Source organism: Neofelis nebulosa, chromosome 3 (assembly GCF_028018385.1).
Source record: "Neofelis nebulosa isolate mNeoNeb1 chromosome 3, mNeoNeb1.pri, whole genome shotgun sequence".
In the NCBI taxonomy this organism is placed as follows: Eukaryota; Metazoa; Chordata; class Mammalia; order Carnivora; family Felidae; genus Neofelis; species Neofelis nebulosa.
Window position 1 is genome coordinate 259,805 of NC_080784.1, and position 288,358 is coordinate 548,162.

Genomic DNA, 288,358 nt, shown 5'->3' on the forward strand with positions numbered 1-288,358 from the left:
ACAGCCTCTATACCCTGTGGTCTCAGCTCAGAATCTCTCGGGGAAGGTCCGAGGCATGGAAGACACAGATTCCCAAGCAGCCCCTCTGGGGGCTGTGCAGCGAGCCCAAAATCCCAAGCGAGACACAAGCGAGAATGCCAAAAAGCCTCCAGACCGTGTGGTCTCAGCTCAGAACCTCCTGGGATTGTCCCGTGGGATGGGAGACCCAGATTCCCAAGCAGCCGCTGCGAGCCCCGGGACTCCAGGTCCTGAGTCACTTACCATGGCTTACCATGGGTGAAACCGTTCCCTGTACCTGAGAGAAAGGAGTCCCAGAATCCCAAACAGCCTCCAGACCCTGGGGTCTCAGCACAGAAACTGCCAGGGAAGGTCCCAGGGATGGGAGACAAAGAATCCCAAGCAACCCCTCCATGGGCTGTGCAGCGAGCATAAAATCCCAAGCGAGACACAAGCTAGAATCCCAAAAAGCCTCCAGACCCTGTGGTCTCAGCTTAGAAAGTCTCGGGATAGGCCCGAGGTATGCGAGACAGAGAATCCGTGGCAGCCCCTGCAAGCCCTGACCCTCTAGGTCCCGGACTGCGACCCCTGGCCTCCAGGCCTGGGGCTGCAAGCCCCGGCCTCCAGGCCCTGAGTCACTTACCATGGCTTACCATGGCTTAAGCCGCTCCCTGTACCTGAGAGAAAGGAGTCACAGAATCACAAACAGCCTCCAGACACTGTGGTTTCAGCTCAGAAACTCCCGGGGAAGGTCTGAGAGATGGGAGATACAGAAGCCCAAACAGCCCTTCCAGGGGCTGTGCAGTGAGCACAAAATCCCAAGCGAGACACAAGCTACAATCCCAAAAAGCCTCCAGACCCTGGAGTCTCAGCTCAGAAACTCCCAGGATATGCCCAAGGGATGCGAGACACAGAATCCCAAGCACCCGCTGCGAGCCCCGGGCCTCCAGGTCCTGAGTCACCTACCATGGCTTACCATGGCTGAAGCCGCTCCCTGTACCTGAGAGAACGGAGTCACAGAATCCCAACCAGCCTCGAGAGCCTGTGGTCTCAGCTCAGACACTCCTGGGGTAGGTCCGAGGGATGGGAGACACAGAATCCCAAGCAGCTGCTGCGAGCCCCTGGCCTCCAGGTCATGAGTCACTTACCATGGCTTACCATGGCTGAAGCCTCTCCCTGTACCTGAGGGAAAAGAGTCACAGAATCCCAAACAGCCTCCAGACCCTGTGGTCTCAGCTCAGAAACTCCCAGGATAGGTCCGAGGCATGCGAGACACAGAATCCGTAGCAGCCCCTGCGAGCCCCAGGCCTCCAGGTCCTGAGTCAATTTCCATGGCTGACGGCACATCCCGTCAGGTAGATGAAGCTGCTCCCTGTACCTGAGAGAAAGGAGTCACAGAATCCCAAAGAGCCTCCTGACCCTGTGGTCTCACCTCAGAAACTCCCAGGGAACTTCCGAGGGATGGGAGGCACAGAATCCCAAGCAGACCCTCCAGGAGCTGTGCAGTGAGCACAAAATCCCAAGCGAGACACAAGCGAGAATGCCAAAAAGCCTCCAGACCCTGTGGTCTCAGCTCAGAAACTCCCGGGATAGGTCCGAGGGATGCGAGACCCAGAATCCCAAGAAGCCCCTGCTAGCCCAGGGCCTCCCTGCCCTGCTGGGCTGTGAGCCCAGGGCCTCCAGGCCCTGCTGGGCTGAGAGCCCAGTGCCTCCAGGCGTTGCTGGGCTGCCAGCCCTGGGCCTCCAGGCCCTGGGCTGCACGCCCAGGGCCTCCAGACGTTGCTGGTCTACTAGCCCAGGTCCTCCATGCGCTGGGCTCCTAGCCCTGGCCCTCCATGCGCTGGGCTTGCGGCCCAGGGCCTCCAGGCACTGGGCTGAGAGCCCAGTGCCTCCATGTGCTGGGCTGAGAGCCCACGGCCTCCAGGCATTGGGCTGTGAGCCCAGGGCCTCCAGGTCCTGAGTCACTTCCCATGGCTGACTGCACTCCCCTTGCCTGAAATGCATAGGCACACACTCTGAGGATGCACGCCATGTCTGAGGGTAGTCTCTCTGTCTCCTTGAGTTCCCTGTGCATGATGGGGCACCCCTTGTTGAAAAACACATGTACTCCACTTTCCTGAATGGCACAGGAGCTCCCCATCCTGAAGCTGCGCCCCATGCCTGAAAAAGCTCCCAGTGCCTGAAGGCAAGCCTCATGCCTCAAGGGGCTCCCCTTGACTCAAGGGCACAAGTACTCCCTGAAGACTTGCCCCATGCCTGACTGCACACCCCTTGCCTGAGGGCACCCTGTGCCTGATGGCGAGCACAGTGCCTGATGGCACACCCTGTGCCTGAAGAGTACAGAGGCTCCCCTTGCCTGAAGTCGCCCACTGTGCATGAAGCATCTCCCTGTACCTGAAGTTGCTCCAAGTGCCTGAAGACAAGCCCCATGGTTGAAGGTGTGCCCCGTGCCTCAAAATGCTCCGTGTGCCTGAAGCCGCTCCCTGTACCTGAGAGAAAGGGGTCCCAGAATCCCAAACAGCCTCCAGACCCTGTGGTCTCAGCTCAGAAACTCCCGTGGAAAGTCCGAGGGATGGGAGACACAGAATCCCAAGCAGCCACTCCAGGGGCTGTGCAGCGAGCACAAAATCCCAAGTGAGACACAAGCAAGAATCCCAAACCGCCTCCAGACCCTGTGGTCTCAGCTCAGTAACTCCCGGGATAGGTCCGAGGGATGCGAGACACAGAATCTGTAGCAGCCCCTGCGAACCCCGGGCCTCCAGGCCTGGAGCTCGCAGCCCAGGGCCTCCAGGTCCTGAGTCCCTTACCATGGCTGACAGCACTCCCCGTGACTGGGTTGACTGCAGGCTGCCGTGCGGCGGGAACTGGGTTCACTGGATGGTGCAGTGCTGCGGTCACTGCGTGAACAGGAGGGTGCAGTGCACTCTGTACTAGCTGCACTGGAAGCTACATTGTCGCGGGCACTGGGTTCACTGGAGGGTTCAGGGCCTGGCGGTCAGGCTTCACTGGAGGCTGCAGTGCTGCAGGCACTGGGTTCACTGGGGGCTGTAGTACCGCGGGCACTGGGTTCACTGCAGGCTGCAGTGTACCAGTCACTGAGATGAGTGGAGGCTGAAGTGATGCGGACATTGGGTTCACTTGATCTGTAGTGCCGCGGGCACTGGGTTCAAGGCTGGCTGCAGTGCCGTGGGCACTGGGGTCACTGGAGGGTGCAGTGCCACGGGCACTGGAGGGTGCAGTGTCGCGGGAAGTGTGTTCACTGGAGGCTGCAGATCCGCAGGCAGTGGGTTCACAGAAGCCTGCAGTGCCACAGGCACTGTGTTCACCGGAGGGTGCAGTGCCGCGGGCCCTTGGTTCACTGGAGTGTGCAGTGCCACGGGCTCTAGGTTCACTGCAGGTTCAATGGCCGCGGGCACTTTGTTCACTGGAGGCTGCAGTGCCGTGGGCAGTGGGTGCACTGTTGGCTGCAGTGCATTGGGAACTGGGTTCACTGGAGGGTGCAGTGCCATCGATCTAGGTTCACTGGATTGTGCAGTGCTGTGCGCTCTGGGTTCACTGCTGGATGCATTGCCATGGGAACTTTATTCACTGGAGGCTGCAGTGTTGTGGGCACCGGTTCACTGCACGGTTCAGTGCCAGGGGAACTGGGTTCACTGGAGGCTGGAGTGCTTAGGACACTTGTTTCACTGGAGGGTGAAGTGCCCCATGCATTGCGTTCACTGGAGGGTGCAGTGAAGCGGGCGCTGCCTTCACTGGAAGTTGCAGTGCCGCGGGCAGTGGGATCACTGGAGGCTGCAGTGCCGTGGGAACTGGGTTCACTGAAGGGTGCAGTGCCGCGGGCACTCGGTTCACTGCAGGCTGCAGTGCCACGGGCACTGGGTTCACTGAAGGGTGCAGTGCGGCAGGCACTACCTTCACTGGAGGGTGCAGTGCCGTGGACAGTGGGTTCACTGGAGGCTGCTCTGAAGTGGGAACTGGCTTCACCTGAGGGTGCAGTGCACGGGCACTGGGTTCACGGCAGGCTGCATTGCACCGGTCACTGAGATAACTGGAAGCGGCAGTGCTGCGGGCACGGGGGTCACTGGAGGATGCCGTGCGTCGGGCACTGGCTTCACTGGAGGCTGCAGTGCCGCGGGCACTGGGTTCACTGGAGGTTGCATAGAAGCGGGAACTGGGTTCACAGCATGGTGCAGTGCCACGGGCACTGGGTTCACTGGAGTGTGCAGTGCAGCAGGCACTGCCTTCACTGGAGGCTGCAGTGTTGCGGGCAGTGGGTTCACTGGAGGCTGCAGTGCCGCGGGCACTGGGTTCACTAGAGGGTGCAGTGCCACGGGCACTGGGTTCACTGGAGGGTGTAGTGTCGCAGGCAGTTGGTTCACTGGTGGCTGCACTGTCACGGGAAGTGGGTTCACAACAGGCTGCAGTGCCATGGGAACTGGGTTCACTGGAGGCTGCAGTGCCGCGGACACTGGGTTCCCTGGAGCATGTAGTGCCGCAGGCACTGGGTTCACTGCAGGATGCAGTGCCGTGAGCACTGGGTTCACTGGAGGGAGCAGTCCCGCGGGGTCTGGGTTCACTGGAGGGTGCAGTGCCGCGGGCACTGGGTTCACTGGAGGCTGCATTGCCGCAGGCACTGGGTTCAGTGCCGGCTGCATTGCTGCGGGCACTGGGTACACTGCAGGATGCCGTGCCGCGGGCACTGTGTTCACTGGGTAGTGCAGTGCCGCTGCGACTGGGTTCACTGGAGGGTGCAGTGTGGCGGGAACTAGATTCACTGGACTGTGCAGTGCCGTGGGCTCTGGGTTCACTGCAGGATGCATTGCCTTGGGCACTGTGTTCCCTGCAGACTGCAGTGCCACGGGCACTGGCGTCATGGGAGGGTGCAGTGCCGCGGGCACTGGGTTCACTGGAGTGTGCAGTGTCGCGGGAAGTGGGTTCACTGGAGGCTGAAGTTCCGCGGGCAGTGGGTTCACAGCAGGCTGCAGTGCCTCGGGCTCTGTGTTCACTGCAGACTGCAGTGCCGCGGGCACTGGGTTCACTAAAGGGTGCAGTGCGGCTGGCACTGCCTTCACTGGAGGGTACAGTCCGTGGGCAGTGTGTTCACTGTAGGCAGCAGTGCAGTGGGAACTGGCTTCACTGGAGGGTGCAGTGCTGCGGGCACTGGGTTTACTGCAGACTGCAGTGCCACGGGCACCGAGGTCGCTGGAGGTTGCAATGCCACGAGCACTTGGTTCACTGCAGGGTGCGGTGTCTCAGGCAATGGGTTCACAGGCGGCTTCAGTTCCGCGGGCACTGGGATCACAGCAGGCTGCAGTGCCACGGGCACTGGGTTCACTGGAGGGTGCAGTGTCGCGGGCAGTGGTTTCACTGGAGGCTGCAGTGCCGTGGACAGTGGGTTCACAACAGTCTGCAGTGCCACAGGAACTGGGTTCACTGGAGGGTGCAGTGACTTGGGCACTGGGTTCACTGGAGTGTGCAGTGCCGCGGATTCTGGGTTTACTGGAGGCTGCAGTGCTGTGAGCACTTGGTTCACTGCATGCTGCAGTTCTGCGGGCACGGGGTTCATGGCAGGCTGCATGTCGCGAGCACAGGGTTCACTGCACACTGCCGTGCCGCCTGCTCTGGGTTTACTGGAGGCTGCAGTGCCATGGACACTGGGTTCAAGGAGGATGTAATGTATCAGACACTGGTTTCACTGCAGGATGCAGTGCCTCCGGGACTGGGTTCCCTGCAGGCTGCAGTGCGGTGGGAACTGGGTTCACTGGAGGGTGCAGTGCTGCGGTCACTGCGTTAACAGGAGGGTGCGGTGCACTCAGGACTGGCTTCACTGGAGGCTGCAGTGCTGCGGGCACTGTGTTCACTGCAGGCTGCATTGCCGCGGGCACTGGGTTCACTGCAGGATTTAGTGCCGCTGACACTGTGTTCACTGGATGGTGCAGTTTCGCCGGCACTGTGTTCACTGGAGGCTGCAGGTCCGCGGGAACTGTGTTCACTGGTGCCTGCAGTGCCGCCGGATCTTTGTTCACTGGAGGCTGCAGTGCTGCGTGCACTGGGTTCACCGGAGGGTGCAGTGCGGCAGGCACTGCCTTCACTGGAGTGTGCAGTGCCACGGGCAGTGGGTTCACTGGAGGCTGCAGTGCAGTGGGAACTGGGTTCACTGCAGGCTGCAGTGCCCCGGCACAGGGTTCACAGCAGGATGCAGTGCTTCGGACACTTTTTCACTGGAGGGTGCAGTGCCGCGTGCACGGGGTTCAGTAGAGCCTGCAGTGCTGCCACCACTGGGTTCAATGGTTGGTGCAGTGCTATGGGTACTGTGTTAACTGGCGGGTTCAGTGCACCCAGCATTGGCTTCACTGGAGGGTGCAGTGATGCAGGATCTTGGTTCACAGGTGGCTGCAGTGCCGAGGGCACTGAGTTCACTGGAGGGTGCAGCGCCACGGCACTGCATTCACTGGAGGCTGCAGTGCCGCGGGCAGTGTGTTCACTGTAGGCTGCAGTGCCGCGGGCACTGAATTCCATAGAGGCTGCAGTGCAGTGGGAACTGGGTTCACTGGAGGGTGCAGTGCCGCGGACACAGGGTTCACTGCATGCTGCAGTGCGCCGGTCACTGGGATAAATGGAAGATGCAGTGCTGTGGGCACTGGGTTCACTGGAGGATGCAGTGCAGCGGGCACTGGGTTCAATACAGGCTGCAGTGCCTCGGGCACTGGGTTCACTACAGGCTGCAGTGCCGCAGGCAGTGGGCTCACTTGAGGCTGCAGTGGTGCGCACCCTGGGTTCACTGGAGGGTTCAATGCCCCAGGCACGGGGTACACCGGAGGATGCAGTGCCTAGGGCACTGTGTTAACTGGTGGGTGCAGTGCCTTGGTCACTGCCTTATCAGAGGATGAAGTGCCGCGGGGACTGGGTTCACTACAGGGTGCAGTGCCGAAGGCACAAGGGTTCACTAGAGGGTCCAGTGCCACAGGCTCTGACTTCACTGCAGTGTGCAGTACCGCGGGCTCTGGGTTCAGTCGAGGGTGCAGTGCCACGAGCACTGTGTTCACTGGAGCCTACAGTGTCGTGGGCTTTGCGTTCACTGCAGGCTTCAGTGCCGCAGGCACTGGGTTCCCTGCAGGCTGCAGTGCCCCATGCACTGGGTGCACTGCAGGATGCAGTGCCACGGGCACTTTGGTCACTGCAGGGTGCTGTGCCGTGGGCACTGGATTCAGTCGAGGGTGCAGTGCCACGGGCCTGGGTTCACTGTAGGCTGCAGTGCAGTGGGAACTGGGTTCAATGGATGGTGCAGTTCTGCTGGCACTGCGTTAACTGAAGGGCGCAGTGCACCCAGCACTGGCTTCACTGGAGGGTGCAGTGCCACGGGCTCTGGGTTCCCTGGAGGCTGGAGTACCATGGGCACTGGGTTCACTGGAGGCTGCTCTGCCTCGGGCACTGGGCTCACTGGAGGCTGCAGTGCAGTGGGAACTAGGTTCACTGCAGGGTGCAGTCCGTGGGCACTGGGTTCAATACACGCTGCTGTGCACTGGTCACAGGGATAACTGGAGGCTGTAGTGCTGCAGGCAGTGGCTTCACTGGAGGCTGCAGTGCCGCAGACACTGTGTTCACTGGAGGCTGCAGTGCCTAGGGCATTTGGTTCAATGGAGGTTGCAGTGTCGTGGGCACTGGGTTCACTGGACGCTGCTGTGCCACGGGCACTGGGGTCACTGGAGGCTGCAGTGCCATGGACACTGTGTTCACTGGAGGCTGCAGTGCCGTTGGCACTGGGTTCACTGGAGGCTGCAATGTGGCGGGACCTGGGTTCTCTGGAGGCTATAGTGCCGTTAACACTTGGTTCACTGCAAGGTGCAGTGCCGCGGGCACAGGGTTCACTGGAATGTGCAGTGCCGCGGGCTCAGGGTTCAATGGAGGCTGCAGTGCTGTGGGCACTGAGTTCACTGCATGCTGCACTGCCTCGGGAACTGGGTTCACTGGAGGCTGCAGTGCCGTGGACACTGTGTTCACTGGAGGGTGCAGTGCCGCGGGCACTGGGTTCACTGGAGACTGCAGTGCCGTTGGCACGGTGTTCACTGCGGGATGCAGTGCCGCGGGCAGTGGGTTCACTGGAGTCTGCAGTGCCGCGGGCAGTGGGTTCACTGGAGACTGCAGTGCCGTTGGCACTGTGTTCACTGCAGGATGCAGTGTCGCGGGCAGTGGGTTCACTGGAGTCTGCAGTGCCACGGGCAGTGGGTTCACTGGAGTCTGCAGTGCCGCGGGCAGTGGGTTCACTGGAGATTGCATAGAAGCTGGAACTGAGTACACTGCATGGTGCAGTGCCGCAGGCCCTGGGTTCACTTGAGGGTTCAATGCCCCAGGCACGGGGTACACCGGAGGATGCAGTGCCTAGGGCATTGTGTTAACTGGTGGGTGCAGTTCCTTGGTCACTGCCCTATCGGAGGATGAAGTGCCGCGGGGACTGGGTTCACTACAGGGTGCAGTGCCGAAGGCACAAGGGTTCACTAGAGGGTCCAGTGCCACAGGCTCTGACTTCACTGCACTGTGCAGTACCGCGGGCTCTGGGTTCAGTCGAGGGTGCAGTGCCACGAGCACTGTGTTCACTGGAGCCTACGGTGTCGTGAGCTTTGCGTTCACTGCTGGCTTCAGTGCCGCAGGCACTGGGTTCACTGGAGTCTGCAGTGCCGCGGGCAGTGGGTTCACTTGAGATTGCATAGAAGCTGGAACTGAGTACACTGCATGGTGCAGTGCCGCAGGTCCTGGGTTCACTGGAGGGTGCAGTGTGGCAGGCACTGCCATCACTGGAGGGTGCAGTGCCGCGGGCAGTGGGTTCACTGGAGGGTGTAGTGCAGTGGAACTGGGTTCACTGCAGGCTGCAGTGCCGTGGACACTTTTTTTTCACTGGAGGGTGCAGTGCCCCGGGCATGGGTTCAGTAGAGTGTGCAGTGCCACGGGCTCTGGGTACACTGGAGACTACAGTGCCGTGGGCACTGGGTTCACTGCAGGCTGCTCTGCCTCGGGCACTGGGTTCACTGCATGCTGCAGTGCCACGTGCAGTGGGTTCACTGCATGCTGCAGTGCCACTTGCAGTAGGTTCACTGGATCCTGCATTGCTGCGGGCAATGGGTTCATGCAGGCTGCAGTGCACCGGTCACTGGCATAACTGGAGGATGTAGTGCTGCAGGCACTGGCTGCACTGGATGCTGCAGTGCCACGGACACTGTGTTCACTGGAGGCTGCTGTGCCGCGGGAACTGGGTTCACTGGAGGCTGCATTGCCTTGGACACTGGGTTCACTGGAAAGTGCCGTGGGCACGGTCATCCCTGGAGGCTCCAGTGCCACGGTCACTGAGGTCACTGAAGGCTCCACTGCCGCGGTCACTGGGGCCTCCTGTGCCCCAGTTCCGCTGGCACTGGAGCCTGGATGGGCTACTTGGGATTCTGTGTCTCCCTCTCTGTTTTTCCCCGGGTGGTCTCTGGTTTGAGCACAGACCTGGAGGCTGCATGGGATTGTGTGTCTCCCTCTGTTTCTGTCCTTCCCCAGGAGTTTCCGTGCTGAGACCACAGAGCCTGGAAGCTGCTTCGAATTTTGTGTCTCCCTCTCTCTCTGTCCTTCCCCTCCAGTTCTTTCAGGCACTGGGATTGCCGACTTCAGGCTCTGGGAGTGACTTTGACTTCAGTCACTGGGAGTGACGTCAGGAGTGACTTAAGTCACTGGGAGTGACTTCGGGAGTGTTCCGTCAGTGGGAGTGACTTCAAGAGGGTCTTCCGTCAGTGTGTGTGACTTCGCGAGGGACTTCCGTCACTGGGAGTGACTTCAGTCATTGGGGTGACCGACTTCAGTCACTGGGCATGCCCTCAGGCCCTGGGCATGCCTGTGCCCTTCAGGCAGGGGGCTAGACTTCAGGCACAGGGTGAGAATTCAGGCATGGTGCAAGCCTTCAGGCAAGGGGCGTGCCTGCAGGCACTGGGCGGGGCTCCATGCTTGTGGCAAGGCTTCAGGCACGGGGCTTTCCTTCAGGCACGGGCCTTGCCTGCAGGCAAGGGGCCTGAGTACAGGCACCTGGAGCTGTTTCAGGCAAGAGGCATGCCTTCAGGAACAGGGAGCGGCTTCAGGCACATGGAGCGTTTTGAAGCACGGGGCGCACCTTCAACCATGGAGCTTGTCTTCAGGCCCTGGGAGCACCTTCATGTACAGTGAGCGGCCTCATGCACAGGGTGCGACTTCAGGCACGGGGAGCCTCTGTGCTCTTCAGGCACAGGGCGCGCCCTCAGGCACTGGGCGCACTCAGGCAAAGGGTGTGCCCTCACCCATGGGGTGAGCACTCAGAGAGTGCTTGTGCCTTTCAGGCAAAGGGAGTGCCTTCAGGAACCGGGAGTGCATTCAGGCACGGGGAGTGCCTTCAGGCATGGTGAGTGGCTTCAGCAACTGGAGGCTCTGTGCTGCCAGCACTGGGGCCTGGAGGCTCGGTGCTGGGAGCACCGGGGCCTGGAGGGGCTGCTTGGGATTCTGTGTCTCCCTCTCAGTCCTTCCCCAGGAGTCTCTGTGGTGAGACCACAGAGCCTGGGGGCTGCATGGGGTTCTGTGTCTCCTTCTGTCTCTGTCCTTCCCCGGGAGTTTCTGTGCTGAGACCACAGAGCCTGGAGGCTGCTTTGGACTTTTGTGTCTCACTCTCTCTGTCCTTCCCCTGCAATTTCTTCAGGCACTAGGAGTAACTTCAGACACTGAGTGTGACTTTGACTTCAGTCACTGTGAGTGACTATGACATCAGCCACTGGGAGTGGCTTTGACTTCAGCCCCTGGGAGTGACTTCAGTCCCTGGGAGTGACTTCCATCACTGGGAGAGGGACTTCGAGAGGGACTTCCATCACTGGGAGGGAATTCGCGAGTGACTTACATCACTGGGAGTGACATCGGAAGTGACTTCTGTCACGGGGAGTGACTTCGGGAGAGACTTCCCTCACTGGGAGTGACATAGTGAGTGATTTCCATCACTGGGAGTGACTTCGGGAGAGGCTTCCGTCACTTGGAATGACTTTGGGAGTAACTTCCTTCACTGGGAGTGACGTTGACTTCAGTCACTGGGAGTGACTTTGGGAGTCACTTCATGTACTGGGCATGACTCAGTCATTGGGGGTGACTGACTTCAGTCCCTGGGCATGCCCTCAGGCACTGGGCATGCCTGTGCCATTCAGGCATGGGGCGTGCCTTCAGGCAAGGGGTGTGCTTTCAGGCACTGGGCGGGGCTTCATGCACGGGGCTTGCCTTCAGGCAAGGGGCTTGATTAGAGGCACATGGAGGTGTTTCAGGCAAGAGGCATGCCTTCAGGCAAAGAGAGTGGCTTCAGGCACACGGATTGTGAGGCTTGTCTTCAGGCACTGGGAGCCCCTTCAGGTACAGTGAACGGCTTCATGCACAGGGCAAGACTTCAGGCACGCGGAGTTCTTTGCTCTTCTGGCACAGGGTGCGTCATCAGGCACTGGACTCGCCATGAGGCACAGGGCGCCCTCAGCACGGGGTGTGCCGTCAGGCATGGGGCACGACTTCAGGCAGTGCCTGTGCCCTTGAGTCAAGTGGAGTGTTTTCTGGCATGGGGCTTGCCTTCAGGCATGTGGAGCATCTTCAGGCATGGGGCCCGTCTTCAGGCACAGGGAGCTCCTGTGCCATTCAGGTAAGGGGAGCACATGTGCCTCTCAACAAGGGATGCCCCATCATGCACAGGACGCTCATTGAGACTCACAGCATACCCTCAGGCATGGGGTGCACCCTCAGAGAGTACCTCTGCCTTTCAGGCAAAGAGAGTGCCTTCAGGCAGGGGGAGTGCCTTCCGGCACTTGTAGTGCCTTCAGGCATGGTGAGTGGCTTCAGGAAGTGGAGGCTCTGTGTGGCGAGCACAGGGCCTGGAGGCTTCATGGGATTCTGTCTCCCTCTCTCTCTGTCCTTCCCCAGGAGGCTCTGTGCTGAGACCACAGAGCCTGGAGGCTGCTTGGAATTCTGTGTCTCCTTTTCTCTGTGTCCTTCCCCTGCAGTTCCTTCAGGCACTGGGAGTGCCGACTTCAGTCACTGGGAGTGACGACTGCAGTCACTAGGAGTAACTGCAGACACTGAGTGTGACTTTGACTTCAGTCACTGTGAGTGACTATGACATCAGTCACAGGGAGTGACTTTGACTTCAGTCACTGGGAGTGACGTCAGGAGTGACTTCAGTCACTGGGAGTGACTTCTGGAGTGACTTCTGTCACGGGGAGTGACTTCGAGAGGGACTACCGTCACTGGGTGTGACTTCGCAAGGGACTTCCATTTCTGGGAGTGACTTTTCCAGTGACTTCCGTCACGGGGAGTGGCTTCGGGAAAGACTTCCCTCTCTGGGAGTGACTTTGGGAGTAACTTTATTTACTGGGAATGACTTTGACTTTAGTCACTGGGAGTGACTTTGGGAGTGTCTTCATTCATTGGGCAAGACTTCAGTCATTGAGAGTGACTGACTTCAATCACTGGACATGTCCACAGGCACTGGGCATGCCTGTGCCCTTCAGGCAGGGGGCTAGCCTTCAGGCACAGGGTGAGAATTCAGGCATGGGGCAAGCCTTCAGGCATGGGGCGTGCCTTCAGGCATGGGGCGTGCCTTCAGGCAAGGGGTGTGCCTTCAGGCACTGAGCAGGGCTTCATGCATGGGGCAAGGCTTCAGGCACCAGGCTTGCATTCAGGCACCGGGCTTGCCTTCAGGCAAGGGGCTTGAGTACAGGCACCTGGAGCTGTTTCAGGCAAGAGGCATGCCTTCAGGAACAGGGAGCAGCTTCAGGCACAGGGAGCGTCTTTAGGCACGTGGCGCACCTTCAACCATGGGGCTTGTCATCAGGCACTGGGAGCACTTTTAGGTACAGTGAGCGGCTTCAGGCACAGGGCACGACTTAAGGCACAGCACGGGGGAGTCTGTGCTCTACAAGCACGGGGCGCCTTCTGGCCAGGGGTGCGCTGTCAGTCATGGTATGCGCCTTCAGGGAGTGCCTGTGCCCTTCATTCAAGGGGAGCGCCTTCAGGCATGGAACATGCCTTCAGGCACATGGTGTGCCTTCAGGCACTGGGCGAGGCATCATTCATGGGGCGCTGCTTCAGTCAAGGGGCTTACTTTCAGGCAGTGGGCTTGCCTACAGGCATGTGGAGCTCTATCAGGCATAGGTCCTGTCTTCTGGAACAGGGAGTGGCCTCAGGCACAGGGAGAATCTTCAGGCAAGGGGTGCACCTTCAGCCATGGGGCTTGTCTTCAGGCACTGGGAGCGCCTTCAGGCACAGGGAGCAGCTTCATGCAAGGGGTGCGCCTTCAGGCAAGGGGAGCATCTGTGCTCTTCAGGCATGGGGCACGCAGTCAGGCATGGGGCGACCCATCAGGCATAGGGAGTGGCTTCAGGCATGGTGCATGGCTTCAGACATGGGGCGTGGCTTCAGGCAAGAGGAGGTCCTGTGCCAATCAGGCAAGGGGGGCTCCTGTGACTTTCAGGCACAGAATGCCCCATCCTGCACAGGGAGCTCAGTCAGACTCAGGGCATGTCTTCAGGCATGGGGTATGCCTATAGAGAGTGCTGGTGCCTTTCAGGCAAGGGGAGTGCCTTCAGACAAGGGGAGTGCCTTCAGGCATTGGAGGCTCTGTCCTGTGATCACAGAGCATAGGGTTTCTGTGCTGGGAGTACAGAGCCTGGAGGAGCTTCTTGGGATTCTATGTCTCCCTCTCTGTCCTTCCCCAGGAGGCTCTGTGGTGAGAGCACAGAGCCTGGAGCCTGCTTGGGATTCTGTGTCTCCCTCTCACTCTGTCCTTCCCCTGGAGTGTCTTCAGGCACTGGGAGTGCCAATTTCAGGCACTGGGAGTGATGACTGCAGTCCCTGTGAGTGGAGACTCCAGTCACTGGGAGTAACTGCAGACACTGAGAGTGACTTTGACTTCAGTCTCTGGGAGTGACTATGACATCAGTCACTGGGAATGACTTTGGCTTCAGTCACTGGGAGTGACTTCGGGCGTGACTTCAGTCACTGGGAGTGACTTCGAGAGGGACTTCCCTCACTGGGAGTGACTTCGGGCGTGACTTCTGTCACGGAGTGACATCTGGAGTGACTTCCGTCACTGGCAGTCACTTCGGGTGTGACTTTCATCACTGGGAGTGACTTCGAGAGGGACTTCCCTCACTGGGAGTGACTTTGGGTATGACTTCTGTCACTGGGAGTGATATGTGGAGTGACTTCCGTCACTGACAGTCACTTCGGGTTGACTTTCATCACTGGGAGTGACTTCGGGAGAGACTTCCTTCACTGGGAGTGACTTTGGGATGACTTTCTTCACTGGGAGTGACTTTGTCTTCAGTCACTGGGAGTGACTTTGACTTCATTCCCTGGGAGTGACTTTGGGAGTGACTTCATTCAATAGGCATGACTTCAGACATTGGGAGTGAATGACTTCAGTCACTGGGTATGCCCTCAGGCACTGGGCATGCCTAACCCTTCAGGCAAGGGGCGAGCCTTCAGGCATGGGGAGAGCCTTCAGGCAGGAGGAGCCTTCAGGCAAGGGGCAAGGCTTCAAGCAAGGGGCCTTCAGGCAAGGGGCAAGCCTTCAGGCAAGGGGTGAGCCTGCAGGCATTGGACCTGCCTTCAGGCATGGGAAATGGCTTCATGCTCGGGGCATGGCTTTAGGCAAGGGGCTTGCCTTCAGGTAAGGGGCTTGTCTTTAGGCATGGGGCATGCCTTCAGGCCCTGGGCATGCCTTCAGGCACAGGGAGCGGCTTCAGGCAAGGGGCTTGTCTTCAGGCATGGGGAGCGCCTTCAGGTATGGGGAGCAGCTTCAGGCATGGGGTGTGCCTTCAGGTACTGGGAGCGTCTGTGCCCTTCAGGACACGTTCCATGGAAAGTAACGCTGTACCACTTCTCTCCCCACATGTGTGTGGTCATATCAGATTTAGGAATTTTGTCCTCATTGAGAGAGAGAGAGAGAGAGAGAGAGAGAGAGAGAGAGAGAGAGAGAGAGTGAGAGAGTGAGTGTCTTAGCTAGTGTTTGGGTTTGGGCCAGGGACTTAGATAGGACTGAATGGACAGGAGACCTGTGATCACCCTGGAAGGCTGCAGTGAGGGCCCATGCACTAATGCGTGTAAGGTTTAGGATTATGGTAAGAGTTGGTGTGAACTGTAGGTTGAGGGGTATGGTGCGGGTCAAGGTTACTGTTAGGTTTAGGTCCCAGGAGGTTGTAGGGGGTGAACCCCTAGCAGTGCAGTGGTCTCCACATAGGGTTGAATGGAGACTGCATGAAAGCCTCTAGTTCAGGCTTCGTCTTTCCATGCCAGAGCCGGCCTCCCGTGTGTGCCACTCTTCAGTTGGGCCTCAGCACCCTCCTTGTGAAACTCCATGCCAGCAGTGGAATTGACATGATGATGTTCCAATTCCATACCGAATAATACTTCAGGGGTCTGGGCCCTATGGGCGTGATGTTCTCAGAATTCGGAACTCGATCCCCATTGGGAGAGAGCCATCGCTAGGGTTAGGGTATGTTCCAGCGACATAAGCACGGCTGAAGCGACACCAGTCCCTTGAGCTACATGGAGGGCTGAATAGGGCGCATGCACAGGTGCAGGTCAGATGTAGGGTTACGGTTAGAGTTGGTGAGGTTGGTGTGTATAGTTATGTTCATTGTTTTAGTTCTGTTCATAGTTATGTTCATGGTGAGGTTGGTGTGTATAGTTATGTTCATTATTTGGTTTGGGGTTAAGTCCTAGGTGGCTCCAAGCGATAAATGAACAGCAATGCAGTCAGCTTCCCGGAGGGCTCAGTGGAGGGCATATTGCAGGTTGTCTGTCATGCTTAGTCTTTGTTTGCCAGGGCAAGCCTCCATCGTGGGCCATTCTTTGAGCCTCAGCAACTACTTCTGCAGCAACATCTGGGCTTTGGATATTACATGGTGATATTCTGCATTCCACGCTGAGTAATACTCCTCCTCCTCTGGACTCCATGTGTGTGGTATCCTCAGACTAAAGAATTGAGTCACCATCAGGAGAGAGCCTTAGTTTGAGTTAGGGTTTGCTTCAGGGCCATAAGCAGCGCTGAAGCAACACTACTCATGTGATCTACATGGGGTGTTGTATGAGGGACCATGCGCACGTGAGGGTCTGGTGTAGGATTAGCGTTAGAGTTGGAGTGAGGTTTAGGTTGAGGAGTACTGCGAGGGTCATGATTAGGGTTAGGGTCCAGGAGGCCCTAGGTGCTGAAACCCAAGCAGTGCAGTGATCTCCCTCGAGGGCTGAGGGAGGTCGCATTGGAGGGTGCCGGCCAGGCTTAGTCTTTAGGGGCTAGGGCCAGCCTCAGATATGGACCACACTTTGGTTGGGCCTCAGCAACCCCTTGTGCAGCTCCCTCTGGGCTTTGGAAATTACCTGGTCATGTTCCACGTTCCATGCCGAGGAATCCGTCTCCTCTTCTGAACACCACGTGTGTGGTTTGCACAGAAGTAAGTATTAGGTCACCATGGGGAGACAGCCTAAAATGGAGTTAGGGTTCAGTCCAAGGACATAAGCAGGGCCGAAGCGACAGCAGTCCCGTGATCTCCCTGGAGGGCTGAAGAGAGGGTCCCTGAGAGGGTGCAAGTCAGTTGTAGGTTATGTTTAGAATAGGGGTGATGTTTAGGTTGAGGGGTACTTTGAAGGTCATGGTTATTGTTAGGTCTCACGAGGCTCTAGGTGCAACAACCCCAGGAAGGATGTGGTCTCCCAGAAGGGCTGAGTGGATCCCACATGGGATTGTGCTGATCAGGCTTTGTCTTTGAGTGCCCGATCAAGCCTCTCGTGTGAGTCACTCTTCAGTGTGGCCTCAGGAACCCCCTTGTGCAGCTCCTTATGGGTAATGGAAATGACACGATTTGCTCCAAGATCCATGCTGAGGAATCCTGCAAAGCTTTGGGCCCCATGTGTGTGGTCTCTGAGAGTTAGGCATTGGATCCCCATTCGGATTCAGCCACAACTAGGGTTAGGGTTCGGTCCAGGGAGGTAAGCAAGGCTGAAGCAACAGCAATCCCATTACCTACATGGAGGTTTGAATGAGGGCCCATGAGCGGGTGAGGGTCAGGTGTAGGGTGTCAGGTGAAGCCTTAGAGTTGGGGTAAGGTTGAGGTTGAGGAGTATGTTGATGGTCACGTTTACGGTTTGGGTTAGGTTCCAGGAGGTATGAGGTACTGTACCCCAAGCAGTCCAGTGGTCTCACTGGAGGAATCAGTGGAGGGCAAATGGTAGGTTGCTGCTCAGGCTTAGTCTTTGGGTGCCGAAGCCAGCATCAGTTGTGGGGCAATCTTCAGATGGGCCTCAGCAAACCCTTTTTGCAGCTTCCTCTGGGCTTTGTAAATTACCTGTCGATGTTCCACGTTCCATGTGAGTAACACTGCAGCACTTCTGGGCCCCATATGCATGGTGACTGAGACTTAGGAATTTGTTCCTCGATGGGAGAGAGCCATTACTAGGGTTAGGTATTGGCCCAGGGATGTAGATAGGGCCAAATCCACATGAGTCCGTGATCATTCTGGAGGACTCCATAGGGCCCATGCTTGGGGGCGGGTCATGTGTAGGGTTAGCGTTAGAGTTGGTGTGAAGTTTAGGTTGAGGTGTATGGTGAGGGTCAAGTTTAGTGTTAGTGTTAGGTCCCAGGAGGTTCCAGGCAGTGAACGCCTAGCAGTGCAGTGGCCTCCACAGAGGGCTGAGTGGAAGCTGCATGGAAGTCTACAGCTCAGACTAAGTCTTTGCGTCCCAGGGCAGCATCCTATGTGTGACACTCTTCAGTTGGGCCTCAGCAACCTCCTTGTGCAGCTCCATCCCAGCAGTGCAAATGAAATGATGATGTTCCAATTCCATCCTGAAGAATACTGCAGGGGTTTGGACACTATGTGCATGGTGTTCTCAGAGTTAGGAACTGGATCCCCTTTGGGGGAGAGTCATAGCTAGGGTCAGGATTCGGTCCAGGGACATAAGCAGGGCCGAAGCAACACCAGTCCCATTATCTACATGGAGGGCTGAATGAGCACCCATGCAGGGGTGCAGGTCAGATGTAGCGTTACATTTAGAGTTGGGGTGAGGTTGAGGATGATGTGTATGGCTCTTGTCAATATAATGGTTAGGTTTTGTCCCAGGTCCTCCAGAAGCTGAAGCACCAGCAGTGCTGGTCTTCCTGCAGGGTTCAGTGGTGAGCACATAGGAGGGTGTAGGTCATGCTTAGTCTTTGAGAGCCAGGGTGAGCCTCCTTTGTGGGCCACACTTTGGTTGAGCCTCAGGAACCGCTTCTGAAGCAACATCTGGGCTTTGGATATTACATGGTGATATTCCACGTTCCATGCCGAGGAATCCGCCTCTTCTTCTGGAAGGGAGATATCCTCAGACTTAATAATCGGGTCACCATCTGGAGAGAGCTTTAGATAGAGTTGGGTTTCAGACCAGGGCCATAAGGAGGGCCAAAGTTACCCCATTCCACTTACTTCCATGGGGTGATGAATGATAGCCAGTGTGCAGGTGAGGGTCAGGTGTAGGGTTAGTGTTAGTGTAGGAATGAGTTTGAGGTTCAGGGTATGGTGAGAGTCACGGTTAGTGTTAGGGTTAGGGCCCAAGAAATTCCAGGTGGTGAACCCCTAGCATCGCAGTGGTCTCCACAGAAGGCTGAGTGGTGGCTGCATGGGAGCCTTCAGTTCAGACATTCTTTGTGTTTCAAGGCCAGCCTCCCATGTGTGCCACTATTCATTTGGGTCTCAGCAACCTCCTCAGGCAGCTCCATCCGAGAAGTGGAAACGAAATGATGATGCTCCAATTCCATACCGAGTAATACTGTAGGGGTTTTGACCTATATGCGTGGTGTTTCAGAATTAGGACCTGGATACCCATTGGGAGAGAACCACGGATAGGGTGAGGTTCTGTCCAGGGACATAAGCAGGGCTGAAGAGAAACCAGTCCTGTTATCTCCATGAGGGCCTGTATGAGGGCCAATGCACGGGTAAGGGTCAGGTGTAGGGTTAGCATTAGCGTTGGGGTGAGGTATAGGTTGAGTAGTATGGGGAGGGTCATAGTTGGCATTATGGCTAGGTTCCAGGAGGCCCAAGGTGCTGAATCCAAGGCATTGCAGTTGTTTCCCTGGGGGACCAAGAGGAGGGCGCATGGGAGGGTGCCGGTCATGCTTATTCTTTGGGTGCCAAGGCCAGCCTCTTGTGTGGGCCACTCTTCGGTTGGTCCTCAGCAACCCCCTTGTGCAGGTCCCTCTGGGCATTGGAAATGGTATGTTGATGTTCCCCGTTCCATGCCAAGTAAGCCTGCACCGCATCTGGGCCCCATGTACGTGGTTTTCTCCGAGTCAGGAATTGGGTCCCCATCGGGAATGAGCCATAGCTAGGGCAAGGGTTTGATCCAGGGACGGGACGTAAGCATGGCTGAAGAAACAACAATCCCTTTAACTCCATGGAGGGCTGAATGAGGGCTCATGCACGGATGCGGGTCATGTGTAGGGTTAGCGTTAGACTTAGGGTGAGGTTCCAATTGAGGAGTATGGAGTGGGTCATGAATAGGGTGAGGGATAGCTCCAAGGAGTCCCCAGATGATGAACCCCATGCAGTGCAGTGGTCTGGGAGGGCTCAGTGGAGGGCACATGGGAGGGTGCTGGTCAGGTTTAGTCTTTGGTTACTGGTGCCAGCCTTGCATGGGGGCCACTTTTGGGCCTCAGCAAGCACTTTGGCACCTCCCTCTGGTATTTGGACATGACATGGTGGTGGTCCATGCTCCATGTGGAGTAATCCTGCACCGCTTCTGGGCCACAGGTGCATGATATTCTCTGCATTAGGAATTGGATCCCCATCGGGATAGAGAAATAGGTAGGATTACAGGTAGATCCAGGGACATAAGCAAGGCCGAAGAAACAACAGTCCATTTATCTCCATTGAGTATGAATGAGGGCCATGCGCGGTAGCAGGACAGGTGTAGGGTTAGTGTTAGAATTGGGGTGAGGTTTCGGTTGAGGAATACAGCGAGGGTCATGGTGAGGGTTAGGGGTAGGTTCCAGGAGGCGCTTAAGTGCAGAAACCTAAGTAGTGCAGTGGTCTCCTAGACGGTTGAGTGGAGGGTGCAAAGGATGGTGCCATTCCTTCTTAGTCTTAGGGTGTCAAGGCCCTCCTTGGGTGCAGGACACTCCTTAGTTGGGCCTCAGCAGCGCCCTTGTGCAGCTCCCTCTGAGCTTTGGAAATGACATGGTGATGTTCCAGGTTCCAAGCCGAGTGATTTACACCATGAGCGTGCTGTTGTCAGTCATTGGAATTGGGTTGCCATGAGGAAGGAGACTTAGCTAGGGTTAGGGTTCAGTGCAGTGACATCACCAGGGCAGAGTGACTCCAATCTCATGAATTTCATGGAGGGCAGAAGTGAGAAAACTTGCGAGGGTACCGGTCTGTTATAGAGTTAGTGTGAGAGATAGGTTTAGGTTTAGGTTGAGGGCTAGGGTCAGGGTTCTGGTTAGGGTTGGGGATAAGTCCCAGGAGGCTCCAGATGCTGAACCCACAGCAGTGCAGTGGTCTCCCCGAAGTGCGGACTGGAGTACACAATGAATGCTGCGGGTCAGGATTAGTCTTTCTGTTGCCAGGCCAGACAACTGTTTCTGGCACTCTTCGGGTAAGCCTCAGGAATGCTCTCAGGCACAACGGAGGCTGCCGGTCCGGATTAGTCTTTGGGTTCCAAGGCTAGACAAGTGCATTGGACACTCTTTGGGGGAGACCTCAGGAATCCTCTTATGCAGCAGCAGCCGGGCTTTGGAAATGACATGGTGATGTTCCACGTTCCACGCCGAGTAATCCTGCACTACTTCTCGACCCCATGTGCATTCTGTTGTCAGACATTGGAATTGGGCACCCATGGGGAGTGAGTTTTAGCTAGGGTTAGGGTTCAGTGCAGGGATGTGGCCAGGGCCAAAGGACTCCAGTCTCATGATCTCCCTTGAGGGCTGAAGTGAGGGCACATGCGCTTGTATGGGTCTGGTGTAGAAGTATTATGAGATATATGGTCAGGTGAGATTGAGGGTTATGCTCAGGGTTATGGTTAGGGTTAGGGTAGGTCAAAGAAGGATCCAGGCGCTGTACCCACAGCAGTGCAATTGTTTCCCCGAAGGGCAGAGTCAGTGCACAATGGAGGCTGCTCGTCAGAATTAGTCTTTGGGTTCCAAAGAAGGACAACTCTATAAGGTCTGGTGTAGATAGGTGGGTCCAGTGTGATAGAAAATGTTAGATTTAAGTTGAGGGTTATGGTTAGGTTTAGAGTTAGGTCCCAGGAGTCTCCAGGCGCTGAACCACAGCAGTGCAGTTGTCTCCCGGAAGGGTTGAGCGGACTGCACAACGGAGGCTGTGGGTCAGGATTAATCTTTGGGTTCTAAGGACAGACAACTGTATCTGGTCTGGAGTAGATAGATGTGTCTAGTGTGAGTGATAGGGTTAGGTTTAGGTTGAGGGTTAGAATATGGTCCTGGTTAGCATTAGGGTTAGGTCCCAGGAGGTTCCACGCACTGAAACCACAGCAGAGCATTTGTCTCCCCGAAGGGCAGAAGGGAGTACACAAAGGAGGGTGCTGGTCAGGATTAGTCTTTTGGTTCCAAGGCCAGACAACTGTATGGGCCACCCATCGGTTAGGCCTCAGGAATCCTCTTGTGCAGCTGCAGCCGCGGTTTGGAAATACATGGTGATGTCCACATTCCATGCTGAGTGTTCATGAACCGTTTCTGGTCCTGGTGTGTGTGCTGTTATCAGTCTTTCGATATGGATCCCCATGGGGAGAGGGCCTTAGGTTTATAGTTTTAGATTTAGCGGGTAGAGTTAGAGCATTAGGATGAGTGTTTTAGGGTTAGAGTTAGAGGCTTAGGGTTAGAGAGTTAGGGTCAGGCTAGGGTTAGTTCGGGTTATGTTTACGTTTACGGTTAGTTAGAGGTAGGGCTATGTTTAGGGGAAGGGTGGCGGCAGGATTTAGCATTAGGATTATGGTTAGGGTTAGGTGTTAGGTTTAGGTGGTGGGATTTTGTTTAGTGATAGGTTTAGGAGTTGGGCAAGGAGTAGGTAATGCTTGCACCCCTACTTTGAGCGGGAAGGTGTTCATGCGTGGACACCACCCTCCATGTTTGAGGGATTGTGTTCTTCTATCACCCCAGTCTCTCTGCAGTGCAGGTTGTTCTTGCCTCGCCCATTCCAGCTTTGCTCTGGAGTTTTTCACACCATCACCCCACACTCTCTCGGTATGGTAGGATTTCACGTACCACCCAATCCTTTTTGGTGCATGGGTTGTGTTCACACATGCAACCCTCCACACCTTCTGCGTGCGATGGTGTCACCCATGAGCCTCACCACTCCTTAGATTGGGATTACTGATGCCAGTATTAAATCTGATACTGATGCCAGTATTAAATAATGAATATCTATTTTCACTTTCACAACTGAAAAAGTAGGCGTTTCTTAAGGTAAGGTTTATGTTTAGGATTAATGTTAGGTGTCAGTTAAGGTTTAGCGCATGGTGCAATCCCCCTCGGTGTTGGATGGCTTCCCGATTGTGTCCCATCTGATTCCCTTTATCCACGATGTAGCAGTGATAGTCCTTTTAATTCAGATGTTTTCCTTGGCACCTGGATGTCTCTGAGTTAAGCGTCCCACTTCGTCTTGGTTCATGGGCTCTCGGTTTCTGGTTTGAGCCCTGAGTAGCTTCTGTGCTGATGGCTCTGAATCTGGAGCCTGCTTCAGATACTATCTCTCTCTCTCTCTCTCTCTCTCTCTCTCTGCCCATGCCCCACTTGTGTTCTTTGTGTCTTTCAAAAATTAATGTACCTAAAATCATTTTCAATCCGATGTTTCCAGGATGGGTCTTTTCACTTTCATTGCTGAAGAAGAAGGCGTCTGTCTCATTCATTGTTCTTTTGTTATCTTTGGCATAGCTGACAACATATACGACATTTCCCCAGCCAGCATCGGGGATGCTCAGCATTTCTTCTACCAGCTGGACACCTCTCATCCACTGTAACACTGCATTCCTCTAGAGCATCCCACATGCTCTCGGAAACTGGACTGTAACTGTGGATGGTAGCACTGTCCCATAGTCTTCTGATGGTATTTCAGGAGGTTCTTCATTCGCACCTTTGGTTACCTGAGTGTCTTCTGACATCTCTCGTATTTCCACTAGGCCGCTGCTATGATGCTCAACAGGGAACCCGAAGCACACAGGGATTCAGGGGCAGACCAACTACCGCTTGGCTCCCACAAATGGTCACCTTGGAACTCTTTATGGAAGAGGAGAAAACACCCACCACCACCATTTCATAACCCTGCACCGAATGTGGAGACAACAATCACCCACCCCCAAAAGGAAACTCTAGCAGGGTACATGTATCAAACCTAAGGTGTTGGTTATGTACTTTGGATCAATAAGGGAGGTTATACTTTTGACTGGTAAGTGTACATCTAAATCCCTCAGAGAGGATATTCTCTGAGGTCACCCCAACCTAAATTGTTGGCCCATGGGGAGATGTGTTGTCCCTATTGACTGTATTGATGTTGTCTCTGTAGGCCAGTGAATTAAAGCTCCATAGGGTCTTATCCTGTTCTTGCCTCTTCACGGGAAGGTCCATTTCACTGATTGAAAGAGACAGCAAGGGAGTAGTGTTGCCACTATTAAATCTGACGTTTCATGAATGAGTCTTTTCACTTTCATGGCTGAAGAAGCAGCATCTCTTATGATGAGGGTTTGGGTTTGGATTACCCTGATGATTAGGGTAAGGGTTAGGTCATGCTTGCACCCCCCGTTTTGGCAAGGGAGGAAGGTCTCACCTGACCCCCACCACCCTCCTTGTGGAAGGGTGTTCAGGCATGCAGCCTGCCTCCCTTCCACAAGGGAGTAGTGATGCCACTACTTAATGTGTTGTTTTATGAATGGCTCTTTTCACTTTCACAGCTGAAGAAGCAGGCATTTCTTAAGGTAAGTGTTATGGTTAGGATTGCCGTTCATGGTTCGGGTAAGGGATAGGACATGCCTGCACCCTCCCTTGGAGTGGGAGGGCATTCACACATGAGCCACGCCCCCCTCATCTCGGCAGGGTGTTCACCAATAGGAACCAGTCCCCTTCAGCGGGGGGATGTTGATGTATGCGCCTGCACCCATCTCGTGTGCGAGGGTGTTCATGGGTGGACACCACAACCCTTGGCGAGGGAGGGCATTTGTCCATGCACCATGCCCTCCTTGGCTCAGGAGGTGTTCACGCATGAGCACAGTGCCCCCTTGGCTTGGGAAGGTGTTCAGGTAAGTGCATGAACCTGCCCCCCAGCATGGGAGAGGGTTCACGCATGTGCCCTCCCCCCTCAGGTGCTGGAGGGGGTCACTTGTGCACAGCACCACTAGTCAGCAAGGGAGTAGTGATGCTACTATTAAATCTGACGTTTCATGGACGGCTGTTTTCACTTTCACAGCTGAAGGAGCATGTATCTCTTAAGGTCAGGGGTAGGGTTAGCATTACAGTTAGGGGTTAAGATAAGGGCTAGGTCATGCTTGCTCTCCCCCCTCAGCATGGGAAGACTTCACGCATTACCCCACTATCCTGAGCAAGGGAGAGTGTTCACCCTTTCACCCCAACCCCTGAGAGTGGTAAAATATTGAAGCACGTCCTCCACTCCACTTCTGCTGGGGAGGGCTTTCACACATGCGTAGATCCCCCCTTCGGGACAGATTGTTCACATATGTGCATGACCACCTGTCGGGTCGGGAGGGTGTTCACTCATGGGCACACCCCACCTCTGCATGGGAGATGGTTCATGCGTGTGTCTTGCTCACCTCAGCAGGGAGGGTTTTTACGCATGTGCACAGCCCCACCTTGGTGTGGGAGGAGGTCACCCATGCAGATTGCCACTTTTCAATGAGGGAATAGTGATGCCATTATTAAATGTGACGTTTCATGAATGGTTATTTTCAATTTCACAGCTGAAGTAGCAGACAACTCTTAAGGTAAGTGTTCGGGTTAGCATTACCATTAACGGTTAGGGTAAGGGTTAGGTCATGCTTCCACACCCACCCCCTCGTCCCTAGTGTGTATTCACGCAATAGCACCGCCCCTCAGTGTGGGAGAATATTCGTGCGTGTGTCCCGCCCCCTTCAGCGTGGGAGGGTGTTCACACATATGCCCCATCCTCTTCAGCTTGGAAGTGCGTTCACGCATTCTCACATTTGCACCACCCGTCCCAAGTTGAGGGAGGGTGTTTCCACATGTGCCCTGTCTCCCTCGGCATGGGAGGTGGTTCACACATGCTCTTCATCCCCTCGGTAATGGAGGGTGTCACCCATGAACAGTGCCACCCCTCGGAGAGGGAGTACTGTTGCCACTATTAAATGTCACCTTTCATCAATGATTCTTTTCACTTTCACAGCTGAAGAAGTATGCATCACTTAAGGTAAGGGTTAGGGTTAGCATTACATTTAGGCTTTAGGGTAAGGTTTAGGTCATGCTTGCTCCGCCCCTCTGCGAGAGGTGTTTCACTAATACTCCCTGCCCCCTTTGGCACAGATGGGCACAGCCCTCTGTCCGTGTAGAATGGTGTTCTCACGCACAACCCTCCTTGGCGATGGAGGGCTTTTATTCACGCACCCTGCCCCATTAGTGCGGGAGTTTGTTCTCACGTGTGTAAGGCCCCCCTCCTGGAGGAAGGGCGTTCACCCATGTGCACCATCCCCCCACTTTGGCATGGGAAGGTGTTGACCTATGTGACGTGACACGTCAGCATGGGGGAGTATTCACGCATCTGCCCCGTCCCCCTCTGCCCGGGAGGGTGTTCATGCATGCGCACAGCCACCAGTCAGTGAGGGACGGTATTCATGCATGCGCACAACAACCCCTCCATGAAAGAGGGCATTCACATATGCGCCATGCATCCCTCAACAAGGGAATGGTTCAAGCATGTGCCCCATACCCATTTTGGCACGGGATGGTGTTGACCTATGCACCTTACCCCCTCAGCGCTGGAGGGTGTTCATAGATGTGCACAGCCCCCGTTATGGCGGAAGTGTGTTCACACTTCTGAACAACCCCGGCTAGGGGAGGGATGCCATTCGCACGTGGGCCCCGCCCCATACCACTGGGTGCTGTTCACACATGTGCACAGCTCTCCCTACTGGCGGAAGAGTGTTCACACATGCACAAAACTCCTGCTCCAAGAGGTAGGGCGTTTCCACATGAGCACAATCCCCATCAGTGAGGGAGGGCATGCATGCATGCTCCTTACCCACTACCGCAGGAGGCTGTACAGGCATGCGCACAGCCCCCCCCCCCAGTGGTGTATGTTAATGCATGCACACAGCCACCCTCAATGAGGGAAGGCGTTTGCACATGCGCCCCCCTCCCCTGGGCAAGGAAGGGTGTTCAGGCATGCACAGAACCACCACCTCAGCCAGGGAGGTCGTTGGTGCATGCACCCTGCCCCATTTAGCACAGGAGGTGGTTCAGGCTTCCGCCTGGCCCCCTGTCAGCATGTGAGTCGGTCACCCATGCACAGCGCCACCCCTCAGGGAGGAAGTACTGATGTCACTATTGAATGTGATGTTTCATGAATGGTTCTTTTCACTTTCACAGCTGAAGAAACACGGCCAGGGAGGGTGTTGACGTATGCTCCCCGCTCCCCTCGCCAGGATGGTGTTCACGCATGTGCAAAGCCCCCCCCTCCTTGCCAAAGGGGGTTCAGGCATGCCCATAACCCCCGCTCTGTGAGGCAGACCATTTGTACAGGCACACAACCCTCCCTCAGCAAGGGACAATGTTCATGCTTGGCCCCACTCACCTCAGTGGGAAGGGTGTTCACACATAACACATAACCCCCCTCAGCATTGGAGGGCATTCAAACATGTGCCCCACCCCACTTGACACCAGAGGTGGTTCAGGATTCTGCCTTGCCCCTGGTTGGTGTGTGAGATGGTCACCCATGCACAGTGCCACCTTTTAGGGAGAGAGTAGTGATGTCACTATTAAATGTGATATTTCACGAATGGTTCTTTCACTTTCACAGCTGAAGAAACACACATCTCTTAAGGTAAGTGTTAGGGTTGGCACTGACATAAGGCGTAGGGTAAGGCTTAGGTAGTACTTCCTCCACCCTGGGTATGAGAGGTTTTCAAGCATTAGCGTCCCCCCCCTTTGGACAGGAGGGGGTTAACACATGCGCCCTCTCACATCAAGGGAGGGGGTCACCATTGCGCCACTGTCTCTGCAATGGAGGGGTGTCACTCATGTTCTTTCCCACACCTTGGCACGGGAGGGGATCATGCATGTGCCCCTTCTGCACCCCTTCTTCAGCGATGTAGCCTTGATGTTTCTTTTAGGCCAGACGTATTTTGCACTGCCTCAGCCGCTCAGTGGATTAAGTGTCCCACTTCAGGTCATAGTCTCACAGTTTGTGGTTTCGAACCCTCGCTTCACCTCTATGCTGATGACTCTGAACATGGAGCCTGCTTCAAATACTGTGTCTCACTCTCTGTCTGCCCCTTCCCCACGTGTGTTCTGTCTCTGTCTGTCTGTCTCTCTCTCTCAAAAAACAGTGAAGCTAAAAACATTTTAAAGCAGCTCCATCAGTCTACTTGTCTTCTTGCTCTATTCCCGCCTCTTCATGGGAAGGTCCATTTCACCGATTGGAAGAGACAGTAAAACCCTCGTGTGGTCATTCAAATGAGTCACTATTTAGGAAACAAGTGATTATGCTACTTTTCCACGGTCAGGATACCATGGCCATTTCATGAATGTCCCTAGGCAGGCGGGGCCTCTAAAACTAGAAATGCTAGAGGTGATTTTACTGGTAAGCAGGTGGGGTTTGTGTTCACTGAGTTACTTTTACTTCCTTTCATCTTTCCTTGATTGCCTATCTGTGTTGGGTCAACAATTGGTTTGGTATTGACTTTACAGTTAGGTTATTTTTATCTCATGGTTAACTATCCATGGTTATCCGCTCTGATAGAGCTTAAGCAAGTACAAATATTTCTTGTTGCACATACTAGCATTATTGTTTCCTGTGTACCTGCAGCTGTTTCTCCCGGCCCACGGGGAGCAATCACTTCCCATCCAGCACCACCTGCTTTGTCTTCCTATGCCTAGCAGTGCACGTGCCGGTGCCTGCAGAACTTCCCTTGTTTCTCTGTCAGCTGAGTCTGAATGGGCTTCCTCTCCCACTCATCCCTACTTCTCATCTCTTTAATGGATGACACACATCGCTGAAGGTCACAGTGAAGTCTCAAACTTCAGTATGTGGACTACGTGGCACCATTTTACAGTCTCACTTGATTACCCCCTTTCTTTAAAAATTACTTCCTTCCTCCTCCCACCATCTGGGCCGCTGCTCACCAGTGTCTCTGTTGGTAGGTCCTCATCTTCTTCCTGCCCCCCATCTGCTTTCCATCCGCCCTTACTCTGGGGTGATCTCAGCCAGCCTCAGGCTTCTATATGCCAGCATCTGGGGCCTCTAAGTCTTTATGCACTGCCCACAGCTGTTCATGACTCCAGACACCTGACTCCAGCTGTGCACCACACAGGTGCTACCCTCCCCAGACTCTGCTACCTCCTTGTAGGCCTCTCTTATTCCCCTCCCCTTTTGTACTGGGCTGCTGCCACACTGGCCCCTCCCTGTTCCCTGAGCTTGTCAGGCACATACTCCTGCATCAGGTCTTTGCACTCACTTTGCCTCGTTCTGTCGGGGATATACTTCCACGTGTCAACAAGACATACTCCCTCATTTCCGTCATAACCTTGCTCTGACATCACCTGCTCAGTGGAGTCTCTGCTAGCTCTCTATATAAAACTGAAAACTGTTCCTTCTCCGACCTGAACACCCGATATCCCTTCCCTGCATTCTTTATCTTCCTGGCCCTTGGCACCATCTGTTTTTCTTTCTTGCTTGCTGGATGTCGCCTACTGCAGTCCCTGCCAGATTGTTGGCTCCATGGGGCCCAAAGACCAAACTCTCTTTGTTTAGGGCTGGTTCCTTAGGGCCCTCGAACAGTGCCTAACTCCTTCAAAGGCTCACACACCATTTGCTGAGCAAGTAAATATTAGGATTTCGTATTATTCTGCTGTGTCTGCCATCACAATGTACCACAGACTGGGTGGCTTAAGCAACAGAAATTGATTTATTTATTTTCTCATACTTCAGATCAAGGTGTGGCCAGGGTGGGTGTCCTCTCTCCATGACTGGTGGATGTCCTCCTTCCCACTGTCTTCACGTGGTCTTCCTTCTGTGTGTGTAGTTACCCGCTCTCTTCCTATAGGACACCGGTTATCAGACTAGAGTCCCTCCCCGCAAATGAGCTCATTCGACCTCCACTTTACCTTTCAAGATCTGGTATCCAAGTACAGTCCCATGGGTAGTTAGGACTTCAATGTATGGATTTTTTGGGCAAATCCATTCCATAACAGGTTTCTGTCTATTGTACCTAGTCACTACCTACATGGGTTTTTTTTTTCTCTATGCCCTTGTGCCCATTATTTGCTCACACAGTGCTAATCCCAGTTTGCCCTTAGCCCAAGTTATAACTCTGTTTGTTTATTTATTTGTATAGGCTTGCATCTTTCCCTTTATCAAATGGAAGACTGTTACCAAAGCAGTTATTTTCTGTTTTATATGAAAACTAATCTTTTATGTCCTTACGGCATTTATGTTATATCCTATTCACTTTTGTTTAATGCTATTTGTGTGTGTGTGTGTGTGTGTGTGTGTGTTAGCAACTAAGCGAAATGTGCAATATATGGTCATTTACATAGATTCACTAATTTAGGCAAAGTCAGCCATAAAAAAATGCAATACACTATGTCCAAAGTAGTCAAGCAGATTTTGCATCATGAGTAAAAGTTGCTTTATCTTAAATGAATTTGCTTTTCTATTTTATTTTTAACAAGCCAAGTCAAAGGTGAATATATTCTTTCTGCTCACCTTGAGGCAGGGCAAGAGCAGATTTGTGTCAGAGCACACTGTCCGTATTTATGAGAAACTAGGGAAATTAAGAAAGCCACTTAGGTACAAATCTTAGTGGGGACTCATGACTGACAGCTTTTCAACAATATTCTGTTGGGATGTCTTTTATTTACTGGGTTAATTTTTTTTTAATTTTTAGTTAATTTATTTTTTAAATTTACATCCAAGTTAGCATAATGTGGAACAATGATCTCAGTAGTAGATTACTTAAAGTCCCTTATCCATTTAGCACATCAGCCCTCCCACAGTCCCTCCAGTAACCCTGTTTATTCTCCACATTTAAGAGGGTTTTTTAATGTTTTTGTCCCCCTCCATGTTTTTATATTATTTTGCTTCCCATCCCTTATATTCATCTGTTTTGTATCTTAAAGTCCTCATATGAGTGAGGTCCTATAATATTTGTCTTTCTCTGACTAAATTCCCGTAACATAATAGCCTCTAGTTCCATCCATGCAGGTTAAATGGCAACATTTTATTTTTTTGGATTGCTAAGCAATACCCTATTATGTGTGTGTGTGTGTGTGTGTGTGTCTGTGTGTGTACACCACATCTTCTTTATCCATTCATCCATCAATGAACATTTGGTTTTTTTCTATACTTTAGCTGTTGTTGATGGTGCTTCTGTAACTTTGGGGTTCACTTTTCCCTTCAAAATAGCACATCTGTATCATTTGGATAAATACCTAGTAGTGCAACTGCTGGGTTGTAGGGTAGTTCTCTTTTTCATTTTGTGAGGAGCCTACCTACTGGTTTCCAGAGTGACTGTGCCAGTTTGCATTCCCGCCAGCAGTGCAAGAGTTCCTCTTTCTCCGCTTCCTCACCAACATCTGTTGTTGCCTGAGTTGTTAGTGTTAGCCATTCTCACGGGGTGAGGTGTTATCTCATTGTGTTTATGATTTGTACTTCCATGATGATCAGTGATGTTGAGCATTTTTTCATGTTTCATTTGGCCATCTGAATGTCATCCTTGGAAAGTGTTTGCTCATGTCTTTGCTCATTTCTTCACTGGATGACTTGTTTTTTGGGTATTGAGTTCGACATGTTCTTTATAGATTTTGTATACTAATCCTTTATCTCATATGTCGTTTGCAAATATCTTCTCCCATTCTGTTGGTTGCCTTTTAGTTTTGCTTATTGTTTCCTTCACTGTGCAGAAGCTTTTTATTTTGATGAGGTCCTAATCCTTCATTTTTACTTTTGTTTCCCTTGCCTCTGGAGACTTGTTGACTAAGAAGTTGTGGAAGGAAACATCAAAGACGTTTCTGACAGCTTTCTCCTCGAGGGTTTAATGGCTTCCTATGTTACATTTAGGTCTTTCATCCATTTTGAGTGTGTTTCATCCATTTTGAGTGTGAGAAAGTGGTCCAGGCTCATTCTGTATGTCGCTGTCCAGTTTTCCCAGCACTCTTTCTGAGGAGACTGTATTTATTCCATTGGATATTCTATCCTTTTTGTCAAAGATTAGTTGGCCATAGGTTTCTGGGTCCATTTCTGTGTGCGTATTCTCTTCCACTCATCTGAGTGTCTGTTCTTGTGCCAAGAGCATACTGTCTTGGTGATTACTGCTTTGAATACAGCTTGAAGTCCAGGATTGTGATGCCTCCTACTTTGGTTTTCGTTTTCAAGATAGCCTTGGCTATTCGGGGTCTTTTCGGGTTCCATACAAATTGTAGGATTCTTTGTTGTAGCTCTGTGAAGAATGATGGTATTATTTTGGTAAGTATTCTGTTGACTATGTAGATTGTTCTGGGTACTATTGACATTTTAACAATATTTGTTCTTCGTATCCAGGAGCATGCAATATTTGTCTTTTCTGTGTGTTTGCCATCTGCAATTTCTTTCATAAGCTTTCTGTAGTTTTCAGTGTATAGATTTGTCACCTATTTGGTTAGATATTGCTAGGTATTGTATGGGTTTTGGTGCAATTTTAAATGGGATCGATTCCCCGATCCCTCTTTCTCTTGCTTCATTGTTGGTGCATAGGAATGCAACTGATTTCTGTGCATTGATTTTGTATCCTGCCACTTTGCTGAATTCCTGTATTATTTCTAGCAGTTTTTTGTTGACTATTGTGGGTTTTCCACATAGCGTTTCATGCCATCTATGAAGAGTGAAAGGTTGAGCTCCTCCTGGACGATTTGGATGCCTTTTATTTCTTTGTGTTGTTTGATTGCTGAGGCTAAGAATTCCCATATTATGTTGAATACCAGTGGCGAGAGTGGACATCCTTGTCTTGTTCCTGACCTTAGGAGGAAAGCTCTCAGTGTTGCCCCTTTGAGGATGATATTAGCGTCGGGTCTTTCTTTCATATATGCCTTTTATGATCTCGAGGTGTGATCCTTCTATCCCTACGTTCTTGAGGGATTTTATCAAGAAAGGATGCTGTATTTTGTCAAATGCTTTCTCTGCATCTATTGAGAGGATCATGTGGTTCTTGTCCTTTCTTTTATCGATGTGATAAGTCACATTGATTGTTTTGTGGATATTGAACCCGATTTGCATTCCAGGTATAAATCCCACTTGGTCGTGGTGAGTAACGTTTAAATGTATTGTTGGATCTGGTTGGTTCATATCTTGTGGAAGATTTTTGTATCCATGTTCATCGTGAAAATTTGTATATACTTCTCCTTTTTAGTGGGTCTTTTTCTGGTTTTGAAATCAAGGTAATGCTGGGTTCAGAGAAAATGTTTGGAAGTTTTCCTTCCATTTCTTTTTTTGGGACAGCTTCAAGAGCATAGGTGTTAACTCTTCCTTAAATGTTTGGTAGAATTCCCCTGGAAAGCCGTCTGGCCCTAGGCTCTTTTTCTTGGGAAATTTTTGATTAGTAATTCAATGTCTTTACTGGTTATGGGTCTGTTCAAATTTTCTATTTCTTCATGTTTCAGTTTTGTTAGTTTATATATTTCTAGGAATTTGTATGTTTCTTCCAGATTGTCCATTTTATTGGCATATATTTGCTGATAATATTCTCTTATTTTTTGTATTTCTGCTGTGTTGGTTGTGACCTCTCCTCTTTCTTTTGTGATTTTATTTCTTTGGGTCCTTTCCTTTTTCTTTTTGATCCAACTGGCTAGTGGTTTATCAATGTTATTAATTATTTCAAAGAACAAGCTTCTGGTTTCATTGATCTGTTCTACTGTTTTGTGTGTGGGTGGAGGGGGGTTATTTGTTGTTGTTTTTTTCTGTGTGTGTTTTTGTTTTTGTTTTCAGTTTCGATAGCATTGATTTTTGCTGTAATCTTTATCATTTCTTGTCTTCTGCTGGTTTTGGTTTTATTTGTTGTTCTTTTTCCAGCTCTTTAAGGTATAAAGTTGGGCTGTGTATCTGAGACCTTCGTACCTCTTTTGGAAGGCCTGGATTGCTATAAACTTCCTCTTATGACTACCTTTGCTGAATCCCAGAGGTTTAGGGGTGTGGTGTTATCCGTTTCGTTGGCTTCCATGTACTTTTTAATTTTCTCTTTAACTTCTTGGTTCACCCATTCTTTCCTTTTTTTTAATTTTATTTTTTATGTTTTAAAATGTACATCCAAATTAGTTAGCATATAGTGCAACAATGATTTCATGAGTATATTCCTTATGCCCCTTACCCATTTAGCCAAACCCCCTCCCACATCCCATCCAGTAACACTCTGTCCTACATAGTTATGAGTCCATTCTCTTTTGTCCCACTCACTGTTTTTATTTTATTTTTGTTTCCCTTCCCTTATGTTCATATGTTTTGTCTCTTAAAGTCCTCATGTGAGTGAAGTCATGTGATTTTTCTCTTTCTCTAATTTCACTTAACATAATACCCTACAGTTCTAACCATGTAGTTGCAAATGGCAAGATTTCAGTCTTTTTGATATGTGTATATATATATATACATACTTTGGTACTTTTGGTGTTTTTTTATTCTTTTTATTTTACCTTTTCTCTCATATATATATATATGATTTATATATAATGTGTATATATATATGATTTATATATCTATATATCTATATATCTATATATCTATATATCTATATATATATATATATATATATATATATATACCATATATATATATATATATCACTTATATTTATCACTTAGCTAGGGTTAGGGTTCGATCCAGGGACATCGTCAGTGTTGATTAGACCAGTCTCGTGACCTACCTCGAGGGCTGAAGTGGGGGCCCATGTGACGGTGCGCTTCAAGTGTAGGGTTAGAATTTGAGATAGGGTTTGGGTTCGCCTGAGGGTTCTGGTTAGGGTTTCTGTTAGGTTTAGGTCTCAGGAGCCTCTAGACACTGACCCCAAGGCAGTGCAGATGTTTCCCCGAAGGGCTGAGTTGAAGACACAAGGGAGGGTGCCGGTCAACATTAGGCTTTGGGTTCCAGGGCCAGAAAAATGTATTGGCCACCCTACAGGTAGGCCTCAGGAATCCTCTCATGCAGCTGCAGTCGCGCTTTGCAAATGACATGGTGAATTTCCATGTTCCATGCCGAGTATTTCTGCACTGATTGTTTATCTCATGTGCGTGCTGTTGTCAGACTTGAAATTTATTCCACATGGGGAGAGAGCCTTAGCTAGGGTTAGGGGTCGGTCCTGGGAAGTCACCAGAGCTGAAGCTACTCCAGTTTCATGATCTTCCTAGAGGGCTGAGTGAGGGCCCATGCGAAGTTTCAGGTGAAGTACAGGGTTAGAGTTAGAGATAGGGTTAAGTGTAGGTTGAGGGATATGGTTTGGGTTTCGGTTTCAGTTAGGGTTAGGTCCCAGGAGGCTCCAAGCACTGATTCCACAACAGTGCTGTTGTCTACCAGTGGTGTCCCCAGGGAGGGTTCAGTCAGGATAAGTCTTTGGGTTCCAATTCCAGACAAATGTATGGGAGACACTTCGGATAGGCCTCAGGAATCCTCTCGTGCAGCTGCAGTCGTGCTTTGGAAATGACGTGGTGATGTTCTACATTCTGTGTAGAGTATTTCTACACTGATCTCGAAACCGTGTGTTTGCTGTTGTCAGTTTTGGAATTGGTTCCCACGGGGTTAGCGCCTTAACCAGGGTTAGGGTTAGGTCCAGGGATGTCGGCAGGGCTGAAGCGACTCCAGGTTCGTGATCTCCCTCGTGGGCTGAATTGAGGGCCCAGCAATGATGCGGGTCAAGTGTAGGGTTAGAGTTCAAGATAGGATTAGGTTTCGGTTGAGGGTTCTGTTTAAGATTACGTTTAGGGTTAGGGTTAGAATTAGGTCCCAGGAGGCTCCAGGCAATGAAAGCACAGCAGTGCAGTTGTCTCCCCACTGGGCTGAGTGTACAAGGGAGGGTGCTAGTCAGGATTATTCTTTTCGTTTCAAGGCCTGACAACTCTATGGGTCACTGGTGTATTAGGCGTCAGGAATCCTGTCAGGCAGCTATAGCCAGGCCTTCGAAAGCACATGGGGACCTTCCAGGTTCTATCCTGAGTGATCCTGCACTGCTTCTGGAGCCCAGGCATGTGGTGTTGTCAGACTTTGGTAATGGGTCCACATGGGGAGAGAGCCTTAGCTATGGTTAAGGTTCTGTCCCTGGACGTCGCCAGGTCTGAAGCGACTCTGGTCTCGTGATGTCCCTCCAGGGATGAAGTGAGAGCCCATGCGACGGTGATGGTCAAGTGGAGCGTTAGTGTTTGAGATAGGATTAGGTTTCGGTTGAGGGTTCTGGTTAGGCTTAGGTTTAGGGTAGTGTTAGGACCCAGGATACTCCAGTCGCTGAACCCACAGCAGTGCAGTTGTCTTCCCGAAGTAATAAGGTGAGGGCACATGGTAGGGTGCTGGTCAGGATTAGTCTTGGGCTTCCAAGACCACACAACTCTTTGGGCCACTGGTCAGTGAGGCCTCTGGAATCCTCTCGGGATGCCGCAGCCGGGTCTTTGAAAGGACGTGGTGTTGTTCCAGGTTCTATGCCGAGTGATCCTGCACCGCTTCTGGACCCCAGGTGCATGGTGTTGTCACACTTGGTTTTGGGTCCCCATGGGGAGAGAGGCTTAGCTAGGGTTAGCTAGGGTTAGGGTTTGGTCCAGTGACATCGCCAGGGCTGAAGCAACTCCAGTCTTGTGATCTCCCTCGAGGGCTGAAGTGAGGGCCCATGCGACGGTGCGGGTCAAGTGTAGGGTTAGGGTTACAGATAGGGTTAGGTGTAGTGTGAGGGTTATGTTTAGGGTTAGGGTTAGGTCCCAGGAGTCTCTAGACACCCCACAGCAGAGCAGTGTCTCCCCAAAGGTCTGAGTGGAGTACACAATGGAAGGTGCCTGTCAGGATTAGTTTTTTGGTTCCAAGGCCAGACAATTATATGGGCCACCCTTCGGTTAGGCCTAAGAAGTCCTCTAGTGCAGCTGTCATAGCTCTTTGGAAATGACGTTGTGATGTTACACGTTCCATGGCGAGTATTTCTCCACCGATTCTTGAACGTGTGCGTGTTGTTGTCAGACCTTGGAATTGGGTCCCCATGGGAAGAACCCTTACCTAGGGTTAGGGTTCGGTCCAGGGACATTGCCAGGGCCAAAGTGACACCAGTGTTGTGAATCCATGGAGGGTGACGTGAGGGCACATTCACGGCTGTGGGTCTGGTATAGAGTTAGTGTGATAGATCGGGTCAGGTGTAGGGTGGGTTATGGTTAGGGTTATGGTTAGGGTCAGGGTTATGTCCCAGGAGCCTCCAGGTACTGAACCCACAGCAGAGGAGTTGTCTCCCTGAAGGTTTCAGTGGAGTACACAAGGTAGGGTGCCGGTCAGGATTAGTCTTTGGGTTCCATGGCCAGTCAAATGTATGGCCCACCCTTCTGGTGGGGCTCAGGAATCCTCTCGTACAGCTGTCTCCCCGAAGGGCTGAGTGGAGTACACAAGGGAGGTTTCCAGTAAGGATTTGTCTTGGGTACAAAGTCTAGACAAGTGTATGGAATGCTCTTCTTGTAGTACTCATAAATCCTCTGTTGTAGCTGCAGTCGTGCTTCAGATATGACATGGTGATGTTCCATGTTATGTTGAGTATTTCTGCACCGATTCTGGAACCCATGTACGTGCTGTTATCAGACTTTGGAATTGGGTCTCCATGGGAGAGAGCCTTAGCAAGGTTAGGGTTCAGTACAGGGACGTCGCCAGGGCCGAAACGATACCATTCTCGTGAATTCCATGGAGGGCTGAAATGTGGGCACATGGGCGGGTGTGGGTCTGGTTTAGAGTTAGTGTGAGAGTTCGTGTTAGGTTTAGGTGTAGCATTAGGGTTACGTTTCTGTTTATGGTTGAGATTAGTTCCCAGGAGGTTCTAGACCCTGAACCTACAGCAGTGCAGTTGTTTCCCCGAATGGCTGACTGGAGTGCAGAAGGAAGGGTACCGGTCAGCATTAGTCTTTGCGTTCCACGGCCCCACACCTATATCCGCACTCTTCGGTAGGCCTCAGGAATCCTCCTGTGCATCTGAAGCCCTGCTTTGGAAATGACATGGTGATGTTCCACGCTTCACACATAATTATCCTGCACCGCTTCTCAACCAATTGTGCCTGCTCTTGTCAGACTGTGGAAATTCGGTCTCCATATGAAGAAAGCCTTAGCTACAGTTAGGGTTTTGGCCAGGGAAATCTCCAGGGCTGAAGTGACACAAGTTCTGTGATCTCCCTGAATCGATGATATGAGGGCACACGCATGGTGCGAGTCAGGTGTAGGGTGAGTGTTAAAGATGAGGTGAGGTTTAGGTTCACGTGTATATTGTGGGTCACTGTTAAGATTAGGGCTTGGTCACAGGAGGCTCCTGGCACTATACCCCCAGTAGGGCCATTGTCACCCCACAAGGCTGAGTAGAGGGGTCTAAGGAGGTTCCCAGTCAGGCTGAGTTTTGGGTGCCAGTGCCACTCCTCGGTTAGACCTCAAGAAGTCCCCTGTGGAGCTCCTTCTGGTCTTTGGAAATGACATTGTGATATTCCAGGTTCCATGCTGAGTAATCCTCCTCCGCTTCTGGGCCCCATGTCCGTCATGTCCTCAGACTTGGGATTTGGGTCCCCATTAGGAGAAAGCTCTTGCCAAGGTTAAGGTTCATTCCATGGATGTTGCCAGGGCCAAAACGACACCAGTGCCATGATCACCCTGAGGGCTGAATGAGGGTCCATGCACGGGTGCGGGTCATGTGTAGGGTTAGGTTTAGAGTTGGGGTGAGGTTTAGTTTGAGCGGTATGTGAGTGTCACAGTTAAGGTTAGGGTTAGGTCCCTGGAAGCTCCAAGCGCTGAACCTCCGCTGGGTAGTGGTCTCCCCAGAGGATTGTGTGTGGGCCTCATCAGAACGGGCTTTTTAGGCTTAGTCTTTGTGTTCCAGGAGCAGCCTCGTGTGTGTGCCATCTTCAGTTGGGCCTCATCAGCCCCCTTGTGCTGCTCCATGCAGGCATTGGAAATTTCATGATGATGTTCGATGTTCCATGTCGAGTAATTCTGTACCGCTTTGGGCCATTTGTTTGTGGTGTTCTCAGAGATAGGAATTGGGTCCCCATCTAGAAAGATTCTTAACTAGGGTTAATGTTCTGACCAGGGACTTCACCAGTGTGAATGTGACACCATTCCTGTGTGTCGTGTGCGTTGGGTTAGGGTTTGGGATTGGGTTTGGTGTTAGGTGTTAGGTTTATGGTTAGGGTTGTTGTTAGGGGTTACTGTTAGGGGTTAGAGTTAGGTTTATGCATTAGGGTTATGTTTAGGGTTATGGTTAGTGTTTAGTGTTATGGTTAAGTGTTAGGTTTAGGCATTAGTTTTGGGCTTGGGTTAGGCTTAGGTTTAGGGTTATGGTTTGGGTTTGAGAGTTAGGGTAATGGTTAGATGGTGTGCTTAGGGTAAATTGATAGCATTAGTGTTAGGGTTTGCGTTAGGTTTAGGGATAAAGTGAGGTCTAGGTCTAGGACTTGGGTTCGGGTTATGGGTGTGGAGATTCGATTAGCGGTTAGCGTTAGGGTTAGTGTTCGAGTTTTATGGTTAGGGTTAGGGTTAGTGTTAGGTGTTATAATTTTAGGGTTAACGGGTAAAGTTAGAGCATTAGGGTTATGGTTTTAGGGTTAGAGTTATATGGTTAGGGTTAGAGGTTTAGGCAGAAGGTCACAGTTAGTTCAGGGATTGTTTACTTTCTCAGTTCGGTATGGTTAGGTTTGGGTTTAGGTGTAGGGATAGGGACAGGGTTTAGTATTAGGGTTATGGTTAGGGTTAGCTGTTATGTTTAGCTGTTGGGATTTGGGTTAGTGTTAGGGTTAGGTCAAGGACAAGAATTAAGTTATGTTTGCACTCCCACTTGGAACGGGGTGATGTTTATGCGTAGACATCGACCTGGATCTGGGAGGGAGTGTGTTCATTCTTTTCGCCCCTGTCTCTCTGCACCGGAGGTTCTTTTTGCCTTGCCCCATTCTTGCTTGGCTCTGGACTGTTTCACATCGCCACCCTGCTTCTCTAGGTATGATAGGATTTCACGTACTGCCTCATCCGTTTTTGATGCATCGGGTGCATAGTTTTAATCTCTATATCATTTGTTTCTTTTTTGATTTTAATTATTTTCTTCATTCTGTCCTTTGTGAGTTTTGTTTGTTGTCCTTTGTCTGGTTTTTATTTTATAAAGTTATGGAGTTTACTTCAGTGTTTGTTTTTTTTTGTTTGTTTCTTTTTGCCTGAGGCAGACTTGTATTGTTTTAAACTTCCCTGTTAGAACCAGTTTTCCTGCTTTACAGAAGTTTGGATTCTTCTGTTTTCAATTTCATTTCTTTCCATGTTTTTTTTTTTATTTTCTCTTTGATTTGTTGGTTGAGCCATTGTTTGTTTAGTGGCATGTTAACTTCCATGATTTTGTGCCTTTTCCAGATTTTTTTTCTTGTTGTAGAGTTCTAGTTTCATAGCTTTGTGGTCTGAAAAGACACATGGTATGGTGTCAATCGGTTTGATTTTGTTTTGGCTTGTTTTATGACCTAATATCGAGTGTGGGGAATGTTATGTGCACGTGAAAAGAATGTGCATTGTGCTGTTTTAGGATGGAATGTCTAAAATATATCGGTTAAGTCCATCTGGTCTACTCTGTCATTCAAAATCTCTACTTCTTTGCTGATTTTCTGATGGAAATATCTCTCCATTGATGTAATTGGGGTGTTAAAGTGCCCTACTATTATTGGATGTCTATCAATTCTTTAGTTTTGGACTGTTTTGTGTATTTGGATGCTCTCAGGTTGAGCGCACATATGTTTACAATTGTTCTATCTTTTTGTTCAATTGTATCTTTTATTATTATAGTGTCCTTTGTCTCTTGTTACAGTTTTATTTTTAAATCTATTTTGTCCGATAAAGGTACTGCTAGTGCAGATTTCTTTTGAAACCTTAGTTCTATAATTAGTCTCTTGTAGGTAGAAGATAGATGGGTCCTATATATTTACTCATTCTATCACCCAGTGCTTTTGATTATGAAGAGAGTGAGCATAGGCATGGGAGGGCGCGGTGGGGGGAATGAGGGAAGAGAGAGACAGAGAGGGAGTGAGAGAGAGAATGAGAATGTGAATGAATCCTCACCAAGTTCCATGCTCAGTGCAGAGCCCAGTTGGGGCTCAATCCCATGATCCTGCAATCATAGCCTGAACCGAAATCAAGAGTCGAAATCTCAAGCGATTGAGCCATCCAGTTGCCCCTATCTGTCACCCAGTGCCTTTGATTTGAGAATGTATTCTGTTTCTATTCAATGTAATTGATAGACATGTACTTGTCCTATTATTACTTGATATTGGTTATTTCTGATTTTTTCTGATCCTTTGTTCTCTTTCTCTTATTTTGATTTGCTGGGTTTCTTCACAATTTCACAGTTGAAATTGTTTGTCTTTATACTCTGCATATGTATTAGTAGTGTGTGATTTGTGGGTATTATTAGGTTTGTACCTAACCACTTCTGTATATAGGAGTCTATATTAAGTTGATAGTTGTTTAAGTTTGAACCAGTTGTTTACTCCTCTCCTTCCCGTGTTGTAGCTATGTAGTGTTCCTATTTCGAAACCTTTCATATTGTGAATACCTTGACTGATGTTTTACAGATAAACTCATTTTTATTGCTTTTGCGTTTCACACTTTAATATTGTCACTTTAGGTGTTTCTTTTCCACTTAAAGAGTCCCCTTTAACATTTCTTGCAAGGGTGGTTTGTTGATTGTGAACTCTCTTAGTATTTATTTGGGAACCTCTTGATCTCTCCTTCCATCTGAATGATAGTTTGCTGGATAGACTCTTTGGCTGCAGATGTTTTCCATTCGGCACCTTTACCAAACCGTGCTGCTCACTTACGGTTTCAAAGTTTCTTCTGAAATACATCCAGTGATAACTTTATGGGGTTTCCCTTGTAGGTAACTGTCAACTTTTGTTTTCTTGCTGTGAAAATTTTTCTTTATCACGACATTTGGGGTTTTAATTACTATACGACTTGGTGTGGATCTGCTTCTGTTGAATATAATGGGGGATCTTTGTGCCTCCTGCTCTGTATCTCTTTCCTTCCCCGCATTAGGGAAGTTTTCATTTATTGTGTCTTCAAATAAATTTTCGGATTCTATTTCTCAGAGTTCTGAGAATGAGAAATAGGACAGAAAAGACTTATTGAAGGTTCTCTGATGAGTCACTGGCTTTGCATGCGTGGAGGATAGATTTGAGACTCAAATGAACAACCTACCTTTAACTTCTAAGAACTAGAAGAAAAAAACAATCTATGCCCATTGTTCTCAAAAGGGAGAAATTAATCCATATGAGAGTGGAAACCAATGAAACAGACCATGAAATCAATAGAAAATATGAAGAAGACCAACAGTGGGTTTTCAGAAGAGTGAAACAAAATTGTCAGGACTATACATAGACTATGCTAAGACATAAAGAGGACCAAATTCAAAAGAATTATAAATAAAAGAGAAGATATTATGCCTTATACCAAAGAAACATAAAGCAGACAAAGTGGCAACTATGGCCAAATTAGATGACAGAAAACTACCTACCTAGAAGAAATGGATAGGTTCTTAGAAACGCACAACCTACCAAGATTGTATCAGGAAGATATGGAAGGTTTGCACAGACCCATTAAAGGAAGACTGTATCAATACAAGAAGATAACCAATGTAAGTAAATTGAATCAGTAATCGATGTTCTGCCAAGGAAGAAAACCCCAGGACCAGGTGGATTCATTGGTGAATTTAACCAAACGTTTGTAGAAGAACTAACAGCAGTCCTCTCATTGATTCAAAAGGAATGAACACCACCAAACACATTTCATGAGACTGGAATTACCCTGGTAGGAAGCCAGAAAGGATACTACCTGAACAGAAATCTATAGGCCAGTATCCCCGTGATGAATATAGATGAATCATTCCCAGTAACATACAGGCAAACCAAATTCAGGATCACATGAAAAGGATCATTGACCGTGATGAAGGGTTTTTTTTTTCCTGTAAAGGCAGGATGTTTCAGAAATGCATATCAATAAATGTGACCCCTCACATAATTGAATGAAATAAAAATCAACCAGAAACCAGACTCTTAACTATAAATAGCAAATGGAGGGTTACTATAAGTGAGGTGGGCAGGGGAATGGGTTAAATGGGTGATGGGCTATGGAGGGCGCTAGCAGTGAGGATCACTGGGTGTTGTATGTAAGTGATGGATGACTACATTCTATACCTGAAATTAACATACACTGTATGTTAACCAATTGGAATTTAAATAAAAACTTGAAAAAATAAATACTGAAGAAATGCATACATAAATTTAAACTAAACTAAATAAATACATTTTATTTTATTTTTTTTCAATATATGAAGTTTATTGTCAAATTGGTTTCCATGCAACCCCCAGTGCTCTATCCAAAATGTGCCCTCCTCAATACCCATCACCCACCCTCCCCTACCTCCCACCCCCCATCAACCCTCAGTTTGTTCTCAGTTTTTAACAGTCTCTTATGCTTTGGCTCTCTTCCACTCTAACCTCTTTTTTTTTCCTTCCCCTCCCCCATTGGTTTCTGTTAAGTTTCTCAGGATCTACATAAGCGTGAAACCATATGGTATCTGTCTTTCTCTGTATGGCTTATTTCACTTAGCATAACACTCTCCAGTTCCATCCGTGTTGCTACACAGGGCCATATTTCATTCTTTCTCATTGCCATGTAGTACTCCATTGTGTATAGAAACCACCGTTTCTTTATCCATTCATCAGTTGATGGACATTTAGGCTCTTTCCATCATTTGGCTATTGTTGAGAGTGCTGCTATAAACATTGGGGTACAAGTGCCCCTATGCATCAGTACTCCTGTATCCCTTGGGTAAATTCCTAGCAGTGCTATTGCTGGGTCATAGGGTAGGCCTATTTTTAATTTTTTGAGGAACCTTCACACTGTTTTCCAGAGCGGCTGCACCAATTTGCATTCCCACCAAGCGTGCAAGAAGGTTCCCGTTTCTCCACATCCTCTCCAGCATCTGTAGTCTCCTGATTTGTTCATTTTGGCCACTCTGACTGGCGTCAGGTGATATCTGAATGTGTATTTCCCTGATGAGGAGCGACATTGAGCATCTTTTCATGTGCCTGTTGGCCATCTGGATGTCTTCTTTAGAAAAGTGTCTATTCATGTTTTCTGCCCATTTCTTCACTGGATTACTTGTTTTTCGGGTGTGGAGTTTGGGGAGCTCTTTATAGATTTTGGATACTAGCCCTGTGTCCGATGTCATTTGCAAATATCTTTTCCCATTCCGTTGGATGCCTTTTAGTTTTGTTGGTTGTTTCCTTTGTTGTGGAGAAGCTTTTTATCTTCATAAGGTCCCAGTAGTTCATTTTGCTTTTAATTCCCTTGCCTTTGGGGATGTGTCAAGTAAGAAATTGTTACGGCTGAGGTCAGAGAGGTCTTTTCCTGCTTTCTCCTCTAGGGTTTAGATGGTTTCCTGTCTCACATTCAGATCCTTTATCCATTTTGAGTTTATTTTTGTGAATGGTGTGAGAAAGTGGTCTAGTTTCAATCTTCTGCATGTTGCTGTCCAGTTCTCCCAGCACCATTTGTTAAAGAGACTGTCTTTTTTCCATTGGATAATCTTTCCTGCTTTGTCAAAGATTAGTTGGCCATACGTTTACAATAGCATCCAAAACAATAAAATTTATTGGAATAAATTTAGCCAAGGAGGTGAAAGATCTCTACAGATAACTACAAAACCTGTGTGCAGAAATGGAAGAAATTCAATTTGCATGGAAGAAACAGAACACACAAGTCAGTGAAAAGCCACCCCATGTCCATCTGGAGGAGGAATTAATACAGATACAGCGTCCATACTACTCAAAGCCCTCTAGAGATTCAGTGCTATCTCTATCAAGATTCCGATGCAATTTTTATGCAATTAGAAACACATATCCTCAAATGTATTTGGAGCCACAAAAAGACCCTAAGTAGCCAATGCAAGGAAGGACAACATAGGAGGCATCACACTTCTCGATTTCAAGCTTCATTCTAACACAAAGAAGTCAGTTATGTTACTGGCATAAGCACACACATAAGACAATGGAATGGAAATTGAGAGCCCAATCTAAACCCGTGCATGCACAGTCAACTAGTATTTGAGAAGGGAGTCAAAAATACACAGTGGAGAAGAATAGTCTCTTGAATAACTGGTGCTGGGAAAATTGGATATTCACATGTACAAGAATAAAGGTTAGCACTGTATGTTACACCACTCCCTAAAGAGTGAAAGGAAGAAACATAGATGTGGTTAGAGAGAAACAGTGACAAAGAGGAAGTACAAAGAGGAAGGTAGACACCTGCTCGAGGTATGTGGATGGCATTAGATGCGTCAGGGGAGAGGGGATGTATGAGATGGCTCTGCGTGCTGGGGCAGAAAGGGATTGTGTCGTGGGCATCAGAGTTCCATGACCCCAAGACTCCAACATCCCTGGGTCCAAGCTCTGCAGAAGCAATTGGAATTGAACAGAAGAGTATCCCTCATTTCTTCTGGAATTTTGAGGCTCAGCCTCATGTTCTGTCATGGAGAGGGATGTCTTGAGGGAGATTGTGCTGCTCTTTGGCAGGTATACTCCAAGTCTGCCCTGTGAGGAGGTGTCCTGGGGCCATCTCTCTCACTGCCCCAGGCCCTGTTGGATTTCCCCTCTCCCCCACCAGCTGGCCTTCCTCAAGTTCTGAACCCAGGCATCAGGCATCATGTTGTCCCCAGGTCCTGAAGTCTGTACCTGGCAGAGGTGGACTGCTGATATTGATTTTAAAAAATTGACAATAAGGTCCATATCCTCACTCTGGGACTAGCGGTGTGCATCCCAATCGTGGGTTGCTATCCTCCTGTTCACAACTAATCTGAGGATTCCAGAAGGTAGGTGAACACTTTAAAACACTCTAGTCTTCTCTTACATAAAATTCAAAGACGCTTTCTTGTCCCAGATTTTTTTTAATGCTGAAGAGATGGCAATTAGTAATTGAAGGCATAACGGTCCTATAGGATATTTACCTATATGACTGGTGGACATTATTTCATCCATCCATGTCCCTAAAGCACATTTCATTGGAAATATTATCCAAGGATACATACTGTAAATTCACAACTGATTCATAGCTCCCTGTAAGTTTCATTCTGACCTTGTCACATATGTGTCATCAAAGATATATTAGTGACTTTTCAGATAAGCTCTTCACATCAAGATGGTGATGTTAGAAAATCTGGTATAAATGGAATTTCACAAATTCCAAATTAGGAATGATTTTTCATTTTTAATGTTTCTTTTTTCTTTTTTTGAGAGAGCCCGAGCTGGGGAGGGGGGAGAGAGTGGGAGATACTGAAACTAAGGCAGGCTCGAGGCTCTGAGCTCTCAGGACAGAGCCTGACGCAGGGCTCAAACTCATGGACTGCAAGATCACGACTTGCGTCAAAGTCGGACGCTTAACCGACTAAGCCACCCAAACGCCCCAGGAATTATAGTTGATTGGCAAAGAAGGAGAAAGTAAAAATAGTGTAAAGGATGTCTATTTTTAATTGAAATATTGTTCACACATTTGTTGTATGAGTTTTAGGCATACATTGTAGTCATTCCATATGTCTATAAATTATATTGTACTTAAGCACAAGTGTAGCTATCCTGTGAAAGCCTGCAACACTACTATTACAGGATTGACTCCATTGCATTGGCTGTCCCTTGTATCCCTAGGACTCATTCATTCCATAGCTGATGCCGGTATCTCTCTCAAAGGTGTTCATTTTTATCTAACCTAAGTATTTTGGTGGTAAACACAATTACCACTTGCTCAGCAAGTGTAAATTGGCGGTCTATTTTTCTGTGAACATTGCTTAAAACACTACAAATGATGTCATTACGTTAATAAATTCGGTTTCATTCTTCACTCACAAGAAAGGAGTAGGAAAGATTTCTTTGTGTCCAAGGCCCTGTCATTAAAACCTTTCCCAATGGGGAGAACAGGTTTAGTTGCCCAGGCACCTTCAGTGTCTCAGCTGAGTGACCAGGGCCTTCCACATTGCAAAAATGCCCATGATGGCCAACAGAGAGAGCTCGAGCACCGCAGACCCGGAGAGGCGGGTTTCTCTGCCCAGGCAGTGACGGCCAGCAGAGGGCGCAACATCGGCTTTTCTGACCCAGAGCACCTCAGAGCAGGAAGGGCGTTGATTGCTCCCAGAGTACTCAGGGCCTCTGCCGCTGCCTCAGTACAGAGAGCAGAGCTGCATTTCCAGCAGGTTGTGCCGCCCGCCCCAGGGGAGATCTTGGGAGCTTTGTAGCAACTTGGCATCTCCTGAGTCGCCAGAGAGAATTTGCCTTATTGTACTGAGTGCTGAGGAGTGGGCGCTGGGTGGCTTCCCTGGGCAAGCTGGTTGCTGAGCTGCACAGGCCCTTGCATTTTCTGGGCTGTTCCCGTGTTTCATTCCTCCCCTTCCCGGACAGTATTTGAACAAGACATATTTTACTAAAGGTCTCGTGGATTGCGGAGCCCCACGACATCACCTCATCGATGCAGTCGATGGTTTGTTCCAGATTCAGGCTTGTTTCCGGGAAGAAACCCTGACAGAAATTCAGAAGAATGGGAGCTGCATTCCGTTAGGACATGAATACATGAAATGCTCGTCTTGGGAACTCCTAGAAGAATGAGCTGGGACCCACTTTCCGAGTCCTGCTAGAACCAGTGACCGAGGTAAGGGCACAAACTGTCCCCCACATCATACATGCCTTTTAAAAAGTTTCATGGTTATTTTTCCAACCTAATTAAGTGATTGCAAACTACAGAAAACCTGGTAGGTACCTGTCATTAACGTACGTTACCTTTATTTTAAATTGCAGTGAGTAAAGTTACAGTGTAATATTAGTTTCAGGTGTAAAATATAGAGCAACCCTTCCACACGTCATCCGGTGCTCATCCCAGGTGTACTTCTTAATCCCCAGCAGCTGTTTCACCCATTCCCCACCTTGCTCTGGAAGCCCTGTTTGTTTCCTAGTTAAGAGTCTGTTTGTCACTGTCTCCTCCCCGCTGCCCCCCCCCGCGCTTTGTTTTGTTTTATTTCCATGTGTTAGTGAAATCATCTGATATTTGTCTTTGTCTGAAAGGCTTATTTCACTCAAGGTAACATTCTCTTGCTCCATCCAGCTCACGGCAAATGGCAAGATTTCATGTTTTTACGGCCTAGTAATATTACATTCCATATACCACATCTCAATTTATTCATCAATTGATGGATACTTGGATAGTTTCTGTAATTTGGCTGTTGTAGGAAATGCTGCTGTAAACATCATGGTGCATGTATCCCTTTGAAGATTTTGTATTCTTTGTGGAAATACCTTGGAGTGAAATTGCTGGATCGTAAGGTACTTCCTTTTCCAGTTTTTTTTTTTTTTGAGAAATCTCCATAATGTTTTCCATACTGGCTGCACCAGTTTGCATTCTTACCCACAGTGCAAGAGGGTTATTCTTTCCCCACATCCTTGGCAACACCTGCTGTTTCATCCTTCATTGATTTTCGTCATTGTGACAGATGTGATGTGTTATCTCATTGTACTTTTGAATTGTATTTCCCTGAAGATCAGTATTGTTGAGTATTTTTTCATGTGTCTCTTGGCCATGTATATGTCTTCCTTCGGGAAATGTCCATTTTTGTCTTCTTCCCATTTTTAATCAGATTTCTCATTTTTTGGGTGCTGTATAACTGTATATATTTTGGGCACTAACCCTTTATCTGATGTCGTTTGCAAATATCATTCTGTAGGTGTTTTAGTTTTGTTGATTATTTCCTAGGTGACGGAAGGTTTTAATTTTTATGAAGTCTCATTATTTTTGCTTGTGTTTCCCTTACGTCTAGAGATATATCTACAAAGACGTTTGTACAGGCAATGTCAAATAAGATACTACCCGTGTTATCCTCTGGGATTTTTATGGTTTCGTGTTTCACATATAGGTCTTTATCCATGTTGGATTTATTTTTGTGTATGTTGTAAGAAAGTGGTCCATTGTTGTTTTTGTTTTGTTTTGCAGGATGCTGTCCAGTTTTTCCAAAACCATATGTTGAGGAGCCTTTTTTTAAGTTTATTTACTTATTTTTGATAGAGAGAGCATGAAGAAGAGGGGCAGAGAGAAATGGAGACAGAGAATCCCACGCATGCTCTGCACTGCCCTGAGATCATAACCTGAGCTGAATTCACAATCACACGCTTTGTTGACTGAGCCACCCCTGTGCCCAAGACTATCTTTTTTTCCATTGGATGTTCTTTCCTGCTTTGTTGAGAATTAATTGACCATATAGGTGTGAGTTCATTTCTGCATTTCTATTCTATTGATCTATGCCTCTTTGTGGTGGTGTTGTGGTTGTTGTTGTTGTTGTTTTGCCAGTTCCATACTGTTTTGATCAGTATAGCTTTGTAATAGAACCTAAAGTCTGGAATTGTGATGTCTCCAGCTTTGCTTTTCTTCTTCAAGTTTGTTTTGGCTGTATGGGGACTTTTGTTATTCCATACAAATTTTGAGATTATTTGTTCTTGTTCTGTCACAAATGTTTTTGTTACTGTGATAGGGATTTCATTATATGTGTAGATTGTTTTGAGGAGTGTAGACATTTTAACAGTATTTTGTACTTCCCATCCATGAACATGAAATGTATGTCCATTTCTTTGTGTCTTCTTCCATTTATTTCATCAATGTTTCATAGACTTTAGAGTACAGGTCTTTCAACTCTTTGGTTAGGTTTATTCCTGGTTTCTTGTGGCATTTGTGAGCCTGTCAATGGGATTGATCCCTTACTTTCTCTCTGTGTTAATTCATGATTTGTGTTAGAAATGCAATACATTTATGTAGCTTGATTTCTGTATATTGTGACTTGTGGAATTCATATATCAATTCTAGCAAGTTTTAAGGGAATCTTTCATGTTTTTTATAGAACACATCATGTCAGTTCCAAATAGCGAAAGTGCTACATCTTCCTTGCCGATTTGGATGGCTCTTATTTCTTTTTGTTGTCTGAGTGCTGTGGTTAGGGTTTCCAGTACTATGTGGAATAACAGTGGTGAGAGGGGTCATCCCTGTTTTGTCCCTGACCTTGGAGGAAAATTTTTCAATTTTTCCCCATTGAGGTGAGATGAGCTGTGGGTTTTTCCTAGATGACCTTTATTATGTGCAGGTAGGTTGAGTCTCAATGTACTTTGCTGAGGGGTTTTATCATGAATGGATGTGACATTTTGTCAAATAGTTTTCCTGCATCTGTTGAAAGCATCGTATTGTTCTTATCCTTTCTTCTATTACTGTGGTGCATCATGTTGATTGATCTGTGAATGTGGAACCACCCTTGCAGCCCAGGAATATATCCCACTTGATTATGGTAAATGATTCTATTAATGTATTGGTGACTTTAATTTGAAGGTATTTTAATAAGAATTTCTGCATACATAGTCGTCAGGCTATCGGGCTGCAGTTTTATTTAAAAATTTTTTAAATGTTTATTTCTTTCCTTTGAGTACATAAAAGTGAGGGAGGGGCTCAGAGATAGGGAGAGAGAGAATCCTGGTCATGCCCTACACTGTCATGGCAGGGTCCAACATGGGACTCAAACCCACGCACCGCAAGATAATGTCCTAATCCGAAATTAAGAGTTGAACAGTAAACAGCCCGAGTCACACAGGCGCCACACCAGTTTTCGGTTTTAGTGGAGGCTTTATCTGGTTTTGGTATCAGGGTAATGATGGCCTCTTAAGATGAAATTATAAGTTTTCCTTCTTTTTTATTTTTCGTAATAATTCGAGGAGAATACATATTACCTCTTTCTTAAATGGATGGTAGAATTCATTAGTTAAACCATCTGGCCCAGAACTCTTGTGTTGGGGGAGATTTTTTTATTACTGATTTGATTTCTTTCTGTTTTCAGATTTTATGTATCTTCCTGTTTCAGTTTTGGTAGTTTGTGTGTTTATAGGAATTTGTCCATTTTTCTCAGAATTTCCAATTTGTTGCATATAGTTGTTCATAATATTAACTTCTAACTGTATTTTTGTGGTGTGGACTGTTATTTCTCCTTTCTTATTTGTGATTTTATTTATTTGAGTCCTTTCTCTCTTCTTACTCAAAAGTCTGCCTAGAAGTTTTCATGTTGATTACTGTTTTCAAAGAACCAGCCCCTGGTTTCATTGATTTTGTCTAGTGTCTTTTTGGTTTGAATATCCCTTATTTCCCTGTGAATCTCTATTACTTCCTTCCTTCTGCTGTTCTTCTTCTGATATGTGACCTAGAATATGATCAATTCTGGAGAATGTCCCATGTGCGCTTGAAAAGAATATGTACTCTGCCATTTTAGTATGGAGTGTTCTAAATATATCTGTTAAACCCATCAGGTCCAGTGTGTCATTCAAAGCCATTGTTTCCTTGTTGATTTTCTGTTAACAGCTTCTGTCCATTGATGTGAGTGATGTGCTAAAGTCCTCTACTATCGTTATATTATAAAAAATGAGTTCCTTTATGGTGGTTGTTAAATATTTTATATACTTAGTGATCGCATGTTGGGTGCATCAAAATTTACAATCATTGGATCTTCTTGTTTCATTGTCCCCTTTAGTATGAGATAGCGTCCGTCTTCATCTCTTGTTATGGCTTTATTTATTTATTTATTTATTTACTTATTCATTTATTTATTTATTTATTTTAATTTAAGTCATAGTTGACATACAGTGCATTCTCGGATTCGGGAGCAGAATTTGGTGATTCATCCCTTACATACAATACCCAGTGCTCATCACAACAAGTGCTCTCCTTAATACTCATCTGACATCTAGCCCAGCGCTGACCCATTTCCCTCCATCAACCTTCGTTTTTTTTCTCTAACATTAAGAGACTCATGTGGTTTGTTACCACTCTTCTTGTTTCCTTCCCCCTTCTCATGTTTTCATCTGTTTTGTTTCTTCAATTCCACATGAGTGAAATCCTATATTTGTCTTTCTCTGATTGACATATTTCACTTAGCATAATACATTCTAGCTCCATCCACATCATTGCAAATGGCAAGATTTCATTCTTCTTGAAGTTGAGTTATATTTCTTTGTATATACATGTTTGTATATATGAACGTACACATATGTGTATATATATATATATATATATATATATATATATGCGCGTATACATACATACACACACACACACACACACAAACCGCTTCTTTATACCTTCATCAGTTGATGGATACTTGGGCTTTCTCTGTAGTTTGGCTACTGTTGATAATGCTGCTATAAATACTGGGTTCATGAAATGTCACTATTAGGTATTTACCCAAAGTGTACCAAAATAGAGTCTCGGTTTTTAAGGTTATTTTGCCTGATATAAGTATTGCTACTGGCTTTCTTTTGACATTATTGGCATAATAAATGTTTCTTTATTCCCTCACATTAAATCTGAAGGTGACTTAAGTCCAAATAAATCTTTGTAGACAGCATCTAGATAGGTGTTGTTTTTGTTTGTTTGGTTTGTTTTGTCCATTCTGACGCCCTATCCAATATCTTATGATTGGAGCATTTAGTCCATGTACATTTAGAGTGGTTATTAATAGGTATATATTTAGTGCCATTCTTCTAGTTGTTTTGCCATTGTTTCTTGGTGTTTTCTCTGATCCTTTCTTGTCTGTAACACTTTTAGTCCTAGATATCCACTCAAAGAGCCCGATTTAAATATTCTTTTCTTTTGACTGGTAGTACATTTCTTTACTTCTTTTTAATATCTCTCTTTTTTTTAATTTAAGCTCAAGTTAGTTACTTTATAGTGGAATACTGTTTCAGCAGTAGAATTTAGTGATCCATCAAGTACAAAATATACGCAATACTCATCCCAAGTGCGCCCGTAATGCCCGTCACCCATTTAGCCCATACCCCTATTCAATAACCCTCCTGGAACCCTGAGTTTCTTCTCTGTATTTAAGAGTCTCTTATCGTTTGACTCCCTCTCTGTTTGTATCTTATTTTTGCTTTCCTTTCACTACGTTCATCAGTTGTATTAAATTCCACAGATGAGAGAAATCATATGATGTGTGTCTTTCTCTGACATATTTTGCTTAGCATAATCAAGTCGGGTTCCACCCATGTTGTTTCAAAGAGCAAGATTTCATTCTTTTTGATCGCCGAGTAATATTCCATTGTATGAATATACCACATCTTCTTTATCCATTCATCTGTCAATGGTCATTTGGGCTCTTTGCATAGTTTAGCTATTGTTGATAATGTTGCTATAAACATTGCAGTGCATGTGCCACTTCGACTCAGCGTTAGTGTATCCTTTGGATAAACACGTGGTAGTGCAATTGCTGGGGCCTAGTGTAGTTCTATTTTTAGTTTTTCTGACAAATCTCCATACTATTTCCAGAGTGGCTACACCACTTTGCATTTCCACCAGCATTTCAAAAGCGTTCCCTTTCTCTGCATCCTTGCCAAATCTGTCTTTTTCGGAGATGTTAATTTTAGCCATTCTGATAGGTGTGAGGGGATATCTCATTGTGGTTTCGATTTGTATTTCAGTGATAACGAGTGAGATTGAGCATCTTTTCATGTGTGACCAATCTGAATGTCATCTTTCTTAAAGTGTCTCTTCACGTCTTTTGCCCATTTCTTCACCGGATTATTTGGTTTTTGGGCGTTGAGTGTGATGATTTTTTATAGATTTTGGATACTAATCCTTTATCTGATATGTCACCTGCAAATATCTTCTCCCATTTCATTCAGTGGCCTTTCAGTTTTGCTGATTGTGTCCTCTGCTGTGCAGATGCTTTTTATCTTGAGGTCCCAAGAGTTCATTTTGGTTTTTATTGCCCTTGCTTTGGAGACATGACAAGCAAGAAGTTGTTGTGGCCAGTATCAAGGAGGTAGATTGCCTGATTTCTCCTCTAGGATTTTGATGGTCCCTTTCTTACATTTATATCTTTCATCCATTTTGAGTTGTGTGTGTGTGTGTGTGTGTGTGTGTGTGTGTGTGTGTGTGTGTGGTTTAAGAACATATTCCAGGTCCAGTCTTCTCACTGTCCAGTTTTCCCAGTACCATTTGCTGAAGAGACTTTTGTTTTTCCATTGGATACTCTTTCCAGTGTTATCAAAGATTACTCGGCCATATGTTTGAGGGTCCATTTATGGGTTCCCTATTCCATTCCATTGATGTCTGTATCCGTTTTTGTGCCCGTACCATACTGTCTTGATGATTGCGGTTTTCTAATACAACATAAAGTCCAGATTTTAATGCCTCCAGCTTTGTTTTCTTTTTCAACATGACTTTGGCGATTTGGGGTCTTTTCTGGCTCCCTACAAATTTTAGGGTTGTTTGTTCTAGTTCTGTGAGAAATGCTGTTGTTATTTTGATAGGGATTGCATTGAATGTGTCGATTGCTTTGGGTGGTATTGACATTTTAATAATATTTGTTCTTCTCATCCATGAGCATGGAATGTTTTTCCATTTCTTTGTGTTTCTTGCATTTCTTTCATAGATGTTGTATGGTTTGTTCCTTTATTTTTTTAATGTTTGTTTATTTTTGAGAGAGAGAGAGAAAGAGAGAGCACATGAGCAGGGGAGGGGCAGAAAGAGAGAGAGAGATGGAGACACAGACTCTGAAGCAGGCTCCAGACTCCGAGCGGTCAGCACAGTGCCCATCACGGGACTCAGACCCACAAATGAGGGATCATGTCCTGAACCGAAGTTGGCACTTAACCGACTGAACCACCCAGGCGCCCCTCTATTGTTTAAGTGTACTGATCTTTTACCTCTTTGGTTATGTTTACCCCTGGGTATTTGATGGTTTTCAGTGCAGTTGTAAAGTACATCAATCCTTGATTTCTCTCTGCTGACTCATTATTGGTGTATAGAAATGCAGTCAACTTCTGTATATTGATTTTATATCCTGAGACTTTCCTGAATTCCAGTATCAGTCCTAACAGTTTTTCCATGGAGTCTTTTGGATTTCCTTGGAAACTATCATGTCTGTGAAGAGGGAAAGTTTGACCCTCCTTGCCAATTTGGACGCCTTGTATTTCTTTTTGTTGTCTGCTTGCTGAGGTTAAGACTTCCAACAGTTTGTGGAATAATAGTGGTGAGAGTGGACATCCCAGTCGTGTTCCTGACCTTAGGGGGAAAGCTCTCAGTTTTTCCTCAATGAAGATGATATTAGCTGTGGGACTTTTGTATCTGGACATACTGATATTCAGACAAGATCTTTCTATCCTTCCTTTCATGAGTACTTTTTTTTTCATCAAGAAAGGAAGCTGCATTGTGTCAAATGCTCTTTCTGCATCTATTGAGAGGATCATATGGTTGTTATCCTTTCTTTTATCAATGTGATGTATCACATCAGTTGATTTGCAGATATTGAATTCGTGGTGCATCCCAGGAATAAATCCAATTCATTGTGGTGAATAATTATTTGTATGTATTGTTGGATCCGGTTCACTACTTTTTGTTGAGAATTTTTGCATCCAGGTTCATCAGGGAAATTGGTCCATAGTTTTCTTTTCTGGTGGGGTCTTTGTCCAGTTTGGACTCACGGCCAAGAAGGCCTCATAGAATGAGTTTGGACGTGTTCCTTCCATTTCTCTGGCCATGACCGTATCTTTTTCTTTCATTTGGGATGCATTCCTCTTTTCTTGGCATCTTGGCTGAGTATTTGCCTTCTCTGTGTTACAAAAGCTCATTATGTTAGCTGCCTGTGAGATGAATGGCTTTATGAAAAGGAGGTCATCTAGTGTCCAGGGCCTGACCATCAGGGAGTGTCCGTGGTGTGTGTTGCATACACTGTTTTGTGTTCTGGCTGCACTGTCCTTCAGGCCAGTTGTATGGACAATGTATGGTCCTTGGCCAGAATGTGCTGAGTTTTATCTAGGTCAGCTCCGATCTGCTTCTTAAGTGAGACTTGAAATGACTGCCACTCGAAGTGAAGCTCTGCAGAACTGTCTGGTCAAGAGAGGTGATGTGGTCATGGGCTTCCGCTGGTCTCCTGGGGGAAGGGATCACCTACATTGGGACTGAAGCAAGCCTGATTGACCTAGAAGGCCAGTCTCACCAGAGCACAGGAATGTGGGGTTGATGTAAGGATGTTAGGCAGCCAGTGTGGGGATGACATTGTTTCCAGCAGATGGCTCTGTGTTTATGCTGTGGGGAAGAGGAGGAAAATGGTCCCACACACCTCCTCTGTCCTAGCTCCTTTGTCCCCTTGTTGTGAACACTGCCTCTCAGGGATGCTCTCCATGATGAGTGTATAATCGCCCCACTGCATGCACCAGGCGATGTACAGGTCACTGTTTCCATACCATCTGCCTGTAAGTAGCTTGCTGCCTTCTCTCAAGGATTAGGCCAGTGCCCTCAGGGCTGTATCCCAGCCAAGCCTGCTAACCCTTGAACCTCCACATTCTCGGGGTCTGGATCGCTTGGTTAAGTGTCTGAGTCTTGATCCTGGCTCAGATCATGACCTCGTGGTCATGGGCTTCTCTCTCTCCCTCTATTCCTGCCCCTCCCTTGCATGTGCTCTCTTTCTCTCTCTCTCTCTCTCTCAAAATAAATAAACTTAAAACAAATTTAGTGGCATGGAATACTTTATTTAGGCGAGATTTCCTCCCTGAGGGAATGGCGGGGGTCTGTCAGTTAAATTTCCAGCAATGACTAGGAATTTCATTGCTGACTGGTTAAAGGTTACATTCCTACAGGAATGAATTTAGGGATAGTGACATGAGGCCTTAACGTAAGTAACTCCATGATGGTCCTGTGAGTTTTCTTTACATTCCAAACCCATATTTTTGCACATCAATTTTTTTTATTAAAAACATAACCCTAAATCATATTTTAGCCATCTACTGCCAGCCCGATGATCATATCCTGTAAAACTGTGACCATCTCCTAATCATAGATGAAGATCAACTCTGTGGCTCTAAGATTTTTTGACTCTAAATTACATTGATGTATGTTACTTAGATCTTTGTGAGTCTAAGTTACCGCTGGCCTCCTGAAATCTTTGACCCAGGGACACCCAGCCAGGTTTCTGAGCCATCACTTAGGCACAGAAGCACCCATTCCAAGTCACCTCTTCCTAAAGTGTGTCTTTCCCTCTGGTACTTCTGGGTCTTACCCTTTTGCAGATCACATGCTGTGATGGACATCCCCTCATGAAAACCTGTCAAAGTGGGTGAGAAAAACCTGCTTGCCTGTGACTGCCACTTCATGGTCACATCTTTTCCTTCTGAAACCCCTTGAACACCCTATCATTCTTCCAGACTTTGAACATCTCTTTGATTTGGAAATATTTCATTCTCTTGTATTCCTGCTAAAAATATGCGTGAAAATATTAAAGCAAGGATTCTTTACAATAAGTGAGCCAGTCACAGTGATCCATCTGGCCGTGTGTACGTATGTTTTCTTTTTTGGACACTCTTCAGGCATGATGTGAAGTACATCCTGTAAAATCTGAGTATCCTTCATTATCTAGGATAACCGCCTTTATGGAAAGCCATTTAATGACATGTTCATTCAAGATCCGAAAAACACTTAATTGACATACCACATAATACAGTGGTGTCTACATACGTTATTATCTTAAAATATGTAAAGTGGATGTTTCTATGAAGCGTATATCATGCATTCAGTTTTCTGTACCATGAATGCTATTATTTAAATTACACAATAGTAAGAACAACAAGACTAGGTACATGGCCATCACTAGTAACTAATACTAGAACTAGTCATATAATATTAGGTGTGAAAACATAAAACCATGATTACTACTAATATTTTCAACCGTGGTGGGCTTCTAGTTACCAGAAAAATGGGGAAGATATTATTGAGTCTCCACACACATCAGAGTGTTTTCTGACTATTGATGTCCTCTAAGTCGATACATGATCACAATCAATATCCCAAAGAGATATGGTAGTATTAACTAACTTTATATTTGTATTCAGATTGCTTCAGTTTTAACCTCTTCTGTCCCAGACTCATCCCAGCTGGCACATTACAGTCATCCTGTCTCCTTCGGCTCCACTTGGCCATGACAATTTTTAGATTTTTCATGATCTGCAAAGTTTTGAGGGTACGTTTGTAGAATGTATTTTGTAGAATGATCTTTGGTTGGGATATGTCTAACGTTTGTTCAAATGCTTAGGCTGACTACTGTGTTTTGGAGCAGAAGATCCAGAGGCATAGTTCCATCCATAATTATCACTTCACATAAAGGTTGTTTACTCTGAAGATTTGGGTCTTTTGTGGTTCTGTACAAATTTTAGGACTGTTCTAGTTCTATGAAAAATGTTGTTGCTATTTTGATGGCGATTGCATTAATTGTGTCAGTTGCTTTGGGAAGTATAGACATTTCCATGAAATTTGTACTTCCGATCCATGAGTATGGAATATCCTTCCACTTTTTTGTGTCATCTTGTATTTCTTTCATCACTTTTTTATAATTTTCAGAGTATAGGTCGCTCACCACCTTGGATAGATTTATTCATAGATACCTTATTATTTGGTGTACAACTGTAAATGGGACTGTTTTCTTAATTTCTCTCTCTACTGATTCGTTATTGTCTAGAAATGCAACAGATTTCTGTGCAATGATTTTGTATCCGGTGACACTGCTGTATTCATTTATCACTTCTAGCAGTTATTGGGTGGACTCTTTGGGGTTTTCTATATATAGTGTCATGTAATCGGCAAAGGGTGAAAGATTCACTTCTTCCAGATTTGGATTAGTTTTTCTTTTCTTCTTTTCTTTTCTTTTCTTTTCTTTTCTTTTCTTTTCTTTTGTCTTTTCTTTTCTTGTCTTTTACTTTACGTTGTTTTGTTTCGTTTCGTTTTGTTTAGTTTCATTTCATTTGATTTATCTGCTGCCTGTAGCTTGGACTTCCAGTGCTATGTTTATTAAAAGTGGTAAGAGTAAACATCCTTGTGTTTTCCCTGACCTTATAGGAAAAGCTCTCAGATTTTCTCCATTAAGGTTGATTATAGCTTCAGGGTTTTCATAGAAAACATTTATTGCATTGATGTATGTTCTCTGTAAACCTACTTTAGGGGGTTATAATCATGAATGGATGTTGTAGTATGTCAAATGCTTTTTCTTCATGTATTGAAATGACCGTATGGTTCTTTTCTTTTAACCTTTATTACTTTTGAGAGAGACAGAGTGTGAGCAGGGAAGGGGCAGAAAGAGAGTGGGAGACACAGAGTTCGATGGAGGCTCTTGGCTCTGAGCTTTCAGCACAGAGTCTGATGTGGGACTTGAACTCCCGAATCATGGGGTCATGACCTGAGCTGATGTCAGACTGCTAAAGGATTGAGCCACCCAGGTGCCCAGATCATATGGTTCTTATCCTTTCTCCTGTTGATATATTGTATCACATTGATTTGCAAATACGGAACCACCCTTGCAGCTTGGAAATAAATCCCACTTAATTGTGGGATATATTTACAGTTGTTATATCTCCTTTTGGACTGTACCCTTTACTGTTCTATAACGTCCTCCTCTGTCTCTTGTTATGTACTTTGTTTTAAGTGTATTTTTTCTGATACAAGTATTGCTACTCTAATTTTTTTTTTCATCCGTTCTTACACCCTATGTCTCTAGATTGGAGCATTCATTCCATTTACCTTCAAAGAAATAGTTGCTATGTATGTATGTATGTATTGCCATTATATTACCTGTTTTCTTGTGGTTTCTAATGATTTTCTCCGATCCTTTCTTGTCTGTCTTTCATGTTTTGCTTATTTTCTTTAGTGAAGTATTTTAATTTATTTATCTTTATTCTTAGCATATTTGTGACTGGTTTTTGATATATGGTTACTGCTGGGTTATTTACATAACCTCTTCTGCGTTTAGCAGTTTGTACTAAGCTGATGGTCATTTACCTTGGAACCCATTATGTTCTTCTCCCTAGGTTTTTGGTAGATGTTATTATATTTCAAATCCATATCTCTGAGTTCCTTAACTATTTTTTACAAAAATATTCATGTTTTACTTGATTTGTGTCTTTTAGCTCTATAGTGTCACTTTTGGTCTCTCCTTTCCACTCAAAGAGTCCCTCTTCATATTTCTTGCAGGACTGATTTAGTGGTACAAACACCTTTAGTTTTTGTTTGGGAAAGTCTGTGTCTCCTTCCATTCTGAATGATAGACTTGCTGGATAGAGTATTCTTGGCTGCTGATTTTTCCATTCAGCACTTTGAATATGTGATGTCACTTGCTTCTCGCTTGCCAAGTATCTGCTCAGAAATCTGGTAGCTAGCCTTCTAAGTGAAGGTCTCTTTGTGTTGCTGCATTTAAGAGTTTTTCTTTATTGTCACTGTAATTTGCAAGTTTGCTTACAATATGTCTGGATGTTGGCCTGATTTTGTTCATTTCGATGTGAATTCTCTAGCCTCCCGCATGGGGATGTTTGTTTCCTCCCCCAATTAGGGCATTTTTCAGCTATTGTTTCCACAAATAAATTTTCTGCCGCCTTTTCTCTTTCTTCTGAGACTCCTACAATATCAATATTGTTATCTTTGCTGTAGTCACTGAGGTCCCTTAGTCTCATCTCACGTTGCAGAATTCTGTTCTCTCTCTTTGGTTCAATGTGGTTAATTTCCATTACTCAGTCTTCGAGGACACTGGTTTGCTCCTCTGCTTCTTCCATCCCTTTGTTAGTTCCAGCAAGCATGTCTCTCCTTTATCATGTCCTCAATGTCTACTGTACTATTTCTTATCTCTAGTCAGTCTCACTCTTCTACTCATTTCACAACTCTAATGAGTACCCTTATGATCATTGCTTTCAAATCTGTATCAGGTATGTTACCTACATCTCTTTGGCTTAGATCTCTGGCTGTGACTTTGACTAGGTCTTTCATTGTGGATAAACATCTCTGTGTGTCCATTTTGTCTGTCTCTCTGTCTCTATTTGTCTGTGTTAAGAAATTCAGCTGTACCTTCTGCTCTTGAAACTAATAACGTGATGAAGAAGAGGTCCTGGAGAACTCAGCAGTGCACATCTCCGTTTATAGGACCTGGACCTTCAGGAGGCTATCGTATAGGTACTGTTCACAGCCTGCTGCTGTGTCTGGGTTACTTTTCCTGTTAGTGCAGGTGTCTGCACTGACTGTGTGCTGTTTTGGGCTGTGCTTTGTCTCAGTGGTGTTAGTGGGACCCAGGCAGGCCAGCTGTGGGGTGGTATGTCCGCTGGATAACTTGGGCACAGGGCAGAAGTGTTAGCAAAATTTCACAGGGCTACAAGTCCTATGCCAGATTTCCCAATGTCCTTTGGTGGCTGGGGGCTGTGGCCCAGCGGTGGAAGGTAGGGGCTTGAGGATATGCACAGAGCATGTCTGTGCCTGGGGACATGTGGCTTAGTGAGACAGATGAGGGTACCTGGATATGTACAGGTGGGTGAGGTGCAGATGTGCACAGCATGTTGTGGCAGCTATGCATGCAGCTTGTCAGACAGGGTGCCCTTGTGGTTTGAAAAATGTTTGCCCTGAGACCAGCAGGCTTGGTTTGGTGAGTCCCCTAGTGAACCCTTGGGACTGGTGCACCGCTAATGGGTTAGTTAGCAAGTGTCTGTGCAGCCTAACCCTCTTGTGGGTGCTTCTATGCTTATTCTGGGAGGCTGGGGGAGAAGAGTGCTGCCTGTGAGCTCCCTCATTGTTGGAGAAGTCCTCCAACATACTCCAGAATCAGCATGAATACATCTGTCTTCTGTTTCCTCGGCATTGTGTAAAATGCCATGTTTACATTGCCTCTCTACACATGCAGGGATATGGCTATCACTCATCCTCCTGGATCTCCCAGTGCTGGGTCAGCTGACCTCCAAACCTCCTGTCTCTGAACACAAAGGCATTCAGCCCCTCTATGTTTTAATGCCCTATGTTATGGAGATTAGTCTTCCCTGTATGACCTCCCTGGTGTGAGGGCTCACTTTTTCTGCCCCTTCTGCAGGCAGACAGCCTCCACCTTTCTGATATTCCTAACCTTTCTGATGCAGCTTCTCTCTACTTCTGTGTGGAGTTTGTTCTGCCAGTCTTTGGGTCGCTCTTTGGTTCATGGACTTGAATGTGGATGTTATGCCGTTGAAAATATGGGACAGGGTGAGCTCAGGGTCCTCTTACTTTGCTATTATTAATTTTTAAATGTCTTATTATTTTGGATTTTTGAGACATGGGAAGACAAACTCATATCACACATGCACTTCAGGATTGGAAAGGAACTTTCCCACATTTGCTTCTATTATTTTATGTTTTGAAACTCTCTTTAATGAGATATGATTACATATAACAAACCTCAAGTTAAAGGGTATACTTTGATGAGATTGAGGGTACAGGACCATGGGTACAGCACCATGAAATCATAGGGTTTCTCCCTAAACCTTCCATCATGAGCCCTTTGTGTCTAATGCTAATGTTGCTTTTGAAGTAAGGACTACTTTTTTCCCCACGTTTTCACATATTGCCCAGGTGTCTGAAAGCTGGCATTGGGGTATCTCCTTTTCCGATAGTCTATATTCCCATAAGTTTTGAAGTCGGTTTACCTTTGGACTTTTGCTTCTATTGTATCTCTCTGTATGTTCACATGCTCTCGTTGCAATACTTTAATGATGAGGTCTTCATCATCGCTTTAATTTTCACCAAATGTTATGAGCTGCAGTTCCACTTATGACAGAAGGCACAGGCTTCCTGTGATATGTATTCAAGAGCGAGGCAGATATCCTGAGCACTTGAGCTGAGAATGTCACCCTGTCTTTTTGCCAGCCCTCTTCCCTTCCCTGTGAGACAAGAATCTCCTTTTGTTCACACAGAAATGTGGGTGAAGTCAGTAGAAAACGTTGCCTTCTCTCCTCTTCCCTTTATATCTCAAAATCCTTGCCACTATCTTCTGCCTTTCCCTTTCTCTGACTCATTCTCTCAGGCCCACTGTTCCACTCCAGCCATGATCAGGGTGTCCTCCAGCTGCTGGCCTCTGCCCTGTCCATCCCTCAGTGAGAAATCTGGAGTAGGATTATGCATTTCACAGGACTGATCAAGAAATATGTGATCCTCAGAGCCCTCCTGCACAAGGTTGCTGTCGTGGAGACATGGCATCTTGAGTGAGGATCTGACGCCATGTGTGGCCCCCTCACTCATCTCCCACAGTCACTGCTGGTCCCTGATCCTTACCCACCATTAGAAATCAGCCAAATGCTAGGGTCAGGTACCTGTCTATCTGACCCCAAGCACCAGGAGTCAGTGAATATTTCTAAGATAATTGAGCACAAGCACCCCATGCATCTAGATATAGGAAGTTACCATCACCCCAGAAAACTCTCTCGGGCTCCTCTGCAAAAAGGGCGATCTTGCTACTATCCTCCATCACTGCAATTTCTGCTAGTTTGTTACCTGTGTGTATAGGAACCGCACTGTGTGCATTCGATGGGGGGTGAGAGTAGGTCCTCCTAGAAGCAAACACTGAAACAGAGACAGAACAGTAAAAGTACTATTAAGGGATACTAAGAAAAACAAAGTGGAGAGCACAGGGTGAGCAGAGAAAGCATGTGGGCAGATCTGACACATTTTTAAGATATATAATCACCATACTCTGTCACCTCACACAGTCCTCTTCAAAATTCAAACTAGTTGTCGTATAAGACAGTGAGATTTACGAGATTTGGGGTTATTTCCCTATGGTCTTATGTTTTCCTATATGCATTCCCTCTTCGGTACTTAATCTGTGGCCTCAGATGAACACTTTAGTGTGTGGATGCATCTGCAAGTCTATATGTAATGGAATATGATTGTCTTCAGATCTCAGATGTAGAACTCTGATATACACATTCTCATAATTATCTTTTTCTTTCTTTGCCTGGTAAGGCCTGAATCTTAATAGAATAAGTGTGCCGTTGTCTTCTTTAAAGTGGCGATCCCCGGGGCGCCTGGGTGGCACAGTCGGTTGGGCGTCCGACTTCAGCCAGGTCACGATCTCGCAGTCCGTGAGTTCGAGCCCCGCGTCAGGCTCTGGGCTGATGGCTCAGAGCCTGGAGCCTGTTTCCGATTCTGTGTCTCCCTCTCTCTCTGCCTCTCCCCCGTTCATGCTCTGTCTCTCTCTGTCCCAAAAATAAATAAATGTTGAAAAAAAAAAAAAATTAAAGTGGCGATCCCCAATCCCTGGGCTGAGGCATTAACCGTCTTAGTTTAATGAACTTCTGTGACCATCTTTTTTTGATGATCATTTGTGTGGAGATATCTTAATTGAAACTGTGAGAAGGGTGAGTGGACATTTCCCAGACATTTTGCAGATGCATTCTGTATTCAATGTCTTCTTTTCATTATGTCCTTAGAAACAATTATTACCCCTCTTTCACAGATAACCCATCTCAGGCTCTGTGTAGGTCCCACTGAGAATTGGTGTTCTGGCTGAGATAACAGGAACACAGGGAAACCCTCGGGATATTGTGAAAGAAGTTTAAGGAGATAGATGCAAAGCTGTAGTCAGGTTATGTCAGGGGTCCAGCAGGGGTGGCATCTGGGCATCCCTGAATTGTAGGTTTACCCAGGCTAAAGGCCAATGCAGGCACTCAGCTGATCTAGATCCTTTCTTCACTTTTAGTCTCACTGAAGGATATGAACTTAGGCAGACAAGCATTTCCTTAAGACCAAGTTAAATTTCCTATATATCCAGGGCATTTTTTCACCCATAAATATCCAGAACCTTCAGACAACGCAGGGAGACAACAACCTTTTTAGATGATCACCTGGGTGCACTTTGACAAATATGACATTTTGTAGAGGAATCTTGCATTGTGCACTGAGAGTGATCCCACATAGTAGCTCCGTGTGGAACTCATGCTCCCTGCTCAGGCTGTGGTCAGGAATGGCCTGCAACTGCATCTCACTGAACCCAGTACCCTCCCCTCTGCACTTCCTCAAACTCTGCTTACTGTCCTCTAATTTCTCAATTTTCTATTCCTGTGTGATTCAAGTTTCTCCCACTCCTTCACTGGTGCTTCCATTATGGTGACCACAAGGTCTGTGTCATATAATGCATGTGCCCCATTTCACACAGGACACCTAAGGCACCTACACTTAGTGGTGCATCTCATTCTTTGCAGAACTCAAAACATTGTGTCTGTAAAATATGCACCAGTACGCCCGATACATCTGTCTTTGTGTAAAAATCCTCTTTCTTTTTGACAGGAGAAACCTAAAGCTGACCTCATTACGGGGAAATGATACAGTCCACTGAACATATGTCCTGAGAAACTTGAGATATGTTACAAAGTCCTCAGGCAGTTTTGCAGTTGAATTGCCAAGCCCTAACAACCATCTCTACATTTTTCCCACAAAGTGTTTCACGAAGTAGATGAATATGCTTTAGAAATCCCTAACCACTTCAGTTTATCTACCCAAATAGAGGAGGCAGAGGATGGGGGGGGGGGGGTAGTTCATAGCCCATGACTGGTGATGAAGGACTTTCCATGGGGTTAGGGTTAGGGGTTAGGGTTAGCGGTTCGGGGTTAGGGTGAGGATTAGGATTAGATGGTTAGATTTAAATGTTAGGATTACGGTGAAGGTTAGGTTTAGGGTTTAGGGGCTAGGGTTGGGGTGATGGTTAGTGTTACGGTAGGGCTTAGATGTTAGTGTTAGTATCAGCATTAGCTTCAGGGTTCGGTTCACGGTCAGGGTAGTGTCAGGGTCAGGGGATAGGGGTTAGGATTTAGGTTTTATTGTTTAGAGTTTAGGTTTTAGGTTTTGGGGTAGGTTTTAGGTTTTCGTGGTTACGTGTTAGTGGTTAGGTTTTAGGGTTATGGTCAGGGTCAGTGTTTGGTTTAGGGTTAGTGTTTAGGATTTATGGTTTACGGATTAGGGTTAGAGTTTAGTGTTCAGGTCTAGGGTTTACGTTTATGGTTACAGTTAGGATTTAGATTAGGATTTGGGGTTTAGGGTTCAGCGTTTCGGTGTAGGGTTTAGGGTTAGTATCATTGTTGCGGTTCGGGTTAGGGTAGTTCAGTGCCATGGTTTGTGTTAGGGATAGGATTTAGGGCTATGATTCAGGTTAGGGTTTGTGTTTGGGTTAGGGTTAGGAATAGTAGTTAGGATTAGGTCCTAGCACATTGCAGGGACTGATCCCACAGCATTGGAGTTGTCTCCCCAAAGGGCTGAGTAGAGGTTCCAAGGTCAGTTTCCTGTCAGGATTAGTCTTTTGGTTCCAATCCAGACAACTGTATGGGAGAATGTTCTAGCAGGCCTCAGGAATATTCTCGGGCAGCTGCAGCCAGCCTTTTGAAACGACATGGTGATGTTCCAGGTTCTAAGCCAAGTGATCCTGCACCACTCCTGTACTTAGGGCGTGGTTTTGTCATACTTTGTTATTGGGTCTGCATGGGTAGAGAGCCTTAACTAGGGTTATGGTTTGTTACACGGACGCCGCCAGGGCGTAAGCGACTCTAGTTTCGTGATCTCCCTCTAGGGCTGAATTGCGGACCCATGCGACGTTGCTTCTCAACTGTAGGGTTAGGGTTGAGATAGTGTTAGGATTCGGTTGAGGGTTCTGTTAGGTTTAGGCATAGGTTTAGGGATAAGTTCCAGGAGATCTAGTCGCTGAAACCAGAGCAGTGCAGTTGTTTTCCTGAAAGTCTAATTTGAAGGAACAATGGAGGGTGCCGATTAGGATTAGTCTTTGAGTTCCAAGGCTAGACAACTGTATGGGCCACCAGTCAGGTAGGCCTCTGGAAATCTCTCTGGAGCTCCAACTGGTCCTTCAAAAGGACATAGTATATTATGTGTCCTATGAGGAGTGATGCTGCACCGCTTGTGTTCCCCAGGCATGTGGTGTTTTCATATGTTGTTATTGGGTCTAATAGCGAGAGAGCCTTATCTAGGGTTAGGGTTCGGTCCAGTGACGTTTCCAGCTCCAAGTGAAACCAGTCTTGTCATCTCCCTTGAGGTCTGAAGTGAGGGCCAATGTGACGATGCGGAGCAATTGTGGGGTTTGGGTTCGAGTTAGGTTCAGTTTCAGTTGAGGTTTCCGATTAGGGTTAAAAGTAGGGTTCGGGGTTTGTTCCCAGGAGGTTCAAGGCGCTAAACACATAGCAGTGCACTTGTCTCCCTGAAGGGCTGAGTTGAGGGCACAAGGGAGGGTGCCGGTCAGGATTTGTCTTTGGGTTCCAAGGCCAGACAATTCTATGGGCCACTGGTCGGTTAGGCCTCAGGAATACTTTCAAGCACCTGAATCCCAGCCTTGGAAATGACATGGTGATGTTCCAGGTTCTATGTGGAGTGATCCTGCACCGCTTCTGGACCCCAGGCGCGTGGTGTTGTCAGATTTTGGTATTCGGTCCCCATGGGAAGAGAGCCTTAGCTAGGGTTAGGGTTTGGTCCAGGGACATCACCAGAGCTGAAGCAACTCCCATCTCGTGATCTTCCTCGAGGGCTGAAGTGAGGGCCTAGGTGATGGTATGGGTCAAGTGTACGGTTAGGGTTCGAGACTAGGTTAGGTTTTGGTTGGCGGTTCTGGTTGGGGTTAGGGTTAGGGTTATGGTTAGGTCCCAAGAGGCTCCAGGCACTGAACCTACAGCAGTGTGGTTGTCTACCCAATGGGCTGAGTTGAGGGCTCAAGGGAGGGTGCTGGTCAGGATTAGTCTTTGGGTTCCTATTCCAGATATCTCTATGGGCCACTTGTTGGGTAGGCGTCAGGATTCCTCTCAGATAGCTGCAGCCGGGTTTTGGAAACGACATGGTGATGATCCAGAGTATATGTTGAGTGATCCTGCACCATTGCTGCACCCCAGGCGCTTGGTGTTGTCAGACTTTGGTATGAGGTCCCCACTGGGAAAGAATCTTAGCTTGTGATAGGTTTCGGTCTAGGGACATCGCCAGGGCCAAAGCCACTCCAGTCTTGTGATCTCCCTCGAGGGCTGAAGTGAGAGACAATGTGATGGTGTGCTCAATGTAGGCTTAGTTTTCGAGTTAGGGTTAGGTTTTGCTTGAGAGTTCTGGTTAGCGTTAGGTCCCAACAGGCTCCAGGCGCTGAAGCCACAGCAGTGCAATTGACTCCCCGAAGGGCTGAATTGAGTGCACAAGGGAGGGTGCCCTCAGGATGAGTCTTTGGATTCCAAGGCCAGACAACACTGTGGGCCAGTGTTCGGGTAGGCCTCAGGAATACTCTTGGACAGCTGCCACCGGGACTTGGAAATGACATGGTGATGTTCCAGATTCTATGCTGAGTGATCCTGCACCGCTTCTGGACCATAGGCGCGTGGTGTTGTCACTTTGGTATTGGGTCCTTATGGGGAGAGAGCCTTAACTAGTGTTAAGGTTCGGTCCAGAGACAACACCAGGGCCGAAGCGACTCCAGACTCGTGATCTCCCTCAATGGCTGAATTGAGGGTCCATGCAACGGTGTGAGTCATGGGTTTGGGTTCGAGATACCGTTAGGTTTCTGTTGAGGGTTCTGGTTAGGGTTAGGGTTAGGTCCCAGGATTCTCCCTACACTGAACCCACAGCAGAGCAGTTGTCTCCTTGAAAGGCTGAGTTGAGGGCACAAGGGAGGGTGCCGCTCAGGATTAGTCTTTGGGTCCCAGACCATACAATTCTATGGACCACTCATCAGTTAGGACTCAGGAATTCTCTTGTGCACCTGTACTCAGGCCTTGGAAATGACTTGGTGATGTTCCAGTTTCTATGCCGAATGATCCTACATCGCTTCTGGCCCCCAAGCACATGCTGTTGCGAGACGTTGGTGGGTCCACATGGGGAGAGAGCCCTAGCTAGGGTTAGGGTTCGGTCCAGGGATGTCCCCAGATGCAAAGCGACTCAAGTCTCATGATCTTCCTCGAGGGCTGAAGTGAGGGCCCATGTGACAGTGCGGGTCAAGTGTACCATTAGGTTTTGGTTGAGGGTTCTGGTTAGGAATAGTGTTAGGTCCCAGGAAGCCTCTGGCACTGAGTCCACAGCAGTGCAGTTGTCTCCCCGAAGGGCTGGGTTGAGGGCACATGGGAGGATGCTGGTCATTTTTAGTATTTCCGTTCCAATTCCAGACAACTGTATGGACCATTGGTCGTGTAGGCCTCAGCAATCCTTTCGGAAAGCTGCAGCCGGGCCTGAGAAACAATATGCTGAGGTTCCAGGTTCTATCCGGAATGATCCTGCACTGCTTCTGGACCCCAGGCGTGTGGTGTTGTCAGACTTTGGTTTTGGGTGCCCATGGGTAAGAGCCTTAGCTAGGGTATGGTTCCATCCAGGGTTGTCGCTAGGCTGAAACAACACCACTGTTGTGAATTCAATGGAGGGCTTATGTGTGGCTGTGAGTCTGCTGCAGAGTTAGTGTGCTAGATACAGTTAGGTTTAGGGTGAAGGTTATGTTTCGGTTCACCGTTAGGGTTAGGTCCCAGGTGAGTGAAGGCAGTGACTCTACAGCAAAGCAGTTGTCTTCCTGAAGGCCTGAGTGCAGTACAGAAGGGAGGGTTTGCGTTAGCATTAATCTCTGGGTTCCAAAGCCAGACAAACATATGGCCCACCCTTCGGTTAGGCCTCAGGATTCTTCTCGTGCAGCTGCTGTCGTGCTTTGCATATGACATGGTGATGTTCCACGTTTCATGTCTAGTGTTTATGCACCGATTCTCGATCCCATGTATGTGCTGATGTCAGACTTTGTAAATGAGTCCCCATGGGGATAGACACTTAGCTAGGGTCAGGGTTCAGTATAGGGAAGTTGCCAAGTCCGAAGCGACACCAGTGTTTTGAATTCCATGGAGGGCTGAAGTGAGGGCACATACGCGGCTGTGAATCTGGTTTAGAGTTAGTGTGCTAGATAGGGTTAGGTGTAGGGTGAAGGTTGTGTTTAGGGTTATGATTAGGGTTAGGGTTAGGTCTCAGGAGGCTCTAGGCACTGAACCCACAACAGTGGTGTTGTCTCCACGAAGGGGTGAGTGGTGTCCCCAAGGGAGGGTGTCAGTCAGGACTAGTCTTTGGGTTCCAAGGCCAGACAAATGTAAGGGTCACCCTTCAGGTAGGCCTCAGGATTCGTCTCGTGCAGCTGCAGTCGCGCTTGAAATGAGATAGTGATGTTCCACATTCCATGTCGAGTATTTGTGTACAGATTCTCGAAACCGTGTGCATACTGTTGTCAGACTTGGAATTGGGTTCTGACGGGGAGAGAGCCTTACCGAGGGTTTGTGTTACGTCCAGGGAAGTCAGCAGGAGTGAATCGACTCCAGTTTCGTGATCTTCCTCGAGGACTGAATTGAGGGCCCATGCGACAGTTCGGGTCAAGTGTAGGATTTGGGTTAATGTTAGGGTTAGGTGTAGGGTGAAGGTTATGGTTAGGGCTACGTTAGGGTTAGGTCCCAGGAGTCTCTAGGCACTGACCCCACCGCAGAGCAGTTGTCTCCCCGATGGGCTGAGTGGAGTACACAAAGGAAGGTGTCAGTCAGGATTAGTCTTTGGTTTCCAATGCCAAACAAATATTGGGCAAGCTTCATATAGGCCTCAGGAATCCTCTCGTTCAGCTGCAGTTCCGCCTTGAAAATGACATAGTGATGTTCCACGTTCCATGTCAAGTATTTCTGCACTGATACTCGAACCTATGTGCGTGCTCTTGTCAGACTTTGGAATTGGGTCCCAATGGGGACAGAGCCTCAGTTAGGGTTAGGTTTCGGTCCAGGGGCGTCAGCATGGCAGAAGCCATAGCAGTTTTGTCAATTCCATGGGGGGCTGAAGTGAGGGTACGTGCGTGGCTATGGGTCTGGTGTAGCTTATTGAGGTTGATAGGGTTGATAGGTGTTGGGTAAGGATTATGTTGAGGATTAGGGTTAGTTTTAGGTCTCAGAAGACACCAGACACTGATCCCATAGCAGAGCTGGTGTTAACCCGAGGGGCTGAGTGGAGTACACAAGGGAGGGTGCCGGTCAGCATTAGCCTTTGTCTTCCAAAGCCAGAGAAATGTATGTGTCACCCTTCGTGTAGGACTCAGGAAGCTTCTCGTGCAGCTGCAGTCGCGCTTTGGAAATGACATGGTGATGTTCCACGTTCCATGCCAAGGATTTCTGCACTGATTCTCGAGCCCATTTGTGTACTGTTGTCAGACTTTGGAATTGGGTCCCCGAGCCTTAGCTAGCATTAGGGTTTGGTCCAGGGAAGTTGCCAGTCCTGAAGCAACTCCCTTTTCGTGATCTCCCGCGAGGGCTGAATTGAGGGCACATGCGAGGGTGTGGTTCAATGTAGGGTAGGGTTAGATATAGGGGAAGGTGTAGGGTGAGGGTAATTGTTAGGGGTACAGTTAGGGTTACAGTTAGGGTTATGGTTTGGAAATAACATGGTGATGATATATATTCCATGCCAAGTATTTCTACACCTGTTTTCGAACCTTGTGTGTGCTATTGTCAGATTTTGGACTTGTTTCCCCATGGGAGAGACACTTATATAGGTTTAGGGTTTGGTCCAGGAATGTCACCAGGGCCAAAGCAACTCCAGTGTTGTGAATTCCATGGAGCTCTGAAGTCAGGGCACATGCGCAGCTGTGGGTCTGGTGTAGACTTAATGAGATAGATAGGGTTCGGTGTAGGGTGATATTTATGGTTAGGGGTACTGTTAGGTTTAAGTTTAGGTCCCACGAGACTCCAGACACTGACCCGAAACAGAGCAGGTGTCAACCTGAAGAGCTGAGTGTAGTACACAAGGGAGGGTGCCCGTCAGTCTTCGTATTTGGGTTCCTAGACCAAACAAATGTATGGGCCACCCTTCGGGTAGGCCTCAGGATTCCTCCCGTGCAGCTGCAGTTGCACTTTGGAAGTGACATGGTGATGTTCCAAGTTCCATGCCAACTATTTCTGGACCCATTCTTGAACCAGTGTGAGAGCTGTTGTCAGACATTGGAATTGGGTCCCAATGCATACAGAGCCAGAGCTAGGGTTAGAGTTCGTTCCAGCGGTGTGGCCATGGCCGAAGAGACTCCAGTGTCGTGATCTCGCTGGAGGGCTGAATTGAGTGTCCATGCGAGTGTGCAGGTCAAGTGTAGTGTTTGGGTTAGAGATAGGGTTGGGTGTAGGTTGAAGTTTACGATTAGGGTTATGATTAGGGTTAGGGTTAGGTCCTAACCCATCAAGCTCCAGGCACTGAACGCACAGCAGAACAATTGTATCCCCGAAGGGCTGAGTGTAGGACACAAGGGAGGGTGCCTGTCAGGATTAGTCTTTGGGTTCCAAGGCCAGGCATATGTATGGGCCACCCTTCGGGTAGGCCTCAGGAATCCTCTTGTGCAACTGCAGTCGTGCTTTTGAAATGACATGGTTATGTTCCATGTTCCATGCTGAGTATTTTTGCACCGATTCTCGAATCCTTGTGGGTGCTGTTGTCAGATTTTAGAATTGCGTCCCCATGGGGAGAAAGCCTTAGCTAGGGTTAGGGTTCAGTCCAAGGAAGTCGACAGGGCTGAAGCGACTCCAGTCTAATGATCTCCCTCGAGGGCTGTGTTGAGGGCCCTAGAGCAGGTGGGGGTCAAGTATAGGGTTCAATTAGAGATAGGGTTAGGTGTAAGTTGAGGGTTATGTTTAGGGTTATGGGTAGGGTTAGTTTTAGGTCCCAGGAGGCTCCAGGCACTGAACCCACAACAGTGCAGTTGTCTCCCCGAAGGGCTGAGTGGAGTACATAAGGGAGCCTGCCGGTCAGTATCAGTTCATAAGATCCAAGACCAGAGAGATATTTGGGCCACCCTTGGAATAGGCCTCAGGAATCCTGTCGTGCAGCTGCAATCACACCTTCCAAAAGAAATGGTGGTGATGTTCCATGTTCAATTCCGGGTACTGTTGCACCGATTCTCGAACCCGTGTGCGTGCTGTTGTCAGACTTTGGAATTGGGTCTCCATGGGGATAGACACTTAGCTAGGGTAAGTGTTCGGTACAGGGAAGTTGCTAAGGCTGAAGCGACACCAATGTTGTTAATTCCATGGAGGTCTGAAATGAGGGCACATGTGCGGCTGTGGATCCGGTTTACTTTTCACGTGCTAGATAGGGTTAAGTGTAGGGTGAGGGTTATGTTTAGGGTTATGTTTACGGTTAGTGTTAGGTCCCAGGAGGCTCTCCATACATGTAGTTTCAAATGGCAAGATTTAATTCTTTTTGATGGCTAAGTAATATTCCAGGGTGTGTGTATGTATGTATGTGTATACACACACAAACGCACACAAACACATATACATACCGTGTGTGTGTGTGTGTGTGTGTGTATACGTCTGTATCCATTCATCCATCGATGGACATTTGGGCTTTTTCCATACTTTGGCTATTGTTGATAGTGGTGCTATAATCATGGGGGTGCATGTGTCCCTTCAAAACAGCACACCTGTGTCCCTTAGATAAATGCCTAGTATTGCTATTGCTGTGTCGTAGGATAGTTCTCTTTTTAGGTTTTTGAGGAGCCTCCGTACTGTTTTCCAGAGTGGCTGCAACAGCTTGCATTCCACTATTCATTGTTCAGTAGGATGTTCTTTATTTTACAAGTATTTGTTATCTTTCCAAATTTTTTCTGGTGGTTGATTTCGAGTTTCATAGCATTGGGGTCTGAAACTGTGCACGGTTTGATCTCTATCTTTTTGTACTTGTTGAGTACAAGTGAACATAAAATTATTTATGTTTACTTATTTTAGAGAGAGAGACAGAGCATGAGCGGGGGAGGGGCAGAGAGAGAGGGAGACAAAGAATCCGAAGCAGGCCTCAGGCTCTGAGCTGTCAGCACAGAGTCCAACACAGGGCTCAAACTCACAAACCATGAGATGACGACCTGAGCTGAAGTCAGATGCTTAACTGAATGAGCCTCCCAGGCACCCACTTTAATGAAATTTTAAATGACACCGTTCAAAGTGCACTTGCTACCTTGCAAACTCAGAGAGAGAGAAAGAAATGTGAAGAATCAGGAAGTGGTTAAGAGTTGGCTGCTGAGTTTTACCGTAATTTGGCTTTGGAGGGTTTTTGTTCATTGGGTGAAGTGAGCACAGCATATTTGCCTGCCATTTACCACAGTAGACAATGGGCCTCTGGGAGCCAAAACTCTTTCTGACCAATGAGTTGGAATTTTAGTAGGACCGCCAAGATGAGATTTGCTATTTCAAAGACTAGGAATTATCTTTTATTTTCACAACTAGGTAATTATCACATCATTCAACTTTGCCCTCCAAGATATGTAGAAAATACCCAAATATAGTTAAGAGAGAAAGGGTGATAGCCAAAGTGTATAATCCTTTCCCTTTAAAAAATATGTTTAAATTATGCTTTATGATTTTTTTTTAATTTTAGTGAGGGGCATGCAAGTGGGGGAGAGGGGCAGAGGGAAAGAGAGACAATCTTAAGCAGGATTCACACTTAGTGTGGAGCCCAACACAGGTCTGGGTCACATGATCCTACAATCATGACCTGACCAAAATCAAGAATCTGATGCTCAACTGACTGAGCCACCCAGGTGCTCAATAGTCTCTTTCTCTCTCAATGCTGAATAGTAAATTTTCAACGTGAATGGGGATAAACATGCATGCATACATACATACATACATACATACATACATACATATGTATACCACTAAGAAAGCCATGAGTTGTTAGACATGAACTATTTTCCATCATCTTTGTCTTCTAGTTATATTCATGCCTCAAGGTGTTTTTTGATTGCAATGCACGATCTTGCTGTGTGAGGTACAAATTGTTGTGTGATCAGTTTTCCGTGAAAGTCTTTCCTCATATCTGTCTTAACCACAAGATGCAAATGTCGAATTCAAGGATGTAGAGCTAAGAGCCTTCAGGTCCAATAACTGTCAACTAGAAGTTATATTTTCTGTTGGGGAGAAATCCCCATATGATGGCAATGACTTTGCATTGGTAAGGGAAAGAATACTTTCATGCCTTCGTGGTTCTTGCCTTTTTTCTGTCTCACCAAAATCAAGACTCAGGTCATGTGCACGTTTATCAAGAAAACACCTTTTTTTTTTCCAGAAAATAAAAACGCCCTGGAAGACAAGTGTGATGCATTGAGGTCTTTGAAAGCCACAAAGGAAGCAAAAGTCAAAAGCTGAAGGAGAAAGCACATAACCTGGAAGAATTCTATGAACAAAGAAAAGTGCCTACAAAAAAGTAACATGGGGGCGCTTGGGTGGCTCAGTCGGTTGAACGTCCAAATTCGGCTCAGGTCATGATCTCACGGTCCATGAGTTCAAGCCCCATGTCGGGCTCTGTGTTGACCGTTCAGAGCCTGGAGCTTGCTTTGGATTCTATATCTTCCTCTGGCCCTACCCAACTCGCACTCTGTCTCTATCAAAAAATGAATAAACGTTAAAAAAAATTTAGAAAAGTAAGATGTTCATGTGAGAACTGTCACAAGGACCGGATTGTATGGGAGAACATGGCAGCCAGTAGAGATAATTGTATTTCTTTTGGAACTGGGTCCAGAGTATTTTTGCCCAATGCATTCAGTAGTATTGGACCTTCCCTTCCTACCTTGCTTTCTGTAATGTAACCTGCATTTTCCTTTCTGTCCTAAGTGCTTGCCACACATTGTGTCATGTTTTGGGGGTGGAAGAGGGAAGGTACCATCATTAATAACTTTAATACCTGGATCCACTCTGGATCCACCTACACTGTCCTACAGGTTTCAATCGCCTCACACTGTTTTGTCACCCAGCAATTAGGTCATTTTTCTTCAGGACCAGACATGGGTCAAAAATGTGTGGGGGAAAAAATGAATTATCTTGCTGCAGAAACAATGGAAGTTGCTTTCTGGAAAGTGGGTAGGGGTACCAGCAGTACTGGATCCCTGCATCCATTCTGCCAGTGAGATTGCTCACTGCAGACCCAATCCCTAAGAAAGTCAAGTTGTTTCCTGTCCCCTGATTTTTTAAGTGTAACTCTTCTGAGTCTTGGCCAAAGCCCGCAGCTTCACTAGGGCTCATCTTTGCTGGCCGCCCCTGAACTACACTTGTTTACTTCTAAGTCTGTGCCCATAAAGTTGTTCAGCTTCTTTGCCATTCAAATGTATGCCCCCCACCTCAATGATGAGTCCTAGGGAGTTTGGGTCCAACTGCCAGGCTGGCTTTGTCCTGGGCTTCCTTCTTCTCCATCTTGGTCTTGTGTGTCTTTGTGGGGTTGTCAGACACTTGGTGCATTCGGTAACATGTTTCCTCCTTTGTACAGTATTTCCTTTTGTTCTCAGGAGGAGATGCGGGACTTTAAAGTCCCTCACTCGTTTTGGAAAATGAAGTCTTCTCTTCCCTGGAGACTCACCTTATATTTGTCCTTCCCACAGCTGGGGTTGGGGCTTGCTCTGTCTCACTGGCATCTTGGTTTTGTTAACTCGTAAGCACTTTCTGTGAGTGGGTGCAGCACCCTGACCACCTGTCTATCTTCAACCCCTTACAACAGAGCCACTCCATTACAACCACTCCAGCAAGCATTTGCCGAAGGACTGCCTGAGAGGCCAGAAGGAAATGCATGTGCCTTTCTCTGTCTAGTGCTTTTGTGTCATTTTCTAAGAGATTTTCAATTTTGCATGTGATTCTTGAGTACATCAAGTGTCAAGTTGAAACCATCTCAATCAACACCACAAAGAAAATAGTCTGAGGGTAACACAGCAACCCAGCCTTGCCAAGCATTGCCTTTTGCTGCCTTCATTATCAATGGAATGAGTCTTGTTAAAGTAGATTTGGCTCCATGAAGCTGAGAGTTTTCCACCTGAAATCTCTTTCCTGGAAGTAATCCCAGACTGTGTGACAGTTCATATCATGTTGTACGTCAGGAGATGATGTTGTTCTAAGATTGGCCTTTTGAAGGTGGAGGCACGGGTTGCAGTCCTGAACTCTAGCGATGTCTGGGAGTGAGCTGCAATGTTAGTGAAACCATATTCTGGAAGGTCGTCTTTCAGGTGATTGCCTGTGTCATGGTACAACTTTTGGACTGAGAATCAGGGCTCCCCATGGAGGTGTAAGACTAGTGATGATCCCCTGCTTCATCCTAATGGGTACAGTTGGTCAGATATGGTTTTTCACTCACTGATGAAATGAGTCTTCACCATCTCAAACAAAAGACCAACTCTGGGAAGGCACAAAGTACAATGTTATTTGATGACTTTATGATAAAGGAGAGGAAACGAGAACTAGAAAGACAGTTCCAATAGTAGAGACGTGGCAGTAGACAGAAGTTGAATTTTCTTGAACTTAAATGGGGTGTTCACTTCATTTCTCTGATTGGGTTGTCAGTCTGCATTTATGGGAGAAGTGGGGGAAGGGATATTTGCATAGGACTTCAAGAGTGCTGGGAGGTAAAAAGGGAGAACCTCTGGAGCTTGTTCCTGACTGTGTATGTATCTTTCCCATCATAGGAAGCTGAAAATGACACTGTGAACTGGTGGCAAAGAAGAATCAGCTGGCAGCTGCAGGTAAAATTTGAAAATAGCTACTTAAGGGGCGCCTGGGTGGCTCAGTCGTTTAAGCGTCCAACTTCAGCTCAGGTCATAATTTCACAGTCCGGGAGTTCGAGCCCCGTGTCAGGCTCTGTGCTGACAGATCAGAGCCTGGAGCCTGTTTCAGATTCTGTTACATCTCTCTCTGTCCCTCCCCCGCTCATGCATGTGCTCACTCTCTCTCTGTCTCAAAAATAAACATTAGGAAAAAAAAGAAAATAGCTACAGAAGAAATAAACAAGTGCAAGTGAGTTCAGCTAGTAATTACCAGCAGCTCATGAAACCGCTGTTCATTTTTTGGTTTTTAATCTTTGTGCAGTGTTTAAAGTCAACATATGCATAGAGTATTAACAGATAAAAAAGGTAAGTTTAGAAAGAATAAAACAATTAAGTTTCTAAACATTTGCAGATCTCAAGTAGTGGCCAGACTGTGTGGAAACTTTGTCCATGCTAACATTCCTCGGAGGTGGTGTCAATTGTCATCATATGTAGGAAAGCAGTGTGTCATACAATGAATCATACCCATCAACGTGGTAGTGCCATTTCATGGCCCTCATCTTTGCAACCCTGGGAAACATGGTGAGGATATAAGTTATAGAAGAATAGATCTTTATGATAAAAGACACTTGTCACATGATGAGTTAGAGAAAGATTGAAAATGGGAAGGAATTCTATGAACTCTGAACCCTACAGGCATGGAATAATGAGTAAGGAAAAGATGTAACAATAGCTTTGATCCTACTGGTCATTGATAATCATGTGCAAAGTGTTTCATGTGTAAGAATAAATTGTATCCTGGGACAAATATGAGGTTGTTGGGAACGTGGACAGCTTATTTAAAATCATACCCAATATCGGGCCTTATTTGACAAGAGCAATTGTAACTCACAGGCAACAAATTGAACAAACACGGGAACAGCTGCAGCAGGCAGAGCTCCCCTTTAGATACCAGGTAACCTGAGTTCTGCCTGACATACTGAACCCTTAGCGCCTCACGCGGGTGAGTGTAGTGGCCCTTGGAATCCCTGACCACGGGCTTTTCATTGTTGGCTTTTTCAGCTTGCAGTTCATGAGAAGAATGCTCAGGACAACTAGGTAAGTGTTTTCTTGTTTCCTCCTCTTTCTTTGGTGCATAGTGTGGCACCACCTTCCGACTGAAGGTGGATGTGTTTTTTCTCCCCCAGATCAAGACTCAGATCTGGGACAGGGAGATGGCGGAGCAGGGCAGGGAGGTCGCTTACTTGAAATACAGGTGTGGTCATTTGACTTGCGTTTTTATGGGTGTTTCCAGGGATGACGCCTGCACTGTTTGTTGTCTAGTAGACGACGCGGTGTTGCAACTCTTCTAGAAGTCCATTATTTTTCTGTATCCAAGACTGGACGGGATGGAAGCAAAGAGGCTGCCTGAGGGATACATGAGGCAGAAACCAATCACTGCAAGAACCCTCCACGGAGAGGTAAGGAGCACGTTGTGATGTGCCGCAGTCTAATTTCTGCTGTGCAGCCTGTTCCTGTGTGTGATCATCGTGTGGTCTGGAAAGAATCACAAGCAGTCAGGACGGCAGGTGGTCTGAAGGGGTGACAGAAGGGTGTTCTCCTCTGGTGCCGCAGACAGTGAGGCACTTGTCCCTGTGACTGGTGGAGCTCATGCCCCTCCTCTGACGGTGACCCTCCCACCTCCTCTAACATCCCGGTGTCTGAAGAGCCTGGAAACCTTCTTCCCACCCGGACACAATACGAAGACTTTAGTTTATTTGAGGAGAAGGTCATTTATTCACTAGTTTTAACAGTCTTTCTTTTTGTTTGTTTTGCAAACTGTAGCCCTACATCCCTCATTTCAAGTTCCATAAAGCTTAGCTTAGTCCTCTGATGGTATCAGTGCAACTCTGCAGCTTCACTGCTAACTTCTGACAGTTTTCCTTTTCTCGATAGTGTCAAATTAGTCTTTCCTTATATACTAACTGCTCTCATGTGGAAGGCAGCTTGTAGATAAGCTGGGAGATTGAACAATTTGCCTGAAGCCTGAAGAAATGCACCCTTCTTGAGGACTCATTGAGGATATACACCAAACCAGTATTCTCAATGTTATTCTTTTTTGTTAATTTTATTTATTTTGAGAGATGCATAGACAGAATGCCAAGCAGGCGCCACACTGTCAGTGAGGAACCCAATGCTGGGCTTGAATTCACAAGCTGTGAGATCGTGACCTGAGCCAAAATTAAGAGTTGGATGCTGAATCCAAGCATCCTCAGATTAATTCTTGATCTGTAATGGAATCGTGATTTCCCATGATGTATACTGAGAAAACTGTTTTACTGGTGAATTCTAAATTGCTAGTTTGCCTGGCCTGTCCACAGTTATGTGATTAATTATGAAACAACATGAACTAGGGCACCATGAGGCCTTTATCAAGGTGAGGGGACGGTTCTCCCCCTTATCCTTGGGGACCTGACCATAGGGAAAAGTTTAAGATATTTGAGGAATGAGTTGAGGGATTGCTTTCATTCCGCACAGTCCTCTAAAAGCAGAATAAACCTCTGTCCCTTCTAGGGTCTTTAGTAGATCGAGAAACTGCTGAAACCTTTGTGGGTTACAGTGGCTCTGACGGTACCAAGAATGCATACAAGGACAAGGTAAATGCCAGGGCCATTCTCACTTGTAACTCTTTTGGGAAACCCTCATCTTTATGTACAGCATGCTCCCCGGCCTTGTCTCATTTTGCGTGTTGTGTGATATGTCTGTTTGTACTTTCTTTTCCAAATGCACACTCATAACCCAGGAGCCCACAGGCTTCTCAATTTTTAATCTGTCAGCTTTCTGTGGTAGGTTTAGAAGCCAAAAGCGCTCAGAGACTGAGTACCTTAAGGTTTTTCCATGAGTTTCAGGAAATAATGAGAGGAGGATGACTGCACACTCCAAACAGAGGTCTCCCGGCCTGGGTGATGCCTTCCAGACCTCACCTCTGTGGGAACAGTGTGGCTGCTGTGTCTTCCTTTCTTGATTCTGGCTAGGAGATGAACCGGTTAGAAACGACATCATGACTCCAACTTTTTATTATGTGCCCTGTGCCATTTAGAGTGGTCATAGAGAAAGCCAATGTCATCACCTTTCTGTCTTTGTTGGTAAATGACTTGTCTGGAATCCTCCAGCTATACCTTAGGTAAAAAACAATTTGCACACTGTGTCCTTCAGTTGTGTTTCTATGAGCAGTTTCTGGTTGTGTCCCCAGTCACTGTTAGAGCTGATATAATCTCATGACACATACCAGTTTTATACCAAAACACTTGCATGAAATCTGTTATGTGAATTTCTCCCTCTTTTTTTCCGTTGCACATAACTACTCTGTGTCCTTTAGTATGCTTAAAGTCAGAATTCCCTATGAATTAAGATGAACACATCTGAACTTTGTAGACATTCACCACAAGTAACTCGTTCTTCACAGAAGACTCTCATTCCCCTGCAAGATTCCAGGCATCCTCCACTCCCCAGAGGTCTCCAAGGCCTTTGACAACACTTCAAGAGGGAAGACTCCTTTCTCAGGGAGAGGACCAGAGGAGGCACAGTGAGGGTCCGGCTGCAGAACGTTTTGCCAGGAGTGGCTGTGATTCCATGAGCAGAATATGAGTCGTTTATTCCCAATCATTTTTTTTGTGTTCTTAATATAGCAAAAGCAGAGCATCTGGAGTCGCCGTAGAGGAGGGATGCAGGGTGAACCTGGACATCGATGGCTGCCTGTCGGGAGAATGCTACTTCATTAATCTGTAGTTACTTCTGTTAACCCTCTAGGACAGGACCCTTGCCATTTTACTTCCGCAGACATGGGCAATGATGTGTGGTGGCAATAGGTTAACCTCTTGCATCTACTACCCCAAGCTGTAGGTGGTATCCAGTGGCAGGGACAGACTTTTCAGGTACTGATGCTACTCTCTTGGGTCCTGGTGGTAGAGAGATGGCAGGTGCTGACACCTTCTTCTCTGGGTTACAGCTGCTTTTGGTATTGGTTCTCTTGTCTGGCATATGGATGTAGCTGTCACTTCTGTTCTGCAGGGCAGTCTGGATCCTGGGGACCTCCTCCGTTAACTGGATGATTCTGCATGCCCTACCCTAGACATGCCCCGCCCCCATGGACTATTAGGCACGTCCACTTGGAAGTCTCCTACCTTGCCTCATTCTTTGTGGATCTCCTCAATGTGGAATCATTGCTCTTGCTGTTTCTTCCTCTCCTGTTTCCTTCTATGGAGGGTTTTAACGTGCTCAGAACAATCTGTGGGTATCCTTACAATTTGAAAACGCAAACTGCCTTCACTCCAACTTATATTTTTGTATGTGTCATTTACAATGGTCTTAGACAAAGTAAATTTCTTACCCATCAGCATTTTGGTAAACATGCTGTCCAGAGTCCCTTCAGGTGTGCCCTGGGCACAAATATCTGAACTATAAGAGGTGGCATATTTGCCATAGAAAACATGCACTGAAACTTAAGTTGTGAAGAGAAAAAATCCAAAATTACCTGTGTGTCAAGTCCCCACGGTGTCCTTCACTTGTGTTCACATGAGCACATTCTCTCGTGTCCTGTGTCACAGGTACAGCTAAAACATGGAAACTTACACCAGACATCAAAGTGCATTTGTGTTAATTTTGTCTTTTAGAATTTCAGCTCATTTTTCCAGAGGACACAATTACCCTGCAGAGTTTACTGCACTTAAGCTGAGAAGTACCTCTGAATTCAAATAAATTAGCTGAACCCAACTAACATGTATAGGCTACCTGTTTCTCTAAGAGCATGCTTTCCCAGGTCCTCTACAGGCCCTCACTGTGCCCATGGATAGCACTTCCAGAGAGGAGGAGATCCCATTGTCGGGACAGTAGTTTGGACACAGGCAGGGGCTTAGAGGCAGAACTTTGAGCCACGAGGGCTATGATTCCATGTGTGGACACTGGCTTTGTCATTCCTTCTCATTCTGTAGTTCTTCACATACACAATAAACAGCCTCTGTGGTGGAGGGGATGAAGGGTGGAGTGTGATCCTGGACATAGTTGACTTCCTATCTGGAATATGCTACTTTGTTAATTTAGTATTCAGCCTATAAATCTTCTAGGAAAAGGACGCTTGCTGTTTCTATGTTTCCAGACACGTGGGGACATTAGTTTACCCCAATCACATCCTCTTCCCACCCCAAAGCTGTAAGTGGAACCCAAAGTATGGGTAGAGATTTTGGCACTGATGCTGCCCTCTTGGAACCTGGTGGTGGGGAAGCTAGTAGGATATGAGCACTGCTGCTTTGGGTTTCCGCTTTTTGCTGGTGTTGGTGCTCGGTTCTGTCCTATGAACACACCTCTCATTTCTTTTCCGCAGGCTATTTTGTATGCAAGAGTCCTGGTCCTTTCCCAGGATTGCCTTGCAGGCTGTACCTCATGGACCACCCTTCACCACCAGTCATGGGCTATAGGCCACATCCCCCTCCTCCACCTACTCTCTTTGTTAAGATGACCTGAACTGGATGAGTGGCTGCTAAAGTATATTCATCTTCTTCATGATTGACTTTGTGGCAATGATGTAGAGACGGTTGTGAGTCTTGGCAATCCAACTACAAACTGCCTGAGGACACTGTAGCATATCTCAAGTTTCTCAGGACATACATACAATGGGCAGTGTCATGTCCCTATAATACAGTGAGCTATACGTTTCTCTTGTCAAATGAAAGAGGTTTTTTACACAAAAGCAGACGTATCAGCAGTACTGGGGCGTATGTTGGAGACACAATGTGTTGGGTTCTCTAACTTTTAGAGCATCAGGTGTCCTGCGTGAAAGAGGGACATTCATTAAACGATGCAGACCTTGTGATCACCATGATGGAAACACCAGTGAAGGATCCAGTGCAAAACCGGGGGAGACTTGAATCATACAGGAATAGAAGGGAAGTTGAGCACAATAAGCAGAGTTTGAGGAGGTGCAGAGGGGAGGGTGTTGGGGGTCAGTGAGATGCAGCTGGAGGTCATTCCTGGCCACAGCCTGAGCAGGGAGTGTGAGGTCCATACGGAGCTGCTATGTGGGACCGCTCTCAGTGCACAATGCACTGTTCATCTCCAAAATGTCAGTGTGTTGCCAAAGTGCACGCAGGTAATCACCTAAAAAGATTCTTGTCTCCCTGGATTTTCCTGAAGGTTGTACATATTTGTGGGGGGAAAAGAGCCCTGGAGATATGGGGAATTTAACTTGTTCTTATGAAAATGCTGTATGCCCAAGTTCATATCCCTCAGTGAGACTAAAAGTGGAGACAGTTTCTAGATCAGCTGAGTCATCCTACAATTCAGGGCTGGCCAGATGCCACCCCTGCTGGACCCCTGTCATCACCCTGACTACAGCTTTGCATCTCCTCAAACTTCTCTCACAATATCCTGAGGCTTTGCCTGTGTTCCTGCTGTCTCAGCCCTAATAACAGTTCTCAGTGGGACCTACACAGAGCCTCAGCTGTGTTATCTGTGAAAACAGGGGTAATATTTGTTTCTAAGAACAAGAGAAAAAGAAGACATTCAGTGTATAAAGCATCTGCAAAATCTCTGGGAACACGCTTCTCACAGTTTCAGTTAAGATATCTCCACACAATGATCCTCCAAAAAAGATGGCCACAGGAGTTCATTAAACTAGGACTGTTAACAACTCAGCCCAGGGAGTGGGAATCGCGGTTTTAAAAAATAAGACAATGTCCCTCGTTTTTCTATTAGAATTCGGGCCCTGCCACACAGTGAAAGAAAAGCTAATTATGAGAATGTGTACATTCAGAGACCTAGATCTGAAGACAATCATTTTCTATTACACATAATCTCACAGATGCCGCCACACACTACAGTGTTCGTCTGAGGCCACAGCCACAGATAAACTACAGAAGACAGAATGCATGTAGGAAAACATAAGATCACAGGGAAATAAACCAAAATCTCTTTGCCTTGTAGGACAACTCTTTTGAAATTTGAAGAGGACTGTGCATGGTGACAGACTATCATGTTTGTATATACATTTTAAGAATGTGTCAGATCTACCTGAATGCTTTCCATGCCCATCCTGTCCCCTCCACTTTGTCCTTCCTACTGTCCCCTAATCCACCTTTCATCGTTATGTCTCTGTGTCAGCGTCTGCTTCTAGGACCATCTACTCTCACTCCCCATTGGTGCACACAGTGGGGTTCCTGTACACACAGGTAACAAAGTACCGGAAATGGTGGAGGGAGTTTTCTGGGGTGATGGGACCTTCCTATATCTAGGTGCTTATGCTCATTTATTTTGGAAATATTCCCTGAGTCCATGATGCCTTCGGGTCAGATAGGTATCTGTCCTTAGGAAATGGCTGAGATCTAATGGTGGAGAAGGATGAGGGACCAGCAGTGACTGTGGTAGAGGAGTGAGGGTCAGACCCATGCCCAGGATGCCAGGTGTTCACAGACAGCACCACGTGTAGGAGGACTCTGAGGAGCAGAGATTTCTTGATCAGACCCATGGACTACATAATCATCCTGCAGTTTCCTCACTGAGCGATGGCCAGAGCAGAAGGACAGCAGCTGGAGGACACCCTGATCATGGCTGGAGTGGAGCAGTGGGCCTGGGGGATTGAGTCAGGGAAAGGGACAGGCAGAAGGCAGCAACAGGGAGTTTGAGAGACAAAGGAAAGAGAAGAGAAGGGACCCTTCTCTGCTGACTTCACCTACATTTCTGTGTGACCAAAATGAGACGCTTGTCTCCCAGGGAAGGGAAGAGGGCTGGCAAAAAGACAGAATGACATACTCAGCTCAAGTGCCCAGGGTATCTGCCTTGCTCTTGAGTACCTAACACAGGAAGCACGTGCTTTCTGTCATGATTGGAACTGCAGCTCGTACCATTTAGTGAAAATCTATCCAATTATGCATCCCTCAGCATTAAAGTACTCCAACAAAATTAAGTGAACAGACTGAAAGATACAACACAGGATAAAGTCCAAAGGTAGAATGACTGCAATACTTTCGGGCATACAGTCTATCAGAAAAGGAGGTAGGTACCCTAGTGCAGGCCTTCAGACACCTGGGCAATATCTGAAAATGTAAAAAAAAAAAAAAAAAAAAGTCTTTACTCCAAAAGCAACATTAGCTCTAGACACAAAGGGATCATGATTTAAGGTTTAGAGAGAAAGCATGTGACTTCATGGTGCTGTATCCAAGAGATCAATTCTCATCAAATTATACCCTTTAATTTGAGGCTCTTTGTTATATGTAAATTATACCTCATTAAAGAGAGTTTCAAAGCACAAAATACTAGAAGCAAATGTGGGAACGTTCCTTTCAAATCCTGAAGTGCATGGGTGAGATGCGTCTGTCTACCCATGTCTCAAAAATCCAAAATAATAAGACACTTAAAAAATTAATAGCAGACTAAGCAGACCCTGAGCTCACATTGTCCCATGTTTTCAACTGCATAACATCCACATCCAAGTCCATGAACCAGAGAACGATCCAAAGACTGGCAGAACAAACTCCACACCTAAATAGAAGCTGCATCAGAAAGGTGGAGTCTGGCTGCCTGCAGAAGGGGCAGAAAAAGTGAGCCCTCACACCAGGGAAGACTTATTTCCATAACATTGGGCATTAAAACCCAGGGGGGCTGAATTCCCTTGAGTTTAGATCCTGGGCTTTGGAGGTCAGCTGACCCAGCACTGGGTGATCCAGGAGGATGAGTGATAGCCAGGTCCCTGCCTGTGTAGAGAGGCAACGTAAACATGGCATTTCATACAATGCTTAGGCCACAGGGGACACATGTATTCATGCTGATCCTTGATTCTTGACTCAGCTGGCCTGCCTGGGTCCCACTGACACCACTGACAGCAAGCACAGCCCCCAACAGGCACGCATTCAGTGCAGACCTCCGCACTGAAAGGAAAAGTAACCCAGACACAACAGCAGGGAGTGAGCAATACCCATACGATATCCTCCTGAAGGTCCAGGTTCTATAAACGGAGATGTGCACTGCTGAGGACTCCAGGACCTCTTCTTCATAACGGCATTAATTTCAAGATCAGAAGGCACAGCTGACTTTCCTAACACAGAGAAATGGAGCCAGAGAGACAGACAAAATGGACACACACAGATGTTTATCCACAGTGAAAGACCTAGTCAAAGCCACAGCCAGAGATCTAAGCCAAAGACATATAAGTAACATACCTGATACAGAATTTAAAGCAATGATCATAAGGATACTCACTGGAGTTGTGGAATGAGTAGAAGAGTGAGACCCCTGACAGAGGTAAGATATAACATAGTTACACACTGAGGACACAATAAAGGAGAAACATGCTTGCTGGAATGAACAGAGGGATGGAAGAAGCAGCTGAACAAACTAGTGACCTCGAAGACTAAGTGATGGAAATTAATCACACTGAACCAAAGAGAGAGAACAGAATTCTGCAACGTGAGACAAGACTAAGGGAACTCAGTAACTACAGGAAAGATAATAGTATTCATATTGTAGGAGTCCCAGAAGGAAGAGAAAATGGGGAAGAAAATTTATTTGAGGAAACAATAGCTGAAAACTTCCCTAATTGGGGGAGGGAAACAAACATCCACATCCAGGAGACTAGAGAACTCCCATCAAAATCAGGCCAACACACAAACCTATTGTAAGGAAACTTACAAATTAGGGTGAGAGTAAAGAAAAACTCATAAAAGCAGCAAAACAGTCCTTAACTTAGAAGGGAAGACCCATGAGGCTAACTACATATTTCTGAAAAGAAACTTGGCAAGCCAGAGTGACATCACATATTCAAAGTGCTGAATGGAAAAATCAGCAGCCAAGAATACTCTATTCAGCAAGGCTATCTTTCAGGATGAAGGAGACACAGACTTTCACAAAGAAAAACTAAAGGAGTTTGTACCACTAAACCAGTCCTGCAAGAAATATTAAGAGGGATTCTTTGAGTGGAAATGAGAGACCAACAGTGACAGTATAGAGGTAGAAGACAAGTTCAAGTAAAAAATGAACATTTCTGGGAAAAAATCAGTTAAAATACTCAGAGAAATGGATCTGAAATATAATAACATCTGCCAAAAACCTAGGGAGGAGAAAGTAATGGGTTCAAAGGTAAATGACCATCAACTTAATACAAACTGCTAAATGCAGAAGAGGTTATATAAACACCTAACAGTAGCCATATCCTAAAACCAGTCATAAATATGCTAAGAATAAAGAAATCAAAATGTATCACTAAAGAAAATAAGCAATACATGAAACAAAGGCAAGAAAGGATCAGAGAAAATCATTAGAAACCACAACGAAACAGGCAATAAAATGGCAATACATATATACATAGCAATCAATTTTGAAGGGAAATGGAGTGAATGCTCCAGTCTAGAGAGGTAGGGTCTAAGAATGGATGACAAAACAAAACAGATTCTGATGCCTACAAGTGACCCACTTTACACCTCAAGAATGATAGGATAGCGAAACATCACACAAATGAATGTCAAAAGAAAGCTGGGGTGGCAATATTTGTATCAGAAAAAATACACTCAAAAAAGTACATAACAAGAGACAGAGGAGGACAGTATATAACAGTAAATGGTACAATCCCAAAAGAAGATATAACAACTGTAAATATATCCCACAATTAAATGGGATTTATTCCCGAGCTACAAAGGTGGTTCAATATTCGCAAATCAATCAATATGATACAATACATCAACAGGAGAAAGGATAAGAACCAGATGATCAGGAAATCCGGGTGGCTGATCCTTTAACAGTCTGAAATCAGCTCAGGTCATGACTTCATGATTCCTGAGTTCAAGTCCTGCGTCAGACTCTGTGCTGAAAGCTCAGATCCAAGAGCCTCCTTCGACTTCTATGTCTCCCTCTCTCTCTGCCCCTCCCTGCTCACGCTCTCTCTCAAAATTAGTAAACGTTAAAAGAAAAGCAGCATACAGTCATTTCAATACATGCAGAAAGGAACATTTGACAAAGTACAACATCCGTTCATGCATGTAACCCCCTAAAGTAGGTTTACAGGAAACATACATTAACATCATAAAGGTTATCTATGAAAACCCTGCAGTTATAATCAAGCTTAATGGGGAAAATCTGAGAGCTTTTCCTGTAAGGTCAGGAAGAAGACAAGGATGTTTACTCATACCACTTTTAGTAAACAAATTACTGGAAGTCCTAGCCACAGCCAGCAGACAAACAAAATGAAACTATTTGCAGATTACATGACACTATATATAGAAAACCCCAAAGAGTCCACCCAATAACTGCTAGAACTGATAAATGAATTCAGCAATGTCACAGGATGCAAAATCATTGTACAGAAATCTGTTGCATTTGTAGACCATACAGAAGCAGTAGAAAGAGACATTAAGAAAACAGTCCCATTTACAGTCATACAACAAAAATAAGGTATCTATAAATCTAACCAAAGTGGTGAGCGACCTATACTCAGAAAAGTATAAAACAGTGATGAAAGAAATTCAAGATGACACAAAGAGATGGAAGGACATTCCATACCCACGGATCAGAAGTACAAATATAGTGAAAATGTCTATGCTTCCCAAAGCAATTGACAGAATTAGTGCAATTTCCATCAAATTACCGACAGCAGTTTTCACAGAACGACAATAGTCCTAAAATTTGTATGGAACCAAAAAAGACCCCAATCTTCAGAATAAACAATCTTTATGTGAAGTGATAATTATGGATGGCACTATGCCTCTGGATCTTCTGCTCCAAAACACAATAACTCTGGCTTAAGCATTTCAACAAACGTTAGACATATCCCAACCAAGGATCATTCTACAAAATACATTCTACAAACGTACCCTCAAAACTTTGCACCTTATGAAAAATATGGAAAAATCTAAAAATTGTCATGGCCAAGTGGAGCCTAAGGAGACAGGATGACTGTAATGTGCCAGCTGGGATGAGTCTGGGCTAGGAGAGGTTAAAACCGAAGCAATCTGAATAGAAATATAAACTTTACTTCATACTACCATATCTCTTTGATACATTGATTGTGATCATGTACCAACCATTATGACATCAATAGTGAGAAACAGTCTGATGTATGTGGATACTCAGTATTATGCTCCCAATTTTTTTTGGTAACTAGAAACCCATCATGAAAGAATAGATTATTAGTAATCATGGTTTTTCTACACATAAGATTACATAACCAGTTCCAGTATTAGTTACTAGTGATGTACATGTACCTATTCTTGTTCTTACTATTGTTTAATTTAAATAATAGCATTCATGGTACAGAAAACTGAATGCATGATAAACACTTCATAGAAACATCTACTTTACATATTTTAAGATAGTAACGTATGTATATACCACTCTATTATGTGGTATGTAAATGTTTTTCTGATCTTGAACGAGCATGTCATTGAATGGCTTTCCATAAAGGTGGTTATGCTAGATAATGAATGATACTCAGATTTTACAGGATGTACGTCACATCATGCCTGAACATTGTCAAAAATAAAAACATACACGCGGCCAGATGAAGCATTGTGACTGGCTCACTTATTGTAAAGAACCCTTGCTTTACTATTTTCACGTATATTTTTAGCAGGAATACAAGAGAATCAAGTATTTCCAAATCGAAGAGATATTCAAAGACTGGAAGAACGATAGGGAGTTCAAAGGGTTTCAGAAGGATAAGATGTGACCATGAAGGGGGAGTCACAGGCAAGCAGCTTTCTCTGGTCCACACTGACATGTTTGCATGAGGATATGTGACTTGCCAAAGGGTAAGTCCCAGAAGTACAAGAGGGAAAGACAACGCTTTAGGGCGGGGTGACTTGGAAAGGGTGCTTCTGTGCCTAAGTGATGGGTCAGCAACCTGGCTGGGGGTCCCTGCGTCAAAGACTTCAAAAGGTCAGCAGTAACCTATACTCACAAAGATCTTAGTAACATAGATCAAAGTAACTTAGAGCCACAAAGATCTTAGAACCACAGAGTCGATCTTCACCTATGATTAGGAGATGGTCACAGTTTCACAGGATATGATCTTTGGGCCGGCAGTAGATGCCTAAAATATTATTTAGGGCTATACATTTAATGAAAAAAATGTATGTGTAAAAATTTGGGTTTGGAATGTTAAGAAAAATCACAGGCCCATCATGGAGTTACTTACGTTAAGGCCACATGTCACTAAACCTAATTTCATTCCTGTAGGAATGTAACCTTTAACCAGTCAGCAAAGAATTTCCTAGTCAGTGCTGGAAATTTAACTGATAGATCCCTGCCATTCCCCTCAGAGAGGCAGTCTTGCCTAAATAAGGTATTCCATGCCACTAATTTTTTTTTAAGTTTATTCAAGTTAGAGACAGGGAGCACATGCAAAAGAGGGGCAAGACAACAGGGAAAGAGAGAATCCCACAACCAAGAGGTCATGATCTGAGCCAGGATCAAGAGTCAGACACTTAACCAAGCCATCCAGGCACCCTGAGAATGTGGAGTTTCAAAGGTTAGCAGTCTTGGCTGGGATACAGCCATGAGGGCACTGGCCTACTCCTGAAGAGAAAGCGCAAACAACTTGCAGGCAGATGGCATTGAAACAGTGATCTGTACAACACCTGGTGCACACACTGGGGGAGATTATACACTCATCGTGGAGAGCATCCCTGTGAAGCAGTGTTCACAATGAGGGGACAAAGAGCTAGGACAGAGGAGCTTCGTGGCGCCATTACCCTGCTCTGCACACACCCCCCCCCCCCCAGCAAGAAAATCACAGAGCCATCTGCTGGAATCAAGGCAATCCCCACACTGGGTGCCTAAGCTGCTTACGACAACCCCAACTTCCTGTGTTCTGCCGAGACTGGCCTTCAAGGTCATTCAATCTTGCTTCAGTCCCAATGGAGCTGGCCCCTTCCCCAGAAGACCAGGGGAAGCCCATGACCATATCACCTCTCTTGACCAGACAGTTATGCAGTGCTTCACTTCTAGTGGCAATCATTTCAAGTCTCACTTAACAAGCAGATCGGAGCAGACCTAGATAAGTCTCACAACATTCTGGCCAAGGACCATACATTGCTCATACAACTGGCTTGAAGGATAGTGCAGCCAGAACACAAAACAGTGCGTGCAACACACACCACAGACACTCCGTGATGTGCCAGGCCCTGGACACTAGATGATCTCCTCTTCATAAAGCCATTCATCCCAGAGGCAGGTAACATAATGAGCTTTGGTAACAGAGAAGGTAAATACTCAACCAAAATGCCAAGATAAGAGGAATGCATCCCAAATGAAAGAACAAGATAAGGTCATGGCCAGAGACATGGAAGGAACATTTCCAAACTCATTCTATGAGGCCGGCATGGCCTTGAGTCCAAACTGGACAAAGACCCCACCGGAAAGGAAAACTACAGACCAATTTCCCTGATGAATCTGGATGCGAAAATTCTAAACAAAAAGTAGCAAACTGGATCCAACAATACATAAAAAGGATTATTCAGGACAATGAGGTGGATTTTATTCCTGGAATGCACGTTAGATTCAATATCTGCAAATCAACTGATGTGATACATCACATTGATAAAAGAAAGGATAACAACCACATGATCCTCTCAATAGATGCAGAATAAACGTTTGACAAAATGCAGCAGCATCCTTTCTTGGTGAAAAAAAAAAAACCTCATGAAAGGAGGGATAGAAGTATCATTCCTCAACATGAGAATATCCAGATATGAAAGTCCCACAGCTAATATCATCTTCAGTGGTGAAAAACTGAGCTTTCCCCCTAAGGTCAGGAACACGACGGGGATGTCCACTCTCAGCACTGTTATTCACCATGCTGTTGGAAGTCTTAGCCTCATCAATTAGACATCAAAAAGAATACAAGTTGTCCAAGTTGGCTAGGTGGAATCAATCTTTCCCTGCTCACAGACACGATACTCTCCGTGGAAAATCTGAACGACTCCACCAAAAAACTTCTTGGATTGATACAGGAATTCAGGAAAGTATCAGAATATACAATCAACATAAGAGTGAAACCATATGGTATCTGTCTTTCTCTGATGGGGGGTGGGAGGGAGGGCAGGGTGGGTGATGGGTATTGAGGAGGGCACCTTTTGGGATGAGCACTGGGTGTTGTATGGAAACCAATTTGACAGTAAATTTCATATATTAAAAAATAAATAAATAAATTAATTAATTAAAAAATAAAAATAAAAAAAAAAATAAAAAAAAGAATATACAATCAATATGCAGATGTTGATTGCATTTCTATACACCAGTAATGAATCAACAGAGAAATCAAGGAATTGATGTCATTTACAACTGCACTGAAAACCATAAAACACCCAGGGATAAACCCAACCAAAGAGGGAAAAGATCAGTACAGTTAAAACAATAGAGGGTCTCCTGGGTGGCTCAGTCGGTTAAGTGCCGTCTTCGGTTCTGGGCATGATCCTGCATTTGTGGGATTGAGTCCCTTGACGGGCTCTGTGCTGACAGCTCAGAGTCTGGAGCCTGCCTCAGAGTCTGTGTCTCCCTCTCTCTCTCTCTTCCCTCTCCCCCCCCCCACCGCTCATGCGCTCTCACCTGCTCGCTCACTCTCTAAAATATAACTAAACATTAAAAAATTAAAAGAACAAACCATACAGCGTCTATAAAAGAAGTTGAAGAAGACACAAAGAAATGAAAAAAAAATCCCATGTACATGGATTAGAAGAACAAATATTGTTAAAATGTCAATACTATCCAAAGCAATCGACAAATTCAATGTAATTCCTATCAAAATAACACCAGCATTTTTCACAGAGCTAGAGACAACAATCCTAAAATTGTATGGAACCAGAAAAGATCCCAAAGAGCCAAAGTAATGTTGAAAAAGAAAAACAAAGATGGAGACATTACAACTCTGGACTTTATGGTGCATTAGAAAGCCGCAGTCATCAAGACAGTATGGTACGGGCACAAGAACAGACACATAGATCAAAGGACCAGAATATGGAACCCAGAAATGGAGCCTCAAACATATGGCTGAATAATCTTTCACAAAGCAGGAAAGAATATCCAAAGGAAAAAGAAGAGTCTCTTCAGCAAATGGTACTGGGAAACCTGGACAGTGACAAGTATGAACCTGGACTATGTTCTTAAACTTCCTCTCTCTCTCTCTCTCTCTCTCTCTCTCTCTCTCACACACACACACACACACACACACACACACACACACACACCTCAAAATGGATGAAACATCTAAATGTAAGACAGGAAACCATCCAAATCCTAGAGGAGAAGACAGGCAACCTACCTCTTTGATCCTGACCGCAACAACTTCTTGCTTGTCATTTCTCCAGAAGCAAGGGTAATAAAACCAAAATAAACTATTGGGACCTCAAGATAAAAAGCTTCTGCACAGCAGAGGAAACAATCAGGAAAACTAAAAGGAAACTTAATGGAATGGGAGAAGATATTTACAGGTGACATATCAGATAAAGGGTTAGTATCCAAAATCTATCAAGAACTTATCACACTCAACACCCAAAAACCAAATAATCCAGAGAAGAAATGGGCAAAAGACATGAAGAGACACTTTAACAGGACATCCAGATTGGTCACATGTGAAAAGATGCTCAACCTCATTCCTCATAAGTGAAATACACATCAAAACCACAATGAGATATCCCCTCACGCCGATCAGAATAGCTAAAATTAACATCTCAGGAAACGACAGATGTTGGCAAGGATGCAAAGGGAAAGCTTTTGCAATGCTGGTGGGAATGCAAAATGGTGTAGCCACTCTGGAAAATAGTATGGAGATTCGCTACAAAAACCAAAACTAGAACTGCACTAGGACCCAGCAATTGCACTACTAGGTTTTTACACAAAGGATACATTAATGCTGACTCCAAGTGGCACATGCACTCTAATGTTTATAGCAGCATTATCAACAATAGCTACATTATGCAAAGAGGCCAAATGACCATTGACAGATGAATGGATAAAGAAGATGTATATTCATACAATGGAATATTACACGGTGATCAAAAGGAGTGAAATCTTGCTATTTTCAACAACGTTTAGTGAACTGGACTTTATTATGATAAGCAAAATATGTCAGAGAAAGACACACATCATATTAAATTCCACAGATGAGAGAATTCATAACACTGAAGAACGTAGTGAAAGGAAAGCAAAAATAAGATACAAACAGGGATGGAGTCAAACGATAAGACACCGTTAAATAGAGGGAAGAAGCTCAGGGTTCCTGGAGGGTTACTGAATAGGGGTATGGGCTAAATGGGTGATGGGCATTAGAGACAGCACTTAGGATGAGTACTGGATATATTTTGTAATTGACCGATCACTAAATTCTAATCCTGAAACTGTATTCCACTATAAGGTAACTAACTTGGGCTTAAATTTTAAAACAGAAAAAAATATTAAAACTAAGTAAAGAAATATACTACCAGTCAAAAGTAAAGAATATATAAATCGGGCTCTTTTAGTGGAAATGAAAGACCAAAATTGTTACAGACAAGAAAGGATCAGAGAAAAAACATCAAGATACAATGGTAAAACAACTAGTAGGGCAGTAAATATATACCTATCAATAATTACTCTAATGTAAATCGATAAATGCTCCAATCAAAAGACATTGGATAGGGAGACAGAATGGACACAAAAAAAAAGAAAAGAAAAGAAAAGAAAAAGAAAAGAAAGAAACAAACAAACAAAAAAACCAAGGCCTATCTAGATGCTGCCTACAAAGCCTTATTTGGACTTAAGTCACCTGCAGATTTAAATTGAGGGAATGAAAAAACATTTATCATGCCAATAATATCAAAAGAAACCCAGTACCAATACTTATATCGGGCAAAAAAACTTTAAAATTGAGACTGTAGTTTGGTACCCTTTAGGTCAATACCTAGTAGAAAATTGCATGCACCCAATATTTATAGCAGCTTTATCAACAGTAGCTAAATTATGGAGAAAGCCCAAGTATCCAACAAATGATGAAGGTATAAAGAAGTTGTGGGGTCTGTGTATGTGTGTGTCTGTGTGTTCACGTATATGCGTGTGTGTGTGTGTGTGTGTGTGTACGTGTATATATTCATACATACATACATACATACATACAGACAGACAGACATACGTATATACAATCAAATATGTCTCGGCTTCAAAAGGAATGAAATCCTGTCATTTGCAACGATGTGGATGGATCTAGAATGTGTTATGCTAAGTGAAATATGTCAATCAGAGAAAGACAAATATATCATTTCACTCATGTGTAATTGAAGAAACAAAACAGATGAAAACATGGGAAGGGGGCAGGAAAAGAGAAGAGTGGTAACAAGCCACATGTGTCTCTTAATGATAGAGAAAAAAAAGTGAAGATTCATGGAGGGAGATGGGTCAGCTCTGGGCTAGATGGGGGACCTGTATTAAGAAGAGCACTTGTTGTGATGAGCACTGGGTGTTGTATGTAAGGGATGAATCACTGAATTCTACTCACGAATCCGAGAATGCACTGTATGTCAGCTAAGACATAAATTTAAAAAATAAATAAAGCTGTAACAAGAGATGAAGACGAACACTATCTCATACTAAAGGGGACAACCAAACAAGAAGATCCAATGATTGTAAATTTTGATGCCCCCAACATGCAACCACCAAGTATATAAAACATTTAACAACAACAATAAAAGAACTCATTTATAATAATATAACGATATTAGAGGACTTTAACACATAACTCACATCGATGGACAGAACCTGTAAACAGAAAACCAACAAGGAAAGAATGGCTTTGAATGACACACTGGACCAGATGGGTGTAACAGATATATTCAGAACACTCCATACTAAAATGACAGAGTACACATTCTTTTCAAGTGCACATGGGGCATTCTCCATAATTGATCACATTCTAGGTCACAAATCAGGCCTCAACAGGTACCCAAAGGCAGAGATCAGACCAAGCATTTTTTCTGACCACAAAGCTAAGAAACTTGAAGTTAACCACGTGTGCGCACGCACGCACACACACACACACACACACACACACACAGGGGGAAAGGCCACAATTAAAGGGAGGTTAAATAACATGCTACCAAATGAATGGGTCAAACAGGAAATCAATGAGAAAATACCCCGAAACTAATGAAAATGAAAATACACTGGTAAAAGTATTTGGAATGCGGCAGAAGCAGTCTATGATGGAAGTATATAGCAGTACAAGCCTACCATAAAGAGCAAGAAAAATCCCAAACAATCCTAACTTATAACTAAAGGAATGAGAAGAACAGCCGAAGGAAGGAAATAATAGAGATTAAGGCAGAAATAAGGAATATAGAAACCAAAAAGACACTAGAGCAAATCAATGAAACCAGGGGCTGGTTCCTTGAAAACAGTAATCAACATGAAAACCTCCTAGGCATACCTTTCACAAAGAAGAAGGAAAGGACTCAAATAAAATCACAAATAACACAGGAGAAATAACAGTCAACACCACAAAAATACAGTTAGAAGATAATATTATGAAAATCTATATGCAACAAATTGGACACTCTGAGAAAAATGGAACAATTCCTAGAAACACACAAACTACCAAAACTGAAACGGAAAGATACATAAAATCTGAAAACAGAAAGAAATCAAATCAGTAATAAAAAATTTCCCCCCAACACAAGAGTTCAGGGCCAGATGGCTTCACTAATGAATTCCACCATCCATTTAAGGAAGAGATAATATGTATTCTTCTCGAATTATTACAAAAATTAAAAAAAGAAGGAAAACTTACAAATTCATCTTATGAGGCCATCATTACCTTGATACCAAAACCAGTTAAAGCCTCCACTAAAAATGAAAACTGCCGGGGCTCCTGTGTGGCTCGGTGGGTTTGGTGTCCAAATCTTAATTTTGGAGTAGGACATTATCTTGCAGCGCATGGATTCGAGTCCCACGTTGGACCCTGTGCTGACAGTGTGGAGCATGGCCAGGATTCTCCCTCTCCCTGTCTCTCTGTCCCCCCCTCACTTTTATGTACCCTATGTCTCTAAGTAAATAAATACTTTAAATATGTTTTAAAAAATTTAAATAAAACTACAGACCAATATCCCGATGAATATGTATGCATAAATTCACATCAAGATACCTTCAAATTAAAGTCAATAATACATTAATAGAATCATTTACCATAATCAAGTGGGATATATTCCCGGACTGCAAGGGTGGTTCCACATTCACAGATCAATCAACATGATGCACCACAGTAATAGAAGAAAGGATAAGAACAATATGATGCTTTCAAGACATGCAGGAAAACGATTTGACAAAATGTCACGTCCATTCACGATAAAACCCCCTAGCAAGTATATTGGTACTCAACCTACCTGCACATAATAAAGGCCATCTATGAAAAACCCACAGCTCATCTCATCCTCAATGGGGAAAAATTGAAATTTTTCTTCCAAGGTCAGGAACAAGACGGGGATGATCCCTCTCACCACTGTTATTCCACATAGTACTGTAAGTTATAGCCACAGCAATCAGACAACAAAAAGAAATAAGAAGCATCCAAACTGGCAAGGAAGAAATAGAACTTTCACTATTTGGAAATGACATGATGCTCTCTATAGAAAACATGAAAGATTCCCCTCAAAATTGTTAGAATTGATACATGAATTCAACAAATCAAAATATACAGAAATCAATGTACATAAATCTATTGCATTTCTGTAGACAAATAATGAATTAACAGAAAGAGAAAGTAAGGGGTCAATCCCATTGACAGGTGCACCAAATACCCCAAGATACCTGGAATAAACGTAACCAAAGAGGTGAAAGATCTGTACTCTAAAGGCTTTGAAACACTGATGAAAGAAATGGAAGAGGACGCAAAGAAAAGGAAATACATTTCATGTTCACGGATAGGAAGAACAAAATACTGTTAAAAGGTCTACACTCCACAAAACAATCTACACATGTAAGGAAATCCCTATCACACAAACAAAACATTTGTCACAGAACTAGAACAAATAGTCCCAAAATATGTATGGAGTGACAAAGACCCCAAACAGCCAAAAGAAATTGAAGACCAAAACTAAAGCTGGAGACATCACGCTTCTAGACTTTAGGTTATATTACAAAGCTGTACTGAACAGAACAGTATGGTACTGGCAACCAACAACAACAACAAAAACATAGTCGCAGAGACCAATAGAATGGAAACCCAGGCATGAACTCATACATATATGGTCAATTCATTCTCAACAAAGCAGGAAAGGATATCCAATGGGTAAAAAAAGATACTCTTGGGACACATGTGTGTCTCCACAGCGTGTGACTGTGGATTCAGCTCCAACCATGATCTCAGGGCAGTGCAGAGCATACGTGGGATTCTCTCTCTCCATTTCTCTCTGACCCTCTTCTGCATGTTCTCTCTCTCTCTCTCTCTCTCTCTCTCTCTCTCTCTCTCTCTCTCAAAAATAAATACATAAACTTAAAAAAAGTCTCCTCAACATGTGGTTTTGGAAAAACTAGACAGCAACCTGCAAAACAAAACAAAAACACAACCGGACCACTTTCTTACAACATACACAAAAATAAATCCAACATGAATAAAGAACTATGTGTGAAACCTGAAACCATAAAAATCCCAGAGGATACCTAACACAGGCAGTATCTTATTTGACATTGGCTGTACAAACATCTTTGTAGATATATCTCCTGAGGTAAGGGAAACACAAGCAAAAATAATGGGACTTCATAAAAATAAAAAGCTTCTGTCACAAAGGAAATAATCAACAAAACTAAAACACCTACAGAATACTATTTGTAAACGACATCTGATAAAGGTTTACTGTCCAAAATATATAAAGTTATACAGCACCCAAAAAATGAGAAATCCAATTAAAAATGGGCAGATGACACGAATGGACATTTTCCCAAGGTGACATAAACATAGCCAAGAGACACATGAAAAGATGCTCAGCGTTACTCGTCTTCAGGGAAATACAATTCAAAAGTACAAGGAGATAACACGTCACATCTGTGAAAATGACTAAACTCAATGAATGATGAGACAGCAGGTGTTGGCAAGGATGTGGGGAAAGAGGAACCCTCTTGCATTGTGGGAAGGAATGCAAACTGGTGCAGCCACTCTGGAAAACAACATGGAGATTCGTCAAAAAAAAAAAAATGGAAATAGAACTATGTTACGATCCAGCAATTTCACTACGAGGTATTTACAGAAAGATTACAAAAATAATTCTTCAAAGGGATACATGCACCATGAGTTTACAGCAGCATTTTCTACAAAAGCCAAATTACGGAAACTGACCAAGCATCCATCAACTGATGAATAAACTGAGATGTAGTATATGGAATGTAATATTATTTAGCCATAAAAAACATGAAATCTTGTCATTTTCCAAGAGGTGGATGGAGAGAATGTTATGCTGGGTGAAATAAGCCTGTCAGAGAAACACAAATACCAGATGATTTCACTAACACATGGAAATAAAACAAAACAAAGTGGGGGGGGGGGGAGGAGACAGTGACAAACACTCTTAACTAGAAAACAAACTGAGGGGTTCCACAATGAGGTGGGGGAATGGATGAAACAGCTTCTGGGGATTAGGAAGTGCACCTGGGATGAGCACCAGGTGACGCATGGAAGTTGCTCTACATTGTACACCTGAAACTAATCATACACTGTATGTTTACTAAGTGCAATTTAAAGTAATAGATATCAGAAGGTTAAGACACCTACCTACGGGGTTTTCTCTAGTTTTCAATCACTTCATTAGGTTGGAAAAATAACCATAAATTTTTTTAAAAAGCATGTATGTTGTGGGGGACAGTTTGTGCCCTTACCTCGGTCACTGGTTCCAGCAGGACTCGGAAAGTGGGTCACAGCTCATTCTTCTAGAAGGTCCTGAGACAAACATTTCGTGTATTCAAGTCCTAATGGAATGCAGCTCCCGTTCTTCTGAATTTCTGTCAGGGTTTCTTCCCGGAAACAAGCCTGAATCTGGAACAAACCATCGACTGTATCTATGAGGTGATGTCGTGGAACCCTGCAATCCACAAGTCCTTTAGTAAAATACGACTTGTTCAAATACTGTCCAGGAAGTTGAGGAATGAAACACGGGAACAACCCAGAAAATGCAAGGGCCTATGCTGTTTTGCAACCATCATGCCCAGGGAAGCCACCCAGCGCCCCCTCCTCAGCACTCAGTACAACAAGGCAGCTTCTCTCTGGCGACTCAGGAGATGCCAAGTTGCTGCAAAGCTCCCAAGGTCTCCCCTGGGGCGGGCAGCAGAACCCGCTGGAAACACAGCTCTGCTTTCTGTCCTGAGACAGTGGTAGAGGCCCTGTGTCCTCTGGGAGCAGCAGCAGCCCTTCCTGCTCTGAAGTGCCCTGGGTCAGAAAAGCTGATGGTGCGCCCTCTGCTGGCCATCACTGCCTAGGCAGAGGAGGCCGCCCCTCCGGGTCTGTGGTGCTTGAGCTCTCTCTGCTGGCTACCATGGGAATTCCTGCAAAGTTGAAGGCCTTGGTCGCTCAGCTGAGGGACTGAAGGTGCTCTGGGCAACTCCGCCTGTTCTCCACAATGGGAAGGGTCTTAGTGACAGGGCCTGGGACACAAAGAAACCTTTTCCTTCTCCTTTTTTTTGAGTGAAGAATGAAACAGAATTTATTAACATAATGACATCATTTGTAATGTTTTAAGCAATGTCCACAGAAAAATAGACGGCCAATTTACACATGCTGAGCAAGTAATTGTGTTTACCACCAGAGTATTTAGGTTAGATAAAGAACTGACACCTTTGAGAGAGAGATAACTGCTTCCAGCTATGGAACGAATGAGTCCTAGGGATACAAGAGATAGCCAATTGAATAGAGTTAATCCTGTAATAATACTGTTGCATGCTTTCACAGGATAGCTACACTTGTGCTGAAGGACAACATAATTTATAGACATATGGAATGACTACAATGTATGCCTAAAACTAATACAACAAATGTGTGAAGAATATTTCAATGAAAAGTTGACATCCTTTTACATTTAAAAATGAAACTCTAAGAAGAGGGAAAGAAGGAAATTATAATGATAAAAGGTATAATCCAACGAAAGATACAACAATTGTAAACATACATGTGCTCAACCTGAGAGAATCCAATACACAAAACACTGAAAACCTAAAGGAAAGAATTGATACTCATACATACATAGAAGGGCACTTTAACACTGCAAAGACATCAAGGGAGATATCATTCCACCAGAAAATATACATTTGTACATTTTCTAATAACAGCATGCACATGGGTTCCAGAATTGATGAAGAAATACTCGACATGGAACGTGGAATATCACCATGTCATTTCCAAAGCGAGACGGCAGCTGCACGAGAGGATTCCTGAAGCCTACAGTAAGGGTGGCACATACATATGTCTAGCCTTGGAACCCATAGAATTATCTTGACCGGCACACACCCTTGTGACTCCACTCAGCCCTTTGGGGATACACCTGCTCTGCTCTGGGGTAACAACCCGGAGCCTCCAGGGAGCTAACCCTAAACCTAATGGTAACCCTAACCAGAATACTCACCCTACACCTAACCCTATATATCACACTAACTTTACAACAGATCCATGTCGGAACATGTGCCCTCATTTCAGCCTTCCATGGAATTCAAAACACTGATGTTGCTTCGACCCTGGTGACTTTCCTGGACCAAACCATAAACCTCTGACAATATCACGTGGCTGGGGTCCAGAAGCAGTAAAGGGTCACTCGGAATGGAACGTGGAACCTCACCATATCATTTCCCAGGCCCGGCTGCAGCTGCCCGAGAGGATTCCTGAGGCTTAACCTACAGGGGGCCATATATTTGTGTGAAATTGGAAGCCAAAGACTGGTCTTGATTGGCACCCTCCCTGTACCCTCTACTCAGACCTTCGGGGAGACCACTGCACAACTGTGGGTTCAACGCCTGGAGAATCCTGGGACCTAACCCTAAGCCTAATGCAACCCCTAACGGAAAGCTCCACCGAAGTCTAAGTCGACCTCGAAACCTGACCCTATACTTGAGACCCACCGTCACATAGGCCCTCACTTCAGACCTCGAGGGAGATCATGAGTCTCGGGTCGCATCGGTCCTGGTGACGTCCCTGGAACGAAACCTAAACCTACCTAACGCTCTCTCACCATGAGGACCCAATACTACAGTCTGACAACACCATGCAACCGGGGTCCAGAAGCGGTGCAGGCTAACTCGGCATGGAACCTGGAACCTCAACATGCATTTCCCAACCCGGCTACAACAGCCCGAGAGGATTCCTGAGGCCTCCCAGAACATCGCACAGAGAGGTTGTGGCCTTGGAAGCCAAAGAGTGATCCTGACCGTCACCCAACCTTCTGCCCTAAACTCAGAACTCCGTGGAGACAACTGGCTTCTGAGGGTTTGGCACCTGGAGACACCAGGGACCTAATGCTAACCCTAACCCCACTCCAAAAGGGGACCCTCCAACGAAAATAAAGGGGACCTAGAACCCTACCCTACACATGAGCAGTCCCATGTAATGGGCCCTCACTTCAGCCCTCGAAGGAGATCACGAGACCAGAGTAGCTTCAGCCCTGGCGGCGTCCCTGGACCGAATCCAAACACTAGCTAAGGCTCTCTCCCCATAGGGACCCAATTCCAACGTCTGAAAAGACCAGGCGCCTGGGGTCCAGAAGCAGTGCAGGCTGACTCGGCATGGAACCTGGAAGCTCACCATGTCGTTTCCCAGGCCCGGCTGAGGTGGACCGAGAGGATTCCGGAGGCCTCCTGGACCAGGGGCCAATCACATGTGTGGCCTTGGCAGCCAAAGACAGACCCTGACCGGCACCGTATTGTGTGCCCTCAACTCAGCCCTTCGGGGAGACCACTGCCATTCTATGGGTTCAGCAACTGGATCCTGGGACCTAACCCTAACCCTAACCCTACCGCGAACCAGGACCCTCCACTGAAACTTAAGCCTGCCTCGAACCCTAACCCTACAATTGAGCCGACTTCTGGCATGGGTCCTCACTTCAGCCCTCGAGGAAGATCACGAGATCCGAGTCGCATCGTCCCAGGCGACGTCCAAGGACCAAACCCTTACCTTTACTAAGGCTCCCTCCCCATGGGGACCCAATTCCAACGTCTGAGAAGACCAGGCGGCTGGGGCCAGAAGCGGTGCAGGTGGACTCGGCATGGAACCTGGAAGCTCACCATGTTGTTTCCCAGGACCTGCAACGGCCCAGGAGGCTGCAACGGCCCCAGAGGAATCCTGAGGCCTCAAGCTTCAAGATCACCATGTCGTTTCCAGGCCCGTCTGCAGCTGACCGAGAGGATTCCGAGGCCTCCTGGAACAGGGGCCGATCGACGTCTGTGGCCTTGGCAGCCAAAGACGGATCCTGACCGGCACCGTCCCTTGTGCCCTCAACTCAGCCCTTCGGGAAGACCACTGCCCTGTTGTGGGTTCGGCGCCTGGAGCCGCCTGGGACCTAACCCTAACCCTAACCCCACACTGAACGGGGACCCTCCACCACAACCTAAGCCTGCCTCGAACCTAACCCTGCTATGGAGCCGCCTTCTGGCATGGGCCCTCACTTCAGCCCTCGAGGGAGATCACGAGACTGGAGTCGATTCAGCCCTGGCGACCTCCCTGGACCAAACCCTATCCCTAGCTAAGGCTCCCTCCCCATGGGGACCCCATGCCAAAGTCCGACAACACCACGCGCCTGGGGTCCAGAAGAAGTGCAGGCTGACTCGGCATGGAAGCTGCAAGATCACCATGTCGTTTCCAGGCCCGTCTGCAGCTGACCGAGAGGATGCCGGAGGCCTCCTCGAACAGGGGCCGATCGACGTCTGTGGCCTTGGCAGCCAAAGACGGATCCTGACCGGCACCGACCCTTGTGCCCTCAACTCAGCCCTTGGGGGCGACCACTGCCCTGCTGGGGTTTGGGCGCCTGGAGCCTCCTGGGACCTAACCCTAACCCTAACCCCACACCAAACGGGGACCCTCCACCGAAACCTAAGCCGGCCTCGACCCCTAACCCTGCGCTTGAGCCGCCTTGCTGCATGGGCCCTCACTTCAGCCCTCCAGGGAGATCACGAGACCGGAGTCGCTTCGGCCCTGGCGACGTCCCTGGACCGAACCCTAACCCTAGCTAAGGCTCTCTCCCCTAGAAGACCCTATGCCAACGTCTGATAACACCACGCGCCTGGGGTCCGGAAGAGGTGCAGGCTGACTCGGCATGGAACCAGGAAGCTCACCATGTCGTTTCCAGGCCCGGCTGCAGCTGCCGAGAGGATTGCGGAGGCCTCCTCGACCAGGGGCCCATACACGTGTGTGGCCTGGGCAGCCAAAGACGGATCCTGACCGGCAGCCTCCCTTGTGCCCTCAACTCAGCCCTTGGGGGCGACCACTACCATGCTGTGGGTTGGGCGCCTGGAGCCTCCTGGGACCTAACCCTAACCCTAACCGTACCCCGAAACGGGAACCTCCACCACAACCTAAGCGTTCCGCGAACCCTAACCCTACTATGGAGCCGCCTTCTGGCATGAGCCCTCACTTCATCCCTCGAGGGAGATCACGAGACTGGAGTCGATTCAGCCCTGGCGACGTCCCAGGACCAAACCCTAACCCTAGCTAAGGCTCCCACCCCATGGGGACCCCATGCCAAAGTCTGACAACACCACACGCCTGGGGTCCAGAAGCGGTGCAGGCTGACTCGGCATGGAAGCTGCAAGATCACCATGTCGTTTCCAGGCCCGTCTGTAGCTGACCGAGAGGATTCCGGAGGCCTCCTCGAACAGGGGCCGATCGACGTCTGTGGCCTTGGCAGCCAAAGACGGATCCTGACCGGCACCGTCCCTTGTGCCCTCAACTCAGCCCTTGGGGGCGGCCACTGCCCTGCTGTGGGTTGGGCGCCTGGAGCCTCCTGGGACCTAACCCTAACCCTAACCGTACCCCGAACCGGGACCCTCCACCACAAGCTAAGCCTGCCTCGAACCCTAACCCTGCTATGGAGCCGCCTTCTGGCATGGGCCCTCACTTCAGCCCTCGAGGGAGATCACGAGACTGGAGTCGATTCAGCCCTGGCGACGTCCTTGGACCAAACCCTAACCCTAGCTAAGGCTCCCTCCCCATGGGGACCCCATGCCAAAGTCTGACAACACCACGCGCCTGGGGTTCAGAAGTAGGGCAGGCTGACTCGGCATGGATGCTGCAAGATCACCATGTCGTTTCCAGGCCCGTCTGCAGCTGACCGAGAGGAATCCGGAGGCCTCCTCGAACAGGGGCCGATCGACGTCTGTGGCCTTGGCAGCCAAAGACGGATCCTGACCGGCACCGTCCCTTGTGCCCTCAACTCAGCCCTTGGGGGCGACCACTGCCCTGCTGTGGGTTGGGCGCCTGGAGCCTCCTGGGACCTAACCCTAACCCTAACCCCACACCAAACGGGGACCCTCCACCGAAACCTAAGCCGGCCTCGACCCCTAACCCTGCGCTTGAGCCGCCTTGCTGCATGGGCCCTCACTTCAGCCCTCGAGGGAGATCACGAGACCGAAGTCGCTTCGGCCCTGGCGACGTCCCTGGACCGAACCCTAACCCTAGCTAAGGCTCTCTCCCCAAGAGGACCCTAGGCCAACGTCTGACAACACCACGCGCCTGGGGTCCGGAAGAGGTGCAGGCTGACTCGGCATGGAACCTGGAAGCTCACCATGTCGTTTCCCAGGCCCGGCTGCAGCTGCCGAGAGGATTGCCGAGGCCTCCTCGACCATGGGCCCAAACAGGTGTGGCCTTGGCAGCCAAAGACGGATCCTGACCAGCAGACTCCCTTGTGCCCTCAACTCAGCCCTTGGGGGCGACCACTGCCCTGCTGTGGGTTGGGCGCCTGGAGCCTCCTGGGACCTAACCCTAACCCTAACCGTACCCCGAACCGGGACCCTCCACCACAACGTAAGCCTGCCGCGAACCCTAACCCTGCTATGGAGCCGCCTTCTGGCATGGGCCCTCCCTTCAGCACTCGAGGGAGATCACGAGACTGGAGTCGATTCAGCCCTGGCGACGTCCCTGGACCAAACCCTAACCCTAGCTAAGGCTCCCTCCCCATGGGGACCCCATGCCAAAGTCTGACAACACCACACGCCTGGGGTCCAGAAGCGGTGCAGGCTGCCTCGGCATGGAAGCTGCAAGCTCACCATGTCGTTTCCAGGCCTGTCTGCAGCTTACCGAGAGGATTCCGGCGGCCTCCTCAAACAGGGGCCGATCGACGTCTGTGGCCTTGGCAGTCAAAGACGGATCCTGACCGGCACCGTCCCTTGTGCCCTCAACTCAGCCTTTGGGGCGACCACTGCCCTGCTGTGGGTTGGGCGCCTGGAGTCTCCTGGGACCTAACCCAAACCTAACCGTACCCCGAACCGGGACCCTCCACCACAACCTAAGCCTGCCTCGAACCCTAACACTGCTATGGAGCCGCCTTCTGGCATGGGCCCTCACTTCAGCACTCGAGAGAGATCACGAGACTGGAGTCGATTCAGCCCTGGCGACGTCCCTGGACCAAACCCTAACCCTAGGTAAGGCTCCCTCCCCATGGGGACCCCATGCCAAAGTCTGACAACACCACGCGCCTGGGGTCCAGAAGCGGTGCAGGCTGACTCGGCATGGAAGCTGCAAGCTCACCATGTCGTTTCCAGGCCCGTCTGCAGCTGACCGAGGGGATTCCGGAGGCCTCCTCGAACAGGGGCCGATCGACGTCTGTGGCCTTGGCAGCCAAAGACGGATCCTGACCGCCACCGTCCCTTGTGCCCTCAACTCAGCCCTTGGGGGCGACCACTGCCCTGCTGTGGGTTGGGCGCCTGGAGCCTCCTGGGACCTAACCCTAACCCTAACCCCACACCAAACGGGGACCCTCCACCGAAACCTAAGCCGGCCTCGACCCCTAACCCTGCGCTTGAGCCGCCTTGCTGCATGGGCCCTCACTTCAGCCCTCGAGGGACATCACGAGACCCGAGTCGCTTCGGCGCTGGCGACGTCCCTGGACCGAACCCTAACCTTATGTAAGGCTCTCTCCCCAAAAGGACCCTATGCCAACGTCTGACAACACCACGCGCCTGGTGTCCGGAAGAGGTGCATGCTTACTCGGCATGGAAGCTGCAAGCTCACCATGTCGTTTCCCAGGCCCGGCTGCAGCTGCCGACAGGATTGCGGAGGCCTCCTCGACCAGGGGCCCAAACACGTGTGTGGCCTTGGCAGCCAAAGACGGATCCTGACCGGCAGCCTCCCTTGTGCCCTCAACTCAGCCCTTGGGGGCGAACACTGCCCTGCTGTGGGTTGGGCGCCTGGAGCCTCCTGGGACCTAACCGTAACCCTAACCGTACCCCGAACCGGGACCGTCCACCACAACCTAAGCCTGCTTCGAACCCTAACCTTGCTATGGAGCCGCATTCTGGCATGGGCCCTCACTTCAGCCCTCGAGGGAGATCACGAGACTGGTGTCGATTCAGCCCTGGCGACGTCCCTGGACCAAACCCTAACCCTAGCTAAGGCTCCCTCCCAATGGGGACCCTATGCCAAAGTCTGACAACACCACGCGCCTGGGGTCCGGAAGAGGTGCAGGCTGACTCGGCATGGAACCTGGAAGCTCACCATGTTGTTTCCCAGGCCCGGCTGCAGCTGCCGAGAGGATTGCGGAGGCCTCCTCGACCAGGTGCCCAAAAACGTGTGTGGCTTTGGCAGCCAAAGACGGATCCTGACCGGCAGCCTCCCTTGTGCCCTCAAGTCAGCCCTTGGGGGCGACCACTGTCCTGCTGTGGGTTGGGCGCCTGGAGCCTCCGGGGACCTAACACTAACCCTAACCGTACCCCGAACCGGGACCCTTCACCACAACCTAAGCCTGCCTCGAACCCTAACCCTGCTATGGAGCCGCCTTCTGGCATGGGCCCTCACTTTGGCACTCGAGGGAGATCACGAGACTGGAGTCGATTCAGCCCTGGCGACGTCCCTGGACCAAACCCTAACCCTAGCTAAGGCTCCCTCCCCATGGGGACCCCATGCCAAAGTCTGACAACACCACGCGCCTGGGGTCCAGAAGCGGTGCATGGTAACTTGGCATGGAAGCTGCGAGCTCACCATGTCGTTTCCAGGCCCGTCTGCAGCGGACAGAGAGGATTCCGGAGGCTTCCGCGAACAGGGGCCGATCGACGTCTGTGGCCTTGACAGCCAAAGACGGATCCTGATCGGCACCGTCCCTTGTGCCCTCAACTCAGCCCTTGGGAGCGACCAATACCCTTCTGTGGGTTGGGCGCCTGGAGCCTCCTGGGACCTAACCCTAACCCTAACCAGACCCCGACCCGGGACCCTCCACCACATCCTAAGCCTGCCTCGAACCCTATCCCTGCTATGGAGCCGCCTTGTTGCATGGGCCCTCACTTCAGCCCTCGAGGGAGATCACGAGACTGGAGTCGATTCAGCACTTGCGACGTCCATGGACCAAACACTATCCCTAGCTAAGGCTCCCTCCCCATGGGGACCCCATGTCAAAGTTTGACAACACCACGCACCTGGGGTCCAGAAGCGGTGCAGGCTGACTCGGCATGGATGCTGCAAGATCACCATGTCGTTTACAGGCCTGTCTGCAGCTGACCGAGAGGATTCCGGAGGCCTCCTCGAACAGGGGCCGATCGACGTCTGTGGCCTTGGCAGCCAAAGACGGATCCTGACCGGCACCTTCCCTTGTGCCCTCAACTCAGCCCTTGGGGGCGACCACTGCCCTGCTGTGGGTTGGGCGCCTGGAGTCTCCTGGGACCTAACCCTAACACTAACAGTACCCCGAAGCCGGACCCTCCACCACAACCTAAGCCTGCCTCCAACCCTAACCCTGCTATGGAGCCGCCTTCTGCATGGGCCCTCACTTCAGCACTCGAGGGAGATCACTAGACTGGAGTCGATTCAGCCCTGGAGACGTCCCTGGACCAAACCCTAACCCTAGCTAAGGCTCCCTCCCAATGGGGACCCTATGCCAACGTCTGACAACACCACGCGCCTGGAGTCCGGAAGAGGTGCAGGCTGACTCGGCATGGAACCTGGAAGCTCACCATGTTGTTTCCCAGGCCCGGCTGCAGCTGCCGAGAGGATTGCGGAGGCCTCCTCGACCAGGGGCCCAAAAACGTGTGTGGCTTTGGCAGCCAAAGACGGATCCTGACCGGCAGCCTCCCTTGTGCCCTCAAGTCAGCCCTTGGGGGCAACCACTGTCCTGCTGTGGGTTGGGCGCCTGGAGCCTCCTCGGACCTAACCCTAACCCTAACCGTACCCCGAACCGGGACCCTCCACCACAACCTAAGCCTGCCTCGGACCCTAACCCTGCTATGGAGCCGCCTTCTGGCATGGGCCCTCACTTCAGCCCTCGAGGGAGATCACGAGACTGGAGTCGATTCAGCCCTGGCGACGTCCCTGGACCAAACCGTAACCCTAGCTAAGGCTCCCTCCCCATGGGGACCCCATGCCAAAGTCTGACAACACCAAGGGCCTGAGGTCCAAAAGCGGTGCAGGCTGACTCAGCATGGAGGCTGCAAGCTCACCATGCCGTTTCCAGGCCCGTCTGCAGCTGACCGAGAGGATGAGGGAGGCCTCCTCGAACAGGGGCCGATCGTCGTCTGTGGCCTTGGAAGCCAAAGACAGATCCTGACTGGCACCGTCCCTTGTGCCCTCAACTCAGCCCTTGGGGGCGACAACTGCCCTGCTGTGGATTCGGCGCCTGGAGCCTCCTGGGACCTAACCCTAACCCTAACCGTACCCCGAACCGGGACCCTCCACCACAACCTAAGCCTGCCTCGAACCCTAACCCTGCTATGGAGCCGCCTTCTGGCATGGGCCCTCCCTTCAGCACTCGAGGGAGATCACGAGACTGGAGTCGTTTCAGCCCTGGCGACGTCCCTGGACCAAACCCTAACCCTAGCTAAGGCTCCCTCCCCATGGGGACCCCATGCCAAACTCTGACAACACCACGCGCCTGGGGTCCAGAAGCAGTGCAGGCTGACTCGGCATGGAAGCTGCAACATCACCATGTCGTTTCCAGGCCCGTCTGCAGCTGACCGAGAGGATTCCGGAGGCCTCCTCGAACAGGGGCCGATCGACGTCTCTGGCCTTGGCAGCCAAAGACGGATCCTGACCGGCACCGTCCCTTGTGCCCTCAACTCAGCCCTTGGGGGCGACCACTGCCCTGCTGTGGGTTGGGGGCCTGGAGCCTCCTGGGACCTAAACCTAACCCTAACCGTACCCCGAACCGGGACCCTCCACCACAACCTAAGGCTGCCTCGAACACTAACACTGTATGGAGCCGAGTTCTGACATGGGCCCTCACTTCAGCCCTCGAGGGAGATCACGAGACTGGAGTCGATTCAGCCCTGGCGACGTCCCTAGACCAAACCCTAACCCTAGCTAAGGCTCCCTCCCCATGGGGACCCCATGCCAAAGTCTGACAACACCACGCGCCTGGGGTCCAGAGGCGGTGCAGGCTGACTCGCCATGGAAGTTGCAAGATCACCGTGTCGTTTCCAGGCCGGTCTGCAGCTGACCGAGAGGATTCCGGAGGCCTCTTCGAACAGGGGCCGATCGACGTCTATGGCCTTGGCAGCCAAAGACGGATCCTGACCGGCACCGTCCCTTCTGCCCTCAACTCAGCCTTTGGGGGCGACCACTGCCCTGCTGTGGGTTGGGCGCCTGGAGCCTCCTGGGACCTAACCCTAACCCTAACCCCACACCGAACGGGGACCCTCCACCGAAACCTAAGCCGGCCTCGACCCCTAACCCTGCCCTTGAGCCGCCTTGCTGCATGGGCCCTCACTTCAGCCCTCGAGGTAGATCACGAGACCAGAGTCGCTTCGGCCCTGGCGACGTCCCTGGACCGAACCCTAACCCTAGCTAAGGCTCTCTTCCCAAGAGGACCCTATGCCAACATCTGACAACACCACGCGCCTCGGTCCGGAAGAGGTGCAGGCTGACTCGGCATGGAACCTGGAAGCTCACCATGTCATTTCCCAGGCCCGGCTTCAGCTGCCGAGAGGATTACGGAGGCCTCCACGACCAGGGGCCCAAACACGTGTGTGGCCTTGGCAGCCAAAGACGGATCCTGACCGGCAGCCTCCCTTGTGCGCTCAACTCAGCGCTTGGGGCCGATCACTGCCATACTGTGGGTTGGGCGCCTGGAGCCTCCTGGGACCTATCCCTAACCCTAACCGTACCCCGAACCAGGACCCTCCACCACAACCTAAGCGTTCCTCGAACCCTAACCCTGCTATGGAGCCGCCTTCTGGCATGGGCCCTCACTTCAGCGCTCGAGGGAGATCACGAGTCTGGAGTCGATTCAGCCCTGGCGACGTCCCTGGACTAAACCCTAACCCTAGCTAAGGCTCCCTCCCCATGGGAACCCCATGCCAAAGTCTGACAACACCACGCGCCTGGGGTCCAGAAGCGGTGCAGGCTGACTCGGCATGGAAGCTGCAAGATCACCATGTCGTTTCCAGGCCCGTCTGCAGCTGACCGAGAGGATTCCGGAGGCCTCCTCGAACAGGGGCCGATCGACGTCTGTGGCCTTGGCAGCAAAGACGGATCCTGACCGGCACCGTCCCTTGTGCCCTCACCTCGGCCCTTGCGGGCGACCACTGCCCTGCTGTGGGTTGGGCGCCTGGAGCCTCCTGGGACCTAACCCTAACCCTAACCCCACACCGAACGGGGACCCTCCACCGAAACCTAAGCCGGCCTCGACCCCTAACCCTGCACTTGAGCAGCCTTGCTGCATGGGCCCTCACTTCAGCCCTCGACGGAGATCACGAGACCGGAGTCGCTTCGGCCCTGGCGACGTCCCTGGACCGATCCCTAACCCTAGATAAGGCTCTCTCCCCAAGAGGCCCCTATTCCAACGTCTGACAACACCACGCGCCTGGGGTCCGGAAGAGGTGCAGGCTGACTCGGCATGGAACCTGGAAGCTCACCATGTCGTTTCCCAGGCCCAGTGCAGCTGCCGAGAGGATTGTGGAGGCCTCCTCGACCAGAGGCCCAAACACGTGTGTGGCCTTGGCAGGCAAAGACGGATCCTGACCGGCACCGTCCCTTGTGTCCTCAACTCAGCCCTTGGGGGTGACCACTGCACTGCTGTGGGTTGGGCGCCTGGAGCCTCCTGGGACCTAACCCTAACCCTAACCGTACCCCGAACCGGGATCCTCCACCACAACCTAAGCCGGCCTCGACCCCTAACCCTGCGCTTGAGCCGCCTTGCTACATGGGCCCTCACTTCAGCCCCCGAGGGAGATCACGAGACCGGAGTCGCTTCGGCCCTGGCGAGGTCCCTGGACCGAACCCTAACCCTAGCTAAGGCTCTCTCCCCAGGAGGACCCTATGCCAACATCTGACAACACCACGCGCCTGGGGTCCGGAAAAGGTGCAGGCTGACTCGGCATGGAACCTGGAAGCTCACCATGTCGTGTCCCAGGCCCGGCTGCAGCTGCCGAGAGGATTGCGGAGGCCTCCTCGACCAGGGGCCCAAACACGTGTGTGGCCTTGGCAGCCAAAGACGGATCCTGACCGGCATCCTCCCTTGTGCCCTCAACTCAGCCCTTGGGGGCGAACACTGCCCTGCTGTGGGTTGGGCGCCTGGAGCCTCCTGGGACCTAACCGTAACCCTAACCGTACCCCGAACCGGGACCGTCCACCAAAACCTAAGCCTGCTTCGAACCCTAACCTTGCTATGGAGCCGCATTCTGGCATGGGCCCTCACTTCACCCCTCGAGGGAGATCACGAGACTGGTGTCGATTCAGCCCTGGTGACGTCCCTGGACCAAACCCTAACCCTAGCTAAGGCTCCCTCCCAATGGGGACCCTATGCCAACGTCTGACAACACCACGCGCCTGGAGTCCGGAAGAGGTGCAGGCTGACTCGGCATGGAACCTGGAAGCTCACCATGTTGTTTCCCAGGCCCGGCTGCAGCTGCCGAGAGGATTGCGGAGGCCTCCTCGACCAGGGGCCCAAAAACGTGTGTGGCTTTGGCAGCCAAAGACGGATCCTGACCGGCAGCCTCCCTTGTGCCCTCAAGTCAGCCCTTGGGGGCAACCACTGTCCTGCTGTGGGTTGGGCGCCTGGAGCCTCCGGGGACCTAACACTAACCCTAACCGTACCACGAACCGGGACCCTTCACCACAACCTAAGCCTGCCTCGAACCCTAACCCTGCTATGGAGCCGCCTTCTGGCATGGGCCCTCACTTCGGCACTCGAGGGAGATCACGAGACTGGAGTCGATTCAGCCCTGGCGACGTCCCTGGACCAAACCCTAACCCTAGCTAAGGCTCCCTCCCCATGGGGACCCCATGCCAAAGTCTGACAACACCACGCGCCTGGGGTCCAGAAGCGGTGCATGGTGACTCGGCATGGAAGCTGCGAGCTCACCATGTCGTTTCCAGGCCCGTCTGCAGCGGACAGAGAGGATTCCGGAGGCTTCCGCGAACAGGGGCCGATCGACGTCTGTGGCCTTGACAGCCAAAGACGGATCGTGATCGGCACCGTCCCTTGTGCCCTCAACTCACCCTTGGGAGCGACCAATACCCTGCAGTGGGTTGGGCGCCTGGAGCCTCCTGGGACCTAACCCTAACCCTAACCAGACCCCGAACCGGGACCCTCCACCACATCCTAAGCCTGCCTCGAACCCTAACCCAGCTATGGAACCGCCTTCTGGCATGGGCCCTCACTTCAGCACTCGAGGGAGATCACGAGACTGGAGTCGATTCAGCCCTGGCGACGTCCATGGACCAAACACTATCCATAGCTAAGGCTCCCTCCCCATGGGGACCCCATGCCAAAGTCTGTTAACACCACGCGCCTGGGGTGCAGAAGCAGTGCATGGTGACTCGGCATGGAAGCTGCAAGCTCACCATGTCGTTTCCAGGCCCATCTGCAGCTGACCGAGAGGATTCCGGAGACCTCCTCGAACAGGGGCCAATCGACGTCTGTGACCTTGGCAGCCAAAGACGGATCCTGACCGGCACCGTCCCTTGTGCCCTCACCTCAGCCCTTCGGGAAGACCTCTGCCCTGCTGTGGGTTCGGCGCCTGGAACCTCCTGGGACCTAACGTTAACCCTAACCTCACACCGAACGGGGACACTCCACCGAAACCTAGCCGGCCTCGAACCATAACCCTGCGCTTGAGCCGCCTTGCTGCATGGACCCTCACTTCAGCCGTCGAGGGAGATCACGAGACCAGAGTCGCTTCGGCCCTGGCGACGTCCCTGGACCGAACCCCAATCCTAGCTAAGGCTCTCTCCCCAAGAGGACCCTATGCCAACGTCTGACAACACCACGCGCCTGGGGTCCGGAAGAGGTGCAGGCTGACTCGGCATGGAACCAGGAAGCTCACCATGTCGTTTCCAGGCCCGGCTGCAGCTGCCGAGAGGATTGCGGAGGCCTCCTCGACCAGGGGCCCATACACGTGTGTGGCCTGGGCAGCCAAAGACGGATCCTGACCGGCAGCCTCCTTTGTGCCCTCAACTCAGCCCTTGGGGGCGACCACTGCCCTGCCGTGGGTTGGGCGCCTGGAGCCTCCTCGGACCTAACACTAACCCTAACCGTACCCCGAACCGGGACCCTCCACAACAACCTAAGCCTGCCTCGGACCCTAACACTGCTATGGAGCCGCCTTCTGGCATGGGCCCTCACTTCAGCCCTCGAGGGAGATCACGAGACTGGAGTCGATTCAGCCCTGGCGACGTCCCTGGACCAAACCGTAACCCTAGCTAAGGCTCCCTCCCCATGGGGACCCCATGCCAAAGTCTGACAACACCAAGGGCCTGAGGTCCAAAAGCGGTTCAGGCTGACTCAGCATGGAGGCTGCAAACTCACCATGCCGTTTCCAGGCCCGTCTGCAGCTGACCGAGAGGATGCGGGAGGCCTCCTCGAACAGGGGCCGATCGAAGTCTGTGGCCTTGGCAGCCAAAGACAGATCCTGACTGGCACCGTCCCTTGTGCCCTCAACTCAGCCCTTGGGGGCGACAACTGCCCTGCTGTGGGTTGGGCGCCTGGAGCCTCCTGGGACCTAACCTTAACCCTAACCGTACCCCGAAACGGGAACCTCCACCACAACCTAAGCCTGCCTCGAACTCTAACCCTGCTATGGAGCCGCCTTCTGGCATGGGCCCTCATTTCAGCACTCGAGGGAGATCACGAGACTGGAGTCGATTCATCCCTGGCGACGTCCCTGGACCAAACCCTAACCCTAGCTAAGGCTCCATCCCCTGGGGACCCCATGCCAATGTCTGACAACACCATGCGCCTGGGGTCCAGAAGCAGTTCAGGCTGACTCGGCATGGAAGCTGCAAGCTCACCATGTCGTTTCCAGGCCCATCTGCAGCTGACCGAGAGGATTCCGGAGGCCTCCTCGAACAGGGGCCGATCGACGTCTGTGGCCTTGGCAGCCAAAGACGGATCCTGACCGGCAGCCTCCCTTGTGCCCTCAACTTAGCCCTTGGTGAAGACCACTGCCCTGCTGTGGGTTGGGCGCCTGGAGCCTCCTGGGACCTAACCCTAACCCTAACCGTACGCCGAACCGGGACCCTCCTCCACAACCTAAGCCTGCCTCGGACCCTAACCCTGCTATGGAGCCGCCTTCTGGCATGGGCCCTCACTTCAGCCCTCGAAGGAGATCACGAGACTGGAGTCGATTCAGCCTTGGCGAAGTCCCTGGACCAAACCTTAAACCGTACCTAAAGCTCCCTCCCCATGGGGACCCCTTCCAAAGTCTGACAACACCACGCGCCTGAGGTCCGGAAGCGGTGCAGGCTGACTCAGCATGGAGGCTGCAAGCTCACCATGTCCTTTCCAGGCCAGTCTGCAGCTCACTGAGAGGATTCCGGAGGCCTCCTCGAACAGGGGCCGATCGACGTCTGTGGCCTTGGCAGCCAAAGACGGATCCTGACCGGCACCGTCCCTTGTGCCCTCAACTCAGCCCTTGGGGGCGACCACTGCCCTGCTGTGGGTTGGGCGCCTGGAGCCTCCTGGGACCTAACCCTAACCCTAACCGTACCCAGATCCGGGACCCTCCACCACATCCTAAGCCTGCCTCGAACACTAACCATGCTATGGAGCTGCCTTCTGGCATGGGCCCTCACTTCAGCACTCGAGAGAGATCACGAGACTGGAGTCGATTCAGCCCTGGCGACGTCCCTGGACCAAACCCTAACCCTAGCTAAGGCTCCCTCCCCATGGGGACCCCATGCCAAAGTCTGACAACACCACGCGCCTGGGGTCCAGAAGCAGTGCAGGCTGTCTCGGCATGGAAGCTGCAAGCTCACCATGTCGTTTCCAGGTCCGTCTGCAGCTGACCGAGAGGATTCCGGAGGCCTCCTCGAACAGGGGCCGATCTACGTCTGTGGCCTTGGCAGCAAAGACGGATCCTGACCGGCACCGTCCCTTGTGCCCTCACCTCAGCCCTTGCGGGCGACCACTGCCCTGCTGTGGGTTCGGCGCCTGGAGCCTCCTGGGACCTAACCCTAACCCTAACCCCACACCGAACGGGGACCCTCCACCGAAACCTAAGCCGGCCTCGACCCCTAACCCTGCACTTGAGCCGCCTTGCTGCATGGGCCCTCACTTCAGCCCTCGACGGAGATCACGAGACCGGAGTCGCTTCGGCCCTGGCGACGTCCCTGGACCGAACCCTAACCCTAGCTAAGGCTCCCTCCCAATGGGGACCCTATGCCAACGTCTGACAACACCACGCGCCTGGGGTCCGGAAGAGGTGCAGGCTGACTCGGCATGGAACCTGGAAGCTCACCATGTCGTTTCCCAGGCCCAGTGCAGCTGCCGAGAGGATTGCGGAGGCCTCCTCGACCAGGGGCCCAAACACGTGTGTGGCCTTGGCAGGCAAAGACGGATCCTGACCGGCACCGTCCCTTGTGTCCTCAACTCAGCCCTTGGGGGTGACCACTGCACTGCTGTGGGTTGGGCGACTGGAGCCTCCTGGGACCTAACCCTAACCCTAACCGTACCCCGAACCGGGATCCTCCACCACAACCTAAGCCGGCCTAGACCCCTAACCCTGCGCTTGAGCAGCCTTGCTGCATGGGCCCTCACTTCAGCCCCCGAGGGAAATCACGAGACCAGAGTCGCTTCGGCCCTGGCGAGGTCCCTGGACCGAACCCTAACCATAGCTAAGGCTCTCTCCCCAGGAGGACCCTATGCCAACATCTGACAACACCACGCGCCTGGGGTCCGGAAGAGGTTCAGGCTGACTCGGCATGGAAGCTGCAAGCTCACCATGTCGTTTCCCAGGCCCGGCTGCAGCTGCCGAGAGGATTGCGGAGGCCTCCTCGACCAGGGGCCCAAACACGTGTGTGGCCTTGGCAGCCAAAGACGGATCCTGACCGGCAGCCTCCCTTGTGCCCTCAACTCAGTCCTTGGGGGCGAACACTGCCCTGCTGTGGGTTGGGCGCCTGGAGCCTCCTGGGACCTAACCGTAACCCTAACCGTACCCCGAACCGGGACCCTCCACCACATCCTAAGCCTGCCTCGAACCCTATCCCTGCTATGGAGCCGCCTTCTTGCATGGGCCCTCACTTCAGCACTCGAGGGAGATCACGAGACTGGAGTCGATTCAGCCCTGGCGACGTCCCTGGACCAAAACCTAACCCTAGCTAAGGCTCCCTCCCCATGGGGACCCCATGCCAAAGTCTGACAACACCACGCGCCTGGGGTCCAGAAGCGGTGCATGCTGACTCGGCATGGAAGCTGCAAGCTCACCATGTCGTTTCCAGGCCAGACTGCAGCTGACCGAGAGGATTCCGGAGGCCTCCTCCAACAGGGGCCGATCGACGTCTGTGGCCTTGGCAGCCAAAGATGGATCCTGACCTGCACCGTCCCTTGTGCCCTCAACTCAGCCCTTCGGGAAGACCACTGCCCTGCTGTGGGTTCGGCGCCTGGAGCCTCCTGGGACCTAACTCTAACCCTAACCCCACACCGAACGGGGACCCTCCACCGAAACCTAAGCCGGCCTCGACCCCTAACCCTGCGCTTGAGCCGCCTTGCTGCATGGGCCGTCACTTCAGCCCTCGAGGGAGATCACGAGACCGGAGTCGCTTCGGCCCTGGCGACGTCCCTGGACCGAACCCTAACCCTAGCTAAGGCTCTCTCCCCAAGAGGACCCTATGCCACCGTCTGACAACCCCACGCGCCTGGGATCCGGAAGAGGTGCAGGCTGACTCGGCATGGAACCTGGACGCTCACCATGTCGTTTGCCAGGCCCGGCCGCAGCTGCCGAGAGGATTGCGGAGGCCTCCTCGACCAGGGGCTCAAACACGTGTGTGGCCTTGGCAGCCAAAGACGGATCCTGACCGGCAGCCTCCCTTGTGCCCTCAACTCAGCCCTTCGGGAAGACCACTGCCCTGCTGTGGGTTGGGCGCCTGGAGCCTCCTGGGACCTAACCCTAACCCTAACCGTACCCCGATCCGGGACCCTCCACCACAACGTAAGTGTTCCGCGAACCCTAACCCTGCTATTGAGCCGCCTTCTGGCATGGGCCCTCACTTCAGCCCTCGAGAGAGATCACGAGACTGGAGTCGATTCAGCCCTGGCGACGTCCCTGGACCAAACCCTAACCCTAGCTAAGGCTCCCTCCCCATGGGGACCCCGTGCCAAAGTCTGACAACACCACGCGCCTGGGGTCCAGAAGCAGTGCAGGCTGTCTCGGCATGGAAGCTGCAAGCTCACCATGTCATTTCCAGGTCCGTCTGCAGCTGACCGAGAGGATTCCGGAGGCCTCCTCGAACAGGGGCCGATTGACGTCTGTGGCCTTGGCAGCAAAGACGGTTCCTGACCGGCACCGTCCCTTGTGCCCTCAACTCAGCCCTTGGGGGCGACCACTGCCCTGCTGTGGGTTCGGCGCCTGGAGCCTCCTGGGACCTACCCCTAACCCTAACCCCACACCGAACGGGGACCCTCCACCGAAACCTAAGCCGGCCTCGACCCCTAACCCTGCACTTGAGCCGCCTTGCTGCATGGGCCCTCACTTCAGCCGTCGAGGGAGATCACGAGACCGGAGTCGCTTCGGCCCTGGCGACGTCCCTGGACCGAACCCTAACCCTAGATAAGGCTCTCTCCCCAACAGGCCCCTATGCCAACGTCTGACAACACCACGCGCCTGGGGTCCGGAAGAGGTGCAGGCTGACTCGGCATGGAACCTGGAAGCTCACCATGTCGTTTCCCAGGCCCGGCTGCAGCTGCCGAGAGGATTGCGGAGGCCTCCTCGACCAGGGGCCCAAACACGTGTGTGGCCTTGGCAGCCAAAGACGGATCCTGACCGGCAGCCTCCCTTGTGCCCTCAACTCAGCCCTTGGGGGCGACCACTGCCCTGCTGTGGGTTGGGCGCCTGGAGCCTCCTGGGACCTAACCCTAACCCTAACCGTACCCCGATCCGGGACCCTCCACCACAACGTAAGTGTTCCGCGAACCCTAACCCTGCTATTGAGCCGCCTTCTTGCATGGGCCCTCACTTCAGCCCTCGAGGGAGATCACGAGACTGGAGTCGATTCAGCCCTGGCAACGTCCCAGGACCAAACCCTATCCCTAGCTAAGGCTACTTCCGCATGGGGACCCCATGCCAAAGTCTGACAACACCACGCGCCTGGGGTCCAGAAGCGGTGCATGCTGACTCGGCATGGAAGCTGCAAGCTCACCATGTCGTTTCCTGGCCCGTCTGCAGCTGACCGAGAGGATTCCGGAGGCCTCCTCGAACAGGGGCCGATCGAAGTCTGTGGCCTTGGCAGCCAAAGACGGATCCTGACCGGCACCGTCCCTTGTGCCCTCAACTCAGCCCTTCGGGAAGACCACTGCCCTGCTGTGGGTTGGGCGCCTCGAGCCTCCTGGGACCTAACCCTAACCCTATACCCACACCGAACGGGGACCCTCCACCGAATCCTAAGCCGGCCTCGACCCCTAAACCTGAGCTAGAGCCGCCTTGCTGCATGGGCCCTCACTTCATCCCTCGAGGGAGATCACGAGACCGGAGTCGCTTCGGCCCTGGCGACGTCCCTGGACCGAACCCTAACCCTAGCTAAGGCTCTCTCCCCAAGAGGACCCTATGCCAACGTCTGACAACACCACGCGCCTGGGGTCCCGAAGAGGTGCAGGCTGACTCGTCATGGAACCTGGAAGCTCACCATGTCGTTTCCCAGGCCCGGCTGCAGCTGCCGAGAGGATTGCGGAGGCCTCTTCGACCAGGGGCCCAAACACGTGTGTGGCCTTGGCAGCCAAAGACGGATCCTGACCGGCAGCCTCCCTTGTGCCCTCAACTAAGTCCTTGGGGGCATCCACTGCCATGCTGTGGGTTGGACGCCTGGAGCCTCCTGGGACCTAGCCCTAACCCTAACCGTACCCCGAAACGGGACCCTCCACCACAACCTAATCGTTCCTCGAACACTAACCCTGCTATGGAGCCGCCTTCTGGCATGGGCCCTCACTTCAGCCCTCGAGGGAGATCACGAGACTGGAGTCGATTCAGCCCTGGCGACGTCCCTGGACCAAACCCTAACCCTAGCTAAGGCTCCCTCCCCATCGGGACCCCATGCCAAACTCTGACAACACCACGCGCCTGGGGTCCAGAAGCAGTGCATGCTGACTCGGCATGGAAGCTGCAAGCTCACCATGTCGTTTCCAGGCCCGTCTGCAGCTGACCGAGAGGATTCCGGAGGCCTCCTCGAACAGGGGCCGATTGACGTCTGTGGCTTTGGGAGCCAAAGACGGATCCTGACCGGCACCGTACCTTGTGCCCTCAACTCAGCCCTTGGTGGCGACCACTGACCTGCTGTGGGTTCGGCGCCTGGAGCCTCCTGGGACCTAACCCTAACCGTAACCCCACACCGAATGGGGACCCTCCACCGAAACCTAAGCCGGCCTCGACCCCTAACCCTGCACTTGAGCCGCCTTGCTACATGGGCCATCACTTCATCCCTCGAGGGAGATCACGAGACCGGAGTCGCTTCGGGCCTGGCGACGTCTCTGGACCGAACCCTAACCCTAGCTAAGGCTCTCTCCCCAAGACGACCCTATGCCAACGTCGGACAACACCACGCGCCTGGGGTCCGGAAGAGGTGCAGGCTGACTCGGCATGGAACCTGGAAGCTCACCATGTCGTTTCCCACGCCCGGCTGAAGCTGACCGAGAGGATTCCGGAGGCCTCCTCGAACAGGTGCCGATCGACGTCTGTGGCCTTGGCAGCCAAAGACGGATTGACCGGCAGCCTCCCTTGTGCCCTCAACTCAGCCCTAGGGGGCGACCACTGCCCTGCTGTGCGTTGGGCGCCTGGAGCCTCCTGGGACCTAACCCTAACCCTAACCGTACCCCGACCCGAGACCCTCCACAACAACCTAAGCCTGCCTCGAACCCTAACCCTGCTATGGAGCCGCCTTCTGGCATGGGCCCTCACTTCAGCCCTCGAGGGAGATCACGAGACTGGAGTCGATTCAGCCCTGGCAACGTCACAGGACCAAACCCTATCCCTAGCTAAGGCTCCCTCCCCATGGGGACCCCATGCCAAAATCTGACAACACCACGCGCCTGGGGTCCAGAAGCGGTGCATGCTGATTCGGCATGGAAGCTGCAAGCTCACCATGTCGTTTCCAGGCCCGACTGCAGCTGACCGAGAGGAGTCCGGAGGCCTCCTCGAACAGGGGCCGATCGACGTCTGTGGCCTTGGCAGCCAAAGACGGATCCTGACCGGCACCGTCCCTTGTGCGCTCAACTCAGCCCTTCGGGAAGACCACTGCCCTGCTGTGGGTTCGGCGCCTGGAGCCTCCTGGGACCTAACTCTAACCCTAACCCCACACCGAATGGGGACCCTCCACCGAAACCTAAGCCGGCCTCGACCCCTAACCCTGCGCTTGAGCCGCCTTGCTGCATGGGCCGTCACTTCAGCCCTCGAGGGAGATCACGAGACCGGAGTCGCTTCGGCCCTGGCGACGTCCCTGGACCGAACCCTAACCCTAGCTAAGGCTATCTCCCCAAGAGGACCCTATGCCAACGTCTGACAACCCCACGCGCCTGGGATCCGGAAGAGGTGCAGGCGGACTCGGCATGGAACCTGGACGCTCACCATGTCGTTTGCCAGGCCCGGCCGCAGCTGCCGAGAGGATTGCGGAGGCCTCCTCGACCAGGGGCTCAAACACGTGTGTGGCCTTGGCAGCCAAAGACGGATCCTGACCGGCAGCCTCCCTTGTGCCCTCAACTCAGCCCTTGGGGGCGACCACTGCCCTGCTGTGGGTTGGGCGCCTGGAGCCTCCTGGGACCTAACCCTAACCCTAACCGTACCCCGATCCGGGACCCTCCACCACAACGTAAGCGTTCCGCGAACCCTAACCCTGCTATGGAGCCGCCTTCTGGCATGGGCCCTCACTTCAGCCCTCCAGGGAGATCACGAGACTGGAGTCGATTCAGCCCTGGCAACGTCCCAGGACCAAACCCTATCCCTAGCTAAGGCTACTTCCGCATGGGGACCCCATGCCAAAGTCTGAGAACACCACGCGCCTGGGGTCCAGAAGCGGTGCATGCTGACTCGGCATGGAAGCTGCAAGCTCACCATGTCGTTTCCTGGCCCGTCTGCAGCTGACCGAGAGGATTCCGGAGCCCTCCTCGAACAGGGGCCGATCGAAGTCTGTGGCCTTGGCAGCCAAAGACGGATCCTGACCGGCACCGACCCTTGTGCCCTCAACTCAGCCCTTCGGGAAGACCACTGCCCTGCTGTGGGTTGGGCGCCTCGAGCCTCCTGGGACCTAACCCTAACCCTAACCCCACACCGAACGGGGACACTCCACCGAATCCTAAGCCGGCCTCGACCCCTAAACCTGAGCTAGAGCCGCCTTGCTGCATGGGCCCTCACTTCATCCCTCGAGGGAGATCACGAGACCGGAGTCGCTTCGGCCCTGGCGACGTCCCTGGACCGAACCCTAACCCTAGCTAAGGCTCTCTCCCCAAGAGGACCCTATGCCAACGTCTGACAACACCACGCGCCTGGGGTCCGGAAGAGGTGCAGGCTGACTCGTCATGGAACCTGGAAGCTCACCATGTCGTTTCCCAGGCCCGGCTGCAGCTGCCGAGAGGATTGCGGAGGCCTCTTCGACCAGGGGCACAAACACGTGTGTGGCCTTGGCAGCCAAAGACGGATCCTGACCGGCAGCCTCCCTTGTGCCCTCAACTAAGTCCTTGGGGGCATCCACTGCCATGCTGTGGGTTGGACGCCTGGAGCCTCCTGGGACCTAACCCTAACCCTAACCGTACCCCGAAACGGGACCCTCCACCACAACCTAATCGTTCCTCGAACACTAACCCTGCTATGGAGCCGCCTTCTGGCATGGGCCCTCACTTCAGCCCTCGAGGGAGATCACGAGACTGGAGTCGATTCAGCCCTGGCGACGTCCCTGGACCAAACCCTAACCCTAGCTAAGGCTTCCTCCCCATCGGGACCCCATGCCAAACTCTGACAACACCACGCGCCTGGGGTCCAGAAGCAGTGCATGCTGACTCGGCATGGAAGCTGCAAGCTCACCATGTCGTTTCCAGGCCCGTCTGCAGCTGACCGAGAGGATTCCGGAGGCCTCCTCGAACAGGGGCCGATCGACGTCTGTGGCTTTGGGAGCCAAAGACGGATCCTGACCGGCACCGTACCTTGTGCCCTCAACTCAGCCCTTGGTGGCGACCACTGACCTGCTGTGGGTTCGGCGCCTGGAGCCTCCTGGGACCTAACCCTAACCGTAACCCCACACCGAATGGGGACCCTCCACCGAAACCTAAGCCGGCCTCGACCCCTAACCCTGCACTTGAGCCGCCTTGCTACATGGGCCCTCACTTCATCCCTCGAGGGAGATCACGAGACCAGAGTCGCTTCGGGCCTTGCGACGTCTCTGGACCGAACCCTAACCCTAGCTAAGGCTCTCTCCCCAAGACGACCCTATGCCAACGTCGGACAACACCACGCGCCTGGGGTCCGGAAGAGGTGCAGGCTGACTCGGCATGGAACCTGGAAGCTCACCATGTCGTTTCCCACGCCCGGCTGAAGCTGACCGAGAGGATTCCGGAGGCCTCCTCGAACAGGTGCCGATCGACGTCTGTGGCCTTGGCAGCCAAAGACGGATTGACCGGCAGCCTCCCTTGTGCCCTCAACTCAGCCCTAGGGGGCGACCACTGCCCTGCTGTGCGTTGGGCGCCTGGAGCCTCCTGGGACCTAACCCTAACCCTAACCGTACCCCGAACCGGGACCCTCCACCACAACCTAAGCCTGCCTCGAACCCTAACCCTGCTATGGAGCCGCCTTCTGGCATGGGCCCTCACTTCAGCCCTCGAGGGTGATCACGAGACTGGAGTCGATTCAGCCCTGGCAACGTCACAGGACCAAACCCTATCCCTAGCTAAGGCTACTTCCGCATGGGGACCCCATGCCAAAGTCTGACAACACCACGCGCCTGGGGTCCAGAAGCGGTGCATGCTGACTCGGCATGGAAGCTGCAAGCTCACCATGTCGTTTCCTGGCCCGTCTGCAGCTGACCGAGAGGATTCCGGAGGCCTCCTCGAACAGGGGCCGATCGACGTCTGTGGCCTTGGCAGCCAAAGACGGATCCTGACCGGCACCGTCCCTTGTGCCCTCAACTTAGCCCTTTGGGAAGACCAATGCCCTGCTGTGGGTTCGGCGCCTGGGGCCTCCTGTGGCCTAACCCTAACCCTAAACCCACACCGAACGGGGACCCTCCACCGAAACCTAAGCCGGGCTCGACTCCTAACCCTGCGCTTGAGCAGCCTTGCTGCATGGGCCCTCACTTCAGCCGTCGAGGGAGATCACGAGACCGGAGTCGCTTCGGCCCTGGCGATGTCCCTGGACCGAACCCTAACCATAGCTAAGGCTCTCTCCCCAAGAGGACCCTATGCCAACGTCTGACAACACCACGCGCCTGGGGTCCGGAAGAGGTGCAGGCTGACACAGCATGGACCTTGGAAGCTCACCATGTCGTTTCCCAGGCCCGGCTGCAGCTGCCGAGAGGATTGCAGAGGCCTCTTCGACCAGGGGCCCAAACACGTGAGTGGCCTTGGCAGCCAAACACGGATCCTGACCGGCAGCCTCCCTTGTGCCCTCAACTCAGCCCTTTGGGGCGACCACTGCCCTGCTGTGCGTTGGGCGCCTGGAGCCTCCTGGGACCTAACCCTAACCCTAACGGTACCCCGAACCGGGACCCTCCACCACAACCACGCCTGCCTCGAACCCTAACCCTGCTATGGAGCCGCCTCTGCATTGGACCCTCACTTCAGCCCTCGAGGGAGATCACGAGACTGGAGTCGATTCAGACCTGGCGACGTCCTTGGACCAAACCCTAACCCTAGCTAAGGCTCCCTCCCCATGGGGACCCCATGCCAAAGTCTGACAACACCACGCGCCTGGGGTCCAGAAGCGGTGCATGCTGAGTCGGCATGGAAGCTGCAAGCTCACCATTTCCTTTCCAGGCCCGTCTGCAGCTGACCGAGTGGATTCCGGAGGCCTCCTCGAACAGGGGCCGATCGACGTCTGTGGCCTTGGCAGCCAAAGACGTATCCTGACCGGCACCGTCCCTTGTGCCCTCAACTCAACCCTTGGGGGCGACCAGTGCCCTCCTGTCGGTTGGGCGCCTGGAGCCTCCTGGGACCTAACCCTAACCCTAACCGTACCCCGAACCGGGACCCTCCACCACAACTTAAGCCTGCCTCGAAACCTACCCTTCTATGGAGCCGCCTTCTGGCATGGGCACTCACTTCAGCCCTCGAGGGAGATCACGAGACTGGAGTCGATTCAGCCCTGGCGACGTCCCTGGACCAAACCCTAACCCTAGCTAAGGCTCCCTCCATATCGGGACCCCATGCCAAAGTCTGACAAAACCACGCGCCTGGGGTCCAGAAGCAGTGCATGCTGACTCGGCATGGAAGCTGCAAGCTCACCATGTCGTTTCCCGGCCCGTCTGCAGCTGACCGAGATGATTCCGGAGGCCTCCTTGAACAGGGGCCGATCGACGTCTGTGGCCTTGGCTACCAAAGACGGTACCTGACCGGCACCGTCCCTTGTGCCCTCAACTCTGCCCTTTGGGGAGACCACTGCCTGCTGTGGGTTCGGCGCCTGGAGCCTCCTGGGACCTAACCCTAACCCTAACCCCACACCGAACGGGGACCCTCCACCGAAACCTAAGCCGGCCTCGACCCCTAACCCTGCGCTTGAGCCGCCTTGCTGCATGTGCCCTCACTTCAGCCCTCTAGGGAGATCACGTGCCCGGAGTCGCTTCAGCCCTGGCGACGTCCCTGGACCGAACCCTAACCGTAGTTAAGTCTCTCTCCCAAGAGGACCCTATGCCAAAGTCTGACAACACCACGCGCCTGGGGTCCGGAAGAGGTGCAGGCTGATTCGGCATGGAACCTGGAAGCTCACCATGTCGTTTCCCAGGCCCAGTGCAGCTGCCGAGAGGATTGCGGAGGCCTCCTCGACCAGGGGCCCAAACACGTGTGTGGCCTTGCCAGCCAAAGACGGAACCTGACCGGCACCGCCCCTTGTGCCCTCAACTCAGCCCTTGGGGGCGACCACTGCCATGCTGTGGGTTGGGCGCCTGGAGCCTCCTGGGACCTAACCCTAACCCTAACCGTACCCCGATCGGGACCGTCCACCACAACCGAAGCCTGCCTCGAACCCTAACCGTGCTATGGAGCCGCCTTCTGGCATGGGCCCTCCTTCATCATTCGAGGGAGATCACGAGACTGGAGTCGATTCAGCCCTGGCGACGTCCCTGGAACAAACCCTAACCCTGGCTAAGGCTCCCTCCCCATGGGGACCCCATGCCAAAGTCTGACAACACCACGCGCCTGGGGTCCAGAAGCGGTGCATGCTGACTCGGCATGGAAGCTGCAAGCTCACCATGTCGTTTCCAGGCCCGTCTGCAGCTGACCGAGAGGATTCCGGAGGCCTCCTCGAACAGGGGCCGATCGACGTCTGAGGCCTTGGCAGCCAAAGACGCATCCTGACCGGCAGCCTCCCTTGTGCGCTCAACTCAGCCCTTGGGGGCGACCACTGCCATGCTTTGGGTTGGGCGCCTGGAGCCTCCTGGGACCTAACCCTAACCCTAACCGTACCCCGAACCGGGACCCTCCTACCACAACCTAAGCGTTCCTCGAACCCTAACCCTGCTATGGAGCCGCCTTCTGGCATGGGCCCTCACTTCAGCCCTCGAGGGAGATCACGAGACTGGAATCGATTCAGCCCTGGCGACGTCCCAGGACCAAACCCTAACCCTAGCTATGGCTCCCTCCCCATGGGGACCCCATGCCAAAGTCTGACAACACCACGCGCCTGGGGTCCAGAAGCGGTGCATGCTGACTCGGCATGGAAGCTGTAAGATCACCATGTCGTTCCCAGGCCCGTCTGCAGATGACCGAGAGGATTCCGGAGGCCTCCTCGAAAATGGGCCGATCTACGTCTGTGGCCTTGGCAGCCAAAGACGGATCCTGACCGGCACCGTCCCTTGTGCCCTCAACTCAGCCCTTGGGGGCGACCACTGCCCTGCTGTGGGTTGGGCGCCTGGAGCCTCCTGGGACCTAACCCTAACCCTAACCGTACCCCGAACCGGGACCCTCCACCACAACCTAAGCCTGCCTCGAACCCTAACCCTGCTATGGAGCCGCCTTCTGGCATGGGCCCTCACTTCAGCCGTCGAGGGAGATCACGAGACTGGAGTCGATTAAGCCCTGGCGACGTCCCTGGACCAAACCCTATCCCTAGCTAAGGCTCCCTCCCCATGGGGACCCCATGCCAAAGTCTGACAACACCACGCGCCTGGGGTCCAGAAGCGGTGCATGCTGAGTCGGCATGGAAGCTGCCAGATCACCATGTCATTTCCAGGCCCGTCTGCAGCTGACCGAGAGGATTCCGGAGGCCTCCTCGAACAGGGGCCGATCGACGTCTGTGGCCTTGGCAGTCAAAGACGGATCCTGACCGGCACCGTCCCTTGTGCCCTCAACTCAGCCCTTCGGGAAGACCACTGCCCTGCTGTGGGTTGGGCGCCTGGAGCCTCCTGGGGCCTAACCCTAAACCTAACCCCACACCGAATGGGGACCCTCCACCGAAACCTAAGCCGGCCTCGACCCCTAACCCTGCGCTTGAGCCGCCTTGCTGCATGGGCCCTCACTTCAGCCCTCGAGGGAGATCACGAGACCGGAGTCGCTTCGACCCTGGCGACGTCCCTGGACCGAACCCTAACCCTAGCTACGGCTCTCTCCCCAAGAGGACCCTATGCCAACGTCTGACAACACCACGCGCCTGGGGTCTGGAAGAGGTGCAGGCTGACTCGGCATGGAACCTGGAAGCTCACCATGTCGTTTCCCAGGCCCGGCTGCAGCTGCCGAGAGGATTGCGGAGGCCTCCTCGACCAGGGGCCCAAACACGTGTGTGGCCTTGGCAGCCAAAGACGGATCCTGACCGGCAGCCTCCCTTGTGCCCTCAACTCAGTCCTTGGGGGCGACTAGTGCCCTGCTGTGGGTTGGGCGCCTGGAGCCTCCTGGGACCTAACCCTAACCCTAACCGTACCCCGATCCGGGACCCTAGACCACAACCTAAGCCTGCCTCGAACCCTAACCCTGCTATGGAGCCGCCTTGCTGCATGGGCCCTCACTTCAGCCCTCGAGGGAGATCACCAGACTGGAGTCGATTCAGCCCTGGCGACGTCCCTGGACCAAACCCTAACCCTAGCTAAGGCTCCCTCCCCATGGGGACCCCATGCCAAAGTCTGACAACACCACGCCCCTGCGGTCCAGAAGCGGTGCAGGCTGACTCGGCATGGAGGCTGCAAGCTCACCATGTCGTTTCCAGGCCCGTCTGCAGCTGACCTAGAGGATTCCGGAGGCCTCCTCGAACAGGGGCCGATCGACGTCTGTGGCCTTGGCAGCGAAAGACGGATCCTGACCGGCACCGTCCCTTGTGCCCTCAACTCAGCCCTTGGGGGCGACCAGCTCCCTGCTGTGGGTTGGGCGCCTTGAGCCTCCTGGGACCTAACCCTAACCCTAACCGTAACCCGAACCGGGACCCTCCACCACAACCTAAGCCTGCCTCGAACCCTAACCCTGCTATGGAGCCGCCTTCTGGCATGCGCCCTCACTTCAGCCCTCGAGGGACATCACGAGACCGGAGTCGCTTTGGATCTGGCGACGTCCCTGGACCGAACCCTAACCCTAGTTAATGCTCTCTACCCAAGAGGACCCTATGCCAACGTCTCACAATACCACGCGCCTGGGGTCCGGAAGAGGTGCAGGCTGACTCGGCATGGAACCTGGAAGCTCACCATGTCGTTTCCCAGGCCCGGCTGCAGCTGCCGAGAGGATTGCGGAGGCCTCCTCGACCAGGGGCCCAAACACGTGTGTGGCCTTGTCAGCCAAAGACGGATCCTGACCGGCAGCTTCCCTTGTGCGCTCAACTCAGCCCTTGGGGGCGACCAGTGACCTGCTGTGGGTTGGGCGCCTGGAGCCTCCTGGGACCTAACCGTAACCCTAACCGTACCCCGAACCCGGACCCTCCACCACAACCTAAGCCTGCCTCGAACCCTAACCCTACTATGGAGCCGCCTTCTGGCATGGGCCCTCACTTCAGCCCTCGAGGGAGATCACCAGACTGGAGTCGATTCAGCCCTGGCGACGTCCCTGGACCAAACCCTAACCCTAGCTAAGGCTCCCTCCCTATGGGGACCCCATGCCAAAGTCTGACAACACCACGCGCCTGGGGTCCAGAAGCGGTGCATGCTGACTCGGCATGGAAGCTGCAAGCTCACCATGTCGTTTCCAGGCCCGTCTGCAGCTGACCGAGAGGATTCCGGAGGCCTCCTCGAACAGGGGCCGATCGACGTCTGTGGCCTTGGCAGCCAAAGACGGATCCTGACCGGCAGCCTCCCTTGTGCCCTCAACTCAGCCCTTCGGGTCGACCACTGCCCTGCTCTGGGTTGGGCGCCTGGAGCCTCCTGGGACCTAACCCTAACCCTAACCCTACCCCGAACCGGGACCCTCCACCACAACCTAAGCCTGCCTCGAACCCTAACCCTGCTATGGAGCCGCCTTCTGGCATGGGCCCTCACTTCAGCCCTCGAGGGAGATCACGAGTCTGGAGTAGATTCAGCCCTGGCGACGTCCCTGGACCAAACCCTAACCCTAGCTAAGGCTCCCTCCCCATGGGGACCCCATGCCAAAGTCTGACAACACCACGCGCCTGGGGTCCAGAATCGGTGCATGCTGAATCGGTATGGAAGCTGCAAGCTCACCATGTCGTTTCCAGGCCCGTCTGCAGCTGACCGAGAGGATTCCGGAGGCCTCCTCGAACAGGGGCCGATCGACGTCTGTGGCCTTGGCAGCCAAAGACGGATCCTGACCGGCACCGTCCCTTCTGCCCTCAACTCAGCCCTTCGGGAAGACCACTGCCCTGCTGTGGGTTGGGCGCCTGGAGCCTCCTGGGGCCTAACCCTAAACCTAACCCCACACCGAACGTGGACCCTCCACCGAAACCTAAGCCGGCCTCGAACCCTAACCCTGCGCTTGAGCCGCCTTGCTGCATGGGCCCTCACTTCAGCCCTCGAGGGAGATCACGAGACCGGAGTCGCTTCGACCCTGGCGACTTCCCTGGACCGAACCCTAACCCTAGCTACGGCTCTCTCCCCAAGAGGACCCTATGCCAACGTCTGACAACACCACGCGCCTGGGGTCCGGAAGAGGTGCAGGCTGACTCGGCATGGAACCTTGAAGCTCACCATGTCGTTTCCCAGGCCTGGCTGCAGCTGCCGAGAGGATTGCGGAGGCCTCCTCGACAAGGGGCCCAAACACGTGTGTGGCCTTGGCAGCCAAAGACGGATCCTGACCGGCAGCCTCCCTTGTGCCCTCAAGTTAGCCCTTGGGGGCGACCACTGCCCTGCTGTGGGTTGGGCGCCTGGAGCCTCCTGGGACCTAACCCTAACCCTAACCCCACACCGAACCGGGACCCTCCACCGAAACCTAAGCCTGCCTCGAACCCTAACCCTGCTATGGAGCCGCCTTCTGGCATGGGCCCTCACTTCAGCCCTCGAGGGAGATCACGAGACTGGAGTCGATTCAGCCCTGGCGACATCCCAGGACCAAACCCTAACCCTAGCTAAGGCTCCCTCCCCATGGGGACCCCATGCCAAAGTCTGACAACACCACGCGCCTGGGGTCCGGAAGAGGTGCAGGCTGACTCGGCATGGAACTTGGAAGCTCACCTTGTCGTTTCCCAGGCCCGGCTGCAGCTGCCGAGAGGATTGCGGAGGCCTCCTCGACCAGGGGCCCAAACAAGTGTGTGGCCTTGGCCGCCAAAGACGGATTCTGATCAGCAGCCTGCCTTGTGCCCTCAACTAAGCCCTTGGGGGCGACCACTGCCATGCTGTGGGTTGGGCGCCTGGAGCCTCCTGGGACCTAACCCTAACCCTAACCGTACCCCGAACCGAGACCCTCCACCACAACCTAAGCCTGCCTCGAACCCTAACCCTGCTATGGAGCCGCCTTCTGGCATGGACCCTCACTTCAGCCCTCGAGGGAGATCACGAGTCTGGAGTAGATTCAGCCCTGGCGACGTCCCTGGACCAAACCCTAGCCCTAGCTAAGGCTCCCTCCCCATGGGGACCCCATGCCAAAGTCTGACAACACCACGCGCCTGGGGTCTAGAAGCAGTGCATGCTGACTCGGCATGGAAGCTGCAAGCTCACCATGTCGTTTCCAGGCCCGTCTGCAGCTGACCGAGAGGATTCCGGAGGCCTTCTCGAACAGGGGACGATCGACGTCTGTGGCCTTGGCAGCCAAAGACGGATCCTGACCGGCAGCCTCCCTTGTGCCCTCAACTCAGCCCTTGGGTGCGACCACTGCCCTGCTCTGGGTTTGGCGCCTGGAGCCTCCTGGGACCTAATCCTAACCCTAACCGTACCCCGAACCCGGACCCTCCACCACAACCTAAGCGTTCCCCGAACCCTAACCCTGCTATGGAGCCGCCTTCTGGCATGGGCCCTCACTTCAGCCCTCGAGGGAGATCACGAGACTGGATTCGATTCAACCCTGGCGACGTCCCTTGTCCAAAACCTAAACCTAGCTAAGGCTCCCTCCCCATGGGGACCCCATGCCAAAGTCTGACAACACCATGCGCCTGGGGTCCAGAAGCGGTGCAGGCTGACTCGGCATGGAAGCTGCAAGCTCACCATGTCGTTTCCAGGCCCGTCTGCAGCTGACCGAGAGGATACCGTAGGCCTCCTCGAATAGGGGCCGATCGACGTCTGTGACCTTGGCAGCCAAAGACGGATCCTGACTGGCAGCCTCCCTTCTGCCCTCAACTCAGCCCTTGGGGGCGACCACTGCCCTGCTGTGGGTTGGGCGCCTGGAGCCTCCTGGGACCTAACCCTAACCCTAACCCTACCCCAAACCGGAACCATCCACTGAATCCTAAGCCGGCCTTGAACCCTAACCCTACACTTGAGCCTTCCCATCGCATGGGCCCTCACTTCTGCCCTCGAGGGAGATCACGAGACCGGAGTCGCTTCTGGCCTGGCGACGTGTCTGGATTGAAACCTACGTACCCAAGTCTCTCTCCCCTTGGGGATCCAATACGAAAGTCTGACAACACGACGTGCCTGCGGTCCAGAAGCATTACACGATCACTTGGCATGGAACCTGGAAGCTCACCATGTCATTTGCCAGGCCCGGCTGCACCTGCCCGAGAGGATTCCTGAGACTTCCCCGACCAGGGGCGCATAGATTTGTGTGGCCTTGGAAGCCAAAGTGTGATACTTACAGGCACGCTCCCTTGTGCCGTTAACTCAGCCCTCTGTGGAGACCACTGAACTGCTGTGGGTTCAGAGCCTGAAGCATCCTGGGACCTAACCCTAACACTAACACTACTCCTAACAAGAATTTTGCAACTAAACCTAAATCGGCCTCGAACCGTAACCATACACTTGACCACACCTCTGCATGGGCCCTCATGGGAGATCATGAGACTGGAGTCGCTTCGGCCCTGGCAACGTCCCTGGATTGAACCCTAAACCTAGCTAAGGCTATCTCACCATGGAGTCCCAATACCAAAGTCTGACAATATTACGCACCTGGGGTCAAGAAGCCATGCAGGGTCACTCAGCATGGAACCTGGGGTAGAACATGTCATTTCCCAGGCCAGGCTGCAGCTGCCCGAGAGGATACCTGAGCCTTCCCGAACCAGAGGCCCATAGAGTTCTGTGCCTTGGAAGCAAAAGACTGATCCTGACCGGCATCGTCCCTTGTGGCCTCAACTCAGCCCTATGGGGAGACCAGTGCAGAGCTGTGGGTTCAACGCCTGGAGCCTCCGGGAACCTAACCCAAACCCTAACCTACCACTAATCGGAACCCTCCACTGAAACCTAAGCCGAACTCAAACCCTAAACCTACACCTGAGCGAACCATCCCATGAACCCTCACTTCAGTCCTCGAGGGAGACCACAACAATGTAGTCGCTTCAGCCCTGGTGACGTCCATGGACCGAACTCTAACCCTAGGTAAGGCTCTCTCCCCATGGGGACCCAATACCAAAGTCTGACAACACCACGGGCCTGGGGACCAGAAGCAGTGCAGGGTCACTCGGCATGGAAGCTGGAAGCTCAACATGTCGTTTCCCAGGCCCTCCTGCAGCTGTCCGAGAGGATTCCAGAGGCCTCCCCGACCAGAGGCCCATACAGTTGTGTGGCATTGGAAGCCAAAACTGATCCCGACTGGCACCCTCCCTCGTGGCCTCAACTCACCCCTTCACTGAGACAATTGCACGGCTGTGGGTTCAGCGCCTGTAGCCTGTTGGGAAATAACCCTAACACTAAACCCACCCCTAACCGGATCTCTCCACCGAAACCTAAGCCGGCCTCGAACCCTAACAAGAGTTGATCCGCACTGTCACATGAGCCCTCCCTTCAGCCCTCGAAGGAGAACTCGAGACTGCCGTCGCTTTGGCCCTGGCGATGTCCCTGGACCGAACCCTAACCCTAGCTAAGGCTCTCTCCCCATGTGGTCCCAATACCAAAGTCTGACAACACCACACGCCTGGGGTCCAGAAGCGGTGCAGGCTCACTCGGCATGCAACCTGGAAGCTCAACATGTCCTTTCCCAGGCCAGGCTGAAGTTGTCTGAGAGGATTTCTGAGGCCTACCCGAACGGGGACCCATAGAGATGTGTGGCCTTGGAAGCCAAACACTGATCCTGACTGGAACCCTCCCTTGTGCCATCACCTCAGCCCTGTGGGGAGACCACTGCACGGCTGTGGGTTCGGACCCTGGAGCCTCCTGGGACCTAACACTAACCCGAAACCTATCCCTAACCAGATTCATTCACTGAAACCCAAGCCGGCTTGAACCCTAGTCCTACACTTGAGACGAACCATCCCATGGGCCCTCACTTCAGCCCTTGAGGGAGATCATGAGATTTGAGTCACGTCTTCCCTGGTGATGTCTCTGGACTGAACCCTCACCCTAGCTAAGGCTCTCTCCCCATTGGGACCCAACACCAAAGTCTGACAACACCACACGCCTGAGGTGCAGAATAGGTGCAGAGTCACTCGGCATGGATCCTGGACCCTCAACATGTCATTTCCTAGGCCCGGCTGCAGCTTCCCGAGAGGATTTCTGAGGTCTCCCCGACAAGGGGCCCACAACGTTGTGTGCTTTGGAAGCCAAAGACTGATCCTGACCGGCACCATCCCTTGTGTATTCAAGTGAGCCCTTAGTGGATACCACTGCACAGCTGTGGGTTCAGTGCCTAGAGCCTCCTGCATCCTAACACGAACCCTAAACCTGTCCATAACTGGAAACTTCCACCGAAACCCAAGACAGCTTCTAACCCTACCCCTACACTTGAGTTGCACCATCGCTTGGCCCTCACTTCAGCCCTCGGGGGAGATCACGAGACTAGAGTCGCTTTGGGCCTGGCGACGTCCGTGGATTGAATCCTAACACTACCTAAGGTTCTCTTCCCATGGGGACCAAATACCAAAGTATTACACCACACACCTGGGGTCCATATGTGGTGCTGTCTCACTCAGCATGGAACCTGGAAGCTCACCATTTTGTTTCGCAGGCCCGGCTGCAGCTGCCCTAGAGGATTTCTGAGGTCTCCCCGACCAGGGGCCCATGGAGTTGTGTGGCCTTGGAAGTCAAAGCCTGATCCTGACCGGCACCCTCCCCTGTGCCATCAACTCAGCCCTTCGGGGAGACCACTGCATGGCTGTGGTTTCAGCGCCTGGAACCTCCTGGTATCTACACTAACCATAACCCTATACCTATCCGGATCCCTACATCCAAACCCAAACCGGCCTCGAAACCTAACTCTACACTTGAGCCGCATTGTCGCATGGGCCCTCACTTCAGCCCTCGAGGGAGATCACGAAATTGGAGTCACTTCATCCCTGGTGACGTCCCTGGACCGAACTCTAACCCTAGCTAAGGCTCTCTCCCCATGGGGACCCAATAACAAAGTCTGACTTCCCACGCATCTGGGGCCCAGAAGTGGTGCAGGGTCACTCAGCATGGAATCTGGAGGCTCACTGTGTCGTTTCCCTGGCCGGGCTGCAGCTGTCCGAGAGGATTCCTGAGGCCCCCGGATAAGGGGACCATAGAGTTGTGTGGTCTTGGCAGCCAAAGACTGATCCTAAGCAGCACCCTCCTTGTCCCCTCAATTCAGCCCTTCAGGGAAACCACTGTACTGCTGTGGGTTCGGTGCCTGGAGCCTCCTGGAGGTAACCATAACCCTAATCCTCCCCCTAACCAGAACCCTCCACCGAATCCTAAGCCGGCCTCGACCCTACCCCTACACTTGAGCCACAATGTCGCATGGGCCCTCACTTCAGCCCTCGGGTGACATCACAAGACTGGAGTCGCTTGGCCATGGAAACATCCCTAGACCGAACCCTAACCATACCTAACTCTCTCTTTCCATGGGGACGCAATAACAAAGTCTGACAACACCACATGCCTACGGTCCAGAAGCGGTGCAGGGTCATTCGGAATGGAACCTGGAACCCCACCATGTCATTTCCCAGGTGGGGCCGCAGCTGCCCTAGAGGATTCCTGAAGCCTACACTGCCAGGTGTCCATAGATTTGTGCGGCCTTGGAAGCCAAAGACTGATCCTGACCAGCACCCTTCCTTGTGCCCTCAAGTGAGCCCTTCACCGAGACCACTGTCCTGCTGTCGGTTCAGTGCCTAGAGGCTCCTGGGACCTAACCCTAACCATAACCCTACCCCTATCCGGAACACTCCATCAAAACCTAATCCGACCTCGAAGCCTAACCCTACACTTGAGCCGCACCTTCGCATGGGTCCTCACTTCAGCCCTCGAGGGAGATAACGAGACTGGTTTTGCTTCGGCCCTGATGAAGTCCCTGGACTGAACCTCAAACCTAGCTAAGACTCTCTCCCCATGGGGATCCAATACCAGAATCTGACAACACCTAAGCCTGGGCTCATAAGGGATTAAGGATCACTTGGACTAGATCCTGGTACATTAGCATGTCGTTTCCAAGGCCTGGCTGCAGTTGCCTGAGAGGTTTCCTGATGCCTACCCGACTAGTGGCCATAGAGTTGACTGTTGTTGGAAACCAAAGACTAATGTTGACCAGCACCCTCCATTTTGTCTTCAATTCAGGACTTTGGGGAGACAACTGCATTGCTGTGGTTTTAGCTCCTTGAGCCTCCTGCGAAATAAACCTAACCCTAACCCTAAGTTTATTCCTCAACCGAACTCTACCGTATATACAAACATCATGAGACTCGAGTTGCTTCAGCTTGGCGAAGTGCCTGGATCGAACCCTAACCGATGTTAAGCTCTCTCCCAATCGGGACCCAATTCCAATGTCTGACAACAGCACGTACATGGGTTCGAGTATCAGTACAGAAATACTCAGCATGGAATGTGGAACATCACCATGTCATTTCCAAAGTGCACCTGCAGCTGCATGAGAGGATACCTGAGGCATCCCTGAAGGGTTGACCATATTTTGTCTTGTCTTGGAACCTAAGCTTAATCCTAACTGGTGCCCTCCCTGTGTACTCCACTCAGATCTTCAGGCAGACAATTGCTCTCCTGGGGGTCAGTGCCTGGAGCCTCCTCGGACATAACCCTAACCCTAACCTTAACCCTTACCATAACCCTCAACCTCCACCTAACCCTATCTGTCACAGTAACTCTACAGCAGACCCGCATCTGCCCATGTGCCCTCACTTCAGCCCTCCATGTAATTCATGACACTGGTGTCATTTCGGACCTTGTGATGTCCCTGAACAAAATCTAACCCTAGCTATGGCTGTCTCCCCATGGGGACCCGCTTTCAAAGTCTGACAACAGCACGCACACGGGTTCATAAATCGGTGCAGAAATACTCGGCATGGAACCTGAAACATCACCATGCCATTTCCAAAGCATGACTGCATCTACAAGAGAGAATTTCTGAGTTCTACTCAAAAGGCGTCCCTTAAAGTTGGCTGCTCTTGGTACCCAAAGACTAATCCTGACTGGACCCTCCATTGTGTACTCCACTCAGCCCTTCATGGACGCAAGTGCACTGTTGGGGTTTCAGTGCTGCAGCCTCCTGGGACCTAACCCCAATCCTAACCTTTACCCTGACCATAACCATCAACCTACACTTAACCTTGTCACATTAAAAAAAAATCAGAATCATAGTGTCCCAGATGATAAAGAGAGAGAAAAGGGGTAGAAGTGTTAAGTTAGCAAATCATAACATATAATTTTTCTTACCTGGGAAAAGGCACAGACTTTAAAATCCAGGAAGCACAGAAGACTCTCATTAGATTCAACAAAAACCCACCAGTAAAAGGAATATTATATTCAAAGTCAGAAAATACTCAGGCAAGGAAAGAATCATGAAAGCAGCAAGGGAAAAAAGTCCTTAACAAACAATGAAAGACCGATCAGGTTTGCAGCACACCTATCCACGGCAACTTGGCAGGGCAGAAAAGAGTGGCAAGGTATACTCCATGTGCTGAATCAGAAAACTATGCAGCTAAGAATTCCTTATCCAACAAGTCTGTCATTCAAAATAGGACAGATTACAAGTTTCCCAGACAAACAAAACTTAAAGGAGTTCATGACCACTAAACAAGACCTCAGGGAATTTTCAGGGGGACTTTCTGAGGAAGAAAAGATGTAAAAAAGGGGAAAAAAACACCAAAAGTACCAAAGACTGGATAGCACAAAAAACACCACCACAAAATCCAACTCTACAAGACACATAATGACAATAATCCCGTATCTTTGAGTACTCACTCTAAACGTCAATGGAATAAATGCTCCAATCAAAAGACACAGGGTAACAGAGTGGGGGAAAAAAGAAGATCCATCTATATGTTGTTTATAAGAGACCCACATGAGACCTAAAGACACCTTCAGATTGAAAGTAAGGGGATGGGGGCGCCTGGGTGGCGCAGTCGGTTGAGCGTCCGACTTCAGCCAGGTCACGATCTCGCGGTCCGTGAGTTCGAGCCCCGCGTTGGGCTCTGGGCTGACGGCTCGGAGCCTGGAACCTGTTTCCGATTCTGTGTCTCCCTCTCTCTGCCCCTCCCCCGTTCATGCTCTGTCTGTCTCTCTCTGTCCCAAAAATAAATAAAAAACGTTGAAAAAAAAATTAAAAAAAAAAAAAAGAAAGTAAGGGGATGGAGAACCATCTATCATGCTAATGGTCGCCAAAGAAAGCCAGAGTAACCGTACTCATATGAGACAATCTAGACTTTAAAAAAAAGACTGTAACAAGAGATGAAGAAGGATGTTGCATCATAATTGAGGAGGTCTATCCACCAAGAAGACTTAACAATTGTAAACATTTATGCTCCCAATGTGAAAGCACCCAAAAATATAAATCAAGTCATCACAAATATAAAGAAGCTCATCGATAATAAAACCATAATAGTATGGGACTTCAACACCCCATTATGACAACATAAAGATCATTTAAACAGAAAATCAACAAACAAACAATGGATTTGAGTGAAACACTGGACCAGATGGACTTAACAGTTATATTCAGAACATTTCTTCCTAAAGCAGCAGAATATACATTCTTCTCCAGGGCACATGGAATGTCTGCAGAATACATATCATACTGGAAACAAATCAGCCCTCAAGAAGTACAAAAAGTTCGAGATCATGCCATGCATATTATCAGACCACAACGCTATGAAACTCAAAATCAACCACAAGAAAAAATTTGGAACGAAAACAAATACTTGGAGACTAAAGAACATACTACTAAACAATGAATGGTGGAATGCAAGCTGGTGCAGCCACTCTGTAAAACAGTATGGAGGTTCCTCAAAAAACGAAAAACAGAACTACTCTATGACCCAACAATTGCACTGCTAGGCATTTATCCAAGGGATACAGGTGTGCTGATTCGAAGGGACACATGCACCACCCCCATGATTATAGCAGCACTATCAATAATAGCCAAAGTATGGAAAGAGCCTAAATGTCCATCAATGGATAAATGGATAAAGAAGAAGTGGTACATATATACAAAGGTGTGTTACTCAGCAATCAAAAAGACTGAAATCTTGCCATTTGCAACTATGTGGATCAAACTGTAGTGTATTCTGTTAAGTGAAATTAGTCAGTCAGAGAAAGACAAAAATCATATGACTTCACTCACATGAGGACTTTAGGAGACAAAACATATGAACATAAGGGAAGGGAAACAAAAAGAAAATAAAAACAGTGAGGGGTCAAAACAGAATGGACTCATAACTATGTAGAACAGACAGAGGGTTACTGGACGGGATGTGGGAGGGGGTTGGGTTCAATGGATAAGGGGCATTAAGGGATCTACTCATGAAATCATTGTTACACTATATGCTATCTAATTTGGATGTAAACTTTAAAAAATAAAAAATAAAATTCAAAAAACAGGGAATGAATGGGTGAACCAAGAAGTTAAAGAGAAAATTAAAAAAAAAAACATGGAAGACAATGAAATGGATAACACCACACCCCCAAACCTCTTGGATTCAGCAAAGGTAGTCATAAGAGGAAGTTTATAGCAACCCAGGCCTTCAAAAAGAAGTAAGAACGTCAAAGATACACAACCTAACCTTATACCTTAAAGAGCTGGAAAAAGAACAACAAATAAAACCAAAACCAGCAGAAGGAAAGAAATGATAAAGATTACAGCAAAAATCAATGCTATTGAAACTGAAAACTAAAACAAATACACACACAGGAAAAACAACAACAACAACAACAACATACAACCCCACAAAAAACAAAAACAAACAAACAAACAGTAGAACAGATCAATGAAACCAGAAGCTGTTCCTCTGAAATAGTTAATAAAATTTATAAACCACTAGACTGTTGGATCAAAAAGAAAAAGTAAAGGACCCAAATGAATAAAATCAAGAATGAAAGAGGAGAGATCACAACCAACACAGCAGAAATACAAACAATGATAAGAGAATATTATCCGCAAATATATGCCAATAAAATCGGCAATCTGGAAGAAACGAACAAATTTCTAGAAATATATAAACTACAAAAACTGAAAAAGTAAGAAATAGAAAACTTGAACATACCCATAACCAGCAAAGACATTGAATTAGTAATCAAACATATCCCAAAAAACAAGAGCCCAGGTCCAGATGGCTTTCCAGGGGAATTCTACCAAACATTTAAGGAAGAGTTAACACCTATGCTCTTGAAGATGTCCCAAAAAAAGAAATGGAAGGAAATCTTCCAAACATTTTCTCTCAACCCAGCATTACCTTGATTCCAAAACCAGAAAAAGACCCACTAAAAAGGAGAAGTATACACAAATTTTCATGATGAACATGGACGCAAACATCTTCTACAAGATATGAACCAACCAGATCCAACAATACATTTAAACGTTACGCACCTCGACCAAGTGGGATTTATACCTGGAATGCAAAGCTGGTTCAATATCCGCAAAACAATCAATGTGACTTATCACATCGATAAAAGAAAGGACAAGAACCACATGATCCTCTCAATAGATGCAGAGAAAGCATTTGACAAAATACAGCATCCTTTCTTGATAAAAAGCCTCAAGAAAGTAGGGATAGAAGGATCATATCTCGAGATCATAAAAGGCATATGTGAAAGACCCGACTCTAAGATCATCCTCAATGGAGCAAAACTGACAGCTTTCCTACTAAGGTGAGGAACAAGACAAGGATGTTCACTCTCATCACTGGTATTCAACATAATATGGGAAGTCTTAGCCTCAGCAATCAGACTACCCAAAGAAATAAAAGGCATCCACATCATCCAGGAGGAGCTCAACATTTCACTCTTCATAGATGGCATGAAATTCTATGTGGAAATCTAAAAATAGTGCACCAAAAAACTGCTAGAAATAATACATGAATTCAGCAAAGTGGAAGGATATAAAATCAATGCACAGAAATCAGTTGCATTCCTATGCACCAACAATGAAGCAACAGAAAGAGAAATCAGGGAATCTATCCCATTAACAATTGCACCAAAAACCATAAAATACCTAGGAATAAATCTAACCAAAGAGGTGAAAAACATATAAACTGAAAACTATAGAAAAGAAAGAAATTGCAGATGACAAACACACAAAAAGGAAAAATATTGCATGCTCCTGGATAGGAAGAACAAATATTGTTAAAATGTCAATAGTACCCAGAGCAATGTATATATTCAACACAATACCTATCAAAATAATACCAGCATTCTTCACAGAGCTACAACAGAGAATTCTACAATTTTTATGGAACCAGAAAAGACCCTGAATAGCCAAAGCTATCTTGAAAAAGAAAACCAAAGTAGGAGGCATCAGAATCCTGGACTTCAAGCTGTATTACAAAGCTGTAATCAACAAGACAGTATGGTCCTGGCACAAGAACAGACACTCAGATCATTGGAAGAGAATACAAACACGGACCCACAAACGTGTGGCCAACTAATCTTTGACAATGAAGGAAAGAATATCCAATGGAATAAAGACAGTCTCCTCAGCAAGAGTGCTGAGAAAACTGGACAGCGACATGCTGAAGAACGAGTCTGGACCACTTTCTCACACTCAAAATGGATGAAAGACCTAAATGTAACATAGGAAGCTATCAAAACCCTCGAGAAGAAAACTGGCAGAAACCTCTTTGATGTTTGTTTCCACAACTTCTTAGTCAACAAGTCTCCAGAGGCAATGGAAACAAAAGCAAAAATGAAATATTAGGACCTCATTAAAATAAAACGCTTCTGAACAGAGAAGGAAACAATCAGCATAACTAAAAGTCAACCAACAGAAAGGGAGAAAATATTTGCAAACGACATATGAGATAAAGGATTAGTATTCAAAATCTATAAAGAACATATCGAACTCAACACCCAAAAAACAAGTAATCCAGTGAAGAAATGGGCAAAGACATGAGAAAACACTTCTCCAAGGATGACATCCAGATAGGCAAATGAGACATGAAAAAATGCTCAACATCACTCATCATCAGGGAAATACAAATCAAAACCACAATGAGATAACACCTCACCCCTGTGAGAATGGCTGACATTAACAACTCAGGCAACAACAGATGTTGGCGGAAAAGTGGTGAAAGAGGAACTCTTGCACTGCTGGCCGGAATGCAAAATGGTGAAGCCACTCTGGAAAACAGTAGGTAGGTTCCTCACAAAATGAAAAAGAGGACTACCCTAACCCAGCAGTTGCACTACTAGGTATTTATCCAAGAGAAAGAGATATGCTATTACGAAGGGACAAGTGAACCCCAAAGTTTATGCAGCACTATCAACAACAGCTAAAGTATGGAAAAAGCCCAAATGTCCATTAATGGATGAATGGATAAAAAGATGTGGTATATATATGTATGTATATATACATACACAATGGGGTATTACTTAGCAACACAAAAGAATAATTGTACAACTCGCATGAATGCAAATATACTTTTTAAAACAAAGCTCATTCGGAAATAGACAATCTATGCAGAAAAATTCTAAGTTCTATTTCTAACAACCAGGTGCACCCAAAGAAAGAACGATACTCTCTTAAGTATAAATAACTGACTTTCAAAGTCTACGACGGTTTTGAGCAATACAGCTCAGTCATGTTACCAAGAACACATGGTAAACTCTTACAACAAAGGCAATGACTTTTTCCTCTATATTGTAGGAAAAAATAACAGCTATTATCTTGACATTATGAATTCATTGTATAATTCAGACCTGTTACAAAGGAAACAAACTCTCTCAGTATTCTTGCTGGCTAAATTTTGCAAAGGGACGAATACATTTATATAATCATTAAGGATAACAGAAATTGCAGCAGAAAAAAATAAAAGTATGTGAGATTGAAATTCAACCTGTGGGTATAATTACTCAGATACTAAACTGAATCCCATTTCCTGGAATGTGACAGCAGCTTTACACGTACCGTGGCTTATAATATACCAGGCTGAAGTATGGCTTTTCCCCGTTCATCTTGGGGACATGTGGTAGATGAAAGAAAGTGGGCTTTGGAGCCCATGTGAACAAAGTTATCCAAAGGACAGCACTTAGTAGTACTGTGATCTCAGAAACATGACCTACTCTCTCTTGAGCTTCAGATTGTGGATTTTCAAAACGAGACTAATCATACTTACCTCACCTGGAGGTTATGATGCCCATGTTAAGGATGTAATTCCAGTGCCAGCCAGGAACTTGGAGTATAGAGGTAGAGGGAAGATGCAAGCCTATACAAATAAATAAACAGAGTTTTAACTTGGGCTAAGGGCAAACTGGGATTAGCACTGTGTGAGCAAATAATGGGGACAAGGGCATGGAGAAAAAAAAAACATGTAGGTAGTGACTAGGTACAACAGACAGAAACCTGTTATGGAATGCATTTGCCCCCTAAGTCCATACATTGAAATCCTAACTACCCATGGGACTGTACTTGGATACCAGATCTTGAAAGGTAAAGTGGAGGTCAAATGAACTCAATTGCGGGGAGGGACCCTAATCTAATAACTGGTGTTGTATAGGAAGAGAGTAGGCACCTACACACACAGAAGGAAGACCACGTGAAGACAGTGGGAAGGAGGTCATCCACCAGTCATGGAGAAAGGACACCCACCCTGGCCACACCTTGATCTAAAGTGTGAGAAAGTTGGAGGCACCTGGGTCGCTCATTCGGTTAAGTGCCCGACTTTGGCCCAGGTCATGATCTCACAGTTCATGAGTTCAAGCCCCACGTCGGGCTCTGTGATGACAGTTCAGAACCTGGAGCCTGTTTCAGATTCTGTGCCTCCCTCTCTCTCTCTGACCCTCCCCCATTCATGCTCTGTCTCTCTCTGTCTCAAAAATAAACGTTAAAAAAATAAAGTGTGAGAAAATAAATAAATAAATTTCTGTTGCTTAAGCCACCCAGTCTGCAGTACTTTCTGATGGTGGATCCAGCAAAGTAATATCAAATCCCAATATTTACTTGCTCAGCAAATGGTGTTTGAGCCTTTGAAGGAGTTAGACACTGTTCTAGGGCCCTAAGGAAACGGCCCTAAACAAGCTAGTTTGGTCTTTGAACCCCATGGAGCTGACATTCTGGCAGGGAGTGCAGTAGGTGACATTCAGCAAGCAAGAAAGAAAAACAGATGATGCCAAGGGCCGGGAAGGAAAAGAATGCTGGGAAGGGATATCAAGTGTTCAGGTCGGAGAAGGAGCAGTTTTCGGTTTTAGATAGAGAGCTAGCAGAGACTCCACTGAGCAGGTGATGTCAGAGCAAAGATATGATGGAAATGATGGAGTATGTCATGTTGGTCTGTGGGAGAACATTCCGGACACAGAGAGGAAAAGTGAGTGCAAAGACCTGAAGCAGGAATATGTGCCTGACATGCTCAGGGAGGAGGGAGGGGGCAGGTGTGGCCGCAGCCTAGTCAACAAGGGGAAGGGAATAGGAGAGGCCTTCAGGGAGGAAGCAGAGTCTGGGGAGAGTAGCACCTTTGTGGTATACATTGGAGTCAGCAGTCTGAAGACATGAAGAGCTGGGGGCAAGGCATAAAGACTTGGAGGCCCCAGCTGCTGGTAGATAGAAGCCTGAGGCTGGCTGAGACCAAACCAGAGTAAGGGTGGACTGAAAGCAGATGGGGGGGGGGGTGGTGGGAAGAAGATGAGGACCAACCAACACAGACACTGGTCAGCAGCAGCCCAGATGGTGGGAGGAGGAAAGAAGTAATTTTTAAAGAAAGGGAGTAATCAAGTGAGTCTGTAAAATGGTGCCACGTCGTCCACATACTGGGCGTTGAGACTTCACTGTGAGCTTTAGCGATGTATGTCATTCATTAAAGAGATGAGAACTAGGGATGAGTGGGAGAGGAAACCCATTCAGACTCAGCTGACAGAGACAAGGGAAGGTCTGCAGGTACTGGCATGTGCAATGCTAGGCATAGGAAGACCAAACAGGTGGTGCTGGATGAGAAGTGATTGCTCCCCGTGGGCTGGGAGAAACAGCTGCAGGTGCACAGGATGGCCGGGTCCTGAGAAAACCCACGGTGTGCAGGAGAGAGGGAAGCGGTATGGGAAGCATGTTAGCAAGAGATGGATTCCTCCCTTAGGAATACGACCCAACTGTGTCAACGGGACACCAGCCAGAGCCGTGGGGATAGATGTAGCAAGGTGGGTGGCTGTGAGGTTGTTGGGAATGTGTGTGATTGGGAAACACAATAAAGATGTCCTATGTTCTCTCTGCCTGTAGAATGGGATCATGGCCAACATTTCAATACTGATGCACAAGAAACAGAGCATAGAGCCCTCCATAGGGTCTCCCAAGTTGTCCTCTTACAGCAGACATTCCCATCTCGTTCCTGCACCCATCACCTTTGTGATGCCTGGCAATCCTGATCTGCTAACCATTTTTATGATTTTGTCGCATTGAGAATATTATACAAATTGAATCGAAAAGCATGTGATCTTTTTAGGATTCGCTTTTCCACTTGGGCATAATTCTCCAGAGATTCGGTCCTGCTGCAGTGTCTGTCAGCAGTGCATGCCCTGGCACTGCTCACAGGTGAGCGCCCACCACACGGGGATAGCATGGTTTGGCTGTCTCCCTTTGGAAGGACACGTTGTACTAGGCTGTGCAATGACACTCAAAGAAAGCAAGTCCTAATAGCTGGAATCTAACTCCCATCGATGGGATCTAGTTAAGGATCTTGAGGCCTGGGTTGCCTGAGTGAGCCCTAGATGGAATGACGAACATCTTTAGAGAGGCAAAGGGAGACTTGACAAAAGAGGAGGCACTGTGTCCATGGAGACAGACTGGGGTGATGTGGTCACAAGCCAAGGGAGGTTGGTGGCCACTGGGAGCTACTAGATGGAAGGGGTACACTGTCCCCTGGAGCCCTGGAGTCTCCACCGGAAGTACAGCCCAGCTGACACCTTAGTCTCAGTAAAGGGATTTCGGTCTCCAGAACTCTGAGAGAACATGATTTTGTTCTCATAAGCCATCAAGTTTGTGGTAAAAGAGCAGTTGTGCACACAACAGGCCCCCCATTCCCATCTCCCTTGGACTTTGGACTCTTCCTTCCCTGAGAAAGTCAGGGAAGTTCTGGCATTTCAACCTAGTTGACTGCAGGCAGCCATTGAGTCATTATTATGACCATTCCCAGTTCTCCAGGCAACACATTAAATTACATTTCCTGCAGGAAGAACCATGTATCCATGTCTGACCTATCTTATGTCACCCTCTTTGGTGTAATACTCTTTGAACCCACTCCCATACTCGTCCCCCATCTACTATCAGTGCAAAGTGGTAATATCCTGCAACTCCCCTGCATGGACACCTGATCATGCGTGGACCTGATCCCACACCCCCGTTTGGAGTACACTGGAATCCCGCTATCTTCCAGGAAGTAAACACAGATGGTAGACATGGAGCGTGAAGATCACTGCTCTCGGTCATGACAATGTTGTCTTAGGTGAAGCCATTGAAACCTTTTCTCTAGGGGTCCTGGGTGGTATAGGACTATTTCCTCAGACAGGTAAGTTGCTTCTCTTGGCAACAAACACAAGATCCTCACCTCATGAAGTCATACGTTTTCTGGTGTTTTTCCCTTGCTTTCAACCTCTCCTATTTCCTGCGTATACCCCAGACACCCAAAACTGACCCCAGACAGACTCTGTAACTGCCCCCCATGGCCACAGTGACAACCCCACCTGTGATCATCCAGCGTGCTGTCCTCCATCACTCCACACGAGCACTAGTGGTAATGTGAGCAAATGTGAAATCACCTCTTACCACCAATGTCCAGTATCTACTTCTGCCATCAAGGAAGCTACTTGTATGTCTTCTACTGGAAGAGCAGTCCAGTCCCAGAGTCCCAGTTCCAAGCGGTTTCCTGTGGCCACTCATGGTACAAATTACCACTGGTCCAGGACTGTGACAGAGGCAGACAGCACACCCAAAAGCAGTGAGTGAAGAACAGTGCAAATGTAAGGGAACCTCCAGGAGATGGTGGAGAGACCAAAGCAGCCATGCTAAGCAAAGACAAGATGTTTCCACCAAGAAGAAACTGCAAAGAAAAGTGGTTCATGATCCTGTAATATTTACCTGGAGAGGAGAGTCTTGTAGGGAGGTGTAATGCAGAGGAACACGACTACAGAAGCTCCCCATTATCCATGGGGATATGTCCGGAGACCCCAGGTGGGTCCCGGAAACTATGACAGTACAAACACTATAGTGGCCATGAAGGGGTGCTGGCGTCACACCCCTACATAGACCATGAAGGGGCACAGGTGGCTCGCCCCTACATGGCCCAGGAAGGGACACAGGTGTGACATATCTACATGGCCAATGAAGGGGCACAGAAGGGCTGCAAGCGTCAGACCCCTGTATTGCCGATGTAGGGGTATCAAGGCTGTCCTTGAAGGTAAAAATATATGATTCACACACTGTAGGCGGCTGTTAGAGATACGGCCATGAGCATTCGTAGTAGAGCTCAGGCACTGGTATATGATCTTAAAATCTGATTATCAAAAATAGACAGCCAACTCCTAAGTTAACACTGGGTGTATTTCACAATAGAAACAATAATGCTAGTATGTGCAACAAGAAATATTTGTACTTGCCTAAGCTCTATCAGAGTGGATAACCATGGATAGTTAACCATAAGATAAAAATAACCTAACCGTAAAGTCAATATCGAACCAATTGTTGATGCAACACAGATAGGCAATCAAGGAAAGATGAAAAGAAGTAAAAGGAACTCAGTGAACACAAACCCCGCCTGTTTACCAGTAAAATCACCTCTAGTATTTCTAGTTTTAGAGGCCTTGCCTGCCCAGGGACATTCGTGAAATGGCTGTGGTATTCTGACCGTGCAAAGGTAGCATAATCATTTGTTCCCTAAATAGTGACTCATATGAATGGCCACACGAGTGTTTTACTGTCTCTTCCATTCAGTGAAATGGACCTTCCGGTGAAGAGGTGGGAATAGGGCAAGAAGACAAGTTGACTGATGGAGCTGCTTTCAAATGTTTTTACCTTTATTTTTTTTGAGAGAGAGAGAGAGGGAGAGAGAGAGATAAAGAACACACGTGGGGAAGGGGAAGACAGAGAGCGAGACACAGTATTTGAAGCAGGCTCCATGATCAGATCCATCAACACAGAAGTGAAGCCAGGGTTTGAACCCACAAACCGTGAGACCATGACCTGAACCAAAGTGGGACACTTAATCCACTGAATGGCTGAGGCAGTGCAAAATACGTGTGACCTAAAAGGAACATCAACATTACATCGCCGATGAAGGGATGCAGAAGGGACACATGCATGATCCCCTCCCATGCTGAGGTGGGGGAGAGCACATGAGTGACACCCTTCCATTCCAGAGACAATGGCGCAATGGTGACCGCCACCCTTGATGTGGGAGGGTGCATGTTTCAACTCCCTCCTGTCCAAAGCGGGGGGGGGGGGGGAGGAGCGCTAATGCTTGAAAACCTTCCATACCCAGAGTGGAGGAAGTATGACCTAAGACATACCCTCCCCTTATGTCAGTGCCAACCCTAACCCTTACCATAAGAGATGCATGTTTCTTCAACTGTGAAAGTGAAAGAACCATTCGTGCATCATCACATTTAATAGTGACATCACTAGTCTCTCCCTGAAGGATGGCACTGTGCATGCAAGACCATCTCATACACCAACCAGGCGCAAGGCAGAATCCTGAACCACATCTGGCGTCAAGTGGGGTGGGGCATATGTTTGAACACCCTCCATCTCTGAGGAGGGTTCTGTGCGTGTGTGAACACCCTTCACGCCGAGGTGAGTTGGGCCAAGCGTGAACGCTCTCCCTTGCTGAGGGAGGGTTGTGTGCCTGCACAAATGGTCTACCTCACAGAGAGGGGGTTGTGGGCATGCCTGAACCCCCTTCGGACAGGAGGGGGGGCTTTGCATATGCGTGAACACCATTCTGGCAAGGGAAGTGGGGCGCATATGTCAACGGCCTCCCTGGCTGCAGAGTTGCATGGCACATGCATGAAAGCACCCCTCCCTCATAGGGAGGGGCTGGTTCGTATGCAAGCACACCCTGCCATATCAAGGGGGCGTGGTGCATATGAGAACCTTCTCCCCGTGGAGAGCACTGGGCGCATGCGCAAACACCATTCCACAATGAGAGGGTTTGTGCACATGTGTGAAAACCCTTCTGTCCCTAGGTGTGGCAGTGCCCGTGCGTGAATAGCCTCCTGCAATATGGGGGTGGGGCTCATATGTCAACACCCTGCTGTGCCAAAGTGGGGTTGGGCACATGGGTGAACACGCTCCCATGCCAAAGGGAGACACGCTAATGCTTGGATCTCCATGCACAGGGGGAGGAAGCTTGATGAAACCCTTACCCTATCACTGATGGTAATGTTAACCCTAAACATAACCTTAAGAGATATGTGTTTCTTCGGCTGTGAAAGTGAAAAGAACCATTCATAAAACATTACATTCAATAGTGACAAAAGTACTTCCTCCCTGATGGGTGGCGCTGTGCATGGGTGACCGACTCACATGCTGACAGGGGGCCAGGCGGAAGCCTGAAGCACCTCCGGTGCTAAGTGGGGCAGGGGGCATGCACCAACGACCTCACTGGCTGAGGTGATGGTTCTGCGCATGTCTGAACACCCTTCCTTGCTCAAGGGAGGGGGGCGCATGTGCAAATGCCTTCCCTCACTAAGGGGGGCTGTGCGCATGCGTGAACACCAGCCAGTAGGGGGGGCTGCGCGCATGCCTGTATAGCCTACTGCAGTAGCAGGTTAGGAGCATGCATGAATGCCCTCCCTCGCTGATGGGGATTGTGCTCATGTGGAAACGCCCTACATCTTCGAGCCGAAGTTTTGTGCATGTGTGAACACTCTTCCGCCATTAGGGAGAGATGTCCACATGTGTGAACAGCCCCCTGTGGTATGGGGTGGGGCCCACCTGCGAATGGCCTCCCTCCCCTAGCCGGGGTTGTTTACAAACGTGAACACACTTCCGCCATGACAGGGGCTGGGCACATATATGAACACCCTCCAGTGCTGAGGGGGCAAGGTGCATAGGTCAACACACACCCCCCGTGCCAAAGTGGGTATGGGGCTCATGCTTGAACCATTCCCTTGCTGAGGGATGCATGGCGCATGCGTGAACACCCTCCCTCATGGAGGGGTTGTTGTGTGCATGCATGAATACCATCCCTCACTGACTGTGGGCTGTGCCCATGCATGAACACACCCTCCCGGGCAGAGGAGGGCAGGGCAGATGCGTGAATATTCTCCCATGGTGACGTATCAAGTCACATAGGTCAACACTTTCTCATGCCAAAGGGGGGATGGTGCACATGGGTGAATGCCCTTACGCCAGGAGGGGGGGCCTTACACACATGAGAACAAACTCCCGTGCTAGTGGGGCAGGGTGCATGCGCAAACGCCCTCCGCTGCAAAGGGGGGTTGTGTGTGAGAACACCCTTCTACCCCGAGGGAGGGCTGTGCACATCCGTGAACACCCTCACGTGCCGAGTGGGGCAGGGAGCATGAGTGAAACACCTCTCGTGCAGAGAGGGGGAGCAAGCATGACCTAACCCTTACACTAAACCCTAAATGTAATGCTAACCCTAACCCTTACCTTAAGTGACGCGTGCTTCTTCAGCTGTGAAAGTGAAAAGAATCATCGATGAAATGTCACATTTAATAGTGACAACACCACTCCCACTCCGAGGAGTGGCACTGTTCATGGGTGACACCCTCCCTCGCTGAGGGGTGAGGAGCATGTGTGAACCACCTCCCATGTGGAGGGAGACAGGGCACATGTGTCAACACCCTCCCTCACCTTGGTGGGGGTTGTGCAAATGTGCGAATGCGTGAACACACTACCAAGTAGAAGGGGATGGGCGCATGTGTGAACACCCTACCACACTGAAAGGGGCGGGGCACATGCATGAATATTCTCCCGCATTGAGGGGCAGTGCTACTGCGTGAATACACTCTGGTGATGAGGGGGTGTGGAAGCATGACCTAACCCTTACCCTAACCATTAATGGTAATGCTAACCCTAACCCTTACCTTAGGAGTTGTCTGCTAGTTCAGCGGTGGAAGTGAAAAGAACCATTCATGAAACATCACATTTAATAGTAGCATCACTATTCCCTAATTGATGGGTGGCGCTCTGCATGGGTGACCTCCTCCCACACCAAGGTGGGGCTGTGCACATGTCTAAAAACCTCCCATGTTGAGGTGGGCAAGACACATACATGAACCATCTCCCATGCATAGGTGGGGTATGCCCATGAGTGAACACCCTCCCACACTGAGAAGTGGTGGTGCACATGTATGAACAATCTGTCCCGAAGCGGGGACCTACGCATGTATGAAAGCCCTCCCCAGCAGAAGTGGAGTGGAGCACATGCTTCAATATTTTACCACTCTCAGGGGGTGGGGTGAAAGGGCGAACACTCTCCATTGCTCAGGATAGCAGGGTAATACGTGAAACCTTCCCATGCTGAGGGGGGAGAGCAAGCATGACCTAACCCTTACCTTAACCCCTAACTGTAATGTTAACCCTACCCCTGACCTTAAGAGATGTATGCTTCTTCAGCTGTGAAAGTGAAAACAGCCGTCCATGAAATGTGAGATTTAATAGTGGCATCACTACTCCCTTACTAAGTAGTGGCGCTGTGCACAAGTGACCCTCTACAGCGCCTCAGGGGGGCAGGGCACATGCGTGAACCCGCTCCCACACCTGGAGGCATGTGCGTGCACATACCTGAACACCCTCCCAAGCCAAGGGGGGACTGTGCGCATGAGTGAACACCCTCCTGAGCCAAAGAGGGCAGGGCACAGGGGCAAATGCCCTCCCTCACCTAGGGTTGTGGTGCCCATGCGTGAAAACCCTCGCACACGAGAGGGGTGCAGATGCATACATCAACACACTCCCCTGCTGAAGGGGGCTGGGTCCTATTGGTGAACACCCTCCCAAGATGAGAGGGGGCATGGAGCATGTGTGAATGCCCTCTCACTCCAAGGGAGGGTGCAGGCATGGTCTATCCCTTATCCGAACCATGAATGGCAATCCTAACCATAACCCTTACCTTAATAAATGCCTGCTTCTTCAGCTGTGAAAGTGAAAAGAGCCATTCATAAAACAACACATTAAATAGTGGCATCACTACTTTGTGGAGGGGAGGTAGGGTGCATGCCTGAACGCCCTTTGGCACCAAGGGTGGCGGGGGTCAGGTGTGACCTTCCTCCCTTGCCAAACGGGGGGTGCAAGCATGACCTAACCCTTACCCTATCCCTCAGGGTAATTCAAACCCTAACCCTCATCATAAGAGATGCTGCTTCTTCTGCCATGAAAGTGAAAAGACCCATTCATGAAACATCAGATTTAATAGTGGCATCACTACTCCCTTGCCAAGGGGGGGCCGGCACATGGATGACACCCTCCTATTCTGAGGGGTGGCAAGGTGCATGAGTGCCTCCCTCCCGCACCTAACAGTGGGGGTGGTGTAAGTGTGATCTAACCTTTACCCTAACCCCTAACTCTAACTCTAATCCTAACCCTAACCCTAACTGTAACATATGACTGCTTCTTCAGCTCTGACAGTGATGAAAACTATTCAGGAAATGTTAGATTTAGTGGCGGCATCACTAATTCCTTGCCGATGGGGGAGTGCTAGCATGACACCCATCTATCGCCGATGAGGGGTTTGAGCATTACACACCTGCATCGCCAAGTACGTGTATCAGGCTGTCCTAGAAGGGCAAAAATATGATTCGTGTACTATAGGCGGTTGTTAGGGCTGTGACAATGAGCGTTCATAGTAGATCATAAGATCACTGGTATATGATCTTAAGATCTGAATACGAAAAAAAAGACAACCAACCCCTAAGTGATGACCGGGTTAATTTCACAATAGAAGCAATAATGTTAGTATGTGCATCAAGAAATATTTTTCCTTGCATAAGCATCTATCAGAGTAGATAACCATGGATAGTTAACCATAAGATAAAAATAACCTAACTGTAAAGTCAATATCAAACCAATTGTTGATGCACCACAGATAGGCAATCAAGGAAAGATGAAAAGAAATAAAAGGAACTCAATGAACACAAACCCCGCCTGTTTACCAATAAAATCACCTCTAGCATTTGTAGTTTTAGAGGCCCTGCCTGCCCAGGGACATTCGTGAAATGGCTGTGGTATTCTGACCGTGCAAAGGTAGCATAATCATTTGTTCCCTAAATAGTAACTCATATGAATGGCCACACGAGGGTTTTACTGTCTCTTCCATTCAGTGAAATGGACCTTCCAGTGAAGAGGCTGGAATAAGACAAGACCCTATGGAGATTTAATTCACGGGCCTACAGAGACAACATCAACACAACCAATAGTGACAACACATCTCCCCGTAGGCCAACAATTTAGGTTGGGGTCACCTCAGGGAATAATATCCCCTCTGAGGGGTTTAGATGTACACTTACCAGTCAAAAGTACAACCTCACTTATTGATCCAAAATACATGACCAACACCTTAGGTTTGATACATGTACCCTGCTGGAGTTTCCTTTGGGGGGTAGGTGGTTGTTGCTCCACATTCAGAATGCTCCACATTCAGTTCAGGGTTATGAAACGGTGGTGGTGGGTGTTTTCTCTTCATCCATAAAGAGTTCCAAGGCGACCATTTGTGGGAGCCAAGCAGTAACTGGTCTGCTCCTGCTCTGCTCCTGAATCCCTCTCTGCTTCGGGTTCCCTGTTGGGCATCGTAGGAGTGACCTAGTGGAAACATGAGAGATGATGCCAGAAGACACTAAGGTAACCAAAGATGTGAATGAAGAACCTCCTGAAATACCATCAGAAGACTATGGGACAGTGCTGCCATCCACAGTTACAGTCCAGTATCCAGGAGCATGTGGGATGCGCTAGAGGATGCAGTGTTAATCCGGCTGGTAGAAGAAATGTTGCGCACCCCGATGCTGGTTGGGGAAATGTCGTATATGTCGTCAGCTATGCCAAAGATAACAAAAGAAAAATGGACAAGACAGACACCCTGCTTCTTCAGGAATGAAAGTGAAAAGAGCCATCCAGGAAATATCGGATTGAAAATGCTTTTAGGTACATTAATTTTTGAAAGAGACAAAGAACACAAGTGGGGCATGGGCAGAGAGGGAGGGAGACAGTATCTGAAGCAGGCTCCAGATTCAGAACAATCGAAACAGAATCCACCCAGGGCTCAAAACCAGACCTAGAGACCATGACCCAAGACGAAGTGGGATGCTTAACCCAATTGACACCCAGGTGCCAAAGAAAATATCTGAATTAAAAGGAATATCACTGCTACATAGTGGATAAAGGGGAGAAGATGGGACACATTCGTGAAGCCCTCCCACACCAAGGGGGATTGTGACCATGACCTAAACCTTACACTGACACCTAATATTAATCCTAACCATAAACCTTACCTTATTAACCACCTGCTTTTTCAGCTGTGAAAGGGAAAACAGATATTCAAGATTTAATACTGACATCAGTATCAGATTCAAAACTGACATCAGTAATCCTAATCTAAGGAGTGGTGAGGCTCATGGGTGATACCATAGCACGAAGAGGGTGTGGAGGGTCGCATGTGTGAACATACCCCATGCACCAAAAAAGGAATGGGCGATTGGTGAAATCCTACCATACGGAGAGAGGGTGGGGTGTGAAACACTCCAGAGCAAAGCTGGAATGGGGCGAGGTGAGAACAACCTGCAGTGCAGAGAGAGCTGTTGTGATAGCATGAACACAATCCCTCAAAGATGGAGGGTGGTGTCCATGCATGAACACCTTCCCGCTCAAAGTGGGGGTGCAAGCATGACCTACACCTAGCCCAAATCCTAACCCTATCACTAAACAAAATCCGACCAACTAAACCTAACACCTAACCATAACCATAACAGTAATGCTAAATCCTGCCCCTACTCTTCCCCTAACCCCATCCCTAACTCCAACTAACTGTTAACGTAAACATAACCTGAACTAACCCTAACCTTCAACTTAACCCTCTAACACTAACCCTCTAACACTAACCGTCTAACTCTAACCCTAAAACCCTAACCTTAATGCTCTAACTCTACCCGCTAACTGTAAAACTATAAACCTAAGGCCCTCTCCCCATGGGGATCCATATCGAAAGACTGACAACAGCATGCACATGGGGACCAGAAACAGTTCATGAACACTCAGCATGGAACATAGACATCACCATGTATTTCCAAGTGCGGATGCAGCTACACAAGAGGATTCCTGAGCCCTAACCAATTGGTGACCCATACAGTTGTCTGGTCTTGGAACCCAAAGACTAATCCTGACCGGCAGCCTCGCATGTGCACTCCACTCAGTCATTCCGGGAGGCAAATGCACTGCTATGGATTCAGCGCTTGGAGCGTAGGGACCAATGAAAACCCTAACCGTATCCCTAACCATAGCCCTCAACCTAATCGTAACCCTGTTTCTAACCCTAACCCTACACTTGAGCTGCACCCTCCCATGGGATCTCAGGTCAGCCCTTGAGGGAAATCACAAGACTGGAGGTGTTTCAGCACTGGTGACTTCCCTGCACCGAACCCTAGCCCTGGCTAAGGCTCCATCCCCATGGGGACTCAATTCAAAGTCTGACATAAGCACGCCCATGGTGTCGAGAACCAGTGCAGGAATACTCAGTGTGGAATGTGGAACATTATCATGTCATTTCAAAAGCCCAGCTGCCACTGCACTCGAGGATTCAACAGGCCTACGCTAAGCATGCCCGAAACATTTATCTGGCCTTGGAAACCAAAGACTAATCCTGACTGACAGCCTTCATTGTGCATTCTGCTCAGCCCTTCGGGGAGACAACTGCATTGCTGTGGGTTCAGCGCCTGGAGACTACTGGAACCTAACTCTAAACCTAACTATAACCCTAACTATAACCCTCAACCTAAACCTAACCCTATCTCTCACACTAACTCTATACCAGACCCGTACCCTCAGAAGGGTTCTCACTTCAGCCCTCCATGAAATTCACGAGACTGGAGTCCCTCTTCCCTGGTGATGTCCCGGCACTGAATCCTAACCCTAGCTATGTCTCCTTCCTCATGGGGACCCAATTCCAACGACAGACAACAGCACGCACATGGTATAGAGAAGTGGTGCAGGATCACTCGGCGTGGAACCTGGAACATCACCATGTCATTTCCAAAGCCCAGAGGGAGCTGCACAAGGGCGCTGCTGAGGCCCAACGAATGAGTGTCCTACACCCGAGGATGGCTTTGACACCCTAAGACTAAGAAGGAATGGCACCATCCCTTGTGCCCTCCACTCAACCCTCTAGGAGAACTCTGCACTACTTAGGTTTCTGCACTTAAGAGCCTCCTGGAACCTACCCCTAACCCTCACCATGACCCTTGCCATATTCCTCAACCTAAACCTAACCCCAACTCTAACACTAACCCTACCCCTGACCTGCTACCACGCATGGTCCTCACTCAGACTCAATGGAGATAAATGGAATGTTGTTGCTTCAGCCTTGCTTATGTCCCTGGATCAAACTGTAAGCCTAGCTATTTCTCTATCCCGATGAGGATCCAATTCCAAATGCAGAGAATATCACGCACATGGGGCCTAGAAGCGGTGCAGGATTACTCCACATGGAACGTGGACCACCATCATGTAATGTCCAAATACCAGAGGGAGGTGCAAAAGTGCTTGCTCAGGCCCAAACGAAGAGTGGCCCACATGCGAGGCTGGCACTGGTAACCAAAGACTAAGCCTGACCAGCACCCTCCCATGCGCTCTCCACTGAGCCCTCCCGGGAGACCACTGCACTGCATGGGGTTCATCACCTGGGGACTACTTGGAGCTTTCCCTCACCCTAATCATGACCCAAACCATACTCCTCAATCGGAACATCACCTCAAGTCTAACACTAACAAGAGGCTGGCCTTGACACCCAAAGACTAAGCATGACCGGCACCCTCCCATGCGCCCTCCTCTGAATTCCCCAGGGAAACAACTGCACTGCCTTGGATTCAGCACCTTGGGCCTCCTGGAATCTAGTCCTAACCCCAACCGTAACCCTCCCCGTACTCAACCCATACCTCACCCCAAGTCTAATGCTAACCCTACACCTGACCCTCACCTGTGCATTGGCCCTCATACAGGCCCCCATGGAGATAACGGGAGTGGTATCTCTTCAGCCCTGCTTATGTCCCTGGGCAGAACCTCACCTTATCTATGGTTCTCTCCCAATTGGTATCCAGGTCCTAATTCTGAAACACCACGCCTATAGGTCAAAACCCCTGCAGTATTATTCGGTATGGAATTGGAACATCATCGTTTTGTTCCCACTGCCGGGATGGAGCTGCCCCAGGAGGTTGCTGAGACCCAAATGAAGCATGGCACACACGTGAGGCTGGCCTTGAAACACAAAGAATAAGTCTGAACTGAAGGCTCCCATGCAGCCACAACTCAGCCTTCCATGGAGACCACTGTGATGCTAGGGGGTCACCGCCTGGAATTTCTTGGGCCCTAACCCTAACACTAACCGTGACCCTCACCATACCCTGAAACTCAAACTCATTCCAACACTAACGCTAACCCTACAACTGACCCTCACCTGCACACTGGCCATCATTCTTCACTGCATGGAGGTAAGTGGAATGGGGTAGCTTCGGCCCTGCTTATGGCCTTGGTCTGAAACCCAACTCTATCTAAAGCTCTCTCCAGATGGTGCCCCGATTCTTAAGTCTAAAGACACCTCACACAGGGGGTCCAGAAGAAGAGTCGGATTACTCGGCATGGAATATGGAATATCACCATGTAATATCCAAAGCCCAGATGTTGTTTCAGAAGCAGTTCCTGAGGCTCAACCAAAGTGTGGCCCACAAAGGAGATTCGCCCTGGGTCTCAAAGACTAAGCATGACCCACACCCTCCCACGTGCTCACCACTGAGCCCTCCAGGAAAACCACAGCACGGCTGGTGCTTCAGCGCCTGGAGCCACCTGGGACAAAACCTAACCATTATATTGAACGGAGCCATACACATCATCCTCAACCTCACCCCAACTCTAAAGGTAACCCTACACCTGACCTGCACCCCCGCATGGGTGCTCATTCAGCCCTCCATGTAGATAATGGGACTGGTGTCGCTTCAGCCCTGTTTATGTCCCTGGACTGAATCTTGACCCTAGCTATGGCTCTCTCCCAATAGGGATCCAGTTCCTAACTGAGAACACCATGCACATAGGGCCCAAACCCCTGCAGTATTCTTCAGGATCGAATTGGAATATCATCATTTCATTTGCACTGCTCAGATGGAGCTGCACAAGAAGGTTGCTGAGGCCCAACTGAAGAGTGTCACACATAGGATACTGCCCTGGCATGCAAAGACTAAGTCTGAACTGTAGGCTGCCATGAAGCTTCCACTCAGCCCTCCGTGGAGACCACTGCACTGCTAGGAGTTCACCGCCTGGAACCTCCTGGGACCTAACCCTAACAGTAATGGTGACCCTCACCATACCCCTCAACCTAAAGTTCACACCAACTCTAACCATAATCTTAAACCTTACACGCATTAGTGCATGGGCCCTCACTTCAGCCTTCCAGGGTGATCACGGGACTCCTATCCCTTCAGCCCTATCTATGTCCCTGGGCCAAACCCTAACACTAGCTAAGACTCTCTCTCGATGATAACCAAATTCCTAAGTCTGATATGACCACACACATGTGGGCCCAGAAGCGGTAAGGTGTTACTTTCCATGGAAAGTGGATAATCACCAGGTAATTTCCAAAGTCCAGAGGGAGGTGCACAGGGTGTTGCTGAGGCCCAAGTGAAGAGTGGCCCACACCTGAGGCTGGCCCTGGCAAGCAAAGACTAAGTTGAACGACACCCTCCCATGCACCCTCCACTCTGCCCTTCAGGGAGACCACTGCACAGCTAGGGGTTCAGCATCTGGGGATTCCTGGAACTTAACCCTAAACATAACCAGGATCCTCGTTGTCCTCTTCAACCTCAACCTCACCCCAACACTAATGCTAACCCTACATCTGAACCGCACCCACGCATGGGCCCTCATTCAGCCTCCCACGGACACAACGGGACTGGTGTAGCTTCAGCCATGCTTATGGCCCTGGACCAAACCCTAACTCTAACTAAGCCTCTCTCCCTATGTGTATCCAGTTCCTAACTCTGAGAAAACCATGTACATAGGCCCCAAACCCCTGCAGTATTATTCAGGATGGTACTGGAACATTATCATGTCATTTCTACTGCTGGGATGGAGCTGCAAAAGGAGGTTGCTGAGGCCCAACTATAGAGTGGTACACATGGGAGGCTGGCCCTGGCACACATAGTGTAAATCTGAACTGAAGGCTACCATGCAGCCTCCACACAGCTGTCCATACAGACCACTGCACTGCTTGCATTTCAGAATCTGGGCCCTCCTTGGCCCTACCGCTAACCTTAACCATGACCCTAACCATACTCCTCAACGTAACCTCACCCCAATTCTAAAAATAACCCTACACCTGACTAGCATTCAGGCATGGGCGCCCATTTCAGCCCTGAAGGGCAAACATGGGACTAATGTCACCTCAGCCCTATCAATGTTCCTGTAATGAACCCTCAACCTAGTTATGGCTCACTGCCGATGGTGGTCCAATTCCTAAATCTGAGAGACCACACACGTGGGGTTCAGAAGAGGAACCGGATTCCTCGGCATGGAACGTGGAAAATGACAAGGTAATTTCCAAAGCCCAGAGGGAGCTGCAAAAGGGGGTTGCTGAGGCCCAACCAAAGCGTGGCCTATATCCGAGGCTGGCACTAGCCCCTAAAGATTAAGCCTGAATGGCACCCTCCCATGCGCCCTCCACTGAGCCCTCTAGGGAGACTGCTGCACTGCTTGGCTTTCAGCACCTAGGGCCTCCTGGAACCTAACCCTAACCCTAAGCATGAACCATGCCATAATCCTCAACCTAAACTTCACCCCAACTCTAATGCTGCACCTAAACCTGACATACATCCGCTCATGGGCCTTAATTCAGGCCTGCATGGAGATAACGGAACTGATGTAGCTTCGGCCCTGCTTATGTCGCTATACCAAACCATATCTCTACCTAAGACTCTCTCCAATGATGACCCAATTTTTAAGTTTGAGGATACCACACACATGGGGTCCAGAAGAGGAGCAGGATTACTCAGCAGGATTATATCACCATGTAATATCCAAAGCCCAGATGTCATTGCAGAAGGAGTTGCTGAGGCTAAACCAAAGAGTGGTCCACAAAGGAGGCTCACCCTGGCACGCAAACACTAAGCACGACCCATACTCTGCCATGTGCCCTCTACTGAGCCCTATGGGAAGACCACTACACTGCTGATGGCTCAGTTCATGAGGCCACCTGGGACGTAAACCCAACCCTAATACTTACCAGAACCATACACATCATCCTCAACTCACTCTGTCTAACGCTAACCCTACACATGACGCTCACCCTGTGCATGGTCCCTCATTTAGACCTAAATGGAGATAATGGGACTAGTGTCGCTAGTGGCCATACATATGTCCCTGGTTCAAAACCCATCCCTAACTATGGTACACTCCCGATGCAGATCCAACTCCTAACTCTGAGAAGACCACACACCTGGGGCTCAAAGCAGTGCAGGATTACTCAGCATGGAATGTGGAGCGTAATCATATAATTCCCAATTTCTTCATGGAGCTTAACAAGGGGGATGCTGAGGTCCAACTGAAGAGTGGCCTACACCAGAGGCTTGCCCTGGCCTTCACAGACAAATCCTGACCAGCACGATCCATGGGGCTTTCACTCAGCCCTTCTGGGAGACCACATCCATGCTGGGGTGTTTCCACATGAATCCTCCTGGGACCCAACCCTATCCGTGTCCTTCAATGTACCCTTCAACATAAAAATCAACCCTACTCTAAATATAACCATATAATCGACCCACATCCTTGCATGGGCCCTCATTTCACCACCCCAGGGAGATCACGGGACAGCTGTCGCTTCAGTTCAGCTCACACATCTTGATTGAAACTTAACTCTAGATAAAGCGCTCTCCCAATGGTCACGCAATTCTTCAGTATTAGGACACCACACACATGGGGTGTCCAGAAGAGGAGCAGGATTAATGGATATCGGATGTGGATTATCACCATGTAATATGCAAATCTCAGATGTAGTTGCAGAAGCAGTTGCTGAGGCTCAACCAAAGAGTGGCCCACAATGGAGGCTTGCCATGGCACTCAAAGACTAAGCATGACCGACACCCTCCCATGTGCACTCCACTGAGCCCTCTGGAGAGACCACTGCACTGTTGAGGGTTCAGCACCAGGAGCTACCTTGGATGTAACCCCAACCCTTAAAGTCACCAGAGCCATTCACATAAACCTCAACCTCACCCCAACTCTAACGCTAACCATACGCCCGACAGGAACCCTTGCATGGACCCTCATTCAACCCTCCATGGACATAAAGGGACTGGTGTTGCTTCAGCCCTGCTTATGTCCCTTGTCCAAACCTTCACCCTAGCTATGGCTCTCTCCCAATGGGGACCCAGTTTGTAAATCTGAGAACACCATGTACACAGGGCCCAAATTACCTGCAGTATTATTCGGGATGGAATTTGCACATCATCATGTAATTTCCACTGCCAGGATGGAGCTGCACAAAGAGGTTTCTGAGACCCAACTAAAGAGTTGCACACACGGGAGTTTGGCCCTGGCATGCAAAGACTAAGTCTGAACTGAAGGATCCCATGCAGTCTCCACCCAACCCTCTGTGGAGACCACTGCACTGCTAGGAGTTAAGCATCTGGGGCCTCCTTGGAACTATCCGTAACACTATCCGTGACCCTCATCATAGTCCTTAACCTAAACCTCACCGCAACTCTAACACTAACTCTACACCTGACCCTCACCCACGCATGGACTCTAATTCAGCCCTCCATGGACTTAACGAGACTGGTGTATTAATGAGACGTAACCCTTACTTTAACTAAGGCTCTCTTTCGATGGTGACCCATTTCTTATGTCTGAGGATACCACACATATAGGTTCCAGAAGAGGAGCAGGATTAGTTGGCACAGAACATGGAATATCACCATGTATTATCCAAAGCCTAGATGTAGTTGCAGAAGCAGTTTTTGAGGCTCAACCAAAGAGTGGCCCACAAAGAAGAATTGCCTTGGCACTCAAAGACTAAGCATGACTGAAACTCTCCCATGGCCATTCACTGAGACTTCTGGGGAGAACACTACTGCTTGTGGTTCAGCACCTGGAGCCACCCGGGACGTAAGCCAAACCCTAATAGTGAACAGAAACATACACATCAACCTCAACCTCACCCCAACTCTAACGCTAACCCTACACCTGACCCACAGTTGTACATGGCCCCTGATCGAGCCCTCCACGGACATAACAGGACTGGTGTGGCTTCCGCCCCGCTTATATCCCTTGCCCGAACCCTCACCCTAACTATGGCTCCCTCCCAGTGGGGATCCAGTTCCTCATTCTGAGAACACCACACACATAGGGCCCAAACCCATGCAGTATTATTCAGTATGGAATTGGAGGTTCATCATGTCATTTCCACTGCCAGGATGGAGCTGTACAAGGAGGTTGCGGAGGTCCCACTGAAGAGTGGCAGACACGGGAGGCTGGTCCTGGCCCGCAAAGAATAAGTCTGAGCTGAAGGATCCCATGCAGCCTCCACTCAGCCCTCCATGGAGACTACTGCATTACTAGGGTTTCACTACTTGGAACCTCCTGGGTCCTAACCCTAACACTAACCATGACCCTCACCATACCCCTCAAACAAAACCTCACACCATGTCTAACCATGACCCTACTCCTGAATTGCATTCACACATAATACCTCACATCAGCCCTCCAGGGTGATCATGGGACTCGTGTCGCTTCAGCCCTCTCTACGTCACTGGGTTGAACCCTAAACCTGCTAGGGTCTCTCCCAATGAAGATCAAATTCCTAAGTCTGATATTACCATGATACGGGGTCCAGAGACGGTGCAGTGGTACTCACCAAGGGACGTGGAACATCACCAGGTAATTTCCAAAGCCCAGAGGGAGCTGCACAAGGGGGTTTCTGAGGCCCAACCAAAGAGTGGCCCACAGCTGAGGCAGGCACTAGGTCCCAAGACTAAGACTTACCGACACACTGGGGCGCCTGGGTGGCGCAGTCGGTTAAGCGTCCGACTTCAGCCAGGTCACGATCTCGCGGTCCGTGAGTTCGAGCCCCGCGTCAGGCTCTGGGCTGATGGCTCGGAGCCTGGAGCCTGTTTCCGATTCTGTGTCTCCCTCTCTCTCTGCCCCTCCCCCGTTCATGCTCTGTCTCTCTCTGTCCCAAAAATAAATTAAAAACGTTGAAAAAAAAATTAAAAAAAAAAAAAAAAAAAGACTTACCGACACACTAACATGCGTCCTCAACTCAGCCCTCCAGGGACACCACTGCACTGCTTGGGGTTCAGAATCTGGGACCTTCTTAGACCTACCCCTACCCCTAATTGTGACCCTCACTGTGCTCCTCAAAGTAAACCTTACCCCAACTCTAATGCTAACCCTACACCTGACCCTCACCCACTCACGGGCCATCAACTATCCCTCCTCCATGAAAGTAACGTGACTGGTGAGATTCTGCCCTGCTTTTGGCCCTGGAAAGAACCCTAACTCTAACTAAGGCTCTCTCCCAATGATGACCCATTTCTTAACTCTTAAGACCATACACATGGGGTATGCAACTCCAAATGGAGTTGCAGAAGGGGTTTGCCGACAGCAAAGCAAAGAGTGGCCGACAAAGGAGGCTCGCCCTGGCACTCAGAGACAAAGCATGAAAATACCCTCCTATGTGCCCTCTACTGAGCCCTTGTGGGAGACCATGCACTCTGGTGCTTCAATGCCTGGAGCCACCTGGGATATAAGCTCAACCCTAATAGTGACCAGAAACATACACATCAACCTCAACCTCAAACCACCACTAACGTTTACCCTAAACCTGGCCTGCACCATGCATGGGTCCTCATTCAGCCCTACATGGAGATAATGGAACTGGTGTCTCTTCAGCCATGCGTATATCCCTGGATCGAACCCCCACCCTAGTTATGTCTCTCTCCAATGGGGATCCACTTCCTACCTCTGAGAGCACCACGCACATAGGGCACAAACACCTCCAGTATGTTCAGGTTAGAATTGAAACATCATGATGTCATTTCCACTGCCGGGATGGAGGTGCACAAGGAGGTTGTTAAGGCTCAACTAAAGAGTTGCACACAAGGGAGTTTGGCCCTGACACAAAAAGGCTAAGTCTGAGCTGAAGGCTCCCATGCAGCCTCCACTCAGCCCTCAGTGGAGACAACTTCACTGCTAGGGGTTCACCGACTGGAACCTCCTGGGTCCTACCCCTAACACTAACCATGACCCTAAACATGCCCCTCGACTTAAACTTCATACCAACTCTAACCATAACCCTACAACCATAAACCTACATGAAACAGGGCCTTGTACATAGTGAGTACTCAGAACACACATGTTGAATCAATGAATACATGCTCTGAAGCCAGACCTCTCAGATAACCTTTCCACCTCCACCACTTAAGGGCTTTGTGATTGGGCATGTTATTTAATCTCTTATTTTTCTTTGCTATTAAAAAAAGGGTACCAGAATTCTTAATGAATTAGAGTGTTGTGAGGGGATAATGAGCTTGCCCATAGTAAGGGTTCATTCAGTAGGAGATTGGCAGCAGCAGCAGCAGAAGCAGCATTCACAAGCATCATTTTCTGTCACACACAGTTAGGTCCACAATACCCTCTGGTGACCACACAGTGTAAATGCACATGCACATGCACTTTGCCCTCCCTCCACCCTAGGTGGGATGGTGGGGAGATATGGCCTGGAAAATCTTTTTCCTGCACCTGCTTTCCAGGAGCCCAGACATAGCCATGATGCCCTCTGTGTCCTCGTCCCTACCTCCCTTTGAATTGGGTCCAGCTGCTCACCACAGCTGATTCAGCTACTGCCAGATATTCCAACAGGGCATTCTTCACCTCACTGGCCCGATTCAGCACCTGGAGGATCAATGACTCCTTCTCGGTTTCTGAGCAGCTGGCAGGGCTGGGTGACCCAGACCATCAAGTGTCATATTTTGGAGTGTCACATCTTACTTTTGTATGTAGGATAACTATCTCAGGGAGCCCAGATACCTGTGACCTGCCTCTGTCTTGGGGCCCATATATGAAGAATGGGCACTCCATCTAATAAATATGACAGTCACGGGGCACCTGGGTAGCTGAGTGGGTGAAGCATCCGACTTCAGATTTGGTCATGATCTAGCAGGTTGTGAGTTTGAGCCCTGCATTGCGTTCTGTGTTGACAGCTCAGAGCCCGGAGCCTGCTTTAAATTCTGTGTCTCCCTCTCTTTCTGCCTCTTCTCCTCTCACACTCTGGCTATCTGAGCCCTCTCAAAAATAAATAAGCATTAAAAAAAAAAGAAATACAATAGTCACATGCTCCCCAAAGTTTCTTACCTCACTGCCTGTGGTCAGGGAAGAGGACGCATGTTTAGTCCTCTCTGAGCTCTGGGGCTTCATCTGAAACCTTCAGGAAAGTTCTGCATCCTATTCCTCATTATATGAGCATGTTTTAGGAAAAAGAAGAAAAGACTCTCTATTTTCTAAATATACATGGAAATGGGGTGCTGTAGGATAATGTAAACTTTTTCCTGGAAAAATCACTTTATTTTACAAATATGACCAATTCCTCCTTCTGCCTTCTCTCCAAGACTGCCAAATATTCATTCAACAAATGTTAAGCACCTGCTATGTGTCAGACATTATTCATCGTCTTGGGGACACCGTAGAGAACAAACAGACAGGGTCCCTGCTCTCAGTAAGTTCCATTCACAAAATGATAAGAAGGTTACCATAGATTAAGCTGTTACAGTATGCAAGCGTGGTGCAGATTCATTTCCACAAATCATGACTTACACTTCATAACGGATTAGAAAGTACACAGTTAATTTCCCAGTTTCTCTAAGGTAACACAGACTCAAATGGTGAAGTAATGTGTCCCATGTCACCAGATAGTGTTTGGGCTCAGAGTGGAATTATCACCTGTTTCATTCTCATGTTTAGGCTGCATGTTTTTGGGCACATGGACTGTAATTGTAACAAAGTCAATAAGATTTTCTGATCTGAAGTTGAAGACTGCCTCCTACATGTTCTATTGCTATTGTATTACTACCTCAGCTTATGAGTTTTCAGGTTAATGAAAATGCCTCACTGTAGGGGCGCCTGGGTGGCTCAGTCCATTAAACGTCCAGCTCTGATTTTGGCTCAGGTCATGATTTAACGTTCATAAGATCAAGCCCCACATAAGGCTCTATGCGGAGTAAGGAGCCTGCTAGGGATTCTCTCTCTCTTCCTCTCTCTGTGCCCCTCCCTCTCCATGCACTCTCAAAATAAACCATTAATCTTAAAAAAAAAATGCCTCACTCCAACGTATAGACAGGTGACACACAGGTATGAACAAAGTCAACATTTCTTATACTTTGAAGGATTTTCTAAAATAATGTGGAGATACTCTGAACTTGAGATCTAAGACCTAGTTTTCCCGTGTGCTAAGGAACAACTGAAGGAACATGCAAAGGTTCCCCTCATCCTTGGCTGTATCCAAGCTTCTGATTCATTCACTTATTCATTCATTCATTCATTCATTCCATGAATACTAACAGAAATCCTATTCTCTTCTAAACAAAGTACATCGTGGTGAACCAGAACACATGGCTCAGCCTCATGGGAATCAGATACAGCAGAGGAAAAAAATTAACCTAATAACCGTGTAGTAAAAAAATAGCCACAAACGAAAATAAGTGCTATTAAGGGAAGGACCAGATAAGGCCATGAAGATACATTTAGAAGGAAATTACCAATTTTAGGAGAAAAATGATACCTTCCCTTAAAAAGTCCTTCTTGCCCTGACATCTGAAGGATAAATGGGACTTTACCAGGTGAGATGGGGTGCCTGGAAGGGGGGCAGTTCGCACCAGAGGAACTCTCAGAAGGGTCATGCACACATTTCTGAGTGTCAGGGGTTGGATATCAGGGGTCACTGAGAGGTGGGCTTGGTCTAGACCTTCCAGGCCATTTAGAGCCAAGATGATAACTGTCACCCAACATCAATTACCCCTTCTCTGTCACAGTAAGACAACAAGCTGAATGGAGGATGAATAATCTCAGGCACCAGAGAAGCTGAACAACTTGTACTGATCACAGAATCACTCTAGGTTGGATATTTTAATTGACATATTGACATACCATGGGATAATTCATTGAGCACTTTTATGTAGATATTTTGTACTTCAGTTAATTCTTTTGAGAAAACGAGAGAAAAAGGTATTTGCACACCATTAAGTTTATCATGGTGGATTTTAGTATACTCATAAGGTTCTACAACCATCACTGCTAGATGCACTTGCTTTTAAGTACTCTTCATTCTTATCAGAATTGTTTTCAAAATACTATTTGAGCTTATAAAATACACAATTTAATTTGCACACATATTGTGAAACAGCTCAATGAAATTTTTACATGTGCATTCATCTGATGCTTAGGACATCAGATGCTTAGGACACCTCCAGCCACCTAGTTGGCTCCCCAGGCCCTCTCCCACTTGGTATGTCCTCCCAGAATGACCACTAACCATTCTTAAAGCCCCTTATAGTAGAGAATAAGAAGGCAGGGACTTAGAAGGGTCAGGTGTTGATCCCACATGTTATGCAGCAAAGAAGGGCTGATGAGATCCTCCCTTGCTCCCTCAAACAGGCTTCCTCCTCAGAAGTGAGTAGAAAAGTCCTGAGAGGCCTTGTCCATCTCAGAAGGGATTAAAGCAGCAACTATCATAACCCTGGTGGTGTGGCCATTAGAAAATTTCACCTTAGCCCTAAAACAGTCAGTTGCTTCAGACTGAACCATGGGGAAGGTATCATCCGTAGACTTTGAAAGTCAGTTATTTATAGTTAAGAGAGTATCATTCTTTCTTTGGGTGCAGCTGATTGTTTGAAAAAGAACTTAGGATTTTTCTGCATAGATTGTCTATTTCAGAGTGAGCTTTGTTTTAAAAAGTATGTTATATGTGGATTCATGCAAGTTGTTCAATCATTAAATTGACAGGAAAGCAGCTGTTAATAGTTGTCATTTGGACACATAGATGGAAATCCTAAGGGTCATGGTATGACTCCTTACACGTGTTGAGCTCTGGTTTCATTTGGCATTTCCAAACCATTGCCGTGACCTTATGAATGTTGATCAAGTGGCCCTGTAGTTGTTGTTTTGAATTGGCATCCGTGGTGTAGAGATGATTCTTAAGTTGTGTATGAAGAAGCTGTTGGTTTTCTGCTTCTATATCTGTGTAGCTCCTAAAAATAGACTAGAGCATCTTATCAAAATTAATTTTGTCCAAAGTAAATGCACCTTGTGAATGTGCTAAAGGCTTAGATAATAGTCAATACTTTTGGAGTCTGATATTAATTTGCAAATTTAAAATAGGTCTGGGGCATCTGTGTGGCTCAGTTTGTTAAGCATCTGACTTCGGCTCAGGTCATGATTGCACTGCTCATGACTTTGAGCTCCATGTTGGGCTCTGTGGTGGCAGCTGGGAGCCTGTAGCCTGATTGAGATTCTGTGTCTCCCTCTCTCTGCCCCTCCCTGGCTCATGCTCTTTCTCTCTCTCTCAAATATAAACTTAAACATAGAAAATAGGTCTAGAATAAATCTGTAGACCATAACATATTTATAGTGACTGCTGACTGAAACAAAGAAATAGCCTGAAACTCCAAGCATACATTACTGTTGTTTCCCTAGGCACCCATTAAATGTCAGGTTGACCATTAAGCTGAATAAAAGCATTAATCTTTTAGTAACTTGGAAGAGATAAGCATACTATCATAGCTAGTAAGGTTTGGTATATGTCGTTTGGTAGACTTATTTTCTTTAATCATCAAAAAATTGAATATGTAGACTGCTCTGGGTACTATTGACATTTTAACAATATTTGTTCTTCCTATCCAGGAGCATGCAATATTTTTCTTTTCTGTGTGTTTGCCATCTGCAGTTTCTTTCATAAGTTTTCTATAGTTTCCAGTGTATATATTTTTCACCTTTTTGGTTAGATTTATTCCTAGGTATTTTATGGGTTTTGGTGCAATTGTTAATGGGATAGATTCCCTGATTTCTCTTTCTGTTGCTTCATTGTTGGTGCATAGGAATGCAACTGATTGCTGTGCATTGATTTTATATCCTTCCACTTTGCTGAATTCCTGTATAATTTCTAGCAGTTTTTGGTGGACTATTGTGTGCTTTCCACATAGAATTTCATGCCATCTATGAAGAGTGAAAGGTTGAGCTCCTCCTGGATGATTTGGATGCCTTTTATTTCTTTGTGTTGTTTGCTGAGGCTAAGACTTCCCATATTATGTTGAATACCAGTGATGAGAGTGGACATCCTTGTCTTGTTCCTGACCTTAGGAAGAAAGCTCTCAGTTTTGCCCCTTTGAGGATTATATTAGCATCGGGCCTTTCATATATGCCTTTAATGATCTCGAGGTATGATCCTTCTATCCCTACGTTCTTGAGGGTTTTTATCAAGAAAGGATGCTGTATTTTGTCAAATGCTTTCACTGCATCTATTGAGAGGATCATGTGGTTCTTGTCCTTTCTTTTATCGATGTGATAAGTCACGTTGTTTGTTTTGCAGATATTGAACCAGCTTTGCATTCCAGGTATAAATCCCACTTGGTCGTGGTGAATAACGTTTAAATGTATTGTTGGATCTGGTTGGTTCATATCTTGTGGAAGATGTTTGTGTCCATGTTCATCATGAAAATTTGTGTATACTTCTCCTTTTTAGTGGGTCTTTTTCTGGTTTTGGAATCAAGGTAATGCTGGGTTGAGAGAAAATGTTTGGAAGTTTTCCTTCCATTTCTTTTTTGGGAACAGCTTCAAGAGCATAGGTGTTAACTCTTCCTTAAATATTTGGTAGAATTCCCCTGGAAAGCCATCTGGCCCTGGGCTCTTTTTCTTGGGAAAGTTTTGATTACTAATTCAATGTCTTTACTGGTTATGGTCTATTCAAATTTTCTATTTCTTCCTGTTTCAGTTTTGGTAGTTTATATATTTTAGGAATTTGTCCATTTCTCCCAGATTGCCCATTTTATTGGCATATATTTGCGGATAATATTCTCTTATTATTTGTTGTATTTCTGCTGTGTTGGTTGTGATCTCTCCTCTTCCATTCTTGATTTTATTTATCTGGGTCCTTTCATTTTTCTTTCTGTTCCAATTGGCTAGTGGTTTATCAATTTTCTTAATTATTTCAAAGAACCAGCTTCTGATTTCATTGATCTGTTCTACTGTTTGTGTGTGTGTCTGTGTGTGTGGGGGGGGGTTATTTGTTGTTGTTCATTTTTTTTAATGTGTGTGGGTTTTTTTTGTTGTTGTTTTCAGTTTCGGTAGCATTGATTTTTGTTGTAATCTTCATCATTTCTTGTCTTCTGCTGGTTCTAGTTTTATTTGTTGTTCTTTTTCCAGCTCTTTAAGGTATAAGCTTAGGCTGTGTATCTGAGACCCTCTTACCATTTTTGGAAACACTGGATTGCTATAAACTTCCTCTTATGACTAACTTTGCAGATTCTCAGAGGATTTGGGGTGTGGTGTTATCAGTTTCATTGGCTTCCATGTACTTTTTAATTTCCAATTTAACTTCTTGGTTCACCTATTCATTCCTTTTTTTTTAATTGTATTTTTTATGTTTTGAAATTTACATCCAAATTAGTTAGCATATAGTGAAACAATGATTTCATGAGTAGATTCCTTAATGCGCATTACCCATTTAGCCCAACCCACTCCCACATCCCATCCCGTAACCCTCTGTCTGGTCTAAATAGTTATGAGTCCATTCTGTTTTGACCCCTCACTGTTTTTATTTTCTTTTTGTTTCCCTTCCCTTATGTTCATATGTTTTGTCTCTTAAAGTCCTCATGTGAGTGGAGTCATATGATTTTTGTCTTTCTCTGAGTAATTTCACTTACTATAATACCCTACAGTTCTATCCACGTAGTTGCAAATGGCAAGATTTCAGTCTTTTTGATTGCCAAGTAATACACCATTGTATATATATATGCCATTTCTTCTTTATCCATTCATCCATTGATGGACATTTGGGCTCTTTCCATATTTTGGCTATTGTTGATAGTGCTGCTATAATCATGGGGGTAGGGCATGTGTCCCTTTGAAACAGCACACCTGTATCCCTTGGATAAATGCCTAGCAGTGCAACTGCTGGGTAGTAGGGTAGTTCTGTTTTTAGTTTTTTGAGGAACCTCCATACTGTTTTACAGAGTGGCTGCACCAGCTTGCATTCCATCATTCATTCTTCAGTAGTATGTTGTTTGTCTCCAAGTATTTGTTATCTTTCCCAAATTTTTCTTGTGGTTGATTTTGAGTTTCATAGCATTATGGTCTGATGATATGCACGGTATGATCTCGAACTTTTTGTACTTCTTGAGGGCTGATTTGTTTTCCAGTGTGATATCTATTCTGCAGACATTCCATGTGCCCTGGAGAAGAATGTATATTCTGCTGCTTTAGGATGAAATGTTCTGAATGTAACTGTTAAGTCCATCTGGTCCAGTGTCTCACTCAAATCCATTGTTTGTTTGTTGATTTTCTGTTTAAATGATCTTTCTGTTGTTATAATGGGGTGTTGAAGTCCCATATAATTATGGTTTTATTATCGATGAGCTTCTTTATATTTGTGATGACTTGATTTATATTTTTGGGTGCTTTCACATTGGGAGCATAAATGTTTACAATTGTTAAGTCTTCTTGGTGGATAGACCCCCTCAATTATAATACAACACCCTTCTTCATCTCTTGTTACAGTCTTTATTTTAAAGGCTAGATTGTCTAATATGAGTAAGGCTACTCTGGCGTTCTTTGGTGACCATTAGCATGATAGATGGTTCTCCATCCCATTACTTTCAATCTGAAGGTGCCTTTAGGTAACGTGGGTCTCTTGTAGACCTCATATACATGGATCTTGTTTTTTTCCCCAGTCTGTTACCCTGTGTCTTTTGACTGGAGCATTATGCCACTGACGTTTAGAGTGAGTACTCAAAGATTAGAGATTATTGTCATTATGTGTCTTGTACAGTTGGATTTTGTGGTGGTGTTTTTTGTGCTACCCACTGTTTGGTAGTTTTGGTGTTTTTTTTTTCATTTTTTCCTCTTTTCTCCCCTCAGAGAGTCCCCCTGAAAATTCCTTGAGGACCTGTTTACTGGTCACGAACTCCTTTAAGTTTTTTTTTGTCTGGGAAACTTTTTTTTTTCAATATATGAAATTTTCTGTCAAATTGGTTTCCATACAACGCCCAGTGCTCATCCCAAAAGGTGCCCTCCTCAATACCCATCACCCACCCTCCTCTCCCTCCCACCCCCCATCAACCCTCAGTTTGTTCTCAGTTTTTAAGAGTCTCTTATGCTTTGGCTCTCTCCCACTCTAACCTCTTTTTTTTTCCTTCCCCTCCCCCATGGGTTTCTGTTAAGTTTCTCAGGATCCACATAAGAGTGAAAACATATGGTATGTCTTTCTCTGCATGGCTTATTTCACTTAGCGTAACACTCTCCAGTTCCATCCATGTTGCTACAAAGGGCCATATTTCATTCTTTCTCATTGTCACATAGTACTCCATTGTGTATACAAACCACAATTTCTTTATCCATTCATCAGTTGATGGACATTTAGGCTCTTTCCATAATTTGGCTATTGTTGAGAGTGCTGTTATCAACATTGGGGTACAAGTGCCCCTATGCATCAGCACTCCTGTATCCCTTGGGTAAATTCCTAGCTTATGTTTATAAGTAATTGTTTTATATATCTGGGGGCTCCGGTATTCAGAGCATAGACATTTATAATTGTTAGCTCTTCCTGATGGATAGACCCTGTAATTATTATATAATGCCCTTCTTCATCTCTTGTTATAGCCTTTAATTTAAAGTCTAGTTTGTCTGATATAAGTATGGCTACTCCAGGTTTCTTTTGGCTTCCAGTAGCATGATAAATAGTTCTCCATCCCCTCACTCTCAATCTAAAGGTGTCCTCAGGTCTAAAATGAGTCTCTTGTAGACAGCAAATAGATGGGTCTTGTTTTTTTTATCCATTCTGATACCCTATGTCTTTTGGTTGGTGCATTTAATCCATTTAGATTCAGTGTTATTATAGAAAGATACGGGTTTAGAGTCATTGTGATGTCTGTATGTTTTATGCTTGTAGCGATGTCTCTGGTACTTTGTCTCACAGGATCCCTCTTAGGATCTCTTGTAGGGCTGGTTTAGTGATGACGAATTCCTTCAGTTTTTGTTTGGGAAGACCTTTATATCTCCTTCTATTCTAAATGACAGACTTGCTGGATAAAGGATTCTCGGCTGCATATTTTTTCTGTTCAACACATTGAAGATCTCGTGCCAAAATTTCTGGCCTGCCAAGTTTCAAAAGAGAGATCAGTCACGGGCCTTATAGGTCTCTCTTTATATGTTAGGGCACGTTTATCCCTTGCTGCTTTCAGAATTTTCTCTTTATCCTTGTATTTTGCCAGTTTCACTATGATATGTCGTGCAGAAGATCGATTCAAGTTACATCTGAAGGGAGTTCTCTGTGCCTCTTGGATTTCAATGCCTTTTTCCTTCCCCAGATCAGGGGAGTTCTCAGCTATTATTTCTTCAAGTACCCCTTCAGCACCTTTCCCTCTCTCTTCCTCCTCTGGGATACCAATTATGCATATATTATTTCTTTTTAGTGTATCACTTAGTTCTCTAATTTTCCCCTCATACTCCTGGATTTTTTTTTATCACTTTTTCTCAGCTTCCTCTTTTTCCAAATTTTATCTTCTAGTTCACCTATTCTCTCCTCTGCCTCTTCAATCCGAGCCGTGGTCGTTTCCATTTTATTTTGCATCTCGTTTAAAGCGTTTTTCAGCTCCTCCTGACTGTTCCTTAGTCCCTTGATCTCTGTAACAATAGATTCTCTGCTGTCCTCTATACTGTTTTCAAGCCCAACGATTAATTTTATGACTATTATTCTAAATTCACTTTCTGTTATATTATTTAAATGCTTTTTGATCAGTTCATTAGCTGTTGTTATTTCCTGGAGATTCTTTTGAGGGGAATTCTTCCGTTTGGTCATTTTGGATAGTCCCTGGAGTGGTGGAAACCTGCAGGGCACTTCCCCTGTGCTGTGGTGTATAACTGGAGTTGGTGGGCGGGGCCGCATTCAGACCTGATGTTTGCCCCCAGTCCACCGCTGGGGCCACAGTCAGACTGGTGTGTGCCTTCTCTTCCCCTCTCCTAGGGGCGGGATTCACTGTGGGGTGGAGTGGCCCGTCTGGGCTACTTGCTCACTGACAGGCTTGTGGTGCTGGGGATCTTTCGTATTAGCTGGGGTGGGCAGCCAAGGTGCATGGGGGCAGGAGGGGCAGGCTTAGCTCGCTTCTCCTTAGGTAATCCACTTCAGGAGGGTCCCTGTGGCAGCGGAGGGAGTCAGACCCGCTGCGGGAGGTGTGGCTCTGCAGAAGCACAGTGTTGGATGTTTGCGCGGAGCAAGCAAGTTCCTGTCAGGAACTGGTTCCCTTTGGGATTTTGGCCGGGGGATGGGCGAGGGAGATGGCGCTGGCGAGCGCCTTTGTTCCCCACCAAACTGAGCTCTGTCGTCTCGGGGCTCAGCAACTCTCCCTCCCTTTGTCCTCCAGCATTCCCGCTTTCCGAGCAGAGCTGTTAACTTATGACCTCCCAGATGCTAAGTCCTGCTTGCTGTCGGAATACACTCCATCTGGCCCCTCCACTTTTGCAAGCCAGACTCGGGGGCTCTGCTTGGCCGGCAGACCGCCCATCCACCCCGGCTCCCTCCCGCCAGTCCATGGAGCGTGCACCGCCTCTCTGCCCTTCCTACCCTCTTCCGCCCTTCCTACCCTCTTCCATGGGCCTCTCGTCTGAGCTTGGCTCTGGAGACTCTGTTCTGCTAGTCTTCTGGCGGTTTTCTGGGTTATTTAGGAAGGTTTAGGTGGAATCTAAGTGATCAGCAGGACGCGCGGTGAGCCCAGCGTCCTCCTATGCCGCCATCTTCTGCCGGTCTCTCCTGTATGGGAAACTTTTAATCTGTCCTTCTATTTTGAATGACAGACTTCCTGGATAAGGAATTCTTGGCTGCAGAGTTTTCTGATTCAGCACATTGAGTATATCTTGCCACTCCTTTCTGGCCTGCCAAGCCTCTGTGGGTAGGTCAGCTGCAAACCTGATCATTGTTGTCTTCCCTTGTTGGTTAAGGACTTTTTTCCCTTGCTGCATTCATAATTCTTCCTTGCCTGAGTATTTTGTGAATTTGAATATGATATTCCTTTTACTGGTGGGTTTTTGTTGAGTCTTATGAGAATCCTCTGTGCTTCCTGGATTTTATTGCCTATGCCTTTTCCCAGGTAAGAAAAATTATCCGCTATGATTTGCTGACTTAACACTTCTACCCCTTTGTCTCTCTCTTCTGGGAGCCCTATGATTCTGATGTTGTGTTTTTAATGAGACAGGGTTAGGTGTAGGTTGAGGGTTATGGTTAGGGTTAAGGTTAGGGTTAGGGTTAGGTCCCAGGATGCTCTAGGCACTGAAACCCCAACAGTGCACTTGTCTCCACGAAGGGCTGAGTGGGGGGACACAAGGAAGGGTGCCAGTCAGGATTAGTCTTTGGGTTCCAAGACCAGACAACTCTATGTGATGCTCTTCGGTTACGCCTCAGAAATGCTCTCTTGTAGACACACTCGCACTTTGGAAATGACATGATGATGTTTCAGGTTCCATGCCGAGTATTTCTGCACCGATTTTCAAACCCATGTGCGTGTTGTAGTCAGACTTTGGAATTGGGTCCCATGGGGAGAGAGCCATTCCTAGGTTTAGGGTTCGGACCACGGGTGTCACCAGGGCTGAAGCAACACCAGTGTCGTGAATCCCGGAGGGCTGAAGTGAGGGCACATGCACAGCTGCGGGAGTGCTGTAGAGTTACTGTGATAGATAGGGTTAGGTGCAGGTTGCGGGTTATGGTTAGGGTTATGATTAAGGTTAGGGTATGTCCCAGGAGACTCCAGGCACTGACCCCACATCAGAGCAACTGTCTCCCCGAAGGGCTGAGTGGAGTTCACCAGGGTGGATGCCGGTCAGGATTAGTCTTTGAGTTCCAAGGCCAGTCAAATGTATGGCCACCCCTCAGTGAGGTCTTAGGAATCCTCTCGTGCAGATGCAGGCGCGCTTTGGAAATGACATGGTGATGTTCCAGCTTCCATGCTGAGTATCTCCGCACCGATTCTCGAACCCATGTTTGTGCTGTTTTGAGACTTTGGAATTGGGTCCCCATGGGGAGAGAGCCTTAGATTGGGTTAGGGTTTGATCCATGGATGTCGCCAATGGCGAAGCAGTTCCAGTCGTGTGATCTCCCTCGAGGACTGAAATGAGGGCACATGCAACAGTGCGGGTCAAGTGTCGGGTTATGTTTCGAGATAGGGTTAGGTTTTGGTTGAGGGTTCTGGTTAGGGTTGGGGTTAGGGTTAGGGTGAGCGCTAAGTCCCTGCCCTCTCTCGTTATGATAGTATTTCACGTACTGACTCATCCATTTTTGGTACATGGTGTGCATAGTTTTAATCTCTGTATCATTTATTTTCTTTCTGATTTTAATTATTTTTTTCATTCTGTTGTTTAGGGGTTTCGTTTGTTGTTCTTTCTCTGGTTTTTATAGTTATAACTTTGTGGCGTTTTTTGGTTGAGGGTTTTTTTTCCCCCTGAGGCAGACTTGTATTGCTATAAACTTCCCTGTTAGAACCAGTTTTTCTGCCTTACAGAAGTTTGTATTGTGTTTCATTTTCATTTGTTTCCATGTTTTTTTGGATATTTTCTTTGATTTCTTGGTTGAGCCATTGATTGTTTAGTAGCCTGTTATTTAACTTCCATGGTTTTGTGCCTTTTCCAGTTTTTTTCTTGTTGTAGACTTCTAGTTTCATAGCATTGTGGTCTGAAAAGACACATGATATGGCGTCGATCGGTTTGATTTTGTTTTGGTTTGTTTTATGACCTAATATTTTATCGAGTGTGGGGAATGTTCCATGTGCACGTGTAAAAGAATGTGTATTGTGCTGTTTTAGGATGGAATGTCTAAAATATATCAGTTAAGTCCATCTGGTCTACTCTATCACTCAAAGTCTCTACTTCCTTGTTGATTATCTGATGGAATGAACTCTCCATTGATGTCATTAGGGTTTTAAAGTGCCCTACTATTATTGTATGACTATCAATTCTTTACTTTAGTTTTGGACTGTTTTGTGTATTTGGATGCTCTCAGGTTGAGCGCATATATGTTTACAATTGTTCGATCTTGTAGTTGGATTGTACCTTTTGTTAGTATAGTGTCCTTCTTTATCTCTTGTTACAGTTTTCTTTTTAAATCTATTTTGTCTGATAAAGGTATTGCTATTGCAGATTTCTTCTGATACTTTAGTTATATAATTAGTCTCTTGTAGGTAGAAGATAGATGGGTCCTATATTTTTACTCATTGTATCACCCAGTGCCTTTTATTATGAAGAGAGAGAGCACAGGCATGGGAGGCTGGGGTGGGGGAAATGAGGGAAGAGAAAGACAAAGAGAGAGGGGGGGAGAGAGAGAATGAGAATGAGAATGAATCCTCACCAAGTTCCATGCTCAGTGCAGAGCCCAGTTGGGGCTCAATCCCAGGATCCTGGGATCATAGCCTGAGCTGAAATCAAGAGTCGAAATCTCAAGTGATTGAGCTATCCAGTTGACCCTATCTGGCAGCCAGTGCCTTTGACTTGAGCATTTTTCCTGTTTCCATTCAAAGTAATTGATAAACATGTACTTGTCCTATTATTATTTGATGTTGGTTATTTCTGAATATTTATGATACTTTGTTCTCTTTCTCTTTTTTTTGATTTCCTGAGTTTCTTCACAATTTCACAGTTGAAATTTTTTGTCTTTATACTCTGCATATGTATTAGTGGTGTCAGATTTGTGGTTATTATTAGGTTTGTACCTAACCACTTCTGCATATAGGGGTCTATAATAAGTTGATAGTTGTTTAAGTTTGAACCAGTTCTTTACTCCTCTCCTCCCCGTGTTGTAGCTATGGAGTGTTCCTATTTCAAAACCTTTCATATCGTGAATACCTTGACTGATGTTTTACAGATATACTCATTTTTATTGCTTTCACGTTTCGCACTTTAATACTGTGACTTTAGGTGTTTCTTTTCCACTTAAAGAGTCCCCTTTAACATTTCTTGCAGGGGTGCTTTGTTGGTTGTGAACTCACTTAGTATTTATTGGGGAACCTCTTGATCTCTCCTTCCATCTGAATGATAGTGTTGTGGATAGACTCTCTTTGGCTGCAGATGTTTTCCATTCGGCACCTTTACCAAACCGTGCTGCTCAATTACGGTTTCAAAGTTTCTTCTGAAAAACATCCAGTGATAATTTTATGGGGTTTCCCTTGTAGGTAAATGTCATATTTTGTTTTCCTGCTGTGAAAATTTTTCTTGATCAAGACATTTTGCGTTTTATTACTATATGACTTGATGTGGATCTGCTTCTCTTGAATATATTGGGGGTTCTTTGTGTCTCCTGCTTTGGATCTGTTTCCTTCCCCACATTAGGGAAGTTTTCATCTATTGTGTCTTCAAATAAATTTTCTGGTTCTATTTATCAGAGTTCTGAGAATGAGAAATAGAACAGAAAACACCTATTGAAGGTTCTCTGATGAGTCACTAGATTTGCATGCATGGAGGATTGATTTGGGACTCAAATGAACAACCTACATCTAACTTCAAAGAACTAGAAAAAAAAAAACAACAATCTACGTCCAATGTCCTCAAAAGGGAGAAAGTAATCCATATGAGAATGGAAACCAACGAAACTGAGAACATGAAATCAATAGAAATATGAAGAAGACCAACAGTGGGTTTCAGAATAGTGAAACAAAATTGTCAAGACTATACAAAGACTATGCTAAGACAGAGAGAGGACCCAATTCAAAGGCATTATAAATAAAAGAGAAGACATTATGCCTCATACCAAAGAAACCTAAAGGAGACAAAGAAGCGACTATGGCCAAATTAGATGCCAGCAAACCTCCTGCCTAGAAGAAATGGATAGGTTCTTAGAAGCACACAACCTACCAAGACTGTATCAGGAAGATATACAAGGTTTGCACAGACCCATTAAAGGAAGACTGTATCAATACAAGAAGATAACCAATGCAAGTAAATTGAATCAGTAATCGAAGTTCTCCCAGGGAAGAAAAGCCAACACCAGGTGGATTCACTGGTGGATCCACCAGGTGGGTTCATTTGGTGAATTTAACCAAAGTTTGTAGAAGAACTAATAGCAGTGTTCTCACTGATTCAAAAGGAATGAACACCACCAAACTCATTTCATGACACTGGTATTACCCTGGTAGGAAGCCAGAAAATGATACTATCTGACAGAAATCTATAGGTCAGTATCCCCGAGATGAATATAGATGAATCATTCCCAGTAATATACAGGCAAACCAAATTCAGCATCACATTAAAAGGATCATTGACCGTGATGAAGGGTTGTTTCCCTGCAAAGGAAGGATGTTTCAGAAATGGAAATCAATAAATGTGACCCCTCACATAATTGAACGAAATAAAAATCAACCAAAAACCATACTGCTTAACATAAATAGCAAATGGAGGGTTACTGGAAAGGAGGTGGGCAGGGGGATGGGGTAAATGGGTGATGGGCTAAGGAGGACGCTAGTAGTGAGGATCGCTGGGTGTTGTATGTAAGTGATGGATGACTAAATTCTTTACCGGAAACTAACATCACACTGTATGTTAACCAACTGGAATTTAAATAAAAACTTGAAAAAATAGATACTAAAGTAATACATAAATAAATTTAAACTAAATAAATACATTTTAAAAATTAAAAAGAAAACTCATGTGATTTTGTCAATAGAAACAGAAAAAAAGTTCTGAGATAATTTGGTATTCATTTGTGCTAAAAAAAAAAACTCTTTAAAAATTCAGTGTAAAAGGAACATATCTCAACATAAGAAAGTCCATGTAGGTGAACCCCACAGCTAATATCATATTCAATAGTGAAATTGTGAAAGATTATCCACTAAAATCAGGCACAAGACAAGGATGCCCTAGATATGTGAAGGGGATTGGGTGATGCAGGCTTCTGGTTATGCAATGAATAAATCACAGATAGAAGATATAACATAGGGAACATAGAGAGTGGTAATGGAATAGTGATGCATGGTGAGAGATAATAGCTACACCTTTGTTAGTCTAGCAGAATGTACACACTTGTCCAATCATTATGTTGGTCATCTGAAACTAATGTAACATAGAGTGTCAGCTATTCCAAAATAACATGTTTTTTTTAAATAAGGTAAAGGACTGAAATAAAAAGTTTAATGTAAAAGAACCTGTTAATATCTAATCAAGAAATGCAGTAAATTTCCAAAATAGAAAGTCACCATATCAAATTCGGGAGTATGCCTTTACACTAACCAAATTATCTAAGAAGTAAAGAAAACAATTCCATTTACAATTGCATCAAAAACAGTAAAATTTATAGGAATAAATTTAGCCAAGGAAGTGAAAGATCTCTGTACAGAAAACTATAAAACCTGTGTGCAGATATGGAAGAAATTCAATTTGGATGAAAGAAACAGGAGAACACACAAGTCAATGAAAAGCCATCCCACGTCCATCTTTCAAGAGAATTAATATAGATACAATTTCCAGATTACCCAAAGCCCTCTAGAGATTCAGTGCAATCTTTATCAAGACTCCAATGCAATTTTTTTGCAATTAGAAAATCATATCCTACAATGTATTTGGAACCACAAAAAGACCCCAAGTGGCCAATGCAGGAAAGAACAAAACAGGAGACATCACACTTCTTGATTTCAAGCTTCATTCTAACACAAAGAAGTCAGTTATGTCACTGGCATAAGCACACACACAAGACAATGGAACGGAAGTTGAGAGCCCAAACTAAACCCATGCATGCACAGTCAACTAGTATTTGACAAGGGAGTCGAAAATACACAGTGGATAAGAGTATTCTCTTGAATAACTGGTGCTGGGAAAATTGGATACTCACATGTATAAGATTAAAGCTTAGCACCGTATGTACACCACTCCCTAGAGAGAGAAAGGAAGAATCATAGAGAGATGTGGTTAGAGAGAAACAGTGACAAAGAGGAAGTACAAAGAGGAAAGTAGATACCTGGTCGAGGTATGTGGACGGGTTACATGGGCCAGGGGAGAGGGGATGTATGAGGTGGCTCTGAGTGCTGGGGCAGAAAGGGCTTGTATCATGGGCATCAGAGTTCCATGATCCCAAGACTCCAACATCCCTGGGTCCAAGCTCTGCAGAAGTCATTGGAATTGAAGATAGGTATCCCTCATTTCTTCTGGAATTGTGAGGCTCAGCCTCATGTTCTGTCATGGAGAGGGATGTCTTGAGGGAGAGTGTGCTACTCTTTGGCAGGTAAACCCCAGAGCCTGCCCTGTGGAGAGGTGTCCTGGGGCCATCTCCCTCACTGCCCCAGGCCCTGTTGGATTTCTCCCCTCCCCCACCAGCTGGCCTTCCTCAAGTTCTGAACCCAGGCATCAGGCATTGTGTTGCCCCCAGGTCCTGCAGTTTGGACCTGGCAGAGGTGGGCTGCTGATATTGATAAAAAAAATATTTGACAATAAGTTCCATATCCTCCCTCTGGGACTAGCGGTGTGCATCCAAATCGTGGACTGGTATCCTCCTGTCCACAACCAATCTGAGAATTCCTGAAGGTAGATGAACCCTTTAAAACACCACAGTCTTGGGAGTTCCGGAAGATGGCGGCGTAGGAGGACGCTGGGCTCACCGCGCGTCCTGCTGATCACTTAGATTCCACCTACACCTGCCTAAAGAACCCAGAAAACTGCCAGAGGATTAGCAGAATGGAGTCTCCGGAGCCAAGCGCAGACGAGAGGCCCACGGAAGAGGGTAGGAAGGGCGGCGAGGCGGTGCGCGCTCCACGGACTGGTGGGAGGGAGCCGGGGCGGAGGGGCGGCTCGCCGGCCAAGCAGAGCCCCCGAGTCGGGCTGGCAAAAGCGGAGGGGCCGGACGGACTGTGTTCCGACAGCAAGCGCGACTTAGCATCTGGGAGGTCAGAAGTTAACAGCTCTGCTCAGAAAGCGGGAAGGCTGGAGGACAAAGGGAGGGAGAGCTGCTGAGCCCCCGGACGGCAGAGCTCAGCTTGGCAGGGAACAAAGGCACTCGCCAGCGCCATCTCCCCCGCCCATCCCCCAGCCAAAATCCCAAAGAGAACCAGTTCCTGCCAGGGAACTTGCTCGCTCCGCGCAAACACCCAACTCTGTGCTTCTGCGGAGCCAAACCTCCGGCAGCGGATCTGACTCCCTCCCGCTGCCACAGGGCCCCTCCTGAAGTGGATCACCTAAGGAGAAGCGAGCTAAGCCTGCCCCTCCCGCCCCCGTGCACCTTGCCTACCCACCCCAGCTAATACGCCAGCTCCCCAGCACCACAAGCCTGGCAGTGTGCAAGTAGACCAGACGGGCCACACCACCCCACAGTGAATCCCGCCCCTAGGAGAGGGGAAGAGAAGGCACACACCAGTCTGACTGTGGCCCCAGCGGGGGGCTGGGGGCAGACATCAGGTCGGACTGCGGCCCCGCCCACCAACTCCAGTTATACACCACAGCACGGGGGAAGTGCCCTGCAGGTCCTCACCACTCCAGGGACTGTCCAAAATGACCAAACGGAAGAATTCCCCACAGAAGAATCTCCAGGAAATAACAACAGCTAATGAACTGATCAAAAAGGATTTAAATAATATAACAGAAAGTGAATTTAGAATAATAGTCATAAAATTAATCGCTGGGCTTGAAAACAGTATACAGGACAGCAGAGAATCTCTTGCTACAGAGATCAAGGGACTAAGGAACAGTCACGAGGACCTGAAAAACGCTTTAAACGAAATGCAAAACAAAATGGAAACCACGACGGCTCGGATTGAAGAGGCAGAGGAGAGAATAGGTGAACTAGAAGATAAAGTTATGGAGAAAGAGGAAACTGAAAGAAAGAGAGATAAAAAAATCCAGGAGTATGAGGGGAAAATTAGAGAACTAAGTGATACACTAAAAAGAAATAATATACGCATAATTGGTATCCCAGAGGAGGAAGAGAGAGGGAAAGGTGCTGAAGGGGTACTTGAAGAAATTATAGTTGAGAACTTCCCTGAACTGGGGAAGGAAAAAGGCATTGAAATCCAAGAGGCACAGAGAACTCCCTTCAGACGTAACTTGAATCGATCTTCTGCACGACATATCATAGTGAAACTGGCAAAATACAAGGATAAAGAGAAAATTCTGAAAGCATCAAGGGATAAACGTGCCCTCACATATAAAGGGAGACCTATAAGACTCGTGACTTGATCTCTCCTTTGAAACTTGGCAGGCCAGAAAGGCTTGGCACGATATCTTCAGTGTGCTAAACAGAAAAAATATGCAGCCGAGAATCCTTTATCCAGCAAGTCTGTCATTTAGAATAGAAGGAGAGATAAAGGTCTTCCCAAACAAACAAAAACTGAAGGAATTTGTCACCATGAAACCAGCCCTACAAGAGATCCTAAGGGGGATCCTGTGAGACAAAGTACCAGAGACATCACTACAAGCATAAAACATACAGACATCACAATGACTCTAAACCCGTATCTTTCTATAATAACACTGAATGTAAATGGATTAAATGCGCCAACCAAAAGACATAGGGTATCAGAATGGATAAAAAAACAAGACCCATCTATTTGCTGTCTACAAGAGACTCATTTGAGATCTGAGGACACCTTTAGATTGAGAGTGAGGGGATGGAGAACTATTTATCATGCTACTGGAAGCCAAAAGAAAGCTGGAGTAGCCATACTTATATCAGACAAACTAGACTTTAAATTAAAGGCTGTAACAAGAGATGAAGAAGGGCATTATATAATAATTACAGGGTCTATCCATCAGGAAGAGCTAACAATTATAAATGTCTATGCGCCAAATACCGGAGCCCCCAGATATATAAAACAGTTACTCATAAACATAAGCAACCTTATTGATAAGAATGTGGTCATTGCAGGGGACTTTAACACCCCACTTACAGAAATGGATAGATCATCTAGACACACAGTCAATAAAGAAACAAGGGCCCTGAATGATACATTGGATCAGATGGACTTGACAGATATATTTAGAACTCTGCATCCCAAAGCAACAGAATATACTTTCTTCTCGAGTGCACATGGAACATTCTCCAAGATAGATCATATACTGGGTCACAAAACAGCCCTTCATAAGTTTACAAGAATTGAAATTATACCATGCATACTTTCAGACCACAATGCTATGAAGCTTGAAATCAACCACAGGAAAAAGTCTGGAAAACCTCCAAAAGCATGGAGGTTAAAGAACACCCTACTAACGAATGAGTGGGTCAACCAGGCAATTAGAGAAGAAATTAAAAAATATATGGAAACAAACGAAAATGAAAATACAACAATCCAAACGCTTTGGGACGCAGCGAAGGCAGTCCTGAGAGGAAAATACATTGCAATCCAGGCCTATCTCAAGAAACAAGAAAAATCCCAAATACAAAATCTAACAGCACACCTAAAGGAAATAGAAGCAGAACAGCAAAGGCAGCCTAAACCCAGCAGAAGAAGAGAAATCATAAAGATCAGAGCAGAAATAAACAATATAGAATCTAAAAAAACTGTAGAGCAGATCAACGAAACCAAGAGTTGGTTTTTTGAAAAAATAAACAAAATTGACAAACCTCTAGCCAGGCTTCTCAAAAAGAAAAGGGAGATGACCCAAATAGATAAAATCATGAATGAAAATGGAATTATTACAACCAATCCCTCAGAGATACAAACAATTATCAGGGAATACTATGAAAAATTATATGCCAACAAATTGGACAACCTTGAAGAAATGGACAAATTCCTAAACACCCACACTCTTCCAAAACTCAATCAGGAGGAAATAGAAAGCTTGAACAGACCCATAACCAGCGAAGAAATTGAATCGGTTATCAAAAATCTCCCAACAAATAAGAGTCCAGGACCAGATGGCTTCCCAGGGGAGTTCTACCAGACGTTTAAAGCAGAGATAATACCTATCCTTCTCAAGCTATTCCAAGAAATAGAAAGGGAAGGAAAACTTCCAGACTCATTCTATGAAGCCAGTATTACTTTGATTCCTAAACCAGACAGAGACCCAGGAAAAAAAGAGAACTACAGGCCAATATCCCTGATGAATATGGATGCAAAAATTCTCAATAAGATACTAGCAAATCGAATTCAACAGCATATAAAAAGAATTATTCACCATGATCAAGTGGGATTCATTCCTGGGATGCAGGGCTGGTTCAACATTCGCAAATCGATCAACGTGATACATCACATAAACAAAAAAAAAGAGAAGAACCATATGATCCTGTCAATCGATGCAGAAAAGGCCTTTGACAAAATCCAGCACCCTTTCTTAATAAAAACCCTTGAGAAAGTCGGGATAGAAGGAACATACTTAAAGATCATAAAAGCCATTTATGAAAAGCCCACAGCTAACATCATCCTCAATGGGGAAAAACTGAGAGCTTTTTCCCTGAGATCAGGAACACGACAGGGATGCCCACTCTCACCGCTGCTGTTTAATATAGTGCTGGAAGTTCTAGCATCAGCAATCAGACAACAAAAGGAAATCAAAGGCATCCAAATTGGCAAAGATGAAGTCAAGCTTTCGCTTTTTGCAGATGACATGATATTATACATGGAAAATCCGATAGACTCCACCAAAAGTCTGCTAGAACTGATACATGAATTCAGCAAAGTTGCCGGATACAAAATCAATGTACAGAAATCAGTTGCATTCTTATACACTAACAATGAAGCAACAGAAAGACAAATAAAGAAACTGATCCCATTCACAATTGCACCAAGAAGCATAAAATACCTAGGAATAAATCTAACCAAAGATGTAAAAGATCTGTATGCTGAAAACTATAGAAAGCTTATGCAGGTAATTGAAGAAGATATAAAGAAATGGAAAGACATTCCCTGCTCATGGATTGGAAGAATAAATATTGTCAAAATGTCAATACTACCCAAAGCTATCTACACATTCAATGCAATCCCAATCAAAATTGCACCAGCATTCTTCTCGAAACTAGAACAAGCAATCCTAAAATTCATATGGAACCACAAAAGGCCCCGAATAGCCAAAGTAATTTTGAAGAAGAAGACCAAAGCAGGAGGCATCACAATCCCAGACTTTAGCCTCTACTACAAAGCTGTCATCATCAAGACAGCATGGTATTGGCATAAAAACAGACACATAGACCAATGGAATCGAATAGAAACCCCAGAACTAGACCCACAAACGTATGGCCAACTCATTTTTGACAAAGCAGGAAAGAACATCCAATGGAAAAAAGACAGTCTCTTTAACAAATGGTGCTGGGAGAACTGGACAGCAACATGCAGAAGGTTGAAACTAGACCACTTTCTCACACCATTCACAAAAATAAACTCAAAATGGATAAAGGACCTGAATGTGAGACAGGAAACCATCAAAACCTTAGAGGAGAAAGCAGGAAAAGACCTCTCTGACCTCAGCCGTAGCAATCTCTTACTCGGCACATCCCCAAAGGCAAGGGAATTAAAAGCAAAAGTGAATTACTGGGACCTTATGAAGATAAAAAGCTTCTGCACAGCAAAGGAAACAACCAACAAAACTAAAAGGCAACCAACGGAATGGGAAGAGATATTTGCAAATGACACATCGGACAAAGGGCTAGTATCCAAAATCTATAAAGAGCTCATCAAACTCCACACCCGAAAAACAAATAACCCAGTGAAGAAATGGGCAGAAAACATGAATAGACACTTCTCTAAAGAAGACATCCGGATGGCCAACAGGCACATGAAAAGATGTTCAACGTCGCTCCTCATCAGGGAAATACAAATCAAAACCACACTCAGATACCACCTCACGCCAGTCAGAGTGGCCAAAATGAAGAAATCAGGAGACTATAGATGCTGGAGAGGATGTGGAGAGACGGGAACCCTCTTGCACTGTTGGTGGGAATGCAAATTGGTGCAGCCGCTCTGGAAAGCAGTGTGGAGGTTCCTCAGAAAATTAAAAATAGACCTACCCTATGACCCAGCAATAGCACTGCTAGGAATTTATCCAAGGGATACAGGAGTACTGATGCATAGGGGCACTTGTACCCCAATGTTTATAGCAGCACTCTCAACAATCGCCAAATTATGGAAAGAGCCTAAATGTCCATCAACTGATGAATGGATAAAGAAATTGTGGTTTATATACACAATGGAATACTACGTGGCAATGAGAAAGAATGAAATATGGCCTTTTGTAGCAACGTGGATGGAACTGGAGAGTGTTATGCTAAGTGAAATAAGCCATACAGAGAAAGACAGATACCATATGGTTTCACTCTTATGTGGATCCTGAGAAACGTAACAGAAACCCATGGGGGAGGGGAAGGGAAAAAAAAAAAAAGAGGTTAGAGTGGGAGAGAGCCAAAGCATAAGAGACTGTTAAAAACTGAGAACAAACTGAGGGTTGATGGGGGGTGGGAGGGAGGGCAGGGTGGGTGATGGGTATTGAGGAGGGCACCTTTTGGGATGAGCACTGGGTGTTGTATGGAAACCAATTTGACAGTAAATTTCATATATTAAAAAATAAATAAATAAATAAATAAATAAATAAATAAATAAATAAAATAAAAAAAAAGAAAAAAAAAAAAAGAAAACATTTATTACATTGATGTATGTTCCCTATACATCATTTGTACGGGGTTATAATCATGAATGCATGTTGTAGTATATAAAAAGCTTTTTCTTCATGTATTGAAATGACCGTATGGTTCTTTTTAACGATTATTAATTTTGAGAGAGACAGAGCGTGAGCAGGGAAGGGGCAGAAAGAAAGTGGGAGACACAGAATTCGATGGAGGCTCTTGGCTCTGAGCTTTCAGCACAGAGTCCAATGTGGGAGTTGAACTCACGAATCATGGGGTCATGACCTGAGCTGATGTTGGACTTTTAAAGGATTGAGCCACCCAGGTGCCCTGATCATATGGTTCTTATCCTTTCTCCTGTTGATGCATTGTATCACATTGATTCATTTATGAATATTGAACCACGCTTGCAGCTTGAGAATGAATCCCACTTAATTGTGGGATATATCTACAGTTGTTATATCTTCTTTTTGGATTGTACCCTTTACTATTATATACTGTCCTCCTCTGTCTCTTGTTATGTACATTTTTTAAGTGTATTTTTTCTGATACAAGTATTGCTACTCCAGCTTTTGTTTTTTCATCCGTTCTTACACCCTACGTCTCTAGATTGGAGCGTTAATTGCATTTACCTTCAAAGAAATGATTGATATGTATGTAGGTATTAGCCATTTTATTACCTGTTTTCTTGTGGTTTCTAATGATTTTTTCTGATCCTTTCTTGTCTGTCTTTCGTGTTTTGCTTATTTTCTTTAGTGATGTATTTTAATTTCTATATCTTTATTTTTAGCATATTTGTGACTGGTTTTTGATATATGGTTACTGCTGGGTGTTTGTATAACCTCTTCTGCATTTAGCAGTTTGTTTTAAGCTGATGGTCATTTACCTTGGAACCCATTATTTTCTCCTCCCTAGGTTTTTGGTAGATGTTATTATATTTCAAATCCATTTCTCTGAGTTTCTTAACTGATTTTTTACAGAAACATTCATTTTTTACTTGATTTGTGTCTTCTACTCTATACTGTCACTTTTGTCTCTTCTTTCCACTCAAAGAGTCCCTCTTAATATTTCTGGCAGGACTGGTTTAGTGGTACAAACTCCTTTAGTTTTTGTTTGGGAAAGTCTGTGTCTCCTTCCATTCTGAAGGATAGCCTTGCTGGGTAGAGTATTCTTGGCTGCTGATTTTTCCATTCAGTACTTTTAATATGTGATGTCACTCGCTGGCTTGCCAAGTTTCTGTTCAGAAATTGGGTAGCTAGCCTTATGGGTCTTCCCTTCTAAGTGAAGGTCTCTTTGTCTTGCTGCTTTTAAGATATTTTTTTTATTGTCACTGTAATTTGCAAGTTTGCTTACAATATGTCTGGGTGTTGGCCTGATTATGTTGATTTTGGTGTGAATTCTCTAGTCTCCCAGATGTGGATGTTTGTTTCCCTCCCCCAATTAGGTAAGTTTTCAGCAATTGTTTCCACAAATAAATTTTCTGCCCCCTTTTCTCTTCCTTATGGGACTCCTACAATATGAATATTATTATGTTGGCTGTAGTCACTGAGTTCCCTTAGTCTCATCTCACGTTGCAGAATTCTGTGGTCTCTCTTTGGTTCAGTGTGATTAACTTCCATCACTCAGTCTTCGAGGTCACTAGTTTGTTCCGCTGCTTCTTCCATCCGTTTGTTCATTCCAGCAAGCGTGTTTCTCCTTTATTGTGTCCTCAATGTCTACTGTATTATTTCTTATATCTAGTCAGGAGTCTCACTCTTCTACTCATTTCAAAACTCTAATGAGTATCCTTATGATCATTACTTTCAATTCTGTATCAGGTATGCTACTTATAACTCTTTGGCTTAGATCTCTGGCTGTAGATTTGACTAGGTCTTTCATTGTGGATAAACATCTCTGTGTGTCCATTTTGTCTGTCTCTCTGGCTCTATTTCTCTGTGTTAAGAAACTCAGCTATGCCTTCTCCTCTTGAAACAAATAACATTATGAAGAAGAGGTCCTGGAGTCCTCAGTAGTGCACGTCTCCATTTATAGGACCTGGACCTTCAGGAGGAAATCGTATGGGTATTTCTCACTCCCTGCTGTTGTGTCTGGGTTACTTTTCCTTTTAGTGCAGGTGTCTACGCTAATTGCATGCCTGTTATGCGCTGTGCTTGCTCTCAGTGGTGTTAGTGGGACCCAGGCAGGCCAGCTGTGGTGTGGTATGCCCGCTGGGTAACTGGGAGCAGGGCAGGAGTGTTAGCAAAATTGTACATGGCTACTAGTACTATGCCAGATTTCCTGATGTCCTTTGGTGGCTGGGGGCTGTGGACCAGTGGTGGAAGCCAGGGGTTTTAGGATATGTACAGAGCATGTCTGTGCCTGGGTACATGTGGCTGGGTGAGACAGATGAGGGTCCCTGGATATGTACAGCCGGGTGAGTTGCAGATGTGAACAGCGTGCTCTCGCAGCTATGCATGCAGGCTGTCAGACAGGGTGCCCTTTAGGTTTTAAGAATGTTTGCTCTGAGACCAGCAGGCTTGGTTTGATGAGTTCCCTAATAAACCCTTGAGACTGGCATACTCCTAACGGGTTAGTTAGAAAGTGTCTGTGCAGCCTCACCCTCTGGTGGGTGCTTCTATGCTTAATCTGGGAGGCTGGGGGGAAGAATGGTGCCTGTGAGCTCCCTCATTATTTAAGAAGTCCTCCAAAACTCAGGAATCAGCATGAATACATCTGTCTCCTGTTCCCTCAGAACTGTGTCAAATGCCATGTTTACATTGCCTCTCTACACAGGCAGGGATCTGGCTATCACTCATCCTCCTGGATCACCCAGTGCTGGGTCAGCTGACCTCCAAAGCTCCAGGATCTGAACACAAGGGAATTCAGCTTCTCTAAGTTTTAATGCCCAATGTGATGGTAATTAGTCTTCCCTGTGCCAGCTCCCTGGTGTGAGGGCTCACTTTCTCTACTCCTTCTGCAGGCAGACAGCCTCCACCTTCTTACCTTCCTAACCTTTCTGATGCAGGTTCCTTCTATTTGGGTGTGGAGTTTGTTCTGCCATTCTTTGGATTGCTCTCTGGTTCATGGACTTGGATGTGGATGTTTTGTAGTTGAAAACATGGGACAGGGTGAGCTCAGGGTCCTTTTACTCTGCTATTATTAATTATTTAAATGTCTTATTATTTTGGATTTTTGAGACATGGGCACACAGACTCATATCACACATGCACTTCAGGATTACAAAGGAACTTTCCCACATTTGCTTCCATTATTTTATGTTTTTAAACTCTCTTTAATGAGGTATAATTACATATAACAAATAGCCTCAAGGTAAAGGGTATAATTTGATTAGACTTGAGGATACAGGACCATGGGTACAGCACCAAGAAATCATGTGGTTTCACCCTAATCCTTCCATCATAATCCCTTTGTGTCTAATGCTAATGTTGCTTTTGAAGTAAGGACTACTTTTTTCCCACGTTTTCAGATATTGCCCAGGTGTCTGAAAGCCTGCATTGGCATATCTCCTTTTCTGATAGTCTATATTCCCATAAGTATTGCAGTCGGTCTACCTTTGTACTTTTGCTTCTATTGAATCTCTCTGTATGTTCACATACTTTTGTTGCACTACTTTAATGATGAGGTCTTCATCATCACTTTAATTTTCACTAAATGGTATGAGCTGCAGTTCCACTTATGACAGAATGCACAGGATTCCTGTGATAAGTATTCAAGAGCAAGGCAGATATCCTGAGCACTTGAGCTGAGAATGTCACTCTGTATTTTTGCCAGCCCTCCTCCCTTCCCTGTGGGACAAGAATCTCCTTTTGTTCACACAGAAATGTGGGTGAAGTCAGTAGAAAACATTCCATTCTCTCCTCTTCCCTTTATCTCTCAAAATCCTTGTCGCTATCTTCTGCCTTTCCCTTTCTCTGACTCAATTCCCTAAGCTCACTGTTCCACTCCAGCCATGATCAGGGTGTCCTCCAGTTGCTGGCCTCTGCCCTCTCCATCCCTCAGTGAGAAATCTGGGGTAGGATTATGGAGTTCACAGGACTGATCAAGAAATATGTGATCCTCAGAGCTCTCCTGCACAAGGTTGCTCTCTTGTGGAGACATGGCATCCTGGATGAGGATCTGACTCCATGTGTGGCCTCCTCACTCACCGCCCACAGTCACTGCTGGTCCCTGATCCTTACCCACCATTAGACATCAGCATATGCTAGGGTCAGGTACCTGTCTATTTGACCCCAAGCACCAGGAGTCACCAAATATTTCTAAAATAAATGAGCACAAGCACCCCATGCATCTAGATATAGCAAGTTACCATCAACCCAGAAAACTCTCTGGGGCTCCTCTGCAAAAAGGGCGATCTTGCTGCTATCCTCCATCACCACAATTTCTGCTAGTTTTTTTACCTGTGTGTATAGGAACCGCACTGTGTGCATTCGATGGGGGTGAGAGTAGGTCCTCCTAGAAGCAAACACTGAAACAGAGACAGAATAGTGAAAGTAGTATTAAGGGATACTAAGAAACACAAAGTGGAGAGCGCAGGGTGGGCAGAGAAAGCATGCAGGCAGATCTGACACATTTTTAAGATATATAATCACCATACCCTGTCATCTCACACAGTCCTCTTCAAATTTCAAAATAGTTGTCGTATAAGGCAGTGACATTTATGAGATTTGGGGTTATTTCCCTATGGTCTTATGTTTTCCTACATGCATTCCCTCTTCGGTAGTTAATCTGTGGCCTCAGATGAACACTTTAGTGTGTGGATACATCTGTAAGTCTATATGTAATGGAATAGGATTGTCTTCAGATCTCAGATGTAGAACTCTGATATACACATTCTCGTAATTATATTTTTCTTTCTTTGTCTGGTAGGACCTGAATCTTAATAGAATAAGTGTGTCTTTGTCTTTTTGTTTAAAGTGGTGATTCCCCAATCCCTGGGCTGAGGTGTTAACAGTCTTAGTTTAATGAACTTCTGTGACCATCTTTTTTTGATGATCATTTGTGTGGAGATATCTTAATTGAAACTGTGAGAAGGGTGGGTGGACACTTCCCAGACATTTTGCAGATGCATTCTGTATTCAATGTCTTCTTTTCATTATGTCCTTAGAAACAAATATTACCCCTGTTTCACAGATAACACAGCTCAGGCTCTGTGTAGGTCCCACTGAGAATTGGTATTCTGAGACAGCAGGAACTCAGGTAAATCCTCAGGATATTGTGATAGAAGTTTAAGGAGGTAGATGCAAAGCTGTAGTCAGGGTGATGTCAGGGGTCCAGCAGGGGTGGCATCTGGGCATCCCTGAATTGTAGGTTGACCCAGGCTGAAGGCCAATGCAGGCACTCAGCTGATCTAGATCCTGTCTTCGCTTTTAGTCTCACTGAGGGATATGAACTTAGGCAGACAAGCATTTCCTTAAGACCAAGTTAAATTTCCTATATATCCAGGGCATTTTTTCACCCATAAATATCCAAAACCTTCAGACAACGCAGGGAGACAACAAACTTTTTAGATGATCACCTAAGTGCACTTTGACAAATATGACATTTCGGAGAGGAACCCTGCATTGTGCACAGAGTGATCCCACATAGAAGCTCCGTGTGGAACTCATCCTTCCTGCTCAGGCTTGGTGAGGAATGGCCTGCAACTGCATCTCACTGACCCCAGTACCCTACCCTCTGCACCTCCTCAAACCCTGCTTACTGTCCTCAAATTCCCTTCTATTCCTGTGTGATTCAAGTTTCCCCCACTCCTTCACTGGTGCTTCCATTGTGGTGACCACAAGGTCTGTGTCATATAGTGCATGTGCCCCATTTCACACAGGGCACCTGAGGCACCTACACGTAGGGATGCATCTTATCCTTCACAGAACTCAAAACCTTGTGTCTGTAAAATATGCACCAGTACTGCCGATACATCTGCCTTTGTGTAAAAATCCTCTTTTTGACAAGAGAAACCTAAAGCTGACCTCATTACAGGGAAATGAGACAGTCCATTGTACATACGTTCTGAGAAACTTGAGATATGTTACAAAATCCTCAGGCAGTTTTGCAGTTGAATTGCCAAGCCCTAACCACCATCTCTACATTTTTCCCACAAAGTGTTTCACGAGGAAGATGGATATGCTTCACAAATCCCTCATCCAGTTCAGGTTATCTTACTAAATGGAGGAGGTGGAGGAGGGAGGGGTGGTTCCTAGCCCATGACTGGTGATGAAGGACTGTCTATGGGGTTAGGGTTAGGGTTAGGGGTTAGGGTTAGTGGTTAGGGATTAGGGTAGGGTTAGGTTTAGATGGTTAGAGTTAGAGGGTTAGGATTAAGGTGAAGGTTAGGGTTTAGGGGTTAGGGTTGGTGTGACAGTTATGGTTAGGGTAGGGCTTAGGGGTTAGGATTAGGGTCAGGGTGGTGTCAGGGTCAGGATCAGTGTCAGGGTCAGGGGATAGGGGTTAGGGTTTAGGGTTATGGTTACGGTTAAGGTTTTTGTTAGGATATATGGTTTAGGGTTCAAACATATGGTGTCGGGTTTAGGGTTAGGATTATGGTTGGGGTTGTGGTTGGGTTAGGTTAGGTTTAGTACTATGTTTTGGGTTAGGGATAGGATTTAGGGCTAGGGTTAGTGTTAGTAGTTAGGATTAGGTCCTAGAACGTTTCAGGGGCTGAACCCACAGCATTGCAGTAATCTCCCCGAAGGGTTAGGGTTAGGGTTATGGTTATGTCCCTGGAGGCTCCAGGCGCTGAACCCAAAGCAGTGCAGTTGTCTCCCCGAAGGGTTGACCTGAGGGCACAAGGGAGGGTGCCGGTTAGTGATTGGTTTTGGGTTCTAAGGCCAGACAATTGTATGTGACACTGGTCGGTTAGGCCTCTGGAATCCTCTCTGGCACCTGCAACTGGGCCTTGGAAACAACATGGTGATGTTCCATGTTCTATTCCGAGTGATGCTGCACCGCTTCTTTTCTACAGGCGTGTGGTGTTGTGATACGTTGGTATTGGGTCCAATGGGGAGAGAGCCTTATCTAGGGGTAGGGTCGGTCCAAGAAGTCACCAGCTCTAAGCTAATCAAATCTCGTTATCTCCCTCAAGGTCTGAAGTGAGCGCCAATACGAAGATGCGGAGCAATTGCAACATTTGGGTTTGAGTTAGGTTTCTGTTTCAGTTGAGGTTTCTGATTAGGTTTAGGGGTAGGGTTTGGGGTTGTTCCCAGGAGGTTCAAGGCGCTGAACCCATAGCAGTGCAGTTGTCTCCCCAAAGGGCTGAATGGAGTACAAAGAGAGGGTGGCAGGCAGTATTAGTCTTTGTGTTCAAAGGCCTGACATATGTATGGTCCACCCTTAGGGTAGGCCTCAGGAATCCTCTCGTGCAGCTGCAGTCACGTTTTGGAAATGACATGGTGATGTTCCAGCTTCCTTGTCAAGTATTTCTGCACCGATTCTCAGATCCATGTGCATGCTGTTGTCACACTTTGGAATTGGGTTCCCAGGGGAGAGAGCCATGTCTAGGGTTATGTTTCGGTCTGGGAAGTCATCAGGGCCGAAGCGACTCCACTTTCGTGATCTCACTCGAGCGCTTAATAGAGGGCCCATGCGAGGGTACGTGTCAATTTTAGGGTTAGGGTTAGAGATTCGGTTAGGTGTAGGTTGTGGGTTATGTTTAAGGTTGGGGTTTGGGTTAGGTCCCAGGAGGCTCCAGGCACTGAAACCACAACAGTGTGGTCGTCTCCCTGAAGGTCTGAGTAGAGTATACAAGGGCAGGTACCATTCAGGAATAGTCTTAAGTTTCCAAGGGAGATAAATATATGGGTCACCCTTCGTGTAGACCTCAGGATTTCTCTCATGCAGCTGCAGTCACGCTTTGGAAATAACATGGTGAATGTTACAGTTTCCATGACAAACATCTCTGCAAGGATTCTCAAACCCGTGTGCGTGCTGTTGTCACTCTTTGGAATTGGGTCCCCATGGAGAGAGAGTCATAGCTAGGGTTAGGGTTCGGTCCAGGGACGTCGCCTGGACTTAAGTGAAACCTATGTTATGAATTCCATGGAGGGCTTAAGTGAGGGCACATGCACGGCTGTGGTCTGGTGTAGATGTAGTGAGATAGATAGGTTAGGTGTAGTTTGATGGTTATAGGTTAGTGTTACGGTTAGGGTTAGGTCCCAGGATGTGTTCTGTTTTCAGACTTTGGTATTGGGTATTTGGTATATGGGGAAAGGCCTTAGCTAGGGTCAGGAATCGTTCCAAGGACATCACCAGGGCCGAAGCGCCTCCAGTTTCGTGATCTCCCTCAAGGGCTGATTTGATGGTCCATGCAAGGGGGCAGGTCACATGCAGGGTTAGGGTTCGAGTTAGGGTTTGGTGTACATTGAGGGTTATGGATAGGGTTAGGGTTAGGGTTAGTTCCCAGGAGTCTGCAGGCATGGACCCCACAGCAGAGCAGTTGTATCCCTGAAGGACTCACTCTAGTACACAAGGTAGGGTGCCAGAGAGGATTAGTCTTTGGGTTGCAAGGCCAGACAAACGTACGGGCCATTATTCGGGTAGGCCTTCGGGAGTCCTCTCGTGCAGCTGCAGTCGTGCTTTGGAAATGACATAGTGATGTTCCAGGTTCCATGCCGAGTATTTCTGCACTGATTCTCAAACCTGTGTGCATGCTGTTGTCACACTGTGAAATTGGGTCCTCATGTGGAGAGAGCCTTACCTAGGGTAAGGGGTCAGTCCAAACACATCACCACGGCTGAAGCCACACCATTCTTGTGAATTCCATAGAGGGCTTAAGTGAGGTCACATGCGCGGCTGTGTTTCTGGTGTAGACTTAGTGGATAGATAGGTTTAGGTGTAGGGTGAGGGCTGTGGTTAGATTTACAGGTAGGGTTAGGTTTAAATCCAAGGAGATTCCAGGCACTGACCCCACAGCAGAGCAATTGTCTCCCTGAAGGGCTTAGTGGAGTACACAAGGGAGGGTGCTGAAGAGTATTAGTCTTTGGTTCCAAGGCCAAGCAAATGTATGGGTCACCCTTTGGTTAGGCCTCAGGAATCCTCTCGTGCAGCTGCAGTCGTGCTTTGGAAATGACATGGTGATGTTCCAAGTTCAATGCTGAGTGTTTCTGCACCGATTCTCAGACCTGTGTGTGTGCTGTTGTCAGACTTTGGTATTGGATACCGATTGGAAGAGAGCCTTAACTATGGTTAGGGTTCAGTCCAGTAAAGTCGGCAGGGCCGAAGCGACACCAGTGTTGTGAATTCCATGGAGGCCTGAAGTGAGGGCACGTTCGGTGATGGGGGTGTTGTGTAAACTTATTGAGATAGATACAGTTACATGTCCATTGAGGGTTTCAGTTAGGGTTATGTTTAGGGTTAGGTCCCAGGAGGCTCCAGACCCTGACCCCACAGCTGAGCAGTTGTCTCCAAAAAGGGCTGAGTGGAATACATAATGAAGGGGGCCGATCAGGAGTAGTGTTTGGTTTCCAAGGCCAGACAAATGTATGGGCCACACTTTGGGTAGGTCTCAGGAATCGTCTCGTGCATCTACAGTCATGCTGTGGAAATGACATGGTGATGTTCCAGCTTCTATGCCAAGTATTTCTGCACTGATTCTCAAACCCACATGCATGTTGTTGTCACGCTTTGGAATTGGGTCCCCATGGGGAGAGAGCCTTAGCTAGGGATCGGGTTCGGTCCAGGGACGGCTCCAGGGCTGAAGCGACTTCAGTCTCATGATCTCCCTCGAGGGCTGAAGTGAGGGCCCATGCGACGGTGCAGATCAAGTGTAGGGTTAAGGTTCGAGATAGGGTTAGGTTTGGTTGAGGGTTCTGGTTAGGGTTAGGGTTAGGTCCCAGTAGGCTCCAGGCGCTGAACCCACAGCAGTGCATTTGTCTCCCCAAAGGGATGAGTTGAGGGCACAAGAGAGGGTGCTGTTCAGGATTAGTCTTGGGGTCTAAGGCCAGACAGATATATGAGGACCCTTCGTGTAGGTCTCAGGAATTGTCTCTTACAGGTGCAATCATGCTATGGAAATGACGTGATTTCCATGTTCAATGCCGAGTATTTCTGCACTGATTCTCCAACCCTTGTCTGTGCTCTTGTCAGATTTGGAATTGCGTCCCCATTTGGAGACAGACTTAGCTAGTGTTAGGTTTTGGTCCAGGGAAGTGGCCAGGGCCGAAGCAACTCCAGTTTCGTCATCTTACTCGAGGGCTGAATTGAGGGCACATGAGATGGTGTGGGTCAAGTGTAGGGTAGGTTTAGATATAGGCATAGGTGTATCATGAGGGTTATGGTTAGTGGGTATGGTTAGGGTTACGGTTAGGTCCCAGTTGTCTCCAGGCACTGAATGCCCAACAGTGTAGTTGTCTCCACAAAGTGCTGTGTGGAGTCCACAATGGAGGTTGCCAGTGAGGATTAGTCTTTTGGCCCAAGGCAAGAGATATATATGTGCCACCTTTTCCATAGGCCTCAGGAATCCTCTCGTGCAACTGCACTCCCGCTTTGGAAATGACATGATGATGTTCCACTTTTCATGCCGAGTATTTCTGCACCGATTCTCGAACCAGTGTGCATGCTCTTGTCAGATTTGGAATTGGGTTCCCATGGATAGAGCCTTAGCTAGGGTTATGGTTCAGTCCTGGGACGTCGCCATGGATGATGCGACACCACTGTTGTGAACTCCATGGAGAGTTGAAATTAGGAACACGCGTGGCTGTGGATCTGGTTTAGAGTTAGTGTTATAGATAGGGTTAGTTGTAGTGTGAAGGTTATGGTTAGGTTACAGTTAGGGTTAGGGTTAGGTCCCAGGAGGCTCCAGGCACTGACCCCACAGTACAGCAGTTGTATCCCCAAATGCTAAGTGGAGTCCACAAGGGAGGGTGCCGGTCAGTATCATTCCTTAGGATCCAAAGGCAGAGAGACGTATGGGCCACCTTCTGAATAGGCCTCAGGAATCCTGTAGTGCAGCTGCAGTCAGGGTTGGAAATAACATGGTGATAATCCACCTTCCACGTTAAGTATTTCTGCACCTATTTTCTAAACCTTGTGTGTGCTGTTGTCAGACTTTGGATTTGGTTCCCCATGGGGAGAGACACTTAAATAGAGTTAGGGTTTGTTCCAGGGACATCACCAGGGCTGAAGCGACTCCAGTGTTGTGAATTCCATGGAGGGCTGAAGTGAGGGCACATGCATGGCTGTGAGTCTGGTATAGACTTAGTGAGATAGATAGGGTTTGGTGTAGGGTGATGTTTATAGTTAGGGTTACTGTTAGGATTAAGTTTAGGTCCCACGGGGCTCAGGCACTGAACCCAAACAGAGCAGGTGTCAACCCCGAGAGCTGAGTGTAGTACACAAGGGAGGTGTCCGTCAGTCTTTGTATTTGGGTTCCAAGACCAAACAAATGTATGGGCCACCGTTTGGGTAAGCCTCAGGATCCTCTCGTGCAGCTGCAGTCATGCTTTGGAAGTGACATGGTGATGTTCCACCTTCCATGCCAACTATTTCTGGACCCATTCTTGAACCAGTGTGCGAGCTGTTGTCAGACATTGGAAATGGGTCCCAGTGGGGACAGAGTCTTAGCTAAGGTTAGAGTTCGTTCCAGCGATGTTGCCACAGCCGAAGAGGCTCCAGTCTCATGTTCTCACTGGAGGGCTCAATTGAGTGCCCATGCAAGTGTGCGGGTCAAGTATAGTCTTCGGGTTAGAGATAGGGTTAGGGGTATGTTGAGGTTTACAATTAGGGTTACAATTAGGGTTAGGATTCTGTCCCAGCAAGTCTACGCACTGAACGCACAGCAGAGCAATTGTCTCCACGAAGGGCTGAGTGGAGGACATAAGGGAAGGGTTAGGGAAGGGGCCGGTCAGGATTAGTATTTGGTTTCCAAGGCCAGACAAATGTATGGGCCACCCTTCAGGTAGGCCTCAGGAATCCTCTGGTGCAGCTGCAGTTGCGCATTTGAAATGACATGGTGATGTTCCTTGTTCCATGCCGAGTATTGTTGCACTGATTCTCAAACCCGTGTGCGTGCTGTTATCAGATTTTGGAATTGGGTCCCCATTGGGAGACAGCCTTAGCTCGGGTTAGGGTTCAGTCTATGGAAGCCGACAGGGCCAATCCAGTCTCATGATCTCCCTCGAGGGCTGGGTTGAGGTCCCTTGCAAGGGTGGGGGTCAACTATAGGGTTCAGTTAGAGATAGGGTTAGGTGTAAGTTGAGGGTTATGGTTAGGGTCACCTTTAGGGTTAGGTTTAGGTCCCAGGAGGCTCCAGGCACTGAACCCATAACAGTGCAGTTGTCTACCCAAAGGGCTGAGTGGAGTACCTAAGGGAGCGTGCCGTTCAGTATCAGGTCTTAGGATCCAAGGTCAGAGATATGTTTGGGCCACCTTTGGAATAGGCCTCAGAAATCCTGTCGTGCAACTGCAATTGCATTTGGAAATGACATGGTGATGTTCCACATCCATGCCGAGTATTTATGCACCGATTCTCGAACCTGTGTGCGTGCTGTTGTCAGACTTTGGAATGGGTCCCCATGGGGATAGACACTTAGCAAGGGTCAGGGTTCGGTACAGGGAAGTTGCTAAGGCCGAAGTGACACCAGTGTTGTGAATTCCATGGAGAGCTGAAGTGAGGGCACATGCGCGGCTGTGGATCTGGTTTACAGATAGTGTGCTAGATAGGGTTAAGTGTAGGGTGAGGGTCATGGTTAGGGTTATGGTTATGGTTAGTGTTAGGTCCCAGGAGGCTCTCCATCCATGTAGTTTCAAATGGCAAGATTTTATTCTTTTTGATGGCTAAGTAATAGTCCATTTGTATGTATATATACATACATATATGTATATATTTATACACACATGTACATATATACATACATATATATATACATATATATATATACATATATACATATATATACTATGTATATATGTATATGTATATATACCACGTCTTTATCCATTCATCCGTCGATGGACATTTGGGCTTTTTTCATACTTTAGCTATTGTTGATAGTACTGCTATAAACTTGGTGAGCACCTTTCCCTTCGAAATAGCATATCTGTATCCCTTGCATAAATACCTAATAGTGCAACTGCTGGGTTGTAGTATAGTCCTCTTTTTCATTTTATGAGGAACCTACATACTGTTTTCCAGAGTGGCTGCACCAGTTTGCATTCCCACCAGTAGTGCAAGAGTTCCTCTTTCTCCATTTCCTCGCCAACATCTGTTGTTGCCTGCATTGTTAATGTTAGCCATTCTCACAGGGGTGAGGGGGTGTTTCATTTTGGTCTTAATTTGTATTTCCCTGATGATGAGTGATGTTGAGCATTTTTTCATGTGTCGGTTGTCCATCTGGATGTCTTCCTTAGAGGAGTGTTTGCTCATGTGTTTGCCCGTTTCTTCACTGGATTACTTGTTTTTTGGGTGTTGACTTTGGTATGTTCTTTATACATTTTGAATACTAATCCTTTATCTCATATGTCATTTGCAAATATCTTCTCCCATTGTTTTGGTTGCCTTTTAGTTTTGCTGATTGTTTCCTTCTCTGTGCAGAAGCTTTTTATTTTGATGAGGTCCTAAGAGTTCATTTTTGCTTTTGTTTCCCTTGCCTCTGGAGACATGTTGAGTAAGAAGTTGTGGACGCCAACATTAAGAGGTTTTTGCCTCCTTTCCCCTTGAGGATTTTGATGGCTGCCTATCTTACATTTGGGTCTTTCATCCGTTTTGAGTGTCTTTTTGTGTGAGAAAGTGGTCCAGGCTCATTCTTCTGCATATCACTGTCCAGTTTTCCCAGCACACCTGCTGAGGAGACTGTCTTTATTCCATTGGATATTCTTCCTTTTTGTCAAAGATTAGTTGGCCATACATCTGTGGGTCCAATTCTGTTTTCCTATTCTGTTCCATTGATCTGGGTGTCTGTTCTTGTGCCAGTACCCTACTGTCTTGATGATTACAGCTTTGTAATACAGCTTGAAGTCCAGGATTGTGATACCTCCTGCTTTGTTTTCCTTTTTTCAAGATTTCTTTGGCTATTCAGGGTCTTTTCTGGTTCCATACAAATTGAAGGATTTTTTGTTGTAGCTCTGTAGAGAATGCTGGTGTTATTTCGATAGGTATTGCATTGAATATGTAGATTGCTTTGGGTACTATTGACGTTTTAACAGTATTTGTTCTTCCTATCCAGGAGCATGGAATGTTTTTCATTTTTATGTGTATGTCATCTTCAATTTATTTCATAATGTTTCTATAGATTTCAGTGTATAGATTTTTCACCTCTTTGGTTAGATTTATTCCTAGGTATTTTGTGGGTTTTGGTGCAATTGTAAACGGGATTGATTCTGTGATTTCTCTTTCTGTTGCTTCATTTTTTGTGTACAGAATCCAACTAATTTCTGTGCATTGATTTTATATCCTGCCACTTTGCTGAATTCATGGATCATTTCTAGCAGTTTTTTGGTGGAATCCTTTTATCAAGAAAGGTTGCTGTATTTTGTCAAATGCTTTCTCTGCATCTATTGAGTGCATCATGTGGCTCTTGCCCCTTCTTTTATTGATGTGATGAATCACATTGATTATTTTGTGGATATGGATCCAGCCTTGCATTCCAGGTATAAATCCCACTTGGTCGTGGTGAATAAAGTTTAAATGTATTGTTGGATCTGGTTGGCTAATATCTTGTGGAAGATTTTTGCGTCCATGTTCATCATGAAAATTGGTCTATACTTCTCCTTTTTAGTGGGATCTTTGTCTAGTTTTGGAATCCAGGTAATACTGATTCATAGGAAAAGTTTCAAAATTTTCCTTCCATTTCTATTTTTGGGACAGCTTCAAGAGCATAGGTTTTAACTCTTCCTTAAATGTTTGGTAGAATTCCCCTGGAGAGCCATCTGGCCCTAGGCTCTTGTTTTTTGGGAGATTTTTGAATACTAATTCAATTCTTTACTGGTTATGGGTCTGTTAAAATTTTCTATATCTTTCTCTTTCAGTTTTCGTAGTTTGTATATTTCTAGGAATTTTTCCATTTCTTCCAGATTGCCCATTTTATTGGTATATAATTGCTGATAATATTCTCTTATTCTTGTTTGTATTTCTGCTGTGTTGGTTGTGATCTCTCCTCTTTCATTCTTGATTTTATTTATTTGGGTCCTTATTCTTTTTGATCCAACTGGCTGGTGGTTTATTAATTTTGTTAATGATTTCATAGAACCAGCTTCTGATTACATTGATCTCTTCTACTCTTTGTGTGTGTGTGGGGGGGGGGGGTGTTGTTGTTTGTTCTTATTTTTGTTTTCAGTTTCAATAGCATTGATTTTTGCTGTAATCTTTATCATTTCTTGTCTTCTGCTGGATTTGGTTTTTATTTTATGATCTTTTTTTCATCTCTTTAAGGTATAAGGTTAGGTTGTGTATCTGAGACCTTTCTTCCCTCTTTACAAAGTCCTGGATTGCTATAAACTTCCTCTTATGACTACTTTTGCTGTATCCCAGGGGTTTTGGCCTGTGGTGGTATCAGTTTCTATGGCTTCCATGTACTTTTTAATTTTCTCTTTAACTTCTTGGTTCACCCATTCATTCTTTTTTTTTTTTAATTTTAGTTTATTATTTACAATTTACATCCAAATTAGTTATCATACAGTGCAACAGTTATTTAATGAATAGATTCCTTAGTGCCCCTTACCCATTTATCCCCCCCCCAAGCCCACTAGTAACCCTCTGTTTCTTCTCCATATTTATATGTGCGCTTCTGTTTTGTGCACCTCCCTGTTTTTATATTATTTTTGTTTCCCTTCCATTATGTTCGTCTGTTTTGTCTCTTAAAATCCTCCTATGAGTAAAGTCATATGATTTTTGTCTTTCTCTAACTGCTTATTTCACTTAGCATGATATCCTCCAGTTCCACCCATATAGTTGCAAATGGCAAGATTTCATTCTTTTTGAATGAATATATATATACATACACACACACACACACATGCGCGCGCGCGCACGCACACACACACACACACACACCACATCTTCTTTATCCATTCATCCATCAGTGGACATTTGGGCTTTTTCCATACTTTGGCTATTATTGATAGTGGTGCTATAATCATGGAGGTGCATGTGTCCTTTGAAACAGCACACCTGTATCCCTTGGATAAATGCCTAGTATTGCAATTGCTGCATCATAGGATAGTTCTCTTTTTAGCTTTTTGAGGTGGCTCCATAGTGTTTTCCAGAGTGGCTGCAGCAGCGTGCATTCCACCATTGATTGTTTATTAGGATTTTCTTTAGTCTACAAGTATTTGTTATCTTTCCAAATTTTTTCTTGTGGTTGATTTTGAGTTTCATAACATTGTGGTCTGAAAATATGCACGGTATGATCTCTATCTTTTTGTGCTTGTTGAGTACAAGTAAACATAAAATTATTTATGTTTATTTATTTTAGAGAGAGAGAGACAGAGCATGAGCGGGGGAGGGGCAGAGAGAGAGACACAGAATCCGAAGCAGGCCTCAGGCTCTGGGCTGTCAGCGCAGAGTCCGACACAGGGCTCAAACTTACAAACCACGAGATGATGACCTAAGCTGAAGTCGGATGCTTAACTGACTGTGCCCCCCAGGCACCCACTTTAATGAAATTTTAAATGATACCCTTCAAAGTGCACTTGCTACCTTGTAAACTCAGAGAGAGAGAAAGAAATGTGAAGAATCAGTAAGTGATAAGAGTTGGGTGCTGAATGTTACTGTAATTTGGCTTTGGAGGCTTTTTGTTCATTGGGTGAAGTGAGCACAGCATATTGGCTTGCAGTTTACCACAGTAGACAGTGGGCCTCTGGGAGACAAAACTCTTTACGACCAATGAGCTGGAATTTTACTAGTACCACCAAGATGAGTTTTGCTATTTCAAGAACTAGGAGTTATCTTTTATTTTCACAACTAGGTAATTATCACATCATTCAACTCTGCCCTCCAAGATATGTAGAAAATACCCAAATATAGCTGAGAGAGAAAGGGTGATAGCCAAAGTGTATAATCCTTTCCCTTTTAAAAAATGTGTTTAAATTATTCTTTATTATTTTTTTTTAATTTTAGTGAGGGGGGCATGCAAGTGGGAGAGAGGAGCAGAGGGGAAGAGAGACAGTCTTAAGCAGGATTCACGCTCAGTGTGGAGCCCAACACATGTCTGGATCGCATGATCCTACAATCATGACCTGACCCAAAATCAAGAGTCTGATGCTCAACTTACTGAGCCACCCAGGTGCTCCATAGTCTCTTTTTCTCTGAATTCTGAATAGTGGATTTTCAACGTGAATGGGGGGATAAACACTCATACATACATACACACATACATACATACATACATACATACATACATACATACATACATATGTATACCACTAAGAAAGCCATTTATGAGTTGTTAGACATGAACTATTTTCCACCATCTTTGTCTTCTAGTTATATTCATGCCTCAAGGCGTTTGTTGATTGCAATGCACGATCTTGCTTTGTGAGGTACAAATTGTTGTGTGATCAGTTTTCCATGAAAGTCTTTCCTCATGTTTCCCTTAAACACAAAATGCAAATGTTGAATTCGAGGATGTAGAGCTAAGAACCTTGAGGTCCAATAACTGTCAACTAGAAGGTATATTTTCTGTTGGGGAGAAATCCCCATATGATGGCAATGACTTTGCATTGGTAAGGGAAAGAATACCTTTATGCCTTCATGGTTCTTGCCCTTTTTCTGTCTCACCAAAATCAAGACTCAGGTCATGTACATGTTTATCAAGAAAACAACTTTTTTTCTTTTTCCAGAAAATAAAAAGGCCCTGGAAGACAAGTGTGATGCATTGAGGTCTGTGAAAGCCACAAAGGAAGCAAAGTCAAACAGCTGAAGGAGAAAGCACATAACCTGGAAGAATTCTATGAACAAAGAAAAGTGCCTACAAAAAAGTAAGATGGGTGCACCTGGGTGGCACAGTCAGTTGAACGTCCATGATCTCACAGTCCTTGAGTTCAAGCCCTGCGTCAGGCTCTGTGCTGACAGTTCAGAGCCTGGAGCTTGCTTTGGATTCTATATCTCCCTCTGCCCCTCCCCAACTCGCACTCTGTCTCTATCAAAAAATGAATAAACGTTAAAAAAAATTAGAAAAGTAAGATGTTCATGTGAGAACTGTCACAAGGACTGCATTGCATGGGAGAACGTGGCAGCCAGTAGAGATAATTATATTCTTTTGGAACTGGGTCCAGAGTATTTTTTCCCAATGCATTCAGTAGAATTGTGTCTTCCCTTCCTATCTTGCTTTCTGTAACATAACCTGCATTTTCCTTTCTGTCCTAAGTGCTTGTCACACATTGTGTCATATATTTGGGGTGGAAGAGGGAAGGTACCATCATTAATAACCTTAATATCTGGATCTACTCTGGATCCACCTACATTATCCTGTAGGTTTCAGTCGCATCACACTGTTTTTCACCCAGTAGTTAGGTCATTTTTGTTCAGGACCAGACATGGGTCAAAAACGTGTGGGGAAAAAACTTGAATTATCTTGCTGCAGAAACAATGGAAGTTGCTTTCTGGAAAGTGGGTAGGGGTACTAGCAGTACTGGATCCCTGCATCCATTCCACCAATGAGATTGTTCACTGCAGGCCCAATCCCTCAGAAATTCAAGTTGTTTCCTGTCCCCTGAGTTTTTAAGTGTAACACTTCTGAGTCCTGACCAAAGCCTGCAGCTTCACTAGGGCTCATCTTTGCTGGCCGCCCCTGAACTACATTTGTTTACTTCTAAGTCTGTGCCCATAAAGTTGTTCAGCTTCTTTGCCATTCAAATGTATGCCCCCTACATCAATGATGAGTCCTAGGGAGTTTGGGTCCAACTGCCAGGGTGGCTTTGTCCTGGGCTTCCTTCTTCTCCATCTTGGTCTTGTGTGTCTTCGTGGGGTTGTTAGATATTTGGTGCATTCAGTCACATGTTTCCTCCTTTGTACAGTATTTCCTTTTGTTCTCAGGAGGATATGGGGTACTTTAGAGTCCCTCACTCATGTTGGAAAGTGAAGTCTTCCTTCTCTTCCCTGGAGACTCACCTTTATGTTCGTCCTTCCCACAGCTGGGGTTAGGGCTTGCTCTATCTCACTGGCATCTTGTTAAGTCATAAGCTCTTTCTATGAGTGGATACAGCACCCTGACCACCTCTCTATCTTCAACCCCTTACAACAGAGCCACTACATTACAAACACTCCAGAAAGCATTTGCTGCAGGGCTGCCTGAGAGGCCAGAAGGAAATGCATGTGCCTTTCTCTGTCTAGGGCTTTTGTGTCATTTTCTAAGAGATTTTCAATTTTGCATGTCATTCTTGAATACATCAAGTGTCAAGTTGAAACCGTCTCAATCAACACCACAAAGAAAATAGTCTGAGGGCAACCCAGCCACGCCAAGCATTGCCTTTTGGTGCCTTCACTATCAATGGAATGAGTCTTGTTAAAGTAGATTTGACTCCATGAAGTTGAGAGTTTTCCATCTGAAATCTGTTTCCTGGAAGTAAACCCAAATTTGTGACAGTTCATATCAGGTTGTATGTCAGGAGATGATGTTTTTCTAAGATTGGTCTTTTGAAGGCTGAGGCAGGGGTTGCAGTCCTGAACTCTAGCGATGTCTGGGAGTGAGCTGCAATGTTAGTGAAACCATATCCTGGAAGGTCGTCTTTCAGGTGATTGCCTGTGTCATGGTACAACTTTTGGACTGAGAATCAGGGCTCCCCATGGAGGTGTAAGACTAGTGATGATCCCTGCTTCATCCTAATGGGTACAGTTGGTCAGATATGGTTTTTCACTCACTGATGAAATGAGTCTTCACCATCTCAAACAAAAGACCAACACTGGGAAGGCACAAAGTACAATGTTATTTGATGACTTTATGATAAAGGAGAGAAAACAGAGAACTAGAAATTTCCAATAGCAGAGACGTGGCAGAGACAGTTTAATTTTCTTTAACTTAAATGGGATGTTCACTTCATTTCTCTGATTACGTTGTCAGTCTGTGCATTTATGAGAGAGGTGGGGGAAGGGATATTTTCATAGGCCTTCAAGAGTGCTGGGAGGTAAAAAGGAGGATCTTCTGGACCTTCTGGACCTCCTTACTGTGTATATATCTTTCCCATCTTAGGAAGCTGAAAGTGACACTGTGAACTGGCGGCAAAGAAGAATCAGCTGGCAGCTGCAGGTAAAATTTGAAAATAGCTACAGAAGGGGCACCGGGGTGGCTCAGTCGTTTAAGCGTCCAACTTCAGCTCAGGTCATAATTTCACAGGCCGTGAGTTTTATACCAAAACACATGCATTAAATCTGTTATGTGAATTTCTCCCTCTTTTTTCTGTTGCACATAATTACTCTGTGTCCTGTAGTATGCTTAAAGTCAGAATTCCCTATGAATTAATATGAACTCATCTGAGCTTTGTAGACATTCACAAGTAACTTGTTCCTCACAGAAGACTCTCGTTCCCCTGAAAGATTCCAGGCATCATCCACTCCCAAGGTCTCAGAGGCCTTTGAAAACACTTCAAGAGGGAAGACTCCTTTCTCAGGGAGAGGAGCAGAGGAGGCATAGTGAGGGTCCGGCTTCAGAACTTTTTGCCAGGAGTGGCTGTGATTCCATGAGCACAATATGAGCCGTTTATTCCCACTCATTTTTTTGTGTGTGTTCTTTTTTTTTTAAAACATTTATTTATTTTTGAGACAGAGAGAGAGACAGAGCGTGAACGGGAGAGAGAGAGGGAGACACAGAATCCGAAACAGGCTCCAGGCTCCGAGCTGTCAGCACAGAGCCCGACGCGGGGCTCGAACTCACAGACTGTGAGATCATGACCTGAGCTGAAGTCGGCCGCCCAACCGACTGAGCCACCCAGGCGCCCCTTTGTGTTCTTAATATACCAAAAGCAGAGCATCTGGAGTCGCCATCGAGGAGGGATGCAGGGTGAACCTGGACATTGATGGCTGCCTGTCTGGAGAATGCTACTTCATTAATCTATAATTACTTCTGTTAACCCTCTAGGACAGGACCCTTGCCATTTTACTTCCGCAGACATGGGCAGTGATGTGTGGTGGCAGTAGGTTAACCTCTTGCATCTACTACCCCAAGCTGTAGGTGGTATCCAGTGGCGGGGACAGTTTTCAGGTACTGATGCTACTCTCCTGGATCCTGGTGGCAGAGAAGGTGGCAGGTGCTGACACATTCTACTCTGGGTTACAGCTGCTTTTGGTATTGGTTCTCTTCTCTGGCATATGGATGTAGCTGTCACTTCTGTTCTGCAGGGCAGTCTGGATCCTGGGGACTTCTTCCGTTAACGGGACGATTCTGCATGCCGTATCCTAGAGACGCCCCGCCCCCATGAACAATTAGGCACGTCCACCTCCTGAACCTTGGTGGCCCTGAGGCCACCCGGAACCCCTCCACCTGCAACACTTGGTAAGATGATCTGAGCACTAGAAGTTGACTTGTACAACACACTCACCTTATTTTTGTTGCTGTTAGGTCTTGGGCCAAGGTGCAGAGGCAGTACCACAGACCATTGTGATCCAAGGGGAATGTGTCTGTTGGCATTACCACATTCCTCAAGTTTCTTAGGATCTCATCTTTGTCATTTCCCCCCACCATGTGTTGGTACAGGTGTCTCTTGAGGAGAAGGAATGGGGCCATATGCAGAAAAGCAGACATAGCGTTTCAGCAGAAATGCCCTGTACACAGTCCACGTGCTGGGATCTGTGAGGCCTGAGGCACAACGTTACGTATGTCCATCCAGTTGTGCCCCAAGCCATCCATAGTTGTTCGATGAATGATGAATACATCTGAATCAGGGCTTTTAGGGGTGTTCATCAAGTTATACGGGATGGTTCTTCAAGTTTTTCTTGGGGATCACTGGAGGCATGTGGGATACCCTGTGCATGTGATTTGGGATCTGACTGGGGCAAAGAGTTTAAGTTGTCGGAAGTATGAGGGGAGGGTGTTTTCTTTTTGATCTCCAAACAGTCTACTCAAATCAGAATAAACCTCCATCCCTTCTAGGGCTTTTTGCAGGTCCAGAAGCAGGTGTCACACCCAAGAGTGACATCGACACAGGCTCTGCCAGAACCGCCAAGAAGCACAAAGTAAATGTTGTGGCCATTTTCAGTTCTAAGTCTTTACAGACAGCCACATCCTTCTGTACAGGACACTCTCCTGCCATTGTCTCTGGTTTGTGTGTTGTACGGTAGGTCTGCTGTTTTTGTTTTTTTCCCCAAATGCAAAACCTTTTTTTTGGTTTTCAGGCTTCGGGCTTCCCGAGTCTTCGGGCTTCCCTGTTTTCCACCTGGCATCTGTTTGTGGTAACGTGAGCAGCTAAGCGTGCCTAAGGGTGGGGACCATAGGGCTTTTCCAATGTCTTCCAGGAATAAATCAAGGAGGATGACACCACACTCCACTTGGAAGTCTCCTACCTTGCCTCATTCTTTGTGGATTTCCTCAATGTGGAATCATTGCTCTTGCTGTTTCTTCCCCTCCTGTTTCCTTCTATCGAGGGTTTTACTGTGGTCAGAAAAATCTGTGGGTATCCTTACAATTTGAAAAGGCGAACTCCCTTCACTCCAACTTTTATTTTTGTATGTGTCATTTAGAATGGTCTTAGACAAAGTAAATTTCATACCCATCAGCATTTTGGTAAACATGCTGCCCAGAATCCCTTCAGGTGTGCCCTGGGCATAAATACTCTGAACTATAAGATGTGGCATATTTGTCATAGAAAACATGCACTGAAACTTAAGTTGTGAAGAGAAAAAATTCAAAATTACTTGTGTGGCAAGTCCCCACCGTGTCCTTCACTTGTGTTCACATGAGCACGTTCTCTCGTGTCCTGTGTCACAGGTACAGCTAAAACATGGATACTTACACCAGACATCAAAGTGCATTTGTGTTAATTTTGCCTTTTAGATATTCAGCTCATTTCTCCAGTGGACACAATTACCCTGCAAAGTACTACACTTAAGCTGAGAAGTACCTCTGAAGTAAAATAAATTAGCTGAACCCAACTAACATGTATAGGTTACCCGTTTCTCTAAGAACATGCTTTCCCAGGTCCTCTGCAGACCCTCAGGATCCCCATCTCCCCATGTGTCTCTGTGCCCATGGATAGCACTTCCAGAGAGGAGGAGAACCCATTGTCGGGACAGAAGTAGTTTGGGCACAGGCAGGGGCTTAGAGGCAGAGCTTTGAGCCACGAGGGCTATGATTCCATGTGTGGACACTGGCATTGTCATTCCTTCTCATTCTGTAGTTCTTCAGATACACCATAAACAGCCTCTGTTGTGGAGCGGGATGAAGGGTGGATGGTGATCCTGGACACAGATGTCTTCCTATCTGGAATATGCTACTTTGTTAATTTGGGGTTCAGTCTATAAATCTTCTAGGACAAGGACCCTTGCTGTTTCTACCTTTCCAGACACGTGGAGACACTAGTTTATCCCAATCACATCCATTCCCCACCCCAAAGCTGTAAGTGGAACCCAAAGTATGGGTAGAGATTTTGGCGCTGCTGTTGCCCTCTTGGAACCTGGTGGTGGGGAAGCTAGTAGGATATGAGCACTGCTTCTTTGGGTTTCCACTTTTTGCTGGTGTTGGCGCTCTGTTTGGTCCTATGAACATACTTCTCATTTCTTTTCTGCAGGCTATTTTGTATGCAAGAAGGCCTGGTCCTTTCCCAGGATCGCCTCGCAGGCTGTACCCCATGGACCACTCTTCACCACCAGTCATGGGCTATAGGCCACATCCCCCTCCTCCACCAGATCCTCCATCTACTATATTTGTTAAGATGACCTGAACTGGATGAGTGGCTGGTAAAGTATATTCATCTTCTTCACGATTGACTTTGTGGCAATGATGTAGCAATGGTTGTGAGTCTTGGCAATCCAACTACAAACTGCCTGAGGACACTGTAGCATATCTCAAGTTTCTCAGGACATACATACAATGGACAGTGTCATGTCCCTGTAATACAGTGAGCTATATGTTTCTCTTGTCAAATGAAAGAGGATGTTTTACACAAAAGCAGACGTATCAGCAGTACTGGTGCGTATTTTGGAGACACAGTGTTTTGAGTTCTGTAAAGAATGAGGCGCCCCCCCCTAACTTTTAGAGCATCAGGTTTCCTGTGTGAAAGAGGGACAGTCATTAAATGATGCAGACCTTGTGATCACCATAATGGAAAAACCAGTGAAGGATCCAGTACAAAAACGGGGGAACCTTGCATCATACAGGAATAGAAGGGAAGTTGAACACAGTAAGCAGAGTTTGAGGAGGTGCAGAGAGGAGGGTGTTGGAGTCAGCTAGATGCAGTTGGAGGTCATTCCTGGCCACAGCCTGAGCAGGGAGTCTGAGGTCCATACAGAACTGCTATGTGGGATCGCTCAGTGCACAATGCAGTGTTCATCTCCAAAATGTCAGTGTGTTGCCAAAGTGCACGCAGGTAGTCATCTAAAAAGATTGTTGTCTCCCTGGATTTTCCTGAAGGTTCTGGATATTTGTGGGGGGAAAAACCCTGGAGATATGGGGAATTTAACTTGGTCTTATGAAAATGCTGTATGCCCAAGTTCATATCTCTCAGTGAGACTCAAAGTGGAGACAGAATCTAGATCAGCTGAGTGCCTGCATTGGCCTTCAGCCTGAGTCAACCTACAGTTCAGAGCTGGCCAGATGCCACCCCTGCTGGACCCCTGTCATCACCCTGACTATAGCTTTGCATCTCCTCAAACTTCTCTCACAATATCCTGAGGCTTTGCCTGTGTTCCTGCGGTCTCAGCCCTAATACCAGTTCTCAGTGGGACCTACACAGAGCCTCAGCTGTGTTATCTGTGAAAACAGGGGTAATATTTGTTTCTAAGAACAAGAGAAAAAGAAGACATTCAGTGCATAAAGCATCTGCAAAATCTCTGGGAAGTGTCCCCTCATGCTTCTCACAGTTTCAATTAAGATACCTCCACACAATGATCCTCCAAAAAAGATGGTCACGGGAGTTCATTAAACTAAGACTGTTAACAACTCAGCTCAGGGAGTGGGAATCACTGTTTTGAAAAATAAGTCCCTCGTTTTTCTATTAAAATTTGGGCCTTGTCACACAATGAAAGAAAAGATAATTATGAGAATGTGTACATTCAGAGACCTAGATCTGAAGACAATCATTTTCTAGTACACGTAATCTCACAGATGCAGCCACACACTAAAGTATTCATTTGATGCCACAGATAAACTACAGAAGACAGAATGCATGTAGGAAAACATAAAATCACAGGGAAAAAAACCAAAATCTGTTTGCGTATAGGACAAATCTTTTGAAATTTGAAGAGGACTGTGCACGGTGAAAGACTATGGTGATTATATACACATTTTAATAAGATGTCAGATCTACCTAAATGCTTTCCCTGCCCATGATGCACCCTACAGTTTGTCCTTCCTACTGTCCCCTAATCCACCTTTCATCGTCTTGTCTCTGTGTCACAGTCTGCTTCTGGGACCATCTGCTCTCACTCCCCCATCGAGTGCACACAGTGGGGTTCCTGTACACACAGGTAACAAAGTGGCAGAAATGGTGGTGATGGAGGATAGAAGCAAGATCACCCTTTGTGCAGGGGAGCACGAGGGAGTTTTCCGGGGTGATGGAAACTTCCTATATTTAGATTGATGGGGTGCTTATGCTCAATTATTTTGGAAATATTCCCTGACTCCATGGTGCCTTGGGGTCAGATAGACAGGTATCTGTCCTTAGGAAATGGCTATGTTCTAATGGTGAAGAAGGATGAGGGACCAGCATTGACTGTGAAGAGGAGTGAGGGTCAGACCCACGCCCAGGATGCCAGGTCTCCACAGATAGCACCACGTGTAGGAGGACTCTGAGGAGCAGAGATTTCTTGATCAGACCCATGAACTACATAATCCTCCTGCAGTTTCCTCACTGAGCGATGGCCAGAGCAGAGGCCAACAGTTGGAGGACACTCTGATTATGGCTGGAGTGGAGCAGTGGGTCTGGGAGATTGAGTCAGGGAAAGGGACAGGCAGAAGGTAGTGACAGGGAGTTTGAGAGACAAACGGAAGAGAAGAGAAGGGACCCTTCTCTGCTGACTTCACCGACATTTCTGAGTGACCAAAAGAGATCCTTGTCTCCCAGGGAAGGGAAGAGGGCTGGCAAATAGAGTGACATTCTCAGCTCAAGTGCCCACGTTATCTGCCTTGCTCTTAAGTACCTAACACAGGAAGCACGTGTTTTCTGTCATGATTGGAACTGCACTCGTACCATTTAGTGAAAATCAATCCAATTATGAATCCCTCAGCATTGAAGAACTGCAATGAAATTAAGTGAATAGACTGAAAGATACAACACAGGATAAAGTCCAAAGGTACACCGACTGCAATACTTACGGGAATACAGTCTATCAGAAAAGGAGGTAGGTACCCCAGTGCAGGCATTCGGATACGTAGGCAATATCTGAAAACGTAAATATATATGTGTATGTACACACACACACACACACATTCCTTACTCAAAAGCAACACTAGCGCTAGACACAAAGAGATCATGATTTAAGGTTTAGAGAGAAACCATATGATTTCATGGTGCTGTACCCATGAGATCAAGTCTCATCAAATTATACCCTTTAATTTGAGGCTATTTGTTTTATGTAAATTATACCTCATTAAAGAGAGTCTCAAAGCACAAAATACTAGAAGCAAGTGTGGGAATGTTCTTTTCTAATCCTGAAGTGAATGGGTGATAGGAGTCTGTCTGCCCATGTCTCAAAAATCAAAAATAATAAGACATTTCAAAAATTAATAATAGCAGAGTAAAAGGACCCTGAGCTCACCCTGTCCCATGTTTTCAACTACATAACTTCCACATCCAAGTCCATGAACCAGAGATCGATCCAAAGACTGGCAGAACAAACTCCACACCTAAATAGAAGCTGCATCAGAAAGGTTAGGAAGGTCAGAAAAGGAGTCTGGCTGCCTGCAGAATGGGCAGAAAAAGTGAGCCCTCACACCAGGGAGCTTACACAGGGAAGACTAATCTCCATAACATTGGGCATTAAAACCCAGAAGTTCTGAATTCTCTTGAGTTTAGATCCTGAAGCTTTTTAGGTCAGCTGACCCAGCACTGGGTGATCCAGGAGGATGAGTGGTAGCCAGATCCCTGCCTGTGTAGAGAGGCAATGTAAACATGTCATTTTACACAATTCCGAAGCCACAGGAGACAGATGTATTCATGCTGATTCCTGAATGTGTTGGGGGACTTCTCAAATAATGAGGGAGCTCACAGGCACCATTCTTCTCCCCCGGCCTCCAAGAATAACCATAGAAGCATCCACCAGAGGGTGAGGCTGCACAGACACTTGCTACCTAACCTGTTGGCCGTGCGCCAGTGCCAAAGTTTCACTGGGGAATTCACAACACCAAGCCTGCTGGTCTCAGAGCAACCATTCTTAAAACAACAAGGGCACCCTGTCTGACAAGCTGCATGCATAGCTGCCATAGCACGCTGTGCACATCTGCACCTCACCCAGCTGTGCACATCCAGACACCCTCATCTGTCTCACCCAGCCACATGTCCCCAGGCACCAACACACTCTGTGCATATCCTCAAGCCCCTAGCTTCCACCGCTGGTCCACAACCCCCAGCCACCAAAGGATATCGGGAAACCTGGCATAGGACTAGTAGCCCTGTGCAATTTTGTTAACACTCCTGCCCTGCTCCCAAGTTACCCAGCGGGCATAACACCCCACAGCTGGTCTCTCTGGGTCCCACTAACACCACTGCAAGCAAGCACAGCCCACAACAGGCACGTAATAAGTGCAGACACCTGCGCTAAAAGGAAAAGTAACCCAGACACAACAGCAGGCCATGAGCAATACCCATATGATATCCCCCTGAAGGTCCAGGTCCCATAAATGGAGACATGCACTGCTGAGGACTCCAGGACCTCTTCTTCATAACATCATTAATTTCAAGAGCAGAAGGCACAGCTGAGTTTCTTAACACAGAGAAATAGAGCCAGAGAGACAGACAAAATGGACACACAGAGATGTTTATCCACAATGAAAGACTTAGTCAAAGCCATAGCCAGAGATCTAAGCCAAAGAGATATAAGTAATGTATCTGAGAAAGAACTTAAAGCGATGATCATAAGGATACTCACTGGAGTTGTGAAATGAGTAGAACAGTGAGACCCATGACATAGAGATAAGATATAACACAGTAGACGTTGAGGACACAATAAAGGAGAAACACGCTTGCTGGAATGAACAGAGGGATGGAAGAAGCAGTGGAACAAACTAGTGACATCAAAGACTGAGTGATGGCAATTAGTCACACTGAACCAAAGAGAGAGCACAGAATTCTGCAACGTGAGATGAGACTAAGGGAACTCAGTGACTACAGCCAACATAATAATATTCATATTGTCGAGTCCCAGAAGGAAGAGAAAATGGGGCGGAAAATTTATTTGAGGAAATAATACCTGAAAACTTACCTAACTGGGGGAGAGAAACAAACACCCACCTACAGGAGGCTAGAGAAATCCCATCAAAATCAACAAAATCAGGCCAACACACAATCATATTGTAACCAAACTTGCAAATTACAGTGACAATAAAAAAAAAAACTCTTAAAAGCAGCAAAAGAGTCCTTAACTTAGAAGGGAAGACCCATAAGGCTAGCTACAGATTTCTGAATAGAAACTTGGCAAGCCAGAAGCGAGTGACATCACATATTCAAAGTGCTGAATGGAAAAATCAGCAGCCAAGAATACTCTATACAGCAAGGCTATCATTCAGGATGAAGGAGACACAGACTTGCCCAAACAAAAACTAAAGGAGTTTGTACCACTAAACCAGTCCTGCAAGAAATATTAAGAGGGATTCTTTGAGTCGAAAGGCAAGACCAACAGTGACAGTATAGATGTAGAAGACACATCAAGTAAAACATGAAAGTTTCTGGAAAAAATCAAGTAAGGAACTCAGAGAAATGGATTTGAAATATAATAACATCTACCAAAAACCTAGGGAGGAGAAAATAATGGGTGCAAAGGTAAATGACCATCAATTTAATACAAACTGCTAAATACCGAAGAGGTTATATAAACATCTAACAGTAACTATATACTAAAACCAGTCATAAATATGCTAAGAATAGAGATAAAGAAATCAAAATATATCACTAAATAAAATAAGCAAAACATGAAAGAAAGGCAAGAAAGGATCAGAGAAAATCATAAGAAACCACAACAGAACAGACAATAAAATGACAATACGTACATACATATCAATCATTACTTTGAAGGTGAATGGAGTGAATGCTCCAATCTAGAGACGTAGGGTGTAAGAATGGATGAAAAAACAAAACAGATTTAGATGCCTACAAGTGACCCATTTTACACCTCAAGAATGATAGTGAGAGGATAGAGAAACATCACACAATTGAATGTCAATAGAAAGCTGGAGTAGCAATAATTGAATCAGAAAAAATACACTTAAAAAAAGTACATAACAAGAGACAGAGGAGGACCCTATATAACAGTAAAGAGTACAATCCAAAAAGAAGATATAACAACTGTAAGTATATCCTACAATTAAGTGGGATTTATTCCCAAGCTACAAAGGTGGTTCAATATTCGCAAATCAATCAATGTGATACAATATATCAACAGGAGAAAGGATAAAAACCATATGATCAGGACATCTGGGTGGCTCAATCCTTTAACAGTCTGACATCAGCTCAGGTCATGACTTCATGATTCGTGAGTTCTAGTTCCGCGTCAGACTCTGTGTTGAAAGCTCAGAGCCAAGAGCCTCCTTCGAATTCTGTGTCTCCTTCTCTCTCTGCCCCACCCCTGCTCACGCTCCCTCAAAATTAAGAAACGTTAAAAGAAGAGAACCACACGGTCATTTCAATACATGCAGAAAGGAGGATTTGACAAAGTACAACATCCATTCATGATTGTAACCCCCCTAAAGTAGGTTTACCGGGAACATACATCAAACTAATAAAGGTTATCTATGAAAACCCTGTAGTTATACTCAACCTTAATGGGGAAAATCTGAGAGCTTTTCCTCTAAGGTCAGGAAGCAGACAACAATGTTTAGTCTTACCACTTTTAATAAACATATCACTGGAAGTCCAAGTCACAGCCAGCAGACAAACGAAATGAAACAAAACAAAATAAAATAAAGTAAAATAAAATAAAGTAAAGTAAAAATAAAATAAAATTAAAATAAAATAAAATAAAATAAAATAAAATAAAATAAAATAAAATAAAATCCAAATCTGGAAGCAGTGGAACTTACACACTTTGCAGATTACATGACACTATATATAGAAAACCCTAAGGAGTGTACCCAATAACTGCTAGAAGTGATAAATGAATTCAGCAATGTCACAGGATACAAAATCATTGTACAGAAATCTGTTGCAATTCTAGACAACAACAATGAAGCAGTAGAAAGAGAAACTAAGAAAATAGTCCCATTTACAGTTGTACACCAAATAATAACGTATCTATGAATAAATCTAACCAAAGTGCTAAGCGACCTATTCTCTGAAAACTGTAAAACACTGATGAAAGAACTACAAGATGACACAAAGAAATGGAAGGATATTCTATACTCATGGATAGAAAGAACAAATATCATGAAAATTTCTATACTTCCCAAAGCAGTTGACACAATTAATGCAATTTCCATCAAAATACCAACAGCAGTTTTCACAGAATGGGAACAGTCCTAAAATTTGTATGGAACCAAAAAAGATTCCAATCTTCAGAGTAAACAACCTTTATGTGAAGTGATGATTATGGATGGCATTATGCCTCTGGATCTTCTGCTCCAAAACACGGTAACTCTGGCCTAAGCATTTGAACAAACATTAGACATATCCCAAACAAGGATCATTCTACAAAATACATTCTAAAAACGTACCCTCATAACTTTGCAGATTATGAAAAATATGGAAAAATCTAAAAATCGTCATGGCCAAGTGGAGCCTAAGGAGACAGGATGACTGTAATGTGCCAGCTGGGATGAGTCTCAGATAGAAGAGGTTAAAACTGAAGCAATCTGAATACAAATATAAATTTTACTTCATACTACTATATCTCTTGGGGATATTGATTGTGATTATGTACCAACTCATAGGACATCAATAGTCAGAAAGCAATCTGATGTATGTGGAGACTCAGTAATACCTTCCCAATTTTTCTGGTAACTGGAAACCCATCACGAATGAAAAGATTATTAGTAATCATGGTTTTGTGTTTTCAACACATAATATTATATGACTAGTTCTAGTATTAGTTCCTAGTGATGGCCATGTACCTATTCTTGTTGTTCTTACTATTGTTTAATTTAAATAATAGTATTCATGGTACAGAAAACTGAATGCATGATATACAATTCATAGAAACATCTACTTTACATATTTTAAGATAATAACGTATGTATATACCACTGTATTATGTGGTATGTAAATTAAGTGTTTTTCTGATCTTGAATGAGCATGGCATTGAATGGATTTCCATAAAGGTGGTTATCCTAGATAAGGAATGATACTCAGATTTTACAGGATGTACTTCACATCATGCCTGAACATTGTCAAAAATAAAAATATACACATGGCCAGATGGATCATTGTGACTGGCTCACTTATTGTAAAGAATCCTTGCTTTAATATTTTCAGGCATATTTTTAGCAGGAATACAAGAGAATAAAATATTTCCATATCAAAGAGATATTCAAGACTGGAAAAACGATAGGGAGTTCAAGGGGTTTCAGAAGAAAGAGATGTGACCATGAGTGGGGAGTCACAGGCAAGCAGCTTTCTCTGGGCCACTCTGACATGTTTGCATGAGGATATGTGACTTGCCAAAGGGTAAGACCCAGAATTACAGGAGGGAAACGCTCTGGGAAGAGGTGACTTGGAAAAGGTGCTTCTGTGCCTGTGATGGCTCAGCAACCTGGCTGGGGGTCCCTGGGTCAAAGACTTCAGAAGGCCAGCTGTAACCTAGACTCACAAAGATCTTAGTAACATAGATCAAAGTAACTTAGAGCCACAAAGATCTTAGAGCCACAGAGTTGATCCTCACCTATGATTAGAAGATGGCCACAGTTTCACAGGATATGATCATTGGGCTGGCAGTAGATTCCTAAAATATTATTTAGGGCTATACATTTAATAAAAAAAAAATTGTGCGTGTAAAAATTTGGGATTGGAATGTTAAGAAAAATCACAGGCCCAACGTTACTTACTTTAAAGCCCCATGTCACTAAACCTAATTACATTCCTCCAGGAATGTAACCTTTAACCAGTCAGCAAAGAATTTCCTAGTCAGTGCTGGAAATTTAACTCATACATCCCTGCCATTCCCCTCAGAGGCAGTCTTGCCTAAATAAGGTATTCCATGCCACTAATTTTTTTAAGTTTATTTATTTTTAGAGTGAGAGAAAGAGAGTACATGCAAGGGAGGGGCAGGAATAGAGGGAGAGAGAGAATCCCATGACCACGCGATCATGATCTGATCCAGGATCAAGAGTCAGACACTTAACCAAGCTATCTAGGCACCCCGAATATGTGAGGTTTTAAAGGTCAGCAGGCTTGATGGAATACAGCCATGAGGGCACTGGCCTACTCCTGAAGAGAAGGCAGCAAACAATCTGCAGGCAGATGGCATGGAAACAGTGATCTGTACAACACCTGTTGCACACCGTGGGGAGATCATACACTCATCATGGAAAGCATCCCTGAGAAGCAGTGTTCACAATGAGGGGACAAAAAGATAGGACAGAGGAGCTGCGTGGTGCCATTTCCCTGCTCTTCCCGCCCCACCTCTCCCCAGCATAAACTCAGAGTCATCTGCTGGAAACAAGGCAATTCCCACACTGGCTGCCCAAGCTGCTTACACCAACCCCACCTTCCTGTGCTCTGGCGATACTGGCCTTCTAGATCATTCAAGCTTTCTTCAGTCCCAATGGAGTTGGCCCATTCCCCAGAAGACTAGTGGAAGGCCATGACCACACCACCTCTCTTGACCAGACAGTTCTGCAGGGCTTCACTTCAAGTGGAAGTCGTTTCAAGTCTCATTTAACAAGCAGATCAGAGCAGACTTAGATAAAACTCTGCACATTCTGGCCAAGGACCATACATTGCCCATACAACTGGCCTGAGGGATAGTGCAGCCAGAACACAAAACACTGCATGCAACACACCCCACAGACACTCCCTGATGTGTGAGTCCCTGGACACTAGATGACCTCCTCTTCATAAAGCCATTCATCTCACAGGCAGGTAACACAATGAGGTTTGGTAACAGAGAGAAGGCAAATACTCAGCCAAAATGCCAAGAGAAGAGGAATGCATCCAAAATGAAAAAACAAGATAAGGTCATGGCCATAGAAATGGAAGGAACACTTCCAAACTCATTCTATGAGGCCAGCTTGGCCTTGAGTCCAAACTGGACAATGACCCCACTAAAAAAGAAAACTACAGACCAATTTCCCTGATGACGCTGGATGCAAACATTCCCAACAAAAGTAGCAAACCTGATCCAACAATACATAAAAAGAATTATTCAGCACAATGAGGTGGAATTTATTCCTGGGATGCACAACAGATTCAATATCTGCAAATCAACTGATGTGATACATCACATTGATAAAAGAAAGGATAACAACCACATGATCCTCTCAATAGATGCAGAATAAACGTTTGACAAAATGCAGCAGCATCCTTTTTTTTTTTTTTAATTTTTTTTTCAACGTTTTTTTTTTATTTATTTTTGGGACAGAGAGAGACAGAGCCTGAGTGGGGGAGGGTCAGAGAGAGAGGGAGACACAGAATCAGAAACAGGCTCCGAGCCATCAGCCCAGAGCCCGACACGGGGCTCGAACTCACAGACCGCAAGATCGTGACCTGGCTGAAGTCGGACGCTTAACCGACTGCGCCACCCAGGCGCCCCAGCAGCATCCTTTCTTGATGAAAAAACAACCCTCATGAAAGGAGGGATAGAAGGATCGTTCCTCAACATGAGAATGTCCAGATACAAAAGTCTCACAGCTAATATCATCTTCAAAGGGGAAAAACTGAGAGCTATCCCCCTAAGGTCAGGAACACGACTGGGATGTCCCTTCTCAGCACTGTTATTCACCATTCTGTTGGAAGTCCTAACCTCAGCAATCAGACAACAAAAAGAAATACAAGGTGTCCTAGTTGGCAAGGAGGACTCAAACTTTCCCTGCTCACAGACATGATACTCTCCATGGAAAATCCAAAAGACTCCATCAGAAAAATTCTAGGACTGATACAGGAATTCAGGAAAGTCTCAGGATATAAAATCAATATACAGAAGTTGATTGCATTTCTATACCCCAATAATGAATCAGCAGAAAGAGAAATCAAAGAATTGATCTCATTTAAATTGCACTGAAAACCATAATATACCCAGGGATAAACCTAACCAAAAGGTAAAAGATCAGTACACTTAAAACAATAGAGGGGCGCCTGTGTGTCTCAGTCGGTTAAGTGCCGACTTCAGTTCAGGACATGATCCCGCATTTGTGGGATGGAGTCCCGTGACAGGATCTGTGCTGACAGCTTGGAGTCTGCAGCCTGCTTTAGAGTCTGTGTCCACCTCTCTCTCTCTGCCCCTCCCCTGCTCATGCACTCTCACTCGCTCACTCTCTCAAAAATAAATAAACATTAAAAAAAATTAAAAGAACAAACCATACAACGTCTATGAAAGAAGTTGAAAAAGACACAAAGAAATGGAAAAACATCCCATGCTCATGGATGAGAAGAACAAATATTGTTAAAATGTCAATACTACCCAAAGCAATTGACACATTCAATGCAATTCCTATCAAAATAACACCTGCATTCTTCACAGAGCTAGAACCAACAATCCTAAAATTTGTACGGAACCAGAAAAGACCCCAAAGAGCCAAAGTAATGTTGAAAAGGAAAAACAGGGGCGCCTGGGTGGCGCAGTCGGTTAAGCGTCCGACTTCAGCCAGGTCACGATCTCGCGGTCCGTGAGTTCGAGCCCCGCGTCAGGCTCTGGGCTGATGGCTCGGAGCCTGGAGCCTGTTTCCGATTCTGTGTCTCCCTCTCTCTCTGCCCCTCCCCCGTTCATGCTCTGTCTCTCTCTGTCCCAAAAATAAATTAAAAATGTTGAAAAAAAAAAAAAAAATTAAAAAAAAAAAAAAAAGAAAAGGAAAAACAAAGCTGAAGATTTTACAATTCTGGACTTTATGGTGCATTAGAAAGCCACAATCATCAAGACAGTATGGTATGGGCACAAAAAAGGACACATGGATCAAAGGAACAGAATGGGGACCCAGAAATGGAATCTCAAACATATGGCTGAGTAGTCTTTGACAAACGGGAAACAATATCCAAAGGAAAAAAAGAGTCCCTTCAGCAAATGATAGGGGAAAACTTGACAATGAGAAGAATGAAACTGGACTATGCTCTTTTTTTTTATTTATTTTTTAATATATGAAATTTACTGTCAAATTGGTTTCCATACAACACCCAGTGCTCATCCCAAAACGTGCCCTCCTCAATACCCATCACCCACCCTGCCCTCCCTCCCACCCCCCATCAACCCTCAGTTTGTTCTCAGTTTGGACTATGCTCTTAAACTTCTCTCTCTCTCTCTCTCTCTCTCTCTGTCACACACACACACAACACACACACACACACACACACACACACACACACACACCTCAAAATGAATGAAAGATCTAAATGTAGACAGGAAATCATCTAAATCCTAGAGGACAAACAGGCAACCTATCTCTTTGACTTTGATCTTGACGGCAGCTTCTTCTTGCTTGTGATGTCTCCAGGAGCAAGGGCAATATAAACCAAAATAAACTATTGGGACCTCAAGATAAAAAGCTTCTGCACAGCAGAGGACACAATCGGCAAAACTAAAAGGCAACTGAATGGAATGGGAGAAGATATTTGCAGGTAACATATCAGATAAAGGGTTAGTATCCAAAATCTATAAAGAACTTACCACACTCAACACCCAAAAGCCAAATAAGCCAGTGAAGAAATGGTCAAAAGACATGAAGAGACACTTTAAGAAAGATGACATCCAGTTTGGTCACACTTGAAAAGAGGTTCAGTTTCACTAATCATAAGTGAAATACAAATCAAAACCATAATGAGATATCCCCTCACACCTATCAGAATGGCTAAAATTAACATCTCAGGAAATGTCAGATGTTGGCAAGGATGCAGAGAAAGGGAAGGCTTTTGCAATGCTGGTGGGAATGCAAAGTGGTGTAGCTACTCTGGAAAATAGTACAGAGATTCGTTACAAAAACCAAAAATAGAACTACACTAGGCCCCAGCAATTGCACAACTAGGTATTCATCCAAAGGATACACTAACTCTGACTAAAAGTGGCACATGTACTCCAATGTTTATAGCGGCATTACCAACAATAGTTAAATTATGCAAAGAGCCCAATGACCATTGACAGTTGAATGGATAAAGAAGTTGTGGTATATTCATACAATGGAATATTACTCGGCGATCAAAAGTGAAATCTTGTTATTTGCAACAAAGTGGGTGGAACCAGACTTTCTTATGCTAAGCAAAATATGTCAGAGAAAGACACTCATCACAGGATTTCTCTCATCTGTGGAATTTAATACAACAGTTGAACATAATGAAAGGAAAGCAAAAATAAGATACAAACAGAGAGGGAGTCAAACGATAAGAGACTGTTAAATAGAGGGAAGAAGCTCAGGGTTCCTGGAGGGTTACTGAATAGGGGTATGGGCTACATGGGTGATGGGCTTTGGGGAGGGCAATTGGGATGAGCAGTGTATGTATATTGTAATTGATGGATCAATAAACTCTAATCCTGAAACTGTATCCTACTATAAGATAACAAACTTGGGCTTAAATTTTAAAAAAGAAGACATACTTTTAAAAAGTAAAGAATGTACTACCAGTCAAAAGAAAAGAATATTTAAATCAGACTCTTTGAGTGGAAATGAAAGACCAAAAGTGTTAGACAAGAAAAGATCAGAGAAAACATCAGAGACAATGGCAAAACAACTAGTAGAATGGCACTAAATATATACCTATCAATAATTACTCTGAATGTACATGGACTAAATGCTCCAATCAAAAGACATTGAGTAGGGCGTCAGAATGGACAAAACAAACAAACAAACAAACAAACAAACAAACAAAAACAACACCTATTTAGATGTTGCCTACAAAGCCTTATTTGGACTTAAGTCACCTGCAGATTTAAAGTGAGGGAATGAGGAAACATTTATTATGCCAATAATGTCAAAAGAAAGCCAGTAGCAATACTTATATCAAGCAAAATATACTTTAAAACCGAGACTCTATTTTGGTACCCTTTGGGTAAATACCTTATAGTGACATTGCATGCACCCAGTATTTATAGCAGCATTATCACCAGTAGCCAAATTATGGATAAAGCCCAAGTATCCATCAACTGATAAAGGTATAAAGAAGTTGTGGGGTGTGTGTATGTTTGTGTGTGTGTGTGTATGCATGTATACACATATGTACATATGCGTATGTTCATATATATGTACATAAATACATCATTATGTATATACAGTGAAATATAACTCAGCTTCAAAAAGAATGAAATCAATCGTGCCACTTGCAATAATGTGGATGGAACTAGAATATATTATGCTAAGTGAAATATGTTAATCAGAGAAAGACAAATATATGATTTCACTCATGTGGAATTGAAGAAACAAAACAGATGAAAACATGGGAAGGGGGCAGGAAAAGAGAAGAGTGGTAACAAACCACATGAGTCTCTTAATATTAGAGAAAAAAAGTGAAGGTTAATGGAGGGAGATGGGTCAGCACTGGGCTAGATGGGGGACGAGTATTAAGGAGAGCACTTGTTGTGATGAGCACTGGGTGTTGTATGTAAGGGATGAATCACTGAATTCTACTCCCAAATCCGAGAATGCACTGTATGTCAACTAAGACTTAAATTAAAAAAAAATAAAGCTGTAACAAGAGATGAAGACGGACACTATCTCATACTAAAGGGGACAACCAAACAAGAAGATCTAATGATTGTAAATTTTGATGCACCCAACATGCAACCACCAAGTATATAAAACATTTAACAACAACCATAAAGGAACTCATTAATTATAACAAGTAGAGGACTTTAACACATCACTCACATCAATGGACAGAAACTGTAAACAGAAAATCAACAAGGAAACAACGGCTTTGAATGACACACTGGACCAGATGGGTTTAACAGATATATTCAGAACACTCCATACTAAAATGGCAGAGTACGCATTCTTTACAAGCGCACATGGGGCATTCTCCAGAATTGATCACATTCTAGGTCACAAATCAGGCCTCAAGAGGTACCCAAAGACAGAGATCAGACCAAGCATCTTTTCTGACCACAAAGCTAGGAAACTTGATGTTACACACACACACACACACACACACACACACACACACACACACACACACAGGGGGAAAGGCCACAAATAAAGGGAGGTTAAATAACATGCTACTAAATGAATGGGTCAAACAGGAAATCAATGAGAAAATACACTGAAACAAATGGAAATGAAAATACACTGGTAAAAACCTTTGGAATGTGGCAAAAGCAGTCTACAATGGAAGTATACAGCAGTACAAGCCTACCATAAAGAGAAAGAAAAATCTCAATCTTAACTTACTACTGAAGGAATGAGAAGAAGAACAGCAGAAGGAAGGAAATAATAGAGATTAAGGCAGAAATAAGGAATATAGAAATCAAAAAGACACTAAACTAAATCAATGAAACCAAGGGCTGATTCCTTGAAAACAGTAATCAAAATGAAAACCTCCTAGGCAGACTTTTCACAAAGAAGAGAGAAAGGTCTCAAATAAATAAAATTACAAATAAGAAGGAGAAATAACAGTCAACACCACTAAAACACTGTTAGAAGATAATATTATGAACAACTATATGCAACAAATTGGACACTCTGAGAAAAGTGGACAAATTCCTAGAAACACACAAACTACCAAAACTGAAACAGGAAGATACATAAAATCTGAAAACAGAAAGAAATCAAATCAGTAATGAAAAAAATCTCCCCGAACGCCAGAGTTCAGGGCCAGATGACTTCACTGATGAATTCTACCATCCATTTAAGGAAGAGGTAATATGTATTCTCCTCGAATTATTACAAAAAATAAAAAAGAAGGAAAACTTACAAATTTATCTTATGAGGCCATCATTACCCTGATTTCAAAACCAGATACAGCCTCCATTAAAACAGAAAACTGCTGGGGCACCTGTGTGGCTCGGTCGGTTTACTGTCCAACTCTTAATTTCAGATTAGGACATTGTCTTGCGGTGCATGGGTTCGAGTCCCACCTTGGACCCTGCCATGACAGTGTGAGGAATGGCCAGGATTCTCTCTCTCCCTGTCTCTCTACCCTTCCCTCACTTTTGTGTGTTCTAAAGAAAGAAGGAAACATTTAAAAAATGTTTAAAAAAATTAAATAAAACTGCATACCAACAGCCTGATGAGTATGTATGCAGAAATTCTCATTAAAATACCTTCAAATTAAAGTCAACAATACATTCATAGAATCATTTACCATAATCAAGTGGGATATATTCCTGGGCTGCAAGGGTGGTTCCACATTCACAGATCAATCAACATGATGCACCACAGTAATAGAAGAAAGGATAAGAACAATATGATGCTTTGAACAGATGCAGGGAAACCATTTGACAAAATGTCACATCTATTCATGATAAAAACCCTCAGCAAAGTATATTGAGACTCAACCTACCTGCACATAATAAAGGTCATCTAGGAAAAACCCACAGCTCATCTCATCCTCAATGGGGAAAAATTGACAGTTTTTCTCCAAGGTAGGGACAAGACGGGGATGACCACTCTCACCACTGTTATTCTACATAGTACAGGAAGTCCTAGCCACAACAATCAGACAAAAAAAGAAATAAGAGGCATCCAAATCAGCAAGGAAGAAGTAGAACCTTCACTGTTTGGAACTAACATGATGCTCTCTATAAAAAACATGAAAGACTCCCATAAAAATTGCTAGAATTGATATATGAATTTGACAAATCAAAATATACAGAAATCAATGTACATAAATTTATTGTATTTCTGTAGGCGAATAATGAATTAACAGAGAAAGAAAGGATCAATCCAATTGACAGGTGTACCAAATGCCCCAAGACACCTGGAATAAACCTAACCAAGGAGGTGAAATACCTGTACTCTAAAGGCTATGAAACACTGATGAAAGAAATGGAAGAGGACACAAAGAAAAGGAAGTACTTTTCATGTACATGGATAGGAAGAAAAAAATTCTGTTAAAATGTCTGCACTCCTCAAAACAATCTACACATGTAATGAAATTCCTATCATACTAACAAAAACATTTGTCACAGAACTAGAACAAATAATCCCAAAATTTGTATGGAACGACAAAGACCCCAAACCGCCAAAACAAACTGAAGATGAAAACTAAAGCTGGAGACATCACAATTCCAGACTTTATGTTATATTACAAAGCTGTACTGAACAGAGCAGTATGGTACTGGCAACCACCACCACCAACAACAAAAACACAGATGCAGAGATCATTAGAATGGAAACCCAGAAATAAACTCAAACCTATATGGTCAATTAATTCTCAACAAAGCAGGAAAGGATATCCAATGGGAAAAAAGATAGTGTTGGGACACATGGGTGGCTCCAAAGCGTGTGATTGGGGTTTCAGTTCAGATCATGATCTCAGGGCAGTGCAGAGCTTGCGTGGGATTCTCTCTCTCCATTTTTCTCTGCCCCTCTTCTGCATGTTCTCTCTCTCTCTCTCTCTCTCTCTCTCTCTCTCTCTCTCTCAAAAACAAATACATAAACCTAAAAAAAGTTTCCTCAACATATGGTTTTGGAAAAACTAGACAGCAACCTGCAAAAAAAACCCAAAAACAACAATGGACTACTTTCTTACAACATACACAAAAATAAATCCAACATGGATAAAGACATGTGTGAAACCTGAGACCATAAAAATCACAAAGGATAACTAACACAGGCAGTATCTTATTTCACATTGGCTGTACAACCATATTTGTAGATATATCTCCTGAGGTAAGGGAAATATACACAAAAATAATGGGACTACATAAAAATAAAAAACTTCTGTCACCAAGGAAATAATCAACAAAACTAAAACACCTACAGGATAATATTTGTAAACAACATCTGACAAAGGGTTAGTGTCCAAAATATATAAAGTTATACAGCACCCAAAAAATGCGAAATCGATTAAATACGGGCAGATGATATGAATGGACATTTTCCCAAGGAATACATACAAATAGCCAAGAGACGCATGAAAAGATGCTCAACATTACTCATCTTCAGGGAAATACAATTCAAAAGTACAATGAGATAACACGTCACATCTGTCAGCATGACTAAAATCAATGAATGATGAAACAGCAGGTGTTGACAAGGATGTGGGGAAAGAGGAAACCTCTTGCATTGTGGGAAGGAATGCAAACTGGTGCAGCCACTCTGGAAAACATCATGGACATTCGTCAAAAAAAAAAAAAAAAAAACCCTGGAAATACAACCACCTTATATCCAGCAATTTCACTACGAGGTATTTACACAAAGAATACAAAAATAATTCTTCATAGGGATACATGCACCGTGATGTTTACAGCAGCATTTCCTACAACAGCCAAATTACAGAGACTGCCCAAGCATCCATCAACTGATGAATAAACTGAGATGTAGTATATGGAATGTAATATTATTTAGCCGTAAAAACATGAAATCTTGTCATTTGCCAGGAGGTGCATGGAGAGAGAGAATGTTATGCTGGATGAAATAAGCCTGTCAGAGAAAGACAAATACCACATGATTTCACTAACACATGGAAATAAATCAAAACAAAGTGTAGTGGGGGGGGGGGAGGGGGAGAAAGGAGACAATGACAAACAGACTCTTAACTAGGAAACAAACTGAGGGCTTCCACAGCGAGGTGGGGGAATGGATGAAACAGCTGATGGAGATTAAGAAGTGCACCTGGGATGAGCACCGGGTGACATGTCGAAGTGTTGCTCTATATTGTACACCTGAAACTAATATTACACTATATCTTCATTGATTGGAATTTATTTTTTTTTTATTATTTTTTTTTATTTTTGGGACAGAGAGAGACAGAGCATGAACGGGGGAGGGGCAGAGAGAGAGGGAGACACAGAATCGGAAACAGGCTCCAGGCTCCGAGCCATCAGCCCAGAGCCTGATGCGGGGCTCGAACTCATGGACCGCGAGATCGTGACCTGGCTGAAGTCGGATGCTTAACCGACTGCGCCACCCAGGCGCCCCATTGATTGGAATTTAAATTAAAAGATAACATAAGGTTAATGACATGTACCTACCAGGTTTTCTGTAGTTTTCAATCACTTCATGAGGTTGGAAAAACAACCATCAATTTTTTTAAAAAGTATGTATGATATGGGGGACAGTTTGTTCCCTTACCTCGGTCTCTGGTTCCAGCAGGACTAGGAAAGTGGGTCCCAGCTCATTCTTCTAGAAGGTCGTGAGATGACCGTTTCATGTATTCACATCCTAACGGAATGCAGCTTTAATTCTTCTGAATTTCTCTCAGGGTTTCTTCCCAGAAACAAGCCTGAATCTGGAACAAACCATCGACTGCATCTATGAGGTGATGTCAAGGGACCCCGCAATCCACGAGTCCTTTAGTAAAATACGTCTTGTTCAAAAACTGTCCGGGAAAGGGAGGAATGAAACACGGGAACAGCCCAGAAAATACAAGAGCCTGTGCAGCTCAGCAACCAGCTTTCCCAGGGAAGCCACCCTGCGCCCCCTCCTCAGCACTCAGTTCAACAAGGCAGTTTCTCTCTGGTGACTTAGGAGATGCCAACTTGCTGCAAAGCTCCCAAGGTCTCCCCTGGGGCAGACGGCAGAACGCGCTGGAAAGGCAGCTCTGACTCAATCCTGAGACAGCGGCAGAGGCCCTGTGTCCTCTGGGAGCAACAGCAGCCCTTCCTGCTCTGAAGTGCCCTGGGTCAGAAAAGCCAATGGTGTGTCCTCTGCTGGTCACCACTGCCCAGGCACAGGAACCCACCCCTCCGGGTATCTGGTGCTCGAGCTCTCTCTGCTGGCCACCATGGGTATTCCTTCCATGTGGAAGGCCATGGTCGCTCAGATGAGACTGAAGGTGCTCTGGGCAACTAAGCCTGTTCTCTACACTGGGAAGGGTCTTCGTGACAAGGTCTGGAACACAAAGAAATCTTTTCCTTCTCCTTTCTTGTGAGTGAAGAATGAAACCGAATTTATTAACATAATGACATCATTTGTAATGTTTTAAGCAATGTTCCCAGAAAAATAGACCACCAATTTACACATGCTGAACAAAAGGTAATTGTGTTTATCACCATAGTATTTAGGTTAGATAAAGAATGGACACCTTTGAGAGAGAGATACTGGCTTTCAGGTATGGAATGAATGAGTCCTAGGGATACAAGGGACAGCCAATGGAATAGAGTCAATCCTGTAATAACACTGTTGCATGTTTTCACAGGATAGCTGCACTGTGCTGAAGTACAACATAATTTATAGACATATGGAAGGACTACAATGTATGCCTAAAACTAATACAACAAATGTGTGAACAATATTTCAATTAAAAGTCGACATCTTTTACACTATCTTTAATTTCTCTTTCTTTGCCAATAAACTAAAATTCCTGGGGCGCTTGGGTGGATTAGTCAGTTAAGCGTCTGACTTCCACTCAGGTCATAATGTTGAAGCCCATGAGTTTGAGCCCTGCGTCAGGCTCTGTCCAGACAGCTCAGAGCCTGGAGCCTGCCTCAGATTTGGTGTCTCCTGCTCTCTCCCTCTCTTCATCCCTCAGGCTCTCTCCAATAAATAAAAACAGAAACATTATAAATTTAAAAAATCATTCCTAATTTGGAACCTGTGAAATTCCATTTATACCAAATTCTCTAACATCTCCATCTTGATGTGGAGAGCTTATCTGAATAGTCACTAATAAGATCTTTGATGACACATATGTGACGAGGTCAGAATGCAACTTACAGGGACCTACACATCTGTTATGAATTTACTGTAAGTATCCTTGGCTAATATTACCAATGAAGTGTGCTTTAGGGATACAGATGGATGAAATACTGTTTATCAGTTGTATAGGTCAAATTCCTATAGGACCATCATGCCTTCAATTACTAATTGCCATCTCTTCAAATTTAAAAGAAAGCTGGGACAAGAAAATGTCTTTGAATTTGATGTAAAAGAAGACTATGGTGTTTTAAAGGGTTCACCTACCATCTGGCATCCTCAGTTTGGCAGGGGACAGGAGGATAGCAACCCATGGTCTTGATGAACACCGCTAGTTCCAGAGGGAGAATATGGACCTTATTGTCAAATACTTTTTATCAATATCAGCAGTTCAACTCTGCCAAGTCCAGACTGCTGGACCTGAGGGCAACACAATGCCAGAAGCCTGGGTTCAGAACATGAGGAAGGCCAGCTGGTGGGGGAGGGGGGAAATCTAACAGGTACAGTGGCAGTGAGGGAGATGGCCCCAGGACACCTCTTCACAGGGTAGGCTCTGGAGTTTACCTGCCAAAGAGCAGCACACTCTCCCTCAAGACATCCCTCTCCATGAAAGAACATGAGGCTGAGCCTCATAATTCCAGGAGAAATGAGGGATACCCATCTTTTCAAATGCCATGTCCTCTGCTAAGCTTGGCCCCAGGGATGTTGGAGCCTTGGAGCACAGAACTCTGATGCCCAGGATACCAGCAATTTCTGCCCCAGCACTCAGAGCCATTTCATACATCCCCTCTCCACTGGCCCATCTCACCCCGTCCACATTCCCAGACAAGGTCTCTACTTTCCTCCTTGTATTTCTTCTTTGTCTCTGTTTCTCTCTAACCACATCTCTGTTTCTTCCTTTCACTCTCTAGGCCTTGCCCAATTCCCCTATCACTCTCAGTGTCTCTCTCCTGCCTGTTCCTTTCTCCACCTCTCCCCAGGCTTCAGGCTATCTGCTCTGTGCATGCATTCCTGTCCAGGAGCACAGGGCACTCCTGTATCTCCCTCTCTCCTGTCATGTTTTGTCCCAGGCCCTGATCACAATGGAGGAGAATCCCCTGTACAGAAGCTGCTCATGTTGACATTTGCTAGAGCAATGCTGGCAGCATGTGGGCAGCCAGACATTTACCCTTGGTGGCCCAACCATGACCCAAAAGCTGCTGGAGGGCTGGCTGCTTCCCTAAGCTGGGAGGAAAAAGGGGTTCAGAGGGTTCAGGGTCCCTGGGGCAAAGTGGATTGGATTGGCCGATGTAGAAGGAGCCATATGCTTACACACAACTCTCCTGGGTGGTGTCGAAGGAACCTATCTCAGACCATGGACCTCTGCCCTCCCCATCCCTCAATAAGGCAACAGGGGGGGCTTTGTGGGACATCATGTGACTCGCCACAAAAGTTGCACCATTTGCCCCCTTGGAAGCCACCTGGATTGGTGCTATTGGGGGCAGCTGGTAAGGTGTGCAAGGGTACAAGAGGTGAGTTAATGCAGGGCCTCCTTATTGGCCTCCTGAGTCCATTCCTCACCATCAGAAGAGACCTTTTCCTGGAGACAGATACCCGCTCTGCTCATCAGCACAAACCCCATCAACTAGCACGCACGCCGTGTGCTCATGAGTATCTATCTACAGAATTAACAACGACCACCAGAGCTCCCTAAAGGATGTATCTAACTCCTCAGGTGGAACTATAGGTCCCTTCCAGGCAATACAACCCCAAAGAATGATCTGTATTCTTCCACCAATACTGTACATATTATGTGTTGGTTAACTGCATATATAGGAACCCCAAAGTGTATACTTGATGGGGAATGAGTTTTGATTTCCTGGAAGCAGACGCTGACACAGAAACACAACTGTGACCAGCGTATTAGGGGACATTAGGAAGGACCAAATGGAGAGGGTAGGGTGACAGGAAAAGCATTCAGACCAAGGGGCAGACTAGACACCATCTCTAAATATATAATAACTATAGCTGGTTTGTAATCATTCAGTGTCCTATTCAAATTTCAAACTGATTGCCCTTTATGTCAAGGTGATTTTGAGTTATCACAAAGGGATCTTCTGTTCTCCTCTATGCATTTTGTCTTCTACAATACATCTGTGGCCTTGGATGAGCACATATTTGTGTGGTTGCATTTGTGTGTCTACCTCAGATCTTAGATGTAGATCCCTGAATGTACACATTCTCATACTTATCTTTTCCTTCTTTGTAAAGTAGGACCTGAATTTTAATAGGAAAAACACGGGGGTATTCATTATATCTTTTGAAACAGGAATTGCCAATCTCCCAGCCTCAAGCATTGGGTATACTAAGGGTATTGGGAAACTAAGGGTATAAACCCTTAGTTTCATGAAATTGAATAAACATCTGTTGATGATCTTCTGTGTGCAGATACATTCATTTCCACCCTGAGAAGGGTGAATGCCCACTCATCCCATACATTTTACAAATTCCTTATGTGCTTAACCACCTCTTCATCGCACTGACCTCAGAGACCAACATTGTCCCTGCTTCTCAGATTACAAAACTGAGGCTCTGAGATGGCCCCACTGAGAGCTGGCATTAGGCTGAGACAGCGGGATCACAGGCAATGCCTCAGGAAATTGTAAGGGAAATTTCATAGATGCAAACCTTCATGCAGGGTGGTGACAGTAGGTTCAAGGGTGCGGTGACAAGAGTCCAGCAGGGGCATTTCCTGGTCATCCCTGAATTCCCCGCTGAGTCTGACTCAGACTGAAGGCCAAGGAAGCTACACAGCTAATCTACAACATTTCGTCACATTTAGTATCACAGAGGCACACAAACTTAGGCAGACAAGCATCCCATAAGAACCAAGTTAAACTATAAATCTTTCTTTCACACGGATTTCACACGGGCATTCTTTCACACGGATCCAGAACGTTCAGGAGAACCTCCAAGGGAAACACCAGTCTTTATTTAGATAATGAACTAGGTGCACTTTGGCCACAATGACATTTCAGAGATGATACCTGCATGAACTATCCTTGAACCCATACAGCAGCTCTGTGTGGATGTCACTCTGCGCTCACTGTCCCTGCCCAGGTTGTGGGCCCTGCCACAAATGGCCTCCAACTCCATCTCACTGAGTCCAACACCCTCCCTTCTGCACCATCTCAGCTATCCCTTCTCATGCACAGCCTCCCAATTCGTTCCCATGAGATTCATGTCTCCGTCTCTTGTACTTGAGGACCCATTACTGGAGCTGCCATTATTGTAGAACAGAAGCTCCATGTTATTTAACGCATGGGACTCTCTCCCCATTAGGACAGTTGAAGCCCCTGATGGTAAGGGTTTGCCTCATCTCTCACAGAGCCAGGGACATGGACTGTGTACAAGGCACTTCTGCAGAACTGATATGCCTGCTTTTCTATTAAAAGACTCTTTCCTTCTCCACAAAGGTATATGCAGCCCAGCTCAGTAATGGAAATGACACATCCCAACATATGTATGTCCTGAGAAACTTGAGGAATCTTAACAGTGTCCTCATCCAGCAGCAACCTTGCATTATAAAACGTGTGAGGCCATCTCTACGTCTTCTGAAAGACTCAACAACACAGAAACTGAACATGCTGATCATGTCAACTCATACTGTTCAGATCATCTCACAAATAGTCGAGGTGGAGATGGTGGGTCCTGTCCCTGAGAACACCAAGGAGCTCGAGGTGGCTCATAGAGCCCATGAACAGTGATAAAGGGTATCTGTAGGGGGTGGACCTGGGAAAGGCGGAGGTCCTGTTGCATCGATAGGGACCTACAGAACAGAAGTGACAGGTATGTTGACATGACAGACAGAAGCAGAACGCCCACAGGAGCTGAAACACAATAAAACAGGTGTCAGCACCTGGCCCCTTGTTCATTCATTGGTTCTAGTAGAACAGAGCATCAGTGACAGAAAACTCTACCTCCCATGAGGTCCCACCTACAGCCTGAAGGTACCAGATGGCACGATGAGAAACTACTGTCGCCACATGGCACTGCCCATGTTTACAAATGCAGAAAGCCAAGGAGTCCTATTCTAGAAGATTGATGGCAGTAATGCCAGTGTAATAAAGGAGGGTATTCCAGACAGGCAGGCATCTGTGTCCAGAACCCCTCTGGTGTCCTCTTCCACCAGATCTGCAAACTTTTTATTTGCACATTGAGAACAGACAGAACATGAAGGAATGAAAGAAATTCCAGCACTACAGAGATTCAGGGCTACCCCAGGGTCAAAGCTCAACCTGCCATCCCATACCTGTCCTCACTCTGTTTCCCTCCCTGAAAAAGACATCTTCTGTACAAGGCCACAGAGACCTCTGAGGAGATGGGGATTCCTGGAGTCCTGCAGGGGGCCTGGAAATGTGTTTTCTGAGAGAAACACGTTACCTGTGCACATTCATTGGTCTCAAGTATGTTTATCTTAATTCACAGCTAATTCAGCTTTTAAATACAATATGAGTTGCAGAGCTATTTTGTCCCATTGAAAAAGAGAGGTAGATATTCTACATAAAACAATGAACAGAAACACGTATCAATTTCAGGTGTAAAACTCCCATAAGGTATCATGAGACAAAGTACCAATTACAACTGCTTCCGGGACACAAGAGAACCTGCTCATATAAACACAACTGAAGAACTGTGAGATACCGGCCCTGCAGGTAATCACTGATTCTCTCCTGTCACGACTGCAGTTCCACATACATTTCGATTACACATGCCGCTTCTGAGAATTCAGAGGATTTGAACCTAGGGGACAACTGGAGAAATTCTCTATCGCACATTGACCAACACAGAAGAACCAGTAATGAATTCTGAAATTTATCTAAGAACCCTCAACACTGCGCAAAGCACACAATATAATGTTGGAAAGAGTTGTTATCTTTTCCAGTCACGAGGCTCATAGCAGATATTGTGAACAAATTCATGGCCTACATTCAAATAGGGAAAAAAATGAAAATAGTAAGGATAATCCCATGTAAAGAAGGTGCACAAGGAGTCAGATGCCCCAGAAGACTTGAGGGTGCAGTGAAGTGTCATCCTCATCAAGTTATTTCCACAAACACAAAGTAAGAGCCACGTGGTCCTCAGTCTCCATGCACTTGTGGCGTCCAGAGGCACTAGCTAACATGATGATGTTAAAGTGGAGAAGCCCGGAGGCTTGTGAGGATGTAAATCAAACTGTAAAGACACCACAGGACATAGAAAACCAGACAAGGCAAGATAAAAGTTTCCAGAAAGCATTGCAACTGAAACAGGCAACTGAATTTACCTTGTCTTTCTCTGCATCCATGGTAGAGACACAACTGATATTCCCCATGGGAGCTGCACCACGTCCTAGGTCTCATAACGGATGTAGGCGGATGGAGGTTGATTCTTACTTGCATAGACTGTGTGGAAGAAAAACAAACCATCTGCCACATGTTTCATTATATTCAACTCATTCACACTCTCGGGTCGCTTACCAGGGGCAGAGGGTTTTTCATGTGCCTCAGGTGACCCTTGAGGGCAAGAGGGAGATCTGATGCTGTCTCTTGAGGAAGGTTTACAGGGCCTTGGTTCAGGTGTTTTTATAACTAATCAAGCATCTCTGAACAGCTCAGGTCTCAACTCGCTAGAAAACAAGTTAGGGGTGTGTCTCACCTCTCAGAGAGCCCAGCACATGGTCTCTGTACAAGCTACATCCTAGAGAGTACTATGTCTGTCACCATGTATAAGGCCTCTTTCCTTCTCTATCAGAGACACGTGTTGCCCAGCTCACTATGGGGAAATGACTGCCCATTTCATGCATGTCCTGAGAAACTTGAAGAACATTACAACGTCCTCACTCAGGCTGACCCGAAATCCCTGTGGTGCCATCACTGCATCTTCTCCAAAAACATAACAAGTAAAAGACAAGACGTGTTTTGAAGTCAACTCATACTGGTCATATCATCTTTTACATGGTGGAGGAGAAAGGTGAGGTCCCAGAGGATCCAAGTTTGTAGAAGTTGGGGGTGGCCCAAAGCCCATAGATAGTGATAAAGGGCAGCCCATGGGGTATGACATGGAGGACACTTCTGGGAAAGGAGGAAATATCCTGGAAACCACATGGACCTGCAGGACAGAAATTAAACTTTTGAGATTTGGTAGGGTAAAAGGTGAAAAATCCAATAACAACACCAACACTAACATACCTGAACCCCAATGAAGCCGGAATGGTACCTGTCTCCTTCCCCTCCACCTGGTTTCAACAGGGCAGCATTAGTGCCACTAAACTCCACCCTTCCCACTGGGTCCCACCTAGAATTTCTAGGAATTGGAGGAGACAAAGCAGTGCATTGCTGGCAGCATGCAGGGTACGAGCTGTGTCTGCAAATGTAGGGAAGGAAGTGGCTAGTCTTAAAGGATCAGAGGGATAATTCCAGACTACTAAAGAAAGTCTGTTCCATACACACAGTCTTCTATTTCAAGGACTTCTCTCCACCCAGCTCTCACCACCTCAACAGCTCCGTCTTGGCATAATTAGAGCTGAAATGATGAGGAAGAATTTTGTTTCCGTATCACTCATTTACATCTTTAATCCATTTCATGTAATTCTTGGAGTGGTATAATATAAGGTGCTAAGCTTTAACTTATACATGTGAATATCCAATTTTCCCAGCACCAGTTATTCAAGAGACTACCATTCTTCACTGGGTATTCTTGACTCCCTTGTCAAATACTAGTTGACTGTGCATGCATGGGTTTGGTTAAGGCTCTCAATTTCCGTTCCGTTGTCTTGTGTGTGTGCTTATGACAGTGACATAACTGATTTCTTTGTGTTAGAATGCAGCTTGAAATCAAGAAGTGTGATGCCTCCTGTTTTGTTCTTTCTTGCATTGGCTACTTGGGGTCTTTTTGTGGTTCCAAATACATTGTAGGATATGATTTTCTAATTGCATAAAAATTGCATCGGAGTCTTGATAGAGATTGCACTAAACTCTAGAGGGCTTTGGGTAGTATGGACATTGTATCTATATTAATTCCCTTGAAAGATGGACATGGGATGGCTTTTCACTGACTTGTGTATTCTCCTGTTTCTTTCATCCAAATTGAATTTCTTCCTTTTCTGCACACAGGTATTATAGTTTTCTGTAGAGAGATCTTTTACTTCCTTGGCTAAATTTATTCCCTTAAAGTTTATTGTTTTTGATGCTATTGTAAGTGGGATTGTTTTCTTTCCTTCTTAGATAATTTGGACATTGTATAGGAATACTATAGAATTTGATATGGTGACTTTCTAGTTTGGAACTTTAATGCATTTCTTAATTAGATATTAACAGGCTCATTTACATTAAACTTTTTATTTCATTCTTTTACCTTACTAAAAAACATCATGTTATGTGGGAATAGCTGATACACTATGTTACATTAGTTTCAGATGAACAACATAGTGATTGGACAAGTGTATACATTCTGCTACTAACACAGGTGTAGCTACAATCTGTCACCATGCATCACTATTCCAGTACCATTCTGAATGTTCCCTATGCTATATCTTCTACCTGTGATTTATTCATTAAATAACCAGAGGCCTGCATGACCCAACCCCCTTCACATATCTAGGGCATCCTTGTCTTGTGCCTGATCTTAGAGGAAAATCTTTCACAATTTCACTATTGAGTATGATGTTAGCTGTGGGCTTCACATACATGGCCTTTCTTATGTTGAGGTATGTTCCTTCTACAAGAAATTTTTAGATTTTTTAACACAAATGGATACCAAATTTTCTCAGAACTTTCTTTCTGTGTCTATTGACATCATCACAGGAGTTTTCTTTCCAATTTTTAAAATGTATGGGGCGCCTGGGTGGCTCATTTGGTTAAGCATCCGACTTAGATTCAGGTCATGATCTCACGGTCTGTGGGTACGAGCCCCGCATCAGGCTCTGTGCTGACAGCTCACAGCCTGGAGCCTGCTTCAGATTCTGTGTCTCACTCTCTATCTGCCCCTCCCCTGATCATACCCTGTCTCTCTTTCTCTGTCTGTCAAAAATAAACATTAAGAAAAAATTTTTTTAAGTATTTATTTTAGTTTAAATTTATTTATGTATTTCTTTAATACTTATTTTTTCAAGTATTTATTTAAATTCCAGTTGGGGGGCGCCTGGGTGGCGCAGTCGGTTAAGCGTCCGACTTCAGCCAGGTCACGATCTCGCGGTCCGTGAGTTCGAGCCCCGCGTCAGGCTCTGGGCTGATGGCTCGGAGCCTGGAGCCTGTTTCCGATTCTGTGTCTCCCTCTCTCTCTGCCCCTCCCCCGTTCATGCTCTGTCTCTCTCTGTCCCAAAAATATATAAAAAAATGTTGAAAAAAAAAAATTAAATTCCAGTTGGTTAACATACAGTGGAATGTAGGTTTCAGGAATAGAATGTAGTCATCCATCACTTACATACAACACCCAGTGTTGCTCACTACTAGCGCCCTCCTTAGCCCAACACCCATTTAACCCACCCCCCTCCACAACTCCCTTCTAGTAACCCTCCGTTTGCTATTTATAGTTAAGAGTCTGGTTTCTGGTTGATTTTTCTTTCATTCAATTATGTGAGGGTTCATATTTATTGTTTTGCATTTCTGAAACATCCTTCCTTTACAAGGAAAAAAACCTTCTTCACGGTCAATGATCCTTTTAATGTGATGCTGAATTTGGTTTTCCTGTATATTACTGGGAATGATTCATCTATATTCATCACGGGGATACTGGCCTATAGATTTCTGTTCAGATAGTATCCTTTTCTGGCTTCCTACCAGGGTAATTCCAGTCTTATGAAATGAGTTCGGTGGTGCTCATTCCTTTTCAATCAGTGAGAGGACTGCTGTTAGTTTCTTCTACAAATGTTTGGTCACATTCACCATTGAATCCACCTGGTCCTGGGCTTTTCTTCCCCGAGAGAATTTCGATTACTGATTCAATTTACTTGCATTGGTTATCTTCTTGTATTGATGCAGACTTCCTTTAATGGGTCTGTGCAAACCTTGTATATCTTCCTGATACAGTCTTGGTAGGTTGTGTGTTTCTTAGAACCTATCAATGTCTTCTAGGTAGGAGGTTTGCTGGCATCTAATTTGGCCATAGTCACCTTTTTGTCGCGTTTATGTTTCTTTGGTATCAGGTGTAATGTCTACTCTTTTATTTATAGTTCTTTTGAATTGGGTCTTCTCTGTCTTCGCATAGTCTGTGTATAATCTTGAAAATTTTGTTTCACTCTTCTGAACACCCACTTTAGGTTTCTTCATATTTTCTATTGTTTTCATGGTCTCAGTTTCATTGGTTTCCTCTCTTATATGTATTACTTTATCCCTTTCGAGAACATTGGACGTAGGTTGTTGTTTTTTTCTAGTTCTTTTAAGTTAAAGGTAGGTTGTTCATTTGAGTCCCAAATCTTTCCTCCACGCATGCAAATCCAGTGACTCATCAGAGAACCTTCAATAGGTCTTTCCTGTCCTATTTCTCATTCTCAGAACTCTGAGAAATAGAACCAGAAAATTTATTTGAAGACACAATAGATGAAAACTTCCCTAATGCGGGGAAGGAAACAGATCCAGAAACAGGAGGCACAAGAACCCCCAATATATTCAACAGAAGCAGATCCACACCAAGTCATACAGTAATTAAAACGCAAAATGTCATGATGAAGAAAAATTTTAACAACAGGAAAACAAAAGATGACAGTTACCTGCAGGGAAAACCCAATAAAGTTATCACTGCATGTTTTTCAGAAGAAACTCTGAAACCATAAATGAGCAGTATGGTATGGTAAAGGTGCTGAATTGAAAACATCTGCAGTCAAAGAGAGTCTATCCAGAACACTATCATTCAGGTGGAAGGAGAGATCAAGAGGTTCCAAATAAATACTAAGTGAGCTCACAACCAACAAACCACCCCTGCAAGAAATGTTAATGGGACTCATTAACTGGAAAAAAAAAACACCAAAAGTGACAGTATTAAAGTAGGAAATGCAAAAGCAATAAAAATGAGTATATCCGTAAAACATCAGCCAAGGTATTCACGATATGAAAGGTTTTGAAATATGACACTGCATATCTACAACACGGAGAGGAGAGGAGTAAACAACTGGTTCAAACTTAAACAACTATCAACTTAATATAGACTTCTATATGCACAAGTGGTTAGGTACAAACCTAATAATACGCACAAATCAAATACCACTAATACATACGCAGAGTATAAAGACAACAAATTTCATCTGTGCTACTAAAGAAACCCAGCAAACCATAAAAAAGAGAAAGAGAAGAAAGGATCAGAAAGATTTAGAAACAACTATCATCAAGTAATAAAAGGACAAGTACATGTCTATCAATTACTTTGAAAGGAAACAGAATAAATGCTGAAATCAAAAACACTGGGTAACAGATAGGGGTACCTGGGTGGCTCAATAGCTTGAGATTTCCACTCTTGATTTCAGCTCAGGCTATGATGCCAGGATCACGGGATTGAGCCCCAACTGGGCTTTGCCCTGAGCATGGAACTTGCCTAAGATACATACTCATTCTCATTCTCTCTCTTTCTCTCTCTCTATCTTCCCCCATTCCCAACACCCTGCCCTCCCGTGCCTGTGCTCTCTCTCCTCATAATAAAAGGCACTGGGTGATAGAATGAATGAAATATATGACCCCTCTATCTTCTATCTATAAGAGACTAATTATAGAACTAAAGTATCAAAAGAAAACTGCAGTAGCCATACCTATATCAGACAAATAGATTTCAAAATTAAATTGTAACAAGAGACAAAGAAGGACACTATAATAATAAAATGTATAATCCAACAAAAAGAACAATTGTAAACATATATGCGCTTAACCTGAGAGCATCCAATACACAAAACCGTAAAAACCTAAAGAAAACAATTGTTACTCATAAAAACAAAGTAGGGCACTATAACAGCCCAACGACATCAATGGAGATATCATTACATAAGAAAATATACATTTGTATATTTTCTAACAACAAAATGCACAAGGGTTCAAGAATCGGTGAAGAAATACTCGACATGGAACGTGGAATATCACCATATCATTTCCAAAGCGTGACTGCAGCTGCACGACAGGATTCCTGAGGCCTACCCAAAGGGTGGCACGTACATTTGTCTAGCCTTGGAAGCTAGAGAATAATCCAGACTGGCACTGACCCTGTGTACTCCACTCAGACCTTTGGAGAGACAACTGCTCTGCTGTGAGGTAACTGCCTGGAGCCTCCTGGGACCTAACCCTAAACCTAACGGTAACCCTAACCAGAACACTCACCCTACATGTAACCCTACATATCCCACTAACTCTACAACACAACCACATCCAAGCATGTGCCCTCACTTCAGCCTTCCATGCAATTCACAACACTGATGTTGCTTCGACGCTTGCGACGTCCCTGGACCAAACCATAAACCTAGCTAAGACCCTCTCCTCATGGGGACACAATTCCAAATTCTGACAACAGCACACACATGGGTTCAAAAATCGGTGCAGAAATATTCGGCATGGAATATGGAACATCACCATGTCATTTCCAAAGCTTGACTGCAGCTACAAGAGAGCATTTCTGAGGCCTACCCGAAGAGCGTCCCATACAGTTGTCTGGACTTGGAACACAAGGACTAATCCTGACTGGCATCCTACCTTGCGCACTCCACTCAGCCCATTGTGGAGAAAACTGCACTGCTGTGTGTTCCGTGCCTAGAGCCTCCTGTGACCTAACCCTAACCGAACCCTAACCATAACATTCAACCTACACCTAACCCTATCTATCACAACTCTACACGAGACCCACAGCCACCCATGTACCCTCATGTCAGCCCTCCATGGAATTCACAACACTGGTGTCGCATTGGCCCTGGTGATGTCCCTGGACCGAACTTAACACTCCCTAAGGCTCTATCGCCATGAAGACCCAAAGCCAAATCTGAAAACAGCATGACCACGGATTGGAGAAACGGTGCAGAACACTTGGCATGGAACCTGGAACATCACCATGTCATTTGCAAAGCCAATTGAAGCTACAAGAGAGCATTTCGGAGGCCTACCCCAAAAGCACCCCATACAGTTGCCTGGCCTGGGCACCCAAATACCATTCCTGACTGGAACCCTCCCTTGTGCACTCCACTCATCACTTTGTGGAGATAAATGAATTGTTGTGATTTCAGTGCCTGGAGCTTCCTGGGATGGAAACCTAACCCTAACCGTTACCGTAACCATAACCCTAAGCCTACACATAACCCTATCTCTGAATCTAACCCTACAATGACTAGCACCCTCTCTTGGGTCCTCAATAGAGCCTTTGAGGGAGATCATGAGACTGGAGTCTCATCGGACCAGGTGACTTCCTTGTATCGAACCCGAACCCTAGCTAAAGCTCTCTCCCATTGGGGACCAAACTCCAAAGTCTGACAACAGCACGAACACCCATTTGAGAATCAGTGCAGAAATACTCAACAAGGAAATTAAAACATCACCATGTCATTTCCGAAGTGCGAATACAGCTACAGGAGAGGATTTCTGAGGCTTACCCAAAGGGTGGACCATAAAGTATCTGGCCTTGGAACCCAGAGTCTAATCCTGACTGCAACCCTCCCTTGTGTACTCCATTGAGCCCTTTGAGGAGACAAATGCTCTGCTGTGGGGTCAGTGCCTGGAGCCTCCTACGACCTAATCTTAACCCTACCTGTAACCCTAACCATAACCCTCAACCGAAACCTAACTTTATCTATCACACTAACTCTACACCAGGCCCACAGCTGCGCATGTGCCCAATCTTAAGCCCTCCGTGGAATTCAAACACTCGTGTCCCATAGGCCCTGGCAAAGTCCCTGGACCAAACCCAAGCCCTGGCTAAGTATCTTCCCATGGGGACCCAGTCCCAAAGTCTGACAACAGCACACACAGGAGTTCAAGAATCCTTGCAGAAATATCAGCATGGAACATGAAACATCACCATGTCATTTCCACAGTGTGACTGCAGATGCACTAGAGAATACCTGAGACCTATCCAAAGTGTGGCCCACAAATTTGTCTGACCTTGGAACCCAAAGATTAATCCTGACTGGAACCCTCCCTTGTGTACTCCACTCAGCCCTTCAAGGAGACAACTGCTCGGCTGTGGGGTCAGTGTCTGGAGCCACCTGGGACCTAACCCTAACCGTAACCCTATATATAACCCTCAACGTACACCTAACCCTGTCTATCTCACTAAGTCTACTCTAGACACACAGCTGCCCATATGCCTTCACTTAAGCCCTCCATGGAATTCACAACACTGGTGTGGTTTAAGCCCTGGCGACGTCTTTGGACCAATCCCTTATCCTAGCGAAGGCTCTCTCCCCATGAAGACCCAATTTCAAAGTGTGACAATAGCATGCACATAGGTTCGATAATCAGTGCAGAAATACTCGGCATGGAACCTGAAATATCACCATGTCATTTCCAAAGTGCAACTGAAGCTTGACAAGAGGATTCCTGAGGCCTATCTGAAGGGTGGCCCTTACAATTGCCTGGCCTTGGAACCAAAGACGAATCCTGACCGGCAACCTCCCACATGTACTCCACTCAGCCCTTTGGGGAGACCATTGCTCAGCTGTGGCATCAGTGCCTAGAGCCTCCTGGGACCTAACCTTAACCCTAACCATAACCCTAACATATAATCCTCAACATACACCTAACCCTACCTATCTCACTAAGTCTACACCAGACCCAGAGCAGCCCATGTGTCCTCACTTCACCCCTCCAAGGAACTCACAACACTGGTGTCGCTTCAGCCCTGGGAACTTTGCTGAACCGAATGCAAACCCTAGCTAAGGCTCTCTCCCCATTGGGACCCAATTCCACAGTGTGACAACAGCACACACATGGGTTGGAGAATCAGTGCAGAAATACTGGGCATGGAAGCAGGAACATCACCATGTCATTTCCAACGCGCACCTGCAGCTGCATGAGAGGATTCCTGACGCCTACAGGAAGGGTGACCTATACATTTGTCTTGCATTACAACCCAAAGACTAACACTGCCCGGCACCCTCCCTTGTGTACTCCACCCAGTCTTTCGGGGAGACAATTGCACTGCTGTGGGTTCAGTGCCTGGAGCCTCCTGGGACCTAACCCTAACCCTAAATGTAACCCTAACCTATAACCCTCAATCTACTCCTAACCTACCTATCTCACTAAGTCTACACCAACCACGAATGTGCAGTCACTTCTGCCTTCCATGGAATTCATAACATTGGTTTCACTTCGGGCCAGGTGACGTCCTTGGAACAAACCCTAACCCTACTATGTCTCTCTATCCATGGGGACCCAATTCCAAAGAATGACAACAGCACGCACACAGTCTCGAAAATCGGTGCAGAGATACTTGGCATGAAACCTGGAACATTCACCATACCCTTTCCAAAACACAACTGCAGCTGCACGAGAGGATTCCTGACATTTACACGAAGGGTGACCCATGTATTTCTCTGGCCTTGGAACCCTAAGACTATCCTTGAATGGTACCCACCCTTGTACACTCTATTCAGCCCTTTGGGGAGACAACTGCACTCTTGTGGTTTCAGGGCCTCGTGCCTCATGGGACCTAACCCTAACCCTAAAACTAAACAACCCTCAACTGAAACCTAACCAAATCTCTAACTCTAAGCCTACAATTGACACACACCCTCGCATGGGCCCTCTATTAAGCGCTCGAGTGAGATCATGAAACTGGAGTTGATTGACACTGGCAACTTCCTTGGACCGATCCCTAAACCTAGGTAAGGCTCTCTCCCCATGGGGACAAAATTCCAACTCTGACAACAGCAGGTACAAGGGTTGGAGAATCGGTGCAGAGATACTCAGCATGCAACCTGGAACATCACCATGTCATTTCCAAATCGGGACAGCAGGTGCATGAGAGGACTCCTGAGGGCTACCTGAAGGGTGGCCCACACATTTGTCTGGCCGTGAAACCCAAACACTACTCCTGACTGGCACCCTCCTTTGTGTACTCCACTCAGCCCTTTTGGAGACAACTGCTCAGCTGTAGGGTCAGTGTCTGGAGCCTCCTGGGACCTAACCCTAAACCTAACCCTAACCATAACCATAACCCTCAACATACACGTAACCCTATCTATCTCACTAAGTCTACACGACACCCACAGCCCCGCATGTGTCCTCCCCAGAGGCCTCCATGGAATTCACAACACTGGTGCCGTTTCGGCCCTGCCGACTTCCCTGGACTGAACCCTAACCCTAGTTAAGGCTCTCTCCAATCTGTCTCCAATACGAACGTCTGACAACAGCACACACGTAGGTCCAAGAATTGGTGAGAAATACATGACATGGAATCTGCAACATCACCATGTCATTTCTAAAGCACAACTGCAGCTGAAGGAGAAAATTCCTGAGGCCTAACAGAAGGGTGGCACATACATTTGTCTGGCCTTAGAAACCAAAGGCTAATCCTCTCCAGCACCCTCCCTTGTATACTAGACTGAGCCTTTCGGGGAGACAACTGCTCTGCAATGGGTATTGTGCCTGGAGCCTCGTGGGAACTAACCCTAAACCTAACCCTATCCATAACCCTCATTAAACACCTAACCCTAATTTGAAGCCTAACCCTACACTTGACCTGCAGCCTCGCATGGAGCCTCAAATCAGCCTCGATGAAGATCACGAAAATGGAGTTGCATCAGCCCTGGCGATGTCCCTGGACCGATCCCTAACCCTACCTAACGCACTCTCCCCATGGGGACCCAATTCCAAACTCTGACAACAGCACGCACACGGGTTGGAGAATCAGTGCAGAAATACTCGACATGCAACCTGGAACATCACCATGTCACTTCCAAAGCACGACTGCAGCTGCACGAGAGTATACATGAGGCCTACCCAAAATGTGGCCCATACATTTGTCTCAACTTTGAACCCAAAGACTACTCCTGACCAGCACCCTCCCTGGTGTACTCCACTCAGCCTTCCGTGGAGACAATTGCTCTGTTTTGAGGTCAGGGCCTGGAGCCTCCTGGGACCTAACCCTAACCCTAACCGTAACCCTAAACTTAACCATAATCCACAACGTATACCTTACTGTATCTCTAACCCCAACCCTACATTTGACCTGCACCCTCGCATGGGCCCTCAATTCAGCCCTCGAGGGAGACCACGAAACTGGATTGCTGAGGCCCTGACGACATCCCTGGATGGAAGCTTAAACCTAGCTAAGGCTCTCTCACCTTGGGGCCCAATTCCAATGTCTGACAACAGCACGCAACGGGTTTGAGAATTGGTGTAGAGATATTCAGCATGGAAGCAGGAACATCACCATGTCATTTCCAAAGCACAACTGCAGCTGCATGAGAGGATTCCTGAGGCCTACACGAAGCGTGGCCCATACATTTGTCTGGCCTTGGAACACAAAGACTAATCCTGCCCAGCACCCACCCTTGTGCAATCGACTCAGCCCTTCAGGGAGACAATTGCTCTGCTGTGGGGTCAGAGCCTGGAGCCTCCTGGGATCTAACCCTACCCCTAACCGTAACCCTTACCTATAACCCTCAATCTACGCCTTACCTTTCTTTTTTTTTTTTAATTTTTTTTTCAATGTTTTTTATTTATTTTTGGGACAGAGAGAGACAGAGCCTGAACGGGGGAGGGGCAGAGAGAGAGGGAGACACAGAATCGGAAACAGGCTCCAGGCTCTGAGCCATTGGCCCAGAGCCTGACGCGGGGCTCGAACTCACGGACCGCGAGATCGTGACCTGGCTGAAGTCGGACGCTTAACCGACTGCGCCACCCAGGCGCCCCTACGCCTTACCTTTCTATCTCACTAAGTCTACACCAGACCACAGCCAGGCATGTGCCCTCATTTCAGCCCTTCATGGAAACCAAAACCCTGGTGTCGCGTCGTCCCTGGCGAATTCCATGGAACAAACCCTGACCCTACTTACAGCTCTCACTTCATGGGGACCCAATTCTAAACTCTGACAATAGCACACACACAGGCTGGAGAATCGATGCAGAAATACTCGGCATACAACCTGGAACATCACCATGTCATTTCCAAAGCGTGACTGCAGCTGCACGAGAGGATACATGAGGCCTACCCAAAGGGTGGCCCATATATTTGTCTGAACTTTGAACCCAAAGACTACTCCTGACCAGCCCCCACCCTGGTGTACTCCACTCTGCCTTTCTTGGAGACAATTGCTCTGTTTTGGGGTCAGGGCCTGGAGCCTCCTGGGACCTAACCATAACCCACAATGTACACCCAACCCTATAGCTAACCCTAACACTACATTTGACCTGCACCTTCACATGGGCCCTCAATTAGCCCTCGAGGAGATTATGAAAATGGGTCTCTGGGACCCTGGCGACGTCCCTGGACGAAAGTTTAACCCTAGCTAAGGTTGTCTCACCTTGGGGACCCAATTCCAAAGTCTGGCAACAGCACACACACGGGTTCAAGAATCGGTGCAGAGATACTCAGCATGGAAGCTGGAACATCACCATGTCATTTCCAAAGCGTGCCTGCATCTGCACTAGAGGATTCCTAACGCCTCACTGAGGGGTGGCCCATACATTTGTCTGGCCTTGGAACACAAAGACTGACCCTGCCCAGCACCTACCCTTGTGTACTCCACTCAGCCCTTCAGGGAGACAATTGCACTGCTGTGGGGTCAGGGCCTAGAGCCTCCTGGGACCTAACCCTACCACTAACCGTAACCCTAACCTATAACCCTCAATCTACACCTAACCTATCTATCGCACTAAGTCTACACCAGACCACAGCCACGCATGTGCCCTCACTTCAGCCCTTCATGGAAATCAAAATCCTGGTGTCGCTTTGGCCCTGGAGAATTCCAGGAAATGAACCCTTACCCTAGCTATGGCTCTCTCCACATGGGGACCCAATTCTAAAAGCACACCCATGGGCTGGAGAATCAATGCAAATACTCAGCATGGAACCTGGAACATCGCCATGTCATTTGCAAAGCGCGACTGCAGCTGCACGAGAGTATTCCTGAGGTCTACCCGAAGGGTGGCCAACACATTTATCTGAACTTGGCATCCAAAGACTACTCCTGGCTGGCACCCTCCCTTGTGTACACCACACAGCCTTTCGCGGAGACATCTGCTCTGCCGTGGGTTCATTGCGTGCAGCCTCCTGGGACCAGCCCTACCCTTAACCGTAACCCTAACCATATCCGCAACCTACACCTAATCCTATCTCTAACCCTGACCCTACACTTGACCTGTACCCTCGTATGGGCCCTCAATTCAGCCCTCGAGGGAAATTACAAAACTGGAGTCACTTCGGCCCTAGTGACATCCCTGGACCGATCTCTAACCCTAGCTAAGGTTCTCCCCATGGAGACCCAATTCCAAAGTCTGAAAACAGCACGCACACGGGTTCAAGAATCAGTACAACAATACTCGGCATGGAACGAGGAACATCACCATGTCATTTCCAAATCGGGACTGCAGCTGTACGAGAGGATTCCTGAGGGCTACCTGAAGGGTGGCCCACACATTTGTCTGGCCTTGGAACACAAACACTACACCTGACAGGCACCCTCCTTTGTGTACTCCACTCAGTCCTTTTGGAGACAACTGCTCAGCTGTGGGGTCAATGTCTGGAGCCTCCTGGGACCTAACCCTAAACCTAACCATAACCATAACCATAACCATAACCCTCAACATACATGTAATCGTATCTCACTATGTCACACGACACCCACAGCCCCGCATGTGCCCTCCCTGAGGCTTCCATGGAATTCACAACACTGGTCGCTTCAGCCCTGCTGACTTCCCTGGTCTGAACCCTAACCCTAGTTAAGGCTCTCTCCCAGTCGGTATCCAATACCAAAGTCTGACAACAGCACACACACAGGTCCAATAATAAGTACAGAAATACACGACATGGAATCTGCAACATCACCATGTCATTTCAAAGCACAACTGCAGCTGCAGGAGAGGATTCCTGAGGACTACTGAAAGGGTAGCCCATACATTTTTCTGGCCTTTGAACCCAAAGACTACTCCTGACCAGCACCTTCCCTTGTGTACCCCAGTCAGCCCTTCGGGGAGACAACTGCACTGTTGGGAGTTCAGGGCCTGGAGCCTCTGGGACCTAACCCTAACCCTAACCATAACCATAAACCTAACCGATAACCCTCAGTATACACCTAACCCTATCTACCTCACTAAGTCTACAGCAGACTCACAGCCGCGTATGTGCCCTCACTTAAGTCCTCCACAGAATTCACAACACTGGTGTGGCTTCAGCCCTGGTGTAGTCTTTGGACCGAACCTTTATCCTGGTGAAGCCTCTCTCCCCATGATGACCCAATTTCAAAGTGTGACAATAGTACGCACATGGGTTAGAGAATTGGTGCAGAAATACTCGGCATGGAACCTGGAACATCACCATGTCATTTGCAAAGCGTAACAGCAGCTGCACAAGAGGATTCCTGAGGCCTAAACAAAGGGGGGCCCATACATTTGTCGGGCCTTGGAACCCAATGACTAATCCTGACCGGCACCCTCCCATGTGTACTCCACACAGCCCTTCAGGGAGACCACTCCTTGGCTGTGGGGTCAGTGCCTGGAGCCTCCTGGGACCTAACCTTAACCATAACCATAACCCTAACGTATAGCCCTCAACCTACACCTAACCCTATCTATCTCACTAAGTCTAACCCAGACCCACAGCCACGCATGCTCCCTCACTTCAGCCCTCTATGGAATTCACAACACTGGTGTCGCTTCAGCCCTGGTAACTTCTCCGGTCCGAATGTACCCCTAGCTAAGGCTCTCACCCCTTGGGCACTGAATTCCATACTGTGAAAACAACACGCACATGGGTTGGAGCATCGGTGCAGAAATACTGGGCATTGAACATGGAACAACACCATATAATTTCCAAACTGCACCTGCAGCTGCACAAGAGGATTCCTGAAGCCTACACGAAGGGTGACCCATACTTTTGTCTTGAGTTAGAACCCAAAGATAATCCTGACCAGCACCCTCCCTTGTATACTTCACTCAGCCCTTCAGGGAGACAATTGCACTGTTGTGGTTTCAGTGCCTGGTGCCTCCCAGGACCTACCCCGACACTAAACCTAAACAGAACCCTCAACTGAAACCTAACCGAATCTCTAACCCTAAGCCTGCAATTGACCTGCACCCTCACATGGGCCCTCTATTAAGTGCTTGAGTGAGAGCATGAACCTGGAGTTGCTTCGGCCCTGGAGACTTCCCTGGACTGATCCCTAACCCTGGGTAAGGCTCTCTCCTCATGGGGACCCAATTCCAAAGTCTGACAACAGCACGCACCTGGGTTGGAGAATCGGTGCAGAAATACTCGCCATGCAACCTGGAAAATCACCATGTCATTTCCAAAGCCTGACTGCAGCTGCACGAGAGGATTCCTGTGGCCTACCCAAAGGGTGGCCACACGTTTGTCTGGCCTTAGAACACAAAGACTACTCCTGATCGGCATCCTCACTTGTGTACTCCACTCAGCCCTTAGCGGAGACAACTGCTCTTCTGTGGGGTCAGTGCCTGGAGCCTCCTGGAACCTAACCCTAATGCTAACCATAACCCTCAACCTACACGTAACCCTATGTATCTCACTAAGTCTACAATAGACCCACAGCAGCGCAAGTGTCTTCACTTCAGCCCTTCATGGAATTCACAACACAGGTGTCACTTCGACCCTGGCGACATCCCTAGACCGTTCCCTAACCCTACTTAAGGCTTTCTCCCCATGGAGACCCAAATCCAAAGTGTGACAACAGCATGCAGGCGGGTTCGAAAATCGGTGCCGAAATACTTGGCATAGAAGCTGGAACATCACCATGTCATTTCCACAGCGCGACTGCAGAAGCACTAGAGGATTCCTGAGACCTACCCGAAGTGTGGCCCATAAATTTGTCTGGCTTTGCAACCTAAAGACTAATCCTCTCCGGCACCCTCCCTTGTGTACTCCCCTCAGCCCTTCGGGGAGACAACTGCTCGGCTGTGGGGTCAGTGTCTGGAGCCACCTGGGACCTAACCTCATCCCTAACTTTAACCCTATCTATAACCCTCAACCTACAACTACCCTTATCTATCTCACTAAGTGTACACCAGACCCACAGCCACCCATATGCCCTCACTTAAGCCCTCCATGGGATTCACAACACTGATGCAACTTCAGCCCTGGCAATGTCTATGGACCGACCCCTTATCCTAGCGAAGGCTCTCTCCCCATGAAGACCCAATTTCAAAGTGTGACAATAGCATGCACATGAAGATGAGAATCGGTGCAGAAATACTCGGCATGCAACCTGGAACATAACCATGTCACTTCTAAAGCACAACTGCAGCTGCACAAGAGGATTCCTGAGTCCTATCTGAAGGGTGGCCCTTACATTTGCCTGGCCTTGGCACCAAAGACGAATACTGTTCCTCACACTCCTTTGTATACTCCACTAAGCCCTTCAGAGAGACAATTGCACTGCTATTGGGTCAGTGCCTAGAACCTCTTGGGACTTAACCCTAACCCTAACTGTAACCCTAACCCTAACACTCAACCTACACCTAACCCTATCTCTCTCACTAAGTCTACACCAGACACAGCTGCGCATATTCCCTCACTTAAGCCCTCCATGGAATTCATAAAAGTGGTGTCTCTTCAGCCCTGGCGACGTCTTTGGTCCAAACATTTACCCTATCTAAGGCTCTTTCCCCATGGGGACCCAAATTCAAAGTGTGACAACAGCATTCACAGGGGTTCGAGAATCAGTGCAGAAACACTGGGCATGGAACCTGGAACATCACAATGTCATTTCCAAATTGCAACTGCAGCTGCAGGAAATGATTCCTGAGGCCTACTATTCTTGACCCATACATTTGTCAGGCCTTGGACCCCAAGACTAATCCTGACCAACACCCTTCCTGTGATCTACATTCAGCTATTCGGGGAGACAACTGCACTGCTCCGTGTTCACCCCTGGAACCTCCTGGGAACAAACCCTAACCCTAACCCTAAAATTAACAAGAACCCTCAACAAAAACCTAACCCTATCTCCAAGCCTAACCCTGCACTTGAACCTCATCTTCGCATGGGACCTCACTTCAGCCCTCAAGGGAGATCACGAGAATGGAGTCGCTTCATGCCAGCAACGTCCTTGGACCAAAACCTAACGCTAGCTAAGGGTCTCTCCTCATGTGAACCAAATACAAAAGTGTGACAACACCATGCGCCTGGGGTCCAGCACAGGTGAAGGATCACTCGGCATTGAAACTGGAACATCACCATGTCATTACCAAGGCCGGGTTGCAGCTGCCTGAGGGGAATCCTGACACCTACCAGACCAGTGTCCCATACAGTTGTCTGGCTTTGGATCCAAAAGACTAATCCTAACTGGCACCCGGCCTTGGATCTTCAACTCAGCTCTTTGGGGAGACGACTGCAATGCTATGGGATCAGCCCCGGAAACGTCCTGGGAAATAAACCTAATTACTAACCGTAACCCTAAACCTAACCCTAATCCTAACCCTAACCATAGCCCTAAATCCTACCCTAAACCAACCAGAGAACTAACCCAACCATACCCCTAACACTAAACGTTACACTATAAACCCGAACCCTAAATCCCAAATCCTAACCCAAACACTAACCGTAACCATAACCCTAAACCCTAACACTAAACCCTAACCCTAACCACTAAACCATAAACCATAAACCTTAACACTAAACGAAACACTGACCCTGACAATAACCCTAATACTAACCCCTAAACCCTATCCCCGAAAACATAACCCCTAACTCCAAACCATATATCCAAAACTCTAAAACCTAAACCCTAAACCCTAACCCGTATCCCCTGACACTGACACTGACACTGACTGTGACTCTAACCCTGACGCGAAAACTTACCCTAACCTTAACCGCTAGGCCCTACCCTAACACTAACCGTCACCCCAACTCTAACCCCTAAACCCTAACTCTAACCTTCATCCTAATCCTAACCCTCTAACTCTAACCATCTAAACCTAACCCTAACCCTATTCCCTAACCGCTAACCTTAACCCTAACCCCATGGACAGTCCTTCATCACCAGTCATGGGCTATGAACCAGTCTTTATCCTCCACCTCCTCCATTTGGTAAGATAACCTGAACAGAATGAGGGATTTGTAAAGCATATTCATCTTCTTCGTGAAACACTTTGTGGGAAAAATCTATAGATGGTTGTTAGGGCTTGGCAACTCAACTGCAAAACTGCCTGAGGACTTTGTAATATATCTCAAATTTCTCAGGACATATGTACAAAGGACTGTGTCATTTCCCTGTAATGAGGTCAGCTTTAGGTTTCTCTTGTCAAAAAGAAAGAGGATTTTTACACAAATGCATATGTATCGGGAGTACTGGTGCATATTTTACAGACACAAGGTTTTGAGTTCTGTGAAGGATGAGATGCATCCTAAGTGTAGGTGCTTCAGGTGTCCTGTGTGAAATGAGGTACATGCATTATATAACACAGACCCTGTGGTCACCATAATGGAAGCACCAGTGAAGGAATGGGGGAAACTTAAATCACACAGGAATAGAAGGGAATTTGAGGACAGTAAGCAGAGTGTGAGGAAGTGCAGTTGGGGGGGGGGGGTTTACTGGGGTCTGTGAGATGCAATTGCAGGCCATTCCTCACCACAGCCTGAGCAGGGAGCATGAGTTCCACACGGAGCTGCTATGTGATCACTCTCAGTGCACAATTCAGGGTTCCTCTCCGAAATGTCATATTTGTCAAAGTGCACCTAGGTGATCATCTAAAAAGTTTGTTGTCTCACTGTGTTGTCTGAAGATTGTGCATATTTATGGGTGAAAAAATGCCCTGGATATAAAGGAAATTTAACTTGGTCTTAAGGAAATGCTTGTCTGCCTAAGTTCATATCCCTCAGTGAGACTAAAAGCGAAGACAGGATCTAGATCAGCTGAGTGCCTGCATTGGCCTTCAGCCTGGGTCAACCTACAATTCAGGGATGCCCAGATGCTACCCCTGTTGGACCCCTGACATCACCCTGACTACAGCTTTGCATCTATCTCCTTAAATTTCTCTCATAATATCCTGAGGATTTACCTGTGTTCCTGCTGTCTCAGCCAGAATACCAATTCTCAGTGGGACCTACACAGAGCCTGAGCTGTGTTATCTGTGAAACAGAGGTAATATTTGTTTCTAAGGACATAACAAAAAGAAGACATTGAATACAGAATGCATCTGCAAAATGTCTGGGAAATGTCCAGTCACACTTCTCACCGTTTCAATTAAGATATCTCCACACAAATGATCATCAAAAAAAGATGGTCACAGAAGTTCATTAAACTAAGACTGTTAACACCTCAGCCCAGGGATTGGGGATCACCACTTTAAACAAAAAGACAAAGACACATTTATTCTATTAAGATTCAGGTCCTACCAGACAAAGAAAGAAAAAGATAATTACGAGAATGTGTATATCAGTGTTCTACATCTGAGATCTGAAAATAATCCTATTCCATTACACATAGACTTACAGATGCATCCACACACTAAAGTGTTCATCTGAGGCCACAGATTAACTACCGAAGAGGGAATGCATGTAGGAGAACATAAGACCATAGGGAAATAACCCCAAATCTCGTAAATCTCACTGCCTTATACGACAACTATTTTGAAATTTGAAGAGGACTGTGTGAGGTGACAGAGTATGGTGATTATATATCTTAAAAATGTGTAAAAAAAAAAAATTTAAAAAAAATTTGAAAAAAAAAAAAAAAGGGGGCACCTGGGTGGCGCAGTCGGTTAAGCATCCGACTTCAGCCAGGTCACAATCTCGCGGTCCGTGAGTTCGAGCCCCGCGTCAGGCTCTGGGCTGATGGCTCAGAGCCTGGAGCCTGTTTCCGATTCTGTGTCTCCCTCTCTCTCTGCCTCTCCCCCGTTCATGCTATGTCTCTCTCTGTCCCAAAAATAAATAAAAAACGTTGAAAAAAAAATTTGAAAAAAAAAATGTGTCAGATCTGCCTGCATGCTTTCTCTGCCCACCCTGCACTCTTCACTTTGTGCTTCTTAGTGTCCCTTAATACTACTTTCACTATTCTGTCTCTGTTTCAGTGTTTGCTTCTAGGTGGACCTACTCTCACCCCCCCATCGAATGCACACCGTGCGGTTCCTATACACACAGGTAAAAAACTAGCAGAAATTGTGGTGATGGAGGATAGCAGCAAGATCGCCCTTTTTGCAGAGGAGCCCCAGAGAGTTTTCTGGGTTGATGGTAACTTGCTATATCTAGATGCATGGGGTGCTTGTGCTCATTTATTTTAGAAATATTCACTGACTCCTGGTGTTTGGGGTCAGATAGACAGGTACCTGACCCTAGCATATGGCTGATGTCTAATGGTGAGTAAGGATCAGGGACCAGCAGTGACTGTGGGCGGTGAGTGAGGAGGCCACACATGGAGTCAGATCCTCACCCAGGATGCCATGTCTCCACAAGAGAGCAACCTTGTGCAGGAGAGCTCTGAGGATCACAGATTTGTTGATCAGTCCTGTGAACTCCATAATCCTACTCCAGATTTATCACGGAGGGATGGACAGGGCAGAGGCCAGCAGCTGGAGGACACCCTGATCATGGCTGGAGTGGAACAGTGGGCTTAGGGAATTGAGTCAGAGAAAGGGAAAGGCAGAAGGTAGCGACAAGGATTTTGAGAGATAAAGGGAAGAGGAGAGAATGGAATGTTTTCTACTGATTTCACCCAAATTTCTGTGTCTCGCAGGGAAGGGAAGAGGGCTGGCAAAAATACAGAGTGATATTCTCAGCTCAAGTGCTCAGGATATCTGCCTTGCTCTTTAATACCTATCACAGGAAGCCTGTGCATTCTGTCATAAGTGGAACTACAGCTCATACCATTTAGTGAAAATCAAAGCGATGATGAAGACCTCATCATTAAAGTAGTGCAACAAAAGTATGTGAACATACAGTGAGATCCAATAGAAGCAAAAGTCCGAAGGTAGACCGACCACAATACTTCTGGGAATATACACTATCAGAAAAGAAGATATGCCAATGGAGGCTTTCAGACACCTGGGCAAAAAGGTGGGGGGAAAAAAGTAGTGGGGGGAAAAATGTAGTCCTGACTTCAAAAGCAACATTAGCATTAGACACAAAGGGGTCATGATGGAAGGTTTAGAAAGAAACCATATGATGTAATGGTGCTGTACCCATGGTCCTGTACCCTCATGTCTCATCAAATTATACCCTTTGAGACTGTTATATGTAATTATACCTCATTATATACAGTTTCAAAACATAAAATAATAGTAGCAAATGTGGGAAAGTTCCTTTCTAATCCTGAAGTGCATGTGTGATGTGAGTCTGTATGCCTATGTCTCAAAAATCCAAAATAATAAGACATTTAAAAAATTAATAATAGTGGAGTAAAAGGACCCTGAGCTCACCCTGTCCCACGTTTTCAACTACATAATATCCACATCCAAGTCCATGAACCAGAGGGCAATCCAAAGACTGGCAGAAGAAACTCCACACCTAAATAGAGAGAAGCTGCATCAGAAAGGTTAGGAAGGTCAGAAAGGTGGAGGCTGTCTGCCTGCAGAAGGGGCAGAAAAAGTGAGCCCTCACACCAGGAAGCTCACACAGGGAAGACTAACCTCCATAACATTGGGCATTAAAACCTAGAAGGGCTCAATTCCCTTGTGTTCAGATCCTGGACTTTTGGAGGTCAGCTAACCCAGCACTGGGTGATCCAGGGGGATGAGTGATAGCCAGTGTGATATCCCTGCCTGTGTAGAGAGGCAATGTACACATGGCATTTTACACAATGCCGAGGCAACAGGAGACAGATGTATTCATGCTGATTCCTGACTGTGTTGGAGGACTTCTCAAATAATGAGGGAGAGGGGCGCCTGGGTGGCGCAGTCGGTTAAGCGTCCGACTTCAGCCAGGTCACGATCTCGCGGTCCGTGAGTTCGAGCCCCGCGTCAGGCTCTGGGCTGATGGCTCGGAGCCTGGAGCCTGTTTCCGATTCTGTGTCTCCCTCTCTCTCTGCCCCTCCCCCGTTCATGCTCTGTCTCTCTCTGTCCCAAAAATAAATAAAAAATGTTGAAAAAAAAAAAATTTAAAAAAAAAAATAATGAGGGAGATCACAGGCACCATTAGTCTCCCCCCGGATCCCAGAATAAGCATAGAAGCACCCACCAGAGGGTGAGGTTGCACAGACACTCGCTACCTAACCCGTTAGTAGTACACCAGTCCCAAGGGTTCACTAGGGAACTCACCAAACCAAGCCGGCTGCTCTCAGGGCAAACATTTTTCAAACCACAAGGGCACCCTGTCTGACAGCCTGCATGCATAGCTGCCACAGCATGTGGTGCACATCTGCACCTCACCCAGCTGTGCACATCCAGGCACCCTCATCTGTCTCACCCAGCCACATGTACCCAGGCACAGACATACTCTGTGCATGTCCTCAAGTCCCTAGGTTCCACCGCTGGTCCACAGCCCCCAGCCACCAAAGGACATCAGGAAATCTGGCATAGGCCTAGTAGCCCTGTGCAATTTTGCTAACACTCCTGCCCTGCTTCCAGGCAGGCATACCACCCACACAGCTGGCATTACCCAGCGGGCATACCACCCCACAGCTGGCCTGCCTGGGTCCCACTAACACCACTGAGAGCAAGCACAGCCCATAACAGGCACGCAATCAGTGCAGACACCTGAACTGAAAGGAAATGTAACCCAGACACAACATCAGGCCATGAGCAATATCCACACAATATCCTCCTGAAGGTCCAGGTCCTATAAATGGAGACGTGAACTACTGAGTTTTCCAGGACCTCTTCTTCATAACGTTATTATTTTCAAGAGCAGAAGGCACAGCTGAGTTTCTTAACACAGAGAAATAGAGCCAGAGAGACAGACAAAATGGACACACAGAGATGTTTATCCACAATGAAAGACCTAGTCAAAGCCATAGCCAGAGATCTAAGCCAAAGAGATATAAGTAACATACCGGAAACACAATTGAAAGCAATGATCATTAGGATACTCATTAGAATTGTGAAATGAGTAGAAGAATGAGACCCCTGACTAGAGATAAGAAATAATGCAGTAGACATTGAGGACACAATAAAGGAGAAACACACTTGCTGGAATGAACAGACGGGTGGAAGAAGCAGAGGAACAAACCAGTGACCTCGAAGACTGAGTGATGGAAATTAATCACACTGAATCAAAGAGACAGAACAGAATTCTGCAACATGAGATGAGACCAAGGGAACTCAGTGACTACAGCCAACATAATATTCATATTGTCGAGTCCCAGAAGGAAGAGAAAAGGGGGCAGAAAATTTATTTGTGGAAACAATGGCTGAAAACTTACCTAATTGGGGGAGGGAAACAAACATCCACATCTGGGAGACTAGAGAATTCATACCAAAATCAACATAATAAGGCCAACATCCAGACATATTGTAAGCAAACTTGCAAGTTACAGTGACAATAAAAAAAAAACTCTTAAAAGCAGCAACACAAAGAGACCTTCACTTAGAAGGGAAGACCCATAAGGCTAGCTACCCAATTTCTGAACAGAAACTTGGCAAGCCAGCGAGTGACATCACATATTAAAAGTACTGAATGGAAAAATCAGCAGCCAAGAATACTCTACCCAGCAAGGCTATCCTTCAGAATGGAAGGAGACACAGACTTTCCCAAACAAAAACTAAAGGAGTTTGTACCACTAAACCAGTCCTGCCAGAAATATTAAGAGGGACTCTTTGAGTGGAAAGAAGAGACCAAAAGTGACAGTATAGAGGTAAAAGACACAAATCATGTAAAACATGAATATTTCTGTAAAAAATCAGTTAAGGAACTCAGAGAAATGGGTTGAAATATAATAACATCTACCAAAAACCTAGGGAGGAGAAAATAATGGGTTCCAAGGTAAATGACCATCAGCTAATACAAACTGCTAAGTGCAGAAGAGGTTATACAAACACCCAGCAGTAACCATATATCAAAAACCAGTCACAAATATGCTAAAAATAAAGATATAGAAATTAAAATACATCACTAAAGAAAATAAGCAAAACATGAAAGACAGACAAGAAAGAATCAGAAAAAATCATTAGAAACCACAAGAAAACAGGTAATAAAATGGCAATACCTACATACATATCAATCATTTCTTTGAAGGTAAATGCAATTAACGCTCCAATCTAGAGACGTAGGGTGTAAGAACGGATGAAAAAACAAAAGCTGGAGTAGCAATACTTGTATCAGAAAAAATACACTTAAAAAAATGTACATAACAAGAGACAGAGGAGGACAGTATATAATAGTAAAGGGTACAATCCAAAAAGAAGATATAACAACTGTAGATATATCCCACAATTAAGTGGGATTCATTCCCAAGCTGCAAGGGTGGTTCAATATTTATGAATCAATCAATGTGATACAATATAGCAACAGGAGAAAGGATAAGAACCATATGATCAGGGCACCTGGGTGGCTCAATCCTTTAACAGTCCGACATCAGCTCAGGTCATGACCCCATGATTCGTGAGTTCAACTCCCACATTGGACTCTGTGCGAAAGCTCAGAGCCAAGAGCCTCCATCGAATTCTGTGTCTCCCACTCTCTTTCTGCCCCTTCCCTGCTCACGCTCTGTCTCTCTCAAAATTAATAAATGTTGAAAGAAAGAACCATACGGTCACTTCAATACATGAAGAAAAAGCATTTGACATAGTACAACATCCATTCATGATTATAACCCCCTAAAGTAGATTTACAGGGAACATACATCAATGTAATAAATGTTTTCTATGAAAACCCCACAGCTATAATCAACCTTAATGGAGAAAATCTGAGAACTTTTCCTATAAGATCAGGAAGAAGACAAGGATATTTACTCTTACCACTTTTAATAAACATAGCACTGGAAGTCCAAGTCACACCCAGCAGATAAACGAAACGAAATGAAATGCAACAAAATGAAGCACAACAAAACAAAACAATGTAAAGTAGAATAAAATTAAAATAAAATAAGATAAAATAAAATAAAACAAATCCAAATCTGGAAAAAGTGAAACCTTCACACTTTGCAGATTACATGACACTATATATAGAAAACCCTAAAGAGTGCACCCAATAACTGCTAGAACTGATAAATGAATTCAGCAATGTCACAGGATACAAAATCATTGTACAGAAATCTGTTGCAATTATAGACAACAATAATGAAGCAGTAGAAAGAGAAATTAAGAAAACAGTCCCATTTATAGTTGTACACGAAATAATAAGGTATCTATGAATAAATCTAACCAAAGTGCTAAGCGACCTATTCTCTGAAAACTATAAAACAGTGATGAAAGAACTACAAGATGACACAAAGAAATGGAAGGATATTCTATACTCAAGGATAGAAAACACAAATATCATGAAAATGTCTATACTTCCCAAAGCAACTGACACAATTAATGCAATCGCCATCAAAATAGCAACAACATTTTTCATAGAACTAGAACAGTCCTAAAATTTGTACGGAACCACAAAAGACCCCAATCTTCAGAGTAAACAACCTTTATGTGACGTGATCATTATGGATGGCATTATGCCTCTGGATCTTCTGCTCAAAAACACAGGAATTCTGGCTTAAGCATGTGAACGAACATTAGACATATCCCAACCAAGGATCATTCTACAAAATACATTCTACAAACATACCCTCAAAACTTTGCAGATTATCAAAGATATGGAAAAATCTAAAAATCATCATGGCCAAATGGAGCCTAAGGAGACAGGATGGCTGGGATGAGTCTGGGACAGAAGAGGTTAAAACCGAAGCAATCTGAATACAAATATAAACTTTAGGTAATACTACCATATCTCTTCGGGATATTGATTGTGGTCATGCATCAACTCATAGGACATCAATAGTCAGAAAACACTCTGATGTATGTGGAGACTCAATAATATCTTCCCAATTTTTCTGGTAACTAGAAACCCATCATGAATGAAAAGATTATTAGTAATCATAGTTTTATGTTTTCAACACATAATATTATATGACTAGTTCTAGTTTTAGTTCCTAGTGATGGCCATGTACCTATTCTTGTTGTTCTTACTATTGTTTAATTTAATAATAGCATTCATGTTACAGAAACTGAATGCATGATATACAATTCATAGAAACATCTACTTGACATATTTTACGATAATAACGTATGTATATACCACTGTATGATGTGGCATGTAAATTAATTTCTCTGATCTTGAACGAGCATGTCATTGAATGGCTTTCCATAAAGGTGGTTATCCTAGATAAGGAATGATATTAAGATTTTACAGGATGTACTTCACATCAAGCCTGAACATTGTCAAAAAAAAGAAAAACATATGTACACAAGGCCAGATGGATCATTGTGACTGGCTCACTTATTGTAAAGGATCCTTGCTTTAATATATTCACGCATATTTTTAGCAGGAATACAAGAGAATGAAATATTTTCAAATCAACGAGATATTCAAAGCCTGGAAGAATGATAGAGTGTTCAAGGGGTTTGAGAAGGAAAAGATGTGACCATGAAGTGGCAGTCACAGGCAAGCAGCTTCCTCTGGTCCACTTTGACAGGTTTTCATGAGGGGATGTCCATCACAGCAGGTGATCTGCAAAAGGTTAAGACCCAAATGTACCAGAGGGAAAGACAATGCTTTAGGAAGAGGTGACTTGGAAAGGGTGCTTCTGTGCCTAAGTGATGGCTCAGCAACCTGGCTGGGGGTCCCTGGTTCAAAGATTTCAGAAGGCCAGCAGTAACCTAGACTCACAAAGATCTAGTAACATACATCAATGTAACTTAGAGTCACAAAAATCTTAGAGCCACAGAGTTGATCTTCATCTATGATTAGGAGATGGTCACAGTTTTACAGGATATGATCATCGGGCTGGCAGTAGATGGCTAAAATATTATTTAGGGCTATATTTTTAATAAAAAATTCGATGTGTAAAAATATGCGTTTGGAATGTTAAGAAAACTCACAGGACCATCATGGAGTTACTTACGTTAATGCCCCATGTCACTAAACCTAATTTCATTCCTCCAGGAATGTAACCTTTAACCAGTCAGCAAAGAATTTCCTAGTAGGTGCTGGAAATCAAGGTTCCAATGGCATTTTCACATAAGTAGAAAAAAAAAACAGTTCTAAAATTTGTATTGTTGCAGAAGTGAGTAAAGTATGCCAAAGATGGCCGATGGCACTAAAACAGACTCTGCTCTCTGGCTTGGACACCCCTCCTCTGTGTTCTTCTTTCTTTGTTTGCTGCTCACGGGAAAGCTCACAGATGTGGAAGCTGAGGACTATAAATTACCCTCCCCACTTGCATTCGGCACTCAGATTTTTGGAGAAAGTCTCCTCTGAGCCTGCCGGTGTTAAATAAATCTCTGATCCACCAAGATTTCCGAGTGTTGCTTGGTTTTTCCTCCAGCGTTCCAGCCTGGTTCCATAACAGTATGGAACCACAAAAGATTCCAAATATCCAAATCAATTTGAGGAAGTATATAAAGCTAGAGGCATCATGCTTCCTGATTGAAATTGTATCACAAAGTTACAGCAATCAAAACATTATGGTACTAGCATAAAAAAAGACGCATAGGCCAACAGAATAAAGAGCCCCCAAATAAACCCATGCACATGTGGTCAATTAACTTATAACAAAGAAGGAAAGAATATACAATGGGTAAAGGACAGTCTCTCCCATAAATGGTGCTGGAAAAACTGACTAGCTACATGCAGAAGGATGAAATTGAACTCACATTTTATACTAGTCACAAAAATTAACTCGAAGTACTTAAATGTTATACATAAAACTGTAAAACTCCTAGAAGAAAACCAACAGGAAAAGCCACTTAATATTGGTCTTGACAACATTTTTTGGATGTGACACCAAAAGCACAAGCAATAAAAATTAAATAAACAAGTGGAACTACATGAAACTAAGAAGCATCTCACAGCAAAGGAAATTGTCAACAAAATCAAATGTGAACCTACAGATTAAGAGAAAATATTTACAAATCATATGTTCAATTAGGGGTTACTATCCAAAACATATAAAGAACCCCTATCACTCAATAGCAGAACCCACAAATAATCCAATTTAAAAATGGGCAAAGAACTTAAATACACATTTTCCCAAAGATGTTTCCAAAGATACACAATGGCCTACAGGTACATGAAAAGTGCTCAACATCATGAACATCAGGAAAGTGCAAATCAAAATCATAATAGAATATTGTCTCACACCTGTTAGGATTCTTATTATTAAAAAAAAAGCAAGCGATAACAAGTATTTATGAGAATGTACAGAAAAGGGAACCTTTGTGCACTGCTGGTAAGAATCTAAATTAGTATGTCCACTATGGCAAACAGTATGGAGGATCCTCGAAATATGGAAAATAGAACTACCAGGGCACTTAGCTGACTCAGTCAGTGGAGCATCCAACTCTTGATCTCAGGGTCATGAGTTTGAGTCCCACGCTGGGTGTAGAGATGGCATAAACAAACAAACAAACAAACTTTAAAAAAAATAGAACTATTTTCTTAGGAAACAAAATCACTACCTCAAAGAGATATCCACCCCTACATGTTCACTGCAGTATTACTCAAAATAGCCAAGACATGAATGCATAAAGATGTGATGTGTGTATATGTATGTATGTATGTGTGCGTGTGTGTGTGTGTGTGTGTGTGTGTGTGTGTATATATATATATATACACACACACAAGTATATATGTGTGTGTATAAATATATGTGTGTATGTGTGATTTATATATATATACATATATATGATATGTCATTTGATATATCATATGGATATATGATATGTAATATGAGTATCACATATATAATGAAATATTCTTCAGCCATAACAAAGGAAATCCTCCCATATGTGACAACATGGATGGACCTTGAAAGCATTATGCTGAGTGAAATAAGTCAGACAAAGAAAGATAAGTCTTGTATAATACCACTTATTTATAATTCTCAAAAAGTCATATTTAATCATAGAAACAGAGAGCAAACTGGTGATTGCCAAGGGCTAGGGGTGGAAAGATGTTGGTCAAAGTGCACAAACCTTCAAGTATAAGATGAGTAAGTTCTGGGGTTTGTGCCACATTAGGACAATGGTTAACAATACTGTACTGTGTACATGAGAGTTGCTAATAGAGTAAGTATTTTTACCACCCGCAACCCCACATACAAAAACAGTTAATGATATGAGGTGTTGGATGTGTTGACGAACCTTACTATGGTAATATCTGTTTCACAATATATATGTGTACCAAATCATCACATTGTACACCTTGAACCTACATAATGTTATTTGTCAATTATATCTCAATAAAGCAAGAAAAAAAATCAGGTCAGGCATCTAAGGTCAAAGACTAGCAAGGATGGGGGCAAATAATATAAGATCTCAAAAGCCACGGGGTAATGACGTTGGGTTTTACTCTGAGAGAGCTGGAAGACAATGTAGAATTATGAGTTGAAGAGCCACATAGTCATACTTCAGTTTTTAAAGAACCATTTTGGCTTCTGGGTTAAAATAATAATGATCAAATTATGAGTCAAAGAGGGATAAAGCAGGATAACAATGAGAAAGCAACTACAATGCTCTACATGAAGAAGGATGGCAGCTTGGACCAGGGTGGTCAATTTCAGAGAGGATGAAAAGGAGTCTGATTTAGATATATTTTAAACGTATGGAAAACAATACCTGGTGACAGGCTGGATATGAGGGTAGGGTATAAAACAAACTGGAGAGTCAAAAAAAAAAAACCTCCAAGATATTAAAACCCTACACATGGAAAAATAGAATTTATATATTTTAAAAAATTTTTAATGTTTCTTTATTTTTGAGAAAGAGACAGAAAGAGAGACAGAGTGCAAATGGGGGAGATGCAGAGAGATGGAGACACAGACTCCAAAGCAGGTTCCAGGCTCTGAGCTGTCAGCACAGAGCCCAACATGGGGCTTGAACTCAGGACCAAGAGATCATGACCTGAGCTGAGGTCGGATGGCTAACCGACTGAGCCACCCAGGTGTCCCAGAATTTATATTTACTATGTGAAGAGGACTTTGGAATGAGAAGGTTGTAAGAGGATCACGATTTTGGTTTTCAATACAATGTGTTTGAGACGTTTGTTGGACATACAAGCAAGGGCATCAAATGGAGAAATAGGAGATGGCAGTTCACGGGGAGGTCTGGGCTGGTGATTTAAATTTGAGGATCATCAAGGGAAAAGGTATTTAGGAGAGTGATAACAGCGAAAAGAAGAGCTGTAAGGATTGAGATGGGGAGCTTCCAATATTTAGGGTTTGGGGAGACAACAGGAACCAGCAAAGAAATCACTGAGGTAGAAGGGACTTGATCGATGTGGTATATTGCAAGCTAAGTGATGAAGCTGATGCAAGGAGAGTGTCTTATTCAGTTCTGATTAATATAACAAAATACGACACATGGGTGGCTTGTAAACAATACAAACTTATTTCTCAAAGTTCTGGAGTCTAGAGGACCAAGATCAAGGAGCATCTTGTTCAGGTTCTGGTGAGAGCTCTCTTCTGGGGTACAGATTTCTCTTTGTATCCTCATGTGCCAGAAGCAGAGAAAGGAGGCAGGCTCTCTCATGACTCATTACAAGGGCACTAATCCCATTCCTAAGGACATCATCCTCATGACCGCATCTAATCCTAATTACTTTCCGAATGTCCCACCTCCTAATACCATCATATTGGCGAGTAGATTTTTACATATAAATTTAGGGTAGGACATAAACATTCAGTCCCTAACAGTGAACATTTGCATTGATCTAAATATTAATGATAGGTCAAGTAAGATGAAGACTAAAGGTAAAGAAAGAAGTCTAGTAATGCCCAAGGGACTTAGCAATATGGAGGTCTTTGGTGACGTTGAAAAAAAGAAGCCTAATTTGAGTAGCTTCTAGAGGTCATGGATAAGAGAAACTGGAAAAAAATGAATGTATCTCTGGTTTTGGCAGAGAAAAGGGAAAAGAAAAATTGAATGGGATCTAAGAATGACCAATGGGATCAGGGCAGGAATATTTTTCTTAGGGGAAAAGCAATAACATGTTTATATGCTTTGGGGGATGATGCAGTCAATAGTGGAAAATTGACCATGCCAACGAGGTGAGAGTTGCCAACATCCTAAGGAAGGGGGAAGGAATTGAAGGTTGTGAATCTAATGGGATCTAATGTAAGGCTGGAGGGGTTGGCATTGGGCAGGAGCATGGACAAATCCTCCCTAGGAGCAGCAAGATATACCTACTAATTCTGCGTTTTCAGTGGATAGAGAACAAAGGAATCAGCTGAGATGGATGATCAAGACTGATGTATTAGAGGGACACCTGGGTGGCTCAGTTGGTTAAGCAACCAACTTTGGCTCAGGTCATGATCTCATGGTCCATTGTTTCAAGCCTTGTGTCGGGCTCTGTGCTGATAGCCCAGAGCATTGAGCTTGCTTCAAATTCTGTGTCTTCCTCTCTCTTTGCCCCTTTTCTGCTTGATATCTCTCTCTCTCTCTCTCTCTCTCTCTCTCTCACTATCTCTCAAAATAATAAACATTAAAAAATTTAAAAGACTGATGCATTAGAGATTGGAGGAGTGAAGGAAGGCTATGGAGCAGTCATTTATATGAGTGGAACACAGTAATGCTATAGGATAGCAGGGCAGCACCACCCCCCGTTTAATAGTAGCACAGAGGAATTTCAATGAGACCAAGCACCTGGAAAAGACGGGTACAGAACAGGCGAGAGTGAAGAGTTGGAAGGTTTGTTGAACAGTATAAAAACCCTATTAAAGATTTTATCCTCCAACCTACAAGATAAAGGGAAGCTAATCCTGCTTGTCAAGCAGGGCAATGGCATAATTTAATAGGGCTTGCAAAAGAAAATGTCTGCTGGGTAAGAACATGATGGGCTAAAAGTTTTTAGTGGAGATATGGGCTTTGTGGTATCTAAAACTCATGATTATGACCAAAAAAAATATACTTTGCTCTTTAAACCTAACCAAGTAGGGGAGGAGCCAAGATGGTGGAACAGCATGGAAGTTTTTTTCATGTCTTGCATCCATGAAATACAGCCAGATCAACACTGAACCATCCTGTACACCTAGAAAACTTATTTGAAGATTAACACATTGATCTGTATAACCAAAACAACAGAACTGAGCAGGTACACAGTACAAATAGGTGAACGGGGGAGGGAGAAGTTGCAGAGTGCTGGGAACTCTTTTGGCTTCTGGAGAGAGGACATAGGTGGCAGTAGGTTACGGGAAAAGCAGCCCCTTCAAAGCAGCCAGAGAGATAGTGGAAAAGTGGAAACCGTTGCAGGAAGTGAACTATAAATGGAGAAAGGAGGGGGCTTAAAATCCATTAAGACTCTATAAACAGGGGAAGTGCAGAGTCTGAAACTCCATAGCAAAATACCTGGCAGTGTTCTGGTGGGAAGGGCGAATTCCCAGGAGCAGAGTGGGTTCCAGGAAGTCCTCGGGCCACACATGGAGTAGCGGTTCCACTGCTGGAAAGACATTTGGTAGAGGCTGTGTGGCCACCTGGTCCCAGCAGTCCCCAGTGAACAACCACATTCACTGGTGCTGGAACAAGGTCATTGAAGGTGAAGTCTGGTACCAGATGTGTGTTGTGATTTGCCATAATCCCTGAAATGTCATTGCTGCAGGATCAGGTGAACGTTTTCTGGAGCGGGCTGGCACCCAGCCACAGATCTGGGCATTGGCAGCAGCATGGTCCTGGGTGTGGCTGGATACCAGCCATTGCTCAGTGAGACCATCCCCCAGAAGATCTGAGCAGATCAAACCTACAGTGCCTCAGAAGTGAGGGGTTGGGAAACACAACTGCATCTGAGATGAAACTCAGGAGGGAGGTGGCGCCTGGAAATTTAAAGGCTTCATCATGGACAGTGTTAAAGTGGGGAGTAGAGAGAAACCAGAGACAAAGAATGGGTGTGCAATTGCTGGTCGGCAAGAGCACAGAGTTCCAATACTAGAGACTGGGTAGCTGGGTGATAGCATTTTCACCTTTCCCATGCATGTGCATACACACCAACAAGCACCACTACATTCCACCTCAGTAAGCTAAGCAGCACCATCTAGTGGAGAACAGATCTGTTACACTAAGCCCTGCCTGACTGGGCCAAACTCACTTTTCAGGAAAACCACAAATCTCTCCACCTGCTTAGTTGATGGACTACAAAGTGCTTCATCGTTTGACTTCTAGGGGAAAGCAATGTAATATCAATCGTATTTCCGTCTGTTCGCTGGTCCGTCTATTCAGTTTTATTTTTTTTAGTATTTTTTCTTTTTCTTGATACAGTAAGAGAAAAATTATTTTTATTGTCACTTTTTATTAAAAATATTTTTTGCTATTTTTATGCTATATTTTTTATTATGTAACTTTTTTCAAATTCTATTTTACATCCCTCATTTCATTTTATTTTATTTCAATGTATTCATTTTCTCAAATTTTTCAAGTTTTCCTTTTCTCCCCCGTATTTAATGTAATCTATCAAGCTCATTTCAATAGCCAGAAAAAAACACACCTAGGATCTAGCATTTTTTTGATTTGTGTGTGTGTGTGTGTTTTAATTTTTTAATTTTAATTTTTTACTTTATTAATTCCTTTTCTTCCTTCAAAAAAACAAAACGGGAAATCACCCCAAAAGAAACAGAAGGAACAAACGACAGCCAGGGATGTAATCAACATAGGAAAAAGCAAGATGTTTGACCCAGAATTTAGCATCACGATAATAAGAATACCAGCTGGGGCCGAAAACAGGTGAGAATCCCTCTCTGTGGAGACAAAAGAAATAAAACCTAGTCAGGATGAAATAAAAAATGCTATAACTGAGGTGCAATCTCCAATGGATGCCACGGCGGCAAGGATGGATAAGGCAGAACAGGAAATCAGCGATAGAGAGGACAAACTTATGGAGAATCCTGAAGCAGAATAAAAGAGGGACACTAAGGCAAAAGAGCACTATTTAACAATAGAGAAATCAGTGGCTCATTAAAAAGGAACAACATCAGAATCATAGGAGTCCCAGAAGATGAAGGGAGAGAAAAAGGGGTAGAAGTGTTATGTCAGCAAATCATAGTGGATAACTTTCCTTACCTGGGGAAAGGCACAGACATCAAAATCCAGGAAGCACAGAGGACTCCCATAAGATTCAACAAAAACCGACCATCGAAAGGCATATCATATTCAATTCACAAAATACTCAGGCAAGGAAAGAATCAGGAAGGAAGCAAGGGAAAAGAGTCCTTAACCTACAAGGAAAGACAGACCAGGTTGCAGTGGACCTATCCACAGAAACTTGGCAGGCCAGAAAGGAGTGGCAAGATATATTCAATGTGCTGAATCAGAAAAATATGCAGCCAAGAATTCCTTATCCAGCAAGGCTGTCATTCAAAATAAAAGGAGAGATTAAGTTTCCCAGACAAACAAAACTTAAAGGAGTTCGTGACCACTAAAGGAGCCCTCAAGAAATTTCAGGGGAACTCTCTGAAGGGTGAAAAAATGAAAAAAAAAATTACCAAGAACACCAAAGACTGGAAAGCACAAGAAAACACCACCACAAAATCCAACTCTACAAGAAACATAAGGCAATAAGCTCATATCTTTGATTACTCGCTCTAAATGTCAATGGACTAAATGCTCCAATCAAAAAACACAGGTAACAGAGTGGGGAAAAAAAAACAAGATCCATCTATATTCTGTTTACAAGATACCCACATTAGACCTAAAGACATCTTCAGATTGAAAGTAAGGGTATGGAGAACCATCTATCATGCTAATGGTCACCAAAGAAAGCTGGAGTAGCCTTACTCATATTAGACAATCTAGACTTTAAAATAAAGACTGTAACAAGAGATGAAGACAGATGTTCTATCGTTATTAGGAGGGTCTGTCCACCAAGAAGACTTAAAATCTGTAAACATTTATGCTCCAAATGAGAAAGCACCCAAATATAAAAATGAACTAATCACAAATATAAAGAAGCTCATCGATAATAATACCATAATAGTATGGGACTCCAATACCCCACTTAACAATGGAGAGATCACCTAAACAGAAAATCAACAAGCAAACAATGGCTTTGAATGAGACACTGGACCAGATGGAATTAACAGATACATTCAGAACATTTCATCCTAAAGCAGCAGAATATATATTCTTCTCCAGAGTACATGGAATGTTCTGCAGAATAGATCACATACTGGGACACAGATCAGCCCTCATCAAGTACAAAAAGGTAACGATCATACTGTGCATATTTTCAGACCACAATGATATGAAACTTGAAATCAACCACAAGAAAATATTTGGAAAGATAAATACTTGGAGACTGAAGAACATCCTACTAAAGAATGAATGGTTGAAAGCAAGCTGATGAAGCCACTCTGGAAAACAGTCTGGAGGTTCCCCAAAAACTACAAAGAGAACTACCCTATGACCCAGAAATTGCACTCCTAGGCATTTATCCAGGGATCCTGGTGTGCTGCTTCCAAGGGACACATGCACCCCCATCTTTATAGCAGCACTATCAACAATAGCCAAAGTAAGGAAAGGGCCCAAATGTCCATCGATAATCGATGGATGAATGGATAAAGATGTGATATACATAAATCATATCATATATATATATATATAGATAGATAGATAGATAGATAGATATAGATATAGATATAGATAGATAGATAGATGAGAATTACTCAGCAATCAAAATGAAAGAAATCTTGCATTTTGCAGCTACACAGATAGAACTAGAGGGTATTGCGCTAGGTGAAATTTGTCAGTCAGTGCAAGACAAAAATCATATGACTTCACTCATATGAGGACTTTAAGAGACAAAACAGATAAACATAAGGGAAGAGAAACAAAAATAATATAAAAACAGGGAGGGGGACAAAACAGAAGAGACTCATAAATATGGAAAACAAACGGAGGGTTACTGGAGGAGTTGTGGGAGGAGGGATGGGCTAAATGGCTAAGGGGCACTAAGGAATCTACTCCTGAAATCATTGTTGCACTATATGGTACCTAATTTTGATATAAATTTTAAAAAATAAAATAAATAAAATTTAAAAAAATGAATGGGTGAACCAAAAAGTTAAAGAGTAAATTAAAAAGTGCATGGAAAGAGGAGAGAAGATGGCATCATAGGAGGACACTGGGCTCACCAGTCCTGGTGATCACTTAGATTCCACCCACATCTGCCTAAATAACCCAGAAAACCACCAGAAGACTAGCAGAATGGACTCTCTGGAGCCAAGCGTAGACAAGAGGCCCACGGAAGAGGGTAGGAAGGGTGGAGATGAGGTGCACGCTACACGGACGGGCGGAGGGACAGGGGCAGTGGAGGGGCAGCCTGCTTGGCAAGGCAGAGCCCCCAAGTCTGGCTTGCAAAAGTGGAGGGGCTGGACTGTGTGAGCTCTGACAGCCACCAGGACTTAACATCTGGAATGTTATAAGTCAACAGCTCTGCTCAGGGAGCAGGAGGGTGAGAGGACAACAGGAGGGAGAGGTGTTGAACCCCGGAAGAAAGAGTTCAGCTCGTTGGGGAACAAAGGCGCTGGCCAGTGCCATCTCTCTCTCCCATCCCCCAGCTGAAATTCCAAAGGGAACCATTTTCTGTCATCGAACTTGCTTGCACTGCGCAAACACCCAAAGCTGTGCTTCTGTGCATCCGTCCCTCCGACGGGTCAGCCTGCCTCCCTCCCGGTGCTGCAGGACTCCTCCCACAGGGGACCACCGATGGCAAAGGGAGCTAAGCTTGCCCCTCCAGGCCTGTGCACCTTGCGGATCCACCCTGGCTAATATGCCAGATCCCATATTAGAAGCACCACAAGCCTGACAGTGTGCAAGTAGCCCAGACGGGGGCCACACCACTCCACAGTGAGTCCTGCCCCTGGGAGACGGGAAGATAACATACACACCAGTCTGACTGTGGCCCCTGCGGTGGGCTGGAGCAGATATCAGGCCGGTCTGTGGCTCCGCCCACCAACACAAGTTACTCCAGACAACACAGCGGAAGTGCCCTGAAGTTCCTCACCACTCCAGGGACTATCCAAAATGATGAAACAGAAGAATTCTCCTCAAAAGAAACTCCAGGAAGTAGCGACAGCTAACGAATTGATCAAAAACGATTTAAATATACTAGAACAGGAATTCAAAATAATAGTCATAAAATTAATCACTGGGCTTTAAAAAAGTATAGAGGACAGCAGAGAAACTATTACAGAGATCAAGGGACTAAGAAACAGTCAGGAGGAGCTAAAAAATGCTATAAATGAGGTGCAAAATAAAATAGAGGCGAACACAGCTCAGATTGAAGAGGCAGAAGAGAGGATAGGTGAATTAGAAGACAAAATTATGGAAGAAGAGGAAGCTTAAAAAATTGAGATAAAAAATCCAGGAGTATGAGGGGAGAATAAGAGAACTAAATGACACAATAAATGTAATAACATACGCATAATTGGGATTCCAGAGGTGGAAGAGAGAGGGAAAGGTGCTGAAGGTGTACCGGAAGAAATCATAGCTGAGAACTTCCCTGATCTGGGGAACGAAAAAGGCATTGAAATCCAACAGGCACAGAGAACTCCCTTCAGACGTAACTTGAATCGATCTTCTGCATGACATATCATCATCAAACTGGCAAAATAAAAGGATAAAGAGAAAATTCTGAAAGCAGCTAGGGATAAACACGCTCTAACATATAAAGGAAGACAGATAATACTAGTGACAGATTTATCTACTGAAACTTGGCAGGCCAGAAAGGAATGGCAGGAAATCTTCAATGTGATGAACAGGAAAAAAATATGCAGCCGAGAATCCTTTATCCAGCAAGTCTGTCATTTAGAATAGAAGAAGAGATAAAGGTCTTCCCAAACAAACAAAAACTTAAGGAATTCATCACAACTAAACCAGCCCTACAAGAGATCCTAAGGGGGAATCTGTGAGTGAAATGTTGCAAGGACCACAAAGTACCAGAAACATCACTACAAGCATGAAACCTACAGACATCACAATGACTCTAAACCCATATCTTTCTATAATAACACTGAATGTAAATGGACGAAATGCTCCAACAAAAAGGCCTGGGGTATCAGAATGGATAAAAAACAAGACCCATACATTTACTGTCTACAAGAGACTCATTTTAGACCTGAGGACACCTTCAGATTGAAAGTGAGGTTATGGAGTACTATCTATCATGCTACTGGAACTCAAAAGAAAGCTGGAGTAGCCATATTCATATCAGACAAACTAGACTTTAAATTAAAGGTTGTAACAAGAGATGAAGAAGGGCATTATATAATAATTACAGGGTCTATCTATCAGGAAAAGCTAACAATTATAAATGGCTATGCGAAGAATATGGGAGCCTCCAAATTTATAAAACAATTCATCACAAACATAAGCAACCTTCTTGAGAAGAATGTGGTAATTGCAGGGGACTTTAATACTCCACTTACAACAATGGATAGATCATCTAGACACACGATCAATAAAGAAACAAGGGCCCTGAATGATACATCAGAACAGATGGACTTGACAGATATATTTAGAACTCTGTATCCCAAAGCAACAGAATATACTTTCTTCTCGAGTGCACATGGAACATTCTCCAAGATAGATCACATACTGGGTCACAAAACAGGCCTTCATAAGTATACAAGAATTGAGATCATACCATGCATACTTTCAGACCACAATGCTATGAAGCTTGAAATCAACCACAGGAAAAAGTCTGGAAAACCTCTAAAAGCATGGAGATTAAAGAATACCCTACTAAATAATGAATGGGTCAACCAGCCAATTAGAGAAGAAATTAAAAATATATGGAAACAAATGAAAATGAAAATACAACAATCCAAATGCTTTGGGATGCAGCGAAGGCAGTCCTGAGAGGAAAATACATTGCAATCCAGGCCTATCTCAAGAAACAAGAAAAATCCCAAATACAAAATCTAACAGCACAGGTAAAGGAAATAGAAACAGAACAGCAAAGACACCCCAAACCCAGGAGAAGAAGAGAAATAATTAAGAACAGAGCAGAAATAAACAATATAGAATCTAAAAAAACTGTAGACCAGATCAATGAAACCGAGAGTTGTTTTTTTGAAAAAAAAAACAAAATTGACAAACCTCTAGCCAGGCTTCTCAGAAAGAAAAGGGAGATGACCCAAATAGATAAAATCATGAATGAAAATGGAATTATTACAACCAATCCCTCATAAATATAAGCAATTATAAGGGAATAGTAGGAAAAATTATATGCCAACAAACTGGACAACCTGGAAGAAATGGACAAATTCCTAAGCACCCACACACTTCCAAAACTCAAATAGGAAGAAATAGAAAACTTGAACAGACCCATAACCAGCGAAGACATTGAATCAGTTATCAAAAATCATCCAACAAATAAGATTCCAGGACCAGACATTTAAAGCAGATTGGGCACCTGTGTGGCTCAGTCAGTTGAGCGTCCGACTTCAGCTCAGGTCACGATCTCGCGGTCCATGAGTTCGAGCCATGCGTCAGGCTCTGGGCTGATGACTCTTTCTCTGCCCCTCCCCCATTCATGCTCTGTCTCTCTCTGTCTCAAAAATAAATAAATGTTAAAAAATTTTTTTAAATAAAGCAGAGATAATACCTATCCTTCTCAAGCTATTCCAAAAAATAGAAAGGGAAAGAAAACTTCCAGATTCATTCTAGGAAGCCAGCATTACTTTGATTTCTAAACCAGACAGAGACCCAGAAAATAAAGAGAACTACAGGCCAATATCCCTGATGAATATGGATGCAAAAATTCTCAATGAGATACTAGCAAATCGAATTCAACAACATATAAAAAGAATTATACACCATGATTAAGTGGGATTCATTCCTGGGATGCAGTGCTGGTTCAACATTCGCAAATCAATCAATGTGATACATCACATTAATAAAAGAAAAGATAAGAACCATATGATTTTGCAAATCGATGCAGAAAAAGCATTTGACAAAATTCAGCATCCTTTCTTAATAAAAACCCTCGAGAAAGTTGGGATAGAAGGAACATAGTTAAACATCATAAAAGCCATTTATGAAAAGCCCACAGTTAATATCATCCTCAATGGGGAAAAAACTGAGAGCTTTCTCTCTGAGATCAGGAACATGACAGCGATGTCCACTCTCACAGCTGTTGTTTAACATAGTATTGGAAGTTCTAGCATCAGCAATCAGACAACAAAAGGAAAATCAAAGGCATCAAAATTGGCAATGATGAAGTCAAGCTTTCACTTTCTGCAGATGACATGATATTATACATGGAAAACCCAATAGACTCCACCAAACGTGTGCTAGAACTGATACATGAATTCAGCAAAGTCGCAGGACACAAAATCAACGTAAAGAAATGAGTTGCATTCTTATACACCCACAATAAAGCAACAGAAAGACAAATAAAGAAACTGATCCCATTCACAATTGCACCAAGAAGCGTAAAATACCTAGGAATAAACCTAACCAGAGATGTAAAAGATCTGTATGCAGAAAACTACAGAAAACTTATGAAGGAAACTGAAGAAGATATCACGAAATGGAAAACATACTGTGCTCATGGATTGGAAGAATAAATATTCTTAACATGTCAATACTACCCAAAGCTATCTACACATTCAATGCAATCCCAATCAAAATTGCACCAGCATTCTTCTCGAAGCTAGAACAAGCAATCCTAAAATTTGTATGGAACCACAAAAGACCCCAAAGAGGCAAAGTAATTTTGAAGAAGAAGTCCAAAGCAGGAGGCATCACAGTCCCAGGCTTTAGCCTCTTCTACAAAGCGGCAATCATCAAGACAGCATGGTATTGGCCCCAAAACAGACATAGACCAATGGAATAGAATAGAAACCCCCAGAAGTAGACCCACAAAAGTATAGCCAACTAATCTTTGACAAAGCAGGAAAGAACATCCAATGGAAAAAAGACAGTCTCTTTAACAAATGGTGCTGGGAGAACTGGACAGCAACATGCAGAAGGTTGAAACTAGACCACTTTCTCATACCATTCACAAAAATAAACTCAAAATGGATAAAGGACCTGAATGTGAGACAGGAAACCATCAAAACCTTAGAGGAGAAAGCAGGAAAAGACCTCTCTGACCTCAGCTGTAGCAATCTCTTACTCAGCACATCCCCAAAGGCAAGGGAATTAAAAGCAAAAGTGAATTACTGGGACCTTATGAAGATAAAAAGCTTGTGCACAGCAAAGGAAACAACCAACAAAACTAAAAGGCAACCAACGGAATGGGAAAAGATATTTGCAAATGACATATCGGACAAAGGGCTAGTATCCAAAATCTATAAAGAGCTCATCAAATTCCACACCCGAAAAACAAATAACCCAGTGAAGAAATGGGCAGAAAACATGAATAGACACTTCTCTAAAGAAGACATCCGGATGGCCAACAGGCACATGAAAAGATGTTCAATGTCGCTCCTTATCAAGGAAATACAAATCAAAACCACACTCAGATACCACCTCACGCCAGTCAGAGTGGCCAAAATGAAGAAATCAGGAGACTATAGATGCTGGAGAGGATGTGGAGAGACGGGAACCCTCTTGCACTGTTGGTGGGAATGCAAATTGGTGCAGCCGCTCTGGAAAGCAGTGTGGAGGTTCCTCAGAAAATTAAAAATAGACCTACCCTATGACCCAGCAGTAGCACTGCTAGGACTTTATCCAAGGGATACAGGAGTACTGATGCATAGGGGCACTTGTACCCCAATGTTTATAGCAGCACTCTCAACAATAGCCAAATTATGGAAAGAGCCTAAATGTCCATCAACTGATGAATGGATAAAGAAATTGTGGTTTATATACACAATGGAATACTACGTGGCAATGAGAAAGAATGAAATATGGCCTTTTGTAGCAACGTGGATGGAACTGGAGAGTGTGATGCTAAGTGAAATAAGCCATACAGAGAAAGACAGATACCATATGGTTTCACTCTTATGTGGATCCTGAGAAATGTAACAGAAACCCATGGGGGAGGGGAAGGAAAAAAAAAAGAGGTTAGAGTGGGAGAGAGCCAAAGCATAAGAGACTGTTAAAAACTGAGAACAAACTGAGGGTTGATGGGGGGTGGGAGGGAGGGCAGGGTGGGTGATGGGTATTGAGGAGGGCACCTTTTGGGACGAGCACTGGGTGTTGTATGGAAACCAATTTGACAGTAAATTTCATATATTAAAAAATAAATTAAGAAAAATCAACTGAATATTAAAAAATAAAATAAAATAAAAATAAAAATAAAAAAATAAAAATAAAAACAAAAAAAACTGCACAGTTCTTTTTTAGCTTATGTAATTCTATCTGTAGCTTATCATAAAAGCTAAAAGAGCTGGTTGGCACTTTCAATATTTTGTCTGGAAATCCCGTTAACAGCATTCCTGTTATTATTACATTTTCTATTTTCCACACTAATGCAGGCAAGAGTTTTACTAAACTTTCTGCCATGACAGAACAAAAGTCTCCTTTCCTCCAGCTTTTAATAGCATTCTTCTCATTTTAAGCCCTTAACACTTTCTCCTAGACTGTAGCTCTTAGTCACTTCTCAACCTGTCCAGCTTCTTTGCTTATCTAGTCCCAAAGATAATGCCATGTGTTTTAGTTACCAGATTCTGTTTATTAACTTCCTGCATAGCTAATTACACCAAAACTTAATTGCATAAAACAACCATTTTATTGCATGAGCTCATAGATTCTGCTGGCCAGGGATATCTCAGATAGGGGAGGAATATCTTGTTGATGCTATAGTTGTCTGAGGACTTGGTAGTGACCGTGACTCAATGGCTAGAGACTATAATCACCTGGAGGCATCTTTATCCACATAGCTAATGCCTGTGTTGGAAGGCCTCAAAAATTTGTCTCCGATGGGACTGACGACCACAGAGTTCTTCTTCATGCCATTCCATGTAGCATGGACTTCTGATAGCATGGAAGACTCAAGGTGATCACTTTTTAAATAATGACTCAATGCTCCAGAAGGAGTTTCCCAGTAGAAACAACAGAGATACTATAGCATCACTTCCGCTGGTTCTAAAGGATAAAGTAGTCACAAACCCAACCAGATTCAAGGAGAGGGGCATAGTTTCCACCTTCAATAGGAAGGGTATTAAATTATTGTGTTTTTTTAACTGCCACATCACATAAAAAAAAAAAGATCATGGCGAGAATTTCAATACTGATACACTCAAGAAACAGAGCATCAAGCCCTCCATAGGGTCTCCCATGTTGTCCTCTTAGAGCAGACATTCCCACCTCCTTCCTGCACCCATCACCTCTGTGATGCCTGGCAATGCATCATCTGCTCTCCATTTCTATGATTTTGTCACCTCAAGAATATTATACAAATCAAATCAAAAGCATGTGACCTTTTTCGTATTTACTTTTCCCCTCTGGGCATAATTCTCCGGAGATTCAGTCTTACTGCATTGTCTGTCAGCAGTTCTTGCCTTGGCACTGCTCACCTGTGAGCACCCCACCACATGGGGATAGCATGGTTTGTCTGTCTCTCTATGGAAGGACACCTTGTACTAGGCTGGGCAATGGCCCTCAAGGAAAGCAAGTCCTAATAGCTGGAATCTAACTCTCATCAATGGCATGTAGTTAAGAATCTTGAGTCCTGGGTTGTCTGAGTGAGCCCTAGATAGAATCACGAGCATCCTTAGAGAGGCAAAGGGAGACTTGATAAAAGAGGAGGCACTGTGTCCATGGAGATAGACTGGGGTGATGTGGTCGAAGCCAAGGGAGGTTGGTGGCCACCGGGATTTACCAGAGGGAAGGGATACACTGTCCCCTGGAACCCTGGAGTCTCCAGAGGGAGTACAGCCCTGCTGACACCTTAGTCTCAGTGAAGGAATTTCGGGTTCCTGGCCTCCATAACTGTGAGACAACACGATTTTGTTCTCATAAGCCACCAAATTTGTGGTAAAAGAGCAGATGTGGGCACAATAGGTCCCCATTCCCATCTCCCTCAGACTTTGGAGTCTTCCTTCTCTGACAAAGTCAGGGAAGCTCTGGCATTTCAACCTAGTTGACTGCAGGCACCCATTGAGTCATTATTATGACCATTCCCAGTTCTCCAGGCAACACATTAAATTACATTTCCTGCAGGAAGAAACGTGTATCCATGTGTGGCCTATCGTATGTCACTTTCTTTGGTGTAATACTCTTTGAACCCACTCCCATACTCATTCCCCCATCTCCTACCAGTGCGAAGTGGTAATACCTTGCAACTCCCCTGCATGGGCACCTGATCATGCATGGACCTGATCCCACACCTCCGTTTGGAGTACACTGGAATCTCGCTATTTCCAGGAAGCAAACACGGATGGTAGACATGGAGCCTGAATATCACTGCTCTCGGTCATGACAGTATTGTCTTAGGTGAAGCCACTGAAACCTTTTCTCTAGGGGTCCTGAGGGTGGGGTAAGATTATTTTCTTCAGACAGTGGGGAGCTGCTTCTATTGGCAACAAACACAAGATACTCACCTCATGAGGCCATACATTTTCTGCGTTTTTCCCTTGCTTTCAACGTATCCTATTTCCTGCGTATACCCCAGGTACCCAAAACTGACCCGGAAAGGCTCTGTAACTGCCCGCCATGGCCACAGTGATGAATCCACCTGCGATCCTCCAGCGTGCTGTCCTCCATCACTCCACACCAGCACTAGTGATAATGTGACCAAATGTGAAATAACCTCTTATCCCCATGACAAGTATCCAATTCTGCCATCAAGGAACCTACTTGTATGTGTAACAGAGAAAAGAGCAGTCCAGTCCCAGAGTCCCAGTTCCAGGCAGTTTCCTGTGGCCCCTCATAGTACAAATTACCATTTTTGCAAAACTGCGACAGGAGACTGACAGCACACCCAAAAGCAGTGAGTGAAGAGCAGTTCAAGGGTAAGGGAACCTCCAGGAGATGGCGGAGAGGGCAAAGCAGCCGTGGTAAGCAAAGGCAAGATGTTTCCACTAAGAAGAAATTGCAAAGAAAAGTGGTTCCTGATCGGGTAATATTTATCTGGAGATGAGGGTCTTGTGGGGAGATGTAATGCAGAGGAACACGACTACAGAAGCTCCCTGTTATCCATGGGGATATGTCCGGAGACCCCAGGAGGGTCCCTGAAACCACAGACAGTACAAATACTATAGTAGCCATGAAGGGGTGCTGGCGGCACACCCCTACAGGGCCCGTGAATGGGTGCACGCTGCTCATGCCTACATAGTCCATGAAGGGGCACAGGCGGCTAGACCCTACATGGCCCAGGAAGGGGCAGAGGTGTGACATAAATACATGGTCAATGAAGAGGCACAGAAGGGCTGCAAGCATCCGACCCCTGGCATCAAGTGGGGTGGGGTTCATGTTTGAACGTCCTCCATTGCCAAGGGGGTTCTGTGCATGCATAAACACCTTTCTCCATTGAAGTGACTGCGACCAGGTGCAAACACTCTCCCTTGCTGGGAAGGGTTCTGCGCCTGTACAAATGGCCTACCTCACAGAGAGGGGGATATGGGCATGCCATAACACACCTCCGTCAGGAGGGAGGGCTTTGCACATGCGTGAACACCATCCTGGTGAGGGGAGCGGGGAGCATACGTCAATTCCCGCCCTCGCGACAGAGTTGCATGGCACATGCGTGAAAGCACCCCACTCATAGAGCAGGGATTATTCAGATACGTGAGCACCCTGCCATGACGTGGGGTCAGGGTACATATGAGAATCATCCCCCTTGCAGAGAGGGTTGGTCACATGCGTAAACACCTTCCCACAATGAAAGGGTTTGTGCACAAGTGTGAACACCATTCTAACCCTAGGAGCGGCAGTGGGTGTGTGGGAATAGCCTCCCGCAATATAGGGGCGGGGAGCATAGTTCAACACCCTCCTGTACCAAAGTAGGGTTGTGTACATGGGTGAGCATGCTCCCGTGCCAAAGTGGGACACGATAACGCTTAGAAATCCATACCCGGGAGGAGAAAGCTTGATCAAACCCTTTCCCTATCTCTGATAGTAAGGTTAACCCTAAACATAACAGTAACCACAACCATAACACTCAACCTACACCTAACCCTATCACACTATCACTAAAACAGACCCACAGCCGCCTATGTACCTTTACTTCAGTGCTACATGGAAATCACAGCAATGGTGTAATTTTGGTCCTGGCGACATCCCTGAACCGAACCCAAAACCTAGCTAAGGCTCTCTCCCCATGGGGACTCAAATCAAAAGTCTTAAAAAAAGCACACAAAAGGGGTCGAGATTCGGTGCAGAAATACTAGGCATGGAACCTTGGAACATCATCATGTCATTTCCAAAGAGCGACTGCAGTTAGAAGAAAGGATTTCTGAGGCTTACCCAGAGCTCCCCATACACTTGTTTGTCCTTAGATCCCAAAGACTATTCCTGACTGGCACCCTCCCTGTGCACTCCACTCAGCACTTCGTAGAGACAATTGCACTGTTGTGTGTTCAGTGCCTGGAGCCTCCTGGGACCTAACCCTAACCCTAACTGTAACCCTAACCATAACCCTCAACCTACACCTAACCCTATCTCTAACCCTAACCCTGCACTTGACCCGCACCCTCACATGGGCCGTCAATTCATCCCTTAAGGGAGATCATGAGACTGAAGGCGCTTTGGCCCTGGCAATATCGCCAGACCAAGCCCTAACCCTAACTAAGGCTCTCTCCTTATGGGGACCCAATTCCAAAGTCTGACAACAGCATGCACGTGGGTTCAAGTCAGTGCAGAAACACTCGGCATGGAACCTGGAACATCACCATGACATTTTCAAAGTGCGACTGCAGCTGCCCGAGAGGATTCCTGAGGCCTACCTGAAGAGTGGCCCATATATTTGTCTTGCCATGGAACCCAAAGACTAATCCTGACAGGCACCCTCCCTTGTGTCCTCCACTCAGCCCTTCAGGAAGACAAATGCTTTGCTGTGGGGTCAGTGTCTGCAGGCTCCTGGGACCTAACCCGAACCCTACCTGGAACAATAACCATAACCCTCAACCTACACCTAACCCTATCTGTCACACAGATTCTACACCAGACCCAAAGCTGCGCATGTGCCCTCACTTCAGGCCTCCATGGAATTCACAATACTGGTGGCGCTTCCGCCCTGGCAACATCCCTGGACCGAACCCTAACCCTAGCTAAGGCTCTCTCTCCATCTGGATGGAATTCCAAAATCTCACAACAGCACACACACGGGTTCAAGAATCCATTCAGAAATACTAGGCATGGAGCCTGGAACATCACCATGTCGTCTCCAAAGCACAACTGCTGCTACAAAGAGGATTTCTGAGGCATATCCGAAGAGCATCCCATAAAGTTTTCTACCCTAGGATGCGAAAGACTAGTCCTAACTGGCATCCTCCCTTGTGCACTCCACACAGCCCTTCGTTGAGGCAACTGCACTGTTGTGGGTTCAGTGCCTGGAGCCTCCTGGGACCTAACCCTTACCGTAACTGTAACCCACCATAACCCTCAACCTACACCTAACCGTATCTGTAACCCTAACCCTGCACTTGACCTGCACCCTCGCATGGGCCCTCAATTCAGCCCTCCAGAGAGATCATGATACTGGAGTCGCTTTGGCCCTGGCAATGTCCCTGGACTGAACCCTAACCCAAGCTAATACTCTCTCCCCGTGGGGACCCAATTCCAAAGTCTGACAAGAGCATGCACATAGGTTCGATAATCAGTGCAGAAACACTCAGCATGGAACCTGGAACGTGACCATGTCATTTCCAAAGTGACACTGCAGCTGCACAAGAGGATTCCTGAAGCCTACCTAAATGGTGGCCCATACATTTGTCTGGCCTTGGAACCCAAAGACTAATCCTGACCAGCACCCTCCCTTGTGTCCTCCATTCAACCCTTCGAGGAGACAACTTCTCTGCTGTGTTCAGGGCCTGGAGCCTCCTAGGACCTAACACTAAGCCTAACCATAACCCTAACCATAACCTTCACCCTTCACCTAACCCTATCTCTAACCCTAAACCTACACTTGACCCACACCCTCACATGGGCCCTCAATTCAGCCCTCCATGGAATTCATGACACTGGTGTCACTTCAGACCTGGCGAGGTCCCTGAACTGAACCCTAACCCTAGCTAATACTCTCTCCCCATGGGGACCCAATTCCAAAGTCTGAAAACAGCATGCACATGGGTTTGAGAATCGGAGCAGAAATACTCGGCATGGAACATGGAACAACACAATGTCATTTCTAAAGCTTGACTGCAGCTGCACGAGAGGATTCCTAAGGTCTACCCGAATGGTGGTCGATACACTTGTTTGGTCTGGGAACCCAAAGACTAATCCTGACCAGCAAACTCGCTTGCGTACTCCACTCAGCCTTTGGGGAGACAACTTCTCTGCTGTGGGTTCAGTGACTGGAGCCTCCTGGGTCCAAACTTTAACCCTAACCATAAGCCTAAATATAACCCTCACCCTACACCTAACCCTATCTATTTCACTAAGTCTACAGCAGACCCTCAGCAGCACATATTCCTCACTTCAGCCCTCCATTGAATTCACAACACTGGTGTCGCTTTGGCCCTGGTGACGTCCCTGAACTGAACCCTAAGCCTAGCTAAGGGTATATCCCCATGGGGACCCAACTACAAAGTCTGACAACAGCACACACACAGGTTCAAGAATCGGTGCAGAAATACTCGGCAAGCAAGGGGAAACATCACCATGTCATTTCCAATGTGTGACTGTAGCTGCACAAGAGGATTCCTGCAGCCCATGCAGAGGTGGCCCAAACATTTGTCTGGCCTTGGAATCCAAAGACTAATCCTGGCCGGCAACGTCCCTTGTGTACTCCACTCAGACCTTCGGGGAGAAAACTGCTCTGCTGTGGGGTCATTGCCTGGAGACTCCTGGGACCTAACCCTAACCATAACCATAACCATAACCATAACCCACAAACTACACCTAACCCTATCTATCACACTATCTCTACACCAGACCCACAGCCACACATGTGCCCTCATTTCAGCCCTCCATGGAATCACAACACTGATGTCACTTAGGCCTTGGCAATGACCCTGACAAGTCCCTAACCCTAGCTAAGACTCTCTCCCCATGGGGACCCAATTCCAAAGTCTAACAACAGCATGAACAAAGGTTTGATAATCGGTGCAGAAATACTCAGCATGGAACCTGGAACATCACCATGTCATTCCAAAGTGACACTGCAGCTACAAGAAAGGATATCTGAGGCCTATCCAAAGAAAGTCCCATACAGCTGTCAAACTTAGAACCCAAAGAGTAATCCTGAATGGCACCCTCCCTGTGCACTCCACTCAGCCCTTCATGGAGACAATTGCACTATTGTGTGTTCAGTGCCTGGAGCCTCCTGGGACCTAACCCTAACCCTAACCATAACCCTAACCATAACCCTCAACCTACACCTAAACCTATCTCTAACCCTAACCCTACACTCTACCCGCACCCTCGCATGGGCTCTCATTTCAGCACTCGAGGGAGATAACAGAACTGAATTCACTTTGCCCCTGGCGACTTCCCTGGACCGAACCCTAACCCTAGCTAAGGCTCTCTCACCAATGGAACCCAATTCCAAAATCTGACAATAGCACGCACACGGGTTTGAGAATCGGTCCCAAAATACTTGGCATGCAATGTGGAACACCACCATGTCATTTCTAAAGTGTGGCTGTACCTGCATGAGAGGAGTTCTGAGGCCTACCCGAAGGATGGCCCATACATTTGTCTGTCCTTGGGACCCAAAGACTAATCCTGACCAGCACCCCCCCTTGTGTACTTCACTCCGCCCATCCAGGAGACACCTGCTCTGCTTTGGGATCAGTGCCTGGAGCCTTCTGGGACCTAACCCTAACGTTAAACGTCACCCTAACCATAACCCTCATCCTATACCTAACCTTTCTGTCTCGCTAAGTCTGCACCAGACCCACAGCCCGGCATGTGCCCTCACTTCAGCCCTACATGGAATTCACAACACTGGTGTCGCTTCAGCCCTGGCGAAATCCCTGGACTGAACCCTAACCCTAGCTAAGCCTCTCTCTCCATGGGGACCCAATTACAAAATCTAACAACAGCAGGCACACGGGTTCGAGAATCGGTTCAGAAATACTCGGAATGCAAGGGGGAACATCACCATATCATTCCGAAGGGTGACTGCAGCTACAAGAGAGGATTTCTGAGGCCTACCCAAAGAGCATCCCATCCAGTTGTCTGGCCTTGGAACCCAAAAAGTAATCCTGACTGGCACCCTCCCTTGTGCCCTCCACTAACCCCTTCATAGATACAACAGCACTGTTGTGGGTTCAGTTCCTGGAGCCTAGAGGGACCTAACCCTAACCATAACTCTAACCATAACCCTCAACCTACACCTAACCCTATCTCTAATCTAACCCTACATTTGACCTGCACCCTTGCATGGGCCTTCAATTCAGCACTTGAGGGAGATCACGAAAGTGGAGTCACTTGGGCCTTGGCAACTTCCCTGGGCCGAACCCTAACCCTATCTAAGGCTCTCTCCCCATGGCAACCCAATTCCAAAGTCTGACAAAAGCATGCAAATGGATTCGAGAATCAGTG

The 288,358-nt window shown here is 46.7% G+C and overlaps 1 long non-coding RNA gene across 1 annotated transcript; it reads left to right on the forward strand.

Annotated features, from left to right (window-relative positions):
* Window positions 1-46,666: 46,666 nt before the first annotated feature.
* Window positions 46,667-208,887, forward strand: LOC131506286 (uncharacterized). Its single transcript, XR_009258830.1, has 3 exons — window positions 46,667-47,132; window positions 206,170-206,307; window positions 208,518-208,887. It is a non-coding gene; the product is annotated as an uncharacterized LOC131506286 (long non-coding RNA).
* Window positions 208,888-288,358: the final 79,471 nt, after the last annotated feature.